The sequence below is a fragment of the Podarcis melisellensis genome (assembly GCF_964234715.1).
Source record: "Podarcis melisellensis genome assembly, chromosome: 6".
Classification (NCBI taxonomy): domain Eukaryota; kingdom Metazoa; phylum Chordata; class Lepidosauria; order Squamata; family Lacertidae; genus Podarcis; species Podarcis melisellensis.
Window position 1 is genome coordinate 4550946 of NC_138538.1, and position 286033 is coordinate 4836978.

At 46.4% G+C, this 286033-nt stretch overlaps 7 protein-coding genes across 12 annotated transcripts; 4 read left to right on the top strand and 3 right to left on the bottom strand.

Annotated features, from left to right (window-relative positions):
- Positions 1-17897: 17897 nt before the first annotated feature.
- On the top strand, positions 17898-31834 carry TCF15 (transcription factor 15). Its single transcript, XM_081917369.1, has 2 exons — positions 17898-18508; positions 31235-31834. The coding sequence occupies exons 1-2, from the start codon at positions 18014-18016 to the stop codon at positions 31310-31312; spliced, it is 573 nt and encodes a 190-aa protein (XP_081773495.1). The 5' UTR covers positions 17898-18013; the 3' UTR covers positions 31313-31834.
- Positions 31835-64878: 33044 nt separating this feature from the next.
- On the top strand, positions 64879-111442 carry CSNK2A1 (casein kinase 2 alpha 1). Of its 2 annotated transcripts, XM_081917151.1 has the most exons (14): positions 64894-65007; positions 74256-74297; positions 90633-90843; positions 91442-91553; positions 94853-94954; positions 96639-96689; positions 97896-97955; positions 100039-100122; positions 101391-101501; positions 103079-103180; positions 105110-105210; positions 105700-105848; positions 107515-107601; positions 108417-111442. In XM_081917151.1, the coding sequence occupies exons 3-14, from the start codon at positions 90743-90745 to the stop codon at positions 108530-108532; spliced, it is 1176 nt and encodes a 391-aa protein (XP_081773277.1). In that variant the 5' UTR covers positions 64894-65007; positions 74256-74297; positions 90633-90742; the 3' UTR covers positions 108533-111442. The 2 variants fall into 2 exon arrangements, with proteins under 2 accessions (XP_081773276.1, XP_081773277.1); XM_081917150.1 differs by lacking the exon at positions 74256-74297 and having other exon boundaries at positions 64879-65007.
- Positions 111443-114377: 2935 nt separating this feature from the next.
- On the top strand, positions 114378-122000 carry LOC309372901 (tigger transposable element-derived protein 1-like). 3 transcript variants are annotated; one of them, XM_081916965.1, is made up of 5 exons: positions 114378-114520; positions 116599-116709; positions 118030-118279; positions 118363-118472; positions 119479-122000. In XM_081916965.1, exon 5 carries the CDS (start codon positions 120320-120322, stop codon positions 121943-121945), a length of 1626 nt encoding a protein of 541 aa, XP_081773091.1. In that variant the 5' UTR covers positions 114378-114520; positions 116599-116709; positions 118030-118279; positions 118363-118472; positions 119479-120319; the 3' UTR covers positions 121946-122000. The 3 variants fall into 3 exon arrangements, with proteins under 3 accessions (XP_081773091.1, XP_081773089.1, XP_081773090.1); XM_081916963.1 differs by lacking the exon at positions 114378-114520 and adding an exon at positions 114696-114833; XM_081916964.1 differs by lacking the exon at positions 114378-114520 and adding an exon at positions 114696-114833 and having other exon boundaries at positions 118363-118461.
- Positions 122001-124914: 2914 nt separating this feature from the next.
- Positions 124915-148976, bottom strand: LOC309373063 (immunoglobulin kappa light chain-like). 2 transcript variants are annotated; one of them, XM_081917269.1, is made up of 5 exons: positions 148567-148976; positions 147345-147523; positions 142909-143265; positions 141637-141960; positions 124915-125274 (listed from the first exon to the last, which is right to left on the bottom strand). In XM_081917269.1, the coding sequence occupies exons 2-5, from the start codon at positions 147415-147417 to the stop codon at positions 125153-125155; spliced, it is 876 nt and encodes a 291-aa protein (XP_081773395.1). In that variant the 5' UTR covers positions 147418-147523; positions 148567-148976; the 3' UTR covers positions 124915-125152. The 2 variants fall into 2 exon arrangements, with proteins under 2 accessions (XP_081773395.1, XP_081773396.1); XM_081917270.1 differs by lacking the exon at positions 148567-148976 and having other exon boundaries at positions 142909-143211; positions 147345-147630.
- Positions 148977-161332: 12356 nt separating this feature from the next.
- Positions 161333-172436, bottom strand: LOC309372986 (signal-regulatory protein beta-1-like). Its single transcript, XM_081917123.1, has 5 exons — positions 172147-172436; positions 168501-168839; positions 166801-167115; positions 163664-164008; positions 161333-162188 (listed from the first exon to the last, which is right to left on the bottom strand). Exons 1-5 carry the CDS (start codon positions 172217-172219, stop codon positions 162043-162045), a joined length of 1218 nt encoding a protein of 405 aa, XP_081773249.1. The 5' UTR covers positions 172220-172436; the 3' UTR covers positions 161333-162042.
- A 6576-nt stretch (positions 172437-179012) lies between these two features.
- On the bottom strand, positions 179013-187372 carry LOC309373130 (signal-regulatory protein beta-1-like). The gene is made up of 4 exons (XM_081917370.1): positions 187049-187372; positions 182696-183037; positions 179668-180245; positions 179013-179136 (listed from the first exon to the last, which is right to left on the bottom strand). Exons 1-3 carry the CDS (start codon positions 187161-187163, stop codon positions 180145-180147), a joined length of 558 nt encoding a protein of 185 aa, XP_081773496.1. The 5' UTR covers positions 187164-187372; the 3' UTR covers positions 179013-179136; positions 179668-180144.
- Positions 187373-188869: 1497 nt separating this feature from the next.
- LOC309373102 (tyrosine-protein phosphatase non-receptor type substrate 1-like) lies at positions 188870-209261 on the top strand. 2 transcript variants are annotated; one of them, XM_081917326.1, is made up of 6 exons: positions 188870-189108; positions 196774-197118; positions 197724-197828; positions 200438-200459; positions 203927-203969; positions 208555-209261. In XM_081917326.1, exons 1-6 carry the CDS (start codon positions 189036-189038, stop codon positions 208669-208671), a joined length of 705 nt encoding a protein of 234 aa, XP_081773452.1. In that variant the 5' UTR covers positions 188870-189035; the 3' UTR covers positions 208672-209261. The 2 variants fall into 2 exon arrangements, with proteins under 2 accessions (XP_081773452.1, XP_081773453.1); XM_081917327.1 differs by lacking the exon at positions 197724-197828.
- The last annotated feature ends 76772 nt before the right edge of the window (positions 209262-286033 follow it).

The window sequence follows — 286033 nt, forward strand, 5'->3', positions numbered from 1 at the left end:
CTTCTGGGTCATGTGGCCAGTATGACTAAGCTGCTTGTGGAGAACCAGAGCAGCGCACGGAAACGCCGTTTACCTTCCACCAGAGTGGTACCTATTTATCTACTTGCACTGTCAAACTCCTAGGTTGGCAGGAGCAGGGACCGAGCAATGAGAGCTCAACCCGTCGCGGGGATTCGAACCACCGACCTTCTGATTGGCAAGTCTTAGACTCTGTGGTTTAACCCACAGCGCCACCCGCGTCCAAGTATACTCCTATAGAGACTCCTTATACTGCATTTAAAACCAGAATCACATTTGGATAGAAACTGTTTCTCAGGTGGGTAGCCCTAGTCTTAATAACCCTGTACCTTCTTCCAGAAGCCAGAAATTGAAAGAGATCATTTCCGGGGTGCGCACTATCCTGCACGATCTCTGCAGCTTTCTTATGGCACCTGGAAGCGTAGATTTGATCCAAGGTGGGAAGGGTGCACCCAATTATTCTCCCTGCAGTCTTTACAACCCTGGACAGCATTGTTTTTTCCCTGACCGTGCAGCTCCCAAACCACACACAAAGAACATAAGTTAATACACTCTCCACAGTACAATGGTAAAATGCCATCAACAGGTCCTTTGAGAGATTGGTTTTCCGGAGGATTCTCAGAAAATATAACCTCTGCTGTGCTCTCTTCATCAGGTCTTTGCTGTTTTCTCCCCAAGTTAGGTCATCTCTCAACTCCATTACCAGAAATCGAAACACCGATACCTGTTCCACGCACTTTTCACACTAGCTTGAGAATTTTGCTTTGATTTCCCTTTGAAGAAAGGTTGCCACATTTGGAAGTTTTTTATTTTAGAGGACAGCTGAGTAAGAGGCACCGTGATCAAAGTTTGCAGAATTATATACCAGGTGAAACTCGAAAAATTAGAATATCGTGGAAAAGGTTCATTTATTTCAGTAATTCAACTTAAAAGGTGAAACTAATATATGAGATAGAATCGTGACCTGCAAAGTGAGATATGCTTCTGCTTCTCAGAGGTCTATTTGCAATCCTTGTTTTGCTGATTTCATTTAATATTCTAATTTTCTGAGATTGTTAATTTGGGGTTTTCATCAGCTGTACGCCGTGATCATCACAATTATAACAAATCAAGGCATATCTCGCTTTGAATGTCAAGAGCCCTGAACAGGGCTGCCTTCAGATGTCTTCTAAATGTCAGGTTTATCTCTTTGACATCTGATGGGATGGCGTTCCACAGGGCGGGTGCCACTACCAAGAAGGCCCTCTGCCTGGTTCCCTGTAGCTTTGCTTCCCGCAATGGGGGAACCGCCAGAAGGCCCTCGGTGCTGGATCTCAGCATCCGGGCAGAACAATGGGGGTGGAGATGCTCCTTCGGATATACTGGCCCGAGGCCATTTAGGGCTTTCAAGGTCATCTCATGCTCTGACCGCAGCTCCCATCCACACTTGGCTGGGAGAGGCTGTTCCACCAAATGCTGTCTTACGGGCTTTCGATATTCATTTGGCTTTAAATGGCTCTGAAATTAAGTGACAAACGAACAGAAACTTTTAATACAGATATGAAAAGGGGATATTGTTGCAAACAGGTGCCCGCCGATGTCGGATGTTCAAACAGATGTACAGAGATGAAAGTCTTTGCCCTCCCGCAGAGCAATCCAATTTGAGAGCGAGTCCGCTTCTCCTTTCAGAGTTTCTCAGCTGAGATCCAGTTTCCAGTCGAGGAACGAAAATGGGGGGAGAGCAGGCGCAGAGCTGGTTTACGTTTTATATGTCACAGGTGTGTGTTTCGCAGCAACATCAATAGTCTGGGTAAGAATGGCCAGGAACCGCAGGCGTCCCCAGAGGGGGGAAAGAGCGGCAGCACAGCCCCCCGGCACCCGGTATTTCCCCTGCACCGAGACGGCAACTCATCTGCGTGGGCTGCGAATGAGACATGTTAATCACCGCAAACATGTGCACAGACACCGCCATCCCCTGGGGGCCCCACAGACCAAGAGCAAAGGGTTAAGCCTCATACTCTCCAGTTTCATCTCCCCAATCCCCGCTCTCAACAAGCAAATATTTCAGGTTATTTCGCACGTCGGGGGGAGGATTGTCTTTCTTCTTCTTTGGCGATTCCTCGTAGCCAAGGAAGATTGTCTTCCATAAACACGGTTTTAACGATGAATCCGTAAGTGACTGTGGAGGCCAATTCTGGATCCACACGTCCTTCCACAGTGGGGACATTGGTTTCCGGGTGGGAGTTGATCACGGTGTGGATTTGCCAAGCGTGCCTTCCTCTTAGCACGTTTCTCCCTTGCGTCCTGAGTTCGAGTGTCTTCAAAGCCCAGGACACCTTTGGTAAAGGCTGTTCCCCAACTGGAGCGCTCGCAGGCCAGTGTTTCCCAGTTGTTGGTGTTTATACTACATTTTTAAAGATGTGCCTTGAGATAGTCTTTAAACCTCTTTTGTTGACCACCAGCCTTACGCTTTCCATTTTTAAGTTCGGAACAGAGTATAATGGTACCTCTGGTTGTGATCGGGATCCATTCCGGAGGCCCATTCGCATCATGAGAAGCCCACAACCTGAAATGCCATGTCTGCGCAGGTGCATGGCATGATTTGGTGCTTGTGTGCGAAGCAGGGAAACTCGGAAGTAACTCTTTCCCGTACTTCCAGGTCGCCGCGGGACGCAACCTGAAAAAACATAACATGAAGCGAACGTAACATGAGATATGACTGTAGTTGCTTTGGAAGGCGATAATCAGGCATCCAAACAACATGACCAGTCCAACGAAGTTGATGTTGAAGAAGCATGCAGAATATTTCAGGTACGGTCCATGGCACCTCCAAAAAGGCCCCGGGAAGGAGTCGTGGTCTCAGACCCTGGAAAGCCATTGCTGTCAGCCAGTCTGGACAGTACTGAGTCCAATGCACCAGTGGTTGACTCAGTATGAGCCAACTTCCAGCGTTCCTAATTCTCTTCCTGCTTGGTGGGCCAAAGCTCATGAAAAGAGCAGCTCGTTTGGGTGGCTTTAGAAGAAGAATAGGGCAAATTAATGGCAGAGAGGGCTATCGGGGGCTCCTAGCCCTTCCTCCTCAGTTGGAGGCAGCAATGCTTCTGAATCTCAGTTGCTGGAAACCACAGCCAGGGCCGTCTTACCCATAACTGCCAGGGTGTGCTGGTCCAGGGGGGAGGTTACCGTGGGGCGAGGTCCAGGACCTGAGTTGAGGGTTAGCAGACAGTCCTCCACGGGCGAAGCGGGGTCCACAGTGAGAAGCCGGGCAAGGACAGGAACTCTGGGGGAAACAGGACTGGATGCTGGCCAAAACAGCTCTTTGATGATGTTGCTCCCGCAACCTGGGACCGGGCTGACTGGCCTTTATCTTCTCTGAGGCCAGGGGCGGCCCCGGCCCGCAGGAGCCCCGCCTCTCCTGGCCTTAAGGCGAGCACTCCTCCTGGGAGAAACCAGTTCCCTTCGCCTCTCTGCCCTGAGCCTCTGCAGCTCAGGAGAGGCTGAAGGGTTACTGGGCCCAGGGGGAGACTCACCTGTAGGCACTGAGTCCTCAACCACCTCTGGAGCCAGAGTGGATTCACCTGGTGCCTGCTCCTGAGGATCCGGCACAGGTGCAGGCGCTTCAAAATCAAGACCCTGCCCCAGTTCAGCTGGCCCTGGAGGCAGGGACTCCTGTGCAGGCTGGGATTCCTCCGGTTCAGCCTCTGAATCGGATTCCCAGGCCATCACACAGGGGTGCGGGGCACCCGGGCGCCGGGCTCTCAGGGACGCCAGGCCGAGAGTCCGGGGCCCGAGAGTTGGAGTCCAGGGAAGAGCCTGCCCATCAGTTGGAGCGCCATGGCGGGCTCTTCTGCTACAGGTGGCTCTGCGCTGCGAATTCGGGGGGGTGACCGAGCCAGAGAGGTGCTGAGGCAGTTAGCTGGTTCCCCCCTCCTGCGCACCTGGGACTGGGCAACCTGGGGGGGGGGCGCCGGGTGGATCTTTGCACCCTGGCGCCACATACGGGACCACCTCTCCTGGTATGCCCCGCGGAGGACCTTAAGGTCCACAAATGACAACACTTTGGAGGTCCCGAGCCTCAAGGAGGTTAGAATGGTTTCAACTAGGACCAGGGCCTCTTCAACACTGGCCCCGACTTGGTGGAATGCTGTGTCTCAAGAGACTAGGGCCCTGCGGGACTTGACATCTTTCCGCAGGGCCTGCAAGACAGAGCTGTTCCGCCTGGCCTTTGGTTCGGACTCAGTCTGACCCTTATGTTTTCCCGCCCCTTACGGTTTTGATACATGGGCTACTTTTAAAATGAGGCTGCATTTTAAATTGCATTTTAATCTGTATTTTAAATTGTTCCCCCCTCCTCTCTTCCCCCCCTATTATGTTTTTACTGTGATTTTATTGGTGTTAGCCGCCCTGAGCCTGGCTCTGGCTGGGGAGGGCGGGGTATAAATTATTATTCTTATTATTATTATTATATGCTTAAGACAGCCCTGACCACAGCAGGAGGGGAGAGGGGTCTTGGGTTCGAGTCCTGCTTGTTGGTTTCCAACTGGGGCATCTGGTGCGCCACTGTGAGAACACGATGCTGAGCTAGATGGACCCCTTTGGCCTGATCCAGCAAGATCTTATTATGTTCATTGCTGTGCTAGGTCAACCAACTTGGCTTAAGGCAGGTTTCCTCATAGCAGGTTTCCTTTCACTGCTAGGAGAACAGAGAGGAGCCACAATTGTTCCATCTATCCAGCAGGGCTCGTCTAATAATAATAATAATAATAAATTTATTATTTATACCCCGCCACTCTGGGTTTCCCCAATTTATGCTGTTTTCCCAGCAATGATAGATGCTACTAGATAAAGGAGATGGTTTTGTCCCCCTCTTTCATTGACCATGCACAATTCCAGCCATTCCTAGGGACTAGAAACATGATTTCCTTTGAATAATAAAGGTAAAGGGACCCTACCATTAGGTCCAGTCGCGGACGACTCTGGGGTTGCGGTGCTCATCTCGCCTTACTGGCCGAGGGAGCCGGCGTACAGCTTCCAGGTCATGTGGCCAGCATGACTAAGCCGCTTCTGGCCAACCAGAGCAGCGCACGGAAACGCCGTTTACCTTCCCGCCGGAGGGGTACGTATTTATCTGCTTGCACTTTGAGGTGCTTTCGAACTGCTAGGTTGGCAGGAGCTGGGACCGCGCAACGGGAGCTCGCCCCGTTGCAGGGATTCAAACCGCCAACCTTCTGATCGGCAAGTCCTAGGCTCTGTGCTTTAACCTACAGCGCCACCCGCGTCCCTCCTTTGAATAATATTTCTAAACAAAAGCTGAAATTGCACAGCGGTTGGATTGTGTGCCCGTGTGCAGAACACACGCAGACCTGGTGATAAGTGTTTCCTAAGCTGGAACGGGGAAGGCTCCCTTCTTTTGCAAACAACGCCCTGGAAAATGACCTGCCCCTCTCTAACCCTCTGCAGCATAACGCGGCATGAAGAGTTGTAGGGCCCTGCTGGAAGAGGTCTTGCCCCCACTGCGGTGTTAATATCTGACACCGGCCATCAAAGCTTTGCGGAGTGAGACCCTAAAGGGCACAGCGAGCCTTGTAAAGAAGGCCACCGTGCTAGGGGAGCTTGATCCCAGGCAGGGAGAGGGCCCTTTAACAAAGGTTCGAGGAGGTCAGGCTGGCAGCATCCTGGTGGCCACATGTGTCCGACGTTTAACACGGCCCAGGTCTGGAATCCATTTGCCTCGGCTGCCGGGAGAGGTAATGGTACCCCAGGGAGATGGGGAAAGCTTCTCAGCACATCCCTCCCATCTGCTCCTTGTTTATTTACTTACACTTAAGGATCACCTCCTGGATAAAAGGTCCCCGTGTGGGGGGTGCAAAGTGTGCAAGGGGGGTCAATGTCCTATGTTGACACTGCGGAGACCCCCTCTCCAGGTTTTCAAGCTACTGTTTGCATATCTGATCCCCGCCTGCTGCCCAGCTTTTGGCAGCAGGAAGCCGGATTTGGAGGGTGCAAGGCGGCTGTCAGATGGGCAAGTTGCGCCCAGAGATGCGCCCATATGGCACAAGAACATAAGGGGAGTCCAGAAGTCGAATCGGTAATGATTCACTGGGCAAAAGACTTTGGGTATAATATATGTAGATCCTTCGGAATGGGAGAGGTGATGGAAATACGATTTAAAATTTACAGCTTGTTGTACATTGAAAGAAAATCGTATGAAAATGACGCGCCGTTGGTATTTAACTCCCTGCAAATTAGCAAAAATGTATAAGGCAGAGTCAAATCTGTGTTGGAAATGTAAGGAAAAAGAGGGTACATTTTATCCCGTGTGGTGGACGTGTAAAGTAATGAAAGCACTTTGGGAAATGATATACAGTGGTACCTTGGTTTAAGAAGAGTCCAGTTTAAGAACGATTCGGTTTACAAACTCTGCAAAACCGGAAATAGTGTCCTGGTTTGAGATAAAATGATAAAAATTATCCATAAGAGAAATGAACAAGAATAAGAAAAATTAACAACAATCATTTAAAGAGTTTTTAAGACTTTCAGAAATTTAAATGAATAGACTAGAAACCAGGCAGAGGGCTTTCTTGGTAGTGGCGCCCGCCCTGTGGAATGCCCTCGTGTCAAGGGAATAAACAACTACCTGACTTTTAGAAAACAACTGAAGGCAGCCCTGTTTAGGGACGTTTTTAAGAATTGATGCTTTTTATCATGTTTTTAATATTCTGTTGGGAGCCAGGTGGGCGGGTTATAAATAATAAATTATTATTATTATTATTATTATTATTATTATTATTATTATTATTATTGAAACAGATTGGAAATCTCATTAACTTTTTCAATAAAAATGACTGCAGTGAAGGCGTTGGCCTGCTATCAATAGGCAGGGAGTTCCAACGTGTACAGCAAAATGAATTTAAGGTGGGGGAGATGAGAAACAAGGGAACTGAAATTGACGGATGGCGCCGTCGCTACATATTCCCACAAGTTTTCTACGGGATTCGGGCAGCTCCCCTTTTTAGAGATGCAGAACTGTGGGGCCATCGCATCTTCCGAAGAGGTTCGTGGGGAGAGGTTCTGTCCTGTATTTTCCTGCAAAGCGACACTCGGTCCCCCACGATCTCTGCTGGCCTCTTCCCCTTCAGATGGCACCCACATGCTCTGCAGCAGCTGCACCTGAGTACACAGCAGTAGCTTATCGGTCAGCTGGCTGTCATGAACCTCGTGCCCCTTCCTTGCTTAGCCAAGCCTCAGCCCAGTAGGAAGTCGGTGCTTGAGAGACACCTTAGCAAACAAGCATGGAGAGAGAAGGAGGGGGGGAACAGAGGCTTGAAATGGAGAGATCAACCTTACTGTATGCTTGTGAAACATGGACCACTTACAAATGCCATCTCCAACTCCGCGAAAGATTCCATCAACAGTGTCTCCGAAAATTTTTACACATCGCTTGGGAAGACAGACGATCTTTGGAAGAAGCAAAGATCACCAGTGTTGAAGCAATGATTCTTCAACATCAACTTTGTTGGACTGGTCATGTTGTGCGGATGCCTGATGATCGTCTTCCAAAGCAAATACAGTGGTACCTCAGGTTACATACGCTTCAGGTTACATACGCTTCAGGTTACAGACTCTGCTAACCCAGAAATAGTACCTCGGGTTAAGAACTTTGCTTCAGGATGAGAACAGAAATCATGCAGCAGCAGCGGGAGGCCCCATTAGCTAAAGTGGTGCTTCAGGTTAAGAAAAGTTTCAGGTTAAGAACGGACCTCTGGAACAAATTAAGTACGTAACCAGAGGTACCACTGTACTCTATTCTGAACTTAAAAATGGAAAGCATAATGCTGGTGGTCAACAAAAGAGGTTTAAAGACTCTCCCAAGGCAAATCTCAAAAATTGTAGTACAGTGGTACTTCGGGTTACAGGCGCTTCAGGTTACAGACACTTCAGGTTACAGACTCCAGAAGCAGTACCTTGGGTTAAGAACTTTCCTTCAGGATGAGAACAAAAATCACGTGGTGGCGGCAGTGGGAGGCCCCATTAGCTAAAGTGGTACCTCAGGTTAAGAATGGACCTCCAGAACAAATTAAGTTCTTAACCTGAGGTATCACTGTATAAACACCAACAATTGGGAAACACAGGCCTGCGAGCGCTCCAATTGGAGAACAGCCTTTACCAAAGGTGTCATGGGCTTTGAAGACACTCGAACTCAGGACGCAAGGGAGAAACGTGCTAAGAGGAAGGCACGCTTGGCAAACCCTCACAGTGATCAAGTCCCACCCGGAAACCAATGTCCCCACTGTGGAAGGACGTGTGGATCCAGAATTGGCCTCCACAGTCACTTACGGACTCATTGTTAAAGCTGTGTTTATGGAAGACCATCTTACTTGGTTACGAGGGATCGCCAAAGAAGAAGAAGAAGATTTGGACAGGGTGGGGGACTTAATGCTTGAATCACGTGGCACTTCAGAGTCTTGGCCTGTAGAGCATGAGACTCTCAGTTTCATTGTCATGGGTTCGAACTCCACATTGGGCAAAAGTTTCCTGCATTGAGGGGGTTGGACTAAATGACCCACATGGTCCCTTCCAACACTACAGTTGTATGAAGCCATGACCCATTCCCATGTTGCTAGAATGCCCAAGAAGCTCAGCAGTCAGGAAGAAGGAATTAAGTTTCTAGTCCGCCGGCTTACAATATGACAAGATGTACATAATTACCAATGTAACAAAAGTCATAAGCAATAAATGAAACACATCAAAAAGTACACAACCAAATGGAAAACAATTTCCACGTAAATCATAAAATCTAAAACTAAGAATACAGCATTAATATCAATTACAATTTAAAATGACATAGATAAATAAAAGCAATTTAAAAAACAAAAACGGACCCTCTCTGCCCAGATGGAAGGAGGCAGGCAAAATGTGCTGGGAAATGTGGAGTGCTCAACCTTTTGCTCCCTGTTTTCCCCTGGGTTCCCCCGGCCAGAACCCCCATCTCTCTTGCACACACACAAACAAACACGCCAGCAGGTCTTTAGCTCTGCTTTATTGGGAATGGTTCTAAGCGCAGAGAAAAGAGGATGGCTGCTCACTCTCCCATTAAGTCCTGTGGAGAGGGAAGCAGAGGGTGGGGGGTGTCCTTAACCCCCGACCAGCTCCAAGCCAGCCTGACTTGCCTGGCCAAACGCAAACGCCTGCGAAATGGTCCTCTCCCTGCTGTTCGCCCTGAGATGTCAACTTTGCAAACCGCAGGGCGGACAGCGCTTTCCAGTGGAGCCTGGCTGAACGTTTGTGCAAGGGCAATGGGCCTTGAACGCACCATGTGCGGATATAAACAGGGGAAGGACTAATCACTGAGCACCAGCCTCCCCCCTCCCCCGTAATCCCAAGGTCTAAAATTATCTACTTATCTGCACCACTTGTTCGCCAAGTGTACAAAGTTGTCCGTCCCCCCCCCCAATCATGCCCCACAAATCTTCCAACTGTGATTTAAATGGCATGAAACAAAGGGAGACCTTGCAGACGGGCCAGAGTCTCCATAGATGTGGGATTTCAGGTACTGCAAATACAGAGGGGTGAATATGTCTATTTCAGCTTCCCTTTTTTCTAACCTTAAATTCGGTTCCCTGCATTTCCACATCAGTCGGCAATGTTTTTTAAAAGAAAATTATTCCTCACAAAAGTCCACCTGCCTTTTAGCGCCGGTTTCTCTGCGTGGACATAATTTGTGTGCAGTTTTGCAACATGCACAATTTCTCACAAAGCCATTTCCCCTGAAATAATGCATTTGCGTGTTATATATGCATCTTTCTATGTACACCTTACTCCCTTTATGCATTTTTTGTTGTCATAATGGACATTGTGGAGTCCTGTGTCCAGTTCTGTGTCCAGTCCTGTGCCACAGTTTAAAAGGGATATTCTGGATAGCTCCGTTGGTTAGAGTGTGGTGATGATATCACCAAGGTCTCAGGATTGATCCCCATTTGGGATAGCTGCACATTCGCTGCACTGCAGAGGGTCGGACTAAATGATCCTCAGTTTCCCTCCCAACTCTCCTGTTCTGTGATTACTCAGCTGGAGAACTACCGTATTTTTTGCTCCATAAGATGCACTTTTTTCTTCCTAAAATGTAAGGGGAAATGTCTGTGCGTCTTATGGAGCGATTGTGTGGTCCCTGGAGCCAAATTGCCCAGGGGTGAAAAGCAGAGCATGCTCTCTTTTTTGAAAGAGGGAAGTGGCTGTTGAAACAAAGCTGCTGATCGTTTCCTGATCGGGGAGAGAGCTAAGGGATGCTAGAGATATAGGAGGCTGCCTGGGAGGAGGGAGGTAAAAACAGGGAACTTGCAAAGGGGGGGAAACAGGAAGACTAAAGCAATAAGGAGATAAATTAGAAGAAAAGGAGGAGCAAAAAAACTGCCCCAGCTAAGGAAAAGACACTAAGGCAAACAAGAGGGAAGGGGGTGTTGAAAGGAAGCAGCTGAACGGTGGGATCGGGAGAGAGATAAGGGACCTAGAAATAAAGGAGGTTGCCTGGGAGGGGGGAGGTAAAAGCCCATGGATCCTCAGGATTTTTGCATTGGGTTACCCCAAATTCACCATCAGATCACATAGCATGTCCATGGCTACAGCCTGCACCAAAAAACACATGCATCCACTGTTTCATGGAGCCGCAATGGCGCAAAAATGTGGTTACAAAGCACGGATCCACATGGATCCTCAGGATTTTTGCATTGGGCTACCCCAAACTCACCATCAAATCACATGTCTGTGGCCACAGCATAAACCACAAAAATCATACATCCACTGTTTTGTTCAGAATATTTTTTCTCTTGTTTTCCTCCTCTAAAAATTAGGTGTGTCTTGTGGTCAGGTATTGCAAAATTCAGAGAAGGGCAAATTTCAAAGGATGGCTCTTGCAACTGGAAACTGCGAATTCAGCAGGTTTGCTCCCAAATGCAAATTCCACCCAATTTCTCTATCACCCCCAAAGTGTAAACAGGCCTTTCAAATTCTGTAAGAAGCTTGCCTTCTCTTTTGGATCAGCAGCAATGAGCTGTGTAGAACATGTGTTTTTTCGCAGCTTTGGGGTGGGGAGGGATAAATCCTTTCCTTGCAAGGGAGGCAGGGCCTCCAAATCCACTCAGGGTTCACCGGATCCATTCCAGCCTGAGCAGACTAGTGACCCACCGGCTGGGGTTTACCTCTGCCTCCGAGAGGTCAAAGGATCTCCTTCGGCTTCCCCACAGAGGGAGGTTTTGCTTCCTGAGACATTGAATTATGGCCAGAGAGAGTTCCTTTCCTGTCTGCTCCCCTTTACCGGAGATATTTACTCCTCTCTCTCACTCTCGCTTTCTCACCTCCCGGCTCTCCACCTCTGTTTCCCCAAGACTCCCTCACTGGAGCGCCTTGGCCGAAGGCAGCCAGCCAACGAAAGCTCCTTGCCATTTCCTTCCTCCCAGGCCAGCAATTTGGGACATGGGGCACCGTGACCCGGGAGAGGCTGGTGCCAGGAAATTCGGGGCTCTCTCAGAGATGGGCAGCATTTCGTGCAGCTTCAGTGGCAGCAAGAGAAAAATTGCAAAATTTATGAATTAAGGAATAGAGTGGCGATGTGCTGTGGGTTAAACCACAGAGCCTAGGACTTGCCGATCAAAAGGTCGGCGGTTCGAATCCCCGCGATGGGGTGAGCTCCCATTGCTTGGTCCCTGCTCCTGCCAACCTAGAAGTTTGAAAGCACATCAAAGTGCAAATAGATAAATAGGTACCCCTCTGGCAAGAAGGTAAACGGCGTTTCTGTGCGCTGCTCTGGTTCGCCAGAAGCGGCTTAGTCATGCTAGCCGCATGACCCAGGAAAACTGTCTGCGGACAAACGTCGGCCAATAAAGTGAGATGAGCGCCGCAACCCCAGAGTCGTCCACAACTGGACCTAATGGTCAGGGGTCCCTTTACCTTACCTGCATGCATCTGCACATACACCACTGCAAGATGAAAAACTGTCAAGACCAATTGCAACTCTTCTCTAATTTGCAAATCCTCATTCCCAAAAAGCACACTCTTATTTCATCATGTGGCTAGATAGCAACTTGGCTCGTTTTCTCTCTCTCTTTTTTGGGAAATGTCACACTTTGCATGTGTTCACAGGGCCCAGGGGCAGTGAGTGTTGCCGCCATTCCTTCTGCACTTTTAGCAGGGTGCTTAAAAAAAAAAAATCTTAAACAAGGGCAAATTGCTTTATTATCATAATTTTTAATGCTTCCTGTCATCACTTAAATAATATCCATATGAAGTTGCACCATATAGATAACAGGAAATTAAAAGTTAAACAGTTTGGTCTGACACATTATTCTAGTTGTTCATTTTTGCTTGAGTGGTGCAGAAATATTAGCTCTGGATGTGCTAAGGATTCATGAGGCATTTCAGCAAGTTTTTGTGCTGTGTGTTGATGTCTTCCAGAACCTGTTGCCAGCGTCGCATTTTACCCAGATGCTTCTGAATTAGTGCTTCCTTCCTCTGCAATTCATTTCTCAGTTCTGAAACATCCTCTTTAATTACCTGCTCTGGTTTCTGGGCACATAACTGCAGCCTCTCTTTTTTTGTAAGAAAAGCATTCCGTTTCCCGTGCAACATCTAAATATTTCTGGATACACCAGGTCAATGCTACTTCTAATTTCTTCCTGGTCTGGACCGGACCCTGGTTTCTGAACATCCTGGTCAGGCCAGCCGCCATGTCCTAGCAGGTGGCATTTAAAGTCCCCCCCCCCCCGCGGTGGAAATGTAATGATTAGACGAACTCTTGACTTGCTGGAAGGTGAGATGAAGGATTAGGCCAGGCTTCATCAAACCTGGCCATCCAGATGTTTTGAGACTACAATTCCCATCATCCCTGACCACTGGTCCTGCTAGCTAGGGATCATGGGAGTTGTAGGCCAAAAAACATCTGGCTTATGAGCTGCTTGTCTTTGTAGGAAGAGTTGGTTAGATCATGGTCCCCTTTTACATGTAATTGGAGCAATCAGGGGCTGCTCCAATCAAAAATTCTATACAGAATGGAAATGCATAGGGGGATACATGAAGAAATATGGTGTTTAAAGCAGAACTCTTAATAGGCAATTGTTAAGCGTGGAAGGACAAAAGAAGTAATTATAATTTAACAGTTTTCAAGTTACTCTATTTTATCAAAGGAACATATATTATGATGGGAAGATCTCACACAGGTGAAGGGAAGCAGTGGGGAGGAGGGGAGGGTTAGGTTGAATTTGGGGGAAAAAATATCTGGGACAGCAAAGGATATAATAGATTCTTATAGAATAGCAATATATTGTAACCAGAAGAGAAGTTTAAAAGGGGAAGTAAATGTACTTTTAGAATTTTCATTATTGTAATAGTTATTATTATTTCTTATCGGTAGAAGGCAGTGTTAATTTAGACTTCTTTGTTTTGCTGTCTGTATATAAAAAATTTAAGTCAATAATTTAAAAAAAAAATAGAAAGGAAGACATCTCCAACTCAAGTCGTCTATGAGGGTACTGTTGGGGTTCCACAGGGCCATGGGGTTTGGAGGGAGGAGTCCAGCTGGGGTGGAGAAGAAGGGGCGGGGGTGTGGAGGAGGGACTGGACCCTGGTTTCTGAACATCCTGGCCAGCCGCCATGTTCCTAGCAGGTGGCATTTAAAGTCCCCCCCCCCGCAGTGGAAATGTAATGATTAGAAGAACTCTTGACTTACTGGAAGGTGAAATGAAGGATTAGGGCCCAGGCTTCATTAAACCTGGCCCTCCAGATGTTTCGAGACTACAATTCCCATCATCCCTGACCACTGGTCCTGCTAGCTAGGGATCATGGGAGTTGTAGGCCAAAAACATGTGGAGGGCTGAATCTGAGGAAGCCTGGATTAGGCACAAACTTGTTTTACTTTCAGCTAAAGTTTCCTGCATTGCAGAGCGTTGGACTAGATAACTCTCAGGGACCTACAATTCTATGATTCTAAAATCCAAGTGGTCATTTTTGTGAGAGAAAACCACTTCAGAAGGAAACAGCGCGGAGTGAACCAGCAACAGAGGATGTGCTTAACCCTTCTTCACCCCCTATTATTCTATGGCAAACCTCTCTGCCCCACCCCAGGGTTTTTCTTTCCAGGGGGTTTGCAGGGCATATTTGTGGAGTGAGCATGTGTCTTGAATCCAATATGGGGGAGAGGAATAGTAAGAGTTGGGAAGGGTGCATGTGAAAAATGTTGGGCAGGAAAAGGGTTCAGCACTGGTAGCCTGCCACTTCACCATTAAACCTCCCATAGATGGGGTTGTGTGCAATGTTTAAGGTTGGGGACCAATTCAATTTAGTTTGCATTTAAAGGTGAAACCAATGCACACTTCTTGAAGCAACAGGCGTACCTCACTGTAAATACAGCCCCCCTTCAAAATCTGCACTTCAACCAAATGTTGCGGTGAAGTTCTCCAACTGACAATGTGTCAAAAAATTGCACCTCTTAGGGCAGTGGTTCTCGAACTCTGGTCTCCAGCTGTTGTTGGACTACAACTCCCATCATCTTGCTAGCTAGGGATGATGGGAGTTGTAGTCCAACAGGTGAAGACCAGAGTTTGAGAAACACTGTCTTAGGGAAAGTGCCCACGAATCCAGGTACAGTCATACCTCATGTTACGTTTGCTTCATGTTACGTTCCTTCAGGTTACGTCCCGCGGCGACCCAGAAGTACTGGAAAGGGCTACTTCCAGGTTTTGCCGCTCACGCATGCGCAGAAGTGGCGAATCACAACCCGTGCGTGCGCAGACGCGCCGCTGAGGGTTGTACTCTTTTCATGTTGCAAACGGGCCTCCGGAACGGATCCAGTTCACAACCAGAGGCCTTGGGTTAAGTACTTAATTTGTTCCAGAGGTCCGTACTTAACCTGAAACTGTTCTTAACCTGAAGCACCACTTTAGCTTATGGGGCCTCCCGCTGCTGCTGCACCACCAGAGCACGATTTCTGTTCTCATGCTGAAGCAAAGTTCTTAACCTGAGGTACTATTTCTGGGTTAGCGGAGTCTGTAACCTGAAGCGTATGTAACCCAAGGTACCACTGTATTGGTGAAAATCTATTTCATTGCTTCATTCCAACTCCAAGGTTCGATGACACCTATCCCCTTCCTCCTGCTGTTGCCACCGGGAGAAATAGTGCCATGTTTATTGCCAAACTACACAGCTGAGGTTGCCACCATTGTTCTGGCAAAAGACAGCATAGGGTGAGGCAGGGCAGTTGGGGGGGCGATTTTTACTTATTTATGGGTCATCTGGTGCTGAAGTGACTTCAAATCAGTCCATTACAATCTCTTGCAGTCAAACAGCATGGCCCCTCTGGAATTTGTCACACACAGGCTGCACACACATACACATTCATGACATGGGTGTAGCCAGGGTTTTTTGGGGGGTGAGTTGTACAGCTCCTTTTTGGAAGGTCGCCCCCAAGTGTGGTTGAGCTTCTTTTGGGACATGGCCACCAAAATTTTGTCCAGCTTCTTTTGGGGACATCACAGGTAAAAATCCCCCCAAAATAGGACATTGCAGAGGGCAGGCATGGGGGGGGGGAGGCTTCTGCTGGGGAGGCAAAATCTCAGTTAATTGAGTATTTCCAATGCTTTGTCAATCCTTTTTGAGGATTTGGGAGGAGAAAGCTATGCCCACAAGTCATGAATCTGTAATAATAATAATAATAATAATAATAATTTATTATTTGTACCCCGCCCATCTGGCTGGGTCTCCCCAGCCACTCTGGGCGGCTTCCAACAAAAATGAAAGATACACTAAAAAGATGAAAGATACACTAAAATCCATCTGTGACCTCTTATACACCCTTTCACACTCAAGCATTTGGAGAGGATCCTTAAACTGGCACAGAGAGAGAGAGGGGGGGAAAGACTTCAAAAACAACACAAACTAAATAAATAAAAAAATTGTCCAGTAGCGCCTGAGAGACCAACTAAGTTTGTTCTGGGTATGAGCTTTCGTGTGCATGCACACTTCTTCAGAAGAAGACGAGGAAGACGCCTGTGAGTGAATTTGTTTTTTGTGTGTAGATCAGTGCACGCTGACCAACGCACAGTCTTCGCGGTAGGGCTCTGCTCCGATGGCACGACAAACCGGTAGATTCCTATCTGCTGCAGCCTTCCTCCATCTTCCCAGCCGTTGTAACATACCGCTTGTTATTATCCGCCTGTTCTGCCATTGAGGACTTCTTGGATCATTCTTCCCTTTGACCTTACCGCCTTGGGTGACCCTGCTGGGAGTACGAGATTCCCGACGGCTTGGCTCACAAGGGTCATAGGAACATGCAAGCCCGCTCACCACGACAAGGGGATGATCCAGCGAGTGGGCAAATCTTTAAAAATGTAGTATAAACACCAACAATTGCGCCGCCTTCACGGCGCTGTGCACCCTCATCCCCACATTTTAATATTTTAATGTTTCAGTATTTTAATGTTGTATTTTTTAATTTTATTCTTAAGTTGTAATCATTTAACTTGTTTTTATTATTGCTTGTAAGCCGCTCTGAGCCCAGCCTTGGCTGGGGAGGGCGGGGTATAAATAAAAATTATTATTATTATTATTATTATTATTATTATTATTATTATTATTAACAACTGGGAAACACTGACCTGCGAGTGCTCCAGTTGGAGAACAGCCTTTACCAAAGGTGTCATGGGCTTTGAAGACACTCGAACTCAGGACGCAAGGTGCTAAGAGGAAGGCATGCTTGGCAAATGCACACCGTGATCAACTCCTGCCCGGAAACCTATGTCCCCACTGTGGAAGGATGTGTGGATCCAGAATTGGCCTCCACAATCACTTACGGACTCATTGTTAAAACGGTGTTTATGGAAGACAATCTTACTCAGCTATGAGGGATCGCCGAAGAAAGAAAAGAACACTTCTTCAGATACAGTCATACCTCGGGTTGAATATGCTTCATGTTGAGCATGTTTGAGTTGTGGTCCACGGCAATGGAGCACGTTACTTCCGGGTTTCGCTGCTCACACATGTGCAGATGCTCAAAACGACATCATGCGCATGTGCAGAAGCAGCGAAAAGCGACACGCCCGTGCGCAGACGTGCCGTCGCTAGTTACGTTTGCTTCTGCATGCGAACGGGGCTCCGGAACGGATCCCGTTCATATCCAGAGGTACCACTGTACAGTGGTGCCTCTGGTTAAGTACTTAATTCGTTCCGGAGGTGCGTTCTTAACCTGAAACTGTTCTTAACCTGAAGCTCCACTTTAGCTAATGGGGCCTCCCGCTGACGCCGCACAATTTCTGTTCTCATCTTGAAGGAAAGTTCTTAACCCGAGGTACTATTTCTGGGTTAGCCAAGTCTGTAACCTGAAGCATCTGTAACTCGAGGTACCACTGTACACAGATACAGCACAAACTGTTATCAATACAGGACGTAGCATTTTACTTTGAAATACAGGACACATATGTGTGTTTTTGTATGCAATGTTTGGGAGGAAATAAGACAGTACAGTAAATAACAAATAACAAACTAAATATTGATGTATGTAATTTTTATTTCTTAATTATATTTAGTGGTAGTATGGCTGTATTGTTTTTTGTAACATAAAATCATTCAATAAAAATTATTTCTAAAAAAGAAGAAATACAGGACACTCCTGTATTATAACAGGACGGGTGGCAACCTTCTGCGCAAACACTGGCGGTGGATGCGACTCAGCGACACATCCCCTTTGCCAGAAACCGGATCAGACCCGTCTTCCCATTGGCCAGGCCGGCGAGAGGTGCTCGGCTCCCCGAGCCGCGATTGGCTGGCGCGCATTCCACCGTGTCCGCTGGCCTCCGCCCTGCGCCTTTTATAGCTATATCTAGACGGCGCCTTGGCGAGCCCCGCAGAGCGCGGCTCCGGGACGCGCGGCGAGGCGTCGGCGAGAGTTTCCCCGCGTCGGACGCGCCTCGGCGGGGCTCGGGCCGTTGCAGAGAAGCGGCGGCTCTCCCTTCCTCCCACCCCCGACGGCGCGGCCATGGCGTTCGCGCTGCTGCGCCCGGTGGCGGCGCGCGTCCTGTACCCGGAGCTGCGCCTGCTGTCGGAGGAGGACGACGCGTCGGAGGACGAGGAGGAGGCGCGCAGCGGAGGCAGCAGCGACGCGTCGGAGCGCTCCTTCGGCTGCTGTCCAGCCGCCGCCCGGCCGTCCGGCGGGCCGGTGGTGGTGGTGAAGCAGCGGCAGGCGGCCAACGCGCGCGAGCGGGACCGGACGCAGAGCGTGAACACCGCCTTCACGGCGCTGCGCACCCTCATCCCCACCGAGCCGGTGGACAGGAAGCTCTCCAAGATCGAGACGCTGCGCCTGGCGTCCAGCTACATCGCGCACCTGGCCAACGTGCTGCTCCTGGGCGACGGCGCCGACGACGGGCAGCCCTGCTTCCGCGCCCTGTGCGGGGCCAAGGGAGACGTGAGGGAGCCGGGCAAGCAGCCGCGCAGCATCTGCACCTTCTGCCTCAGCAACCAGAGGAAGGGGGTGAGTCCTGCTGCCCGAGGGGGCTGCGGGTGCGGGAGTCCAGGATAGCTTAGAAGCGCTCAGCCCTCGGGTCCCTAATCCTTCATCTGGAAGCATGGGCATAGCCAGGATTTTTGTTGGGGGGGGGAGAGAGAGACTTGCTGGAGGGGCAGAACCGACCCGATGGGTCAGTTAAGTACAGTGGTACCTCGGGTTACAGATGCTTCAGGTTACAGACTCCGCTAACCCAGAAATAGTACCTCCGGTTAAGAACTTTGCTTCAGGATGAGAACAGAAAACTTGCTCTGGCGGCACAGTGGCAGCAGGAGGCCCCATTAGCTAAAGTGGTAAAGGTAAAGGGACCCCTGACCATTAGGTCCAGTCTTGGCCGACTCGGGTTGCGGCGCTCATCTCGCTTTATTGGCTGAGGGAGCCGGCGTACAGCTTCTGGGTCATGTGGCCAGCATGACTAAGCCGCTTCTGGCGAACCAGAGCAGCACACGGAAACGCCGTTTACCTTCCTGCCAGAGTGGTACCTATTTATCTACTTGCACTTTGACGTGCTTTTGAACTGCTAGGTTGGCAGGAGCAGGGACCGAGCGACAGGAGCTCACCCCGTCACAGGGATTCAAACCGCCGACCTTCTGATCAGCAAGTCCTAGGCTCTGTGGTTTAACCCTCCAGAACGAATTAAGTTCTTAACCCTGAAGTATCACTGTATTTCTATTGCTTCCTCCCCTCCTTGGCTATACCCATGCCTGGACGCAATTACTCAGCAGCACTTTGTGCATGCTCAGAGGCACGCTTTGTTTGGCAATCGTGGCCCCTGTTGCAAGGCAGGTGCCTTGCATTCAGAAGCAACTCCCCAGGGTGGGGTGGTTTATAAAAGCCCTCATTTCCCGGGGAGCTAGCAGATCGTTCCCTTCCACACGGCTCAGTTTTGCTTCTCCTGGGAAAACCCTAGGTGGGATGTAGGCAGCCTCCTCCTCCTATCAGCTGAGGGGATTCCAATCAGGCCAGCAGAGTTGGTTCTTCATTTGATGTGTTTGTATATCCCTGTGCTTTTAAGAGGCTGCGACCAACAGGGCTTGACTCCAAACCCTCTGTTCAGGGCCAGAGCTAGGACTTGAATAAAATGTGATGATGATAACAACAACAACAACAACTTTTATTTATATCTCACCCTCCCTGGCCGTAGTCGGGCTCAGGGCCGCTAACATCAAATATATAACATTGGTATAAAATCAAACAGTAATTAAATTACTTCCTAGAAACAGGTCAGAATCAAATTAAAGCCTAATTAGATGGCTTCCCTCAGGGTTAGGATTGGGAACAGTAAGTGCTCATCAGGAGAGGGTGTCTCTGGGCATGCGCAGAATGCTTTTCTCTTACTGTTTAAGCAGGGGTGTACACCTGCACTCACCAGGTCAAGAGGAAAGGTTGGAATTCCTGGCTTCTCCAAAGGCTTCAGTGTGGAAACTTCCAATGCTAGAAGTTTATCCCCCTTTGTGCAGATGGGTAGACTGAGGTTGGGAGATGGTGGCTAGCCCTTAGTTCATTGGTGAATGAGTCTAGGTCCTGATCTAACACCAGCCCTCTACAATTCTTTTTATTGATTGCATTTATACCCAACTTTTGCTCCTCCTCAAGTGTGGCATACATCTCCCCCTCTCTTCATTTAATCTCCACATCAACCCTGTGAAGTCGGTTAGACTGAGGGGCCATCACTGGCCGAAGGTCACCCAGTGAAGCTCCATGGCAGAGGTTGTAGTCGGACACTCTAACCACAAACCACTAGGATAGCAAGGCACAGCGTTAGTCCTGAGTGTTTGCACATACCGCCTGTTTTCCATCTACTTCCTGCATCTCCCCACTGCAAAATAGTGATTGGAGGGCTGTAGTCAGACATGGCTTCCATCTCTACTGGACTGGCCCTCCGTGACCTGGTCCACTCTTCTGGCAGTGGGGAGATGAGGAGGCTTTGGCCTTCATAACTTGCTGGTGGGCCACTTGCGTAAAACAGGATCCTGGAGTTGAATGGTCTTTGGTCTGATCCAGCTGGGCAGTTTTTGTCTTTCAAGGTAGTTAGCGCCACCAACACATCCTCAAAATATTTGAGCCTCCTACAGACAACCAATTTTGCACAGCATTCATCCTGATTTGCTTATATCAGGGGTCAGCAAACTTTTTCAGCAGGGGGCTGGTCCACTGTCCCTCAGACCTTGTGGGGGGCCGGACTGTATTTTGAGGGGGAAAATGAATGAATTCCTATGCCCCACATATAACCCAGAGATGCATTTTAAATAAAAGGACACATTCTACTCATGTAAAAACACCAGGCAGGCCCCACAAATAACCCAGAGGTGCATTTTAAATAAAAGGACACATTCTACTCATGGAAAAATACCAGGCAGGCCCCACAAATAACCCAGAGGTGCATTTTAAATAAAAGGACACATTCTACTCATGTAAAAGCACCAGGCAGGCCCCACAAATAACCCAGAGGTGCATTTTAAATAAAAAGACACATTCTACTCATGTAAAAACATGCTGATTCCTGGACCGTCCTCGGGCCGGATTCAGAAGGTGATTGGGCCGGATACGGCCCCCAGGCCTTGGTTTGCCTACCCATGGCTTAAATGGTGGTTAGAGTGTGCCCAGTATTTATTGAGCACTCATCCTGGCGGGGGGAGGGGGGAGTGTCTATACATCTTCCCCTTCAGGCACTCCACACTTTTTGATCCACTTTCCAAGTGCTTGTTTCAAAAGTGGTTTTGTTGTGCCAGGGCAACAGAACCGTTAAACCCATTTTATTTGCGCACACCTGAAATTCTGGTGCACGGAACAGACGGTCTGGAGGCATCGCCAGTCCGAGCTGCATTTCCTTGTAGGAGGAGTTGGTTAGATCAGGCATGGTTCCCTGTTTTCTCCCTGAAAACCCAGTTTTCAAATTACACTGAATATATATATATATTTCAATGGAGATACGGAAATAAAACACCAAGAAGACGCACAATGGTAGACAAAAATCCGTTTCAGCTGCTCAGTCTTTTCCAGATCACTTTGTTTTCTCAGTTGTCAATGGAGAACGTGATAACATTCAGTTCCTGAAGAGATATCCTGGTTCCAAATAACGTTGTTTTTTTTTTTGCGTTTGCTTTAGGGACCCTTGTTGTTGTTCTTTGTCCTGATTTAGTATAAGGCTGCTTCCGATATTCCTTTATAAGGTTGCTTGCAAGCTGGGGTTAGTTTGGGTTTATATATATAGAGAGAGAGAGCAAACTGTGGCTCAGTACTGCCATGGCTTGGGCTGTTGCATTAGGCACAGAGTCTACTGCTTGTGGAATGGCAACCAGGAGGTCTTTGGGCAGACAGAGGTAGAAGGAAGAATAATAACCATGGTTAGCTTGTGTGTGTCTAATGCAGAACATGCAATAGTCTATGGCTAGTACAAACCATGGGCTATTGTTATGTCTGAAGCAGCCTATATATTCAGTAATGGTTGTGGGGAGCCAGCATATCGTCACCATTGGGTGACGGTGACCTTTAGTGTTATGGAGGGCCAAAGGTTCTCCACCCCTGATCTAGGGGCTGCCCATTGATTCTGGTGGGGTTGGTATCCTATTATGAAAACTGGGGCTTGCCCCTTGATCTCCAGCATGACAACGACATGGGGAGGAAGGGGTCATTCTGTTCTTGCAGAGTTGCCTAAAAATTCTTTAGGCCAAGCCTGTTTAATGTCTGCAGGTCAGTTTTATACTGATGCTCTTTTGCACCAGCAAACATTTCACGCTTGCATCTCCCGAGGGGACTGAAGGATTTGCGCCAACGCGTGAGCCTCAGAGCATCTTTTATGAACGAGCTTTTGCTGTCTTCTGAAACCTTGTAGGCTAGGGTTACCAGACATCCCCGGTTCCTGGGGACACTCCCCGGATTTGCAAATCTGTCCCCGGACAAATTCCGTCCCCGGAATGTCCCCAGATATGCAAATCTGTCCCCAGGAAACGTGGCAGTAGCAGCCTCAGCAGCCCGGAGCCAGCCTGGTAGTGCAGTTGGCTCTGGCTGGCTTCAGGAGATGCTCACTGCCGTGGCGCCCACCATTTTTCCTCGCCAGAAGTCCCCATATGATGTGTTACCCGTTCAGGCATAGGCATGATGCTCTGCCTAAGACCAAGCTAATATTAATAATAATAAATAATAATAATTTATTTATTACTTATACCTTGTCCATCTGCATCTGTCCATCTCCCCAGCCACCCTGGGGGGCTCCCAACAGAATATTAAAAACACAATAAAACATCAAACATTAAAAACTTTCCTAAAAAGGGCTGCCTTCAGATGTCTTCTAAAAGCCAGATAGTTGTTTATTTTCTTGACATTTGATGGGAGGGCGTTCCACGGGGCAGGCGCCACCACCAAGAAGGCCCTCTGCCTGGTTCCCTGTAACCTCACTTTCCCCAGTGAGGGAACCACCAGAAGACCGCAGAACTGGACCTCATTGTCTGGGCCGAATGATGGGGGTGGAGACGCTCCTTCAGGTATACTGGGCTGAGGCCGTTTAGGGCTTTAAAGGTCAGCACTTTGAATTGTGCTTGGAAACATACTGGGAGCCAATGTAGGTCTTTCAGGACCAGTGTTATGTGGTCTCAGTGGCCGTTCCCAGTCACCAGTCTAGCTGCCGCATTCTGGATTAGTTGTAGTTTCCAAGTCACCTTCAAAGGTAGCCCCACGTGGAGCGCATTGCAGTAGTCCAAGCGGGAGATAACCAGAGCATGCACCACTCTGGCCAGACAGTGCGCAGGCAGGGAGGGTCTCAGCAGACTAGACAATTCCATGCTAACTGGATCCTCTGTTGCAGAATGGGGCTGTGCGACTGGCTGATCACCAGAAAGTTGGTGGTCTGAGGTCACCCAGGAACAGCTGTGGGCAGAATTCCTGCCTTGCAAGGGATTGGACTGTGATTCTATTTTGATCTGCATCTGCAGCATCCTGTGTCCCTTATCGGGGTTCCTAGATGCTAACAGCACCACTAACAGCGCGTGAGCTTCACAGGGAGACTGATTGTGTCTCTGTGTAGTCTAGCTTCAGTAATCAGGACGCATGTATCATCTCCCCATCTTTGGGTCTTTGCAGCACTTTAACGGGCTGTCAAGGGAATTCAATTTTGTTGGGAGCAGTGGCTTTTAACACGACATTTTCACAACGTGACATTCAGCTGAATTTTACAGCCAAAGTGTAGAATCCAGCAGCAGGAATAAAATCATATTGAACATTCCTGCGCTGTAGGGGGTTGGACAAGATCAGGCATAGGCTAACTCGGCCCTCCAGATGTTTTGGGACTACAACTCCCATCATCCATAGCTAACAGGGCCAGTGGTCAGGGATGATGGGAATTGTAGTCCCAAAACATCTGGAGGGCCGGGTTTGCCTATGCCTGGACTAGATGATTCCTCATAGTCGCTTCCAATGCTACAATTCTGTGATTAGCAGCTCCATTCAGTAGCTTCTAATTATTGGAAGAGCACATGGGTTTTATGTATAATGCCCAGTCTAGCATCTCTGGTTGCAGAGAAAGACATCTGGTGGTCCGCAAACAGACAACTGTATTGATTTTCGAAGAGCAATGCTCTGCTCCAAATATTAAGCAGTCTTCACCAATCCAGTGCCCTCCAGATGTTCTGCAACTGCAACTCTTCCCCAGCCACCATGGCCAATGATCAAAGATAATGGGATCAACTTCACAGTGAAGCAACTTCACAGGTTGTTGGAAGGAGAGAGGGGAATGTTGGCAGGATGACTGCGGTGTGTGGGTTTTGTCCTTCAAGCCATGGTAGTTTCAACTTCCAAAAATGGAGATGATGATGATGAGGGGAGCCCAGGATATGCTTGTGTTTTGTTTTGTTTTGAAAAACTGGCTCGATCGAAAAGTTTTCTTTTCTTTCTAAGTGCTGGGAAGGAGTGCGACCTTTTTGGGAGCTGGCTGTCATTCCAGACTCGCTCCGGCTTCCGGCTATTCCCCAGCTGGTGATGACATCATGACCTTCGCCATGGCAACCTTCTGTGAGGACATAAGCAAGACTCCTGGCGGGGAGAGGCAGGAAGGGCAACGCTCCAGGTCCCATGCCCCCTTCTGCCAAAATGGCCATTGCTCTTAGTCCCTTAAGGTCTGGGCGCATCTCCTCCTGCACGTCACATGCTGGAACATGCTGGTTATGTGCTTTCTCCAACCAGAGATGGCAACCCGGCTGCCCCATTGCACGTTGATGAAAGGGGGAGAGACGGGAGATCAGCTTGCATGAGTTTTGCGTGCAGAAGATCCTGGGTTCAATCCCTGCTATCTCCAGGCACAGCTGAGAATGACCCCTGCCTGGAGCCCTGGAGGGTCTCTGCCAGTTGCTGTGGGCAGTACTGAGCTTTGTGGAGCCAGGAGGCCAGACTAAGAGTGCAAAGCAGATTCCCAGGTTCCATCGGGTGTTCAGTGAAGGCGATGAAGGTCCTGTGTGAGTGTCTGGAGGAGGTTGGGGAATGGATGGTGACTAATGGATTGAGGCTGAATCCTGACAAGACAGAAGTATTGTTCTTGGGGGACAGGGGGTGGGCAGGTGTGGGGGACTCCCTGGTCCTGAATGGGGCAACTGTGCCCCTGAAGGACCAGGTGCGCAGCCTGGGAGTCATTTTGGACTCACAGCTGTCCATGGAGGCACAGGTCAATTCTGTGTCCACGGCAGCTGTCTATCAGCTCCATCTGGTACGCAGGATGAGACCCTACCTGCCCGCAGACTGTCTCGCCAGAGGGGTACATGCTCTAGTTATCTACTACTGCAATGCACTCTGCATGGGGCTGCCTTTGAAGGTGACCCGGAAACTACAACTAATCCAGAATATGGCAGCTAGACTGGTGACTGGGGGCGTCAGCCAAGACCACATAAAACCAGTCTTGAAAGACCTACATTGGCTCCCAGTATGTTTCCGAGCACAATTCAAAGTGTTGGTGCTCACCTTTAAAAGCCCTAAACAGCCTCGGTCCAGTATACCTGAAGGAGCGTCTCCACCCCCATCATTCTGTCTGGAAACTGAGGTCCAGCACCGAGGGCCTTCTGGCTGTTCCCTCCCTGTGAGAAACCAAGTTACAGGGAACCAGGCAGAGGGCCTTCTCGGTAGTGGCACCCGCCCTGCAGAATGCCCTCCCACCAGATGTCAAAGAGATAAACAACTCCCTAGCATTTAGAAGACATCTGAAGGCAGCCCTGTTCAGGGAAGTTTTTAATGTGTGACATTTTGATGTATTTTTAATCTTTGTTGGAAATCACCCTGAGTGGCTGGGAAAACCCAGCCAGATGGGTGGGGTAGAAATAATAAATTATTATTATTATTATTATTATTATTATTATTATTATTATTATTATTATTATTCATGCTTCCCCTGCAAAAGCCTCTCCTCTCAAGTTTGAAAAGCAAAGGCGTTCGCTCTTTCCGTTTCTCTATTTAAGGCTGGGAAAATGAGAAGCCTGAAAATTCATTTCTCTATATTTCTGCTTCACTTTGCAAGTCCTCCTTGTCACCGGAGTTTAAAGCCCTCCTGAAAATTTGTCAGCATCAGTTGGAAGGGACCATGAGGAATATCTGGTCCAAGTATAGGAATTTTTTGCCCAGTGTGAGATTAAGAGAGCCAACTTCCCTCCAGCAAATCTGCACTGGGCAAACCTCACCCCAGCTTCACCCCTACCCCTTGCCCTCCTGGTGATCAGCAGTGACACAACGGACAACTGACAACAGCAGTGACTGTTGGTGCACCAACACACTTGTCTGCTGCTGGGCTGATCCAGAATCATTGGTTGTTCCAGTATGTGTGTGTGTTTGTGTGTGTGTGTGAAGGCATTATTCAGAATAGCGCCTTGTGCAACCCACTAAGAAAGATTATAGCACAATAAAATTCAGAACAGAAGCAACTGCACAGATACTCACAATGAAATTAAAGTTGGAGGTGTGAATGATTACCAGACTTTGGAAAACCTGGTATTACTGGGTCAAGATCATCGTATCCTGTTGCATTAAAATTAAACTAAAATTCAACAGAACTGATGAACTTGACCCAGTGGTACCAGGTTTCCCAAAGTCTAATAGTCATTTACAACTCCACCTCTTGCCCCCTTGTCTTTTGGTGGCCCCATAAGTAATCCACACCCCACCCAGGAGGCAGTACCACCCACTTTGAGAGCTGATGCCCTAGAGAATTCTGGGACATGGGTGTTGTTAGAGGGTAGCCCAGGGTGACTGAACCTTGCGTCTTTCACACCGGGCTTTAGAAAGCGTTATTTTCACTTTGCTTACAGTACTGGTGAGACCTCAGCTACTTGCTGTCTTAATTTGCCCAGAGATATATCTACACTTTAGGGATGCGGGTGGCACTGTGGGTTAAACCACAGAGCCTAGGACTTGCTGATCAGAAGGTTGACGGTTCAACCGCGACGGGGTGAGCTCCCACTGCTCGGTTCCTGCTCCTGCCAACCTAGCAGTTCAAAAGCACGTCAAAGTGCAAGTAGATAAATAGGTACCACTCCGGCGGGAAGGAAAACGGCATTTCCATGCGCTGCTCTGGTTCGCCAGAAGCGGCTTAGTCCTGCTGGCCACAGGACCCGGAAGCTGTATGCTGGCTCCCTTGGCCAATAAAGCGAGATGAGCGCCGCAACCCCAGAGTCGGCCACGACTGGACCTAATGGTCAGGGGTCCCTTTACCTTTACCTATCTCTACACTTTAAGTAACGCACATACCCTGAGCCCTTTCAATACCTAGTAATGACCCTGTTCCGAGACCAGTGGCAGGATTCGGGCTCTCAAACGTCAGCAGCACCCTGCGTGGCACTAAAATTTGGCGACCCACACCTCTTGCGCTCTGTTCTGCAGCATAGCAGTGGTGCCCGCTGCGGCCAAACTGGGCGCGCCACTCTAAAACCGCCTCTGCCAAGGCATTCGGATCGCATGAGCACTTCCTGTTGGGCTGAGATGTTCCCTTGAAATGAATCAAATGGTGCATTGCAGGAGAAGGTTCAGCCTGGAGAACAAGGTTCCCTTGAAAGCCAGCTAGGCTGCCATGAATGACCTTGGGGTGCCAAGCGGTAAAAGTCTTAAACTAGCCTGGCAAAGCCTCACCCACCCAGACCGAACTCTCTCCTCCCCAGTTGGTGAGTAGGGAGTTAATCCTGATCTCTGCAGGACTGCAGAGTGACAGCAACTGGTGGGCAGGTGGATGTGGTTTGAGAGGTGGGAATGGTCTCACCCAACCCAACCTGGCACAGATACCGTATTTTTCGCTCTATAAGACGCACCAGACCACAAGACGCACCTAGTTTTTGGAGGAGGAAAACAAGAAAAAATATATTCTTAATCTCAGAAGCCAGAACAGCAAGAGGGATCGCTACGCAGTGAAAGCAGCAATCCCTCTTGCTGTTCTGGCTTCTGGGATAGCTGCACAGCTTGCATTCGCTCCATAAGACGCACACACATTTCCCCTTACTTTTTAGGAGGGAAAAAGTGAGTCTTATAGAGCAAAAAATACGGTAATTATCTTTGCATGCATTGGTTTGTAATTAGCTTTTTGCCTTTTTTCTTTTCTTGCAGCTGCTGTTCATAAACGAAAGGAAATATTGCTAGGGGTTTTGGGGAGGGAGTGTCACAGTACCAATCTGGATTGTCCCAAAATGTGACCCCTATTCAGAGTTCATTAGTTAAAAACCTCTTTTGCAGTGCAACATGCAGCTTAGGGCTATGCCTGCAGGATGGTGAGCCTTAGTCCGGAGGGGTAGGTGTAGTCCCCCAGGCATCTCTGTCTTGCCCCCAGGACTCTCTCCAGGTCACACCACCCTCTGAGCTGCCCCCTTTACCATCCCCGTTTTGCCCCATCCTCAAGTGCTTTTCGCTTGCCTAAAAAGATGCTACGTCTTGCTTGCCTGGAAAGACGATAAGTGAGCGTTGTGTGAACGTGACGCCGCTTCTGTACAAAAGGCATTGATTGCCCCGCCCTCTTTGGCCCCTGGAACGTTACACAGACGGGAAGGTGGCCCTCCATCTAGATTATCCCCCACCAGGGCCGGGGCCTTCTCAGTGATGGCTCTGACCTGGTGGAATGCTCTGTCCCATGCAGTGGCGTAGCGTGGGTTGTCAGCACCCAGGGCAAGGCAAGTAATTTGCGCCCCCTAACCTGTGGATTTGCGCCCCCTAACCCTAACCCCCAGATGTTGCGTCCGGTGCGGCCAGCCCCCCCTGCACCTCCCACACTACGCCACTGGTCCCATGAGACCAGGGCCCTGCAGGATTTAACCTCCTTCCGCAGGGCCTGTAAGACAGATCCATTCCACCTGGCCTTTAATTTGAATTCAGCATGATCTTTTATTCCCCTTCCTTCCCTCCCCCTCCCCTTTTTATGAAGATTACCAGCTCTGGGATCCCACAGCTAATTCTCCCCTGGTCTCCTCACTGGCTCAAATAGGACTAATTTAGCCAACTAGCCCTGGTGATCATCTAATGTTTATTGGATGGATTTTCCCTCTAAATTGATATTTGATTTTATTGTTATTTATGCTTTATGCTGTTTTTATGTAGCATCAATTAAGTGTTTTAAATTTGTTGTTAGCCACTCTGAGCCCGGTTTCCTGAACCGGGAAGGGCGGGGTATAGATAAAAAATTATTATTATTATTATTATTGTCTGAAAATAGTCCCCCACCCTGGCGTAGTGACTAAGAAGCTGAGGTTCAAATGGGGGAGCCTGCTGCAATTTCAGGCTTGGGAGTCCACCGGGTGAGTGGGTGACTTCAGACCCCTTCCACCATCCATCTAATAACATTGGCCTACCTTGGGAGGTTATTGTGACTGTTGCAAGATAATGCAGGTGAATTGCTTTACTTGCTGTGTTTCTGCTTCCTCTCCAGGAAGCTCAGTGTGGCATGCATGGTTCTTCCTCCCCTCCCCATTTAATCTGCACAACAACCCTGTGAGGTAGGTTAGGCTGAAGGGCAGTGAATGACCCCACCCCAGTCACTACCTATTGAGCTTTATGGCCGAGTAGGGGTGCAAACCCTGGTCATAGCTGTCAGCTTACAGATTTGAAAATAAGGGACCAGCAGCCTCGAAAATAAGGGACCAGCAGCCAAAATAAGGGATCAACAATTACTTTGCTAGAATTACGTATTTTGTTGCGTGCAAATGGCTTTAGATACCTATTAGTTCCATAAATTACCATATAGCATACATTCAACACAAAAAACACAGCAACAATTTGTTCTTGACAAAGGACAGCTGGACATAGAAAGGGCCCCATTACCTTCAGTAGCTTATTTAAGGGACATCATCGATAAGGGACAGCAGCGGGACATGGCGCTGGGATAAGGGACTGTCCCGCCAAATAAGGGACGCTTGACAGCTATGGCCCTGGTCTTCCACAGCTCCTAGTCTAGCACTCTAACTGAAACTGTTAGAAACTGAAATATAGAAGCTAATCGCCAAATAGCACCTTAGGTTACAGCTGCCACAATAGAATGTTTCCCGTTTTTCCCATTTTTCCTTGTTGAGATTTATTGCTATTATTATTCATTTCATTTCTATACAGCTTTGAATTTTAAGGAGAAAAATATTCAGTGCTGTTTACCTTAAAACATAACACAAAACAATCAAGAAACAACAAGCTTCAAGGAAAATATTTCAGATCCTTCTCTAAATGACAATTTGCTTTACCAATATTTATTTATATGGAACTTCTATTTGGGGACTTCCCTGGCTTTTTTCTGGCCCATGTAGGACCAGTCTGGATAGTTGGCCTTGGTGAAGACTTGATGTTTTCATCCCCCCAAAAGTTTTTGATTTGAGTTTCCACTGAAATGAGGCTGTATTTTAATGTTTTAATGTTGTATTTTAATCTTATTTTTAAGTTGTATTTCAATCAATTGTTTTTATATTGGGTGTTAGCCGCCCTGAGCCCGTTCTTGGCTGGGGAGGGTGGGGTATAAATAATAATAATAATAATAATAATAATAATAATAATAATAATAATAATAATAATAATTAGCCTACTTCATTTATGTAGCTGCCACAGAGCAGAAGGACTCTAGGAAGGCAGTGTGGTGTAGTGGTTAGAGTGTCAGACTTGGACCTGGGAGATTAGGGTCTTTGCCTACCTCACAGGGTTGTCATAGGGATTAATTAAAGAGAGAGGTGAACCATGTACTCTTTGGAGGAAAAGGCAGGGCATCAATGCAATAAATAAGCTTTTCCGCTGACCTGCTTAAGAAAGCTAGAAGGGCCAGCCAAATGTCAGTCACCAGTCTGGCATCCAGAAATCTCCATGTGGTCATGATTGGGCCCATGCCAGTCGCAAAATGTGCCCGGGGAATTTCTTTTTTTATATATAATTTTTTATTAGTTTTTTAACATATCATTTTCAACAGTAATTAAACATACTTTTACATCTTATTCATTTTTTTTGGACTTCCACCAGTCCTGTCTGAAATTTTTCCAATCTAATCTCTTAATATGCATTTCTTATTTCCCCTATTACATTTCAAACCCATAGCCAATATCTCTATCTTTTCCTACTTTGTAACACTTCGTATATTTCTCCTTACAAAACTTCTTGTAGTCCCTACTAGCGTAATTTGGTGCCTGGGGAATTCCTAGCACTGACTCCAACCACTGCACCCCACAGCCTTGGGCAGGTCTGGCACTGCTTTCAACGCTTTCTCTTCCTTCCTTCCAGGGCATCCGCCGGGATCTGGGCGGGGGCAACTGCCTGAAGGCGAGAGGCGTGGGCCACCTGAAGGTGCTGCGGAGATGAGACGAAGCAGAGACAACCGCCTGTCTGAGAAGCCAAGGTGGGCTTGACGCCTGGGGCGGCTTGAGTTGGATGTTCCTGACTGGGGCAAGAGGGTAGGGTGACTGGAACCAGGGTGGGCTCGGTGCTGGCGGGTGACAATCTCCAAGACGACGGGGAAGCTGGCCCTGCGGACTCGGGGGAGACGGGAGAGGGTGGGAACGAACCCCTCACCCCAACCGAGCTGCGGCGCAACGAGGGATTGTGGTTTGCCAAGGAGAGACGCGACAAGCCATTCCTTGGACTTCTGCCCAGATCCAGGAGGAGTCACTCCGCCACCGGTGCTTTTCCAGTAGGGGAGAGGGCACGAGAACTTAGTGGATCCCGGAGGGGTGGCAGGGGCTCCTGAGACCTCTAGCCTACTTTCGAACGGACAACATTGAAACAGAGCTTTATCCAAGATGATTGCTGGTCCGTATGATCGCTGTCGGTAGTTGTTGTTATTTCCTCATTCAGCGGGGCTCGAAAATAAAGTTATTTTTCACATCCTCGGGTGACTCTCTGTTTGCTGCTGCGTCCCGGAGTCTTCCTTTATTCTCAGAGGCTCATCCTACTAAGGAGAGCTTGGCTTGCCCCCATCCTACTTACTAATAAAAATGAAATGGTTCTCAATAAAATAAAACAAAACTAAAGAGCAGAATGAACTGAAGCTGCAGCAAGCTGGAAGCAGCGTGAGGTTGGGCGTTATCAGGGAACAGATTTCCGTAATGTTTCTAGCTGAGAACAATTCCAAAAGGGGTGTGTGTGTGAAATCGTAGAACTACGGGGCTACAGGATTATGGCAGTCATCTAGTCCAACTCCCTGCAATGAAGGAATCTTTTGCCCAGCGTGGGACTCGAACCCACTACCCGGAGATTGAGAGTCTATTGCTCTACAGACCGAGACTCTGAAGCTCCACGTGATTCGAGCCTCAGGCTTACGAACTGAGCTATTTGATCCACATCTCCAACATCTATCCGAGCCTAACTTGCATATAAGTATATATGTACTTCCATATAAGTGCAAATAGATAAATAGGTACCACTCTGGCAGGAAGGTAAACGGCATTTCCATGCGCTGCTTTGGTTCGCCAGAAGCGGCTTAGTCATGCTGGCCACATGACCCAGAAGCTGTATGCCGGCTCCCTTGGCCAATAAAGCGAGATGAGCGCTGCGACTGGACCTTTACCTAACTTGCATATTAACTCCACATTATAAGGTGTTAAATACCATTGATACAGGGCTTTTAAGTAGTCCTTTAAAGGTAATGGGACCCCTGACCATTAGGTCCAGTCGCGAAAGACGCTGCGGTTGCGGCGCTCATCTCGCTTTAAAGGCCAAGAGAGCCAGCGTTTGTCCGCAGACAGTTTTTCCGGGTCATGTGGCCAGCATGACTAAGCCGCTTCTGGCGAAACCAGAGCAGTGTACGGAAATGCCGTTTACCCTCCCGCCGGAGCGGTACCTATTTATCTACTTGCACTTTGATGTGCTTTTGAACTGCTAGGTTGGCAGGAGCAGGGACTGAGCAACGGGAGCTCACCCCGTCGTGGGGATTCAAACCGCCGACCTTTCGATCGGCAAGCCCAAGCCGCACAGTGGTTTAACCCACAGCGCCACCCATAGTAGTCCTTTAGGTCTGATGAAATTCTATTACGGTGGAAGTCATCCTGATTTTTTAAATAAAAACTCACAGCAGTGAACCTTCGCATCAACTGATCCTTATATTGACAGGTCACACCGAGAACTCAGCCAAATTTGCACACCGTGTCCCCTGGATTAGGGTACAATAGCTTGCAGTGGGGAACATCATTGGAAACTCGCAACATGGGAAGGAGCATGTCTGATTTATCTGGTCTGGGAAAGGTGAAGGGTGTTGAGGTTGACTCTATGGCCCTGGATGACTCAGAGGCTGTCCAGCCCAGCTGTGGAGACAGGAAGCTTGGGATTCATTTCCTAATAGGCCTGCACGATTCCCTTTTATAGACCGGAGCCTTCGTTGCCCAGCTTAAAGACCTTCCCTTCCCAGCCTCTTAAATAGGTCTTTATCACAAGGGTCAAGAAAGCTTTACAGAAGAGTTTAAAATTGAAAAAGGAACACGACAAGGCTGTCCGATTTCCCCGTTATTATTTATCTCGGTCCTGGAGGTGCTCTTGAACACGATTAGAGGGGACAGGTTGGTGGAAGGGATACAGGTCGGAGCGAAACAATACAAACTTAAAGCGTTTGCAGATGACTTAGTTCTGACATTACAGGAGCCAGAATCTAGTACGAAAAGAGTACTACAACTAATCCAAGATTTTGGTCGGGTGGCGGGATTTAAACTAAATAAGCAAAAAACCAAGGTGTTGGGAAAAAACTTGACAGATATTGAGTCGGAACGGTTTCAGAGAGAGACAGAGTTAACTGTGGTTAAGAAAGTTAAATACCTAGGGGTAAACATAACAGCAAAGAATTTGAGTCTGTTTAAAGATAATTATGAAAAATGTTGGTCTGAAATTAAGAGAGACTTGGATAGCTGGTCAAAATTGAAACTTTCATTGTTAGGTCGAATAGCTGCTATTAAGATGAATGTATTGCCAAAAATGTTATTTTTGTTTCAGACATTGCAGATTGTAGATAAAACGGAGTGCTTCCGGAAGTGGCAGAAAGATATCTCCAAATTTGTCTGGCAGGGCAAAAAGCCCAGAATTAAGTTTAAGATATTAACGGACGCAAAAGAAAGAGGGGGCTTTGCCCTGCCAGACTTAAAGTTGTATTATGAAGCCGCAGCTTTCTGCTGGCTAAAAGACTGGCTACTTCTGGAGGACACGGATGTGCTGGATTTGGAAGGTTTTAACAATGCATTTGGATGGCATGCATATTTATGGTACGACAAGGTTAAGATCAACAAGGTTTTTAAGAACCATATTGTCAGAAAAGCAATATTTAATGTCTGGACAAGATACAAAGACTTATTAGAAAACAAAACACCGAGGTGGCTGTCACCTTTGGAGGCTAAGGCCCGAAAAAGACCCAATATGGAGGCCAATTGGCCAAAATATTGGGAAATACTAGAAAGGGATGGAGACAATTGGAAACTGCAGAGTTTAGAGAAAATGAAAGATAAAGTGCGAGACTGGTTACACTATGCTCAGCTTAAGGAAGTGTTTAAGATTGATAAAAAGTTAGGATTCCAGGTGGAGAAATCGAAACTGGAGACAGAACTGCTAGAACCTAAGACCAAGGTACTTTCAAAAATGTATAACTTGCTGCTGAAATGGAACACACAAGACGAATTGGTTAAATCGGCTATGATAAAGTGGGCCCAGGATATTGGGCACAACATTATGTTTGAGGACTGGGAAAGGTTATGGACCACCGGGCTGAACTTCACAGCATGTAATGCTCTGAAGGAAAATGTAATGAAAATGATATATAGATGGTACATGACCCCAGTGAAATTGGCTAAAATATACCATTCGTCTGATAACAAATGTTGGAAATGTAAGGAAAATGAAGGAACATTCTTTCACCTCTGGTGGACCTGCCCTAAAGTGAAGGCCTTTTGGGAAATGATATACAATGAGTTAAAAAAGGTATTTAAGTATACCTTCACCAAGAAACCAGAGGCCTTCCTTCTGGGCATGGTCGGCCAGAACGTGTTAAAGAAGGACAGAACATTTTTTATGTACGCTACAACGGCGGCAAGGATACTTATTGCTAAGAGCTGGAAAACCCAAGATCTACCAACACTGGAAGAATGGCAGATGCAGCTGATGGACTATATGCAACTGGCTGAGATGACTGGCAGAATCCGCGACCTGGGAGAGGAGAGGGTTGAAGAAGACTGGAAGAAATTTAAGATTTATTTACAAAAGTACTGTAATTTGGTTGAATCCTAACAAGGAAGCCAGAGCAGAAATAACTGTCTACCATTAAATTATAATTTTTTATTTGAGTTTAACCTAAATATTGTAATTAAGAGCATAAACAAGATGATAATTTGCTTGGAAAAATTCGTTTTTAATGATGAAAGTGGAAGCGGGAGACGTGAGGGAGTCCGCAATAGAATGAAAGGATGTTATGAAACCTATTCTGTTTGTTAATCTGTAAAAAATCTTAATAAAATTTTTTATAAAAAAAAAAAAAAAAAAAAAAGAAAGCTGCTTGGAGGTGCTCAGCAGAGCCAGCTTCAGAGGGTCAGGGACTGGCAGGAACCCCAGGCGAGGCCAAAGGGAGGGGGTGCTGCCCCACCAGCACTGCTGCGCCCACAAAAGTCAGAGAAAGCACATGAGAAGACAGGCTGCTCCAGGTTCTTGCTGTGCTCAGGGACCCCCGAGCTACAGTTGCTGGTCAGGATGGGGTTAACCAGCTGATGGATTTGCTTTGCTGTGAATCATGATGAGGTTTTGCTCAAGTTAAAGTTCCTTTTTTTTCTTGCATGGACTCTCTCGGGCTTCTTTTAGGGCTGCCAGCCAGTTAAAGGATATTCAGCTTATTTTTGTTTGTTTGCTTGCTTGTTAAAATTTGTATGCTGCCCTTCATCTGTTGACCTCAAGGCAGTTCACACTATGAAAATGCAAGATAAACAACACAAAATACATGACAAACCAATAATCCTCCCTCCCACAACACAGTTTAAAGGGTATTGGATGTTAATCAGCTCAAGAAAGTCCTGATTGAAGAGAAACATTCTTTTTGCATTTCAAAGCTGTATAATGAAGGTGCCAGCCGAACCTCCCTGGGGAGAGCATTCCACAAACAGGGAGCCACTGCAGAAAAGGCCCCGTTCTCGTGTTGCCACCCTCCAGACCGCTGATCCTCCAATGAAGGAGACTCTACCCCCTTTCTGATCAACTAAAGGAGGGGCAGACAACATGGTGCTGTCCAGCCAACATGCCCAATTATCTGGGACGATGGGAAATGCAGAAGAACGTCTAGGGGGCATTGTGTTGGCTACCCCTGATCTAAAGTGTCTTGGCCGCCTTCAGTGGCAATCTCACCAGCATTGCACCATGCAGGAACATAGGAAAGTGACTATCTATTTTCCCAGTCCGGTACAGTCATACCTCAGGTTACATATGCTTCAGGTTGCGTTATTTTTGTGTTACAGACCGCCGAAACTGGGAAGTACCAGAACAGGTTACTTCTGGGTTTTGGCAGTCGCACATGCGCAGAAGTGCTAAATTGCGCTTTGCACATGCACAGAAGCACCAAATCACAACCCGCATGTGCACAGATGTGCTGCTACGGGTTGCGAATGCTGCAGGTTGCAAACATGCATCCCGTAAGGATCACGTTCGCAACCCGAGCATCCACTGCATTATCTCCTGCAGGGACAGAGGAGCTGGGACTCTGCAGATGGACTGCAGCCCGTCTCTTCCTCCAGAGCGCGAGGCTGACAGCTCTCCCAACTAGCCTGCTCTGGCTGGCAGCTTGTCTCCAAGGTCTCCGGGTCTCCCTTTCCCATCCTCACTCAGCAAGAATGGAACATCCTACCATCTGGAAGCTGGGGGGGGGGGCGCACTGTCTCCTGCCCTGCAGCGTGTTTGTTCCCCGATAGCATCTTTGGTCAATATGTTGTCCCAAGGAACAAAAAAACTGCCAAAGCAAATTTGTCCTGGAAGAAGGAGGGTGTGAATCTGAGCGTGGTCCAAAAGAAACAATTGCTGGTCAAGCTGGATCTCTGATTTTTCTCCCTTACAGCTCTGAATGTATCTGTGTCTACTCAAAACGAATGTAAGGATAATAAGAAGAGTTTCTGCTGGATCAGGCCAATCGCCCATCTAGTCCAGTATCCTCTTCTCACAGTGGCCAACCAGATCCCTCTGTTGGGAAACTAATAATAATAATTCATTTACAGTTGATGCTCGGGTTGCGAACGTGATCCATGTAGGATGCATGTTCGCAACCTGCAGCATTTGCAACCTGCTTCTGCGCACGTTTGGGTTGCAATTCGGCACTTCAATTAAAGTTAGACATCAAACATTAAAAACTTCCCTAAGCAGGGCTGCCTTCAGACGTCTTCTTAAAGTCAGATAGTTGTTTATTTCCTTGACTTCTGATGGGAGGGCGTCACTACCAAGAAGGTCCTCTGCCTGTTTCTCTGCAACCGCACTTCTTGCAGGGAGGGAACCTCCAGAAGGCCCTCGGAGCTGGACCTCAGTGTCCAGGCTGAATGATGGGAGTGGAGACGCTCCTTCAGGTATACTGGACTGAGGCAGTATAGGGCTTTAAAGGGCAGCACTTTGAATTGTGCTGGAAACCTACTGGGAGCCATGTCAATCCTTGAGACTGACCCAGAAACTCCAGCGGGTCCAGAATGCTGCGGCGAGACTCCTTACTGGGTCCTTGCCATGGGACCACATTCACCCGTGCTATACCAGCTGCACTGGCTCCCGGTGGAGTACAGGGTCAGGTTTAAGGTGCTGGTTTTAACCTTTAAAGCCCTATACGGCCTAGGACCCTCGTACCTACAGGACCGCCTCTCCCGGTATGCCCCACGGAGGACTTTACGGTCTGCAAATAAAAACATCTTGGAGATCCCGGGCCACAGGGAGGTTAGGCTGGCCTTGACCAGAGCCAGGGCTTTTTCGGCCGTGGCCCCGATCTGGTGGGATTCTCTGTCACAAGAGACTTAGGCCCTGCGGGACTTGACATCTTTCTGCAGGGCCTGCAGGACAGAGCTGTTCCACCAGGCCTTTGGCCAAGGCACAGTCTGACCCCCTCCTTTGGTAATCCTCACAGAACACTAGCCCAATGGTTGGCATTAATTTGATTCTGAATTGATTTTAGAATGAATTTCAATTAATAGTTACAGATAGGTAGCCGTGTTGGTCTGCCATAGTCAAAACAAAAACAATTCCTTCCAGTAGCACCTTAAAGACCAGCTAAGTTAGTTCTTGGTATGAGCTTTCGTGTGCATGCACACTTCTTCAGATGGTCTTTAAGGTGCTACTGGAAGGAATTTTTTTTGTTTCAATTAATAGATTGTGATTTTATGTAAATTGTGTTACTTTTACTGTTAGCCGCTCTCAGCCTGGCATCGGCTGGGCAGGGCAGGATATAAATTATTATTATTATTATTATTATTATTATTATTATTATTATTATTATTATTATTAGGTCCTGGCAGCCGGCAAGCAGGACAAGGGCCCTCCACGCCTTCAGTTTCCTGAAATTCAGAAGCATTTTTTGTCTCCAACTACGGAAGCACAGCATAGTTGTTGTGGCTAGCAGCCCTATTAATTTATCTGATCATCTTGTAAAGCCGTCTACGTCAGTGGCTGTGAGTTCCATAGTTTAACTACCGTATTTTTCGCCCTATAGGACGCACTTTTTCCCCTCCAAAAATGAAGGGGAAATGTGTGTGCGTCCTATGGGGCGAATGCAGGCTTTCGCTGAAGCCTGGAGAGCGAGAGGGGTCGGTGCGCACCGACCCCTCTCGCTCTCCAGGCTTCGCGGACCTCTCCGCAAGCAGCGGGAGCGCTCCCGCTGCTTGCGGAGAGTTGCCTGCATGCCGAAGCCTGCGCGCGCTGAGATCAGCACGTCCAAGCTTCGCGGACCTCTCAGCAAGCAGCGGGAGCCAGCGTGGGCCCCCACGGCTTGCAGAGAGCCTGTTTGGGGAATGGGGTCGGGGGAAGCTCGGGCCTCCCCCGCCCCAGCCCCGCGCCTGGGGGGGGGGAATAATTCCCCCCCTTTATTTCCCCCCCAAAAAAACTAGGTGCGCCTTATGGGACGGTGTGTCCTATAGGGCGAAAAATACGGTATGTCTTGCATGAAGCGAAACGGATTTTTAAAGTTCCCAGTACTTTTGCACGCAGCCTTGGGGAGAAGTTCCCGTTTCCAGGCTGAAGTCAGTAGCAGCCAACCCCTTAGGAAAAAAAAGCAGCATCTTATATTCCCATTGCCTCTGTTCTCCCCAAGAAAAACAAGCCCTGCTTTTAAAAGGGCTGGGGATATTTATTTACGGAACGCAGCGGCCATTCCCAGTCTCCCCAGTAAAGCCCAGTGGCCGGAATGCGGTGTTTTTTTAAGACTCTCACGGCTGTTTATTGGGGTCTGGGATGGATTAGACACAGTGAGAACAAACTGCTCCCCTCCCACCCTGGCCCCACCTGGGACTTTCGCTCACAGCTGCACAGAGCAATCAAGGACCATAAATCAAAACCCAGAGGGGGAGTTGGGGGGGGGAGGCAGGGAACTGGAAGAGAACCTTCAAGACCAAGGGTGCTGGGCTCCAGAGCGTGGGGCTGGGTGGGTGGGGGGAGGAGGAGGAGGGAATTCCTTCTGGTTCTCTGTGGGGAACAGCAGGGATGGTGTTGCTCGTTCTTCTCCCACACAGCTTGTGAGTCAGCGTGGTTTGGGGTGGGCTGGACGCAAGGAGCAAAAGGAAGTTTTGTGGAGCACGCAGGGAGGCAGCTGCGCGCCGATTCCAGAATATAAAGGATGCAATGCTCTGGACATTTCTGGATTTTATTTCTCATAACCCTGGAGCTGGGGATCACCCTAACAAAACAGCCTTGGGTTAAATTCAGCCCAGAGAAAATAAAAAATGCACGTGGGACAGAATCGCACCTGGGCAAAAGCAACCTTCTTTTTCTTCTCTTCTGCCTTCAAAGGAATTTCCTCCTGGAATCACTGTCTGCCTCCTGAAATTACACACACAAACACGTCACCTAAGCACTTCCCTGCAAATGGAAAACTAGAGCAGCAGGCAAAAGACTGGCCTGAGCAGGTTGTGTACGATGGGTTAGCTTTCTTACCGCAGGGAATTTGCACTATGAATGCAGGGGATTTTCACTCATTTCAATTTTGGGGCCAAAAAAAGGAGTGCCTTGGGTATAATTTCCTGGACCTTTGAAGATAATCTTTATACAGTGGTACCTCATGTTACATACGCTTCATGTTACAGACTCCGCTAACCCAAAGATAGTGCTTCAGGTTAAGAACTTTGCTTCAGGATGAGAACAGAAATTGTGCTCTGGCGGCGTGGCGGCAGCAGGAGGCCCCATTAGCTAAAGTGGTGCTTCAGGTTAAGAACAGTTTCAGGTTAAGTACGGACCTCCGGAATGAATTAAGTACTTAACCTGAGGTACCACTGTATATCTAATCTAAATCTATCAACTTTTCAGACAGTTACTTGTCTCCCAAAACAGCTCAATTAAAAAAATGTTCTCTGTTTTCATTTTAAATCACGGTGAGGCAGGCCCAAGGTAGTTTGAGATCTATCTGGGCAATTTGCATCAAGGGTTTCTGACTTTCAGCAATATACACAGGCATTCTCCATTTCAGTGTGGATTAAACAATTGTACTCAGCAAGGAGAAGTGCTCATCTCTGGGCTACAGGATTGGCCGTTTAAGAGACCCTCGTTCTCTAAAGATGGTGGAGGTCAGAGAGGCAGACCAGAGGCAGAGGCTCAAAAGGACTCCGTTCACTTCCAGTCCTTGGAGGGACAAATTGCTCACTTTGCCTTTTGGTGTGAGTTGCTTTTCAGGACCAAAACACACCATGCAATAATTCCAGTGTAGCACAAAACCCATCAATCACAGGAGTTTCTGTTGTTCCGGATCGAGGATGCTATGAAATCACAGATGTGTTCAAAAGAAAGTTTGTTTTTAAAAAGTGTGTTACAGTGGTACCTCGGGTTACATACGCTTCAGGTTACAGACTCCGTTAACCCAGAAATAGTACCTCGGGTTAAGAACTTTGCTTCAGGATGAGAACAGAAATCGTGCTCCAGCGGCAGCGGGAGGCCCCATTAGCTAAAGTGCTGCTTCAGGTTAAGAACAGTTTCAGGTTAAGAACGGACCTCCGGAACGAATTAAGTACTTAACCTGAGGTACCACTGTACATGGAAAAAATATATGAGAGAGAGACATTGCACATACCTTTGTAAATCAATAAAATCTTTAATAAAAATACATTAAAAAAGAAAGAAAGTGTCTGCCACTTTCTCTCCCTCTGCCTATTTATTCATCGCATTTATATTTCACCTTTTTCTCCAGGGAGTTCGCCCCCTCCTCAATTAATCCCCACAACAACTAGCAACTCTACCAAAAGGAATTGTTGCCAATCACAGAATCTTAGAAGGGACCCAGGGGTCATCTAGATCAACCCCCTGCAATGCAGGAATCTCAGCTAAAGCACCCATGACAGATGGCCACCCAACCTCTGCTTAGAAACCTCCAAGGAAGGAGAAATCCACCATCTCACAAGGGAGTCTGTTCCGCTGCTGAACAGCTCTTGCTATCGGAAAACTTCTCCAAATGTTTAGTCGGAATCTCCTTTCTTGGAACTTGAAAATGATAAATACGTAGGGACGGGGGGCAGATTTTGTCCTCGCTCAGGGTGCCATGTTACCAAGGTCCGCCCAGCAACAACCCTGCGAGGTAGGTTAGGCTGAGAGGGGGCCAGGCTTCGCTGCTCAGAGCGCTGAGCCAAAATAAAAATAAGGAGAGGGTGGGCACCAGCACAGGACCCTGCCAGGTTATCACAGGACCCCAGGCTATCAGGTGTTGACGCCAGGGACTCCCCTTTCCCTCTGCATCTCTCTCTCTCTCTTTCTCTCCATCTCTCTTTTTCTCTCTCCCTCTTCCTGCTCTCAGAAACCCTCGGAACAACTCTTGGCTGCGTTCTCTGAGACAGGAAGGTGTCCCCAAGTCTCAGGAAGGAAAAACACTCCGTGCTGAACCCACAAAGACTGTCTCCGTGGGGCTGGGGTTGGCGGGGCTCCAATCTTGACATCACCTGGGAACTGGAACCCGGAGCACAGCTGCGTTCTTCGTCTTCAGCTTCTTCTCTCCTGTTCTCCCCCCCCTTTTTTTTTTTGCAGTTGTGTTTTTCAGAATTCTTTTTATAGCTCTTTTCCCCTCCCAAATATTTCAGGCTCTTGAAAACATTTAACCCCCCCCCCCCAATCTAAGATGTTGAGCTGGAGAGAGAGAGAGAGAGAGAGAGAGAGAGAGAGAGAGAGAGAGAGAGAGAGATATGAGGGTGGACCAGGCCTCTCTTGCCAGGAATCCACCAAGGCAAACCTTTAGCTGCTTCCCATTTTGCTGCGAAGAAAACAGTTCCCATTATAAAAACACAGCAATACTCAGTTTAAAAAAGGGGAAAAATCCATAATGGTTGCCAAACTTTTGAGGGCTGCTGCCCCCCTGGCTCCACAAATTCATCTGCAGTGCCCCCTACCCTATTAAAAGCATTATTCAGATAGCGGTTTGCACAACCCGCTAAGAAAACAGCGCAGCAAAAACCACAAACAATTAATTGCACATTTATCCAAAAATCCAGTTAAAGCTAATTTGCTTAATTCAACAAAATGAATAAACTTGGTCTACCCACTTTGGAAGAATGGCAGATGAAGGTGATGGACTATATGGAATTGGCGGAAATGACCGGCAGGATTCGAGACCAGGGAGAAGAGTCAGTGGAGGAAGATTGGAAGAAATTTAAAGATTATTTACAGAGATATTGTAAAATTAAGGAATTTTAGAATAATGTTGGATTGGAACTAAGTGGTTTCTAGCTGTGATGGGTTAAAAGAATATAAAAAAAGGGGTTTATATAAGTAAAAATCTAAGATTGTAATAATTTAAGAATACGATCTGGGTAACAGAAGAGGGAAAGAAATTGTTGAATTAATAATTTGATTTGGAATACAAAAAAGGGTGGTATGAGGAGGTCCGAGAAACAAGTAAATGAAAAATAAGGAGATGGAAAGATTGATTGTTTTTAACAATTTTTGTTGGATATTTTTTCTTTTTTCTGTTTTTTTATTTTTTGTAATGTAAAATCCTTAATAAAAATTATTATAAAAACAACAACAAAATGAATAAACTTGGGTCCGTGAGACCAGCTTTTCAAAGTCTGATGCTTATTCACACCTCCAGTGCCCCCTGCCAACCTCTTACCTCCCCACCCACTCTGACCCCACCTGGGGTTCTACCAACGTTCTGCCCGGACACTGAGGTCCAGTGCCGAGGGCCTTCTGGCGGTTCCCTCAATGCGAGAAGCCAAGTTACAGGGAACCAAGCAGAGGGCCTTCTTGGTAGTGGCACCCGCCCTGTGGAACACCCTCCTACCAGATGTCAAAGAGAACAACTACCAGACTTTTAGAAGACATCTGAAGGCAGCCCTGTTTAGGGAAGCTTTTAATGTTTGATGCATTACTGTATTTTAATATTTTGTTGGAAGCCACCCAGAGTGGCTGGGGAAGCCCAGCCAGATAGGCGGGATGTTGTTGTTTAGTCGTTTAGTTGTGTCCGCCTCTTCGTGACCCCCTGGACCAGAGCACGCCAGGCACTTCTGTCTTCCACTGCCTCCCGCAGTTTGGTCAAACTCATGCTGGTACCTTCGAGAACACTGTCCAACCATCTCGTCCTCTGTTGTCCCCTTCTCCTTGTGCCCTCCATCTTTCCCAACATCAGGCTCTTTTCCAGGGAGTCTTCTCTTCTCATGAGGTGGCCAAAGTATTGGAGCCTCAGCTTCAGGATCTTTCCTTCCAGTGAGCACTCAGGCTTGATTTCCTTCAGAATGGAGAGGTTTGATCTTCTTGCAGTCCATGGGACTCTCAAGAGTCTCCTTCAGCACTATAATTCAAAAGCATCAATTCTTCGGCGGGGTATAAATAATATATTATTATTATTATTTTACCCACTTTAATCTGCTTGCGTTGTTTTTCCTGCCGTGTGTAGATGCGGCCTGTTTTCTTCTCTGTTCCTGCAACTGGCCTGTCTTTCGATTTACCTGCTGCAAGGAGGAAAGAAGCGCAGCAGAAGCCAGCGGCCTCCCCTGACCTGGAGCCCATTCGTCATTTGGTGTTGAATCTTCTCTTTCCTGACACAGCTTTCTGGAGCTCCGTGGCTCTTACCGAGCCAAAAAGGGAGCCAGAGTTCTGCTCTGTCATTTTTGCTTGCAGCTGGAGAAGCAGGGGGACCACAGAGGGAGGTGTTCTCTTAGACATCACAAGTGGAAGGCCATAGCTTTTGGGGAAGAAGGGCCATAGCTCAGTGGGTAGAGCATCTGCTCTGTATACAGAAGGTCCCAAGTTCAATCCTCAACATCTCCAGGTAGGGCTAGGAGAGATCCTTTTCTGAGATGCTAGAGAGTATCCCTGGAAAATAATAATAATAATAATAATAATAATAATAATAATAATAATAATAATAATTCATTTATATGCCATCCATCTGACTGGCTTCGCCCAGCCACTCTGGGCGGCTTCCGGCAAATTAAAATACATCAAACATTAAAAATGTTATGTACTGAGTTGAATAGGATCCAAAATGCAGCAGTCTGATTGGTCCTAGAACAATGCAGCAGTCTGATTGGTCCTAGAACAATGCATCAGTATGATTGGTCTGCAGGAGCCACCCAATCCAGATCCAGATGGAAGTGAATCCAGAACCTGATTGGCCTACAGGAGAATTCCGGAATTAGCTAATCATGTGCAGCCCATTGTGTAAAAAATTTATATAAAGCAGATACTTTGGGGGGGACATTCCTCTTCACCACTATGAGCTGAATAAAGAGCATGAAATCCACTCTCGACTCCGAGTATATTTAAAAACTTCCCTGAACAAGGCTGCCTTTGATGTCTTCTAAAAGTCTGATAGTTATTTATCTCCTTGACATCTGGTGGAAGGGCTTTCCACATCTGGTGGAAGGGCGGGCGCCACCACGAGAAGGCCCTATACTTGGGCACAGATAGGGGGTTTTAAGGATGGGCTGATAGTGTGGAAGCAGAAATACTATCATGTCCCTGGACTGATCATTATACCTGCATCTGGGCCCAAGTGCTACAGAGTTAATTTTAGGATGCACATCTGACTGTACCGAAGAATGAAGACATATTCATAAGAAAGACACGTTTCAAACTCCAGCAAAAGGTCCTAGACCTCTTGGTAGTGTGTGTAGGAATATGTGTGAGTGCTGGACATGGGTGTAGGTTCAGACCCACCCCTTGCGACAATATCGGCTGGGACTGATGTAGCACAAAACATCTGAAAGACAGCAGGGTGGAAAAGGCTGGTTTAAAACTTTCTTTGCCTGTGCATGTCTGGAAGCCCAAATCCTGGTTTGGGTTCCAAACTATGGTTAATACAAACGATGATTTGATTTGATGTGATGTCTGGACTGAGCCTCTCCTTTCCTTTCCTTTCCTTTCCTTTCCTTTCTTTCTCATGGAGACAATTTTTAATTCTTAACAGACTCCTCCGCAAGGCTAACTATAAATTCTTCTGCTTCGAGGATTTACGGCAGGTAGGGAACGTGAATTCTTTAAATTGCGGAAAATATTTTACCTACTCTGCACGCTCTTGGGAGAGAGGTTCGTTCTCTTTATTTCAAAGTCCCCTTGGCCGTAACTCAGCGATAGAGCATTTGGTTTCAATGCACAAGGTCCCGGGTTCATGTCCTGCCATCTCCATACGGGCTGGGGAAAAACCCTTCCTATGTTCCTGTGATGATGCCAGCATCTGACAAGGTCAGGCACTGTTCACAGATGTTTGGAGGGCATCTGAAACACAGAGGCGTGCTGCCTCTGAATCTGTAGGTTCTCCTGGATCTTGTGGCTTATACAGTGGTACCTTGGTTCTCAAACACCTTGGTACTCAATCGCCTTGATTCTCTCCCCCCCCCCCCAAGAATATTTAAAGTTTTCAATAATAATACAATAAAAATCAAAAAGAAAAGAAAAATAACAGAAATACAAAAATAAAAGTAATTAAAAAACACACAAAATTTCCGTTACTTATTTCCATTAACTTACGGTATTTCCCAGACCTCCTCATGCCTCCCTTTTTTGTATTCCAATTCAAATTGTTAATTCAGCAAATCCTTATCAATAAATTTTAACCTAATTCTAAACCTCTCTCCCCCCCCCCCATATTCTCTAAAGGCATTACAGCTGGAAACCACTTAATTTCTATCCAACATCATTCTAACATTCATTAATTTTGCAATGTTTCTGTAGATAGTCTTTAAATTTCTTCCAATCTTCTTCCGCCGACTCTTCTCCCTGGTCTCGGATTCTGCCAGTCATTTCTGCCAATCCCATATAATCCATCACCTTCATCTGCCATTCTTCCAGAGTGGGTAGATCCTGTGTCTTCCAGTACTTTGTGATGAGTATTCTTGCTGCTGTTGTAGCATACATAAAGAAAGTTCTATCCTTCTTTGGCACCAATTGGCCGACCATGCCCAATCGCCTTGATTCTCAAACGCCGAAAATCCAGAAGTGTTCCGGTTTTCGAACGTTTTTCAGAAGCCGAATGTCCAATGCGGCTGTCGGCTATTGTTTCCGGGGCACCTGCACCAATCAGAAGGAGTCCCTTGGTTTTCAAACATTTTGGAAGTCAAACGGATTAAGTTTGGTGCTTTTGTTTTTGCTATTTATTTTGCATTTTTGCTTTTGAGGCTTTTTTAATTTGTTTTTGTGTGGAACCCAGTTCACCTACTGATTGATTGATTGATTGAGTGAGTGAGTGACTGCGGAAATAGATAAAAGCCCCCCATCCAAACAATTACTATCATCAGTGCAGGTAAGGGAAAAAATTAATTTTAATTTTTACCATCTACAATACTGTCTTATTTATTTTACAGTACAGGAAATTTGAATACAGAAAAGGGAGATGTGAGGAAGTCAGGAAAGTAAGTTATATGAAATTAAGAGTTGAACTTATATATTTTTGTTTGGTTTTTGTGTTTTTTACCGCTTATTGTTTGTTGTTGTGTTGTTTTGTCTTGTTTGTTATTATAAAATCTGTTGAAACCTTAATAAAAAAATTTTGATTTTTTTTTTTTACAGTACAGTACATTTGATTATTACTTTCATTTAATGGATCAATGGTCTCGTTAGATAGTAAAATTCATGTTAAATTGCTGTTTTAGGGGTTGTTTTTAAAAGTCTGGAACGGATTAATCCATTTTGCATTACTTTATATGGGAAAGCATGCCTTGGTTTTGGAACAGACTTCCGGAACGGATTAAGTTTGAGAACCAAGGTATCTGTTAACATCTGTCATGAATGTTCCACAGTCGAACAGCTCTTACTGTCAGAAAGTTCTTCCTGATGTTTAGTTGGAATCGCTTCTTGCCATTTGAAGCTTGCCCTATCTTTAATAATAATAATAATAATAATATTTATACCCCGCCCTCCCTGGGCAGAGCTGGGCTCAGGGCGGCTAACACCAGTAAAATTACAGTAAAAACATAATAGGGGGGGGGGAACCAATTTAAAATACAGGTTAAAATGCAATTTAAAATGCAGCCTCATTTAAAAAGTAGCCCATAGATCAAAACCAGAATGGGAGGGAAACATAAGGGTCCTAGTCTCTTGTGACAGAGCGTTCCACCAAGTCGGGGCCAGTGCTGAAAAGGCCCCGGCCTTAGTTGAGACCAATCTAACCACCTTGCAACCTGGGACCTCCAAAGTGTTGTCATTTGTGGACCTTAAGGTCCTCCGCGGGGCATGCCAGGAGAGGCGGTCCCGTAGGTACGTGGGTCCTAGCCCGCATGTGGCACCCCTTTGGATATTTGTAGATGGCTCTCGTATACCTTTGCAGTTTCCTCTTCTCCAGGATAAACATACCTTGCGTCCACTAATTCTTTTGCAGAGTCCGGCTTGTTTGACGGTGAAACCAGATAGACAGAGAACAGATGAACACGAATAAATTGGTTGCTGTTGTTTCTTTAAAGAGGGCAGTTCCATGCATTGCTCCATTCCATCAGTTTGTCTCCCAAGGAGCTGTTTCTCTCTTTCTCCTCCTTTGCAACCCCTCCCGGCTCCTTTCTCAATCCCCAGCAGGGACAGGGTGTGAAACCCAGGACTGGGGTGAACAGCAGGTTAATTTCCAGCCCTGGCTTCCCTCTGAAAACAATAGGACAATGCCCTGCCGGGGGCTGCCTGCGTAAACCAGCCCCAAGGAGGGGAAGTTGTAATATTTGTATTTAGCACTCAGTAAATTAGGAAGGGGAGAGGAGAGGGGGGGGGGGAAACGGGGAGACAATTAGAGCACTCCTTGGCCCAGTTCCTCGCTGAGCTGTCCAGGGGAAGTCTCCAGGGCCTATTCAGCCTTTGCTTGAAGGTCACCTGGACAACGCTCCATAAAAACAGCCGCTACCTCTCTGCCGAAGCAAGAAAACAAGGGGAAGTGGCATCTCTGCATCCACCCAAGAGTCCGAGGGCTCGACCTCCGTGTGCTCTTTCCCCCTCTTCCTGGCTTGGCCAGCCCAGGGAAGGTTGAGTGGCCGGACTTGTGGATCAGGTCAGTGCCGTGCTGCATGTGGGAAACAGCCACGGAAAGGGGAGCCCTTAGGAATTAAATATGAACATGGATTCACATTTTATTTTTTTGCTTCTGTTTTGCACAGGTCACTTCTGAGCATTTACAGGATGGACGAGTAAGTCCAGATGGGTGGGGTACAGATGTTATTATTGTTATTATTAGTGCTTTTTTCTAAAATGTTTAGGGGTACAGTGGTACCTCTGGATGCGAACAGGATCCATTCCGGAGCCCCGTTCGCATCCTGAGCAGAACGCAACCCGCATCTGCGCGTGCTGCGATTCGTCGCTTCTGCGCATGCGTGCGATGTTATTTTAAGCGTCTGCGCATGTGCAAGCGGCGAAACCCGGAAGTAACCCGTTCCGTTACTTCCCGGTCGCTGGTATGACTGTACTCTCATATTCCTACTCATATTGAAATACTGCCTCTCTGTAAGGCCAAACTTAAATTCGTAAAATGTTTAGGGGTATGCGTCCCCCTGCGTCGTCCCCCCCCATAAAAAAGACTGATGATGATGATGATACTTTTAGTTTCCTCTTGTCCAATCTGAAATCCAGTCCGCCACATCTCCACATTAGTTGGCAATTTATTTATATTTAAAGCATTCATTGCACTTTATCAGCAGCTTTTCTTTTTTTAAAAAATCATCAATTTCTCCCAACACATAACACCATACAGATTAAGTAATGAAATACCCTGTTTTCTCCTAATAAATATATTTTTGTATGCAATTTCACCCAGTAGACACATTTTTGCAAAACAAATTTTGCCTAGCACATTTTTGTATTTTATGTTATTTTGTGCCAAGCGGAAACATTCCTTTTTAATCAGGCCTTTGACTTTTAACAATCTATGGCTTTTCTGTGTGGGTGGGATGTTTAATGCACTTTTCTTTTTTTCCCTTTTTGAAGAAGAAGAAGAAGAGTTTGGATTTGATATCCCGCTTTATCACTATCCGAAGGAGTCTCAAAGCGGCTAACATTCTCCTTTCCCTTCCTCCCCCACAACAAACACTCTGTGAGGTGAGTGGGGCTGAGAGACTTCAGAGAAGTGTGACTGGCCCAAGGTCACCCAGCAGCTGCATGTGGAGGAGCGGAGACGCGAACCCGGTTCCCGAGATTACGAGTCTATCGCTCTTAACCACTACACTACACTGAAAAATGAGGGGCAGGTTGGGCTCGTTCACCTGGGAAGGGAGCCCATCTAGGAGAAGGAGAACTCTGACCCTAAATCTCTGCTGCCTTGTGGGATATCTTTGGAAGAAGAAAAGGCTAAGGAGTAAACCCCACACAAATCTGGAGTGGAGTCCCTAAAACCGTTGGATGGCACCTCATACGTCTCCTTCCGGCAACTTCTGTAGCCCAGCTGATGCCAAACATATTGCTCGACTTTCCTTTGGACCACGTCAGTGAGGCCAAGAGGAGGGTTCTGTCATCTAGGCAACCTGGTACCTCCATACACACCGGGGTCTCAGCTTGTTGTTGTTGTTTAGTCATTTAGTTGTGTCTGCCTCTTCATGACCCCCTGGACCAGAGCATGCCAGGCACTTCTGTCTTCCACTGCCTCCCGCAGTTTGGTCAAACTCATGTTAGTAGCTTCAAGAACACTGTCCAACCATCTCGTCCTCTGTCCTCCCCTTCTCCTTGTGACCCCCATCTTTCCCAACATCAGGGTCTTTTCCAGGGAGTCTTCTCTTCTCATGAGGTGGCCAAAGCATTGGAGTCTCAGCTTCAGGATCTGTCCTTCCAGTGAGCACTCAGGGCTGATTTCCTTCAGAATGGAGAGGTTTGATCTTCTTACATTCCATGGGACTCTCAAGAGTCTCCTCCAGCACCAGAATTCAAAAGCATCAATTTTTCGGTGATCAGCCTTCTTTATGGTCCAGCTCTCACTTCCATACATCACTACTGGGAAAACCATGGCTTTAACTATATGGACCTTTGTCGGCAAGGTGATGTCTCTGCTTTTAAAGATGCTGTCTAGGTTTGTCATTGATTTTCTCCCAAGAAACAGGTGTCTTTTAATTTTGTGGGTACTGTCACCATCTGCAGTGATCATGGGGCCCAAGAAAGTAAAATCTCTCACTGCCTCCATTTCTTCCCCTTCTGTTTGCCAGGAGATGATGGGACCAGTGGCCATGATCTTCGTTTTTTTTGATGTTGAGCTTCAAACCATATTTTGTGCTCTCCTCTTTCAGCTGGGGTCTCAGCTACACAGCTGCTAATAAAATGATTTAAATGTGTTGCAAAGTGCAATATACAAATATGACACTAGATGGTGACAGTGAGCTACGCCAAATTCAATGTATTTTTCAAAACTTTTTTTAAAAAAGCATTTTCACAGCGATTTTTATAAGTGTGTAGATTCCACCCGGGAGGTCACTTTGGTGCTGCTAGTGCAGCCATTTGACATCACCCCGGAGGCACACTCCGTTGTCTCTCAAGACAGATAGGTGCCAACAACCCATTGATTTATAGCTTTCCCCAGACGTTTAGGCTGGGTAGGTTGACTGTGGGTTGGGCAGGGCTAGAGAGAGAGATTATGATGGCAGACCCATTTTGTTCTAACGGCAGAGAGCTGCAAGGAACAGTTTGTACCGAGCTGTGGGAAGCCCTAGAGGAAGCACTACAAACTTGAGTTTATATACAAGCAGAATCAATAGACAGACAGCAAAACTGCTTGTCCTGCATCAGGTTCTGAGACCAACAACTTAAAACTTCACGGTTCCCCAGCATGCCTCCAGTACAGCTGAAATTCATACCACTCGCTCCCTCTATGTCCAAATTTTAACCGCCAAAATTCTCTCCAGGTGTGCCCCTGTCCTTCCCCGCAAACTCCGAAGGGTGTTGCATTCCAAAGGCTGGAGAGAGATTCCAGATCATTAAGGAAGGCAGTTATTAACTCCTGTTGGAGAAACGTCAAGCACTCAATCTCCCACCCATCCCACCCTCTGACTTTTAGCAATCCATCAGGTTCACAGTGGATGGTCACCGAACACACATGTATCGCTGGGTGGCTGTCAAATGAAAAACGCTAGAAGTTCTTTATAAATAATGTCCCCAAATTCTCTTAATTTCTTATTTATAACAAACTCAAAACAATGTTCAAATTCTCTTTTACAAAAAAACATGAAGCCTTCCTGCTTGGTATCATGTCCATGGAAATTAAGAAAACTTTCAGACCTCTATTCATGTATGCAACCACAGCCGCGAGGATTTTAATAGCCAAGAACGGGGAATGTAACAATATTCCCACAAAAACAGACTGGCTAGCGAAAATGATTGAATGTTTACACCTTGCACAATTGACAGGGGGAATAAGAGGGAATGCAATACAAAAAGTATAGGGAATGGTTAATATTTAAAGAAAACCTAAAAAATTACACGGACAATGTAAATCTCCTGACAGATTCAGAATGAATCTTGAAAACAGAGAAAATGTATAGCAAGACTTGTTTAGATAAAAAATAGGAAAGCAGAATAATAAAAATGAAACGCGTACAGATTAACAAATTATAAAACAGCACAATGAGAACAGCTGGAAGTCTAATAGTCATGGTGTGTCTATGTCGGGTATGTATGTAGGTATTGCATGTATTGTTCTGCTTAAGCTTTGAGTAGATTGGTGTATAATAAAGAGTATTTTTAGAGTTAAAAAAATACAATAAAATGCCTGAAGTTCTTGTTGATGGTGGGTGCATTACTGAAAGTTCAGCATCGTAAGGGAAGGGTGGGCAGAAAGTGGTACTGGACCGGGATTTACTGGTAGAACTCCAGGCAATTTGCAGAATATTGGCAAGAGTTTTGCACACCCAATTGCAACACGGGGGGGGGGGGGACAGAAAGTGGTACTGGTAGATCTCTAAGCAATTTGCAGGATATTGGCAAGAGTTTTGCACACCCAACTGCCTAACGAAAGCCAGCAACAAGAAATCTCTCCCCACTCCTGTCCAATTGAGGTGCTTATAAGGACCTTTTTGGGGGGATACAGGAATGCGTTTCAGCTTCTCCCAGGCTCGGGAGCATGAAGTGTATGGGAAGAATTCTCAGTATTGACTAATTTTTATTATTTTTAAGAGGTTGTTCCCAACGGGCCTTTCTCCATCGGACCCCACCTGCCCTTCTGGCCGAGACCCACGTCAAAGGCTTCAAGCTGAGGTGTCAGAACAATCACTTGATAACAAGGCCTATTTTTAGAGTGAGGATACAGCCAGGACTCTGACAATGGGGGGAAGGGGGCTGGGTTTCCCCCCCAGTGACCACTCGGCTGCAGAAAGGCCCGAAAGATTTCCTCGATGGCTTGGAGGTGTACAATGCAAGGAAAATGGAGCCGAGAGAGAGACAGACACTGCAAGACAGAGATTATCTGCTCCTTTACCCAATGCCAGTGACCCTGGGAGAGGGCAGGAAAGCTGCCGTCGGGGGTGGGCAAGGCTCCTGCTGAAATGGGAAAACAAGGTGAAACGTGGCCGTGGACTCAGGTTTTCCACTGGGCTTCTCCAAGACCGGGAGGAATGCTGGACGGACTCCTCTTTGGCCCGGCCACAGCCTTAAACGATTCTCTTGTTGTTCCATTATCCCAAAGACACCTTTGTCCACCCAGGACTAAGCCAGGAAGGGCACAGGTCAACGGATAATACAACATGGCCAGCATGGTTGCATTCAACCATCATCCTTTCCATCCTATTGTAGTCGTTAGGGAAATTTGCAAAAAAACACACACAAAAAACCCTTCCAGGACAAATTCTGTGCTACTCCCAATCCCTAGTGGTGTCTTTCCGTGGGAAACCCATCTACCTGCCCAACCAGTTTTGTTGTGTGGGCTGCTGCTTCTTTGGTACAGCCAGTGTCTCTTTTCAATTAAAGGTCGGGGTGCTTGGCTCGCAGTCGCACTGCATCATGGGGACGAGATCCAGTGTGGTGTAGTGGTTAAGAGCGGTAGACTCATAATCTGGTGAACTGGGTTTGCTTCCCTGCTCTGCCACATGCAGCTGCTGGGTGACCTTGGGCTAGTCACACTTCTTTGAGGTCTCTCAGCCCCACTCACCTCACAGAGTGTTTGTTGTGGGGGAGGAAGGGAAAGGAGAATGTTAGCTGCTTTGAGACTCCTTCGGGTAGTGATTAAGCGGGATATCAAATCAAATTCCCCCTCTTCTTCGTCTTCTACTTAAGACCTCATTGCAGTGGCCCAGCATTGAAGAGACGCCTATAGGAGGGTGACTGACCAGAGTGATATAGCACCTGTGCTCAGAGATCCGCACCGGTTTCTGATTTGCTCCTGCACCAAGTTCAAGGTGTTACACTCAGTATATAAAGCCCTTAGCAACTTGGGACCAGTTTACCTACAAGGTCGCCTTACCCCAACCCACTTTTTCCTTTGGCAGAACTGGCACGGCTACAAGTGCCACATCATACCTGTTCCACATTTATAAGAACTTTTGCAGACCCTCCAAGTGTCCCTTGATTTACAGAAGCTGTCCCAGTTACTGATATGATCCCGGAATGTCCCGCTTTTCCTTAGGACATCCCTATTTTCATGGGAGGGTAAGGAGCTATGTGACCCCCAAGCCAAGGAGATAACTAACTATACAACCTTTAGAAGACATTGGAAGGCCCTGTACAGGGAAGGTTTTTTAATGTTTTATTATGTAAAGAAGGCTGATCGCCGAAGAATTGATGCTTTTGAATTCTGGTGCTGGAGGAGACTCTGGAGAGTCCCATGGACTGCAAGAAGATCAAACCTCTCCATTCTGAAGGAAATCAGCCCTGAGTGCTCACTGGAAGGACAGATCCTGAAGCTGAGGCTCCAATACTTTGGCCACCTCATGAGAAGAGAAGACTCCCTGGAAAAGACCCTGATGTTGGGAAAGATGGAGGGCACAAGGAGAAGGGGACGACAGAGGACGAGGTGGTTGGACAGTGTTCTCAAAGCTACCAGCATGAGTTTGACCCAACTGCGGGAGGCAGTGGAAGACAGGAGTGTCTGGCATGCTCTGGTCCATGGGGTCATGAAGAGTCAGACATGACTAAACAACAACCATAACAACCATGTTTCTATATATGTTGGAAGTTGTCCATTGTGTCTCGGGCAACCCAGTCAGATGGGTGGGGTAAAAATTAAATCATCATCATCATCATCATCCCTACGCAGGAACTCCCTGCCTATTGATATCAAGCAGAGGCCATCTCTGTACAGTTGTACCTTGGAAGTCGAACAGAATCCATTCCGGAAGTCCATTCGACTTCTGAAACGTTCAGAAACCAAGGCTTCTGATGGGTTTCCAATTGCGCAGGTGTGCCGGAAACAATAGCGGAAGCTGCGCCAGATGTTCAGCTTCCAAAAAAAGTTTGAAAACCGGAACACGCACTTCCAGTTTTCAATCATTTGGGAGCTGGAATGTTCGACTTCCAAGGTGTTCGGGAGCCGAGGTACAAATGTGCTTCTTTCAGCACCTGCTTAAAACATGCCTACTCAGATGCTTAGAAAGTCGATGCCTTTTAATCTGTTTTTAGTCTATTGTTATCTTCACTTTTCAAAAGTTTTAAGTTATTGCTAACTTTTCCTACTGATAACTTTTATGTTTTACCTTTTTCTGTCAACCGCTTTGAGGATTTGTTTTTTTTACAATCAAGCAGTGTATAAATGTTATCAAACAAACAAGGCCAGCATCAGGGGACGGCAAAGTCGGGCATCTTCCAAGGCCCAGATCCCCAACAGGAGACCCACTGCCAAACACCAGGGCCTCGCCTGAGCCTGCTCTCCTCCTCCTTGCCCTCACGGACTGCTCACTTGCCATCGTTTGGCCCCACTTTGTGAGTGAGCATTGGCAACCCTCAGCTCTCTCTCTCTGGGTGCTGTCTTGACCTTGAGGGACAGGACAAGGAAATGGGCAGCAGCAGCTGCCAGGAGGGAAAAGTCAGGAGCCCTTGAAACCTGGCCATGACCCTGCAACACGAGTGGAACTTGACCTGGGAATGCTTGGAAGTGGTCTAATCACACTAGGGTGGTCGGGTGGCAGGGAGGGCCTCAAAGCCAGCTGTTAAAATCTGGACAGCAGACTAAGCAGGCACACAGGCCTGCTATGGTGAGATGTTTCTTCTGTTTCCACTGCAGCCAAATGGCTTCTAAATTTGCACCCGTGCATATAAATTAGCCCATGCAAACTTTACGCACACCTGTCCCCTGCATCTTTTACAGTGATTCACACAACCACATAATTCACACAATGACATGGATGGATGTCAGAAAGGTTACTGTTGTTGCTGTAGCAGACTGAGATGGCTAGGATTCACATGTCCTGGCTACGTTGGTACACTTAACCTTTTCAGTTCATATGCAGTCCAAACTCCCATTCTTTGAATAGAGACAAAACTCTTTAACCTGAAAGCACTTTCAAAGCACAGCTCAATACACCAGAAATCCTTGCACTTTGTCAAGTCAGCTGTGCACTTCAACACAGTCACTATTTTCAGATGGGATTCAATCTAATCCTGGCAAATTCAGATCACACAGCTATAGCTGATCCGGAGGACTGGTGCAACCACCCTGATTTAGTTGCATTGCATGGGGTTGGAATAGATGACCCTCAGGGTCCCCCTGTAACTCTACCGCTCCATGATTCTATGAAAGACTGGGCTTCTTGCAAGGGCGAAAGAAAACTCACTGGAAAGTGTGGGCTAACGCTGGCTTTTGATGTAGCATCCTCCAGCCTTCCCACAACTATACAGTGGTACCTCACAAGACGAAATTAATTCGTTCTGCGAGTTTTTTCGTCTTGCGATTTTTTCATCTTGCGAAGCACGAAAAGTTTAACTTACCAAATGGCTGCAAAATAAGTTATGAGTTGCTATGAGTTGCTCCTTGAAGTCAAGTCGCAACTGCACCTCTTCAAGCAATGCACCCTGGGTATTAACGGTTTTAAGAAAAAGGAAACAAACTTGCAAGACGTTTTCGTCTTGCGAAGCAAGCCCGTAGGGAAATTCGTCTTGCGAAGCAACTCAAAAAAAAGAAAAACTCTTTCGTCTTGCGAGTTTTTCGTCTTACGAGGCATTCGTCTTGCGAGGTACCACTGTATCAGAATGAATGAAACATAGAATTGTGGGATAGGAAAGGGTCCTTCAAGGATCATCTAGTCTAACCCCCTGGAAGGCAGGAATCACAAGTGAAGAATCCCTGACAAACGGCAATTCAATCTCTGTTTAGAAAACCTTCGGTGAAAGGGAGTCTGCCACCCTCCTTGGTTGGCTATACCACTCTCTTTAAACGCTCCTTTAAAATATCTCTGCCATCATATCAGGATGAATAATCTGCTCTCTCTGTTTCTGCACACTTTAACATTAGTTTTTATTTTATTTTAAAAAACGAGGCTTGCTTGTTCTGTTGCAAGAATCCAAGTCACTCTTCCCAGCGATATAAATCTTGCACCCAGTTTGGTTTAAAAACAGTGCATAAGCGAAAGGATTAGCAGAAGCCTCACCAGTAAAAAACAACAACAACAATCACTGTTGTTCAACAGGAAAATTTGGAATGTAACACGTTTGAGGAGTAGATCTATTTTGGGCTCAGTATGGGAATGTTGGTTGAGAATGCGCTATTTGGGTTGGCGAACAGCACGCAGGGCTATCAGGCCCCCTAGTGGTGAATGCTCATTTGGCGATTGGATCCCATCAGTTACGACGGCTGAGAAAGTTCCCTGCTTATTGGGCAAAACAATTCTGTTCATCGTTTATAGATTTATGAACCGCCTTTTACATGTGTAGGAGGAGATGGGGCTCTTCAGCCTGGGAAGGCGGCCCATCTAGGAACGATACGATAATCTTTATTGTCATTGTCCCATACAGAACAATGAAATTGAAAAATCTACATCAGACATTAAAAAACCATAAAGCCTGCTATCCCAACTATCCCAGCCTGGTTAGCCCCTAAAAACTCTGATACCCCATAATTGAATACAATATACTCACATAGAGACTATCTTACACTGTGTTTAAAACCAAAACCGCATTTGGATAGAAACTGTTTCTCGGGCAGCTAGTCCTAGTCGCGGGTGGCGTTGTGGGTTAAACCACAGAGCCTAGGACTTGCCAATCAGAAGGCCGGCGGTTTGAATCCCCGCAACAGGGTGAGCTCCTGCTGCTTGGTCCCTGCTCCTGCCATCCTAGCAGTTCGAAAGCACGTCAAAAGTGCAAATAGATAATCAGGTGCCGCTCTGGCGGGAAGATAAACAGCGTTTCCGTGCGCTGCTCTGGTTTCGCCAGAAGCGGCTTAGTCATGCTGGCCACATGACCCGGAAGCTGTACGCTGGCTCCCTCGGCCAATAAAGCAAGATGAGTGTTGCAACCCCAGAGTCGGCCACGACTGGACCTAATGGTCAGGGGTCCCTTTACCTTTACCTTTTTACCTTATTCAAGAAAGCAAAAGCTGAAAGAGATCATTTCCAGGGTGCGCACTATCCTGCACTATCTCTGCAGTTTTCTTATGGCACCTGGAAGCATAGATTTGATCCAAGCTGGGAAGAGTGCGCCCAATTATTCTCTCCGCAGTCTTTACAACCCTAGACAGCATTGTTTTTTCCCTGACTGCACAGCTCCCAAACCACACACACAGACCATAAGTTAATACACCCTCCACAGTACAATGGTAAAATGCCATCAACAGGTCCTTTGAGAGATTGTTTTTCCAGAGGATTCTCAGAAAATATAACCTCTGCTGTGCTCTCTTCATCAGAAACAGGAAACCTCTGATCCTAAACTTCCTCTACCTTCCTTGAGGCTCTACTCATTCATGAGAAAGACTTCCGGAGTAAATTCCAAGGAAAAGTCTCTACCCGCTGCCTTGCAGGAAAGACATCTTCGGGAGAAGAAAAGGCTAAGGAGTATATACTCCACAAATCCAGAATGGAGTCTCTAAGATGATTGGATGGTATCTCATAGGCCTCCTTCCTGCAACTCCTGCACCTGAGTTGTTGTTGTTTAGTCGTTTAGTCGTGTCCGACTGTTCGTGACCCCCTGGACCAGAGCACGCCAGGCACTCCTGTCTTCCACTGCCTCCCGCAGTTGGGTCAAACTCATGCCGGTAGCTTCAAGAACACTGTCCAACCATCTCGTCCTCTGTCGTTCCCCTTCTCCTTGTGCCCTCCATCTTTCCCAACATCAGGGTCTTTTCCAGGGAGTCTTCTCTTCTCATGAGGTGGCCAAAGTATTGGAGCCTCAGCTTCAGGATCTGTCCTTCCAGTGAGCACTCAGGGCTGATTTCCTTCAGAATGGAGAGGTTTGATCTTCTTGCAGTCCATGGGACTCTCAAGAGTCTCCTCCAGCACCAGAATTCAAAAGCATCAATTCTTTGGCGATCAGCCTTCTTTATGGTCCAGCTTTCACTTCCATACATCACTACTGGGAAAACCATAGCTTTAACTATACGGCAGTGGCGTAGCATGGGTTATCAGCACCCGGGGCAAGGCAAGTAATTTGCGCCCCCTAACCCATGGATTTGCGCCCCCTAACCCGTGGATTTCCCTAACCCCCAGATGTTGCGCCCGGTACAGCCGGCCCCCCCTGCACCCCCCACGCTACGCCACTGCTATATGGACCTTTGTCGGCAAGGTGATGTCTCTGCTTTTTAAGATGCTGTCTAGGTTTGTCATCGCTTTTCTCTCAAGAAACAGGAATCTTTTAATTTAGTGGCTGCTGTCACCATCTGCAGTGATCATGGAGCCCAAGAAAGTGAAATCTCTCACTGCCTCCATTTCTTCCCCTTCTATTTGCCAGGAGGTGATGGGACCAGCACCTGAGTTGCAGCCAAACATATTGCTCTGCTTTCCTTTGGACCACAGCAGTGAGGCCAAGGCGGGGAGGGGAGGTCTTGTTGTCTGGGCAGCCCAAGATTTGCAGACACACTGCCCAGGCTTACTTCCAAGGAGGTCACTTAGGTGTCACTAACACAGCAGAAACAACACGGGAGCCAGCAGTTACGAGTTCCAGGCTCTGCAGCCACAGCAGACGCTGCGATTCTCCAGCAGTTTGACTTCGCTCCCGGATCTGGATCCACACGTCCTTCCACAGTGGAGACATAGGTTTCTGGGCAGGAGTTGATCATGGTGTGGATTTGCCAAGCGTGCCTTCCTCTTAGCACGTTTCTCCCTTGCGTCCTGAGTTTCCCAATTGTTGGTGTTTATACGTACTACATTTTTAAAATTGCCTTGAGACAGTCTTTAAACCTCTTACTGTTTAGCACTTACTGTCCCCAACCCTAACCCTGCAGAAAGCCATCTAATTAGACTGTAATTTGATTTAGGCATGTTTTTAGGGTTATTTAATTATTGTTTGATTTTATACCAATGTTATGTATCTGATGTTAGCCGCCCTGAGCCTGACTTCAACCGGGGAGGGTGGGATATAAATAAAAGTTTGTGGTTTTTATTATGATTATGATTATGATTATGATTATTATTTTGTTGACCACCAGCATTAGGCTTTCCATTTTTAAGTTTGGAATAGAGCAGTTGCTTTGGAAGACAATAATCAGGCATCTGCACAACATGACCAATCCAACAAAGTTGTTGTTGAAGAATCATTGCGTCAGCACTGGTGATCTTTGCTTCTTCCAGTACACTGGTACCTCTAGTTGCAGACATGATCCGTTCCGGGGTGCTATTTGCACCCCAAAAAGTCTGCAGCTAGAGCGGCACTTGACATGAGCCAACAGTGTGACACGGCAGCTAAAAAAGCCAATGCAATTCTGGGCTGCATCAATAGGAGTATAGCATCTAGATCAAGGGAAGTAATAGTGCCACTGTATTCTGCTCTGGTCAGACCTCACCTGGAGTACTGTGTCCAGTTCTGGGCACCACAGTTCAAGAAGGACACGGACAAACTGGAACGTGTCCAGAGGAGGGCAACCAAAATGGTCAAAGGCCTGGAAACGATGCCTTATGAGGAACGGCTAAGGGAGCTGGGCATGTTTAGCCTGGAGAAGAGGAGGTTAAGGGGTGATATGATAGCCATGTTCAAATATATAAAAGGATGTCACATAGAGGAGGGAGAAAGGTTGTTTTCTGCTGCTCCAGAGAAGTGGACACGGAGCAATGGATCCAAACTACAAGAAATAAGATTCCACCTAAACATTAGGAAGAACTTCCTGACAGTAAGAGCTGTTTGACAGTGGAATTTGCTGCCAAGGAGTGTGGTGGAGTCTCCTTCTTTGGAGGTCTTTAAGCAGAGGCTTGACAACCATATGTCAGGAGTGCTCTGATGGTGTTTCCTGCTTGGCAGGGGGTTGGACTCGATGGCCCTTGTGGTCTCTTCCAACTCTATGATTCTATGATTCACTTCTGAGCATGTGCAAAGTGTGCAGAATGCTTCTGTGTGTGTGTGCGCAGTGAAACTTGGAAGTACACTTGCGGGTTTGCTGTGTTTGCAACCCAAAAAGCCACAACGTGAAGCAAACTGGCATTAGTTCTCTTGTCTTCCCAAGTGATGTGTAAAAATTTTCGGAGACACCATTGATGGAATCTTTCGAGGAGTTGGAGATGGCATTTATAAGTAGTCCATGTTTCACAAACATACAGTAAGGTTGGTAGTACAATAGTTTTGTAAACAAGCATCTTGGTTTCCCTGTGAATGTCCTGGTCCTCAAGCACCCTGCACTTTATATGTGCAATTTATCACTGTGCTCTGCAAGTGAGGGAATCCTTCAGATACCATCTTATAGCAGGAGGTTTGTATCACAGAACTGTAGAGTTAGAAGGGATCCCAAGGGTCATCTAGTCCAACCCCCTGCAATGCAGGAGTCACAGCTACTAATCACGGGGAGGGAACTGTCTCTATTGTCTTTTCACTGCCTACTGAAGATCTTCCTCTTCCAAAAGGCCTTTCCACTTCTCTCCCAGCCTGCATCTGTACTGGACTTATTTTTAAGATATTCTGAATATGTTTTCATCACTTTTTGTTTGCTGCCCGGGGCTCCTTTGGGAGGAAGGATGGAAAATAATAATAATAATAATAATAATAATAATAATAATAATAATAATAATAATGCTGCTGCTGCTCTTGGAGCACCTAGGAAAAACACTTTTGAGTTTTTGAGTGACTAATTAGCAGGAACACCCAGTCTAATGGGTAGTTAGGGAACAGACAAAAGAGGATTAAAATTGCTTAGGTCATTAAGGAATCAGAGAGTTTTCCTTAATGGCCTGAGCAAATTCTCCTGCCTTTGGAATGTGAGATGGATTGCAAGTTTCCAGCTAAATGGGTAAAATAATAATAATAATAATAATAATAATAATAATAATAATAATAAAATATTTATACCCCGCCCTTCCCAGTTCAAAAACTGGGCTGAGGGTGGCTAACAACAAATTTAAAACACTTTAAAACACTTAATTATAAAAGTGACACACCTTACAGTGCAGTGCAGGAGTCTCCCAGTGGCGGATCTGCTACCTATTGGAGGGGTTTGCTGTGTTATGCTATGGTTTATTACAATCTAGGTACAGATTACTTTTTGCCCAGAGGCCAGAAGCCACCAGCAGAAAAAACATTTCCTCCCTGCTTTTCATGTGGCTTGGTAACTCCAGCCCTACCTGGAAAAAGCAGATCTAGCCTCAAGCTACCTATGCACCAGTTAAAGGTAAAGGTAAAGGTACCCCTGACCATTAGGTCCAGTCGTGGCCAACTCTGGGGCTGCGGCGCTCATCTCGCTTTATTGGCCATTGGAGCCGGCGTACAGCTTCTGGGTCATGTGGCCAGCATGACTAAGCCGCTTCTGGCAAACCATAGCAGTGCATGGAAACGCTGTTTACCTTCCCGCCAGAGTGGTACCTATTTATCTACTTGCACTTTTGACGTGCTTTCGAACTGCTAGGATGGCAGGAGCAGGGACCGAGCAACAGGAGCTCACCCCATTGCGGGGATTCGAACCGCCGACCTTCTGATCGGCAAGTCCTAGGCTCTGTGGTTTAACCCACAGCGCCACCCGCGACTAGGACTAGCTGCCCGAGAAACAGTTTCTATCCAAATGCGGTTTTGGTTTTAAACGCCACCCGCGTCCCTTCTTGCACCAGTAGTTACGCCAAATACAGTGGTGCCTCGCAAGACGAAAATAATCCGTTCCGCGAGTCTCTTTGTCTTGCGGTTTTTTCGTCTTGTGAAGCAAGCCCATTAGCGGCTTAGCGGATTAGCGCTATTAGCGGCCTAGCGGGCTTAGCAGCTCAGCTGATAAGCGGCTTAGTGGCTCAGCTGATAAGCGGCTTAGCGGCTTAGCTGATAAGCGGCTCAGCTGTTAAGCGGCTTAGTAGATCAGCTGATAAGCGGCTTAGCGACTTAGCGGATCAGCTGTTAAGCAGCTTAGCGGATCAGCTGATAAGCGGCTTAGCGGCTTGGGAAAAAGGGGGGAGGGAAAGGGAAAAAACCCCGCAGGAACTCGCAAGACATTTTCGCAAGCCCATAGGAAATTCGTTTTGCGAAGCACCTCCAAAACGGAAAACCCTTTTGTCTAGCGGGTTTTCCGTCTTGCGAGGCATTCGTCTTGCGGGGCACCACTGTATTGCACTGTCATCTGTGTGTGGGGACTGCATTTAAAGATAGCTCAGAAACTGGAAATGGAGGGAGCAAGGCAGCAGGATTGTAATACTGTACATCAACCCTTTATCAGTCACATTGGTTACAAATTTAATCTGCTCACGGTATTAATCTATAAAGCCTCAGGTGTCCTGGCATTAGATTATCTTAATAACTGTCTTCCTTCATAAGAACATGCCTCACCCTTTAAAATCAGCATCTAAAGCCGTACCTCCTGGTCCTTCTTCAACCAAAACCCAATCCGTACGTACCAAGGACAGATTCTTCCCAGTAGTAGCACCACCGTTGTAGATTTTCTCCATCTGTGGAGGTCAGACAAGCAGAAGACAGTACTGAGCTAGATGAATAAAGTTTCCAGTGTTCATAAGGCAAGCCTACATCTCTCTCTGTGTGTGATATCAAAGCTGTAAGTTGTTATTAATACTGTGTTTTTAATGTACCACAATGGTTAAATGGTGTCTTTTTTAAAAAACAACAGCTTTGTTATGGTTTTTATTGTATGGCTTTCTGCTTTTATTGCTGTAAACTGCTTTGATTTTGATGGCACAGCGGTAAACAATCATTTTTAAAAAATATATATCTTTATTAATTTAAAAGAAATACATTTATTAAAAAACAGACGTACATACAAGTAAACAAACAAACAAACCAACAAACAAACAACAGAAGAATCAAACAAACCACCACACTATAAGATACAAGAAGATTAATACATTATCATCATATATACTCCTGGTACTGAACACAATTATAAAACTTATATGGAAGAAATTTAAAACTGACTTCCAATTAATCTCACCGTACTTAATCTATCCATTACTTTATACCGCAGTTACATATTTGTTATATAATTTCTTTCTACCTCCCTACGAACTTATATTTATACAATACAGGGATCAGTCTAATTCTGCCAAGATATTTCCTTTTATTCCATAGTTTTCTAAATATTCTTTAAAGATTCCCAAATCCTTATAGACTTTTTGTTTTGGTTGGCCTCTTACTCATCCTGTCGCCTTCGTTAGCGGTATACAAACATTTTAATAAATGAATAAATAAAATAATGTTGCAACTCACCCTGAGACAATATTGATTCATTCAGGTATATAATAAAATTTATACACCGCTTGATTGTACAAAACCACCTCAAAACAACAGTTTGCAGAAAGATAAAAGAATAAAAGTGTGGGGCGGGAGAGGAATCAAAACCCTACTTTGAGACATACAAAAATTAAAATCACCTCGACTTCCTAAGCGTCTGGGTCGGCTTTTCTAAATGGGAAAGTTTTTAGCAGGCGCCGGGAAAGGTGTAGTGAAGGCGCCTGCTGTATCTCAAGAGGCAGGGAGTTCCAAAGTTCGGACGCTGACAAACCAGGATAATAATAATAATAATAATAATAATAAGAATAATAATGATGATAATGATAATAGTGATAATGATGATTATAATAATAATAATAATACTCTCCCACCTCTGAACAGTTGCTAGTCAGAGTCAATAATAATAATAATAATAATAATAATAATACTCTCCCACCTCTGAACAGTTGCTAGTCAGAGTCCCCAGCTCGGTCCCCAATCCTGCCTTTCAGAGAACTACACCTCCCAGAAGGCAACGCCTGGAAAGCGTCCTGCGCATGCGTCCCCGTCAGTCAGCGCACAGAGAAGCCTCCCGAGTTCTAGAGAGGCCCGAGCGCCCGGCGCGGCAGCGACTTCCGCTTCCGGCCAGCCTCGCTCTGGGCCCTGCGGCTGGCGGCCGAGCCTTGTGCCTCCGCCATATTGTCTGTGTGAGGCCGGCGAGGGAGGCGCGGTGGTGGCTGCTGCCGCCTCCTCCTCAGGTGGGTGGCCGTAGCGGCGCGGGGCGCCTTCCCCGGCCCGAATGGACCCGGTGGGGGGAGGGGAAAGGGCCCAGAGGCGGGAGACGGGGGAGGGCGGGGCTTCCTCGACTCCCCCTCCCCCCATTTGGAGCCTCAAGGGAGGGGAGGGGGCGGTGCAGTGGGGGGGGGGACATATATATAAAATGAGAAAATGAGGGGTCTCTGCCTCTAGAAGTGCGGATTTTGCTTCTTCGCCCCCCCTCCCCATGAGGCAGCTGCATAGTATGGCAGCCTATGGGGGGGGGAGGGGAGGCTCCCCATCCTGGGTGAGGCTGCCAGTGGATACGCCCCTGGGCGTGAAGGGAGCAGACCCCGCCTACCGACCCCCCCCCCGTGCACCAGTTGACCACTGGGACGTTTCCTTTTGTGGGGGGGGAGGGGAAAGAAAGATCCCCCCCATCCCCAATTATGTGAGTCTGGGAACGAAGCAGGACAGTCCTTTGAAAGGTGCCCCCCCCTCCAATGTGGCCCTTCTTGCACTCTAGCAAAAAAAAAAAGCTTATCTTCCCTCGCCCCCCCCCCCCATGTATGTTCTGGCATATTCTTTTGCATATGATGTTGGGTGGGGAGGAAGGAGGGGTCCTGCTGAGGGTCTGCAGTGATTCTTTTGGGGGCAGAACGGAGAGGATGTCTCCCTCAAGGGGGGCAGGAAGGGTAAATCATGGTGGATTTATGTGTGTGAAAGGTTGCTTTTACCAAGGATCTTTTGCCCCTTTCCCAGGCTGCACAGGGGATCTCTTTCTGTGCCAGAGGCTGAAGGATACCTGTAAATCTCTTTATTTGTGAGGTCCGCAAGTGCTTGAGCCTGAGCATCTTTCAGGAGGGTCCGTTGGGCTTGTGGTTCTGGGAGCTTGTTGGACGGTTGAGGATAGCCTAGGGTGGGGTCATTAATGCATGCTAATCTGCATTTCAAAAACAGAAACAAAGGTATTATCATTTCCCAGGGTTGTATTCTCTTTGAGTAATTGTGGTTAGGAGAGTTTAAAAATCTAGGGTAAATATGTGAAAATTGCTGGTTCCCTTGCCCTATCATTATGGGGGATATACGAATTACCTGGTTGGATCAGACCAAGAATTACCTGGTTGGATCAGACCAAGATCTGTCTAATTTAGCATCCTGTTTCCAACAGAGGACAACTGGAAGCCTCTAGGCACTACTGAGTACAGTGGTGCCTCTCAAGACGAAATTAATTCGTTGTGTCGTCTTGCGATTTTTTTCGTCTTGTGGAGCGCGGATTCGCTGGGTATTAACAGCTTTAAGAAAAAGGAAGCAAACTCGCAAGACGTTTTCGTCTTGTGAAGCAAGCCCATAGGGGAAATCGTCTTGCGAAGCAACGCAAAAAACGAAAAACCCTTTCGTCTTGCGAGGCATTCGTCTTGCGAGGTACCACTGTAGAGTCATCCCCAGGGAACTTGTAGAGTCCTGACTGAGGTGCTCTTCTCCCAGCTAATTCCCAAGACAAGCCTCTCTGTCTTCTTGGGACTAAGGTGGGATGGGAGGTTCTGATTGCCTTGTTCCAGCTAAATGTAGGAACATTTTCTGCACAGTTGAAGAGTGCTCTCCTCAGTTACTGTGGTGCTGATACTGTGGGGATTTCTCCCCATCCTGCAACCATCTGTATACAAAGATCAGACTAGATAGGATAGGACAGATATGTGTACCTGAAAACAGTAAAGTGTGATATTTTAAAATTGACTCTTGATCCTACAAACTTGCTGTCTGGGCTTCTGAAGTGCTTTCTGCCCTTGCTTTTCGTTTTAATCATTTGTTGTTTCTTCTTTTCATGGATCATGCCCAAGAAAGCTGTTCCTTCCTTGGTATGTGCAGTTGGTGTAAAGGGATGTCTTTTCCCACAGTGATAGACAAAAGGTATTAACTCCACACTAGGAAGTCAAGAAGCTAAACGCAAGTTAATGGGGTTAGAAATAACAGAATGTGAGGAGCCAAAGAAACATTTCCAGTGAAAGTTTCAGAGCTTCTTACAGTGTTCTAGATTCCAGTCCTCATAGCAGTTGGGGGGGGGATGAATAAAAAATATTAGATGCAGGCATAAAATGTTCAGACTTTCTGATATTTTCCCCATTGTTGGGTATGAATATATTTAGCAAGTGCCCCTTTTAGTTCTGCTCATCTTCAGCTGAATTGGTTTCCTCCTTATCCCCATGAGAACGTAATATTACTAGGTAAGAAACACTCTTTCCCCATTACCTGATAAGTTGCATCATCTCAGTTTGGTTATATATTGGAACACTTTCATTTATTCTTGTAGGAATAGCGGGTTGGGAAGTGAGGGATAGCCTGAGAATGTTGCATGCTGCCTACTGGAGCTTTTCAATCTTAGGTCTTTAGGGAGGACTTCTCCTTTCTTTACCACTAGAATAGGGAGAGATTCCTTCCCAGATTTTATTGTCAGCCCTTGCAGGAGTATGGTCCCACTACCAAGTGTACATCTGCCCTGGCTAAGTGGGCATGAGGGATGCTTCCCCAACCAACAGCATATGCAAATGTCTGCCTGTAATTTGGTGATGGTGGTCAGGAAACCCCTGGTTCCAATAAGTTGTGGTAGCTGAAGACTGATCTCTTATCTTCTACCGTGTTTCCCCTTGTGAGAGGTTGATCTCTGTTGTTGGCTTATTAGAGCTACAGGATTCTCTGCACATGCTTACCTCGTAGTTGAATAGCATTGAACTCAATGAAACTTACTGATCAGTAGGCATTTATAGGATTGCACTGCTAATTATTAATCAACTGACAATTTCGCTGGTTGATTGCAGAGACAAACTTTTAACTGATAAAGGCAAATTTTAATTTGAGGTCGAGGGGCATCCCTGTTAGTGTAAGCCTGTAGGCTAGTTCGAGTTTCTGTTGCTGTATGTCAAGAAAAATGAAGATGGCCTTGTTATCAATGAATGGTACCGTATTTTTCGCTCTCTAAGACGCACCAGACCACAAGACGCACCTAGTTTTTGGAGGAGGAAAACAAGAAAAAAAATATCCTGAATCTCAGAAGCCAGAACAGCAAGAGGGATGGCTGTGCAGTGAAAGCAGCAATCTCTCTTGCTGTTCTGGCTTCTGTGATAGCTGCACAGCCTGCATTCGCTCCATAAGACGCACACACATTTCCCCTTACTTTTTAGGAGGGAAAAAGGTGAGTCTTATAGAGCAAAAAATACGGTATTTCATGAGGCTTCCTAAATTAAGGATTTAGTGACATACAGACTTATTTAAAATTATAAGCAATACAATGACAGGCTCATCCCCAATACTTCGGCTGGATCTCCATCTTGAAGCTGGTGGCTACGATTTTATTCATTAAAATTGTGTACTGCCGTGGTGGGAAAGGCAGGGTATCAATAAATTCATAATTAAAAAAAAAATTATACTGCCTTTTATCCGAAGATCGCAGGGCAGTTCACAACATAAAAGTACAAAGAGAACACAAAATATATCGTAAAAAACAAACCAATAACTCCCCTCCCACAAACACATTTAAAAGGCCATAGAATGTTAATCAGGCAAAGGCCTGGTTGTAGAGAAACATTTTTGCCGGATGCCTAAAGATCTATGATAATGGTGCCAGGTGAGCCTCCCTGGAGAGACCATCCCACAAACGGAACCATCACAGAGAAGACCTTGCATAGAATCGTAGAGTTGGAAGGTACCATGAGGGTCATCTAGTCCAGTGTTTCCCAACCTTGGGCCGCCAGCTGTTTTTGGACTACAACTCCCATCATCCCTAGCTAGCAAGACCAGTGGTCAGGGATGATGGGAATTATAGTTCAAAAACAGCTGGAGGCCCAAGGTTGGGAAACACTGATCTAGTCCAACCCCTTGCAATGCAGGGGTTTTTTGCCCAGTGTGGGGCTCAAACACACAACCCTGAGATGTAGATCCTTTGAAAACATCTCCATGTAAGTCTTCAGCACCCTAGCTATGGTTAGGAGAAGCAGAATAAATTATGCAAAATAAGCTGATTCAAACGTACTTGGTTTACAGAATTTGGACAACAGAACACTGACTGCAAATCACAAAGTAGTGAGATCTGCAAGTGGTATAGACAGGGGTTCCTCATCTCTCTTTTTTACCATTTTGATAAGAATGTGCCTTTTGGCCTGTGCAACCACGCAAGAAAAAGCTGATTGCCCCGGGGAAAGTATCCTAAGCTGTTTGTACAGTAGAGGTTTATGCCCCGAGGAACACTTTCTTTCTTGCTGCTGATGGAAGCTAGCTTTCAAATTCTTGATTAGAATAATTAGTCGCCGCCAGAATGGAGTTTCACAAAACAATCTTAGCTTTTAAAATCCTCCTGTGCAGACCAAATCAAGCTTGAGCTCCACATAAAGCTTGCAGTGTGTTACACCCTGTGTGTGTAATGTTATGGATGACCTGCTAATAAACATGGGAAGCTTTCGTGTTGACCCCGCTCTAAAGCAGTGTTTGGGTGAACATTTCTGTGGCCATTGGGCTGTCGTAGAAGTACACAGAATACAGTGGTGCCCCGCAAGACGAACGCCTCGCAAGACGGAAAACCTGCTAGACGAAAGGGTTTTCCGTTTTGGAGGCGCTTCGCAAAACGAATTTCCCTATGGGCTTGCTTCGCAAGACGAAAAAGTCTTGCGAGTTCCTTCGGGTTTTTTCCCCTTCCCCCCCTTTTCCTAAGCCGCTAAGCCGCTTATCAGCTGATCCGCTGATAAGCCGCTTAACAGCTGATCGCTAAAAGCCGCTAAACCGCTAATAGTGCTAATCCGCTAAGCTGTCAATGGGCTTGCTTCGCAAGACGAAAAAAACGCTATACGAAGAGCCTCACGGAACGAATTAATTTCGTCTTGCGAGGCACCGCTGTATAGCCAGCAGGGCTTGGAAATGTTGCCAGCTCCATATTTTTGCTCCACCCACTTTTCTCAAAAGCCCCACCCTCCGATCCTGGCCAATCTTGGGAGATTTTTTTTGTCATTCAGTGCTTGGATCAATTTGTGATACCATGGCATGCACACTGGCTAGAGCTTGTTATCAAAATGTGGGTGTGCCTTTCTTAAATTATTCCAAATGAGAATTGCTCCTTTTGATGAGATGTGGTTCAGATATAACCCGGCTGACGCTTTGAAATTCAATATGCTTGCCTACCTACCCAATGGAAGAGTGACCTTGCATAAGGGTCTGCCTTTGCTCCCCATCTTTAACACAGTTACACCCTTTTCTTCAGGTTTCCTTGCAGAAACACAAATTCATTCTTCCCCACAGAGAGAACCCAGGTATTTTTCTTTTCTTTTTTATTATGCTGCCCTTTAGAATAAAATTTTCCAGGGCAGCATACAAAAACAGTATAAAAAAATAAATAAAAATGGTAACTAAATGCAAGAATAAAAACTCCAGGCAAGCATTAAAAGGCCTATTGCGAAAGTTAACCTTTTTGAGTTAGTCACCCGGAAAGAATGGCTAGTCATCCATTACTGGCGAGTAGCTAACTGCAAGGTTACTTGGGTCCATGTGATCTCTGCTCTCAAACTCCAATCTTGCAATTTATGAGTCTGAATTATGTTGCTCAATAAATCATGCAGATTATCTTTGTACTCACTTAGCTGTGCTTTCTGTCAATATTTAGCATTTCAGCATTGAGGCAGTGGTGGTATGGCAATAGAGGATTGAGGTGGTTGAATGTTGGAAGGCTCTAGAGAGAGAAGGTTAGGACTGGGGCGTGTGTTGTGGATGGGGTGGAGACAGAAGGATGCTAGAAAGGTTCATGGAGGTTCTGCAGCTTGCTAAAGCCCAGGTTAGTCAAACCCTGACTGGAATCATTGCCCGTCCTTTCTGAGCTCTGTATTTTCTTCATATGCTGAGATTTGCAAACTCAAATCTGCTGCAAAACCAAAGACTCCTTGCAAAAAGCACACATAAGACTTTGAGACTGGCGGCTGTTTGTCTCATTTCTGTTTTGCTCTGTTCGTGTGATGTTAGTTCTTGCATTTAATTGCAGAAGTGGCATGCTGGGCTCTCAGCAAGTGTGTTTAAATTATTTGCCACTGTGGATCATAAAGTGTGAAAAATAGGGCGAGTGAGAAAATGCCCCATTGAGATGAGTCAGGACAGTTTGCATTCCTCTTAGAGGTATAGTTCACACTCTCTGGGGAGGTGGGTACATGACACCTGCATCTGCTTATGGTACAAATTCAGAAGTCCATTCTTGAAGCTATTATGGTAAGCGATGCACTTTCTAAATAAAAATTGTGGGTTGAGGTTTTTATTTTTAGTTGGGGTTCTCGCTTCTTCCATCCCAAAGGCAGATAGCTTTACAGACAAATGCCAAATCGGATATTTTAATATTTGTATACTGTTGTTGGATCTTGGTGTGGAAGGAAGGTGATCTTAAGAGAGGTTTCTTTTAAGGTAATCCTAATTTTCTGAGCTTCCACTAGTGGGTCAGGACGAATGAGTGGACCACATGAGCAATGCTTACCACCATTAATAAAACAACTTTTGTAAGAGAAAGGGGGGAGACATCAAAAGATGCAGCAGAATGCACCTTTGCACATTTTACTCTGACTTGCTTCAGCTATGAACACTGTTAATAGTTACAAAAAAGAGAGAAACTCATCAGTTATGACTTCTCAGCTTTGCCTGTTGATTTGCAGGTAACAAAACACCCTCTCTGTAGAATTGTTAAGATGCAGGGACCACTTCCTTGCTTTTCATCTGGTCATATTAGGTCTTAAGAACGAGGTTATATGTGGTAAGTTAGAAAGTGAGTCCTATTTTGTAGTATGTGGCGGTTAAGACTGTGTTCTAATTCTGAAAGACATGAGCACTGGATTGAGTTGGTATCTTGCCCTTTGATGCTTAGGAAATACAGTGGTTCTCAACCATAGTGGCAGCTGGAAAAGATAGCCTTATCAGCTGGGTGGGGGTAGGCTGTATGCCTGAGCCCCCTTCTAATTCCTGCATGGATCCAACACAGATCCTGGAATAGCGGAAGTAGCTTCCTGGTGAGGTAATGGCCCTCTAAGTAAGGGCCATTAAAGTAACAAAGGAAGTGTCTCTGTGCCGGATACCAAATGGCTGGGCTCCCTCCCTCAATGTCTGGTAGTAAGAAAGACAGACGCCAGAGTGGGAGTTGAGTTATGTGAGCTAGAAGCAAGGCTGCTGGCTGGGCAACTGGGAGACAGAACCATGCTTGATTTCTGCTGGGATCCAAGGCTATGGCTATGGGAGAAGCAATACGTTCTTGGATGTTCATGCTGCGAGTTCAAGTTGTGTGTGTGTGTGTATGTACCGGTAAATAAAGCATCTATCACAGGGGTCAGCAAACTTTTCCAGTAGTGGGCCAGTCCACTGTCCCTCAGACCTTATGGGGGCGTCAGACTACATTTTTTAGGGGGGAAATGAACGAATTCCTATACCCCACAAATAACCCAGAGATGCATTTTAAATAAAAGGACACATTCTACTCATGTAAAAACGCGCTGATTCCCGGACCATCCGCTGGCCGGATTTAGAACACTGAGGTCCAGCGCCAAGGGCCTTCTGGCAGTTCCCTCACTGTGAGAAGCCAAGTTAAAGGGAACCAGGCAGAGGGCCTTCTCAGTAGTGGCACCCGCCCTGTGAAACGTCCTCCCACCAAATGTCAAAGAAAAGAACAACTACCAGACTTTTAGAAGACATCCGAAGGCAGCCCTGTTTTGGGAAGCTTTTAATGTTTAACAGACCACTGTATTTTAATATTTGGTTGGAAGCCGCCCAGAGTGGCTGTGGAAACCCAGCCAGGTGGGCGGGGTATAATAATAATAATAATAATAATAATAATAATAATAATAATAATAATAATCCAATTGGGCTGGATCTGGCCCCCAGGCCTTCGTTTGCCTACCCATGATCTATCATAAAGACACCACAGTCTTCTGTCCCTCATTCTGAAGAAATCAATTCCTGGTTAAGCACATGGAACCTTCTAGAATCTCACTTGGAGATTGGGGTGGCTCACAACCATGTGATCTGAGGGGCACATACCTGGAAATGTGGTTGACGTTCCTAAAAATATGATCCGGCTTGCTTGAAATAGTAAGTAATACCCAAGAATGACTATTTAGTTATAGTCGAAAGCAGAAGCATTTTTGACATTTGGAGTCTTGTCAAGAAAGTACAGAGCACATTTCTCTTAGTAGTAGCTAAGATTTGTACACTGAAAGTAGGGAAATTGGCAGCTGTCCCAGATATTATTCTGTGGTTGAAGAAAAAAAGAAAGTATGAGACCTTGGAGCAATCGAGAAATTAAGCATTAGTCAGATAACGAGACAGAAGATTGCATTTGGACAAATGCATTGCAGTGGTTGCACAGTTTTGTCTTCAGGAAACATTGTAAGCATGAAAATGGGTTTGTAGAAATAGCCTCAGAGTGTGAGATGTTTGTGTTGGCATTTGAATTTTCAATAATTGGCGTATTTTGAGTATTTCAGATTTGTTAGGAGATTGTGATCTACCTATATATTTGTGTTGCATATCATATTTGTCTTTTCCATGTTGTTCTGCATTTTATAAGTAAACTGTGTGTGTGTGTGTGTGTCCGTTTCCCCCCTTTCAGCGTGCAGTTGTGCATGGGAGGTGTGGCTTTCTTCCTGCACCCAAAGCTCTTTCAAGCTTGGAACACCTGTGGGACCCAGACATGCCTTTGCTTTCCCTTCAGGTCTGAACTGTTGTGGTTTAGTTGTGTGTCAAATGAGTGCGCACTGCACCTGGCAGAGGCCTTCTCTCTCCAGCTCTAAGCTACTGGGGGAGGAGTGAGGGCTTATTGTCTTCCCCCTCTTGATAACTCAAAGCTTGGAAACAGAAAGATGAGCATATATCTCTCTCCCCCCGCCATATCCCATCCCATGCAGTGCTTGAGACATAGCACCCTGCCCCTTGGGAAAAGGATGTTCTGATGCCAAAACCTGTTGAGCTGTGATCCTCAGGGTTTGTGCGACTCCCTTCTACATCACTGCTTTATACATGGTTTGAGACCTGGTTGTCTTGAAGGATCACCCAGCCCAACATAAATTTGCTTGTAGGTTTGAGATGGTCTTTCCAGACCCTTCTCCTGACGCCTTGCTGTTTAAAGGCCAGGGCTGTTTATCCCTCCATTCTCCAAGGCTTTTAATGCTCCATAGTCAGTTCTGCTGCTTTAAGGTCTTAATGATTTTGCTGCCGTTTTTCACAATGCTCTCTCTTGTTCACCTAGGTTTTGTTTGTGAGCCATCCTGAAAATGCCTTAAATTATAAGGTAGGGGAAATTGTTCTTTAAAAAATGAACTTTAGAGTACGGTAGTATTTAGGAACTAGAACTTCTGTGAATCACCTTTACAATGAGCCATTGCAGAGTTTGACAGACCAGTTGATCCAGCTTAAGTTGTGGGTGGGCTAGTTAGAGGCAGATACGTTTTTCAGAGGAATGGGAAGCAGGATTCCAATGCCAGCCAAGGCAATGGATCAGGCTGTTTCTCAACTGATGGAAAGGGAGAAGTTTTTTCCCCTTCTCATATAATACTTTGATCTCTGGGCCGTCCAGTGAAGCTGAATGTTGGACAGACAAAATAAAAGACAGATAAAGTAGCGCATAAACTGTGGAATTAGCATCCACAAAAAGTAGCAGTGGCCACCAACCAGTGTTAGAAACCGATATATAAACTGGGCATCAAATGGCTCCTTTAACCAGGGTTACAGTCGCCAAAAAGGAATGCCTAGTTGCCATTTTGGGGCCAGACAGCTTTAGAGTCGTATTTTTCAATTTGATTTTTTGGTTCCTGAGATTCATTCTGATGGTGCAGATAAAATACTGTATTTACTCGAGTCTAATGCACCATCAAATTTAATGCGCACCTCAATTTTCAGAACCTTGAAACCAAAAAAAGTACCGTATTTTTCGCTTTATAAGACGCACCAGACCACAAGACGCACCTAGTTTTGGGAGGGGGAAGAAAAAAATATTCTGAATCTCAGAAGCCAGAACAGCAAGAGGGATCACTGCGCAGTGAAAGCAGCAATCCCTCTTTCTGTTCTGGCTTCTGGGATAGCTGCGCAGCCTGCATTCACTCCATAAGACGCACACACATTTCCCCTTGCTTTTTAGGAGGGAAAAGGTGAGTCTTATAGAGCAAAAAATACGGTATTTGCTGGCGAATGTCAATGTGCCGTTGATTCTAATGCACACCTTAATTTTCGCAACGTAATTTGGCCAAAAAAGGTGCACATCAGATTTGAGTAAATATGGTATAACAGGATTCTACAGGATGTGTTGATAGGGTGTGAAAACAGTCAAGATCCAAGGATCCCCAAGCATGCACCTCCAGATGGTAGAGATGTTAGGTGCCATCCTGTAACCCAGGCGTCTTCACTTGATCACAAGTGGCCAATAGCCAGTTGCAAAATGCGCCCGCTGATATCCTCCCCTTAGCTGGGTCGTGCCTTTTATTTTCCATAAAACTTACACAATGCAGTCCACTCATTTCTAGTTCCTGCCAGTGTACCTTGGCGCTTGCCTCTCCAGGCCAGACTCAAGAATCAATTCATCGGGCCAGTTTGGAGAGAAAAGCCTGCTTAACTGTGCTGCAGGAAGCTTTCCTCAAGTCAGGGCAAAGCCTTGTGTTTAAGCGTTAGTCTCACAGCCACGGGCGACAAGGAATTGCATGCATGTTGAGTGAAGGAGAAGGAGGGATCAAGTACTCTGTCCCTCCCCTTAGAAGCACGTGAACTATGAGAGGAGAGAAACTCCCTTGTTTGCAACCGTGTACGAACGCTGAAGGTTGTTGCAGGAGAATCAGAGCTCTCTGTTTTTGCCTCTGCCAGCCCCCAGCAGGCTAGCACAGATGCTGGCAGGTTAGTAAGTTTTGTGGACTTTAAAAAATATATACAAGGATGCTTTTAGATGGAGCTGTGAGGGAGCGATATTAGGATATCTTCCCAAGGAACAACTTTTCTCTCTTCTCTGTTTGGGAGCACAGCCTTTCAAATGTGGCAATGTCCCACCCTCCAGGGGTTATCCAGTTTCATCAGCACCACCCAGCTCCCAGGCTTCCTGGCAATTGCGGCCTCCCAGGGATCCTACTTGCCAATATGCTAATACTCTGACTTTGTTTCATGGCCCTGGGCTTGTTTGCACTAGCACGGCAGAGAGAGGAGGCTTCCAGATTGTACATTTCACTCTGTTTCTAGCGGCAGGCTGCTAAAGAGAGCCAGCGTGGTGTAGTGGTTCAGAGCGGTAGTCTCGTAATCTGGTGAACCGGGTTCGAGTCTCCGCTCCTCCACATGCAGCTGCTGGGTGACCTTGGGTTAGTCACACTTCTCTGAAGTCTCTCAGCCCCACTCGCCTCACAGAGTGTCTGTTGTGGGGGAGGAAGGGAAAGGAAAATGTTAGCCGCTTTGAGACTCCTTCGGGTAGTGATAAAGCGGGATATCAAATCCAAACACACACTCTCTCTCTCTCTCTCTCTCTCTCTCTCTCTCTCTCTCTCTCTCTCTCTCTAAAGCGGTTGTGCTTAATTTTGAAAATGAGCTGATTGAGCACCAGTTTCTCTTTTAAGGACTGGAAAAATCCAGTTTGTTTGGGTGACTAAAACTTTGATGCTGCTACCTAGGAATTCTGAATAGTTCTTCAGCTTTGGTTTCCTGCTCAGGATATTGGCTCACGCAGGGTAATGCTACAAGATTTAGAATAAAAGGTTCAATGAAGAAATTGCTATATTGCTGGGAAATCACGGGAGAGTTATTTCATCAGCTGAATTTTCCAGCTTAGTAGCGTTAGAGCCAAGCCCCTGGCGCTGGCCACCAAGGCTGGCACAGTATTTACCAGGAGACTTGTTTTTTCCCTTTTCCCGAGCCAACTTGGGGTTGGGACAAGAGGGTCAAACACAGCATTAAAAGGAACCCCCTGGAGTTCATTCTGAGCCAGAGGGACAGGGGAATTGTTCTTCTTCCGCCCTTCCAATCTGCTTTGGCAGTTGCATGTTAAGGCTGAGGGGAGGAAAAGACCAGGTGTCTGACTGGAAGGAGGAAGAAATGGGGATGAGGAGCAGCACAGCAGCGGCTCAGGCCGGAGTTTGAGGAAAGACAAGCTGTGAAGCCTTGGGTAGCAGTGTCGGCTGCTTTGCTCAGGGCTGGGAGCCGTCTCAGTAAGAGCTCGGCTTGAAAGGCAAATCCTGCACAAAAGAACTTTAGAGAACTGGTGATGGTGTATAAAGGAAGGGAAGGATTGGTCGGTAGAGAGCTGGAAAGCAGGATAGTCATTCACTGAGATCCTCCGTGTGCCAGGCCAGAGCAGCGTGATGCCGGAAAACGTGTCTGCACATGTCCGCAGCACTGGCAATCGCTTCTGCGCATGCCCAGACACCGGAAATCGCAGCTGTGCAGAAGCGATTTTCAGCGGCTGGGCATGCACAGAAGCGATTTCCGGCACCGCTGACATGTGCAGACGCAATTTTTGGCATCTGGGCATGCGCAGAAGCGATTTGTGGAGCCGCAGAAGAGAGTCCCCGTGCCGCGCTGCGCTGGTTTAGCACAGCACACGGGGACTCGCCGGGTGGGCGGATCAGTTCAGGGGCTGCTCATGGGCCAGTTAAGTGACCCTCATGGGCTGCTTCCGGCCCATGGGCCTTAGGTTGCCGACCTATGTCTTAGGAGAATCCTTGTTTTGATTTGGGGGTACTTGGATATTGTGCTGCACCTCTCCCATAAAACACTGACTCCACAAATATTAGGCTGGAGAGAACAAGCCTAACAGCTATATGTTCTAAGAGGAGAAGCTGAAAGGCGAAGATTCTTTTCTGGCTTCAACAGAGGAGCGGACAGATTCATGGAGGAGAGGGCTATTGAAGTCAGCTAGGCATGATGGCTCTGCTGTGCCTCCACAGTTGGACGCAGCAATACTTCTGAATACCAGTTGCTGGAACCTGCAGGAGGGCCGAGAGCTCTTGTGCTCGAATTCTTCTTGTAGGCTTCCTGCAGGCATCTGGTTCGGCCACTGTGAGAACAGGATCCTGGACTGGGTGGGCCATTGGCCTGATCCAGCAAGCTTTTATGTTCCCCCCTCCCCTGGCTCAGCTAGAGAAGCCTCATTGACAGCAGTCAGTGAGTGAAAGACTGGCTCCGAGGCACAACTCTTCAAGCGCTGTGATGGCGTCAGTAGGGTTCCTAACGGGGCCAGAATAGTTTCTTCACTGGGAATGCTTTACTGTGCAATTTATACAGTCTTATCTCCAGCTATCTCCCTCCTGCAGAGTTTGCCCTGTGTGAGAAGGACCACATTCTCACTCCCCAACCCCTGCTGTTTCCATGGGCGTAAATGTTCAGTATGGATCTGTCCTGAGGTCAGGTGGGGGGGGGCATAAGCACTTAGCTGTTGTCACCATGTAGATACCCCTCGAAAGCTAAGGCAAGCTGTGTCGCATGATGTGTCCTAGCTAGAGTTATCTGCAGACAAATGGGGAGGGTGTGGTTAGGGTGGAGAACACAGTGACATCTCCTCGTCTAGAGGATTTCTAGATTTGCCAGTAAGTGCTCTGTCATGAGTGGTTCAGATATGGTGTGGGAGCTGTGAATGCCTCCCTTCTCTTCAGTTTTATGATTTTGCTCCCTTGGAATTAAAAAAAGTAAGGTGGTGGAGCAATGGACAAGAAAGGGAATAAACATTTAATTTTGTGGCCAGAGTAAAAAGGAGGCAATGAGATAATAATAATAATAATAATAATAATAATAATAATAATAATAATAATAATTTTATTACTTATACCCTGCCCATCTGGCTGGGTTTCCCCAGCCACTCTGGGCGGCTTCCAACAAAAGATTAAAAATGCATTAAAACATCAGTCATTAAAAACTTCCCAAGACAGGGCTGCCTTCAGATGTCTTCTGGATGTCAGATAGTTGTTTATTTCCTTGACATCTGATGGGAGGGCGTTCCACAGGGAGGGTGCCACTCTGCCTGGTTCTCTGTAGCTTCTCACAGTGAGGGAACCGCCAGAAGGCCCTCGGCGCTGGACCTCGGTGTCCGGGTTGAACGATGGGCATGGAGATGCTCCTTCAGGGATGCTTCTCTGTGTGATGACTGTTCTGAGTTTGCAAGACCAGTACGAGTGCTCCATCCTGAAAGCCGCGTGAGGTTTGGAAATGGCTAAGCCCCCAAGGCCAACTCTCTTCGCAAAGAATGGGAAGAAACATGGGGAAGGGGTTTTCTTTTCACAAAGGGGGAAGCCCAGCAAATGGTAGGTTGAGGGCGATGACAGCAAAGGAAGAGGCAATTGTTTGCGTTTCAGCGTAACCCTTGGCGGCAGGGGAATTTTGACATTCTGATCTCTCGTTTTAGTCTTCTGTTCTGCACATCACAAAAGTTCTAGGTCTAATAGTTTCGGAGCTGGTATTGACAGCGTGTGGGCAAAGCCTCTGAGCAACATTCCCATAAAGGTAAAGGGATCCCTGACCTTTAGGTCCAGTCGTGACCGACTCTGGGGTTGTGGCGCTCATCTCGCTTTATCGGCCGAGGGAGACCGCATACAGCTTCCGGGTCATGTGGCCAGAATGACTAAGCCGCTTCTGGCACACCGGAGCAGCACACGGAACGCCGTTTACCTTCCCGTTTACCAACCCCGACTCTGGGGTTGTAGCGCTCATCTCGCTTTATCGGCCGAGGGAGACCGCATACAGCTTCCGGGTCATGTGGCCAGAATGACTAAGCCGCTTCTGGCACACCAGAGCAGCACACGGAACGCCGTTTACCTTCCCGCCGGAGTGGTACCTATTTATCTACTTGCACTTTGATGTGCTTTCGAACTGCTAGGTTGGCAGGATCAGGGACCGAACAACAGGAGCTCGCTCCGTCACAGGGATTCAAACCACCGACCTTCTGATCGGCAAGTCCTAGGCTCTGTGGTTTAACCCACAGCGCCACCCGCGTCCCCAGGATTTCCATAGAATCAGGGAATTGTAGAGTTAGAAGGGACCCCAAGGGCTTGCATTGTTGTTCCCGCCCAGCCTACCTCACAGGGTTATTGGGAAGATAAAAGGGAGGAAGAACCAGCTTTGACCCCCATTTTAGGCGAAATCTTGACTCATTTATATGTCTGGGCCTTTGGGGCTTAATTGGGCTTAGACTCCAGAGTGGCATTATTAGCTACTGCTTTTTTAATATTGAGTCAGCATTTTAAATGCGTTCATGAAAATTGTTTTGTTTTATGTTGTCAGTTGCCCTTTGATCCCTTATGGAAGGAAATGGGGGATTTGATGAAGATGTAATAGATGTGCCTTGAAATGAGCAGCTTGGAGGAAAGCGGGGGCGGGGGGAAGGATATAATGCAATAAGGATAAATTTTGCAAAGTAATCAAAGAATTGCAAAATTGCTGAACTTCTACTGGTCATAGAATTTGGTTTATCTTGGTTCAGAAGTCATTATTATTATTTTAGGGAGATGTAGAAGCAGTGCCGAGTGGAATTGGAATAAATTATATCCAAATGGTGTTGGTGTCAGAAAATTGGGGTTCCCAGGCACTGGAAGGTTTTGACAACCTTTTCAGTCTCTCAGCCATTTTAATATTTGTGGAACGTGAGTATTTCATTTCAGCTGCTTAAGTGGAAGCTATTGGGTCCAAAGTTCAGATGGGGTTGGCCTGGATTGGAGAGTGTTATGATCTAGAAATGTTATGATTGCAACTGTAACTTGACACAGCCCGGGAACTTTTAAGAGAAGGTGTGTAGAACAGTTTCTTTCCATGTTGTATTACAATTTAAATTCTAGCATCTGAAAATACATGGATTGGGTTGTGTCTTTCGTTTTTTGTGTAGTGACTTTTATTGGCCCCAAACTGAAATATATTAGCCTTTCAAGGTTTGCTTTGAATTGATCTCATAATATGTTTTGATACATGCTGGAAGCCACCCAGAGTGGCTGGGGAAACCCAGCCAGATGGGCGGGATATAAATAATAAAATTATTATTATTATTATTATTCATATTATATTATTTACAGAAAAGGTTGTTGTGCTTCATTTATTCAAAGCCATCCTTTGACAGACATAATGGATTGATTTACTGTATATTTCGCTCTATAAGATGCACCAGACCACAAGATGCACCTAGTTTTTGGAGGAGGAAAACAAGAAAAAAAATATTCTGAATCCCAGAAGCCAGAACAGCAAGAGGGATCACTGCGCAGTGAAAGCAGCAATCCCTCTTGCTGTTCTGGCTTCTGGGATAGCTGCGCAGCCTGCATTCGCTCCATAAGAGGCGCACATATTTCCCCTTACTTTTTAGGAGAGAAAAAGTGAGTCTTATAGAGCAAAAAATACAGTAAATAAAGGACAGTTTTAAGTCAAGCTTGTACTTGCAGATGCTCAATAAGAAAAGGACATATTTATTGCATGAAATCCTTAAAACATTCTTATTGTACCTAGAAGGGCATTAACTATATCATTCAATAGCACACAATATTTTTACTAATTTAAAAAATGGTGCAATGATTTTACTCTCATTCGCGGGGGCCTAACTTCAGGCAATGACCTAAGCCAACGTTTCCCAAACTTTGAGTCTCCAGCTGTTTTTGGACTACAACTCCCACCATCCCTAGCTAGCAAGAGTGGTCAGGGATGATGGGAGTTGTAGTCCAACAACAGCTGGAGACCTAAGTTTGGGAAACCCCTCTAAGCCCTTTGGACTCTTCCCCAGCCGCACCCACTTCCAAGCCCTGTTTTGCATCCTCCTGGTGTGTTTTCATCTACCTGCAATGTGTGCTTGAGCTGCGGCATTGCCTCTTGCTTCCTCGGATGGAGGGCAGAGAGGATACATGTGTCGAAATCGGCCAAGTGTACAAAGGCAAAATTTGCGTTCTTTGCTCGTCCCAGTTTTGCCTCTGGCCCCAGCCTCTGAATGTTGTCCTTCAAGCTGAAAGAGGTTTCCCATCGCTAATCCAACTAGAGAGGTTAATTGCAGAAAAAGAGAGAGGGACCTGGTCACACAGCACATTCAAACACAGTGGGCACTATCCAACTACAGTGGTGCCTCGCAAGACGAAAAGAATCCGTTCCGCGATTCTCTTCGTCTAGCGGTTTTTTCGTCTTGCGAAGCAAGCCCATTGACAGCTTAGTGGATTAGCGCTACAGCGGTCTAGCGGCTTCTAGCGATCAGCTGTTAAGCGGCTTAGCGGCTTAGGAAAAGGGGGGGAAAGCGGGGGAAACCCGCGGGGACTCGCAAGATTTTTTCGTCTTGCAAAGCAACCCCATAGGGAAATTCGTTTTGCGAAGCGCCTCCAAAACGGAAAACCCTTTCGTCTAGCGGGTTTTCCGTCTTGCGAGGCGTTCGTCTTGCAGGGCACCACTGTAACTTGTTCCACCAGCCCAAATATTTCTACTTGCACTATGGAATGCCCCCCCACTTTGCTCCGGAGGGTTTGGAAAACCTGCTCCTTCCCCCAAAACAGATTTTGGGGGCATACAGGGGGAGGAAGTTCTGTTGCACAAGTGGAAATCCTTACTCTGATGAAATGTGTTAGTTGGGGTACCACCCAGCGAAAACAAACGATGGTTTAGTGTGCTTGTGCAGAAATGGCGGGTTCTTCATTCCTCACTGCCTCACACTTGTGGGGAAGAAGCCTGATCCGAACCTGAGCTTATGGTTTGTTTCCTCCAAACAAGCAATAAGCCAAGATCACACTTTGCTTCTGCTCACGCTTTAAACAGTGATGAACAAACCATAAGCCCAGGTTAAGCCAGACAGTGCCCAGTGGTTTCCCTGAAGCAGGAACGGGGAAGAACGAAGAGCCTTTAGTTGCAGCAACCTGCTACTCATTCACATTAAAGCAGGGTTAATAAACTACAGTTTAATGTGACATTCCAAGCAGACTGCTCTCACACACGTATATTGTACCTTTATTTCAAAACATGGATTTCTGTTCATCCCTCTCTGTCTATTTACAGAAGCAGAGCAAGGCAATTTGCCGGCCGGCCGAAATGCCCAGGTTCTTGTAGAAACAAGTAGTTAGTAAGCAGAGCAGCGTTTCCCCCATTAAATGGGAAATAAATGTTCATGTTTGGTCATAAATATTTATTATCTGAGTGCTGAACAAATTTCCAAGCTTTTGGTAGAGTCTGCTGCTAATACAAAGAGAGTACATGACTGCAGATGAGCTCAGTGATTCTGGATAAATAGGTGGTCGCCTCTTCCAAGGCCGGTGATAATTAGTGATTGCAAACTGCATTTGGCCTGACTTGGAATTGAGCTCGGCAAAATATTCGATGGGAAATTACATAGTGGTCTCTCTCCCCCCCCCCCCCAGCTCAGTTCTAAGATCCAGGCCCTGTTCTGATGATACAACCATCCCTTTCCCTTTCCACTCTTCCTAGCAAGGATTGGGATGGAGAGCAGAAATTAACATATATGAGTACAGTTGTGCTGGTAGAGCAGTTAATTCAGAGAGATAGCAATGGTTCCATGTTCTGTGGAGCTGCTGAGTCATCCAGATGTTTTCCTTGCTGGCAAGAGATGCTCTGCAGATGTTTCTTAGCTCTTGTGCTGTCTTCAAAGGATGGTGTAAATGCAGCTTCATAACAATCTAGGTTACCCTTGTATTGTGCGTAGAGGACAATAATTACTACTCTGGACTATATCAAGTCAAAAAACAGAGGCAGGGCCCTTACCCAACAGTGTTTGCTGAAACTTTGCAAGTCCTGGACGGATGCCGGGATCATCATCTTCTTCTTCTTCTTCTTCTTCTTCTTCTTCTTCTTCTTCTTCAACAACAACGATCACTTGTAGCCGAGTAAGATTGTCTTCCATAAACACAGCTTTAACAATGAGTCCGTAAGTGACTGTGGAGGCCAATTCTGGATCCACACATCCTTCCACAGTGGGGGCATTTGTTTCCGGGTGTGAGTTGATTACACCGTGGATTTGCCAAGTGTGCCTTCCTTTTAGCACGTTTCTCCCTTGCGTCCTGAGTTCGAGTGTCTTCAAAGCGCATGACACCTTTGGTAAAGACTGTTCTCCAACTGGAGCTCTCGCAGGCCAGTGTTTCCCAGATATAGTGGTGGGCTGGATGAGGGCCAATAAGTTGAATTAATTCTGATAAGATACAGGTCCTCTGGATGACCACACTGATTGGCGGAATTGGCCAATCTACCATTCTGCTTTTGCAAGAACTCGACCGTTCAGTGTGGCAGTGCCTGCACTTTGGAACTCCCTGCCTATTGATATCAAGCAAGGGCCTTCACTGTACATTTTTCAGTGCCTGCTGGAAACATTCTGGTTTAGAAAGGCCTACCCAGATGCTTAAAAAGTTGAGGCAATATTTATCTGTTTCAGTATTTTAACTTTTGTATGTTTTAAAGTATGGCTGTCATGTTTTCTTGTGTGTGGTTTGTTTTTTTTTGTAAACCACTTTGAGGTGGTTTGTTTGTTTGCTTGTTTTGCAATAGAACCGTGTATAATTATTATGGAACAAATAAATACATGAGTAGTTCTCAGCTGAGAACTGAGTAAATTGCTTATTCTGGGGCGAGGGGATTGCATTCACTATTAAAGAACAGGTGTATAGTCTGGTGGTGCTCCTAAAACCAGCACTCACCTTGGAGGCTTAAGAGGCTTCTGCTACTAAAAATTTCTTTTACCGGCTGCAAATATTCCTGAGCAAGAAGAGCTTTGCCGCTGTGGTGTGCAAGCACTGGTAACCTGGAATCAGCGTTCAAAATTTGCCAGGCACATTTTGCACCTGACTTAACAGCCACTTGCGACCAAGCGAAGGTGCCCAGATGCCAGGATGGTACCTAACGTCTCCACCATTTGGAGGTGTGCACCTGGGCATCCTGGATCTTGACTGTTTTCACACATTAGCAACACATCCTGTAGAATTCTAGCCGTTATATTTTATCTGCACCGTCAGAATGAATTTCAGGAAGGAAAAAGTTGTGTTGAAAAATACGATTTTCGAGCCATCTGGCACCAAAATGATAGCTAGGTATTTTGTTTTGGCGACTGTAACCTTGGTTTAAGGAGCCATTTGGTGCCTAGCTTATAGTATATATCTGAGTTTCTAACACTGCCTTGAATTGGTTACAGATAGGTAGCCGTGTTGGTCTGCCATAGTCAAAACAAAAAAAATTCCTTCCAGTAGCACCTTAAAGACCAACTAAGTTAGTTCTTGGTATGAGCTTTCGTGGGCATGCACACTTCTTCAGATACCTGAAGAAGTATCTGAAGAAGTGTGCATGTATCTGAAGAAGTATCTGAAGAAGTGTGCATGCACACGAAAGCTCATACCAAGAACTAACTTAGTTGGTCTTTATGGTGCAACTGGAAGGAATTTTTTTTGTTTTGCCTTGAATTGGATTACTGTAATGCACTTTATGTGGGGCTGCCTGTGAAACTGGCTTGGAAACCTCAGCTAGCGCAAAACTGGGCTGTAGTCAAGAGTGGCCTCATACGAGTATGTAACACCAGTCCTGAAAGAAGAACAATGCCAACAAGCATCCTTCAAGCTACTTGTGTCGGTTTGTAAATCCATATGCAGCTTAAAACTTACAAAATTATATCGAGGAATGAGTTTAGGGTGCTATTTTCTCTGTCCAGTTAGTTATCATCATTGCAGATTTAAACGGTGATCGCGACTCTCTCACTTTTGGCAAGGAGAAACATTTTCCAATTTATTGGCCTTAATTGGGCGCCCAGGCCATGTTGCTTCTGGAGCTGGGAATTTGTTAAACTTTTAATCGTGTTTGGCCTGTTTGTTTTGCTAGAGTAAATAGCAGATGTTTGTCTGCAGGATGGGTTTGGGATCAAATTGCCCTCAGCCTTTGAGAGAGAGAGAGAGAGAGAGAGAGAGAGAGAGAGAGAGAGAGAGAGAGAGAAGAAAGAAAGAAAGAAAGAAAGAAAGAAAGAAAGAAAGAAAGAAAGAAGGAGATAAAGGGCAGAAAATCAAAACAAACACATTACCTCCAGGGGAACACCTGACACTGGAGTCGCCTTACTGAGGTTGCTCCCCCTCCTTGGCATCTTGAACATTGCAAAGGAACCCTGAGACGTGTACTGTCCAGGGAGTCTGTTATCCAAACTAACAAACAGGGCACCCTTGGGGAGCAGGGAATGAATTTCTCAGCATTACTGTATGATCCTGCTTTTGCCAAGTTCAAAGTGCCGGAATGAATTGCGATCTGAACCAGAGGAGAGCTTTGGAGATGAACGGTGCTCAGATCCTTCCAGGCAGCAATATCTCCCATCCGCAACCACCCTAAAACTGACCCAACTTGCCGTGTTGCTGTCAGAATGACAATATAATGCGCATGAGGCACACTGAATGCTGAAAAGCGTATAAATGCTGTTATTACGCATTTCTTGATTTAGATTGCATCAGCAAATAGAGAAGTTGTTGCTGTTTGTGTGGAGTGTGGCTCTTAATATTATAATTACAATGGAGAAGTGGGAGGTTCAGATCACCTGTAGCAAACCTAGTGTGATGCTATATTTACAACTTCGAAGGGCAGTTAGGAGTTCCATACTTCTGATTTGTAGTTCAGAGCCAAAGGATACATTAAGTGTGCATTTGTATGTATGTGTCTTTTGAAAAATTGCCACGGTGGTCTCTAACCCAAATCAGGACCACAGGTGGGGGGGGGGATTAAAACCACCTGTTCTCTAAAGTGGCTATTTTCCCCTGGCGGGAAGCTGCAATTGCAGTTTTTTGAAGAAGAAAGAACCACACCATGTAAATGCTCATTTAACATAATGTGTAGTTTGGCTCTCAGTCCCATTGCCATCATGCTACATTAACTCTCATAAGGACCATGCAAGAAGAGGACACCACCCCTCAGCTTAAAAGGTGGAACGTTCCCTGGGATCATGTGGGGTCAAACCTTTGCAGAATTACACACTGCCTCCATATGCCTGTGCTAGTGGTTAAATGTGTGTATTTATCCTCGCATGGGGTAGTGTTATACTTGGGTGGTTGCCATCGCTGGGAGATACAAAGGAAGGAATGCTCAGCAAACATCTTTGCTTGTGTACCATCTGTCTGCTTTCAGCCACATGACATGACGGAAAAGATTCCACGCTAGAGCTTTCGTTTCTTTCAGTAGCGTTATTCACCCACTTTCTTCCACAGACGAACATTCTTTCCTCTTTGTAGATAGAGCCAATATGGATGGAGCTTTAGAATTCTTCTCTGACAGTGAAATCTTTTCAGTGTTCATAGCTGAAAAAGGAATCAATATGTCTTTCTCCTCTCTCCACCCCTTCCAGCAAGTCTGTCAGGTGTATCTGGGTATTGTTTTTGTTCGATATTATGGTATGGTTTTTTTAAAGTTTTTATATTGTAAACTGCCCTGGGACTTCTGGATGAAGGATGGTATATAAAGTTAAATAATAATAAAAAACCGCAATAATTTCATGTGACAATTTCTGGAGTTAAGACCTTGAGTCTAGGAATTGCCTGAAACTTTCACAAGACTTACACTGCAATCTCATGTGTGTTTGTTTCAGAAGTGGATCTTTACCCTAAGGAACTAAGGGGGGAGATTTTTTTTAATGGCAAAGGCTGCCCTTTGAACCCAGTAGAATGATTTCGTAGGTTTGAGAAGCTAGCCAACAAGCTTCCTTTGGTGACTGAGTTATGTGCTCACAACCTGCTGCCTGATGAAAGCATGATGTGCAAGATCCCCTCTCCTGATTTTGATGTTTGTTGTAGCAATCTCAGAGGGGAAACTTGCTTTTGTCCAGACAGGAGAGTGAACAGCCCTTCTGCTTTCCTGAGTTCCAGAGGTCTTTGGGCAGGATTGGGGTCATCTTCCCTCTGTGCACCAGGATTCGCAACGACTGTTGCAGCAGCAGTCGTCCTTTAGCTTTTGAGCACATTCATGCTTGAGCCATGCTGTGCTTTGGAGATGCTGAAAAGCGAAGGACACAATACGATTTCTTGCTGCTTTTAAGTGTCTACAGATCCCAGTGCAAAGTGGCCTCCCTTCTCCTTGGGAGGAATCAAGCAAAGTAATTTCACCTGTACCATGGAAAGAGAAGACCACATGCTGCTGCTTCTAATCCCCTCTACCAGGATGTGGATCATTAGTAGAGTACCCATCCCAATAGCTAATATTTGGGGGGAGGGATTGGTGATGGCACACCAGAAGAGGGATGCTAAGGTTACATTCACTTTAAGAGGCTGACCCAGGTTTGAAAAAGGCAATTCCATGCTAGGAATCACCAGGAACGGAATCGAAAATAAAATTGCATTGAAGCAGGTTTATGCAAATCTTTGGGACACCACACTTTGAATACTCTGTACAGTTCTGGCTGCTGCTAGAAGGATATTGTAGAACTAAGAAAATGGCAGCCCAATGATCACGTGGCTGAAACGACTTCCCTGTTTGGAGCTATTTATTTGGGGATGAAAGCAGATAAGGGGGACATGCTAGAGTTGTATACAATTAATGCTTGATGTGCAGAAAGTGAACAAGGGAGAAGCCTTTCTCTCACACATATTTCTGGATCCCAGGACCATCCAGTAAGAGATTCAGGGCTGCTGAACCGTGCTGAACACACAGAAACTCCTTTGCCTCTCTTGGGAGGGATACCTTTGTGTGTCTGGGGAAACATGAAAAGCAGTGTTTGTATAAGATGCCCCAAACACAGTGAACACGGAAATCGCCAGCAGTCAAGTAGAATGATCCGCTACCTCTAGAAAACCGATTTGAATGCCAGAAATAGTTGTTGTGGAAGGACAACTTCAGCAAATGCTGATTGCAAGGCTTCCATGGAAGTGTGTCATGTCTGTGAGCAACGTATGTATTATAATCCCATTGTTTTAGGGTGTTGTTTTTAGGTATGACTCTCTAGACCAGGGGTCAGCAATGCGCAGACCATGGGCTGGATGCGGCCCACAAAGACCGTTTTACCAGCCCACGAGTGGCGCCGAAATTACATCTGCGCATGTCCAGGCGCCGGAAATCGCTTCTGCACAGACGCGATTTTCGGTGTCTGGGCATGCAAAGAAGCAATTTTCGTCATCGCTCTGTGCCAGTCCGGCCCACAGACGATCTCTGTGGGAGTCATCCGGCCCATGGCGGGTAAACCTTGCCGACCCCTGCTCTAGACCATGCTTCTATCCAGATACAATTTGAAGAGTTAGCATTAGGCTCACCTAGGGTGTCTATTGCAGTTAGGGGTCCCCATAGGCAGTGTGATAGCTAGTGATGTTAAATTCTGGAGATTCTCAATTAATGAGAATATTAGAAAATTTGCATTTAAAATAGGAGAGTATTCATTTCAATGCATTGAAAATGATATAATTTGTTAATATATGTGTTTATTTATGGGTAAAGTTGTTCAGATGGCAGCCAAAAAATGGGGCAGTGCTGAAGATGATTGACAGTGTGGATGGGATCATGGGAATGGGAGGAGTCTAGAAAACTCTTTCTTATTGGTTAGCAGGTCAGCACTGTTGACATATAGGGAAACTTATTGTTTAGTAAAGGAACCACAGTGAAAATATATAAGCACAAGCCTACTTGTCACTTGCAAGTAACATGTTAAAAAGTAAAACATGTTTTATAGTTAAAATTAAACCATTCTAAGGTGATGGCACCAGTAATTGTCATGTTAAGGTTTGATACAAGTAAATTCAGTAATAGGCTATCTTGTTCTTCTAATAGCTCTAACACTTAATAACTGTTTTGGTGACTAAAACACAGCTTGATAAACAAAACTATATGCATACATATAAAATAAAAGCCATTAACATTAAATATATTATCATTATATGATATTATATTTTGGTATGTCAACCTCTGGTAAATGGCATCTTGTACCATTGAATGGCACTGCAACCAGTTACTGGCACTAAATAAAAATAAACATCAACTGTTTAAATCAAGGGCACCTCATGTGCTGTTACACATAATTGTATAGGCTTAGGTACTTTACGTGTGTAAAGCATTAAAGCAATTTCTGTAAAAAATAACACTGTATGGTCAAGGGTACAGAATTGCTTAGAATAAGATCACACAAAAATAGGGGGGAAAGGCTATTACATATAGTTGAAATAAATACGAATTCAAGTGTTCATCAAATTAAATGACTAGCATTTTAAAAACTTTTTAAAAAAATGTTTTCTGTAGCTGACATTTCAGAACTGCCAATGGTGAATGACACAATACCCAGTAATGTAACTGAATAAAAAAAAAACCCCAACAACATTATTCATTACTTACAGTGGCAATATCACAGCTTGACTTATTGTTTACTAGATTTTTTAATGTGGGTTGTAAAACTGGTTCTTACATTAGAATTTACAGTTTGCGGAGAATATTCTCCGGAGAATTTTCTAGCAGAGAATATTCTCATTCTCGAGAATGTTCTCTGGAGAATATTCTCACCTCACATCACTAGTGATAGCATTGATCTCACCCTGAAAAAGAGAAGCTGTTGAGATTCTTGCCGCCAACCAGTTAAAGTGTTACTTGGCATTTGGACCGAATTCACGCCTGGGAGAAGCAGCCGTGCCATTCTCCACCCTACCCCAGGGATCCGTGCAAACTACCTTATTAACTTTCTCAATGTGTTGCCTCATTTTAACAATAGTTTGCTTTGTGTCCACAGTTGGAAAATTCTGAGTTCTGCCTGAGGCCCACCACCACGATTTGCACTGAAATTGGAAGCGGCGTGAACACCAGATCCTTAAGCTAGCTCGGCCTGCCAATCTGCCCACAATGTCGGGACCTGTGCCAAGCAGGGCCAGAGTCTACACAGATGTAAATACACACAGACCACGAGAATACTGGGATTACGAGTCGCACGTTGTTGAATGGGGGTAAGTGCCCACATTAGTTTACTGGCCAGGTGCTGCCCGTGTTGGGTTTGCGGGATTGGCACTGGTTCCTTTCGTATTTGCAAAGTGCTGTTTGTTTCAGTAGATGTAACCTAGTGCTATTCCCCACATTTTGTTGTGGGGAGGAAAACTTGGGAATTCTCTTGTTCGGGGAAAAAGGAAATCTGTAGAGAGAGGGGCTACTTAGCTCTTCAAAGGAGAGTCTGTTGCTCAGTGGTGGGGTACAAACTTATCACATTAAGTTCCTGGCATTTCTGTTAAAAGGATAATTGGAGATGAACATCTGCCTGAGACTTTGGAGAATTGTTGAGCAGCTGGTACTGGTCTAGGCTGGCTAGTGCTGTGACTCTGTTCCAAGTTGCTTTGTTGTTAAAATAACATTTTATTATTCTTGCACCATCAATCTGTATGGAGCAGTGCAGAGTAATATCTTCAAATTTGTCCTTACAGGGGAGTGAGGGGGGCGGACCTCTAGAAACATTCTCTAATGTGTCCACCTTTTTGAATAATCTGGCGACACGTTTTGAAATAGTGATTTTGGAGTGGTGCATGATGGATTTTGTTGGTTTTGTCTTTACAGTAATCAAGATGACTACCAACTAGTCCGGAAATTGGGCCGGGGCAAATACAGTGAAGTCTTCGAAGCCATCAACATCACAAATAATGAAAAAGTAGTTGTTAAAATCCTGAAGGTGAGCCTCTAATGTTTTGGTGGCTGCTGCTGCAAGCAGAAATATTTTTGTGCATTATGTCCAAGTTGGTTCTTGATAATGGGTAGGGGTAAAGGGGACCCCTGACCATTAGGTCCAGTCGTGGCTGACTCTGGGGTTGTGGTGCTCATCTCGCTTTCTTGGCTGAGGGAGCCAGTGTACAGTTTCCGGGTCATGTGGCCAACATGACTAAGCCGCTTCTGGCGAACCAGTGCAGTGCACGGAAACACCATTTACCTTCCCGCTGGAGTGGTACCTATTTTATCTACTTGCACTTTGTGCTTTCGAACTGCTAGGTTGGCAGGAGCAGGGACCGAACAACGGGAGCTCACCCCATTGCAAGGATTTGAACCACCAACCTTCCGATCGGCAAGCCCTAGGCTCTGTGGTTTAACCCACAGTGCCACCCACGTCCCACTTGATAATGGGTACCCACTTGTAAAGGACGTAGAGTTCATATTTTTGAGGGACGTGTTACAGCCAGTTTGCAAGACCTTGAGTCATTTGACTGTTGAGGGCAAGTTTCTAAATGTTGTCCTGTGATGGGTGGGGTGGCACTTGAATGACTGGCCTCTGCTCTGACACATTAGTGTGGGTCGCTATTAGCAGCCCCATATTCCTCAACATTTTCTGCAACTGTCATGTGGATGTACCCTGGGTATATGGTGGAATGACTGATGTGATTTTATACTGTAAACCAGCCTGTGATCCTCAGATGAAGGGCAGTATATAAATTTAATAAATAAATTGAAGTGAAGTGAAGGGAAAAACCCCTTGCCCAGTTGATAAGATTTTAAAGCTGCTCTACATTTATAGGATATATGAAAGGTGTACAGAATTAAGAATATACACATAATATAGAGCATAAAACGCTACAACTTAGAAGCCAACAAGAATTAGAATAGCCTAATTTAAGAAGGCATGGGAGAAAAGAATTAAATACTCCCGTGCTTAGGGGTGCAAGCTTTCAAAACCAAGTGGGTGGTTTGGAGAGATTTAAGGGAAATAGGGGGAAGTTGGAACTAATTTGGAAAATGTTCCGAAAATGCTCAGAATAGTTGAGAGAACATAAGCTGCAGATGGGCTTCTGGCAAAGCAAATGTTTCAACTGGACTGTAAATACAACAACACTCCAGTATTTTCTACAGTAGTTGAAAACCCTTCTATCTCCCTTTGGAGAATAACAAGTTGTTAAAGTCTCCGCTCCTTAGGTTGACACCAAATGGCCGTTTAGAGCTGCTTGCATGAAGCCCAGCTTTCTCTTAAAGTAGAGGCAGTAATGAGCTTGCTGAATGTTAATGATGCCCTGGCCTTACTCGTCCTCTGCAAATGCTCACCATCTGGTTTTGAGTGGCTTTCTTAGCGGCAGATGTTGGCTTTCTGTAGCCATTGTTCTGTTTGGCTAGTAGAACTTCGCTTGCAACTTCACGCTGGAATTTCCCTCCGGTTGGTGGTTTCCAGCCTCTCAGAGAAGTTTTAGACATGATCTGGAAGCTGCTTGAAACATAATCTGGCAAACGGCACATCATCGCCTGCGGTGCAGCTGAATCCTAAAATTCCTCTCCCTTCTTGCAGGTTTCAAGTGCTTTCTAGGGTTCCACCTGGAAGGTGGCGTGTTTGTGTGTGTGCTAAATGACTGCGAAGCAGTGGGGAGGGGGAGATGCTACTCATTGTGTGTGCTGAGAATGGGATAAAAAGCAACAGATTTAAACCTTGAGGAGATGCACGTTAAACTTTAGGATAAAGCAGAGCAGGAAATCTCCTTTTAGATTGCCGACAATTTATATCCCTATTTGTGTGAGCTTGATCAATAAAATTGGAGTAGGTAGTGCAAGCTGACTCAAAACAGGCACAAAGGCCTAAAATCCCAAAACATTTCAAGCAGCAAATTTGGGGCATGTGTGCTCGAGCCTGGGCAGCCCTGAATGCAGGCAGCCAGTAACCACAATGATGGGTTAGCACAAGAATGGAATAAAGTCGCTTTGCGTATCTCTGATGAAGCTTAGGCTTTGACCAAGGTTAAGGCAGATGGTGAAACAGGTGGCCTGGCTTAGCTTCCCCCAGACATGACAGCTGCCTCGGCAAGAGGTTCGACGTTCACCACTTGGTCGACCAAGCCACTACAAGCACTTACAGTTTACATGCAATATCTTGTAAGTGGCTGAGCTGGCCTGTTTTAGTGGGAAGGACAGAGAAGAGCTAGAAATGAGCAAACAGGGCAGGCAGGTGAGTATCCTGTGTTCTTATGCAGAAAGCTTCATGCAAGCTTTCAATGAACTCCCAGCTTTCCAGATGTTTGGGTCTCCAAACCCAATGGCTGCGCTGGCTGGGGCTAATGGGAGTTCCTGTCCAAAACATCTGGAGGGCACCAGTCTGGGAAGCCTTGAACTATTTGGGCTCCTGAGTATTTATTACACGGTTTGTTAATTACGAGTTGGAGGATAGCAATTAAGTCTTATTCACCAAGATCCAAAGGGTCTCTTTAGATGTTCTCAAGGGCTTGGGGCTTAGCATGTTTTTCTTCATAACCTCAGCCTTCCACGCAATATTCCAAACTGTTTTTCAGTTTCCCCTTTATTTAAGAAGTGTTTTGTCATGCAACAGGTGTGTGTGTGCGTGTTCTGCAGTTTTGAGAGAAACAAGCCCAGATCCCCTAAGACGTGGTTCTTTGTGGCCCAGCCATTGAAATTAAAGGTGGCATTTCTTCTTCACATGCTGCCCAGCTTGGTATATGGGTTCATGCGATGTTGCAATGGCTGCTGGGCCATTCAGAAAGCGTTGGGAAAATACTTGAAAGGTGGCCTTATTTAGGGCTACTAGCTGTGGGAGGTGGAAATGACGGTAATCTCAATACTGAACCTCCTGGTGTTGAATGAGATGGTCATCTTATGGTGCTTGTGAACTTCCTGGCTTGCCTCATTCATTCCATTCGGATCAGATGCTAGGAGCTGATTGAAGTATTCATCTGGCCTGGTATAGGAATCCATGGTGTGTGTGCATAAGATAAACACACACACACACACACAAACACACACACACACACACTTTGACCCACTTTTTCAGGTGCGACACAGGCTTCCAAGTTGCAGTCAGCAGTTTAAAATGAAAATTGGGTAGGAACTCACAGCTAGATTGTTCTCTGTAAAATTAAAAAGAGCCAATAATAAAAACCAGGTGCAGCAGTACTTTCAAAGCTGCAGTGGGATTCTTTCCCCGCACTCCCACTGGCTTCACTTGGGCTTGAAACGTCGCCTTGGGTAAACGGGCATTTCTCTCACCAGCCTGTGAAAAAGAAGAAAATCAAGCGTGAAATCAAAATCTTGGAGAACTTGCGAGGCGGCCCCAACATCATCACCCTTGCAGATATAGTGAAAGACCCTGTGGTGAGTAGCTCTGAGGTTCTGGAGCAGCTCCAGGACTGCGCGGTAAGCGGAGGGGAGAAAGGAAGCTGTGACAGTTGGTTCGTAAAAGGGCTGGACAAACTCCGGGGAGAGACATCCGTCAGTGTTTAGGAGTCATCATAGTAGCCCAGTGGGACCTGCTTCTGCAGAGAGAGCCTGCCTTTGAGTGTCAGGTGCAAGAGATGAAGAAGAGGTAGCTGCCATTTGCTGGAAACTGAATGCTAGACTGGACTGGGCTTTTGAGTCCAGCTTTTGAGCTATAAAGCCTTAAGCGGCTCAGGACCGCAGTACCTCAAGGTCTGCCTCTCTTCATATGAACCTGCCCAGACCCTGCAATGATCATCGGAGGCCCTCCTTTGTGTGCCCCCTCCTCGAGAGGTATGGAGGGTGGCAACATGAGAACAGGCCTTCTCTGCAGTGGCTCCCCATCTGTGGAATGCTCTCCCTAGGGAAGTTCGCCTGGCACCTTCATTATACACCTTTAGGCGCCAGGCAAAAACATTCCTCTTTAACCAGGGATTTGGTTGTTCCAACTTATATCCTATGCCCTTTTTAAAAAAAAAATTGAGGGAGGAAGGGGGTTATTGGGTTGTTTTTGCTCTTATTTTTATTATTTATTTTACCTTGTATTTTTATGTTGTGAACCGCCCTGAGACCCCTTGTTGTGAACCTTTGGCCCTCCAGAGGTCCATTGGACCTCAACTGTTGAGTCCCAACCAGTTGGGCTAATAGAAAGGGATGATGGAACTTGAGGGCCAGCAGCAATCGGAAGCGCCACAAGTTCCTCGCCTCCTATCCGGCGGGATGCCGAGAAAGGTGTTCGTCTTCAGATGCCAGTAGGACAAGGCAGATAGATTGTCGAAGAACAGCTTCTTTGCTTGTGTCTCTGACACCGATGACTTTCTGTGTGTGTGTGTGTGTCTGGTGCTCAGCGTTGGGAATGCAAGTGTGCAGTCAAGCTGTATTATCTCGGCATTTCCGGTTACGCGGTCCTTTTGTGGAAGGGAGGAGAGGTAATGCGCCCCTGCTTGAATAATCTGTCTGCACTCACAGGAAATGTGGGCTGTGAAAGAGCTCGGGGGGGGGGCTGTGCTTTTAGTGGGTGAAAAGCCTGCCGAGTGGGCCAGCTTGTGAATTACAAACCCCCCTCTCCCCGTTTATCCATCTGACTGTGAGAAAGAGGTAGCAAATGCTTCACTCGAATGGGGTAGCAGGTTAAAAAGAGCACAGAATAGTGTACACGTATGAGCTGCTTTTGTCGTCCCAAGTAATGACACAGCAGGAGAACTCCTAGCACTTTATTAAATATAAAACATGTTGGCATTTCAGGCATCTATTGATCATAAGATGCAGCATTACCTCCGCACAGCCCCGCTCCCTGTTTGCTCTCTGGTTTTCCTCTAATCCTATTTTCGAATTGCTTAATCAGATCAGGCCTTTTAATCAGATTAGCTTCTCTCAGAGGAAGCTCCCCCTCCCTGCAGTTCCTTCTAGATTTTGTGGAAATGTGGGCTATTGCATTTGGTGTAACTGCAACTAGTCAGATGCTGAAAACCTCCTGCTAAGGATGGCGGAGAAGTGGGGACATGTATGTGTGGATAAGTATTAGGCCTATAAAGCAAGGAAGGTCCCAACATGACTGACTGTTTTGGTTTCCTTCTCCTAGTCTCGCACCCCAGCCTTGGTTTTCGAACATGTAAACAACACAGACTTTAAGGTATGGTTTGTCACTCAGCCTTTGGGGTTTCAGAGTATTTAAGGATGGATACATGCCTGGTTTGGGGATGCTGCAATAGTGAACGTCCTAGATCGGCAGAGGGTTCAACCCAAATGACCTTTTGAGGTCCCGCCCAATTCTGATTTCAATGAAAAGGAAATTAAAAATGTAAGTCATTTTTGGTAAAGTGCGATCAAGTTACCCAAGGCCAGTTACTTCCACCGGATAAAAGTTTGTTTATTCCAGCAGATAACAGTAACACCACCATGTTTAGTCTACAAAAGGCACTTGGCATTTCATTCATTCATTTTATTGAGTGACTGTCTCTCCCTTCCTGCCAGGGAGCTCAGGGCAGCACAGGTAGTTCTCCCCCTCCTTTCCTCCATTTTTATATTCCCAGCAACCCTGTGAGGTAGCTTAGGAACTCTGTTGTTCCTCTAGAGCAGGGATGTCTAACAGGTCGATCACAATCTACTGGTAGATCCCTGCAAGGTTTTGGTAGATCGCAGTCGATCGCTGGCTCTCTTTCCTTAGTGTTGGTAAAATAGAATCTGGCCCCCTGTCCCCTCAATCTCAAGCTAAAAAGCTCAACAACTTTGACCTGAACCTCTTAGAAAACAAAAACAAACAAACCAAAAAACGGGATTTTCCTCCCTAAAAAAGCTCAACAGTTTTGCCCTGACCTTCCCGCAAATGGGTAGATCACTGCCAGTTTTTTGTTCTGTGAGTAGATCGCAGTCTCTGAGGAGTTGGCCATCCCTGATCTAGAACTAAGAGATGAACACAGCAAGCAGGTAGTTAGTGTGCATGCACGCAGGTGCACATGTGTTACTTACAGGTCCCCTCATTAGGGAGTAACGATTGGCTGCAGCTTTGTCCTGAGTGTACACTTGGTAGCTATCCAGGTTGGTCTCCACCAGTGCCTTTTTTCTAGAACAATAGGTGTTGGTACTCATCATGAAGTTGTTACAGTAAGTTAAAAGTCCCTTTTAACAACAACGAAAAGAAGTGCCGGTACTGCACACCCTTGAATACCCCTTGGGAAAAAGCACTGGTCTCTGCATAATGTGTGACAGAGCCTCAATAATGTCCCCAAATACTGAATTACCCTCCTCATCACACGCCCTGTAATGGATGACAAAAAACAAACAAACCCCCATAATTCGTTGCTTGAAAACTTAATTTTTTAACGTTGATGTCTTACAGCAATTATACCAAACGTTAACAGACTACGACATCCGGTTCTACATGTATGAAATCTTGAAGGTGAGTCTGCCTTTTCCCTTCCTGTTTGAGATGGGAGGTGAAGCATGAGGTTGGCTGAGAAATGGCAACCAGCCGCCCTGAGGAGTTGAAGGATTTCTCTCTTCTGTTGGTTATTCTGAAGAATATTTGTGTTCCAGACATAACCTAACATTGCCCAGGCAGATCCTGCTTGCCTCGGAGCTGTCACTTGTTCCATCGATCCATTACCGTGATTACCAGAAGTGCTAGTAATATTTAGCACTGGTAATGTTTAGCATGGATATTGGTGCCTCTTCTCGATGGCTGTCAGTACTTCGCTCCAAGTGCCATGTGGACTGTGCATGTGATTTATTAGAGCAGGGCTGCAGAGCGTAAGCCCAGGAGCCTTATCAGGCTCTTTGAGGTATTTGGTGCAGCCTATGGCATCCTCTTAACATGCACATGGTTGAAGTCAGTGTTCGAAATTAGCTAGGCGCGTTTTGCGACTGGCGTAGGTCCATTTGTGACAACATGGAAATCTCTAGATGCCAGTATCTTCAGCGGACATCTCCGTCTGCCTCTGGCCCCTCCAGATTTCTTATGCAGGTAAGCAGAAGGGCTTATTCATTGCACTGACCTCCCACCTTTTCCTCCAAGGAGTGCAAGGTTTACCCCTCCTCCTCAGTTAATCCCTACAACGATCCTGTGAGGTAGGCTAGGAGGCTGCGACTGACTCCAAGGTCATCCAGCGAGCTTCATGACTGAGTGGGGATTTGAACCCTGATCTCCCAGGTCCTAGTCTGACGCTCTTAACCTCTACACCACACTGCCTTCCTAGAGTACTTCTGCTGTGGTGCAGCGATATAAATTAAGTAGGCAGATCAATATGGGGAAAGCAAAATGCCACTTAGAGAAGGGTCTGAAATATAATCCTTGAAGGTTGAATTTGTTTTATTCTGGACTGTCTCGATGTTTTAATGTGTGGTAAACCACTTTGAGATTTTTCTTCAAAATATAAAGTGGTATAGAAATGAAATGGATGATGATAATAATAATAATAATAATAATAATTAAAAACCCCACTGCAGTAAAATAATGCTGCCTAGACATTCCGTTGTGGCAAACATAACCTAGGTTTAAGGTGCCGTTTGGTGATGAACTTAAATATCTGAGGTTCTAATGCTGATTGAAACCCCTTCCACTTTTTTCAGGCCCAGGACTCACTTTTAACTCAAGCATGCATTTGAGGACCCAGTTCTTAATCTTCTACTATATATATGCATGGCGGTTTTGCTCCCGTAGGCAAAACCTGCCTTGGATCAGGCCATAACCCACTAGCAGGTCCCACCCCCAGCAGTTGAAGACCAGTGCCTTGGAGCTAGGACGTTGATGCCTTACACATAGGGCAATGGCAATAGATGCTGCTGAAGCTTTTGGCCTCTCCCAACATTCCCAGTTAATCAAGCATGGGGAACCTGTGCTCATCGACATGTTGTTGGACTCCAACTCCCATGACTGGGGCTTCCAGCGGTTGTAATTTAACAGTGCCATGTTCCCCACTTCCCCACTCCTGCTTCACAGCACAGCTACCTACTGTAGCTTCCAGTAACGTGGCAATCTGAGAGGCTTTCAATAGGAAGCAGGGCTAACTTTCAATGGATCCTGCCTGCCTGCTCCAGTCAGCCTCTGCACCTTTATTTAGCTTCCCACCTGCATCACAAGCATTTCTGGTTGGAACTTGAGACCTTTTCTGTTTTGTGGTGTTGTAAGTTGTGCAACTCCCTCTTGAGGGAGGTTTAATTAGCTTCCTTCCTTTTCGACCAGCTAGTGGGAACTCTTCATCTGACATTCCCTTGTGAAAAGTCTTTGTCTCCTCACTCAACTGCACTCTTGCCGTTTGATTCCGCTCCTGCGACCTTTGGGAAGGCTCTGTTTAGGGCTGCAAAGCACCATGCGGATTTTCATACAGATAAAAGTTAAAACGAGCGAGGTGGGGATCTGATCTCTGATGCCCGCGGGCATCTGGTTGGCCACCGTGAGAGCTGGATTCTGGGCTAGGTGGGCCACTGGCCTGTTCTGATGTTCTTAGGCTCTTGTTCATGATCCACGTACCTCTTTTCCCCAGGCCCTGGACTATTGCCACAGTATGGGGATAATGCACAGAGACGTCAAACCCCACAACGTCATGATTGACCATGAACACAGAAAGGTAAGGCTTGGGGGTCTTTGTCCTCTGTTTCTAGTCGGGATTTAATTGTGGCGGAAGCAAAATTCCTCTGGTGCACTGCTGCTGCTGCTGCTGTGTGTGTTTGTGGCCTGTTAGTAGCAGGAGTGGAAAAGAGATTTCCAAAAAGAGATTAGTATGGAAGGTAGGAGTGAAATCTTCCACATTTAGCTTCTGCAAAACTCCTGTTGGCATTCAGACGTTTCACCTTCATTGAGTACTTGACCTACCAAAGCTGCTCTGGGTATGTGCTGCAGAACCCTGTCGTGTTGCAAGCGTTCTGGAGCATGTCCCAGAACAGAGTTGGTTCATGCAGGATACTGGTCAAGCCTATTGGACTTCACCTCCATTCTTTGTGAACTAAGAGTAAGTTATAAGGTATGTTCCTTGTGGCTACACCTCACAAGGGGAGGCTGGTGATGATGGTTTGTCGTTCGGGGAAAAACATGACCACTCATTTCAAGGTACAATGTAAAATGTTGAAGATACTGTTGTTTTTATTATTATCGCTATTTATTAAATTGGCACACTATTCATCTGTAGATCTCAGTTCACAATATATCGGCAAGGAGCAGAGATATTGTACAGCAGGATTCCCCAACATGGTTCCTCCTGGACATTTTGGACTACAGCTCCCATAGCCCCTGAGAATTGGCTGTCCTGGCTGAGAATGATGGGAGTTGTAGTCCATAACATTGGGGAGGACACCAGGTTGGGCAAAGACTGGTGCGTGGTGTGCTGAGAAGGAAGAGGGATGTTTTCTGCAGCTCCCATTTCAACTCTTCAAGGGTCAAATTGATTTTTTTCCGTTTCTTCCGTTTTGTATTTTTCTCTCTCCCCCCCCCCCAGCCTGCTTGTCTAATTTACCCTTGTGTGAACTTTGAGCCGAAGCTATTCATTGCTGTAATTATTGATCTTTCATCTGAGAAACACTGCTTTTTGGTGGTTTGACTCCTATTTTCCAGGCCTTGGCTACTCATCAGAGCAGAATTATCCTCTGCCCTCCTACTCCTCCCTCTCACTCACAGTTCAATAGTTCGATTGCACTATTTTTGTCCCTGACCACGCCAGATGGTGTCAGTTACGTTTTGCGCTTCCGCTCAATTAAATCTTCGCATCATTTCATAACATTCCATTTATTTCTGATGCTGTTATTTCCTGCAGCAAGCAATCTGCACAGTCACTGGAAGATGCAGGCCAAGGCAAAGAGGTTTCTCCTCCTCCTCAGTCTCCTTTCCCTTTTCTCTTTTTAGCTCCGGCTAATAGATTGGGGTTTGGCTGAATTCTATCATCCTGGCCAAGAGTACAATGTCCGAGTGGCTTCTAGATACTTCAAAGGCCCAGAGCTCCTCGTAGATTATCAGGTAACTGTGTCCCACCTACGGAAATAATCAGGTTTGTGGGAAAGCAGCTCAAACAATTAAAGAACACAAGCGCATTCAGCCCTAAGGTTAGAAAAATCACTTGAACGTTTCTCTTTCCCCCTTCCCCTCCAGGTAGAACTGCATTTCCTTCCATTCTCATTTTAGACACCCCTGGTGCTAACTGCATCCTTACCTACTTAGCTTTCAGTTTGGGTGTGGAATTGATGGAGGGTTCATTTCGTTTACTCTGCTCCAAAGATTGCTGGCTGCTGCCCATCTGGGGCTTTCAGGGGTTTAAGGCAGGAGGCTGCCAGCAGGTGGAGCCAGAGCCAACTAATTCTGGTTTTTGCCTGCACCGCGCTCCTCCTCGCTAAGTTCTGCAAGGTCATCACTGACACTAAAGAGGAAGAAGGCGACGCCTATTGCCTCCCTCTGGTTGCCAGAAAGCAGGCAGGCAAGTTGGGGCTGGCTTGGATGCAGATTGAGGTTGGTGGGGAAGTGCCCCATTCTTCCCAATGGACCAGTCTCTGGGCCTGAATCAGGTATGGATTGTCCCTGTCTGTAACATGGCAGTGGTCACAGCAACTCTGTCTCAGCAGATGAAAGAATCTGCTTCTCTCTCTTGGGTGTTGTTCCTTGAAAGAACAACAACAACAATACTTTATGATTTATACCCCACCCACCTGGCTGGGTTTCCCCAGCCACTCTGGACGGCTCCCAGCAGAATATTAAAAACACGCTAAAGCATCAAACATTAAAAACTTCCCTAAACAGGGCTGCTTTCAGATGATGATGATAAAATTTATACCCCACCCATCTGGCTGGGTTTCCCCAGCCACTCTGGGCTGCTTCCAGCAAAATATTAAAGTACAATAATGTCTTCTAAAAGTTGGATACAGTCATACCTCATGTTATGTTTGCTTCATGATATGTTTTTTCAGGTTGCGTCCCACAGCGACCCAGAAGTACTGGAAAGGGTTACTTCTGGGTTTTGCCGCTCGCACATGTGCAGATGCGCAAAATGACATCATGCGCATGTGCAGAAGTGGCGAATCGCAACCCACGCGTGTGCAGACGCGCCGCTGTGGGTTGCGTTGTATTCATGTTGTGAACGGGCCTCCGGAACAGATCCCGTTCACAACCAGAGGTACTACTGTAGTTGTTTATTTCCTTGATATCTGATGGGAGGGTGTTCCACAGGGCAGGCGTCACTACCGAGAAGGCCTTCTTCCTGGTTCCACTAACACAGAATCGTAGAATTAGAAGGGTCCAAGCCCCTGCAATGCAGGAATCTCAACTAAAGCGTCCACGACAGATGGCCATCCGGCCATAAAAACCTCCAATGAAGGAGAGTCCAATCCTTCCAGTGAGCACTCAGATTTGAGTAACCCCTGAAGAACTACAGGGACTCCTCTCCCTGTAGTGTGTATTTTCTTTGTGCCAAGCTGGTTGCTGTCAACTTGTCGTGGGGATGTGTTTTTCACACGCGACAGGGCTTGGTTTGCAGTGTTCTTTTTGCCCCTTTCACGCCTGCTAAGTGCATCAGACCGATGGGCCTGCTTTTGCTTCCTTTGCAGATGTACGACTACAGCTTGGACATGTGGAGCTTGGGTTGCATGCTCGCCAGCATGATCTTCCGAAAGGAGCCCTTCTTCCATGGTCATGATAACTATGATCAGGTGAGAGAGAGAGTGAAAGAGATAGGATGGTGATGTTCAGGCACAGGGCTTTCTCTTCCTCTGTGACTTTTGCGCCCTGCATGTTCTCAGCTTCCCAGGGGATGGAAAAATCAAGAATTAACTGGATTGGCTCACATGCACGTTTCTCATTTGATCGCCGTCACCTCCAGTTAGGACCTGCACGTATGAATGGTGCTACCATGGGTCACAGATATAAAATTCAGTTTCACTTCCAATCTGGTTTCAGTGGTTTTAGCTAGCACGTATTGGCTGCAAGCTGACATGAAGCAATGTACATGGGTGGTATTCGGCTAAGCCAGACTCAAGATTTAGACGTCACTGGGTGTGCTCTGAGTATGGCAGTCTAATGCTAGCCCATGTTCATCCAAGGCTCGCTTGCCTAACAGATCTCTTGACCAGAGGCGTAGCAAGCCCAGGTGGTACCCGGTGTGGAATATTTCTTGTCACACCCTCCCCCCACATTGACAGCTCGGGGTAGGCTTGGGAGTTGTGGGCGGGCGCTGAAGGTCCGCCGCTCCTTCCTATGTCTCTGCTCCCCCATGCCCGCAACTCCCAAGGACCCCGAGCTGTCGGAGGAAGGGGGAAGAGCCATGCTGCTTTGCTGGGGCGCTGGCAAAGCTGCAAGATCGTCTTCTCGGGAGCCATGGCTCCCATCTACTCCTCCCTGGCTCGCTGCAAAGTGGCAAAGCAGGAGCCGCTTACAGCGAGCCAGGGAGGAGGGATCCCACCACCGGCCGTACGGCGCTGGTGGCAAACCGCTACATACAGCACACGTGCAGCGTCGCTACACACAGCGCATGCATGCAACACCGCGCATGCGTTGTGCGTAGAGGTTTGCCACTGGCACTGCCCGAGAGCCGTACAGACGATGGTGGGATCCTCTGCTCGCGGCTGCAGCCGCAAATGGAGGATCCTGCACATGCGGCTGTGGCGGCGCGATGGCTGCTCGCGCCTCCGCGCCTGGGCAAGCACCCCACTGGGTGCCTTCTTGTCACCCTCCCAGACGTGGAGCCCAGGGTACACCGCCCCTACCTTGCGACGCCACTGCTCTTGACTTGCCCTGCAAATACTCTCAACGGGGAAATGAAGAGCAGCTGCCAGGGATTGTCGGGCGGATGACAGTGATCATATCGTGTTTTCTGATATCTCACAACTGCCCCGAGAAGCTCGTGTTTCTGCCATGGGGGAAGTTAACCTCCTGGTGCCTGAAGTGGCTGTGATCACCGTCTTCCAGCTGAAGCTGCTTATTTGGGGAAATCACATTTCATCAAAGTCAAGATTGGTGTTCCCGTGTAAGGTTTTTTAATGGCACTTGGTGTCACATGGGCCTGTTCTGTAGCTGACACAGGGAGGCTCTTTGTGTGAATTGAGAGAACTCGCTCTTTAATGAAGTGCGTTTTGCCCCGTCTCTCTATAGTTCAGGCACATCTTTTTCAGCAGGCATTTGGAAAAGGAGAAACCTGATGGCTGCTGCTATTAGCAGCTGTTCCTTATTGATTTGCTACTTTTTTTTTTTTAAAGCATTAGTTGCTTTATGGATTTTTTTAAAAATCCCATTTGCTTGTTGTCAACCATCCTGTGGCTTGTACACAGGACAGTACATAAATATCTCAAAATATAAAGATGAGCCGTCATTATAATTAACACTCATATAGTGCTTTCAAGGGTTTAGAGCGCTTGGCCTTTATTACCTAGCTGTGATCCTTACAGTGACCCTGTAAGGGAACTCAGTAATGTTGTTCCCGATATTGGCGGGTGGGTGGGTGGACTGAGGCCGAGAGGGAAGAGTGCTTTGCCCAAAGCGAGATCGTGCCAGAGGCAAGACTTGAACAGGAGGCCTCCCCGATTCGTTGCCCCGTCTCCCAGCCGCTACTCTTCCACATGCTGGCTTACGCATTCTGTTTACAGTTGGTGAGAATAGCTAAGGTGCTCGGGACAGAAGACCTGTACGACTACATTGACAAATACAACATTGAGCTTGACCCCCGTTTCAACGACATCTTGGGCAGGTAAGATGAGATTGATTTAACACAGTGGTTCCCAAACTTTTTGAGGCCATCCCCTCCCCAGTTCCATAAATATAATATTATAATATAATAATAATAATAATAGTTCGCTTCCCACCTGACTAGGTTGCCCCAGCCATTCTGGGCGGCTTCCAACACATAAACTAACACAATAAAGCACCAAACATTAAAAACTTCCCTAGACAGGGCTGCCTTGAGGTGTCTTTTCTCTATTTAGTGGTCTGGAAGGGACATGTCCTTTTTGCTTCCTTCCACTTGCATCTCCGAAACGATGCAGTGCCAAAACTGCTTTGTAAGGCGCTATAGAAACGGCAGGCGACTTGACTTCGAGTTACTTGTGTGCGTTCCTCTTTCCATTCTTAAGAGTCGCTGACAACGTGCAGAAATACTTGTATGCTGGTAGGGTTAACAGAGGCTGCCCAAGGGGGACTCATCCATTCACTCTGTGTTCTCCCCCCACCTGGCTCATAGGCATTCCCGCAAGCGATGGGAGCGCTTCGTCCACAGCGAGAATCAGCATTTGGTCAGCCCCGAGGCCCTGGATTTCTTGGACAAGTTGCTGCGATACGACCACCAATCCCGTCTGACGGCGAGAGAAGCCATGGAGCACCCTTACTTTTGTGAGTCTGGGCCTAGCTTTTCAGACTTTCAAAGGGGCAAAGGTCAGGGAGGAGGGAGAGGTGCACCAGAAAGGGCATCCTGAGCCCGTTTCTCCTTCCTTGGAAAGCCACAAAATAACTTCAAAATCTGTGAGCTGCATATGGCAAAATCTCATCGGAGCCGAGCTTTATTCGGGGCGGTGAAAGGAGGTGGGAGCAAGTAAGCTGCCTGTTCCCTCCCATCCCTGAGCTTCCCAAACAGCCCAGCTGAATCCTGCAGTTCTTGTGAAAATATTCCACATTCATGAAGAATCTGCCTCTTGACTGTCAGGCAGTTTTGCAGCCGAAGATGCTGCTTTGTGTCTCAATATTACAGGGTGAGTCTTCTAAAAGAGGCCCTGTGGAACGTGTGTACTCTTTTAAAGGACTCGCCCTGTATATGTCCTGTTGTCACAAGGGCTCGTGGGAATAAAAGTGTTTTGGGATTTTGCCTCCCCCTTTCCCTTCCCCGCCAGTGGGAAGCTCTCTTGGGTATAGTGAAACCTGCTTAGATCCCACCAGTCCCAAATCACACTCCGCAATTGATCTACCAGCGAGTTGCCATCCTGATGAGGGATGTTTTTAAGAGTAGGCAAACAGTTTGCCTTTCCTTCTTTTCCTCCATCCGGATAGCCTCCAGCTCAGGGATGAGATTTCTCTGCGCTGCAGCAGCCCTGGCTTTCTGCACCTACCAACAAAACCTGGGTTCTGCAACTTGTGTGAACTATACCTGTTAGGAAACGGAGAGTAATTCGGCAGTTGTCATGCCAAACCCTGACCACCAAGCTGCATCTCCAGCAATACTTGCCTTCCCAATATGCAAGGCTGCATGTGTGAGGTGGGATTCTTGCCAGGCCTTCCCATCCATATTCCAGCTTCTCTTCACAGCCTCCGTGGCTGGAGACTTCCCTGCTTAAATAAATGAAACCTGTGATCACCAGCTGTAGGGCTGGGCGATACCTGGTTTTCAACATTGTGATATACCAGCAGCTAAATACCACAGTGTTCTGATACAGTGGTGCCCCGCAAGACGAACGCCTCGCAAGACGAAAAACCCGCTAGACGAAAGGGTTTTCCGTTTTGGAGGCGCTTCATAAAACAAATTCCCCTATGGGGTTGCTTCGCAAGACGAAAAAAATCTTGCATCCCCCCGCGGGTTTTTTTCCGCTTTTTTCTTCCTTTTTTAAAGCCACTAAGCCGCTTATCAGCTGTTCCGCTGATAAGCCGCTTAACAGCTGATCGCTGGAAGCCGCTTGACAGCTGTAGCGCTAATCCGCTAAGCTGTCAATGAGCTTGCTTCGCAAGACGAAAAAACCGCTATACGAAGAGCCTCACGGAACGGATTAATTTCGTCTTGCGAGGCACCACTGTACATCATGATGTATGGAATGTATCTCTGCATCTTCTTCCTCCCCACCGTCTGCAGGCAATTTGGGCAGGGAATACACTGTGGATTCCCGGCCACCACAGTGCATTTCCAGCTCATAATGTCTGAAACCGGTATTGCCATACTGGTTTCAGACAATTTACCACTATATCGCCCAGATCTAATCAGCTGAATGGCATGCAATATGTGTGATGCAGAAATAACGGGAGTGCATCCAGCCCCTGTTCTAATCGAGATGCCTGGTTTGTTTGTGTTTTGCAGACCCCATAGTGAAGGACCAGGCTCGGATGAGCTCAACCAACATGCCGGGCAGCAGCACCCCCGTCAGCAGCGCCAGTATGTTGTCAGGTGGGTCCACGATCAGCCACACTAGTGCCTGCATGGGCTAGTGGGCCTCTGCTGGGCGAGCCTCATCCCACAGCCAGAGGTGTACAGTCTGGGAAATGCTTTAAACCCTACTGTTCCAGCTGTTTGCATGAGTTTGGTTGATTGATTTGAGTTTACTTATATGCCACTTTCCCAGTGTGGTGTAGTGGTTAAGAGCGGTGGACTCGTAATCTGGGGAACCGGGTTCGCATCTCCACTCTTCCACATGCAGCTGCTGGGTGACCTTGGGCTAGTCACACTTCTCTGAAGTCTCTCAGCCCCACCCACCTCACAGAGTGTTTGTTGTGGGGGAGGAAGGGAAAGGAGAATGTTAGCTGCTTTGAGACTCCTTCGGGTAGTGATGAAGTGGGATATCAAATCCAAACTTCTCTTCTTCACAACAAACTGTGGCCAAATCAGCTTCCAGAAAGCATTCGGAACACAGATACATGAAAGACAGAGCCCAAGTGTCAATGCCCAAGTGTTTCCCTCACATGCTTTCAAAGTGCCAGGACTCCCAAAAGGGCTGGATGGCACATGGCTCGTTTATCACTTGATAGCTTAATCGTCAGGTGGTGGTATGTGCAAAAGAAGCATCGCAGATTGATTTTTTGATTTTTTTTTAACGCGTTGCTTTGATGCTTTCTCTGTGTGGCTGGCTTATGTGTTCAGCAGTGAGTTAGCAAGCGTTTCTGCAGTGGCCCAAAGGTGCTGGGCTCTGGCAGGGCCACTGGCCCCACGCTCTGACGCGAAACTGCCCCCTCCGTGGCCCTAACACTCTTCTCCTTCCCATCTAGGGCTTTCTTCAGTGCCAACGTCTTCACCCCTGGGGCCTCTAGCGGGCTCGCCTGTGATAGCTGCTGCCAACACCCTAGGTATGCCAGTTCCAGCTGCCGCGGGAGCCCAGCAGTAGAGGAGGACACCCCGTCTCCCAGATGCCTGACCGGAGCCGGGTTGGGGCCGAGGTCGTTCCTCCACCTCCTTCCCCAGGACAACAGCAGCCGCTTGTGCCCGGCGTTGTGGGAAGGGAGAAGGGAGGGGACGGAATGCTTTGGAGGAGTTATGTCTGAACAGTTGCTTGTGGATTTATAGTAGTTCAGTCATAAAAAAAAGAAAAATATATAGGCCGATTTCCCCCCTTTTTTTACTTGAACTTTTCGTATCTCAGGGGGTTCCCTGACAAAATCTGCAGATGGAGTATTTCGTGGACAATTCTCCCCACCCCCAACACTTTCCCTGTTCCTTTTATTATTTGTAAGATCCAAGGCGATATGACTGTGTATCTCAAGGGTCTCGGTTCTTGCCGGAAAGCTCTCCCTCTTTCCCCATTCCTTTCTGCTGGCTGATGCCGCGTCAGGGATGGGGTGAGGGGTGAGACTTGCAAGGACCTTTCGCTTTCTCCCCCTTTTGGGAATACCTGAGTTGCGCTCCTTAAAAGGCAGCCGGGACGGACGAAGGTCTTTAAGCAGTGGTTGCGTCATTTTTGCCTCTTTGCGATTGACAGCTAGAGTGGGAGGAGTTTCCGCTACCAAAAACAAATATTTTAAGTTGCAGCAAAAGGTTTGTGGGGCGGCAGCTTCCGTGTAGGAATGGGGTCTTCTCCTGTGAGCCCCCTTGGCTCACCGGCAGCACCTCACCCCTTGCACGTGTCCTCGTTCAGAAGTTTTCAGGATTCTGATCCAAGTCAGAAGGAAGCTGACTTGTCCCCCCTTGAAAGGAGTCTTGGCATCTTCCCATAAGTCGCTCTCTCTTCCCCTCTGCCCCCTGGCAAGATCCATCAATGTCTTCTTGGCTTGGTATTTTGGAAATGCGTTTGTCAGTGGGTTTCTCTCTCTAAAAGCAACTCAAGCTTCTGGTTGGCTGGTTGGTTCCGCCCAAACTGGACCATGCAAACTGACAGCGGGACAATTCACCTGCTCACCTTCCTCTCACGTGCCATGTGGCGAGAGGTGCCGCTCTATGCTGGGGTTTTGTTTTTTGCTTTTCGTTTTATTTTCAACCTAACTCGTGGTCTTGTAAATAGAAAGCGGAGGGGTGGGGGAGGAATGAACAGCCTCGAGACTTTGACAGAGAAAGGAAAAGAGAGCAAAGAACAAGATGGTGGATCTGTCAGAAACCCTAGCCATGGAGAGTATCTGCTTCCTCCTGTGAGCGTGTGTGTATATAACTCTTGCCCTTCCTATGCTGAAAGATCCAGTGTTGGAATTCCTTGATGTAAATAAAACTGTTGGGGTTGTTTTTTTTTTTAATTTATCAAAAGGTTAGGTTTTACGTTTCCTGTGCAGAGGTTCTCCCTGTGCCAGCGCCATGCTTCTTAAAACTCAGCTTGCGGCCCTCCAATCCACGAAGCGGGGGGGGGGGGGCTTGGGGGTAGGTGGGTGGGCAGGGTCAGGCCGCTTCTCCTTCACTGTCTATTTTGCACCGTGCACAGATTTGGTTCTAGTAGCAAACAGCGCTAAGAAGCCTTACCAGAAGCATCTCACAAGCCAAAGCATCGCCCGGACCCTCGGCATACGTTTTTCCTTTTGCACCTTGGCAGCGCTGGAGTTTAGGATGGAGAGAGGGGTGGCTCTCTGCGTGCTGCTGCTCAGCGCCTGATTCAAACCACTGATGGGGGAGACTTGGAGGCACAGCAACCCCTCCCCGTTTCCTCCAGAGTTGCCTCTTCGTTCGACAACCACTTCAAGAGGCAGTTTGCCTCCGGGGGGAGCACCGATCACTTGATTTTTCAATAATATATGCAACTTTGGGGGGTCGGAGTTAGGTAACCACGTATTTCTTCCTGTTTTTATTAACTTTGCTTTCCCCTCCGTTTTTGTCCTTCTGGGTTGTGACACTTTTGAGGGTGTGGTCGAAGCATGAGTGAATTGCATAGCGAAGAACATGAGACCCTGAGCTGCGTTCCCCGTTGCCTCCCCACCACCACCTTGGAAAGTTAGTTCGGACTTAAAAATTCACGCGGCGGTAGCTTGTTGGAAACTCTGGTGGGGATTTGTGGTGGTTGATGGCCTCCGGATGTGGAAGCTAGGCCCATGCTAGACAACCTCTTCTTGGCAACAGCCAGTGACTGTGAAAGATTCAGCATTCAGAAATGTTGTGTCCATCTTTGCACGGCATGGAGAGACCTACAAAAAACCTCTTCAAGCAGGCGATGATTTTCCTTCCTGTCCACCTCCTTGGCAAATGGGGCTAAAGGGTATCCTAACGTCGCAGACCAGTTGAGGGGAGAGCCCATCCAGGGTGCAGATTTCAGTAAGCATCCAACCTTAAATCATGAGAAGGTGAGGGGAGAGCAGGAGGTTTCTGATTCAGGGAGCGATGCAAGCAAATTTCCTTCTCCGTGCTTAATGCCAGTTTTGCTGCCCACCCAAGCAGCAGTCTTGAAAGGAGCGCGAGGAAACTGCAGATTGTTAACAGCATCTGTGTTGTAAATTACCTCATCTGTATACCTTGTATCAGAACACATTTTTAAAAAGGATTTCTCAGCACTTCCTGGTTTCACCGCGCCCCCCCCTGCATTGTATTAGATGGCAGGAAAATCAATTGCCAATACAGATAGTCTTGTTGGCAACTTAACTTTAAAAAAGGTTTTTTTAAAAAGAAGAAAAGAAAAAGTTTTTTTTAATCTTGTTTGAAGTGATCCTTTTTATTTTTATCTGTTGAAATTTAGATTATTATTATTATTTTTTTGTTTTCCTTTTTGAATTTATTGGTTGTAATTGTATTGTACTTGTTCAGAACTAACCCTTAACTGTGCTGGGAAGAAGTTGTGCCATGGAGGTCTTTAATTTTTTTAAAATAAAATAATTGAAACCAAACTACACCCCAGCCCAGTAGTCGCTCCATTTTAAAAGCAGGCGGTAGTGGGGAATCCTCAGGGATTTTGTGGTTTCTGCACGTGTGGTAGAGGGAAGTGAGGGGCAGGTGGAGCTCATCCACCTGGGATCGAAGCCCATCTAGGAGAAGGAAATCTCTGACCCTAAACCTCTGCAGCCTTGCAAGATATCCTCAGGAGAAGAAAAGGCTCAGGAGTTAACCTCACACAGATCTGGAGTGGAGTCCCTAAGGTGGTTGGATTGCACCTTGTACGCCTCCTTCCGGCAACTCCTGCAGCCAAGCTGGTGCCAAACTCATTGTCCTGGTTTCCTGTGGATCCCATCAGTGAGAGAGAGGTCTTGTCATCTGGGCATGCCAGGACCTCCATACATACTGCCCAGGCTTGCACCCTGGGGAGGTCCTTTCGGTGCTGCAAACATAGCCAAAACAGTGCAGGAGGAAGTTATGAGTTACTGGTCTCTGCGGTCACAGCAGGCTCTGATTCTCCAGTGGTTTGACTTAACCTCTGGAGGTGCCCTCCATTGTCTCTCGAGACAGACGGACACCGCACAAAAAAAGCTCTCGCATCCAAGATTTGCAGCAGTATTGACCAGGCCAAGTCACCAGCCATCTGGTTCTGTTCTTTCTGTGCCCTCCTAATCAAAGAATGGAATGGCGATGTTGTCCCTGCAGCTTCTTTCTTTGGACCAGGCTGGCCAGCAGAGGGTGATGAAGCTCCATCTGCTCTTTTTTCTTTTACTGTAACTTAGGTAAAATTTATTTGGTGTCTCCCAGCTGTTTGTCTGGAGCTATAAAGAGTCCTTTTTGGGTGGTCCTATATGAATAATGTGACCCAATCTGAGCGGTTTATCAGCTTTACTTTTCCATCCTGTCCATCTTCAAAAAGAGGATGGGATAGAAATTATTTTTCAATTGTTCAGTCACTACCTGCCTTCCCTTCATTTTAATTTTGATTGGAACCCTTCTGCTATTTCAAAGATACACACAGTTATCGCTTTCCAAACATAATGTGCTCTCAATGAATTGTTTGGCGAGTGTTTGCATGATGAGTTGACGATTTCCATTAATTCCCGTGGGGAAATCTCAAATCTGTTCTTGACCACAGAATTTTGACCTCCAAATGCTGGGGGGGAAACCAGGGAAACCCTCTGAAACCTTGCAAACATGGAAGGGAAAAAAATGCTCTCTTACATGTCTGACCTCTCCCCCTTCCTCCCCACCATACTTTCTGGCAAAATGACTGCCGCAGACCAGCAAAACAAAAAACAAGGCTCACTTAAGACTGCTTATTTTTTTACAGCACAACTCAAAGGTCCAGCAGATTGGACATCAGAATCTGCTGTGTGTGTAGTGAGGTTTTAGTACTGATTCCTTGTGTTAGGATAAGTAAATTTTCATATAACGAGCGTTTGGGTAACGGCCTCCGCTTAGAAGCAACTTCTTGAGGCTTGTTGTTGTTTAGTCGTGTCTGCCTCTTCGTGACCCCCTGGACCAGAGCACGCCAGGCACTTCTGTTTTCCACTGCCTCCCGCAGTTTGGTCAAACTCATGCTGGTCACTTCGAGAACACTGTCCCACCATCTCGTCCTCTGTCGTCCCCTTCTCCTTGTGCCCTCAATCTTTCCCAGCATCAGGGTCTTTTCCAGGGAGTCTTCTCTTCTCATGAGGTGGCCAAAGTCTTGGAGCCTCAGCTTCAGGATCTGTCCTTCCAGTGAGCACTCAGGGCTGATTTCCTTAAGAATGGATAGGTCTGATCTTCTTGCAGTCCATGGGACTCTCAAGAGTCTCCCCCAGCACCAGAATTCAAAAGCATCAATTTTTGTCCATGGAGTTTTCTTGGCAGGGATACTGGAGTGGCTTGCCGGTTCCTTTTCCAGGTGGATCATGTTTGGTCAAAACTCTCCACTATGACCTGTCTATCTTGGATGCCCTACTCGGCATAGTTCATAGCTTCTCTGAGTTATTCAAGCCCCTTCTCCGCAGCAAGGCAGTGATCCATGAAGGGGTTCTCAAGGCTATTTACGGTAAAATTCAAGTAAGACATCAACTTGAAAACCGAGACCTTGCCCACGTCTCCATCTAGTTGGCATTTGCTCTCACAGGAGGTAGCGTTGGCATGGATGGCTTTAAGAGAGAATTGGGACAAATTCACGGGGAAGAAAAGGGCTTTCAGTGGCTACTAGCCACCACGGGCTTTGCTCTGTCTCCTTCGTGCAGAGGCTTCTGAATGCCAGTGGCTGGAAACTGCAGTGATGTCACCTGATGTTCTTGGTTGTGGGGCTTCTGTGTGGTGGCCCCACCTGGGACTGCTCACCTTCCTCTCTGCTCAGTAGCCCCAGGAGGAGCAGCAGACAGAAAAAGGGATTTTGCACTCCCCCCTTTAGTCTTTTTGTCTGGCTGGGCTATGGGTGGAGGATAGAGAGGGTTGCACAAGCGTTCGTAGAATCGAGGCTACTGCACCCAAAGGGAAATGTTGCTTTTGTTGCCCTGCCCAACCAATGGCAATGTGGCCCCCGAAAGCTTCCTCAGGAGGCAATTTGGCCCTTGGCCTGAATAAGGTCCCTGGACTTAAAAGATGCGCAGAATTGGCCAGATCTTTAATGTTGCAAACTGCCCTGTGATGAAGTATAAATTATATAGATATATAGGTATATATATATTAAATGGAATAAGGTGATACATTAATTTATTAAACAATTTTAATAAATTGTATATACTTGGACTGAAATGAGACTTTAGTATCCACGTGGGCAAAGTGTGGAGCACCTTCATCCCCTCAGACGTTGATGAACTACATTTCCCATCATCCCCTGCCATTAGTCTTCCTTGCTGGGGCTGATGGGAATTGAAGTCCAGCATCGACGTGCGGGGCGAAAGGTCCCCGGAGCCCCCGCCCCTTGGCTGCGTTGCCTAGCACCAAGCTCCGCCCCCTCCCTCTAACGTCCGCTTCCGGTTGATCGGGCCGCAGGTCGAAGACAACAAAGGCTCGAGCCCTAGAGATAGAAAAAGGGAAGAGCTGCGCGCGCACCATCGCTATGTAAGCCCGCGGAGAGGCGATTTCTGAGGTAACCGAGGCCAGGAAAACGGGGGAGAGACCTGGAGGGAGGGAAGAGGGGGAGTTCGGCCCTTATTCTGAATTTCTACCTTGGGGAGGGGCAGCGGGGTGAGAAGAAAAGGGAAAAATGCCCTCCACAAAGATGGCGCCAGCGGTTTCCTCCCCGCGAGCCAATGGCAGTCGAAGGCAATCGCACTTCCCGTCGCAGGGGAAGTGACGCGCCAGCCCGCGCGACGGCCCTTTCCGGTTCCTCCTTTTGCCCTGAGGCGCACGTGTGCGAAGCGGGGAAAGGAGCGAGGGGCCGCCGGGAAAGACGGGAAGAGGTTAGTCCGGGTTCCCGGATCTTGGGGAGGTTGATTTCAATTTATTGACTTTTAATTTACTTCGTAGAAACTGAAGGGCCGGGAAAGGGCGAAGGGAAAACCAGCTGAGCGGGATTGGGGCCGCTCCGCTTTGTCCTTGGCGCGGGGCCGCCTCGCCAGACCACCAGCCCCGCCCCCGATCCCTTCTTTTGCCTTGCAAAAAGGCAAATCTTTTCGGATTTCTGTGTAAAGCATCTCCAAAGCCCGTTTCCGGGGCCTAATCCGGCCTGCCGGTCGGTTTAATCCGGCCCCTTTGGCACTCTATCTCCTGCCGTAAAATCCTTAAAAAAGGTCAACAACTTCAATCCTAAACAAAGGTCAACAACAGGCATAGGCAAACTCGGCCCTCCTGGTGTTTTGGGGACTACAACTCCCATCATCCCTAGCTATCAGAACCAGTGGTCAGGAATGATGGAAGTTGTAGTCTCCCCAAAACACCAGGAGGGCCAGGTTTGCCTATGCCTGCTCAACAACTTCAGTCCTAAAAAAGTTCAACAACTTTGGGATATAATAATAATAAATAATAAAAAATTAATATCAACAAGCTCTATCCTAAAAAAGGATAAACAGGCATAGGCAAACCCGGCCCTCCTGATGCTTTGGGACTACAACTCCCATCAGCCCTAGCTATCAGAACCAGTGGTCAGGGATGATGGGAGTTGTAGTCCCAAAACACCTGGAACTTTGGTCGGCCCTCATGCATGCTCACTTCATCAAATTTGGCCCTCTTTGAAAAAAGTTTGGGCACCCCTGGTGTAAAGGATCAGATGTGGAGTGGGCAAGTGGGAGAGCAGCTGCCTGGCCCCCCGTGGCTCCTGCAGAGGGCAGCTTGTGAATCATGGAATCATAGAGTTGGAAGGAACTTAGAGGGTCATCTAGTCCAACCGCCTGCCATGCAGGAAACTCCACTAAAGCATCCATGAGAGAAGGCCATCCAACGTCTGCTTAAAAATCTCCAAGGAAGAAGAGTCCACCTCTCGTGGGAGACTGTTCCACTGTCAAACAGCTCTTCACCTCAGAAAGTACTTCCTTTTGTTTAGTCAAAATCTCCTTTCTTGTAACTTGAAGCAATTGGTTACAGCAATCAATATGGCTCCTGCCTCTCTTTTCCTCTCCACCAGGGAGCTCAGTGCAGCCTCCAGCGCTAAAGTTGGGATGGTGCAGGATAAAAGCTATTTATTTCACCTTTTTTATTACATTTGATTAGTTGCTCTTATCTTGCCCAGGGCAAACCAGTGACTTAAAAACAAACAGAAAGGCGTTAATTACCTTACAAACACAGTTCTCTTGTGCAATGAGGTTAATATGCTTCTGCTTATATTATTTGTGTAATTTCACATGTGCAACTTGATTATCTCTATCACAGAACTGAGAATAAAGTCTCTTTCTTTGGCATGAACCTTTTTAAAGAAATAAACTTTTTAAAAGGGTTTCTTGTTAGTTACCTCAGCTATCTTTCTAAGCACCGTGGTAATCCTGTACAGTGGAACCTTGGGTTACAGACGCTTCAGGTTACAAACTCCACTAACCCAGAAATAGTACCTCAGATTAAGAACTTTGCTTCAGGATGAGAACAGAAATCATGCAGCAGCAGCGGGAGGCCCCGTTAGCTAAAGGGGTACCTCAGGTTAAGAACAGACCTCCGGAATGAATTAAGTTCTTAACCCGAGGTACCACTGTAAAGAGGATAGATGTTTAAAAACTAAACTGTCTCCATCTTTCTCAGGCTTGGAGTGCACAATGAAGGGAGACCAGAGCAAGCTCCTGAGTGACACAGCGAATAAGAAAGATGTGTTTTGATCCTTATGCCTAAAGTGGGATGATCTTGAAGAGCGAGGTGAGAATTGATACAAACACAAGTTGGATTTGAATGAGGATCAGACTAGCCTACAAAGTGTCCCAGAGTTCAGAACATGCTCATTTCAGGATCTGCTTCCAGTCTCTCCCATTTTTCTTTTGCTTGTTGTGGTAACCAAAGCCTAATAGTACATAGCTACTCCTCTTAGCGAGTCTGACTCTGCCTTCTGCAGCTGTGTCAAATTCATTGCCCGCCTTTTCTGTGGTGGGGAGTGGTCCAAACAGCTGCCACAGCAACAATCTGCCGTCCATGGGCTTCAGAACCCTTTGTGGGCTCTGGGGACAGTTCTTCTGCAGACAATGGTGCCAGACTCTCCTGCCCCTCCAACCCTTTAGTGTTTGCCTCCCCTGACCCCCCCTCCCAAAAAAAGCTCCTGAGTGGAGCTCTGTTACTGGCGAGATTTGGGACGGTCTGGATCTCTCATTAGCACATTCACACAAACGATTATAGTGCAGTTGATTTGGAGCAGGCTCATACTCTAGGGATGTTGTTCGGTTATCTCATTGGCTAAGACTGTCTTGTATCTGTTTTGGTTGGTAAGATAGCTAGGTCAGTTTTTGGGCCAGGAGAGCCTGACCACTGTAACCCATTTGTTTGTTACCTCTGGGTTGGACAGTTTCTGTTTTTTAAAAAATAATAATTCATTTTTCATTTTTGTTCATTACATACATCTCAAATTCTTAACGTTTACTATATATTCCTCCCTCCCTCCCCTCCAAGACTTCCCCCAACTTGCGTTTCTGGTTTGTTTCTATTTTCACCCGCTTTGCTATCTCTCAACAGAAAAAGTTATTAATAACATAACATCTAGCCTTAAAAACATAAAAATAAAATTAAATACACCATCTTATTTCACTATCTTTCAAACATTTTCTGATGCTAATAATGTGGATGTTTATTTAAATCCTGCCATCAAGTCTATTGCCTTTCTTTGTTTCTCCAAATGTAATATGAATGGTTCCCAATCTTTTTCAAAGTCTCTGTTGTCTTTTTCTCTTAGGCTTTCTGTCATTTTTGCCAGTTCTGCATAGTTCATCAACTTCTCTTGCCACTGTTCTTTAGTTGAGGTTGGACAGTTTTCATTGCGAGATGTAAACTGATTCAAACTGGATTTAAAGGAGGATCAAACTGGTTTACAAGGTTTCCCAAAGGGAGTTGATGAGTTGGTATCCTACAGGTACCATCTCATCAAAGGGCCTACCTCTTTGGCATAAACCTTTGGCATAGTAACCTTATCTGCCTGAGCACTGAGATCTCTTTATCTGTCTCTTTAAAATTTCCCTGTCTTCTTGTGCCCAGATTTCTCGTGTTTGGAATGCTGCCCTTTGGTTAACCTCCTGAAGGACCTTCATTTAGACACATAGGATTCTAGAGTTGGAAGGGACCCTCATGATCATCCAGTCCAACCCCCTGCAGTACAGGAATATGCAGCTGTCCTATAACAGGGATCGAACCTGCAACCTTGGTATTATCAGCACTACGCTCTAACCAACTGAGCTATCCAGGTTGACAATTTGATGGCAAATAGAACAGAGCAGGAGGTGTGCTGGTGAGTAGAGCTTCCTGGAGTTGTGCAGGCCGTGAAAAAAAAGAAGGTAATGTCATTATCCCAATTTTGCTTCTTCTCACTAGGCCTTCCCTGGCTAAACACACAGCTGCCAGCACCATGGATATATACCAAATGCATGGTGATGCTTCTGCCTAAAGAGGAGTCTCTTTCCAGCAGTTGAGGTGAGAACCAGGTGAGAACTGGCACAGTCCAGCAGTTAAACTGGATTTTATAGGAGGCTCAAACTGTGGGGTACAGGTAGCACTGTGAGTTAAACCACAGAGCCTAGGACTTGCCAATCAAAAGGTCGGCGGTTCGAATCCCCGCAACGGGGTGAGCTCCCGTTGCTCGGTCCCTGCTCCTGCCAACCTAGCAGTTTGAAAGCACGTCAAAGTGCAAGTAGATAAATAGGTACCGCTCCGGCGGGAAGGTAAACGGCGTTTCCGTGCGCTGCTCTGGTCCGCCAGAAGCGGCTTAGTCATGCTGGCCACATGACCCGGAAGCTGTAGGCCGGCTCCCTCGTCCAGTAAACGAGATGAGCGCCGCAACTCCAGAGTTGGTCACGACTGGACCTAATGGTCAGGGGTCCCTTTACCTTTTACAAACTGATCTACATGGGGGGTTTCTTTTGCAGATCATGCTTGTTTTAATGTCCCCTTCCAGTTTGTCCTGTTTTTGCTCTGCTCATTGAGGTAACCACAGCTTTTTCGACCTACGCAAATTCTCTTCTTCCTGGCTCAACCCATGAAGCTCTTTGCAGCTGTGTCAAATTCATTGCCCGCCTTTTCTGTGGCAGGGAGTGGTCCAAACAGCTGCCACAGCAACAATCTGCCGTCCATGGGCTTCAGAACCCTTTGTGGGCTCCGGGGACAGTTTTTCTGCAGACACTGGTACCAGACTTTCCTGCCTCTCCGAATCTGAGGGCATGCACCCACCCACCCCCAGCTATAAATAACAATGTATTTATGTATTTATATGTCACCAATCTGATTGGGTTGCCACAGCCACTCTGGGCAAATCCCAACAAATTAAAACATGTTTACTGATTCCACACTTTGAAATGTCATTGAGCGTTTGGCCTTTAAACACTGCAGATTTCGATTAGGAATTCCCCAAGGGACTATTTTACTTTGCCTATCCCAGTCTTTTGAAACGGATGCAGAATGTACAGCACTAACATTTCTTTCTTTTTGTAATAGGTTCAGAAGATTTCATGTTTAGATTTGGAATTCCCAGTATTTCAAAGCTTCATGAAAGCACAGAACTGTTGAGTGAGTGAGCGATGCACGGCCTCTTATGAATACACCCTGCTGGCAAATAATCGTTTTCTTGTCAGACTACCTGCAAGGAAGAACAAAGTCAGAACACATCTGGCAGCGTTAATTGGATTTCGGCAGTCAGACTGGGGAGTGTGGCTTGTTCATATTTCCTCAACACCATCTCATTACAGTGGTACCTCTGGTTACGAATTTTCAGGTTACAAACACTTTTAACCCGGAACTGAGTGTTCCTGCTTGTGAATTTATTTCGGCGTGTGAACGAGGCCTCGGTAGGCCCAGCTGTGGCCTGGAGCTAGGCCCTGGCACCTACCGAGGCCTCCGTTACCAGGTTCTGCCCACGGGAGGTCTCAGGAGGCCTTGCTGCGGCCCAGAGCTAGGCCTCCGCTACCAGGTTCCGGCTGCAGGAGGCCCAGCAGGTTGCACCTCAGACCCAAACATTAGGTAAGGAACACTACCTAAGAGCAAAGTCCAGTGGTGAACCTAGTGGGCCTGGGCCCGAAAACATCAGCCCTTTACTGGCCCTTGCCCCGCCCCCTGAGCTGGTAGCAAGGTGGGTGGCACCTGGCCAGGTAAGCCCACCCACCCTGTGGGAGGGGGGAGTTGAAAAGTTTGGGATTCTGGGATTTGTTTATGTGAGTCTGCTTTGTGCCTTTGTCTCTGCCTTGCTCCTTCCTTTGGGGGACTCCGCCTTCTTCCATTGTTTTGGGGGTTGTGTGGAACCCAGTTCAGCTTTTGACTGATTGACTGGGGGACATCAGACATGGATAAAAGCAGCAAAGGCAAGAGAACCGTGATAACGGTTGAGGTCAAGAAACAAATTATTTCCAAGCATGAAAGTGGGGTCCGTGTAAGTGATCTGGCAATGCAGTTTGGCATGGCCAAATCGACAATTTGTAGCATGTTGAAAAACAAGGATGCCATTAAGGGGGCCAGCGTCGCGAAGGGTGTTAAAACACTCAAGCAACGAACGCAGACGATGGAAGAAATGGAAAAACTGCTTTTAATATGGATAACTGAAAAGCAGTTGGCGGGCGACCGCATTACTGAGAGCATAATTTGCGAAAAAGCTTTGCATTTGCACGCCCAACTCGTCGCTAACACTCCTGGCGCAAGCGCTGAGATTGAGAGTTTCAAAGCGAGCAGAGGGTGGTTTGAAAAATTTAAGAAGAGAAGTGGCATCCACGGTAAGCATGCTGAAGCAGCCAGCGCCAACAAACTAGGTGCCGACCAATTTGTTTTGGAATTTAAAGATTACGTTGTGTCGCTGGGCTTTGTTCCCCAGCAAGTTTTCAACTGTCATGAGACAGGCCTCTTTTGGAAGAGAATGCCAAGGAATACGTACATCACAAAGGACGAGAAAGCGTTGCCAGGACACAAGCCCATGAAAGACAGGCTGACCCTTTTATTATGTGCAAATGCAAGTGGAGATTTTAAGTCGAAGCCTTTGCTAGTCTACCATTCTGAGAACCCCAGGATATTTAAAAAGAACAATGTCATAAAAAGCAAATTGCACGTGATGTGGAGGGCAAACAGCAAAGCTCGGGTAACCAGGCAATTTTTTATCGAGTGGGTTCATGAAGTGTTTGGGCCGAGTGTGAAAAAATACCTCCAGGACAAAAATCTTCCAATGAAGTGCCTGCTTCTTATGGATGATGCTTTAAGTGACCCTCCTGGCTTGCAGGACGAGTTGATGGAAGAGTTTGCGTTCATCAGTGTAAAGTTTTTGCCTCCCAACACAGCTTCTCTCATCCAGCCCATGGACCAGCAGGTCATATCTAATTTTAAGAAGCTTTACACCAAAGCAGTCTTCCAGAGGTGCTTCGAGGTGACCTCGGACACAGAGCTAACCCTAAAAGAGTTCTGGAAGAATCATTTTAATATCCTCCATTGCTTACATATGATAGACAAAGCATGGAAAGATGTGTCTCAGAAAACTCTGCAGGCAGCGTGGAAGAAATTGTGGCCAGATGTTGTCCCAGAACATGCAACGGAGGCTGTTGAAGAAGATGTGCCTCTTGTGGAGGATATTGTGTTTCTGGGAAATTCCATGGGCTTGGAAATGAGCGGTGCTGATGTGGAGGAGTTGGTGGAGGAGCACGGTGCTGAGCTCACCGCCGAAGAACTTCAGAACATTCTGCTGGAGCAGCAGAAGGCGGCAGCTGAGGAGATGTCTTCGGAGGAGGAGGAGAGCAGAGAAAGTGTACCTACAGCAAAAATCAAAGAGATGTTTGCAAAATGGGCTGAAATGCAAGCTTTTGTTGAAAAATACCACCCTGATAAAGCGGCTGTGAGTCATGCCACAAACACTTTCAACGATTTTGCTATGTCTCACTTTAGACAAATCTTAAAACTTCGGCAAAAGTCTCAAGTGAAAGTTTTTTGGTAAGGAAGAGATCCAGTGAGTCTGAACCAGGTAGCAGTGGTGTAGGTGGCAGAGGTGTTTTAAAAAAGAAGAAAAAGAGGAATGGCAGGAGAGGAATCGCCGATTGTGAATCTAGAAGAGGACCCCAACCCCCCTATCCAAGCAATGACTATCATGAGTGTAGGTAAGAAAAAACCCCACGTTTTCATTTTTAAAAAATCATCAGTACTGTTTTATTGATTTTACAGTACAGTATGTTTTTATTGCTTTCATTTGATGGATCAGTGGTCTCATTAGATCAGGGGTTAGCAAAGTTTTTGTGGCTTGGGCCGGTTCATGGTCCCGCAGACGCCGTGGTGAGCTGGAGCACACACATGCATCCACAAACGCTATTTGCAGCGCTGCTCCTGGCGCAGAGGAGGTGTATGCAGCTTCCCATTGGCTGCAGGAGCTTCCTGCAGCCAATGGGAAGCCGGCCAGTGTGGTGGAAGGCGGTCCCCGCTCTGCTCTGTGCTGGTTTAGCACGGTGCACAGGAGCCAACCAAGTGGGCAGCGGGGGTCCATGGGCTGGTTAAATGACCCCCGCAGGTTGCCGACCCCTGCATTGGATAGTAAAACTCATGTTAACTTTCTATTTTACGGGTTGTTTTTCACTGTCTGGAACGGATCTATCCATTTTCCGTTACTTTCTGTGGGAAAGCACGCCTCGGGTTAAAAACACTTCTGGTTAGGAACGGACTTCCGGAATGAATTAAGTTCGTAACCCGAGGTACCACTGTATTTCAAACGGATATAGATATAACACGGAGAGAGGCTGATCAATAAGCACACACACATTTGAGGCTTACATTTGTTAATGCATTGTTAATTGACAAGTTGATAATTTAAAAATAAAAATTATTTCAGACTTTTTGCTGGGTTTTCGTATTTTATTGTTTATTAGCGAGGGGTTCATCAGAGTAAGCAGTGTGCTGCTTGATCCACCGTTCGGCTGCGGTTTCAGACGTTTCCGAACACCTGAAAGAAGAGTTCCGTCCAAAGAGGGGGGTTTGTGTCAGAGGTGTTTTTGCCACTGCTTCCTTCTCCCTGCAGTCTTGTGAAAATCTGCTTTGGGAGGTTGGAGCAGCACAGAGGACTGTGGAAGAGGGGGAAGCATTGTTTTCTGTAAGTGGAAGCGTCTGCTGAATCATGGTGCCTTCAGGCAACAAAAGGAGTGCCCCTTCCACCAATGGAAGCTACGTTGGGACAAAAGTAATAGAAGCATTTGGATCACTTGTGAAGTTCATTGGCTGATAATGTTAGAGGCAGTTTTTCTTCTGGTGGCAGACGACAGGACCATGAGACCAGTGTAAAAATTCAAACAAAGGTTTTATTACAGCTATACAAAAACAACAAACCCAAAGCATGTGGGTGTTCTCTCTCTGCAGGCAAAATTCAAACTGCGACTTCTTTTATACACATCATCAGCTGTGTTTAATCAGCCTAGAAAACCACACCCAGAACTCACAGAAAAGGTTCTTAAACTTACAATCATCTTTTCTGTTTCTTTGCAGAATGACTCCTAACAGATAACTGCTGTATATAGCACACCTTACAGAATAACTTATTGAGGTATGCATAAGAATAAAAAATGTTCCTAACAGCAAAACAGGAACCTGACTCAAAAGGCAAATTGTGTCTTCGGAACAGCAGCTGCCCCATAATGAGATCCAAGTGTTTCTGCAGACAGTGGCTAGACTTTGCCCGTCTCTTCAGTATGGTGAATCGACTGCAGCACTGAAGTGGTGTCAGGGCACAAAGCTGGGCAGTGTGTATGGCGCTCCTGGGCTGCCCGGGCAAGGCGTGAACTTCTTTGCAAAATACTTGCCAAGTGCATCAGCATTGAAGGTGCAGTTCAGTTCAAACAAACCCAGTGAACTGGTCTAGGTTCAAAATGTGTTCCAGAGGCAAGCTGTGCAAAAGTCCTAGGGACAATATTGCAGGGAGTTCAGGGAAGGGTGCTAGACTCGGGAGCCAAAAATCTTTGTTTCCAACATCTGGAAGGCTCAAGAAGTAGTTCTATCTGCTTCCTAGTTCACAGCTGCTGGTAATAAAGGAGTTTCGGGGCTTCGTTAAGCAGAGACCCCTTTCACAAAAGTCACATGTCATGTTTTGCTTCAGCCTGGACCCAGACCATTTGGCACCAGTGTTTCTGAAGATGGGTTGCTCCACAGCTGGTGGGTTTCGTCAGCGGGTCTCTCTAGGCCAGCCTCTTTGAGCCCCTTAAGAAGATCCTCAGCCTTGGCTCCAGAGGATCTTGCCAACAACTTAAGCCCCTAGACCTATGGAGTGTTTGATTCATCCTCCAAGGAGTTTGTTGGCTCTCAGCCTGTGGCTATCTGATTCTTTTCAACAGCACTCTCCATCGTTATTAGAGCAATAGTTAACATTGTTATGTGTTTGTGGGTGCTAGGCACCCTAAATTCCTGGGTCTAGTAAGTGTTAGAATTTAATCAAGCCACACCTTAAAATATAAGCCAGGCCACTCTCCTGACCAGGAAATCACCTGAGGTGATGGACCATCAGGAGGACAAAAGGAATGTGATGAGCCATTAAGACTGCCACAGGGCCCTCAGCTCAGAGTGAGTTAGAAGAACCAAAGCCAGGGTTTAGAGTTGGCTGGCATGTGACCTGGAGGGAAAAGGTTGCACTCTGTTAGAGGCAGCTAGCTGGAGAAAGGCTCAGAGATCTGGCTGGTGCCTGTCTGAATTAGCTTGGCATGTTAATGCGGTGAGCTCCTCCAACATATGCTCAAGTCATATATATGTGTAAGTAAACCCTCTATAATAAAGGCACCGTAGTCTCTACTGTGCCTCATTTCCAAAGTGCCTAGAACCACTGGAATCTTGCAGTGCTCTGAAAGAGGAGTGGTATGCAACAATATTTTGTCAAGTTAAGTTGAAAAGCTGCATATTCGCATCCTATTTTGTCTTTCCTGTAACCATTCCCCCCCCCCTTGTTTTGCAAATCCCTCTTCCCCAAGTTTCATTTATGTATAATGTGCTGTTGAGCTCCCTGTAACATCACGCTTACAAATTTTCACAAGCAGAAATGCATTCAATAACTTCCCACTAACATATCTCTTTTAAAGTTTGCAAACTGATTTCAGCTGCTTCTTGTGTGTTGGTTACAACCTTCTCATCCGTTGCAGCAAATAAAGGACTGGTGTTTTCATTCACTCCCATAATGTTGTTAGGGATTCATCTTGCCATGCTGTTTTCTCAGGAAAAGACATAGGAGCAAGAAAGCCGCTATGACCTTATTTAGGATAAATCCAATCCAGAAAGCAGAACTGGAGAATAGATGTTCTTCGCCTGTTAAGAAAGAATGGCAGATCGGCTCCTGTTTGTTATTCACAATTATAGGTTTCTTTTCCAGGAAACATTTTAAACCCCCCTCCCTCCCAGCACCAACACCACTTGGGATGCAAAAACTGAAATAAAACATTATTCATTGGAACCCTATAAAAAGTACTTTGGAGAAAGGAGCCCCTTTTATATGGGATTGTGGGGCTGAGAATCCGCTCTCCAAAGAGTAATGATTAATTGCATGGTTATTCAAAATCCAGTGAAAACTAGTTTAATTCACAAAAGGGAACTTGATCCAGCAATAGCAGTCCAAAAGTCATTTCTAGTACCACCCTCTGCCACCCTCTTGCCTCCTAGATCAGTGGTGGTGAACCTATGGCACATGTGGCAGAGAGGGCACTCTGAGGCCTCTGTGGGTACGCACACTGTCGCCCAAGCAGGGCTGTAGCTTCCGTGGTGGGTGTGGGGAGGAGACGGGGGTTTGCGTGCAAGCAGGAGTAGATCTCTCAGAAGTGGAGTGGAGGCTTTGTGCTGAGAGATCCCCGCCTCCATTCCTTCTTGCACGCAAGTAGCGGGAGCGGGCAGCTCAGCTGAGGAGTGCCTGGCTGCCTTCAGGTGGTGCAGGGGCTCTCAGGTGCAGCTTCCGGGCTGCCTCCACCTTCTGCTCTGGTCAGACCTCACCTGGAGTACTGTGTCCAGTTGTGGGCACCACAGTTCAAGAAGGACACTGACAAACTGGAACGTGTCCAGAGGAGGGCAACCAAAATGGTCAAAGGCCTGGAAACGATGCCTTATGAGGAACGGCTAAGGGAGCTGGGCATGTTTAGCCTGGAGAAGAGGAGGTTAAGGGGTGATATGATAGCCATGTTCAAATATATAAAAGGATGTCACATAGAGGAGGGAGAAAAGTTGTTTTCTGCTGCTCCAGAGAAGCGGACACGGAGCAATGGATCCAAACTACAAGAAAGAAGATTCCACCTAAACATTAGGAAGAACCTCCTGACAGTAAGAGCTGTTTGACAGTGGAATTTGCTGCCAAGGAGTGTGGTGGAGTCTCCTTCTTTGGAGGTCTTTAAGCAGAGGCTTGACAACCATATGTCAGGAGTGCTCTGATGGTGTTTCCTGCTTGGCAGGGGGTTGGACTCGATGGCCCTTGTGGTCTCTTCCAACTCTATGGTTCTATGATTCCACAACCCCAGCAACTGTTCAGCCTGGCTGCCTTCACGGGGTTGCAGGGGATCTGATGCAGAGGTGGGGGCTCCTTTAAGCTTCTCCCTTGAGAGGAGTGCAGCCGCGAACCCCTCAAAGTGTGATGGAGCCTGCACCCCCCCAGCTGAGCAGCCTTGATCCAGCTCCTGTTCCCGTGCAAGCAGCAACGCTGCCAAGCGGAGCAGCACGATTCCACTCCTACTTGCCGGCCCAGCCTACCCTCACTGAGCGCGGGACTGCCAGAGCTAATCTTTATTGCTGAAAAGAGGCACTGATATTCCACTCCAAATCTATAATTCATTATACAAATTCTTACAAGTACAGTCCACCTATACCAAACAAAAAACATTGTTTTCTCTTGGTACTGAATGGAAGCTATTTATCTGCCCTCTTTTCCTCCTCTGTTCTTTGCTCAGTCACTCCATTTCCCACTCTTTGAATCTTCCTTTCAAAACAACCATGCCTGTTTTGAGAAAACTTCACAGATTTAGGAACTGGAGCGCAATCATTTGATCTCTTTGCTGTTCCTCCATATTCCAAGCACTTCTCATTTCCTCAGCCCTGGTTTCTCTCCCTGACTATTACCATTCTTGATTAATAACAGTAAAATGCTCAAATTTTAGTTTATGTGACAGCTGCCCATACTGACTTCCCAGTGATAATGAAAACAGCTACATTATAATGGAATGTCTATCCTTTTTCCATTCTCTTCATTATATATTGACTTCTTCCATACTCCAAGCACGTCTCATTTGCACAGCCCTGGTTTCTCTCCTTATATACTGTGGCGCCCTTTAAAGCAGCAAAGCGGACAGGAGCCACCCGCTTTGTTGTTTTAAATAGTTTAGTACAACATTTGAGTCAGATTCCCCCCCCCTTTGTTTTCCTGCTCTAAAAACTAGGTGCGTCTTATGGAGCGAAATATACGGTAGATTGCCATGTTGGCACTTTGCGATAAATAAGTGGGCATTGGGTTGCAGTTTGGGCACTCGGTCTCTAAAAGGTTTGCCATCCCTCCCCTAGATGATTGCACTACCCTCCAGGGGAGTGTCCTGACCTATTGGGGAAGCGTGACAGTCGTTAATTCACTTTAAATGTGCACACCTAAAAGATATGGCCTGTGCTCATATCCTTCCTGCAAAATCATGACATTCTGGAGACCCCCAATGAGGTCCATCTTGGTACGGCTGGCTGGTGGCAGGGAGAGCTGATACATTTATTTGAACCCCAAAACCAAAGGGGGAAGAGGAGGAAAAGTCTGCAGTGTTGCAACTATAGGACAATAAGGTCATAAAAGCAGGATGTGGGCAGACCAGGGCATCTTCTGAAGGAATGGGTTTCCCAAACCCCAAAACTGACTGTGCAGGCAGCTTTTAAACTGCACCAAAATCCCCATTTCTCCTTAGCTAAAATGCATAAACTTTAGCCGTTGAGCAAATGCAAAACAAGAACACAGCTCTCTCCCTTATCAGTTTGACGGCAAGACTGGCCTTGACTCTACCAGTAGAACAGACACAGACATATCTTATGTTCTGACCACAAATGATGCAGAGACCCAAGTCTGGGACTAACGCCAGAGCATGTTCTCGGAAGTAGTGACCTCTTGCTCCAAGATAGGAGTAGGAACAGGAATATCCTTTTATGGTCAGAAGTACAGGAAGGAAGATCCTTTTATGGTTGAGAGTACCAGAGCAGGAACATATGTGATGTCAACCTGTGTACGTACGCCGACGTGGTTGGGCTCCTAGGGGAGGAGGGAGAGGGTGCCTGGAGGATATATAAACTGCATGAAACCTGTCATTTCTTTGTACTTGCTGTGGACTCACCACGCAAGTGCCTTCTGCTATCCGGAGAGCAGAATAAACTCTTTCTTTGAAACAACCTCGGTGTCATTTTGACTTCCTCCTGTCCCGGAGCAACGCAGACCCAATCGGTGAACTCTAATAAGGCTACATTTCTTGATGCGTTGGCTGGGAACCCGCGTTCTCTGAGGACAAGGACGAAGGACCGGGGCGTCACTGCTCAGCGAACAGCTCGGTCGGCGTTGGTGGCTCCAAGCGCGCACCCTACATTTTCTAGGGGGAGCCCCCCACCCCGTACCTGAGTGGAGACGCAGCAGAGACGGAAGAAAGACAGCAGCTGCACGGGAGAAGGGTACCCAGGGGAAAGGTAGGCTCCACAGCTTGTTTTGTGGGAGTCAGGGGTTTGATCAGCCCCGCCCAGTAGGAGCAGTAAAGTGCCGCTGGGTTTAGCCAGTAGAGAGCAGTAGTGTGCCACTGGTTTGCCGGTAGAAGAGCAGTAAAGTGCCACCGGCTTTGGGAAGTTTGTGGGTAAAGGGGATTGGGGAGGTGTATGGGGTTTGTATGTATGTGTATTTATTTGTGTATGGGGACAGTCCAGTGAATGTTTGGAGTGGATGAGACATCGAGGCTCAGAGCCACTGACGAAGCAAAGTGTGGTCCTTGTAAGGTGCGGTTCCTAGTGATGCGAGTCCGTCTAGGCCACTAACAGGACGCGGAGAAAGGTGACTGAGTGAGAAACAACGTTAGGTGGACGGAGTGTCCCAGAGGTTAAGGGAAAGAAAAAGAAAAAAAAGAAAAGAAAAAGTTAACCGACCCCCTTGCAGTGTTTGTTCTTTTGGACAATTGGAAATGTCAAGCTACAGTTGAAAAACCCCCTTTATGCTTTCTGTATTCTGGCAGTAACCAGCATAGGTGCGTCCAGTTGGCTTGTATTGTATTGCCAACACGTGGGGTCCGGGGAAAGAAAAAAAAAGGATATGTGCTCTGCAGAGGCAGGAATAGAACCCTTCATGAAATGAAGGGGTTCTCAATTCTGCCACATCTACTGTGCTGCGTCTTAGGAGGTTGGGAAACAGACCTTAAAACACCTAGAATCTTGCAGAGTACAAGTATTTTTAAAAAAGGGTAGGATTATTTGGTCTTTAACATTAAAAGTGACATGAGTTGTTAATGAGGTCAAATTTTATATTTTCATGATAAAGGTGGGAAGGTTTCAATTACTAATATAATCATGTACTGGTTTCAGAATTTGAATGTCATCAATTCACTGTGCTTTGAGCTACCTGGTATGTTAAGATGTTTTTGTTAATAAGATTGTTTCTTATTGACTCTGTTGCATAAGGTACCCTGGTGGATTTAGAAACCGCTTGTTAAATGTTGATCAAAAGTAAAAATGTACAAATGTATGGAAAAAGGTAGTGTTGTCAAAAGGGATGGGGTTTTAACTCCCCCATCCCATGTTCAGACAGATGAGAAGAGAAGTAAGAGGGTTACGGGGACAAAGCAGTAAATCATCCCCCTTGCAGTGTCTGTGTTTAACACAGAAACAAAGACGCTATGCAGCCCTTGGTGGAGTCTGGAAACCAGGTTAAAATGGGGACAGAGAACACTAAGGAAAATTACAAATTACCAAATATTGCATAGCAATATTTAAATTCAACCAAAATTGATTTTTGCACTACCTTTATATTTTTGAAATGCGTATAATATTTTTATTTGTAAAAGGGATGAACAATTGTATGAAGGTGAAGTAGTGGTCTGTCGGAGAAGGCTCTTCTTTTGAAGAGAGATGTATGCAGAAGGTGAAGTAGTGGTCTGGGCTGGAGAAGGTAGAGGGAAGTAGAAAAGGTGAGAGGTAGAGGGTAGAGAAGTGAGGATGTTGGAACAGGAGAAAGGGTGGGTAATGGGTTGTAAAGACAATTGAGTGTTTTATGCTGATTAGTATCACTGAAATTAATATATTCATATGCTATTATTGAGAGTAATTAATACAGCTAATTATTTGAGTAATAATATGCTATTATTGAGAGAGTAAATTCTTTTTATTCAGAGAGAATTTACTAAATATAGTAAAAGCCGAATAGTTAGAGGCTGTGTGACCAGCAACACACCTTAGTCACAGTCCTACATAGATATGTGGAGTGATCCACACTAAGATTCTTGGTTGAGGTTTTCATGAGTAAAACCAGCTTTTAAAGAATTCTGAATTAAGAACTAAGAATATAATATATTATGGAACAGCCCTCTTTTTGACTGGCTGGACAGCTAACCATCCATAAATTAACAGCAAGAGTAGGGACCTGGAATGTTGTTTGTGCTTTTTTTTAGTATGTCCCTCCCATGAAAGATACTCCTTAGACATCTATTAATTGAAAATTGAGATGGCTCTGAGTGTACATGCCAGGAGAAGTCTTAGGCAAAATAATTTTTATTTCCCTGTTCACATTTGGCTGTGGAAAGTGTTCCAAAACAAACATCTTATATGATGAGAAGGAGAGGATGAGAAGGAGATACTGAAGCTCTTCGTGTTGATTGAACCTCCAAAGTTGTCAAATGCATTAGTGACAGCAGAATTAAGATGTTGATAGACAAATACCTTGATGCTTATTGATACAGTTACCCAGTAGGTGATTCCTCCTAGGTTTCCCTTGGGTGAAAGGCAATATTGAACAAAGTTACCTTATGTATGGTTCCTTTGAAGGAAAAGTTATTTTTAATGTTTGCATGCAAATTGATGTATTAAAGTAAATGGAGAAAGTATGTACAATGAACTAATCACTGGTATGCTACCGAACCATGGTGAATATTTAGAAGAGGAAGAATTTTGTGTTCTGATTGTAACTGCACTTTTCCAGAACCATTTCTATCTGAAGTATGTAAGGTGTAAATGAACTTTTATATGAATGTATCAAAAGACTTTCAAGTTTATATTTGCGACCACCCAGGGGGAAAAGATATGAATTATCTGGGCATTAATTTTGAAATTTCCGAGTAATATCTGCCAGTTTCTGACGCCTGGTGGGGATTATATGCAACTCCAAGACATATGTTCTCTTGGAAAATTGTGCCTTTTATTGTTTAATAATATACAATCTTACAGCAAGTGCAGAGAAGGTGGAACTTGGGTCTTCAAACCAAAATGCTAAGTAAAACAGGATGATGTGAACACTGGCCCAACTGAATTCATGAATGTGTGAATCCATGTTCACATTTGGCTGTGGAAAGTGTTCCAAAACAAACATCTTATATGATGAGAAGGAGAGGATGAGAAGGAGATACTGAAGCTCTTCGTGTTGATTGAACCTCCAAAGTTGTCAAATGCATTAGTGACAGCAGAATTAAGATGTTGATAGACAAATACCTTGATGCTTATTGATACAGTTACCCAGTAGGTGATTCCTCCTAGGTTTCCCTTGGGTGAAAGGCAATATTGAACAAAGTTACCTTATGTATGGTTCCTTTGAAGGAAAAGTTATTTTTAATGTTTGCATGCAAATTGATGTATTAAAGTAAATGGAGAAAGTATGTACAATGAACTAATCACTGGTATGCTACCGAACCATGGTGAATATTTAGAAGAGGAAGAATTTTGTGTTCTGATTGTAACTGCACTTTTCCAGAACCATTTCTATCTGAAGTATGTAAGGTGTAAATGAACTTTTATATGAATGTATCAAAAGACTTTCAAGTTTATATTTGCGACCACCCAGGGGGAAAAGATATGAATTATCTGGGCATTAATTTTGAAATTTCCGAGTAATATCTGCCAGTTTCTGACGCCTGGTGGGGATTATATGCAACTCCAAGACATATGTTCTCTTGGAAAATTGTGCCTTTTATTGTTTAATAATATACAATCTTACAGCAAGTGCAGAGAAGGTGGAACTTGGGTCTTCAAACCAAATGCTAAGTAAAACAGGATGATGTGAACACTGGCCCAACTGAATTCATGAATGTGTGAATCCATGTAGGAAGAGTGTTGGGGTGAATAGCAAGTGTGTGTATTGAGAAACTGGGACTTAATTCATAAAGCAAATAACACCAAGCAAGAGGCCCCACTGCCTGTATTCGTTTGTTTGTGGTTTGTGCCTTTCTTTGTGGTTTCAAATATGGAAGTTATCAGGCACTTCTTATCAGGGCTGCTTGTATGCTGTCATAGCCTTCTACGTGGTGTTCTCTAAAATGTTCCTAGTGCTCTAGGTCAGATATTTAGTTTCACATTATGAAAAGGAAAAAGCAGGAACCTTTCCCCCAAAACAGTGTCTTGGTACCTGCTATCTCAACCCCCCTGACCCTCCATCTGATATATACATAGGATTGAATTGAATAGAAACGAAGAAAAAATTGGTGTTAAAAGTTGAGTTGCACCCTGTCAAACTGTTATCAGATGTTTTTTATAAGAAAATTGAGCCATACAGCAGGTGGAACTTAACCTATTGCTGTACCCTAATCAATTAAGTACATGAATATGTATATCAAGGATTTAATTATTTGCAGATAAATAATAGATAATAATAGGGAAAACTGGGAAGGACTGTCCTACAGTTTATTCAAAAGTTCAATCAACTTTCAAATGCAGCCCAACAGAACACCCTTTCGCAGTAAATATTCTGCAGAAAGAATTTAAAACAGAAGCATATCTTAAAAGACAAAGGAAAGGTAATCACGGTAATATGCTACCTTCCAAGAGGATCTCTTGGATCTTTTGTGATTTAATTTCTGCTTGCAATTTGTGTGTATATGCTACAATCACATTTAACCCTGGAGAAGAGAGCCAGCATCTGGTATGCTTTTTTTGTGTTTTTAAGCTTTCTGTTTGTGTGAATGATTTCAGATGCCAGATAACCTGTGTTACCTTGTTAATGTACTTCATCTTTGTGTCAGTGTCACACACAAACAAGAGAGAGAGAGAGAGAGAGAGAGAGAGAGAGGATGAGAAGGGGGGAAAATAATAATGATGATGTTGGGATTGAATAATTTAGAAAGGACTTAAGAAAAGGAGGTGAAGTAGACAAAAGGACAGTACAAAAGGGTGTTTCAGTATATAAGATCATATAGCGATAAAGTGGGCGTAGCGCCATTGGTCCTGAGGGCAGCAGAGTACAGGGGCGGGAATTGACTGAAGAAACAGAAGGCATTAATGAGGTAATGGGGCCCTTTGGATGTCCAGCAGTCCTTTGTTGGGCTCAAATTGTCATTTTTGTGTGTGCATTGAATATATGCTATATGGTGATTTGTGGACCTAGTAGGTATCCAAAGCCATTTGCACATGGCGAAATATGTTTTTTATCAAGGTAATTTTATCAAGGTAATTGTTAGACCCTGATGTCTGAAAAATTAACCACTATGGGACAAGTTTTGCCTCCCTGCATGCGAACAGCAGTGACTGCTGCCACTCTGATTACAAAAGCTGACAAGTTCACCTTTGGACAGGAAACCACGTGCGTCACTCCTCATGCTTTGCCAGCATGGTTGGACATGAAAGGAACTTATTTTTCTATCCCCCTTTGCCAAGCACTGCTCATGCACCTGCAGTTGCAGCTTCGAGTTACTGAGGTTCTTAACCCCCGCCTCCAGAGAGACTTCTTAACCCGGTTATGCCACCATCTATGGGAGAGGATGGGCCTCCAACACCTGACTGCATATATTCCAGCAGGCCTGATTTGAAGAATGAAGCAAACCCCAGACAGTATCAGATTGGACTGCTACGATTGATCTACACCAGGGGTCTGCAACCTTTAAGACAAAAAGAGCCACTTGGACCCGTTTCCGAAGGAAAAAAAAACTGGGAGCCACAAAACTCGTCATTATAAAAATAACTTTTTTGTCACTTTTTATTATTTCTTTGTTTTACCCCTCAGAATTACTCCTCCTCATAGAAATAAGCGTTAAATTAACAAGTTACCTTTGTGTGTGTGTGTGTGTGTGTGTGTGTGTGTGTTCTTCACTCCCCTTCAAAACAGTGACCAGCGTACATGCCCCCTTTCAATGCAGTGACCAGCATACATGCCCCTTACAATGTAGCAGACGGGCGGGAAGGTGACGTTGGGACGGTGCGTGACTAACGCACGCACCGCCCCCATGCGACGTCACAGCCAGTACAGCGCCCGCCACAGTGGGGAGTGTCGGGGCGCACAGTGGGCCTCCTCCCCTCGCTAGTATCCACCCCGGAGCCGGGGCAAAAGTGTAAAAGAGCCACATGCGGCTCCGGAGCCGCGGGTTGCAGACCCCTGATCTACACCAACCCCTTTGACTCGCCATCTCTTAGTGCCCTACAGACACCGCCTCACGCTTCTCACCGCTTCGGCTCAGCCCCACCCACCAGACAACCACCCTGCTGGAAGCTGGCATCTCTACACACAGCAAGAGAAGAATCCAGCATGAACTAAAAGAGGACATTTTCTTTTCTTTCCCTTTGAATATGTAGCTTTGTATATAGCTTTGTGGGAGGTACCCTCCTTATTAGAAGAAGAAGGTATTAGGAAATAGATATATCCCTGTGCCCAAATGATGCAAGTAGGGCTGTGGGGGGACATGGTTTTAGCCGGGATGGTAGTCTTCTGATTTCTGGCCATCGCCGCACCCACACCACTTAAAGTAACCCAGAGGCTAATGAGAGAATGGGGTGCCCGCAACACGCAGAAATGGAAGCCTATTCTGCAAAACCAAACCAATTGCACGGTCTGCACCCGGGACCTCTCGCACTCTGTGACCTACAGATGCTTTGGGAGGAGTACCCCTCCTCCCTGTGCCTTGGAATGAGTCCTCAGTTACGGCCCGGATTTTGGGTTCCGCCGGATTTTGGGCTGTGTTAAATTTGACAGAAGGAGCCTGTGGCTTTAACACTTCTGACCATGGTGTAGCTATTCGACACCTGGCAACAGAAAGAGAGAAAGTAGCCCATGTTCCTGTCCCAACCTGGAAAGGATGGGACATGTCTTGGTTGACTAAGTGGCTTCCAAACCTTGGGTGGCTTAGAGGACTTGTAATTATGTTAATAGACTAATATTGCTTCTTTTCTGCTGCTGTATACCCTGCTTAACGCAATGCCTGCAAAATATGATGCATAAAATGATGTTACGAATGATTCGGCCCCAGATTACAGCACTGACATGAGAATACCAGCCAGTACCTTGGGACGAGCCGAAAGGCTGTCCAAAAGAAGAGTAGGGAATGAAGGAATGGGTTTCCCAAACCCCAAAACTGACTGTGCAGGCAGCTTTTAAACTGCACCAAAATCCCCATTTCTCCTTAGCTAAAATGCATAAACTTTAGCCGTTGAGCAAATGCAAAACAAGAACACAGCTCTCTCCCTTATCAGTTTGACGGCAAGACTGGCCTTGACTCTACCAGTAGAACAGACACAGACATATCTTATGTTCTGACCACAAATGATGCAGAGACCCAAGTCTGGGACTAACGCCAGAGCATGTTCTCGGAAGTAGTGACCTCTTGCTCCAAGATAGGAGTAGGAACAGGAATATCCTTTTATGGTCAGGAGTGCAGGAAGGAAATCCATTTTAAGGTTAAGAGTGCCAGAGCAGGAATATATGTGATGTCAACCCGCGTACATAGGCTGATGTGGTTGGGCTCCTAGGGGAGGAGGGAGAGGGTGCCTGGAGGATATATAAACTGCATGAAACCTGTCATTTCTTTGTACTTGCTGTGGACTCACCACGCAAGTGCCTTCTGCTATCCGGAGAGCAGAATAAACTCTTTCTTTGAAACAACCTCGGTGTCATTTTGACTTCCTTCCTCCTGTCCCGGAGCAACGCAGACCCAATCGGTGAACTCTAATAAGGCTACATTTCTGCGTGGAGGCGAGCTGCTGATCCTAGCAGGCAAAAGAGGCCACGGTTGTGTTGCTCCTCACAGTTTCAAACGTTGGCATGAAGTGTTAGGAACTGGCAGGCTTTCTTATCTGATTTCTCCCCTGATGGTCCTCTGTGGAAAGATTCTACTTACATGTGTTATTCTTAATTGCCATCTTAGCACAGGGGTCGCCAGCGTGATCTCTGTGGGAGCCAGTGTGCTCACCAGTAGAATCATAGAATTGCAGAGTTGGAAGGGAGCCCCAAGGTCAATCTAGTCCAGCCCCCTGCAATGCAGGAATCTCAGCTAAAGCATCCCTGACAGATGGCCATCCAGCCTCTGCTTAGAAACCTCCAAGGAAGGAGAGTCCACCACCTCCCCAGGGAGACTTCTCCACTTTCAAACAGCTCTTACTGTCGGAAAGTTCTTCCTGATTTCAGTCAGAATCATCTTTCTTGTAACTTGAAGCCATTGGTTTGAGTCCTACTCTTCGGAGTAAGAGAGAACAAGCTTGCTCCATCTTCCATGTGACAGCCCTTGAGATCTTTGAAGATGGCTATCGCATGTCCTCTCAGTCTCCTCTCTCCCAGGCTAAACATTCCCAGCTCCCTCAACCGTTCCTCATAAGGCTTGTTTTCCAGACCCCTGGTCATCTTGGTTGCCCTCCTCTGCATACCTTCCAGCTTGTCAACATCTTTAAATTGTGGTGCCCAGAATTGGACACAGTACAGTGGAACCTCGGGTTATGTACTGTCCTCCTCCTCCTAATAATAATAATAATAATAATAATAATAATAATTTATTATTTATACCCCGCCCATCTGGCTGGGCCTCCCCAGCCACTCTGGACGGCTTCCATAAAAACCAAAAATACAGTAAACTATCACACATTAAAAACTTCCCTGAACAGGGCTGCCTTAAGATGTCTTCTGAATGTCAGGTAGTTGTTTATCGCTTTGACATCTGCTGGAAGGGCGTTCCACAGGGCGGGCGCCACTACCGAGAAGGCCCTCTGCCTGGTTCCCTGTAGCTTTGCTTCTCGCAATGAGGGAACCGCCAGAAGGCCCTCGGCGCTGGACCTCAGTGTCCGGGCAGAACGATGGGGGTGGAGATGCTCCTTCAGGCATACTGGACCGAGGCCGTTTAGGGCTTTAAAGGTCAACACCAGCACTTTGAATTGTGCTCGGAAACATACTGGGAGCCAATGTAGGTCTTTCAAGACTGGTATTATGTGGTCTCGGAGGCCGCCCCCAGTCACCAGTCTAGCTGCCGCATTCTGGATTAGATGTAGTTTCCGAGTCACCTTCAAAGGTAGCCCCACGTAGAGCGCATGGCAGTAGTCCAAGCGGGAGATAACTAGAGCATGCACCACTCTGACGAGACAGTCCACAGGCAGGTAGGGTCTCATCCTGCATACCAGATGGAGCTGGTAAACAGCTGCCATGGACACAGATTTGACCTGTGCTTCCATGGACAGCTGAGAGTCCAAAATGACTCCCAGGCTGCGCACCTGGTCCTTCAGGGGCACAGTTACCCCATTCCTTACAAATGCTTTGGGTAACAAGCTCCGCTAACCCAGAAGCAGATGCTCCTGGTAGCGGACTTTTCCCCGGGATGCGAGCAGAAGTCGCGCACCGGCAGCGCGAGAGCAGCAGGAGGCCCCGTTAGTGAAACCGCGCCTCAGGTTCAGAACGGTTTGGGGTTAAGAACAGACCTCCAGAATGAAGTTCATAATCAGATGTGCCACTGTATTCCAGGTGTGGTCTGATCAAGGCTGAATAGAGTGGGACTACAACTTTCCTGATATGTAGATGACAAAACCTTGATGGCAGAAAGTGAGGAGGAATTAAAGAACCTTTTAATAAGGGTGAAAGAGGAGAGCGCAAAATATGGTCTGAAGCTCAACATCAAAAAAAACGAAGACCATGGCCACTGGGCCCATCACCTCCTGGCAAATAGAAGGGGAAGAAATGAAGGCAGTGAGAGATTTTACTTTCTTGGGCTCCATGATCACTGCAGATGGTGACAGCAGCCACAAAATTAAAAGACACCTGCTTCTTGGGAGAAAAGCAATGACAAACCTAGACAGCATCTTAAAAAGCAGAGACATCACCTTGCCAACAAAGGTCCGTATAGTTAAAGCTATGGTTTTCCCAGTCGTGATGTATGGAAGTGAGAGCTGGAGCATGAAGAAGGCTGATCGCCGAAGAATTGATGCTTTTGAATTATGGTGCTGGAGGAGACTCTTGAGAGTCCCATGGACTGCAAGAAGATCAAACCTATCCATTCTGAAGGAAATCAGCCCTGAGTGCTCACTGGAAGGACAGATCGTGAAGCTGAGGCTCTAATACTTTGGCCACCTCATGAGAAGAGAAGACTCCCTGGAAAAGACCCTGATGTTGGGAAAGATGGAGGGCACAAGGAGAGGGGACGACAGAGGAGGGGATGGCTCGACAGCGTTCTTAGAATCATAGAATCATAGAGCTGGAAGAGACCACAAGGGCCATCGAGTCCAACCCCCTGCCAAGCAGGAAACACCATCAGAGCACTCCTGACATATGGTTGTCAAGCCTCTGCTTAAAGACCTCCAAAGAAGGAGACTCCACCACACTCCTTGGCAGCAAATTCCACTGTCGAACAGCTCTTACTGTCAGGAAGTTCTTCCTAATGTTTAGGTGGAATCTTCTTTCTTGTAGTTTGGATCCATTGCTCCGTGTCCGCTTCTCTGGAGCAGCAGAAAACAACCTTTCTCCCTCCTCTATGTGACATCCTTTTATATATTTGAACATGGCTATCATATCACCCCTTAACCTCCTCTTCTCCAGGCTAAACATGCCCTGCTCCCTTAGCCATTCCTCATAGGGCATCGTTTCCAGGCCTTTGACCATTTTGGTTGCCCTCCTCTGGACACGTTCCAGTTTGTCAGTGTCCTCCTTGAACTGTGGTGCCCAGAACTGGACACAGTACTCCAGGTGAGGTCTGACCAGAGCAGAATACAGTGGCACTATTACTTTCCTTGATCTAGATGCTATACTCCTATTGATGCAGCCCAGAATTGCATTGGCTTTTTTAGCTCCCGCTAAAAAAAAAAAAAAGCTTTTTCTTGAAGCTACCAGCATGAGTTTGACCAAACTGCGGGAGGCAGTGGAAGACAGAAGTGCCTGGCGTGCTCTGGTCCATGGGGTCACGAAGAGTCAGACACGACTAAACAACAACAACAACTTTCCTTGGTCTGGACACTATACTTCTTTTGATGCAGCCCAGAACAGCAGCAACTCTCATGCTGCCTGCAAAAGTCCTCAGTAAATATCCACAATGCACGAAAGATGGTTTGCTGAAACCTTTCCCTCTCTCTCTCTTTCAGATATAAGACGGGAGAAGGCCTGAAGCGCTGGCCATGTGCTTGGAGAGACTTGGTGTGCTGCTGCAGGTGGTTGCCGTTTGGGACTGCACAGAGCTCTCCGTCAACACTCCGCGGAAATTGGAATTGTGCCAAAAAAGTTGCCTATGGAGACTGTTGCCTTGGTGACATGTTACTTTGCTGGAAAGTGTTGGTGTTGGCAACAGAAGACACTTTCCATGAACCCGTGCGTTCATCATGAATCACTTGCATTGGGCAACCTTCAGGGAGTTTCCACAGAGAAGGAGCCACCACACACTTTGCTTTCAGAAGGTCACAAGTTGGGCAGTGGTGACTGGTGCCCTTTTGGATTGGTGGCGCGGAAGGCAGGGGCACCAGGGCCAATGATGGACAGAGCCAACTCATTCTAGTTTTGTCCTAATTCTCTTCCCCGCTGAGTTCAAGAAACGGGCAATGCTGAGCGTAAGGAGGAAGCTGAGAGACAAGGCCAAATCCTGCATTGGTTGTAAGGAAGAAGGGAGACAGATGGTGGCCGGCTGAGCTCAGATTCAGGGGTGGTCTGAAAGTGCCCCATTCTTCCTAACAGACCAGTCTCCATTGGCTCAGTTCAAGCATAAGAGCATCTCTATTAGCCAGCTTAAAGCCAAAACCTGGAAAGCCCCCACAAGTCAAATGTCACAGGCCGGTCAGTAATCACCCAGTTCAAACTTGGAGTTGACTTTTTACCAGCTAAAACAGGGCCTCCATAGACCTGGCTGAGTGTCAGAGCAGTGTATTCCAAGTTGCCTTTCTCCTTTAAAATTAGTTGCTGAGACTGAAAGTCTCTGCTTCCCTACAGTTGTCTAAGTTCTCTCTAGGGCTTTCCCCAAGCAATTAGAGACTGCGCCAGCATGCAGGCAACCTCACCTCCACCTTTTTCATGCCTCTTCTGGTTCTGGGGAACAAGTGAGGAGGGGAGCTTGTCACAGCAGAAGGAAGAGACACTCTTGCTTCTTCAACAGCCGGACTCATCTCTGTCTCTTGGCTTCAATTCCCTCCTGCTTCAGCTTCTGCCTCTGATTTTGGCCTCCTTTCTGCCACAGACTCCTCCAGCTCACTAAGCCCTGTTACCTCTTCAGCTTCTGACACTTCCCCTTCTCTGTCTTCTCACAAATCCTTGGACTCTGAGTCTTCTTCCCTTGTTGGTTCACCAGCTGGTTCCTCCCACCATTCCTCTGTGCCCAACCAGTCCATGGCATCAGAAAGACAATACTAGCTTCATTCCAAAGCAATCTGCAATTTGGGGGAAGGCCCCAAACCACACTGGAAGAGTACATGTGTTGCATTAAGATGGTGCCAGGTTGTATATATGGGGTTTTAAATGGTTTTAATTTTGGTTCCCCTGTTTTGTTTTTGTTGAGTTGGGGTTAGTTAAATGTTAGTTGGGGTTGGTGGTTATTTTAATTTGGGTATAACTGTAAACATTATTATTATTATTAGCCCCAAGATGTGGTGAGGACCACTGGCTTAGATGATTTTAAAAGGGGAGAAGGCAAATTGATGGAAGTGGAGATAGCTACATGGGTCCTTCATGTTTAGGGAAGCTTTTAATGTTTGATGTATTATGGTATTTTAATATTTTGTCGAAAGCCGCCCAGAGTGGCTGGGGAAGCCCAACCAGATGGGTGGGGTATAAATAATAAATGATGATGATGATGATGATCATGTCAAGAGGAAGCACGCCACAGAATACCAGCAGCTAGGAAGCACCAACAGGAGAGGACTATTGGCCACCTTTCTCTGCCAGTATGTGTCTCAATAGCATCTGTTTTCCACTGTAGGGAAAAAGGGAATGGGACTAAATCGGCCTTTGCCAACATGGTGCCCTCCAGATGTTTTGGACTACAACTCCCATCAGCCCTGGCCAGCACAGTTTGGCTGCCTGTGGTTGGTGGGAGTTGCACTCCAGAGCACCTTCCTTGAAGGTGAAGGATGGAGGAGATGAACCTTTGATACAATACAAGCAGGGCTCTTCTTACTAATGTCCTTATTTCTGGCTAGTGGGAGGTCCAGTAGCAGGACTGGGAAGCCATGGAGATCTTCAGCGCCACTAGGCAATGCTGAGCAAGCCATTGGTTTGATTCGGTAGAAAGCAGCCTTCACATATATCCATATACTTCTGGGGGAAATGGGGTTTGGGCTTACCTGGTTCAGATGTGCTGCTTAAGACTTTTAGCACTGCAGATTTGCTAATGAGGGGCTGGGAGACGTGCAGAACCCGGCAAGTGAACACAGAAGAGCTGTTCTGCTTAGTTGCTGTCACTTCCAGGGAACTCCGGAGGGAGAAGGTCCCGTCCTCATTCAGGATTTCGAAAACTGGTGCCTCCAGCGGGGTTACCTCCTGGTCCTTCAGCCAGTTAAAAATGATGTATCTGGGATAAAAGCCTTCCACGTAGCAGGTGACTGTCACAGTGTCATTCACCTGGACAGGTGAGGGAGGGTCCATCTTCAGCCACACTTTGGGCGGAACTGAGCAGACAAAGCCAATTGTTAAAATGTGGACTTTTTGTGCTCTGCACTTTTAAGGAAAAAATCAATATTAACTAATTAATTCATGGGACTTATATCCTACTCTTCAGCCAGAAAGGCTCCCAAAGCAATGTTCATTCATATATATATATATATATATATATATATATATATATATATATATTAGTAACTAGCAATGACTTCAATCTAAAATGTTACAACACAAATGGAAAAAGGGAAGGGAAGAAGAAATGAACCAAAGTTGCGTCACCAGGGTCTCCTTTTGACTGACAGAGTGCTGACGGGGATGGAAACAGACAGCTTATAGTCGTAAAAATAAGCCTTGCTGGTCCCTTGAGAAATAGGCTGGTGACCCCACCTTCCCTGAGGTATCCTCCTGGGGGAGAATTGCAGAATCGGTCCCTTCCAAACTACAATTCTATGATTTTATGTATTCGCTGTGGGTTAAACCAGAGAGCCTAGGACTTGCCGATCAGAAGGTCGGCGGTTCGATTCCCAATGACGGGGTGAGCTCCCGTTGCTCGGTCCCTGCTCCTGCCAACCTAGCAGTTCGAAAGCACTTCGAAGTGCAAGTAGATAAATAGGTACCGCTCTGGCAGGAAGGTAAACGGTGTTTCCGTGCACTGCTCTGGTTCGCCAGAAGCGGCTTAGTCATGCTGGCCACATGACCCGGAAGCTGTACGCCGGCTCCCTCGGCCAATAAAGCGAGATGAGCGCCGCAACCCCAGAGTCGGCCACGACTGGACCTAACGGTCAGGGGTCCCTTTACCTTTATATGTGTAAATAAAGACCCAACAGTCCCTGCTGATCTTCATTTGAAGGAAATGAAATTCTGGGAAAACACAGGAAGGCAACCCTGGAGAGACTCACTGCTTGGAGATAATGTTCTTCCCCAACCATGTTAATAACAATTTGTCAGTCACTTACCAACCACAGAAACCACACTGCCTTTCCCCTTGCGCTTCATTCCAAAGATTTCCTTGGCACAATAATAGGTCCCAGCATCCTGGAGTTCTATGTTCGGGATGTGGATGGAGAAGTCTGTTTGCGAGTCAGGATGGAGCCTTCTCACCCGGGAATCGGTTCCTGTGTCAAGAGCTTGGGACTCCTTGTACCATGTCACGGTAGGGTGGACAATTGCCCGGGTCAGTTGGCAGTGCAGGGTGACGCTCTCTCCAAGGGATGCAGATAGAAATTTGGGCTCCTGCTTGAGCTTCACAAGGGTGGCATCTGAAAGAACATCATAGAGTTCTGGTTCCTCTCCAGATTCTGCTTCTACCACCCCTGTTTGATTGAAAACATTTAAATCACTCTGGAGGCAGCCTTCGACCTCCAGTTCAAAACCATGGAAGAACAACCCCCAACCCCACTCTTTCTGGGAGAAGAAAAGAAGTAAACCCTACAAAATCCAGAGTCGAGTCCCTAAGGTGGTTGGATGGCTCCTTGTCCGCCTCTTTCCAGCAACTCCTGCAGCCAAGCTGGAGCCAAACACCTTGCTCTGCTTTCCTTTGGACCACATCAGTGAGTCTTGTCGTCTGGGCAGCCTCGGACCTCTATACACACTGCCCAGCCTTGCACCCCGGGGAGGTCACTTGGGTGCTGCTAATGCAGCAGAAATAACTGGGGATACTGGTATCTAAAGAAGTGTGCATGCACACGAAAGCTCATACCAAGAACTAACTTAGTTGGTCTTTAAGGTGCTACTGGAAGGAATTTATTTATTTTGTTTTGACTATGGCAGACCAACATGGCTACCTATCTGTAACTGGGGATACATCAGTAGCAATCACCAGAGGACAAATGACCGCTGGGAGGAGCACAGAGAAGAAACGCCCTGGTGCATCTGCGTCAGTACAACCAGACACCTTCATCTGCCCCAGCCGCAACAAAACATGTCTCTCCCCTGTCGGTCTCTACGACCACAGCAGGTGCTGCAAACTTCCAACAGTTTGGCTTCGCCCTTAAAGGCACACTCCTCCACTGTCTCCCGAGACAGACAGATGCCAATGATATTCAGGGGCATGCTCCCTAACCGCTCACCAGCAACTAATGTACTGAAAGAATTATTTGTTGACGGCCACCAACTGCAGGCTTTTAAAGAGGGTTAGACAATTTCTTGCAGGATAAGACGACCAATGGCTACTAGCCCTGATGTCCTTTCCTCCATTCTTGGAGGCATGTGTCTGAATACCAGTTGCTGGAAACTGCAGGAGGGGAGAGGGTCTTGTGTTCGAATCCTGATTGCAGGCTCTTTCCCCCTAAGCATCTGGCCGGCTGCTGTGAGAACAGGATGCTGGACTAGATGGGTCACTGGTCTGATGCAGCAGGCTGTTTTATAATAATAATATAATAATAATTTATTATTTATACCCCGCCTATCTGGCTGAGTTTCCCCAGCCACTCTGGGCGGCTCCCAATGAAGTGTTAAAAACAATACAGCATCAGATATTAAAAACGTCCCTAAACAGGGCCCTAAACAGTTGTCCTTTAAAAGTAAAATAGTTGTTTATTGCCTTGACGTCTGGTGGGAGGGGGTTCCACAGGGCGGGCGCCACTACCTCTGCCTGGTTCCCTGTAATCTCACTTCTCGCAATGAGGGAACAGCCAGAAGGCCCTCAGAGCTGGACCTCAGTGTCTGGGCTGAACGATGGGGGTGGAGACGCTCCTTCAGGTATACAGGACAAGAGGTCGTTTAGAGCTTTAAAGGTCAGCACCAACACTTTCAATTGTGCTCGGAAACTACTGGGACGACCACTGACCATATGGTAATTATGTATCATCTTGCCAGAAAATATTCTGCCCCGAGTCGGGGGCGCCTATGTGTTGCTTTCATAGACTTAAAGGCCGCCTTCGACAGTATCCCACGAAACTGTCTATGGAAGAAATTAGAGAGATGGGGCATAGATAGAAGGCTGTTATGGCTTATAACCCAATTACACCACGGGTCGTCGGCTAGAGTGAGACTTACACCGGCGGGAAACCTATCCAATGAGGTCCCAATAAACAGAGGAGTGCGCCAAGGCTGCATTTTGGCCCCACTCCTCTTCAACTTGTTTATTAGTGATATGAAGCTCTTTCTGAGTGAGTCTCAAGCCAACATTCATGCCCCCCGCCTAGCTGATTTTCGCTGCCCTCTGCTCTTATATGCTGACGATGCAGCGATCCTTTCCTACTCTAGAGTCGGTTTATGCAGAGCTCTAAAGATTTTTGCGGCTTATTGTAAACTCAACCACCTGACAATTAATCATGGAAAATCTAAAGTACTGGTCTTTACCAGGTCTCGGAAAATTTACAGCTGGAAGTTAGATGGAGTCCAATTAGAACAGGTTTTCAAATTTAAATACCTGGGAGTCTTTTTTCACTACAACCTAAGCTGGAAGCCACAGATACAGTACTTACTGAACAAAGGGAAAACAATACTTTACACTCTACTCCAATTTTTTGCGGTCGACGGAGCCTCCCACATCCCTTCTGCATTGAAGGTGTACCACGCAAAAGTGGTTTCCACCCTCTGTTATGCTGCCCCGCTCTGGGCCCCAGGGTCCAATTTAACATCGCTGGGGACATTGCAGAATCAGTTTCTCCGTCGCCTCCTGAAACTCCCCATGTGTGTGAGCAACGCAGCCATACATCTGGAGTTAAGGATTGCATCTTTAGAGACGGTCATCTGGAAGCGAGTCTTTGGCTATTGGCTGTCCAGCTGGCATAGGCTTCCCGACCATTACCTCTTTCAGTGCCTCTGGCGGGATGACTTTGTTAACCCGTGGGTAGGAAAAATCCATGCTAAACTTCTGAGCTTCGGAATTTCCCCAGCGGACTCCTTAAAGATGAACCTACGCTCAGCCAAAAGCCTTATCGAGCAAAGATTAGCAGACATAGAAAATCAACACAACCTCTCCAGGGGTGGGGGTGTCTGCTCCCCCAGGTATCACGGAATAACCCCACCACTTGGCCTTCCATCATACATGTCATCTCTTTCATCTGTACCACACCGACTTGCATTTATTCGTGCAAGGTTCAATGTTTTTCCATCGAACCTGCTGAGCCACAGATTTTCCAAGGGTTTGGTGTCTCCGCTATGCGAGTGTGACGGGAAAACAGTTGAATCTCTTCCACATATAATGTTCAACTGTCCCTTACATAGCATAGCTAGGACTAAATTCCTGGGTCCTGCTTTATTGCGCTTGGCTGGCAGGCCTGTTGAGTTACATGCCGCACTGCTTTTGCAGGATACAGATCCTTCTGTAACTCTGCAGGTGGCGAGATTCCTGAATGCGGTTATCTCACACACAAAAACCACCAAAAAACAACAACAACAACAAAAACTAATCGGACAGTTATGATGAGAGCGCATGATGGATCTCGTCTCCAGCTCTCCTTTTTCTGTGAACCGTCCCTTGGATCTTTCCGGGCCCCAAGCTGTTATCTGTCACTGCTCAATGACCCACCCTTGCATCGTGGTGTCCCCCTTCTGTTGTTAGATGTATTGGTTTTTTATGCTTCCGTGCTTTTATGTCTGTACATATTTTATGGGCTAATAGCCGTAAATAAATTTGAACTGAAAAAAAAAAACTACTGGGAGCCAATGAAGATCTCTCAGGACCAGTGTTATGAGGTCTCGGCGGCCACTCCCAGTCACCAGTCTAACTGCCGCATTCTGGATTAGTTGTAGTTTCCGGGTCACCTTCAAAGGTAGCCCCACGTAGAACACATTGCAGTAGTCCAAGAAGGAGATAACCAGAGCATGCACCACTCTGGTGAGACAGTCTGTGGGCAGGTAGGGTCTCAGTCTGCATACCAGATGGAGCTGATAAACAGCTGCCCTGGAACACAGAATTGACCTTGACCTCCATGGACAGCTGTGTGTCCAAAATGACTCCCAGGCTGCACACCTGGTCCTTCAGGGGCACAGTTGCCCCATTCAGGACCAGGGAGTCCCCCGCACCCATCCGCCCCCTGTCCCCCCAAAACAGTACTTCTGTCTTGTCAGGATTTAACCTCAATGCACTTATGTGTTAATGTAGTCAACATGACCAGTAGCCCTTGAGAAATTGCTCCTTCTAGCATTTACCCCTATGGAGGCCCTAATTGCCACCCTCTGAGTCTCAGGTCCTAATCTTCTGGAGACCCGGTGGCAACCCTATCAATAAACTATTGAACCCAACTCTGTAAGGATCTGAAATGGACCACAATGAAGAGACTTGGAAGGTCCTCTTCGTCTGGGTTTGTACTGCATGCAAGCAGCATGAAGCCACAAATCACTTCCCTCCCTAGAGAGCGTGTTTCACCGGGATTCACTAAGCTCAGAAAGCAGGTCCTAGTCGATTTAACGGCATTTACGCGTTTGTTTGTTCCAGACTCACCAGGGGTTTGCAGGAAGAGGTGGAGCTGTAGGAAGAGACGGATCAGCCACAGCGAAGAGTTGAAAGCAGCCATCAAAGTGGCAGGAAAACCCACATTCCCGTCTGCGTTGTGTCTTGGGAACTCTTGTTTCAGTTGCAGGAGAAAGGCTTTTCTTTTCTTTTGGCTGTGACACTTCCTTCTGCAATTAATAGAAGCCAGTTTCACTTCCCCGAATTTGGAAAGCCGATTTTGCTGTCAGGCTCCCCTACACAGAATGATATCCTCACACCCACATACTAGGGGCTGCAACGTCTGCTTGCCTCACTTGCCAACCCCACTGCTTGACTGTAAACAACAAAAACAACAAACATGAAGTTATTTTATACAAAAAAAAGTCTCAATAATAATTAATTTGTTGTTGTTTAGTCTTTTAGTCGTGTCCGACTCTTCATGACCCCATGGACCAGAGCATGCCAGGCACTCCTGTCTTCCACCGCCTCCCGCAGTTTGGTCAGGCTCATGTTTGTAGCTTCAAGAACACTGTCCAACCATCTCGTCCTCTGTCGTCCCCTTCTCCTTGTGCCCTCCATCTTTCCCAACATCAGGGTCTTTTCCAGGGAGTCTTCTCTTCTCATGAGGTGGCCAAAGTCTTGGAGCCTCAGCTTCAGGATCTGTCCTTCCAGTGAGCACTCAGGGCTGATTTCCTTCAGAATGGATACGTTTGATAATAATTAATTTACCCTGTTGTAAATAAAAAATTGCCCTTTTCCCTTATGGGGTATCCAAGAGCCCATATAGAGTCCTTGCTTAGGTTCCCTATTGGTAGGAGAAAATAACAGAGACCAGCCAGAGAATATTGAGGAGCAAAGCAGCTCGTAAGCCTGATCTTTATTGATCTGTTGCAACAGGGTGCTCCCCTCACACACAGGAAAGGAGGAGGAACCCAGAACAATGGCGTGCAAGCCCTTATATAGACTTTTGAAATTGCCACCTTTTAGATCAAGACCACCCCCAGAAACATCATACATACATCACAGAAGGGGTGTAACCTAAGACCACCCCTCAGATACATCATACCTAAACAGAAATTTGAGTGTTGTTTTTCTCTTGTTCTTGTTTATTTCCTGTCTGGCAGGTTACTTGATTGGATTGCCTGGGGAGCCCGGCCATTCTTTTGTAGTGATAAATACTTAGTTCCTGGGCCATGTCACAGGCTCACACCCTATTCAAACACAGACATACCCTTAAGACAGGATTTGTGAAGGAAAAGACAATGGGGAGGCTTTCTCACTTTGACCTTGCAGAGAAAACATTTGCTCAGTTTAGGAATCAAAATGGCTTCAGTTCGGTCTTCCTGTGCTGATCTACATACGTGCGGTTATGAACATTACCATATATCTAAGACCATAATATTCCTATCACAACTCCCTTGCCCGTCCTCACACTTGACCAACACCTCTCCTTTGCACTTCACCCACCCCCTCGCCTATCTCCCCAAAGTTTGCCCCAAGCCCCTTCCCTCTTAACTAAAGCCCCTCCCCTCTCTCACTCCATCCCACCTATTTTAAAAGGGAAGAGGGGATTCATCCAGCTAAACTGCTGAGCGAAGGGCCTTCCCCCTCCGTTCATCCTCACTGCAGAAATCATCATCATCATCATTTATTTGTACCCCACCCATCTGGCTGGGTTTCCCCAGCCACTCTGGGCAGCTTCCAACAAAAGATTTTAAAATACATTAAAATGTCAGGCATTAAAAACTTCCCTAAACAGGGCTGCCATCAGATGTCTTCTAAACGTCAGATAGTTGTTACGTACTGTCCTAATAATAATAATAATAATAATAATAATAATAATAATAATTTATTATTTATACCCCGCCCATCTAGCTGGTCCTCCCCAGCCACTCTGGGCGGCTTCCATAAAAACCAAAAATACAGTAAAATATCACACGTTTAAAACTTCCCTGAACAGGGCTGCCTTAAGATGTCTTCTGAATGTCAGATAGTTGTTTATCTCTTTGACATCTGATGGGAGGGCATTCCACAGGGAGGGAACCGCCAGAAGGCCCTCAGAACTGGACCTCAGTGTCCGGGCTGAGTGATGGGGGTGGAGACGCCCCTTCAGGTATACTGGACTGAGGCCGTTTCGGACTTTAAAGGTCAGCACCAACACTTTGAATTGTGCTCGGAAACGTACTGGGAGCCAATGCAGACCTCTCAGGACAGGTGTTATGTGCTCCCAGTGGCCGCTCCCAGTCACCAGTCTAGCTGCTACATTCTGGATTAGTTGTAGTTTCCGGGTCACCTTCAAAGGTAGCCCCACGTAGAGCGCATGGCAGTAGTCCAAGCGAGAGATAACCAGAGCATGCACCACTCTGGCAAGACAGTCCATGGGCAGGGAGGGTCTCAGCCTGCGTACCAGATGGAGCTGGTAGACAGCTGCTCTGGACATAGAATTGACCTGTGCCTCCATGGACAGCTGTGAGTCCAGAATGACTCCCAGGCTGCGCACCTGGTCCTTCGGGGGCACAGTTACCCCATTCAGGACCAGGGAGTCCTCCACACCTGCCCACCCCCTGTCCCCCCAAAACAGCACTTCTGTCTTGTCAGGATTCAACCTCAATCCTGGCAATGCCCCCACCAGCAGCTGGCAATGCCCCAGGGCGCAGGGCACACGCACCTCCCCAGGCACCCAATCATCTTGCTTCATTGCTGCGTTCATTCATAGTATTTCTCTCTATTTCCCCTGGTTTCTCATTTTTCTAATCTTAAATTCAGTCCAACAAATTGCTTCGTCCACTAGCAGATTTATTTCTCTTTTTCTAAGTACAGTGGTTCTTCAGGTTACAGACGCTTCAGGTTACAGATTCCGCTAGCCCAGAAATAGTACCTCGGGTTAAGGACTTTGCTTCAGGAGGAGAACAGAAACCGTGCGGTGGCAGCAGGAGGCCCCATTGGCTAAAGTGGTGCTTCAGGTTAAGAACAGTTTCAGGTTAAGAACAGACTTGCGGAACGAATTAAGTACTTAACCCGAGGTAGCACTGCAATCCATTTTATTCTGTCATTTTCCACCAACATTATATTTTTATAATTATATTTTCATAACTGGCTGGTTTTTTTTACTTGTAAAGTGCTGAGAAGCCATTCTGGAAAGCAAGCACCATTTAAATTAAATACTTCATCTACCACTACTACTAATAATAATGCATTTTGAAGCCTACTGTCCTCTAACATATACATTTTTAAATACAATGTTATTGTACAAATAATTATCCTCCCCTCCCTTTTTGGGGGGGATAATATTTATGAAATTTTTAAACTATATATTTTAGTTGTGTTGTTTCCTGATGTTGTATCTTGCTGTTTTGACATTTTCTATATAATTTGCATTTTGCATTTATTTTGCTTACAGATATTTATTTGTCTTATATGCTAATGTATGTTGTTCTGACATATCCTTGTTTCGTTATGTCGCTTAAAATGTGGCCTTTTAAATATTATTGTTATTAGCAGTCACATTGAATGTGGAATGTGTGTTTTTGTTGAGATGTGCAAACCACTTTGAGAGTTCTGCTGGAATGTAAAGCAGGATGCAAATTGGTTAAATCAATAAATAAACATTATGGCAAAAGCTCTTAAGGACACACCTGAAATGGGCTCATAACATAGTAGTAAAGGAACCACCAGCTAGAGTTGTCACATTTTTAAAAGTACAAACCAGGACACCCCAAATGTCGTTGAGCTTTCTTTAGAAAGACCCCAAGATCTCCAGATTACCGTATTTTTCGCTCTATAAGACGCACCAGACCACAAGACGCACCTAGTTTTTGGAGGAGGAAAACAAGAAAAAAAAATATTCTGAATCCCAGAAGCCAGAACAGCAAGAGGGATCGCTGCGCAGTGAAAGCAGCAATCCCTCTTGCTGTTCTGGCTTCTGGGATAGCTGCGCAGCCTGCATTCGCTCCATAAGACGCACACACATTCCCCCTTACTTTTTAGGAGGGAAAAAGTAAGTGTTATAGAGCAAAGAATACGGTACATTTTGCGTTGCTGCTTCGTCAAAGCTGAGTTTTAAAATGAGCAATTTGTTGTGTCCGGCTGCTAAAAATAACATGACCAGCGGTCTCTGCTGTGCCCTTTTCCAGAAGGGTATTATCTGATGTGAATCATGCACAGTTGCTTAAGAAGCAGTTATTTAACCAGCAGAACTTCCCCAAGTGGGGTTTATTGTTCAATGGAAGCTGCAACGCAGAAAGCAATTGCCCAGATTTAGAAAGTTGCAAAGGCCCGCTGAACACTGAGTGTTGTTTTGCTACATCGTGAGGCTGTTTCACACAGGTTACGTGATGATTTCCTTTGGGATGTGTTCTCATGCACTATTGCTGTAATATATTGATCTGTTATATCAATAGGTTGCATTGATGGCCTTTTTTTAGAGTTTCCCAAAACCTTTTCAGACCAACACCCCTTTGGTTCCATAAGCTCATGCCCAATGCCCTCTACCCTATAGAAAACATTATTCAGAAGAGTGCCTTGCACAACCTGGATAGCTCAGTTGGTCAGAGCATGGTGCTGATAATGCCAAGGTTGGAAGTTCAATCCCCGTATGGGTCAGCTGCATATTCCTGCATTGCAGGGGGTTGGACTAGATGATCCTCAGGGTCCCTTCCAACTCTATGAGTCTATTATTTTATGACCCACTAAAGAAGATAATGGAGTTTTCTTGGCAGGGATACTGGAAATTACGAAATTGAAAGACGCCTGCTTCTTGGGAGAAAAGCAATGACAAACCTAGACAGCATCTTAAAAAGCAGAGACATCACCTTGCCGACAAAGGTCTGTATAGTTATAGCTATGGTTTTCCCAGTAGTGATGTATGGAAGTGAGAGCTGGACCATAAAGAAGGCTGATCACTGAAGAATGGATGCTTTTAAATTCTGGTTCTGGAGGAGACTCTGGAGAGTCCCATGGACTTCCAAGAAGATCAAACCTCTCCATTCTGAAGGAAATCAGCCCTGAGTGCTCACTGGAAGGACAGATCCTGAAGCTGAGGCTCCAATAGTTTGGCCACCTCATGAGAAGAGAAGACTCCCTGGAAAAGACCCTGATGCTGGGAAAGATGGAGGGCACAAGGAGAAGGGGACGACAGAGGACGAGGTGGTGGGACAAGCTACAAACATAAGTTTGACTAAACTGCGGGAGGCAGTGGAAGACAGGAGTGCCTGGCATGCTCTGGTCCAGGGGGTCACGAAGAGTCGGACACAGCTAAATGACTAAACAACAACAATAACACAATAAAATTCAAAACAGCAACTATTTGTTCAAAATCCAATTAAAACTATTTAATTGCATTAATTCAACAACGTGGATGAACTTGATCCAGGGCTTCCAGCTATTACCTGTAACCGGGTGCTCTTGTGATTTCCATAAGTACAGTGCAACCTCGGTTGTCAAACGTAATCCATTCTGGAAGACCATTCGACTTCCGAAACATTTGACATCCAAGGCTCAATGGATGGTTGGCAAAGTCCATTGAGCAAATGGAGAAACGGGCCTCAGAAGCTGTTCGACTTCCAAGGCGCATTCAAAAATGGAAGCAATACTTTCAGGTTTTTGGCGTTCGAAAACCAAATTGTTCAGCTTCGGAGACACTCAAAAACTGAGGTTCCACTGTACAAACAAGAGTGAGCAAAGGAAATAACTTTGAAAGCAATAAGAGCAGAAAAACTTTACAGTGGTACCTCAGGTTAAGAACTTAATTCGTTCCAGAGGTCCGTTCTTAACCTGAGGTACCACTTTAGCTAATGGGGCCTCCTGCTGCTGCTGTGCCACTGGAGCAGGATTTCTGTTCTCATCCTGAAGCAAAATTCTTAACCCGAGGTACTATTTCTGGGTTAGTGGAGTCTGTAACCTGAAGAGTCTGTAACCTGAAATGTCTGTAATCCGAGGTACCACTGTATTTATAAAGACACTGGACAACAATGGGCCCAGGACAGAATGCTGCAACACCCCACTTGTCACTTTTTCCCAGAATGATGAGGAACCATTAGTGAGCCCTCTTTGGGTTTGGTCAGTCAATGTCCTGAAACCCAGTGTCAACCTAAAGCACACTGAGTCGCAACTTCCATTCCCTATCCAACTTTTAGTACTTTTTGAATATCTATACTGGGTTCTGTCAATAAGCATCACATGAGCATATATCAGCAATATCTGGAGGACCACAAGTTCTGAGTTCTGGGTTAGTGGGTCTGTAACCTGAAGCATCTGTAACCCGAGGTACCACTGTAAATACAAAGCGAGGAAGGTTTTGTGGTGATCACACAGGGTCCCCGGATGTTTCACCGTCTATTGATCCCTGTGCCACCACTTTATTTCTCGCTGCCACCACCCAGGCCCTACCTGGGACAATACTGAGTCCAGCCAGGGTTAAATTGGAACATAAACTTTTGTTTATTTATTGCAGTTTAACAAGCGTGTGGTTTCATAAATGGTATCAGTCAATTACAATCATGGGGTGCCTATCCAGACCTATAACTTCCACTACCTGCTCTCACTCACTAAACCACCTCTCAGATATTTACTCGTCTTCCTAGCTCCTAACTGTTCCTGGCTCAGCTTATTTCGCTACACTACTCAACCTACCCACAGACTCTATCCCAATTCACTCCCACTCCACCCAACTCCCAACGAACTCCTCCCTTTGCCCCTCCCAGAGCTAGTTTTATAGTCCCTCTGACTCCACCCCCTGGTGGAGACCTCCAGGTATACCACCTGGGGGAAGGCGAAGCCAAGCCTGTGCTAATGTTGCCGCATACGGTCCAAGGGCTGCGCATGACCATGCAAAGGGCGCTGTCACTCGCAAGGCAAATTGAAAAAAAGTAATATACCGTAAACACCGACAACTGGGAAACACTGGCTTGTGAGCGCTCCAGTTGGAGAACAGCCTTTACCAAAGGCAGTGGCGTAGCATGGGGGTGTAGGGGGGGCCGGCCGCACCGGGCGCAACATCTGGGGGTTAGGGTTAGGGGGGGCAAATCCACGGGTTAGGGGGCGCAAATTACTTGCCTTGCCCCGGTTGCTGACAACCCACGCTACGCCACTGACCAAAGGTGTCATGGGTTTTGAAGATGCTCAAACTCAGGACGCAAGGGAGAAACGTGCTAAGAGGAAGGCACGCTTGGCAAACCCTCACTGTGATCAACTCCCACCCGGAAACCAATGTCCCCACTGTGGAAGGACGTGTGGATCCAGAATTGGCCTCCGCAGTCACTTACAGACTCCCTTTTAAAATCGTGTTTATGGAAGACCAAAGAAGAAAGATTAGTTGCTGAGTGTTCAGTGTTTTATTGAAGTTGATAAAGCAATATGGTTGGTGCAAAGTGTGTTTGGGGAAGACAGCAGGGCTCCTGAACTGTATCTTTACATGTGAGGGTGTTTTGCAATATTTATGAGGTATATATATAAAACGTTGTACTCCAACGCTTAACTTGATGTATTTATTTTTCTAATATCATTCTCTCTTGTTTATTTTACTTAAGTACTCGGGTGCATTTGTGCAGAGAGATGTATTGCTTAATTATCCAACTTAAAATATGGACTCTTATTATTAGCAGCTGTGGTTGTATTCAGTGTGGTGTCTTTATGTAATAAATGTTGACTTTTGCTGAGATGTAGGCTGCTTAGGAATTTCATGAAATGCATCTGTTCCATTAGCAGTAGGCAAAACAAAAAAAATTCCTTCCAGTAGCACCTTAATGACCAACTAAGTTAGTTCTTGGTATGAGCTTTCGTGTGCATGCACACTTCTTCAGATACACAGAAGAAGTGTGCATGCACACGAAAGCTCATACCAAGAACTAACTTAGTTGGTCTTTAAGGTGCTACTGGAAGGAATTTTTTTTGTTTTGACTATGGCAGACCAACACGGCTACCTATCTGTAATTAGCAGTAGGGTTTATGCTTGTGTAGCAAATTTCCCCCCTCTCTTTCCGCCCCCATGTGTGCCCCACACCCTCTCCAAATCTTATCTAGATGGTGCACAGCAGCAAAAGGGTGTGTGTTTCATTCAGCGGGTGCAGAATGCCCCGGTGAGACTCCTTACAGGGTCCTTGCTGCGGGATCACATTCACCCGGTGCTATACCAGCTGCACTTGCTCCCGGTGGAGTACAGGATCAGGTTTAAGGTGCTGGTTTTAACCTTTAAAGCCCTATACGGCCTAGGACCCTTGTACCTATGGGACTGCCTCTCCTGGTATGTCCCACGGAGGATATCTTGGAGGTCCCGGGCCACAGGGAGGTTAGGCTGGCCTCGACTAGAGCCAGGGCTTTTTCAGCTGTGGCTCCGATCTGATGGAAAGCTCTGTCATAAGAGACTAGGGCCCTGCGGGACTTGACATCTTTCCGCAGGGCCTGCAAGATGGAGCTGTTCCACCAGGCCTTTGGCCAAGGCACAGCCTGACCCCTCTCCTTCTGTAATCCTCATAGAACTCTAACCCAATGGTTGCCATTAATTTGATTCTAACACAATTTACACAGCAGTGCATTAGATTCAATCCACAAGTTTATTTCATTCATACACACACACACAAAATCTGTATATACGGCCTCTGTCCTGTATACCTGAAGGAGCGTCTCCACGCCCATCATTCAGCCCGGACACTGAGGTCCAGCACCGAGGGCCTTCTGGCGGTTCCCTCACTGCGAGGAGCCAAGTTACAGGGAACCAGGCAGAGGGCCTTCTCAGTGGTGGCACCCGCCCTGTGGAACCCCCTCCTACCAGATGTCAAACAGAACAACAACTCTGACTTTTAGAAGATATCTGAAGGCAGCCCTGTTTAGGGAAGCTTTTAATGTTTGATGCATTACTGTATTTTAATATTTTGTTGGAAGCCGCCCAGAGTGGCTGGGGAAGCCCAGCCAGATGGGCGGGGTATAAATAATAAATTATGATTATATTATTATTATGCTCAGGGGCATTGCATGAGCTCCGCAGCCCTGTGCTCCCAGCACGCCAAGGGAGAAATGAGCTCCCTTGGCCATGGAGCCTTGCAGGGTTGGGGCTGGTGAAGCTCGTTTCCTCACGCTGCATACAGACACTCATATCTGTGACTGACATTGTCACAGCCTCGATATCTTGGCCAAATATGGGTCGTGATTGGAAGGAACAAATTGGAGAAGAGGAGACTGTGAGCCATCTTCAGATATCTGAAGAGCTGTCACATAGCTTCTTTCCATCTGCTCCAGAGCGTGGAAACCAAGCCAATGGATTTAAGTTATAAGAAAGGCGAATCCGACTAAACAATAGGAATATTCTTTCTGATCGTAAGAGCTGATTGACAGTGGAGCGGTCTCCCTCAGGAGGTGGTTGGACGCTCTTTCCTTGGAGGTTTCTAAGCAGAGGTTGGGTGGCCATCTGTCATGGATGCTTTAGCTAAGATTCCTGTATTGCAGGAAGTTGCTCTAAATGACCTTTGGGGTCCCTTCCAACTGTACGATTCTATGATTTTACTGGCGGGCACATTGGCACCTACAGATATCGGCTGGCGACCCCTGTGCTAGCATGGCAATTAAGAATAACACACGTAAGTAGAATCTGTGCATAGAGATCAGCAGGGGAGAAATCAGATAAGAAAGCCTGCCAGTTCCTGTAACATTTTGTACCCTATCTCCTTATTGAAAAAGTGAATAAGGAGTGGGCTATTTTTAAGGAATGCATCGAAATTTATGTGGAAAGAGTAGAATTTCTGACAGATACTGTGTGAATCCAGAAAATGATTAGAGTGAAAGGAGAGTAAAGTTAAGCTAAAGGAAGAGATTAAAGAAATAATGAAATGCATTTAAGCCAGTTGGAAAAATAAAGTAGCGTAACAAGAACGGCTGGAAGTCAAATCACTTGATGGGTGTTTGTGTGTGGGGTAGGTGTGTAGGGATGTTGATATGTATAGTACAGGTAGGTATTATATAGAGTAATGTAGGTATGTTTTATGTTATGAAGATTAGGTAGTGTGTTGTGTATATGTATTGTGCAAATGTATATGTATGTGTTTTATATGTTAATAAAATAAAATTAAAATTAAAAGAAAAGAAAAAAGAAAGCCTGCCAGTTCCTAACACTTCATGCCAACTTTTGAACCTGTGAAGAGCAACACAACCGTGGTCTCTTTTGCCTGCTGGGATCAGCAGCTCGCCTCCACGCAGAAGATGCCCTTGTCTGCCCACATCCTGCTTTTCTGATCTTATTATCCTAATAGCTGCAACACTGCAGACATGCAGACATTTCCTCCTCTTCTTGATGCCTAAAGATAAAGAGGGCGCCAGCTGAGCCTCCTTGCATCTCTGAGGCACCACAGAAAAGGGCGGTTCTCCTGTTACCCCCTCCTGGCGCTCCCACAGAGGGGGACACACAGAGAAGGGCTTTAGATGGCAGTCGCAGGGTCCCTATAGTCTCTCACCAGGCCATGGCTCACTAACCTGGTGCCCTCCAAGTATGACATCCATCAGCCCCAGCCAGCTGCTGAGAGTCAGATATTTGAAGATGGCTATCCCATCTCTATCCCCTTCATGAAGGGCTATCCCCTTCATGGATCACTGCCTTGTCGTGGCGAAGGGGCTTGAAGAACTCAGAGAAGCTATGAACTATGCCGAGCAGGGCACCCAAGATGAACAGGTCATAGTGGAGAGTTTTGACCAAACGTGATCCACCTGGAGGAGGAACCGGCAAGCCACTCCAGTATCCCTGCCAAGAAAACTCCATGGACAAAGACAACAGGCATATAAAAGATATGACGCTGGAAGATGAGCCCCTCAGGTCGGAAGGCGTCCAACATGCTACTGGGGAAGAGCGGAGGGCAAGTACAAGTAGATCCAGAGCTGATGAAGCGGCTGGGCCAAAGCCGAAAGGACGCTCAGTTGCGGATATGCCTGGAAGCGAAAGGAAAGTCCAATGCTGTAAAGAAAAATATTGCATAGGAACCTGGAATGTAAGAACCATGAACCTGGGTAAGTTGGAGGTGGTCAAAAATGAGATGGCAAGAATAAATATTGACATCCTGGGCATCAGTGAACTAAAATGGACGGGAATGGGTGAATTCAGTTCGGATGACCATCATATCTACTACTGTGGGCAAGAAACCCGTAAAAGAAATGGAGTGGCCCTCATAGTCAACAAAAGAGTGGCGAAAGCTGTACTGGGATGCAATCTCAAAAATGATAGAATGATCTCAATACGAATCCAAGGCAGACCTTTTAACATCACAGTAATCCAAGTTTATGCACCAACTACTTGTGCTGAAGAAACTGAAATTGACCAATTCTATGAAGACTTACAAGACCTTATAGAAGTGACACCAAAGAAGGATGTTCTTCTCATTATAGGGGATTGGAATGCTAAAGTAGGGAGTCAAGAGATAAAAGGAACAACTGGCAAGTTTGGCCTTGGAGATCAAAACGAAGCAGGGCAAAGGCTAATAGAGTTCTGTCAAGAGAACAAGCTGGTCATCACAAACACGCTTTTCCAACAACACAAGAGACGACTCTACACATGGACATCACCAGATGGGCAGCATCGAAATCAGATTGATTATATTCTCTGCAGCCAAAGATGGAGAAGCTCTATACAGTCAGCAAAAACAAGACCTGGAGCTGACTGTGGCTCAGATCATCAGCTTCTTATAGCAAAATTCAAGCTTAAACTGAAGAAAGTAGGAAAAACCACTGGGCCGGTAAGATACAATCTAAGTCAAATCCCTTATGAATACACAGTGGAAGTGAGGAACAGGTTTAAGGATTTAGATTTGGTGGACAGAATGCCTGAAGAACTATGGATGGAGGCTCGTAACATTATACAGGAGGCAGCAACGAAAACCATCCCAATGAAAAGGAAATGCAAGAAAGCAAAGTGGCTGTCCAATGAGGCCTTACAAATAGCGGGGGAGAGAAGGCAAGCAAAATGCGAGGGAGATGGTGAAAGATACAGGAAATTGAATGCAGATTTCCAAAGAATAGCAAGGAGAGACAAGAAGACCTTCTTAAACGAGCAATGCAAAGAAATAGAGGAAAGCAATAGAATGGGAAGAACCAGAGATCTGTTCAAGAAAATTGGAGATATGAAAGGAACATTTCGTACAAAGATTTCCATAATAAAGGACAAAAGTGGAAAGGACCTAACAGAAGCAGAAGACATCAAGAAGAGATGGCAAGAATACACAGAGGAATTATACCAGAAAGAAATGGATGTCTCGTATACCCCAGGTAGTGTGGTTGCTGACCTTGAGCCAGACATCCTGGAAAGTGAAGTCAAATGGGCCTTAGAAAGCACTGCAAATAACAAGGCCAGTGGAAGTGATGGTATTCCAGCTGAACTATTTAAAATTTTAAAAGATGATGCTGTTAAGGTGCTACACTCAATATGCCAGCAAGTTTGGAAAACTCAGCAGTGGCCAGAAGATTGGAGAAGATCAGTCTACATCCCAATCCCAAAGAAGGGCAGTGCCAAAGAATGCTCCAACTACCGCACAATTGCACTCATTTCACACGCTAGCAAGGTTATGCTTAAAATTCTACAAGGAAGGCTCAAGCAGTATGTGGACCAAGAACTCCCAGAAGTGCAAGCTGGATTTAGAAGAGGCAGAGGAACCAGAGACCAAATTGCAAACATGCGCTGGAGAAAGCTAGAGAGTTCCAGAAAGACATCTACTTCTGCTTCATTGACTATGCAAAAGCCTTTGACTGTGTCGACCATGGCAAACTATGGCAAGTTCTTAAAGAAATGGGAGTGCCAGATCACCTCATCTGTCTCCTGAGAAATCTCTATGTGGGACAAGAAGCTACAGTTAGAACTGGATATGGAACAACTGATTGGTTCAAAATTGGGAAAGGAGTACGACAAGGCTGTATTTTGTCTCCCTGCTTATTTAACTTATATGCAGAATTCATCATGCGAAAGGCTGGGCTGGATGAATCCCTAGCTGGAATTAAGATTGCCGGAAGAAATATCAACAACCTCAGATATGCAGATGACACAACCTTGATGGCAGAAAGTGAGGAGGAATTAAAGAACTTTTAATGAGGGTGAAAGAGGAGAGCGCAAAATATGGTCTGAAGCTCAACATCAAAAAAGCGAAGATCATGGCCACTGGTCCCATCACCTCCTGGCAAATAGAAGGGGAAGAAATGGAGGTAGTGAGAGATTTTACTTTCTTGGACTCAATGATCACTGCAGATGGTGACAGCAGCCACGAAATTAAAAGACGCCTGCTTCTTGGGAGAAAAGCAATCACAAACCTAGACAGCATCTTAAAAAGCAGAGACATCACCTTGCCGACAAAGGTCCATATAGTTAAAGCTATGGTTTTCCCAGTAGTGATGTATGGAAGTGAGAGCTGGACCATAAAGAAGGCTGATCGCCGAAGAATTGATGCTTTTGAATTATGGTGCTGGAGGAGACTCTTGAGAGTCCCATGGACTGCAAGAAGAACAAACCTCTCCATACTGAAGGAAATCAACCCTGAGTGCTCACTGGAAGGACAGATTGTGAAGCTGAGGCTCCAGTACTTTGGCCACCTCATGAGAAGAGAAGACTCCCTGGAAAAGACCCTGATGTTGGGAAAGATGGAGGGCACAAGGAGAAGGGGACGGCAGAGGACGAGATGGTTGGATAGTGTTTTCGAGGTTACCAGCATGAGTTTGACCAAACTGCAGGAGGCAGTGGAGGACAGAGGTGCCTGGCGTTCTCTGGTCCATGGGGTCACGAAGAGTCGGACACGACTAAACGACTAAACAACAACAACAACAACATCCCATCTCCTCTCAGTCTTTTCTTTTCCTGGCTGAACATACTCCACTCCTTCAACTGCTCCTCATCAGGCTTGGTTTCCAGACCCTTGATCTTCTTGGTTGCTCGCCTAGTATCCTGATCAAAGAGAGTGTGACAAATAACTCACATGGTGGAACTTCATGATGTTTGCAAACACACCAGTAAATGAAAGATCTGTCCCAAACGTTCACGCCAATTTGTATAACAAACAATTCTTTTTATTTGCTTCTTGCTATCATATAATGCTGTAAGAGAATAACTAGCTTCACATGGTGGTTTCTCCAGGAACAAAGTTAACACAGTTGATTAGGTGTGAATAATTTCTGTTGCTCTAGCAACAGGTTCTGAAATTCTGTTGCTCTGACACCTGGTTCTGAAATGCTGGGAAAGAACAGTTAAGAACGTTTAAAAAAATAATAATAATGAAAAATATACTTGAAAAGAACTTCTAACCCAATGGACATACAGAGCAGGGTAAAACTCTCCAAGGAAAAGTCTTGTTGAAAAAAGAATGTATTCAACAGGACTGGGAAAGGCACTAGGAAGGGAGTTTCAAAAGGAAGATGGCACTGTTCCCGTGTTGTACAAAATGGACCTCATGAGATGGTATCTGCAGGAATTCCTCTCTAGCAGAGGAAAATGACAGGCTGGGATATAAGAGATATAAGCGGTGAGACAATCTCCCAGGTATCCCAGCTGCTTAGGGCTTAGGGCAGGCTTCCTCAAAGTTGGTCCTCCAGATGTTTTTGGCCTACAACTCCCATGATCCCTAGCTAGCAGGACCAGTGGTCAGGGATGATGGGAACCGCAGAGTTCTGGAGGGCCGAGTTTGAGGAAGCCTGGCTTAGGGCCACCAACTTGAAAGGTAGACAATTTCTAGGCTGGTCTGTTCACTGGCTCCTGACCCTAGGTGCTCACAGTTGTGTTTCTCAGGTTCCCCTTGCCGAGTCCTTTTTTGAGGAAGAGGTATAAGAGGAAAGGAGCAACAACAAGGAGTTTGCTGGCCAGAATAAGTCCAATACAGAGACCGAAGGGGGACAGCTGAAAATGACCTGCAAGGGAGAAGACAGGAGATTTAACACCAAGCACAAGAGTCTGTCCGAAGACTCTGGCAAAGTAATCTTCAGAGAACTTACAATAGAAAGGCAGTAAAGAGCAAGCTGCTGATCTTAACACTTCACTGTGATTGGAGAGTGTTGGGTGGGATGCTAGCCCAGAACTGGACGCCCGAGCTATCAATCCAGCTCCCCGCTTCCTGGTGTTCTCCTTATATGGTGTCATTCTGCAAGACTTTGGTGGCAGGCTGTCTGGCTTTCTTAGAGAGTGTTTTGAGCCCCAGATTGGTCTGAACTGCCCTGGATTGACCCATCTGCTTCAGATCAATCCAGAAATGCACTGAACTGGGGCCAGCATCAAAATGTCGCCTTGAACTCTAATAATAGCTCCTGCTTTCCTGGATGGGGGTTAGAGTTGGGTATGTGAATGTGTAGAGAAAGTATTATATTTTACAAAGGCTAATTTGTTGCTCCACAAACATTTGCCTCAGGCCCCTCCTGCCAATGGCATGTGGCCCTCATAAAGTGTCCTGGAAACCAATTCCACCAGGGGCACCCCAAACATTTTTGATTCTAAGGCCAGATTTGGAAAGCTAAGAATGTGCGCTGCAGGCAACAAAAGAACCCCAATGCATTTCACAAAAGCAAAACTGGTGGTGGTCAGGATCCTCCTCCAAAATGAGGCAAGTGAGTCTTATTGGGCATCAAGGTGGGCATACTACAAAGCACTATGTAGGGATCCTTTGATCTATACCAAGCAGGAAGCAGCTTTGGCCTCCAAACATGGCTGAATTTCAACTCCCATCACCCCCCACCATTAGTCATGTTCACAGGGGCTGATGGGAGCTGTAGTTCAGCAAGTTCTGGAGGACCAACCAGCTCCCATATCTGGTCTACACTAACTAGCAGGGCCTCTCCAGAGTCTCGGGCAGAAGCCTTTTTCCTGGGAACTACTGCATGGAACAAAGGGACACGGGTGGCGCTGTGGTTTAAACCACAGAGCCTAGGACTTGTCGATCGAATACCGGCGACGGGGTGAGCTCCCGTTGCTCGGTCCCTGCTCCTGCCAACCTAGCAGTTCGAAAGCACAGCAAAGTGCAAGTAGATAAATAGATACCGCTCCAGTGGGAAGGTAAACAGCGTTTCCGTGCGCTGCTCTGGTTCGCCAGAAGCGGCTTAGTCATGCTGGCCACATGACCCGGAAGCTGTATGCCACTTCCCTCGGCCAATAAAGCGAGATGAGCGCCGCAACCCCAGAGTTGGTCACAACTGGACCTAATGGTCAGGGGTCCCTTTACCTTACTGCATGGAACATCGTTGCTCTTCCGATGAGCTGTAGATCCTCACCTTTAGGTGTGAAGTGGTCTGAAGATCAGAAGACCAGCACACAGATGGGTTGACAAAAAAGTAAACATGGATTGAGGGATGGGGGCCAAAAACCACGAAAATATGGTGTCGGGACCCACATTTACCTGGCTCCATACTGACGCTTTCACTTCCTTCAGTTGGCACCCTGATGTTCAGCACTGACGTCTCAGTCGCTACAGGCTGAGAGTTTTGCATAACCAGGCAAGTAAATGCAGACTGGTTCCTTTCTTCCGTGGCATTCAGCTTCAGGGAGCTCCTGAGGGTGAATGTCCCATCCCCGTTCTGGGCCATGGGCTCAGCCGTTCCTGTTTCACTCAGGCTGCCGTTCAGAGTCAAGGCCAAGGTTGTGTCTTCTGGGTAAAACCCTTCCGCGCTGCAGCTGAAGGTCACCGATTCGTTCAGCAGGACGGGGTTGGCTGGGTTGGCTTCCAGCTTCACTCTGGGTGGAACTGTGTGGACAAAGGCAAAGAAATCTGCATCAGGACCATGCTGTTCCTGAGAGGGAATAGCTCCTGGAATCTCAAGTGTGCTGGAATTGCATTCCTCCTGACAGAGGTATATAAGATTATGCACAGGGTGGAAAAAATGTAGGATTGGGCTTCTCATGCCTCCTACACAGCTTAAGCAAATGTGGCCTCACCCCCTCCTTGAGATCAAGACCCTTAGACATGGGCGTAGCCAGGATTTTTGTCAGGGGGGCAGAACCTCAGTTAGCTATATATTTTTATTGATTTTTATTTAGGGGGCAGCTGCCCTTCCCTGCCCCCCTTGGCTATGCCCATGCCTCTAGAGGTCTTGGACATTGAAATATACTTGGAGTCGAGAGTGGATTTCATGCTCTTTACTCAGCTCATAGTGGTGAGGAGGAATGGAAGTTCCCCCAGAATGTCTGCTTTATAGACCAGTGTTTCCCAACCGGTGTTCCGCGGCACACTAGTGTGCCGCGAGACGTTGCCTGGTGTGCCGTGGGAGGGAGGCGGGCGAGTCGGGCGGCGAGAGGCCTTAGGCGCCCTGCAGAAAGGCGTCCTCTTTGTGGGTGGGTTCTCCCCCCTCCCTTAGTGCATCGTATTTAGTTGGGGATTCTGGAGAGGGGGGCGGGGGCGCGCTGGCCCCGAGCGGAACAGACGCGCCGTCGTCCCCACCTCCCTCTCCTCAGTAGCTCCGAGCCGTCCCCACCTCCCTCTCCTCAGTAGCTCCGAGCCGACTGACTGAGGGTGGGACGCGGCCAGCGGCGTCCTCTCTCTCTCCGCCTCCCAGCACCGCTTTTCCCGAGGCGGGCGCGCGCCTAAGGCTGAATGGGAGCAGCCTGGAGGCTTGGCGGCCTCTCAGAGGCTCATGACGGGCGTCCCCGAGGCGGGAGGTGCTGAGCAGGGGCTCTGCGAGAGGGCGAGAGGGATGCGTGGTGGTGCCTGCGCGCGCGTGACTTAAGAGGGCGACCTGCTGCCTCTCCTCTCTCTCTCTCCCCTTCCTCCCCTCATGGGCACGGAGTCCCCGGCACAGCTTGGCGCTACTACAGCTATAGCTGCTGCTGCTCCTGCTTGGATGAAGGCGGCTGCTTCTTCCTAATGCCCAGCCTCTGAGGGACCGCAGTCTCCCGCCCTTTTTTTTTTTGGGCGGGATGCTGAGGTAAAGGATCCCCTCGCGCGCGGGCGGGCATCTCTTTGGGCAGGGCGCATGTGGAGGCTTAAGGTGGGGAGTGTGGAGGGGTTGCCGCTTGCGAGGGGAGGGTTCATATTGTATTGGGCTGCGGTGTGGGCGACACGGCTCTCCAATGGCCAGCCCGTGGAGGAACATTGAGTTGGAGCATTTCGAGGAGAGGGACAAAAGGCGCACTGAATAAAGTATTTTATAATTTTTCATATTTCTGTTTACTTACTATTTCATAATAAAGTAATTATAAAATACTTTCTTTGTGTTTATTTGATTCCTATTAAAGAGAGTTACTTTATATATAGTCAATATAGGCACAGAGTTAATTTTTTAAACATTTTCTAATGGTGGTGTGCCTCGAGATTTTTTTCATGAAACAAGTGTGCCTTTGCCCAAAAAAGGTTGGGAAACACTGTTATAGACATTATTTACACAATGGGCCCCACGTGATTGGCTAATTCCGGGATTTTCCTGTAGGCCAATCAGGTTGCAGATTCACTTCCACCTGGAGCTGGATTGGGTGGCTCCTCTGGACCAATCAGACTGCTGCATTCTGGGTCCTATTCAACTCAGTACCTAACAGACATCAAGAGCTGTGTTGGCTGGGGCAGATGGGAATTATAGTTCAAAGTGTCTGGAAGATACCAGGTTGGCAAATGGGTGATCTATGGAGGCCCATTAAGATATCAATATCAGGTGGTCTTGGTTGGATGCTACTGTCCATGTCTACAGTGGAGTCTGGGCAGGCATCAGTCAAACATCTAATCTCCTTCAGAATTGGTGTTTGCCTGAGCCTTGGCCTCTGTCTTAGTAGCAGGAATCGCATTTCCCTTCAATGAAAATATCTACGGACCAAAGTGAATGCTACATGCATACCAGTGGCTCTTTTTTCTTAGTCCTTTGTGAGGAGCAATTGGGTGAAGCAGCAGCATGGGAGGCAGAAGGAGCACCTGACCCCTTGCCCTGCCACTTGACTTTGTGGGATGTAATCCACTGGGAGCAGTCAAATACAACATTCCTTGTTTTGCTAGAGTGGACATGCAAGGGAATGTTTGGTCCAGCCAGTTGAAACTTCCTGTTCCTCCTGGCCTGGAGCATCCTTCCTCTCTTTCATGTGACTAGTGGGTGGGCGTGACCTTTCCAGACCAGGTAACAAAAGGACAAGGCATGCTGCCACTCTCCTTCTTTTCCATCTTCCTTTCGTCTTGTGAACTGCTGGACTGCTAGCCTGCAGTCACTAGGTAAATCTCTCTTATGGGGTAAACCTGTTAGTATAAGTTTGGAACTTTAAGCCTTAAGCCTGCCTTCAGGGATCACACTGCGCTCTGCCTGATTGTGAGTAAACTTTCTTTTTATTGCTTATCAATAAGACTGTGGTGTCTTTATTCTTTTAGGAGAGATTCAAGGGGTCTTACCAGGAAACTATTAGAACACATTTCAATCTGGACAAGCCAGATGGAATTGCATATTGTCCTCCCAATGGACCCTGGAGCACCAACCTGCTCATCTCTCTTTCTCCCTGGCATCCAAGACCCACAGCTTCTTGCCCTTCCTTGCCACCCGACAGCCAGAGCCCCACCAGTCTCTGTACCTCGTAGGATATCTCCAGGTTTGAAAAACTCCCGCAGGGGACTCCGCAAGGTCTCGTGTTCAATCTGGCAGATGAGCTGGGACTTCACATCGTCTCTTGTGAGTGGCACCTGCGCGGTGCTCAGCACTTGGTAGGAGATGCTGTCTCCTTCTGGCAGAACGGTGGGCTCTGGGGATACGATCCTGGTGTTGTCCTTCAGCCAGGTGACTTTGATGGCTCGGGGGGAGAATCCATCTGACGTGCAGGTGAAAGTCGCCGAGGTCCCAGATAACACTCTGCTCTTGGGACCATCGATAGATGGCTGGGATGGCGTGGCTGTGGGGGAAAGAGTGACATCACCTGTCATTCCCTGCAGGATGCGGCCCATCACCAATCCCAAGGGAAATCCTTTTCTGGGCCAGTGGGCCGTTTTGGAATTTTGAGGGTGTGCTGCGGGCACCAGTCACAAAATGGCTGCCTGGGTGCAGGAGGAAGAGGGAAGGGGGCACAACACAGAATGTCTGCCACATCTAAAAGCAGAAAAAGAGGGAAGACCACAAAATGATGTGGGCATAGAGTTGGAAGGGACCCCGAGGGTCATCTAGTCCAACCCCCTGCAATGCAGGAATATGAGCTGTCCCCTATAGGAAGTGAACCTGCAACCTTGACATTAGCAGCACCATGCTCTAACCAACTGAGCTGTCCAGGGTGACAATGGTTCTATCAATAGTAAAAAAGGTCCTTTCATCGGCCACCACTGTGCTTCATCAGAGAGAGATGCTCTTTGCCCCTCTCCCTCTTCCCTCAAATGCCCAAATTATTAACAGATCAATTAGGAAATCAGACCAGGCTGGGGGGGGGGGGTGGAGTCTTTATTCCCACGGAGAGCAGGAGTCCTGAGAGCAGGACTTGCCAGAGGGGAAACATGACCACCTGGCCCCTGGGACTCCCTCAGGCCACACCCCTTCTTCCCAGGCCATGCCCTCATTGGTCCTGATTTGCTGGCCTGGTAAAATTTCACATTGGTCACTCTCCCACTTTTTGACTCTATCCCATCCACTGGCATGACCAATTCAGCCAGCTAGCCCTGGGGATTATCTAATTGATTTTTGAACTTTATTGTTATTCATGTTTCTATACTGTATTTTATGCTGCTTTTATAATTAAGTGTTTTAAACTGTTTTAAATTTGTTGTTAGCTGCCCCGAGCCCAGTTTTTGAACTGGGAAGGGCGGGGTATAAATAAATTATTATTATTATTATTATTATTATTATTATTATTATTATTATTATTATTTGCCCGTTTGAAATTGACCAGTAGGGAATAGAGTCCTTAGGATGAAAAAGCTTGTCATCTCCACCCCCCACCCGCCCTACGACCTCCATTGGGCTGTGGTTCTGTACCAGTTAAATTTACGTTGCATGCAAATGCTTATAAGTGTGGATTTTCAAAGAATGAAATGCAGCTTTGGGACCCTTGGGGGAGGGGAAGGAAATAGATTTTTGTGCAGAAAACCCCCCAGCAGGGAAGGAGCGATGTGCCCTTTCTCCCCTCATCACTGCTTCACTCAAACATGCCGCCCACCAAGGCTATTTTTCACTTTTTAAAAAGGTCCCAGCCTCATTCGATGTCTTTGTATTTCTATATAACGTGGAGCTTCTGGGGGGCGAGGGGGGCAGATAGTCCTCCTTGGAAATAAGGAGATATTGAAGGATACTTACCAATCACAGAAACCTCAGTGCCCACTCCCGATTTCAATTCTGTTTCTTGGGCTCCTGCCCTGTACTTGACACAGTAATAGGTCCCGGCATCCTCAGGTCGCATGTTGCTGATGCGGATGCTGAAGTCTGTTTGTGATCCAGGAACAACCCTGGTCACACGTGGGGGAGGTGGTCCTCTTAAACTGTAAATGGGCTGCTTTCTGTCTGACCCCTTGTGCCATTTCACGCCTCCTGGTGGACCAGTTCCTTTTACTGTACACGTCAGAGTGAGGGTCTCTCCTGCTGACACAGACAAGGGTCCTGGGGGCTGCAGAATTTCCAAATCTTGGCCTTTGGCACCTGCAGCAAAATGAGTAGCACGTAACCTCCAACATTTCTCTGATGAAAAGAGGGACTTCCAATTCCTTAATAATGATTTTACTATTTATACCCCACCCAACTGACTGGGTTGCCCCAGATACTCTGGGCAGCTTCCAACATATATAAAAACATAATAAAACATTATTATGAGAACTCCATCGCCTCCAACATTTATCCAATGGAAATAGGGACGTCCTAAGGAAAAGCGGATGGGACGTGGGTGGCGCTGTGGGTTAAACCACAGAGCCTAGGACTTGCAGATCAGAAGGTTGGTGGTTCGAATCCCCGCGACGGGGTGAGCTCCCGTTGCTCGGTCTCAGCTCCTGCCAACCTAGCAGTTTGAAAGCACGTCAAAGTGCAAGTAGATAAATAGGTGCCACTCTGACGGGAAGGTAAATGGCATTTCCGTGCACTGCTCTGGTTCACCAGAAGCGGCTTAGTCCTGCTGGCCACATGACCCAGAAGCTGTACGCCGGCTCCCTCAGCCAATAAAGCAAGATGAGTGGCACAACCCCAGAGTCGGTCATGACTGGACCTAATGGTCAGGGGTCCCTTTACCTTTAAGGAAAAGCGGGACATTCTGTGATCAATTTAGAAACCAAGATGGCTTCTGTAAATGCGGGACTTGGAGGGTCTGATAACAGCATCTTCTTCTTTTTCTCCAGACTTTGGGTTGTATTAAACATTGTTTGTGTGTGAGTGAAACAGTACCGGATTGAACCCTGTGGAGGCCCCTAGGCAGTCAAAAAAATTGTGGGGGGGGGAGGGCTCAGAAATTATCTCCGAATACCGTAATAATTGATTGTAATTTTCTTTCAAGATCAAATCAATATTGTTGGTTTTTTAAAAATAGTCTTTATTGAAGTTTTAAGGTTACAAAAAGAAAATAGAAGAAACACCAAATTAAACAAAAACAAAACAACACATCACAATAAAAAAACCAGAAAAATGGAAACAATTAAGAAAAAACACACAAATTGAACCTTTCCATAACTTGTCTTTCATTTGCTTGTTTCCCTGACCTCCTCACACCTCCCTTTTTTATATTCTAAGTCAATTATCCATTTCAGCAAATCCTTTCCCTCTCTTCAAATTTTTATCCTGAAAATTTATCTTAATATTAATATAAGTTTAGTTTCCCTCCTTTCACCAATTAAGAATCTATTTTTCTTAAATATTTGTTACATTTTTGCTAGAATCACATAACTTCATTCCAGCATCCTTCTAACATTCATTAATTTTACAATGTTTCTGTAAATAGTCTTTAAATTTCTTCTAATCTTCCTCCACCGACTCTTCTCCCTGGTCTCGGATTCTGCCAGTCATTTCCGCCAGTTCCATATAGTCTATCACCTTCATCTGCCAAATCAATATAGTTTGATCCCTTGTCATGGGGCCCCTAAAAGATGTGGGGCCCATAGGTCAGTTCCTGGCTATTTGGAGTTGAACTGTCTTTCACCCATGGGGCAGAGATTCGTTTTCTGCTTCTCCCCCTAGTACCCCCCCCCCCGAGGGCACCTTGAAATCTGCTTCAGAGGGTTAGAGCAGAATTTGGGAGTCCATAAGGGGTGGCAGAAATGGAGGCAGTGAGAGATTTTACTTTCTTGGGCTCCATGATCACTGCAGATGGTGACAGCAGCCAGGAAATTAAAAGACGCCTGTTTCTTGGGAGAAAAGCAATGACAAACCTAGACAGCATCTTCAAAAGCAGAGACATCACCTTGCCGACACAGCTCTGTATAGTTAAAGCTACGGTTTTTCCAGTAGTGATGTATGGAAGTGAGAGCGGGACCATATAGAAGGCTGGTCGCCAAAGAATTGATGCTTTTGAATTATGGTGCTGGAGGAGACTCTTGAGAGTCCCATGGACTGCAAGAAGATCAAACCTCTCCATTCTGAAGGAAATCAGCCCTGAGTGCTCACTGGAAGGACAGATCCTGAAGCTGAGGCTCCAAGACTTTGGTCCCCACATGAGAAGAGAAGACTCCCTGGAAAAGACCCTGATGTTGGGAAAGATGGAGGGCGCAAGGAGAAGGGGACGACAGAGGACGAGATGGTTGGACAGTGTTCTCGAAGCTACGAACATGAGTTTGACCAAAGTGCGGGTGGCAGTGGAAGACAGGAGTGCCTGGCGTGCTCTGGTCCAGGGGGTCACGAAGAGTCAGACACGACTAAACAACAACAACAACCATTGTTCTGGGTCCCTCCTGCGTGTGGTGAGTGAGCACCCTGTTGCAACAGTTAATAAAGATCAGGCTTACTAGCTGCCTTGCTTCTCTATATACTCCAGTTGGCCTCTGTTATTTTCTCCCACTGATAGGGAACCCACTTAAGGACTCTATATGGGCTCTTGGATACCCCATAAGGGAAAGAAGCAGTTTTTTCTTATGTAAACATGAAATCTGTTCACAGAGAATAATTGATGGATAATCAGGGTGGGGAATGGTTTCCACTCTAACCACAGTCCTCTAACCTGAATATGTTGTTTGAAAAGCTACAAAGCCGTGATTTAAAAAAGACAAATCTTGCCTCGTGTTTTATTACTTTATTACATTGAAAGCAGGAATGGGGAACCTATGGGGAAGATCTGAAAATGGGGCATTCACTGTTGCAAAATTGGGGAGGCATTGCAATTCATCTTCAGAAACAACAGAATCAATGTCCTATGAGAGAACTTGCAAACTATATAATGCAAACTCTGGAGACTGTGAGATATGCTTATGAAAACTGAAAGGACTGGTTCCTCCAAATTTGCCGCCTTTGGTCATGTCCACCACAAGTGCCTATAGCATTATTCTATATTATTATTACTTCACAAAAGTTACCCAAAGCTACTTACAAGCACTATCTAAACACTAAAGCCAATTGTGAGAAACACAAGCATTAAAAATCTAGAAAACACATCTCTACAAATGCAAGTTGGGTCTAACAGATCCTGCAGCACCAAAAAAAAAAAAGAAAAAGAAAAAAAAGACCACAAGTACTTGAAACCTTCTACTTCAGGGCCAAAAAGCTCAGGTAAAAAGGGGGAGCATTCTACAAATGTGGCGCCACCACTGAAAAGGCCCCTTATAACACAGGCACTCCCGTAATAGAGGCACACTGCTGCAGGTTCCCTATATTTTCTTGCTACACTGAGGCTCACCAACCTGGTGCCCTCCAATTCCCAAATATATTGGGGGCACCAGAGTGGCAATTTCTGGAAAGTTGTAGCTCACACTGGACTTCACCCTACCTAGAAATCTGTGCAAGCCTGCAAGTTCAATGTCTACCTTTCAACACTCACCCAGCACTTGCAGGAGAAGGAGGAGCAGCAGAAATGAGTGAGGAGATGCAGAGAAGGAGCGCAAAGCAGCCATCGGGTGACAAAAAGGAAACCCTTCTGTGCTGTGTCTGAGCTCAACCTTTTTACATCAGATGTTGCTGCCGCAGAAAGGAAGAGGAAACGGTTGCCTCATCTAGTTCCCAGCAATCCTGTTTAGATTATTTTAAAGCCCCCAAAATTGCACAAGAGATGGAGGTTGCAGGTCACAGAATCACAGAAGTGCAGAGTTGAAAGGGACCCCACGGTTCATCTAGTCCAGGGGTCAGCAACCTTTTTCTGCAGGGGGCTGGCCCACTGTCCCTCAGACCATGTGGTGGGCCAGACCATTGCTGCCAACTTACAGATTTGAAAATAAGGGACCAGCAGCCTCGAAAATAAGGGATCAGCAGCCAAAATAAGGGATTTTGCTTAGCGTATACAGAAATCCGGCACTGATGGAGCCAGGCTGCTTTGGCTGCCACTGACTGTGTTCTGCAGGGGGTTGGACTAGATGATCCTAAGGGTCTACAACTCCTACCAGAGAAGAGTGGCAGACAAAACTGATGAACGACGTCCAAATGGCAAAGCATACAGGCAGAATTAGAAACCAGGAAGAGGACCTCTTTAATAAAGAATGGGGAAAGTTTATAATTTAGTTGAAAAGCTATTGTAAAGAGTTACGTACATTGGTCGGATTGACAGAAAACTTGTAGTAAAAATTTGAACTATGGATGGACAAATGATTTATAAAAATAGAGTTATGAAAGGGATGCAGAGGGGGAAATCATTACATTAATATGCTGCACTGGTTGGAGGGTATGCTAAGCAGCACGTCGGGGCTGCCGTCGTCCTGGCGCGAGGAGTTCCATTGGCACTTCCCTGCCCGAGAGAGAGGGAGGGAGGGAGGGAGGGAGACTCTCACCCACACCGCCCACGAGCCCGGCATGAGGCAGTTGCAGCCGCAGCCGCTGAAATACCGCCCTTCTGCGTCCCTCCCCAACCCCTCCTCTTCCTCCTCTCTCAGGCCGCCTCCTCAGCTGCCACTGCCACCTCCGGCTTCCCCTGGCAGTGCGGCGGAAGTCTCGCAAGAGAGGGGCTGCCTGCCCGCCGCCACCCGTCTCCTCACAACGTGCCCCTGAGGGGGAAAAGGGAGAGACAGAGACACGGCAGCTCATGCGCGTGCACTCTCTTGTGGCAGAGGACCCCAAGCCGCTGCTTCTCTCCTGAGCCGGGCGAGCATGAAAACCGGGAAATTCAAGGGACATCATCAATAAGGGACAGCAGCGGGAACCGGCGCTGGGATAAGAGAGTTTCCTGCCAAATGAGGAATGGTTGACAGCTATGGGCCAGACTATTTTTGGGGGGGAGGGAGGGGAAATGAATGAATTCCTATGTCCCACAAATAACCCAGAGATGCATTTTAAATAAAAGCACCCATTCTACTCATGTAAAACACCAGACAGGCCCCACAAATAACCCAGAGATGTATTTTAAATGAAAGGACACATTCTACTCATGTAAAAACTGTTAGGATATAGTTCCGTTCCACCTTAAAAGGGTACGGGCATTGTGTGTCACATGCTTGTTTACTTCCAGCACTTGCTGGGAACTTCCATTTCTATATTGCTTTTGCTTTTAGCTGCTGTTTTGCTGGACACGAAGGGAAGCGGACATGTTTTTTTCCTTTGTTCCTGAACTATGCTGAATAAATGCTGCAAATATGCTTACATATTTCTCTGTCCGCCACTTCCGCTGTGAGAAGATTTACTGTATTTTTCGCTCAATAAGGCACACCTGACCATAAGATGCACCTAGTTTTTAGAGGAGGAGAACAAGAAAAAAAATATTCTGAACTAAACAATGGATGTATGCTTTTTGTGGCTCATGCTGTGGCCACAGACATGTGATCTGATGGTGAATTTGGGGTGACCCAATGCAAAAATCCTGAGGACCCATGTGGATCTGTAGGCTGAGCCTAGTCCATGCCAGGGAATCGTTGGCCCACGTCCCCAGATCCGGAGAGAGAGCGAAAGAAAGCTCCAGGAAAGATCCTTTCTTTGGAGGAAAGCAGTTTATTATCTGTGCACAGTGACAGCCAGCAGAATCACTTCTGAAAACTGGCTGCCCCGAAAAACGCCTCTGCAAACATTCTTATACCTTGAGAAAGCTCCCTCCCTCCTCCCAAACGCCCTCCAAGAAAAACTTCCCCAATCAGCTGGAAAGTTTTCAACTTATTTCTTAATATAGAATGGCATGTCTATATTGCTAGCCCTCTAAGCAGCCCCCTCCCTAAGCGTCTTGCATCCCGTCCTCCCGTCTCGTATGTGTCTTTCTTATCTTACAGATCTGTGCTTTGTAACCACGTTTTTGCACCATTACGGCCCCATGCAACAGTGCGTGCGTTATTCTTTAGGTGCAGGCTGTAGCCATGGACATGCTATGTGATCTGATGGTGAATTTGGGGTGACTCAATGTAAAAATCCTGAGGATCCATGGGCTTTTACCTCCCCCCCCCCGGCAGCCTCCGCTAGCGTCCCTTATCTCCCTCCTGATCGCTTACTGATCAGCTGCTTCCTTTCAACACTCCCTTCCCTCTTATTTGCCTTAGTGTCTTTTCCTTAGCTGGATCAGTTTTTTGCTCCTCCTTTTCTCCTAATTTATCTCCTTATTGCTCTAGTCTTCCTGTTTTCCCCCTTTGCAAGTTTGCTGTCTTTACCTCCCCCCCTCCCAGGCAGCCTCCTTTATCTCTAGTGTTCCTTATCTCTCTTCCCGATCGGCAAATGATCAGCGGCTTTGTTTCAACACCCACTTCCCTCTTTCAAAAAAAAGAGAACATGATCTGCTTTTTACCCCTGGGCAATTCGGCTCCAGGGACCACGCATTCGCTCCATAAGACACACAGACATTTCCCCTTACTTTTTAGGAAGAAAAAAGTGTGTCTTATGGAGCAAAAAATACGGTATTCACTCTGCTGATAGAGCGTGCATGGGTTTCTAAACGTATCTGAGGGTCTCTAAACGTATCTGTTCCAAGAGAGACCGGTGATCGTCCAGCTGCCGTCCCCGGAAGTATCCCAACAAAAACATGCTGATTCCTGGACTGTCCGCAGGCCAGATTGGGCCGCATCCGGCCCCTGACCTTAGGTTGCCTACCCCGATCTAGTCCAACTGCCAGCAATGCAGGAATCTCAGCTAAAGCATCCATGACAGATGGCCATCCAACCTCTGCTTAAAAGCCTCCAAAGAATGAGAGTCCACAACTTCTCGAGGGAAACTGATCCACTGTTAAACAACTCATGCTGTCAGTAAGGTCTTCCTGGTGATTAGTCAGAATCTCCTTTTGTAAATTGAAGCCACTGGTTCGAGTCCTACCTTCCAGAGCAGGAGAAAAAACTGTCAGTTTGCATTTCTTAGTGCAGAAAGTCTTGATCTGATGTGTAGAGATCTTTCCTATTCTAATTAATTCAAGAGGGTTCTGGAAGCTTCTGGAAGCTTCTCTGTGTGAAAGGAACAAGCAGAAGGTTTCTGATGTTTGGGTTATTCCTTCAGAGAAGCTGAGTACAGCTGGCGTAAACTGATTCTGTTCTCTCTTCTGTCAAGGTCATGCTGACTATAATAAGAGGCCAGAAGGAGCCTAGGTTTCACTTTCTCTTTCTATCTCTTTTACTCCTGGTGGGGTATTCTGTATACAGTGGTACCTCTGGATACAAACCGGATCCGTTCCAGAGCCCCATTCGCATCCTGAAGCGAACGCAACCTGCATCTGCGCGTGTGTGGGTCGTGTTTCACCACTTGCGCATGCGCGTGACGTCATTTTGTCCATCTGCGTATGCGCGAGTGGTGAAACACGACCCACACACGGAACGCGTTACTTCCGGGTCGCCGCGGAGCGCAACCCGGAAGCGCTCAACCTGAAGCAACTTCAACCCGAGGTATGACTGTATAGTGTTAAGTTTTAGTCTTATTATAATTTTTTACAGTGGTACCTCGGTAAAGAACTTAATTTGTTCTTGAGGTCCGTTCTTAACCTGAAACTGTTCTTGACCTGAAGCACCACTTTAGCTAATGGGGCCTCCCGCTGCCACCGAAGCCCAATTTCTGTTCTCATCCTGAAGCAAAGTTCTTAACCCGAGGTAATATTTCTGGGTTAGTGGAGTCTGTAACCTGAAGCGTCTGTAACCTGAAGTGTATGTAACCTGAGGTACCACTGTATAAGTTTACGTTAAGTCTGCTGCAACTGGATTTCTTATGGACAGTGCCAATCCTGAATGTACTGGATTTGTGACCATTATGCTCATTTGCCTTCAGTAGCAGCAAAGGATGAAATATTAATTGCCTCTGGTCTATTTTGGGGGGAATCCTGCAACGTGTTTAAGTTGTTACTCTCCTAACTATACATTGGAATCTACGCTGGATCAATATTGAGTAGAATTTCAATGACAAAAACCAGCTTGTGCCATCTTCCATGTGACAGCCCTTTAGATGATAGCTATCTCTAATCATATCTCCTCTCAGTCTTTTCTTTTCCAGGCTAAACATACCCAACTCCTTCAACTGTTCCTCATAAGGCTTGGTTTCTAGATCCTTGGTCATTGTGTCGTGCACCTTTGGATTTAAGAGCCACTGAGCATCTCTATCTGAGATCTCAGTGGAGATGGTGAGCTTCAATGAAAGAGGTGAATGCCATGCTAGGGATAATTAGGAAAGGGATGGGAAACAACCTTACCGATATCTTAATGCCGTCGCAGGAAATCTATGGTGACACGGCAAATACCGTGCTAGGGATGGAAAATAAAACTGCCAATATTGTCATGCCGTTGTACAAATCTATGATGACATAAACAAGTCATGGTCTCGAGGACAGCAGGGCATTTATTGTTTGTTTGTACAGTGGTACCTCGGGTTAAGTACTTAATTCGTTCCTGAGGTCCATTCTTAACCTGAAACTGTTCTTAACCTGAAGCACCACTTTCGCTAATGGGGCCTCTCGTTGCCACCGCGCCACCAGAGCACAATTTCTGTTCTTATCCTGAAGCAAAGTTCTTAACCCAAGGTACTATTTCTGGGTTAGCAGAGTCTGTAACCTGAAGTGTATGTAACCTGAAGCATATGTAACCCGAGGTACCACTGTATTTAAAATTTCTACCCTGCATTTCTTCCCAACTAAGCCCAGAGTGGCAAACAGCAAAATGTTAAAACAGTAGAATTTTTTTTTAAAAAAGTAAAACCAACTTTAAAACAATTGAGAACATCTAAAAGCAACCACACACCTTCACATTATTAATATCACTTTTGCCATGACTCATATCTATTGGCCATCAAATGCTCAGGTAAAATGGAACGTTATTACATTTCTCCTGAATAAGAGAGATTTACCTCACCAGGAGTGCTTTCTGCACATGGATCCCAAGTCCGAAAAGGCCTTGTCCCAGGTCAGCACTAACCATGCGTTATGAACTGTAAGCATGAAACATTTTAAAGAATTAACAAAATAAATGAATAAACAATAGGGGGTTTGAAGCACTGATAAGGAAAATGGAAAATACAGTGGTACCTTGGGTTAAGAACTTAGTTCATTCTGGAGGTCTGTTCTTAACCTGAAACTGTTCTTAACCTGAAGCACCACTTTAGCTAATGGGGCCTCATGCTGCCGCCACACCGCCGCCATGTGATTTCTGTTCTCATCCTGAAGCAAAGTTCTTAACCCGAGGTAATATTTCTGGGTTAGTGGAGTCTGTAACCTGAAGCGTATGTAACCTGTAGCGTATGTAACCTGAGGTACCACTGTAATAATAATACAGTTGTGCTGGCGCGACAGAGGCAACAGAGATAGCTACAGGCACATGTGGTCGACCCGCCCAAAGGTGGCAACTGTGGGAGAAAATTCATTTCTGAGGGATCAATACAGAGGCTCAAAACCAGATTATCAGACTTTTATTGAGTAATGCATTACAGGACAGAGTTCAAAAGAGTCTGTGAGAGCACTCCATCATCTTGGCTGTTTCATCCTCTAGCCAGCTATCTCCTGCCCTTTCTGCCACCCCAGCAGCTCACCATCACTTCACCCAAACACAGTCCTTTCAAACATTCAACCCAAGCAGTCAGTTAGGCTCCCTCTAAACTGGCCCCCTCCCCACCCCCCGGTTTAGTGGCCAGGCTGCAATCTTAACATACACAAGCATAGCCTTAATGATCATGAGATTTGTCAAATTTCTCCGTCGTGACATTTTGGAACCAGGCGATGAGTCAAATAGATAACATTTCTGACGCAAACTCTGGAGGTAGCCTTATTGAATTTTCATACAAATGAAAGCCAAGAGCTGGTGAACAAACATTTAACTGGAATTGTGTTGATGGGAGCATCTGTGGCTAAGGCCAAGTTCTAGAAAGACCTCAAAGGAGCTCCTGTAGCACCCTCCTCCCAGAGAGCGTGGCAAATAACCCTCGTGGAGAAATAAACTATCCAGAGGAATAAAACACAAGGGAGCATTCACCAGAGAATGGTGGAACTTCATTGTATTCACAAACACACTGGAAGATGAAAGGCGTACGCCCGTTTGTGGGATAGTCTAACAAACAACTAGGGTATATTTATTTGCTTCTTGCTATAATACAACTTGGGACACAGGTGGCGCTGTGGGTTAAAGCCTCAGCACCTAGGACTTGCTGATCGAAAGGTCGGCGGTTCGAATCCCTGCTGCGGGGTGCGCTCCTGCTGCTCGGTCCCAGCGCCTGCCAACCTAGCAGTTCGAAAGCACCTCCGGGTGCAAGTAGATAAATAGGGACCGCTTACCAGCGGGAAGGTAAACGGCGTTTCCGTGTGCAGCTCTGGCTCGCCAGAGCAGCGATGTCACACTGGCCATGTGACCCGGAAGTGTCTCCGGACAGCGCTGGCCCCTGGCCTCTTAAGTGAGATGGGCGCACAACCCCAGAGTCTGGCAAGACTGGCCCGTACGGGCAGGGGTACCTTTACCTTTATAATACAACTTAGGGACGTGAGTGGCACTGTGGGTAAAACCTCAGTGCCTAGGACTTGCCGATCGTATGGTCGGCGGTTCGAATCCCTGTGGTGGGGTGAGCTCTTGTCGTTCGGTCCCAGCTCCTGCCCACCTAGCAGTTTGAAAGCACGTCAAAAGTGCAAGTAGATAAATAGGTACCGCTTTATAGTGGGAAGGTAAACGGCATTTCCGTGTGCTGCTCTGGTGCTGGCTCACCAGAGCAGCTTTGTCACGTTGGCCACGTGACCCGGAAGTGTCTTCGGACAGCGCTGGCCCCCGGCCTCTTAAGTGAGATGGGCGCACAACCCTAGAGTCGGACACGACTGGCCCGTACGGGCAGGGGTACCTTTACCTTTACCTTTATACAGTGGCGTAGTGTGGGGGGTGCAGGGGGAGCCAGCTGCACCGGGCGCAACATCTGGGGGTTAGGGGCGCAAATCCACGGGTTAGGGGGCACAAATTACTTGCCTTGCCCCGGGTGCTGACAACCCACGCTACGCCACTGCCTTTATAATACAACTTGCTTCTACTGCAAGTGAATAACTAGGTTTGCATGGTGGTGTCTCCAGGAAAAAACCCCTGAAAGAGTTGATTAGGTGTTAATAATTTCTGTTGCTTCAGTATAAGGGGCATCAGCTTTTGAAATGCTGGAAAATCACAATAAAGAACCACGGGGTGGGGAATGAAAAATATCCCTGAAAACAGTTTCTAATCTAATGCAGATACACAACAGGATAAACATCTCCAGGGAAAAGACTTGTTGAGAAAAGGAGGACTTCAGCGGGCGCAGAAATGGCACTAGGGAGGGTATCTTTATGATACATGATGGAAGGAAGTTTCAAAAGGTAGCTGACACCATTCCCACATTGTGCAGAGTGTACTCCAAGGTATCCTGGCCCCAGCTGCATAGGTCTTTGTAGACAAGTTCTAGGAAGGTCTCCACCAGCTCCTGTCCCTCTCTTTCTCAGGTTTCTCTTGCCACGTTATTTTTTGAGGAAACAGTATAAGAGGAAAGGGACAAGAACAATAAGCTTGTTGGCCAGAATAAGTCCGATAAAAAGATTGAAGGACAGCAGAGAATGATCTGCAAGGGAAAAGACAGGAGATTAATCACCAAGAAAAGCTTTGGCCCAACAGCAAGGGGAGCCTCTGTCCGAAGACTCTGGAAAGGTAATCTTCAGAGAATATACAGATCAACTTGTAAGAGTTTACACAGAAATTCATAGCTGCCTTGCTCATTTCAAAGTTCCAAAGCACTCCGCGTGTCATTATTCCTATTAACAGTGCATTTTTCTAATAAAAAAACCCCTGTAATATTCAGAGAACTTACAAAATGTTAAAGGCAGTAAGAGCAAGCTGCTCATTCATAGGGCTGCTATACGTCTGAGTTTTCCTGGTCATATCTGGGATTCATTCTTTTAAAATAGCGCTGAGTGGGGTAGGAATTTCTGGAAAAATGCCTGGGAAAACTGGGAAGTGGGCAACCCATGTCAAAAGGGAAGATTTCTTTGGCGAATTTCCTTAAAAATAGCTGAAAATCTTAGCGTTTAAAAAAAGCTAAACAAATTGTGCACTGTGATTGGAGAGTGTCGGGTGACTGGAAGCTCCTCCCTTCCTGGTGTCCTCCTTATATGGTGTTTTTCTGCAACACTTTGGAGGCTGGCTTTTTGTGAGCCCAAGGTTAGCCTGAACTGCTTTGAATTGATCCCGCAGCTTCAGACCAATCCAAAACTACCTTGAACCTGCAACCTTGGCATTATCAGCACCATGTTCTAACCAGGGGTCAGCAAACATTTTCAGCAGGGGGCCACTGTCCCTCAGACCTTGTGGGGGCCCCAACTATATTGGGGGGGGTGAACGAATTTCTATGCCCCACAAATAACCCAGAGATGCATTTTTTTAATTAAAGGTTTTCTTGATTTACAAAAGTATGTGCAATGTCTCTCTCTCATATTCCCCCCCCATGTAACATTTTTACAAATCAGTTTCATTTGTTGAGACATTAGGAAGAAAAGGGGGAAAGAGGTGGAGGGGGGAAGATGGGTGGGGGTCGGGTCGGGTGGCGATGTTTCTATTTTACTTAATATATGTAGGGTTTGGTGTCAATGTTGTTTGTGCAGCTTCTCTGCTGTTCACTTGTGTTCCTTTGGTGGTGAGAGAGGTTGGGGTTGGCCTAGGGTGTGGTTGTTCATTTGTGGCTGGCTGTGGTGGTCTTTGTTTTCGTGTGTGAGTGGGGTAGGTGGGTGTTTTGTATCAGGTTAGCCATATTGATTCGTATGCTGTTGGTGGATTTTTATTGTTGTCTTGTTGGGCTGTGTGTGAAGAGATGCATTTGAAATAAAAGCACACATTCTCCTCATGTAAAAACACGCTGATTCCTGGATCATCTGCAGGCCGGATTTAGAAGGCGATTGGGCTGGATCCGGCCCCCGGGCCTTAGTTTGCCTATCCCTGCTCTAACCAGCTTGATCCAGGATGACAATCAATAGTAAAAAAGACTCAGCCCCCACTGTTCTTCATAAGAGAGAGATGCTCTTTGCCCCTCTCCCTCTTCCCTCAAATGCCCAAATAATTAACTGATCAATTAGGAAATCAGACCAGGCTGGGGGTGGAGTGAAGCCCACCTATTCCCATGGAATAAAGACCCAGGTATGTTGGGCTGTGGGTTAAACCACAAAGCCTAGGGCTTACCGATCAGAAGGTTGGCAGTTTGAATGGGGTGAGCTCCCGTTGCTCGGTCCCTGCTCCTGCCAACCTAGCAGTTCGAAAGCACGTCAAAGTGCAAGTAGATAAATAGGTACCACTCCGGCGGGAAGGTCAACGGCGTTTCCGTGTGCTGCTCTGGTTCGCCAGAAGCGGCTTAGTCCTGCTGGCCACATGACCCGGAAGCTGTACGCCGGCTCCCTCAGCCAGTAAAGCAAGATGAACGCCACAACCCCAGAATCAGGCACGACTGGACCTAATGGTCAGGGGTCCCTTTACCTTTACCTTTATGTTGCAGGCATCCTGAGAGCAGTTTCTTAGAAAGGAGAGAACTTGCTAGAGGGGAAACAGGACCACCTGGCCCCTGGGACTCCTCCAGGCCACACCTTTATCGGTCCCACTTTGCCCACTGCTTGCATTTTTCTCCCTGGCTGAAATGTGGCCTTGACCTGCAATTGTGCCTCTTACTGGCCTGGTATATTTCACATTTTTATTATTTTCATTATTACTTTATTTATTTGCATTTTAAAAGTTATTAGATTTATATACCGCCCGTCATCAAAAGATCTCAGGTTGGATCCCAAGTTTAAAATACAAGATAAAAGGACAAATAAATAGTTAAACCGGAAGCAACAAAATAATACCCCCCCCCCATTTTTTTTAAAGGGTTAGAATATTAATCAGAGAAACGTTTTGTGGCTCCATCCACTGTTTTTTCTTTTTTAAGTAGTCTGACCTTCATTAGAGACCTATGCTCACAATATGGAACTTTTGTACTGAGGGGGAATTTTTTCCCTCCTTGGGGGCAAAGAGAAATTGAGGGATACTTACCAATCACGGAAACCTCAGTGCCCACTCCCGATTTCAATTCTGTTTCTTGGGCTGCTGCCCTGTACTTGACACAGTAATAGGTCCCGGCATCCTCAGGTCGGATGTTCCTGATGCGGATGCTGAAGTCTGTTTGTGATCCAGGAACAACCCTGGTCACGCGGGAGTGATATGGTGCTCTTTCACTGTAAATGGTGGGCTGGTTTCTGCCCAAGCCCTTGTGCCATTTCACGCCTCCTGGTGGACCAGTTCCACTTACTGTACACGTCAGAGTGAGGGTCTCTCCTACTGACACACACAAGGGTCCTGGGGCCTGAAGAACTTCAAAATCTTGGCCTTGGGCACCTGCAACAAAATGAATGGCTTGTATCCAACACTGTGTGCGAGTGAAACTGACTTGCACCCATGCGGCGGTACTTAATATTCTCCTCTTCTCCTTGCCGCCCCTGAGTGCCCTCAAAATCTGTTCTGGGGGGGTTAGAGCAGGATTTAAGGGTCCACAAGGGGCTGCAGTGGAAGAAGAGGAAAGGAAAATTCCCACTGCATGAGCAGACGTCCTCTCACATTTGTTTGTTTGTTTTCCAATATACCCCCAATAAGAGACAAAGTAAAACAATAACAATTAATTCCCAAACTATACAATTATCAAAATGCCAATCAACTTCCAATTAATACATTTTAGTTAAAGTGAGCCCCTGCACATTGGTTTGGGTGCATTTCCGATCTTATATCACTGCGTTCCATCATCTTAATTAATGTCGCTTACATTTCAGTTATAACAATAATCCCTTAGTCAGGTAAAGGTAAAGGTACCCCTGCCCGTATGGGCCAGTCTTGCCAGACTCTAGAGTTGTGTGCTCATCTCACTCTATAGGCCAGGAGCCAGCGCTGTCCGCAGACACTTCCGGGTCACGTGGCCAGCGTGACAAGCTGCATCTGGCGAGCCAGTGCAGCACACGGAACGCTGTTTACCTTCCCGCTGGTAAGCGGTCCCTATTTATCTACTTGCACCCGAGGGTGCTTTCGAACTGCTAGGTTGGCAGGCGCTGGGACCGAACGACGGGAGCGCACCCCACCGCGGGGATTCGAACCGCCGACCATGCGATCGGCAAGTCCTAGGCGCTGAGGTTTTACCCACAGCGCCACCCGCGTCCCTTGCAATCCCTTAGTCAACGGCTACATAATTAATGATTTCTTTTTGTGATGTTGCAATATACACGGAACTCAAACTATTATCTTTATTCTGCCCTGCATGTGAAACTGTTAGGTCCATGGAGATACCTTCTGTCCATTTACAATGTTTGTTGTTTTTGAATGGAGGTGAGGCAGGAATTACTCTGTCTTTCCAACACAGTCTTGAGCTTCCCCTCCCCCTTCTTTCTTCATTTCAGATCACGCACAGTTTCTGTTTTTGCCTGTCAATATCAATATAACTCCAACGTCCCTTCCTCACTTGTAAATATATTTTTATCTTATATATTATATTCTGGAGAGGGTTGCTGAATCATAAATATATAAAATAAGTAAATCATGGATTTCCCTCTCTCCAATTGACTCTCACACCGAAAGAAAACTTATCTCAGTTCAAATCTTTGATCCATGTAGCTGGTATATTCCGCAGTATGTTGTTGCAACATGTCAGTACTTCAAAGCCAATTAAAAGGCAAATTAAATGGAGAACCTCTGCTTCTTAATGGTGGCGTAGAAGGGTTTTCGCCAGGCGAAGTGCTTTTGCACTCAGTGCCTCCTTCCCTCTCGCATTCAAATGCTGGAGCGGGAGCCAGGTACCAAGAAGAACTGTGAATGAAGCAAATTCCCTGGGGGGAAATTTGCAAGGATGATTTATCCTCAGCTATCCTTGTTTTTTGTTTGCTGACGATCCCCCAATATCGTGGGGGCTGCCTCCATTAAGGCAGGCAGGACCGGAAGCCCACAATGATGCATTTAATTCAGGGAATGAAAATGGGGAAACAGAGGCAAGATGAAGGACAACACAGCCCTGCTCACCTCAATTCTTCTCAAAAGCATTTCACTAGAGGTGCATGATTTATGCAATTATTTCATCTCCAATACACATGGCACTCCTGTTTCAGATTAGCTGGTAAGAATAATTTTTTACCCCCCATTTTCTGTTTTTTTAAAATCTCTCTCATTTTAGCAGCTGTTACCAAGTACTGCCAAATACTACTTGCTACTGCATCCCTCCTTTCTCCCAAATAGTGTTCCTTATATTGAGGGAGGTGATTATTTAATGCTGCAAAAATATTGATGTGAATTTTTCAGCAAATAATTGAATATTCAGATAATAAATCAGCATGAAACCTGTTCATAGAGGATAATTGATTTTTTGGGAGAATCGGGGGGGGGTAGGGAATGGTTTCAGCACTAATCACAGTCCTCTAGCGTGGATATTTTGTCTGAAAAGCTGGAAGTCAGTGATTAAAAAAACAACAGAACAAAGACAAAGATATAAATTCTCCCCAATACTGCCTTGTGTTTTATTATTTGTTACATTTAAAGCAGTAATGGGGAACCTGGGGGGAACATTTGGAAATGGGGCATTCAAACCAACCAAATGAGCTTTTCAGGCACAGTAGGAGATAAAAAATTCTGACTTGCAAAATGCAGGAAATGTTGCAATTCTTCTTTGAAAAGAGGCAGAAGAGAGAATCAATGTCCTGTGAGCCCCGAACTTCTGATTTTCATGGAAATGCAAATTCAGTAATGCAAACTCGGGAGACTTTGTGATATGCAAAGTAACTTTAGGTAAAGGTAAAGGGGCCCCTGACCATTAGGTCCAGTCATGGCCGACTCTGGGGTTGCGGCGCTCATCTCGCTTTATTGGCCAAGGGAGCTGGCGTACAGCTTCCAGGTCATGTGGCCAGCATGACTAAGCCGCTTCTGGCGAACCAGGGCAGCACACGGAAACGCTGTTGACCTTCCCACCGGAGTGGTACCTATTTATCTACTTGCACTTTGACGTGCTTTCAAACTGCTAGGTGGGCAGGAGCAGGGACCGAGCAACGGGAGCTCACCCTGTCACGGGGATTCGAACCTCCGACCTTCTGATTGGCAAGTCCTAGGCTCTGTAGTTTAACCCACAGCGCCACCCACGTCCCTTACATCATTAAACACTGGTTTCCCCAAATTTGCCACCTTTGGGCGTGTCCACCACAAGTGCCTTTAGCTGCTCCCTCTCTCCAGCACATAGATGGAGCATGTTTTGAGAACATGTTGCAGAAACACCCTCCCACACACAATAAAACAGTAGCCTGCAGGGCCCTTTAACAAGGAAGAAACAAATAGCACTGTGGATATGAGGAACACATTGGTGCAAAGCAAGACATAACCCATGTCAGAAGATCGAGAAGGTGGTCACGGGAAAGTCACCCTGCCTGAGGCGGTGCTGTTCATCTGGGACAAGCCAATTTCTAATGTCTCTAAGAGAATTTAGCTCAAGCATATAATAAAGGACCATGGCTTTTGAAGGAGGCAAGGTCTATTTCTGCTGGCCCTCACATCAGGCTCAGCAGCATTAGGAACCTGCAGGGGTGTCTGCTGTCGGACCCCAGGGCAGCTTTGCCCTTGTGTGCTATGTCCTTGCTTGGCCACTTGCCCTCTTGGACCAAGAAAGGAGGGGCAAGAGTCATTCCCTGTCCAACTTTCAGTGCTTTTTGAATACCTATACTGGGTCCTGTCAATAAGCATCACATGAGCATATATCAGCAATATCTGGAGGACCACAGGTTCCCCATCCCCGGAGGATAGGAGTCTAAAGGAAAACTCATATGCTAAGATTTAGGAGGAGGAACTAACAGCTTTGCCCTTCCTTCTATGGAGCATCCCTTACTTTGCCTCACACTGTTCTCTATTATTATTATTATTAAGTCACAAATGTGACCCAAAGCTACATAGAAACACTCTCTAATCACTCAGATCAATTACAAGAAACACAACCATCAAAAATATCTACAAATACAAGGTGGGTCTTACAGATCCTGTTCCACTAAAAAGAAGTCTGCAAGTACTTGAAACCTTACAACTTCAAGGCCAAAAGCCCGGGTCACAAAGGAGAGCATTCCACAAATGGGGAGCCAGCACTGAAAAGGCCCCTTATAACATAGGCGCTCCCGTAATAGAGGCACACAGAGAAGGACCTTGGATGACTGCTGCAGGCTCCCTATATTTTCTTGCTACACTGAGGCTCACCAACCTGGTGCCCTCCATAGCCAATTCCCATATATCTTGGGGGCACCAGAGTGGCAGATTCTGGAAAGCTATGGGTTATACTGGACTTTACTGTAGCTAAAACCCTGAGCAAGCCTGCAAGTTCAGTGTCTACCTTTAAACACTCACCCAGCATTTGCAAGAAAAGGAGCAGCAGAAATGAACGAGGGGCCCCAGAGAACGATCTTGAGGCAGTCATCAGGAGGGCAGAAAAGAACCCTTTCAGTGCTGTGTCTGGCATCATCTCATTTCCCGTCAGATGTTGCCTCTGTAGAAGTAAGGGCAAAGCTGTTAGTTCCTCCTCCTAAATCTTAGCAAATGAACTTTCCTTTGGACTCCTATCCTCCAGGGATGGGGAACTTGTGGTCCTCCTGATATTGCTGATATATGCTAATGTGATGCTTATTGACAGAACCCAGTATAGATATTCAAAAAGCACTGAAAGTTGGACAGGGAATGGAAGTTGTGACTCAGCGTGCTTTAGGCTGACAGTGTACACTGGGTTTCAGGACGTTGACTGACCAAACCCAAAGAGGGCTCAGTAATGGTTCCTCATCGTCCTGGGGAAAAGCGACAAGTGGGGCATTGCAGGGTTCTGTCCTGGGCCCATTGTTGTCCAGTGTCTTTATAAATAACATGGATGAAGGAATTGGGGGGGATGCTTATCAAATTTGCAGGTGACAGCAAACAGGGAGGGGTAGCTAATGCCGCAGAAGACAGAATCAAGATGGCCTGAAGCTTGGACCTTCATGGGGCCCCCTTGACAACCAGAAACAAGATCTGGGTAAAGTAAAGGTAAAGGTAAAGGACCCCTGACAGTTACCGTAAGTCCAGTAGCAGACGGCTCTGGAGTTGCGGCGCTCATCTCACTTTACAGGCCGAGGGAGCCGGCGTTTGTCTCCAGACAGTAGGTCATGTAGCCAGCATGACTAAGCCGCTTCTGGCGCAACGGAATACCGAAACCAGACCAGTGCACGGAAACACCGTTTACCTTCCCGCCAGAGCGGTACCTATTTATCTACTTGCACTTAAGAGTGCTTTCGAACTGCTAAGTTGGTAGGGGCTGGGGCCGAGCGACGGGAGCTCACCCCGTCACAGGGATTCTAACCACTGACCTTCTGATCGGCAGCTCAAGAGGCTTAGGGGTTTAGACCACAGCCAATCAGAAGTTCAGCAGTTCGTATCTCCGCGACAGGGTGAGCTCCTATTGCTCCTGCCAACCTAGCAGTTCAAAAGCATAACCCAAAAGTGCAAGTAGATAAATAGGTACCACTCTGGCAGGAAGGTAAACGGCGTTTCTGTGCGCTGCTCTGGTTTCAGTGTTGCGTTGCGCCAGAAGCGGTTTAGTCATGCTGGCCACATGACCAGGAAAAACTGTCTAAGGACAAACGCCGGCTCCCTTGGCCTGTAAAACGAGATGAGCGCCACAACCCCAGAAAGGTCTGGGTAACCACTGTTATTTTCTTCAATGGGGTTGTTTTACGACAGTTTGCCACAAATCTTCCATGAATTTGCAGTTTTGGTATCCGCAAGTATTTTTGTGAACTCATTCTTCTAGGGTCTTGACATCTGTTAAAAGGGCGGGGGGATTACATTGGTGACAGCAGAGCAGCCAACTTAACATGACTCACTTCATTTATGTGCTAGTGACTCTCAAACTTTGGGATTGTTGAAATATATCAACCGCCCCCCCCCCAAAAAAATAGTTTCAATCTTCCAGCAGATTTCAGTGGGGAAACTCAATTAAATGATCCCCAAATCAAAACACTTTCTGAATATTGTCCCATTGCCTCCTATGTCCTTTGTCTACCATGGAAAACCAACCCTTTGTCTACATTAATCGCAGTGCACTGTCCGTGAGCTGGCTGCTCCCCACCACTGCCATGTGACTGTAGCGCAGCAAACAGTGATTGAACCACATTCTGAATCCAGCAAGACTCGGTTTCCTGCTGCCACTTCCTGTTTGTGCTTTGCGGGCTGAAGCCGGAGGCCGCAAGGCAGTGGAATTGCCCAAAGTGGAGCCTGGTGATCTGTCAGCAGCAGCCTCTTCCATGCCACATTCGAGTGCCCGGCGCTGAAGTTGCCCTTTCTCCTTTCAAAGCAACCAGCGTCTCAGATGGCTTTCAAGGGCTCCCTTTGGTGTCTGTTTCTCAGTGCACTGATGAGCCAGTTTTCAAAAGGAATGGAAGGTGAGTACATGGCCACTGTGTGAACTTCATAGGAAAGTTATACTGAATAAGTGAGACCAGCAACGCTGTTCCTCATCTGGGTTACAGCCAGCCAGACATGCCCTTTAGTGAAAAACTCCATTCCATTCCTTTCCCCCTGGTTTTCAGACAGCTTGCTGTGACCACTTAGGCTGCTCCATCCTAATAGGGCTGCTTTTTTTGGGGGGGGGTGTTACCTTCTTAGTGTGGTGTAGTGGTTAGAGTGTCAGACTAGGACCTGGGAGACCAGGGGTTGAACCAGGGGTTCCTTGGAGGTTTTTAAGCAGAGATTGGGTGGTCATCGGTCAGGGATGCTTTAGCTGAGATTTCTGCATTGAAGGGGGGTTGGACTAGATGACCCCTGGAGGTCCCTTCCAACTCTCTAATTCTGATTCCATGATCAAAAACCATTCTACCTCTCTTTCAAATCAGAACCAGTGAAGGCAGTGAAGGTTCTTTGTGAGTGTCTGGAGGCGGTTGGAGGCTGGATGGCGGCTAACCGATTGAGGTTCAATCCTGACAAGACAGAAGTACTGTTTTGGGGGGACAGGAGGTGGGCAGGTGTGGAGGACTCCCTGGTCCTGAATGGGGTAACTGTGCCCGTGAAGGATGAGGTGCGCAGCCTGGGAGTCATTCTGGACTCGCAGCTGTCCATGGAGGCGCAGTTCAATTCTGTGTCCAGGACAGCTGTTTATCAGCTCCATGTGGTATGCAGGCTGAGACCCTACCTGCCCATGGACTGTCTCACCAGAGTGGTGCATGCTCTAGTTATCCCTTGCTTGGACTACTGTAATGCGCTCTATGTGGGGCTACTTTTGAAGGTGACCCGGAAACTACAACTAATCCAGAATATGGCAGCTAGACTGGTGAGTGGGAGCGGCAACCGAGACCATATAACGCCGGTCCTGAAAGACCTACACTGGCTCCCAGTACATTTCCGAGTACAATTCAAAGTGTTGGTGCTGACCTTTAAAGCCCTAAATGGCCTCGGTCCAGTATACCTGAAGGAGAGTCTCCACCCCCATCGTTCAGCCTGGACATTGAGGTTCAGCTCTGAGGGCCTTCTGGCGGTTCCCTCCCTGCAAGAAGTGAGGTTGCAGGGAACCAGGCAGAGAGCCTTCTCAGTAGTGGCACCCGCCCTGTGGAACTCCCTCCCACCAGATGTCAAAGAAAGAAACAGCTACCAGACTTTTAGAAGACATCTGAAAGCAGCCCTGTTTAGGGAAGCTATTAATGTTTAATAGGTTATTGTATTTTAATGTTCTGTTGGAAGCCGCCCAGAGTGGCTGGGGAAAGCCAGCCAGATGGGCAGGGTATAAATAATAAATTATTATTATTATTATTATTATTATTATTATTATTATTATTATTATTATTATTATTATTATCCCATTCAGTCCAATCTCCTTTAGCCCTTCCTGCTTGTTTAGTTTAATATATTAATATCAATGGATTGAGCATTTCCCATTATTTAAATAACCATAACTTCTTAACCCTCTATTACATTTTGCAGATCATTTTAGTGGCATCAACTAATAATAATAATAATAATAATAATAATAATAATAATAATACAGGTGATATCAAACATAAGTCACACTCTGAGTAGATGCACTAATGTCGCCTGACTTTAATATCTTTAGCCTATACTGATTTCAGTGGGTCTGCTCCATGTCTTAGTTGAATTTCTCTCTTACACTTCTGTGAATGATTCCTTAAGAGTCTCAATCACTGCAAATCCTCCTATGTTATGCTTTAAATCTATTCGTTGTTGTTATTGTTTATGGCTTAAGTACCTGAAAGAATGCTGGAGTGCTTGCGGAAGATAAGTGTGCAGCAGGATAATGGGTAGATAAAAGAAGCAATTATTTTCTCTCGGAGAAGAACTAATTTCAGTGGCGATTCTGGCAGGATTAAGAGCTGAAGTCCTAAACTCCAAATTACGAAGACGCAAAGGCCTCTCCATTTGTCTTTTGCCTCTCGATTAGCAGCTTGAGATAAGAGGACTCCAGAAAGCTGCCTTGGATCATCTGGTCTTAGGTCCTCTAGTCTATCTAACTCAGTAATGTTTACACTGACTGTCATCTGCTCTCCAGAGGAAGAACATGTGAAGAGTCTTCTGGACCAGGTTTGTGGTCCATCTGGTCCAGTATTCAGTGATGAGAGAGCTATTGATGGCTTATTACCTTTAAAGCCATAAACAGCCTCGGTCCAGTATTCTGAAGGAGCGTCTCCACCTCCAACGTTCTGCCCGGACACTGAGGTCCAGCGCCGAAGGCCTTCTGGCGGTCCCTTCGCTGCAAGAAGCCATGTTACAGGGAACCAGGCAGAGGGCCTTCTTGGTACTGGCACCCGCCCTGTGGAACACCCTCCCACCAGATGTCAAAGAGAAAAACAACTACCAGACTTTTAGAAGACATCTGAAGGCAGCCCTGTTTAGGGAAGCTTTTAATGTTTAATAGGCTATTGTATTTTAGTGTTCTGTTGGAAGCCGCCCAGTTGGAAACCCAGCCAGATGGGCAGGGTATAAATAAATTATTATTATTATTATTATTATTATTATTATTATTATTATTATTACCCTGGTGCTCCAGCAGTCTCTTCTTATCCTGTTCTGACAATCACCAACCAGATACTCATGGGTTGACTTGGGTTGACTTGGGTTGTCAAATTCTTATTGGCTCCTACAACCTGACAGAATTCCATCCAAGGTGGAACAAGATGGAAGCCCCGAACAAAAGAGAACCCAAACTTTTCTTAGCTGCTAATCCCCATGTTTGCGTGGGTGGCGCTGTGGGTTAAGCCACAGAGCCTAGGACTTGCCACTCAGAAGATCGGCGGTTCGAATCCCTGCAACAGGGTTAGCTGCCGTTGCTCGGTCCCTGCTCTTGCCAACCTAGCATTTCGAAAGCACATCAAAGTGCAAGTAGATAAATAGGTACCACTCCGGTGGGAAGGTAAACAGCATTTCTGTGCTCTGCTCTGGTTTGCCAGAAGCGGCTTAGTCATGCTGGCCACATGACCCGGAAGCTGTACGCTGGCTCCCTAGGCCAATAAAGCGAGATGAGTGCCGCAACCCCAGAGTTGGCCACAACTGGACCTAATGGACCTTTACTAATCCCCATGTTCACCCCCCACAAACTACATCATGATTACATCATGAAAGGGGAGGTCTGGTGACAGTAATCTGAGCATCTTGGACCCTGCCCCATTCTTCCCCTTGCCCTCCACGAAACGACCCATCAAGTGTAACAAAAGAGATATTTACATTTCCCTGTTTCTCAGCCAAGTTAATCACACCCTTTTGTCTTCATCTGGGTTTGTTATTTCTGGAATGGCTACCTGTCTGGCACTCAGGTATCAGGATGCCAGGAATTATCACTCAGGCAGAGGGGCTGCTGAGTAGCTGAGCTCACATCTCTATATGAATTTCTGAAGTTTCCCAAAACAAAAAAAAAATTCTTTCCAGTAGCACCTTAAAGACCAACTAAGTTAATTCTTGGTATGAGCTTTCGTGTGCATGCACACTTCTTCAGATACACTGAAACAGAAGTTTCCAGACTCTTCTATATAGTGAGAAGGTGGGGAGGGGTATTACTCAGAAGGGTGGTGGGAATGGGTGATTGGCAGATAGCTGTGATGAGCCTGTTGACGACTCTTAACGACTGCAATAGGTCTTACAGGAAAAAGCAAGGGGTGAGAAGGTGAAAAATGGCTTTGTCATGTATAATGAGATAAGAATCCAATGTCTTTGTTCAGACCAGGTCTCTCCATAGTTTTAAGTTTGGTAATAAGTTGCAATTCAGCAGCTTCTCTTTCCAGTCTATTTCTGAAATTCCTTTGTGGTAAAACAGCTACTTTGAGATCTTGTATAGAATGTCCTGGGAGATTGAAGTGTTCTCCTACTGGTTTCTCTGTCTTGTGATTCCTGATGTCAGAGGCTCATCACAGCCATCTGCCAATCACCCATTCCCACCACCCTTCTGAGTAATACCCCTCCCCACCTTCTCACTATATAGAAGAGTCTGGAAACTTCTGTTTCAGTGTATCTGAAGAAGTGTGCATGCACACGAAAGCTCATACCAAGAACTAACTTAGTTGGTCTTTAAGGTGCTACTGGAAGGAATTTTTTTTGTTTTGACTATGGCAGACCAACACGGCTATCTATCTGTAACTGAAGTTTCCCAGTGAGCCAGTACATAGAGACATTTATCAGTGAAATCATACATTTGCTATCGAGCAGCAAAGGCCCTTTGAATAGATAGGAAGAAACTGTGACCAAGTGTTTTGTGGGGATAAATCACAAAAGTCACAAAGGTGATTGTGCTGGTTTTGGTAGTGGGCTGCATGTGCATGATATCTGCTGGAGGGGCAACCCCCCCCCCACAACCTATATATAAATTCCTGCAACAGCATTGCTGGCTAAGGCTTCTGGAAGCTATAGTCAGGGCTTTTTTTTCAGCAGGAACTTGCCAGAACTCATTTCCAGCACCTGTCAGGTGGGCACCTTTACTATTACAGTGGTACCTCAGGTTATATACGCTTCAGGTTACAGACTCCACTAACCCAGAAATAATGCTTCAGGTTAAGAAATTTGCTTCAGGATGAGAACAGAAATAAAGTGGCGCTTCAGGTTAAGAGGTTTCAGGTTATGAACGGACCTTTGGAACAAATTAAGTACTTAACCAGAGGTACCACTGTATAATAGAACAAAGGACGCACTCAAAGTGAGTTCCAGCACCTCTTTTTCTAGAGAAAAAGCACTGGATATGGTTCATCAACATCTGGAGGGCCAAAGATTCCTCACTCTTGTGCTGCAGGCAAAGAAATTTGCACGCCTGATGCAGCATGACTCTGACAAAGGCCTAGTTCCTTATTTCACCCACAAACTCAGACATGTGCGACTCCAAAAGAGGAAGCATCAACACATCAGCTGCTGTCATTTTCATTGGAAGCTGCTTTGCCCAAGCAGAAAGGTTAGATGCAAGAAGGAAAGAACAGATTTAAGCCTGGTAGACTGGATAACGGGTCTTCAAAGGATAGGGAATCTATAGTCTGTTTTTAAAAGGAAACAATTACCGTATTTTTCGCTCTATAAGACGCACCAGACCATAAGATGCACCTAATTTTTGGAGGAGGAAAACAAGAAAAAAACAGTTACAGATAGATAGCCGTGTTGGTCTGCCATAGTCAAAACAAAAAAATTCTTTCCAGTAGCACCTTAAAGACCAACTAAGTTAGTTCTTGGTATGAGCTTTCGTGTGCATGCACACTTCTTCAGATACACTGAAACAGAAGTCTGGAAACTTGTGCCCTTGAGCCGTATTGGTGCCCTGTGTCCCTTGTGCTCCTCTGCTGAGGTTCCTAGTGTTGAGATGCTTCCAAGGAAATGGGGTCAGCCGGTAGCTGGGCGATCTCTGGTCCTTGGCACACCATGAAACAGCGACCCACAACCTCAGAACTCTTCAGAAGCTGGAGCCCGCTCTAATCAGCAGAGTAAAGAACTCTTCACAACGAAAGGGCAAAAAGAGGCATATGTAAAGCGTATTTAAAGGTACCCCTGCCCGTACGGGCCAGTCTTGACAGACTCTAGGGTTGTGCGCTCATCTCACTCTAGAGGCCGGGAGCCAGCGCTGTCCACAGACACTTCCGTGTCACGTGGCCAGCGTGACAAAGCTGCTCTGGCGAACCAGCACCAGAGCAGCACACGGAAACGGCGTTTACCTTCCTGCTATAAAGCAGTACCTATTGATCTACTTGCACTTTGACGTGCTTTCGAACTGCTAGGTTGGCAGGAGCTGGGACCGAACGACGGGAGCTCACCCCGCCGCGGGGATTCGAACCGCCGACCATGCAATCGGCAAGTCCTAGGCGCTGAAGTTTTACCCACAGCGCCACCCATGTCCCTTAAAGCGTATTTACAAGCAGTTTATTCAAGACAAAGGAAAAACATGACTTCTCCCTTTCATGTCCAAGCAAGCGGCATAAAACAAAAGCCATACATGAAACGGAAGTTCCCAGCAAACAGTGCTGGACTGTAAACAGGCATGTGACACACAACAATCATGCTTGTTCATTTTAAGGTGGAACGGAATATCTTAACACCCAGAGCATCTTATGCGCCTGTCCAGGGACTGGGCAGCTTCCATCCTGACAAGTCTTTGTCACAATCAGCGCTGCTTCTGTTCTGCCGCAGTTCAGTTTCCACCAAACACAATGTTCTTCATCTCACAGTCCACTATTTAATGTAATGTGCATAAACATTTACGTCATACAGTGGTACCTCGGGTTACAGACACTTCAGGTTACAGACTCCACTAACCCAGAATTATTACCTCGGGTTAAGAACTTTGCTTCAGGATGAGAGCAGAAATTGTGTGGCGGCAGCAGGAGGCCCCATTAGCTAAAGTGGTGCTTCAGGTTAAGAACAGTTTCAAGTTAAGAGCGGACCTCTAGAACAAATTAAGTTCTTAACCCGAGGTACCACTGTCTATGCAAGTTACGAAGTTAACACAATTACAGTGGTGCCTTGGTTCTCAAATGCCTTGGTTCTCAAACTTCGAAACCCCAAAAGTAAGTGTTCTGAATTTCAAATGTCTGATGCGGTTGTCGGCTATTGTTTCTGGGGCACCTGCACCAATCAGAAGCTGCGCCTTGGTTTTCGAACATTTTGAAAGTCAAACGGACTTCTGGAACAAATTAAGTTTGGCGCTTTTGTTTTTGAGGATTTTTCCAGTTAATTTGTATTTGTGACTGTGTGAAACCCAGTTCAGCTACCGATTGATTGATTGATTGATTGATTGACTGATTGATTGTGTGACTGTGGAAATGGATAAAAGCCCCACACCCAAACAATAACTATCATGAGTGCAGGTAAGAAAGAAAAAAAATTTAATTTTCATCTTTACAATACTGTCTTATTTATTTTATAGTACAGTACATTGATTATTGCTTTCATTTTGTAGATCAATGGTCTCTTTAGATAGTAAAATTCATGTTAAATTGCTGTTTTAGGGGTTGTTTTTAAAAGTCTGTAACGGGTTTATCCGTTTTGCAATACTTTCTATGGGAAAGTGCGCCTTGGTTTTGGAACGCTTTGGTTTTGGAATGGACTTCCGGAACGGATTGAGAACCAAGGTACCACTGTAATAATAATTATACCTATTATTTCCACACCATTCATTTCAGCATAAAGGAAACACTTATTTACATGTCAAGAGGATGTCATCAGTTATGTAATAATTTGCAGCCTGAAAAAAAGCAGGACACTTGCTGGATTGATTTCTATTCCAGACATGGGAAAAGGCCAGAAATTTTCACTTCTGCTGCAGCAAATTGAGTGGGAGGAATTAGTAGCTTTTGGGATTCTCTGCGTCACTGAGACATTTGTGGGTCAAGGCACTTCTTATTCCGGGTCTTCAGAACACCAGCACCAAGGGGAAGAAAGCAGTGCCTGAATTTAACGTTGGCCAGCCATTTCCTTCCTTGGTTATTTTCAACGTGGTCTCATTCCAGGGAATGTCCACCACAGAGCACCAGTGGTTGTTGACCACAGCTGAAGAACAATTGCTCTCACAAAATCAAAAGTGTCAAAAGGTTGTCTGGGGAACGAACTGTCACAACACTGCTGTGTGTCTTTCTTTTCAGGTGTTGCGAAGGAGCTGCAGTTACAGGTGTACCAGCCAAAGAATGCTATCTCAGTACAAATAGGAGATAATCTCACACTGGAATGCCGGGTGACTGGGGAAGGTCCACCAGGACCTGTGAGGTGGTTCCTGGGTGAAGGTCCCACAAAGAAGGTTATCTATGCAGGTGCTGGACGTTTTGAGAGAATAACAAGAAATAATGAAAAATCCAACGAAGATTTCACTATTGTCATCCATAATGTTACCTGGGAGGATGCTGGTATTTATTACTGTGGAAAGATAAAGTCACACCATCGAAAAGAAGATGTCATACTACGTGGGGGTGGAACTGAGGTGGTTGTGACAGGTGAGTGGTGGAAAACTAATGGAATTTCTTTTTTAAAAAATTCAAGTCCTAGTTGGTTTCATTGGCTAAAGCTTCGATAATAACTGTTCTGGTATTTCCCCTATAGTCCCTCATAAAAGACACGACACAACACAGTCTTCTATAAAAGTATAAAAAGGTTTACTCACATATCATTCTGTTCACAATGGGATCCCAGAAGGCAGACTTAGCTTAGGAAAGTAACATATACCTAGAAACTATCTCATAAGGAGACAGTCCCTTTGTCCTCAAAGAGCATCTTTGGCTAAGCAGATGTTGCTTCTTCGATGCATGTAGTCAAAAGAGAGAGAGATGGCTGCCCTGCCTTGTGCTTTTGTCGTTACCTGCATAGGTGAGGCCACGCCCACCTCTAGTCACATGCAGAGGAAGTCTGTCCCAGCCCAGAAGGAAACAGGAAGTTTACCTGCTGGCTGGACAAACATTCCTCCCCGTGTGTAAACATTCTCACTCTAGGAATGTTGTACTTGACTGCTCTTGTGTTTCACATCCCACACAAGGAAGTTCGGTTTTCAATGTCAATTATTTCTGGTCCTAACTTGCTGTCTTACACCGCCACGTTCATCTAGATTCACCACCTCCCAACACCGCCCCAATGGTTGCTGGGGTGAGCATCCTCCTCCTCGCTGCCTTGCTCCTCGTGGCAGTTTACATCTACGTAAAGAAGAGGAAAGGTGAGTTTGGCACCTATGTTTGGAAGCAACTGGCCCCTCCTCTCCCTCGAGTCAGCGGAGCAGAAGAAATCATTTCCATATAGTCTTTGAGGGCCCTATATTTTCACCGCACCCCAATTTTCTGAAAAATGTGGCACCCAAATGTCGGACTGGTCACTTCTGCTCAGACTAGCCTACCTTGCAGGATTAGGCTAGGGCCCCATCTGCACGATATATTTGAAGCAGCGTCATACCACTTTAAACAACCAGGGTCCCCCTGCAAAAGAATTCTGGGGAATGTGGTTTCTTATGGGTGCTGAGAGTTGTTTGGCGGCTCCTAGTCCCCTCGCAGAGCTGTAAAGCAGGGGTGGCCCAGCCCGTTTTATGGCAAACTCAGCGACTGCCCCGGGCACCAAAAGCCTTAGCTATGCCACTGACTGTAAGTACAGTCATACCCCAGGTTGAAGTAGCTTCGGGATAAGTATTTTCGGGTTTCGCGCTGTGGTGACCCGGAAGTAACGTAGCACATTGATTCTGGGTTTCGCCTCTCACGCATGTGCAGACGGTCAAAATGACATCATGTGCATGTGCAGAAGCGGTGAACCACAACCTGCGCACGCACAGACATGCGGACACAGCTTGCGTTCGCTTCTGGGTGAGAACGGGGCTCCGGAACAGATCCCATTCGCATCCACTGTATCTTATTTTTCCTTCTTTTAATAATTTCAATGTAGCGGGGGGGGGGGGGAGTGACAAGAAATTTTCTGCCCCGGGTACCACCTGACCTTGCTACGCCACTGGTTTCACTGCCTGAAGCAAAGTGGGAAGATGCCACGGCTCCTCTCTACTGAAACTGGCAAGGTTGCGAGAGTTCCATGAGATCTTGACGGAAGCCCTTGTGTGACCTTTTGGGGTGGCACCCCATGGGATTTTGCAGCCCAAGGCATCTGCTTCAGTTTGCCTCATGTATAATCAATTTTCTGGATTTTTTCTTTCCTCTGAATCCATTCACATCCAAGATCCGCTGGTGAATCTGGTAAAAGCACAATTGTCAAAACAAATGCGGATCTTGCATGTGAATGGATTTAATGCAGAGGAGAAAAAAAATATGAAAATTCAGGATATTAAAAACAATATTAAAGAAGCTATAGAGACAAGAGTGACAGCAATGGGAAACCTCCCACCTCCAGATGAACTAGCCAATCCAAAGAATTAGTTTCAGTTTGCTTCATGGGCAGGCTGGCCCTGATTCTCAGATTGTTTTAACAAACTACAATTCCCAGGATTTCTTGGGAGAAACCATGTCCATTTGAAGGGCTATGACACTGCTTTCAATGTATAGTGCAGATGCTGTTGGCATGTGATGTGCTCATCATGTGTTTAAATGTGCTTGACTGATGCATACAGAGTGGTTTTATGCTGGTGTTTTGTTTCTGGTGTTTGCTGTGAATTAAAAACGAAACACCAGCCTAGCCAGGTTGCTTTTATTCTGAAGAGAAGGGAAAGCGTCACGGTGTGGCCCTGATCCAGAACTTGCCTCAGATCTGGGTTGTGGCCAAACTCTGAAAACCGCTCCATGGCTACTTTTTGCCTTTGAAAGTGCTCAGAACCCCTTTGGGGATTGTGGAGGAGAAAGGAAGGGATCGTTTTCAGCAGGAAACTGGCTCAGAGACCAGAGGCCACAACTGTTTTGTCTCAAGAATAAGAAGCAGCCCAACAGAGAGCGCTTATTTTAAACACACAACTGGCACCACGTGCAGTTTGTGTTGGGACGCTGTCGGGGAGGCGGGGGCAATTGCAAGCCCCTAGCTGGCTCCAGCCCACCGGCCGGCAGCTGGGCGATCTCTGGTTCTCAGAACAGCATCAAAACTGTGACTCAAGCCTCAGAAACCTTTCAAGACTTAAGCACGCAACCCAGCAGAGATAAGAACTCTTTGCAACGGAAGAGGCGGAACAGAGACATGTGTAAGCATATTTGCAGCATTTATTCAGCAGCAGGACAAAGGAAAAACATGTCTGCTTCCCTTCGTGTCCAAGCAAAACAGCAGCACAGCAAAAGCAATATACAACGGAAGTTCCCAGCAGACTGTGCTGGAAGTAAACAGACATGTGACATACAACAACTCCACATATCTGTTCCTCTTAAGGCGGAACGGAACATCAATATCCTAACATCCTCCCCCTTTCCATGTAGTCTGTAGTACCTGTGGTTTGACCTGATAGCAACCTCTACATAAACCTTCAGTTGTTCTCTGTTAACAACCTTAGACAACAGATCTGCAGGAATTTCGTTTCCTGGCATGTAGGACAACTCCACATATCTGTTCCTCTTAAGGCGGAACGGAACATCAGTATCCTAACAGTTTGGCCTCCAGACTTGAGGCCCCCTGATCCAACTCCTTGCCCATCCACGAGCCTCACTGGGCAACCTTGAGCCAGCTGCTCTTTTCAGCCTGGCCTACCTCGCAAGGTGCTTGAGAGGACGGTGTGGCATCTGAGAAGGGAGAGGTCAGAACTGCTAACCCTGGGATCCCTGGAAGATCAGAAGGGCATAAATGTAGTAAATAGTTAGCATTCAATGTTTGAAAGCCAATTTACTGTCTCTTCTCTTCTCCCTTGTATGTATCTAGGCAGAAACCAAGAGACGTCAAGGTCTGTATATATTTTTTTAAAATGCAATTTCATTAACTTTTCCTAGTGTTTGGGGAGATGAGTATTTAAGTCACATAAATTTGGTCAACGGTGGCCAAAGTGTGTCCGTCTGTCTGTAAGTACAGAAGTGTGGATTGAGAGAGATTCACAGATGTGGCTCCCCATATATACATACCAAGATCCATTGGTGGCAAGGTTCCGCAATAAGCAGCTTCTAAAATTACAAATTGGAGGGGTAAACATGTTGTTATGAGTTTGTGGGTGTCCGGAGTTTTTTTTTGAGGGGGAGGGGGTGTAGGCTATATGCAAGTCCGTTCTAATTCCTGGATCCTGCATGGATTCAATTGCTGGAATAGCCAGGCCAGCCTGAGTGATGAGCCATTAAGAGAACCAAAGGAAAAGCAATGGGCCAATAAGAGAACAAAGGAAAGGGGGCTCTGTGCCAGAAGACAAATGGGTGGGGCCCCTCCGCCAGTTCTTAGTAGGACAAAGCAGGAGTTTGAGAAGACAGTTTGCTGTTTTGTGTCAGAGACCAATGATTGATTTCTGTTTGAAGCCAAGTCCGCAGTTATTGGGAAAGCAATGCCCTTTTGGGGTGTTGATGCTGTGAAACCCTCCACTGCAAGTCCAGGTTATACAGGTGAAACTCGAAAAATTAGAATATCATAGAAAAGTTCCTTTATTTCTGTAATTCAACTTGAAATGTGAAACTAATATATGAGATAGACTCATGACATGCAAAGCGAGATATGTCGAGCCTTAATGATCATGGCGTACAGTTGATGAAAACCCCAAATTAACAGTCTCAGAAAATTAGAATATTCACGGAAATCAGCAAAACAAGGATTGCAAATCGAGCAAGATTGCACCTCTGAGAAGTAGAAACATATCTCACTTTGCATGTCATGAGTTGATCTCATATATTAGTTTCACCTTTTAAGTTGAATTACTGAAATAAATGAACTTTTCCACGATATTCTAATTTTTCGAGTTTCACCTGTATATACAGTGGAATATTGGTTTTCGAGCGTCTTGGAAGCTGAAAATTTCGGAACCTGAACGCTGAACACCCGGAAGTGAATGCTTCTGTTTTCAAATGCGCCTTGGAAGTCAAATAATAATCATAATAATATTCATAATAATAATTTATTTGTACCCCGCCCATCTGGCTGGGCTTCCCCAGACACTCTGGGTGGCTTCCAACAAAGATTAAAAATACATTAAAATGTCACACATTAAAAGCTTCCCTAAACAGGGCTGCATTCAGATGTCTTCAAAAAGTCTGGTAGTTGTTGTTCTCTTTGACATCTGCTGGAAGGGCGTTCCACAGGGCGGGTGCCACTACCGAGAAGGTCCTCTGCCTGGTTCCCTGTAGCTTGGCTTCTCACAGCGAGGGAACCTCCAGAAGGCCCTCAGAGCTGGACCTCAGTGTCCGGGCAGAACGATGGGGGTGGGGATGCTCCTTCAGGTATACTGGGCTGCAGCTGTGTGTTTTTCCATTTTCTCAATGGAAATCACCAACAGCCCTTTGTGCCTCGGTTTTCGGATGTTTCGGAAGTCTAACAGTCTTATGGAACGGATCACACTCGAAAACCGAGGTTCCACTGTATATGTAAATTAACGATATATCATAAAGACTCCACAGTCTCCGCTGTGCCTCATTCTGGGGAACTCCTGAATCACGCACCACTGAGGGATTGGAATGGCAGGCAACAAATCCAAATTTTAAGAGCGCTCTCTCTCCATCTCTCTCTCTCTCCCTCACATATTTTTCCAATTAGCCCCAAACTAGACACTTTAAAAGGTTGGAAAGTGCTTTGAAAAATGCAAATGCCTTGAGGCTTAATAAATCTTAGCCCAAGTGCCTATTAAGAGGCAGCAATGGAGAAATCAAATAGAGTCATGTCCACTACGTTAATAATGGATAAAATGCAGTTCATTTGCCTCCATTATTTTCATTGCGTAAAACTCCAGGCTATAATTCTAGCGGGCTGTTTAGTGTGTTTGAGGTTTATTTAAAGATCAACTCTGACACGGGCTTCACTAAGTGAAAGACAGCAGCTCCCACCCAGCTGGGGTTTTTTTTTTGTTTTTTTGTTTTGCCATGCTCATTTCACAGAATCCCACGTGGATCTTGTGTGCAGATATAGAAGCTGAGTTCCAGAATTTAGGAAGCAAGGTCTCCCTGTCCTCCTAGGGGTGGAGATATATTGCAACAGAGGCTCCTCAAAGGACTCTGACATTTCGGACAGGCGTGGCAAACCACCAGTGCCCATTTTTCTTCCACGTGGCATTCCCCCCCCCCCGGTGGCAGCAGCAGGATCTGTGGCAGACAACATTGGAGCTGTGGGCTGGGTGGAGGGGATGGCAGAGGGCAGTTGCACCTGTCAGGAGTTCAGCCTACACTCGAGTAGGACCCTGGCAGAGACACATGCCCAACTGGCATGTTCTCTTCTCCTGGTCGATCGTTTGGGAGCTTCATAAGCTTTCTTCAGCCCGAACATCACAGCGACCGATGCCAAGCGACACCCGCACACTTAGGGATCCGCAGAGTTTGCGCATCATGCGTGACAGACCTCAGCAACTCAGCATTTTGGCTAATCTACTTTATTTACATATAAACACACATGGAGCACTGCAACGTGGCTCCCTCTCTCTCTAGCATCAGACAGCAAAGAGAAAAAGAACAAAGGACAATAGTCCCACTTCATGGAACACAGGAACACAAACATCCTGTCTCCGTCACTTCCCACTGGGTGGAGTCAAAACATACACTATCATGTGAAAGACAGCAGAGATGGCGTTGTTAGAATTCCTGCTATGCAGATATGCCCACCTGGGCTAAGTGCAGAAGTTCAAAGTGTTAAGTCGTGGGTGAACATATCAGACGACACAGTGATTCTTCAAACAGCTCTTGTTTATTCATAGGCCAGAACAGAACTGAACTGAAGGGTTCAGCCAGCCTGCTTATATAGAGCTCCAGTACAACGTAATTGTAACAACTTTCTGTAACTATCCAATCACTGAACGTCACTTTTGATCCCTTATTTGCATATGTGGATCTGAGTGAAAACTATCTACAGTATCCCCCTGCTGGCCCAGGGTGAGAACTTCAGTACATAACTCAAAGGATGGGGAGGAAAACACCTGCTGCTATGCCACACTTGAATATAAGAAGAGCCCCGCTGCTACGTCAGGTCCGTTGCCCATCTGGTCCAGAATCCTGTTCTCACAGTGGCCAACCAACAGGAAAACCAGCCAGCAGGACCTGAGGCCTTGCGTCTCCTGTGTTTTCCAGCGATGGCTTTTCAGAGACATGCTGCGTCTGATAGTGAAGGGGCAACATAGCCCTCGTGGCTAGAATGGACCAGCTGAGGAATAGGCTCGACTTTTGTGTCTGTCTCCATATATAATCAAGAATTCCCCTTGCTGATGATTTTTGCTCGGTGTTCTTTTTCCCTCCCCAGGCCTGAAGCTCCCACCCAAGAGAACACAAGCCTTCCTAAACAGGTATGAAGAATAATATTGGTATGCACTCTCCTCCCACTTCCCTAAAGAACCAGGAAGTCACTGGGACAGCTTTTTTCAGGATGAGTTCCCTCGGGCGGGAAGAGGGCTGAAAACATTGGCGTGTTTGTGTAATGTCAGTTTATTTGCAAACTGCAAGATGAGAAGGAGGGGAAAGACCATATTTATTTGAATAAGCATCAGAGTACCCAAAAGCAAACAGAAGGTCTTTTCTTCTCCCCAGGGTTTTTTGCCTGTGGGCTGCAAAAACTCCAAGCATATCTCTCTCTCTCTCTCTCTCTCTCTCTCTCTCTCTCTCTCTCTCTCTCTCTCTCTCATATGCATGGCTAAGTTGAAACTGTGTCCTTGAGCAGGTGTGTGTGTGTGTGTGGGGGGGTGTCCTATGGCACCCACCCCAGGGCCTCTGAGCAGTGGCGTAGCGTGGGGAGTGCAGAGGGGGCCGGCCGCACCGGGCGCAACATATGGGGGTTAGGGAAATCCACGGGTTAGGGGGCGCAAATCCATGGGTGCTGATAACCCACGCTACGCCACTGCCTCTGAGCAGCCTCCAGCTCTCACAGACCCATAAGCAAGCCCCCTGAGTTACTGATTTATACACAAGGCCCATTGCATGTTTTGAAGAAGCAGTGGAAAGCTCTACCTCTCTTACAAATCAGAACCAATGAAGGCGGTGAAGGTCCTGTGTGAGTGTCTAGAGGCAGTTGGAGGATGGATGGCAGCTAATGGATTGAGGTTGAATCCTGACAAGACAGAAGTACTGTTCTGGGGGGACAGGAGGTGAGCAGGTGTGGAGGACTCCCTAGTCCTGAATGGGATAACTGTGCCCCTGAAAGACCAGGTGCACAGCCTGGGAGTCATTCTGGACTCACAGCTGTCCATGGAGGCGCAGAACGCGACAGCTAGACTGAAGACTGGGAGTTGCCACCAAGACCACATAACACCGCTCTTGAAAGACCTACACTGGCTCCCCGTACGTTTCCGAGCACAATTTAAAGGGTTGGTGTTGACCTTTAAAGCCCTAAACAACCTCGGTCCAGTATACCTGAAGGAGCGTCTCCTCCCCCATCGTTCTGCCCAGACACTGAGGTACAGTGCCGAGGGCCTTCTGGCAGTTCCCTCAATGTGAGAAGTGAGGTTACAGGGAACCAGGCAGAGGGCCTTCTCGGTAGTGGCACCCGCCCTGTGGAACGCCCTCCCACCAGATGTCAAAGAGAAAAACAACTACCAGGCTTTTAGAAGACATCTGAAGGCAGCCTTAATATAAATAATAAATTTATTTTATTTTATATTTTATTTTATTTTATTTTATTTGGAGGCTCCACAGACATGTTGGATAGCTCAGTTGGTTTGAGCAGGGTGCTGATAATGCAAGGTTGCAAGCTCAATCCCCGTATGGGACAGCTGCCTATTCCTGCACCACGGGGGGGTTGGACTGGATGACCCTCAGGGTCCCTTCCAACTTTACAATTCTATGATTCTACATTGTTTGCTTGGGGGTGGGGAGAACTGGTGCAACTTTATAAATGTCTCATTTGTTTAGATGTCTCTACTGTAATTACAATAGTAATTCTCTACAGCCTAGGACCCTCGTACCTACGGGACCGCCTCTCCCGGTATGCCCCGCAGAGGACCTTAAGGTCCATAAATAGCCCCACCCTGTCCAAGGCCCTAAGGAAGTCAGATTAGCCTCAACCAGAGCCAGGGCCTTCTCAACACTGGCTCCAGCCTGGTGGGACACTCTGTCTCATGAGACCAGGGCCCTGCAGGATCTGATTTCTTTCCACAGGGCCTGTAAGACAGAGTTGTTCCGCCTGGCCTTTGGCTTGGAATCAACTTGATCCCCTTCCTCTCTTTCCTTTTTCCTTTCTCCTTCTGTGATGGAACTCATATCTGGGGACTTCCCTGGCTTTTTTCTGGCCCATGTAGGACCAGTCTGGATAGTTGGCCTTGGTGAAGACTTGATGTTTTCATCCCCCAAAAGTTTTTGATTTGAGTTTCTACTGAAATGAGTCTGCATTTTAATGTTGTATTTTAATCTCGTTTTTAAGTTGTATTTCAATCAATTGTTTTTATACCTTGTGCTAGCTGCCCCGAGCCTGGTCTTGGCTGGGGAGGGCGGTGTGTAAATAAAATTTATTATTATTATTATTATTATTATTATTATTATTATTATTATTATTCTCTCCCAGCTGGCTGCCCTCTGCAAATTTCATTCACAAGTCCCTGGAGCAGCTCAGGGGTCACAACACAGGGTTCCAGCTCCCAGTAGCAACAGCTTCATATGAATGCAGCCACAGGTCTTCTTTAAAGCACACCTTCACTATTCTAACAGTCTTGGCTTCCCCCAAAGAATCCTTGGGACTGCAGTTTGGTACATATGGCTGCTGGGAATACAGTGGTACCTCGCAAGACGAAATTAATTCATTCTGCGAGTTTTTTCGTCTTGCGAGTTTTTTCATCTTGCAAAGCACGGATCCTGTGCTGAATTTCTGAGCATACCTCAGTCGCTCAGGCTTCCCCCCTCGCTTTCAACCGGCCACCATGACCGTCAAGTTGCGCTTGGGCTTCTACGTGGGCAAAAAGTCCGCCGCGCTGCTGGCGCTGCTCTTGGCCGCGCTGTTCTTGGCGCTGCTGGTGCTAGCTAAGGAAACAAACTTGCAAGACGTTTTCGTCTTGCGAAGCAAGCCCATAGGGAAATTCGTCTTGCGAAGCAACTCAAAAACCGAAAAACTCTTTCGTCTTGCGAGTTTTTCGTCTTACGAGGCATTTGTCTTGCGAGGTACCACTGTAGTAGTCTAACAACCCTTGGCTCCTTATAAAAATTACAGCTCCCAGAATTCTTTAGAGGAAGTGTTTAAGTGGTGAAAGGGTGCTTCAAAGGCCTGCTGTGGATGTGACCTTAGCTGAACTGGGGCTGCGTGCTCAGGAATTCTGAAATCCTGCTGCAAGAAAAGCCTGAGCATATGCATATTCTTATTCCCTCTGATTTTAAATAACTTATTCTATCATGTTCCTGTGGGGTACAATGCTGGTTCTGCTAGTTTTCAGGAGGGGCGAGGCACCTAAACTAAGGGTTCCAGATTTTTTTCAATGAATCCGGGGACGCTTTTCAACTTCAATGGATTTTGTACGGGGACTGATTTGTAAATCTGGGGACTGTCCCCGGGAAACGGGGACTTCTGGTAACCTTAACCTAAACCAAATTCCTGGAGAGTTTATTCAGCTCCCAGTCTGGCTTTCAGGTCCTATCACTTTGAAACATCTATTTTTGGTTGGCTTGAGAATATGTTCTATTCCTCCCCCCCCCATAATGAACATAATTAAAACTACAATAAACAACAACAACAAAAGCCATAGCTGTCAACTTTTCCCTTTTCTTGCGAGGAATCCTATTCAGAATAAGCGAATTTTCCTTTAAAAAAGGGAAATGTTGACAGCTATGGCAACAGCTAGCCTAAGGGGGAGAAGCGTAACAACATCTTAAAATCGGAGCCTTTATTTTATGATGCACGTGAAGTCTTTAATACAATAAATCTCTGCAGATGTTTCCATGGGTCTGGGGATGTTGTTTGGACTGACCATCTTGTCTTGCACAGGAGATGAATGGATGCCAGGTGTTGTAAAAGGATAAAGAACTTGGCCTCCAACCTCGCTGATTTGGCAGGTCACGTTCTCGGCCAGAACAACAGACCACACCTGAGCATACCATGAATGACAGGCCTGTTGCAGAACATCCACATTTAGCAATTCCTAAACGATCTACAATCTTAAGGGCTAAAAAAAACATCCTTTTTAAAAAAGAAGAAGCCAGAACTTTTAGGAAGCCTCATCCAGGATTATATCTTGCTCTTGGAGAGCATTGCAGCATATGCTGTCCTGCCTCGAATGTTCTGAAGAAAAGAAATCAGACTTTTATTTTATTTTTTAATAAAAAAATTATTAGTTTTTCAACATATCATTTTCAACAATAATTAAACATACTTTATCTAATCCATTTTTTTTACTTCCATCAATCACATCTGAAAATTTTCCAAGCTACTCACTTAATATACATTTCTTACTTCCACTATTACATTTAAATCTCATAACTAATATCTGTATTCTTTCTCTACTTTGCAATGTTTCATACATTTCTCCTTACAAAACTTCTTGTAGTCGAACTAGCATAATTTGTTGATTACAGTTGCTCTTCAAATAGTTTTATATTTCTTCCAATCGTCAGTAAATCTCTGGTCCCACAGGTTTCGAATCCTTCCTGTCATTTTATCCAAATCTGCGTAGTCCGTTAATTTTGTCTGCCATTCTTCTTTTGTCGGAATTTCTTCTTGCTTCCATTTCTGGGCTAACAATACTCTTGCCGCTGTTGTTGCATATAAAAACAATTTGACATCTTGCCTCTTAATATCCTCACCTTTAATACCAAGTAAAAATGCTTCTGGTTTTTAAAAAATGTATATTTCAACATATTTTCATCTCATTATATATCATTTCCCAGAAGTTTTTCTTTCTTACATTCCCACCACATATGATAAAATGTTCCTTCTTTTTCTCTTTTCTTTTCATCCAGGATGTTGTCAATAAAGAGATTGTCTATGCAGACCTGAAGGATCCCAGCGGCCTGCGAAGACCTAAACAAAGGAAGACAGAGGAGCATTCAGAATACGCCAGTGTCCGTGTAGCTTAGTCTGTGGCTGCGAGAGGAACACTTTCCTGTCTGGACTCAAAAACCACCGCCCAGAGATGAAACTCCATCAAACAGACCCTATCATGCAAATTAAAGAAATCTGGGTGTGCTGCATGGATTCTGGCTCAGAGAGGCATGGTTCACCTCCCTATTTGATCTGGCTGTTTTTGCAAGAAGTTTGAAAGGAAAGGCTGTTTATTTTTTCATCTGTGCCAGGAGACTAGTGCCGGGAGAGCATCACTCTCCGGACATTGCACAGCTCATGGACACTGGAAATGAATTTCTACTGAGTCAGTCCACTCGCCCATTCAGCTCTCCAGGATTTCAGACGGAGCCAACTTGAGATGTGATGGGGAATTGAACCATAGCTGCCAACTTTTCCCTTTTCTTGCAAGGAATCCTATTCGGAATTTCCCTTAAAGAAAGGAAAACGTTGACAGCTATGAATTGAACCAGGGTCCTTCTCTACCGCGAAGCTAAAATCCTTCCACCTTTGCTGAGGGAAAGCAGCTCCTTGGATTATTCTTAACAGAAAAACAGAGCACTGCAACTAAACCCACTAGGCTTGGCCCATCCATTAATAGTTAACTAATTTGTGCTGAAACAATTAATAGAAGTGAAATACAAAAAGGGAGGTGAGAGGAGGTTGGTGAAACAAGGGAATGAAAGATAGAGTATGGAAAAGGTATGATGTATGTTTTTAAATTGTTTTTGTTTTGCTTTGTTTAGTTTAATGTGTTAAGGTTGTGTTTTGTGTTGTTTATATAATGTATTGTATTGTTTTTTCTCTTTTGTTTTTTTCTCTTGTCTTTTTGCTTCTCTTTCTTTTTTGTAAGCTTTAAAAGTAATAAATATTATTTTTTTTAAAAATAGTTAACTAATTTGATTACCAGGCAAGCAAAGACGCGGGTGTGCTGGGGGTTGTTTCCCTAGGAGGCTGATGGAGAGACACGTGTTTTCTGATGCGCGCAGGAAGACGCACCACTGCAGAGAGCGAGGGGAGGCGGAGCAAAGGCGATTTCGAATTCTTTTCTCTTTTGCAGCCAAGCGCAACCCTCGCCCCGCGCAGGGAACCTGTCAGCGGCAACTCCTCGCTCCGCTTCCCTTTAATACACTGGCAAATGTTTCCTGCAGAACAGATTCCATTAAAATGTACCGACAACGCCGCCTCCGAGCCCGTTTTTGCTAACCAGCTGAGTGGCAGGAGGGCAGCAAAAGAGGGAGCCGGGCGCGCCGGTCGGATTGAACTTGCGGCGCTGTTGCAAGAGCTATTTAAATAAAACAATAACAACAATAATAAATATTTTTGTTACGTGACACTTGCGATCCCCGGGCAGCTGCGGCTTCCTTAGCCTTCGAGCGACCCCTGCAGTTCAGAGCGCGCAATCTCCAGCTCCTCCGCTATCCTCCTGCCTGCGCTCAGGGGCGGTGGCTGCCTCGCATCTTAAGCGCCTTGAAACTGTCTCCAGATAACACGGCCTTCCTTGTAAGCTGCCTTTCTCTCCCCCTAACGCCCCCGGGAGCTTCTCCTCGCACCCCAAGTGGCCCGGATCCCCCTCCGTTTGCGATCTGCTTGGCGTTCAGGGCAGCAGGTGGCGAAGGAGTGCTGCGCGCTTTTTAGTTCGCAAAAGGGAGTTGGTGAGGATCACGAAGGGCCATCTGCGTCACCCCTGCCGAAAAGGAAGAGCCACGCAGAGAGCTGCCTTCTACCAAGTCAGACCTTTGGTCCATCCAAACCATTATTGTCTGCACTGACTGGCAGCTGCTGTCCAGGGCTAGAGGCACGGGTCTCCCCAGCCCTACCCATAGATGCCTAGCGCGCTAGACTCAGCTATCTGGGTTGGGGGCCATCACTGCCTCATGTGGAAGTGAGTTCCCCAGTTCAACTGTGCATTGTGTGAATAAGGATTTTCTTCTATGTCCTATACAGTTGCTTCCAGTAGCACCTTAAAAGGTAAAGGGACCCCTGACCATTAGGTCCAGTCGTGGCTGACTCTGGGGTTGCGGCGCTCATCTCGCTTTACTGGCAGAGGGAGCCGGCGTACAGCTTCCGGGTCATGTGGCCAGCATGACTAAACTGCTTCTGGTGAACCAGAGCAGCGCACGGAAACACCGTTTACCTTCCCGCCGGAGTGGTACCTATTTATCTACTTGCACTTTGATGTGCTTTCGAACTGCTAGGTGAGCAGGAGCAGGGACCGAGCAACGGGAGCTCACCCCGTCGCGGGGATTCGAACCGCCGACCTTCTGATTGGCAAGTCCTAGGCTCTGTGGTTTAACCCACAGCACCACCCATGTCCCTTGCATTCCTCTTTGGTTCCTGTTTATTTAGCCTAAAACATGTATGCATGCTCAAGTAGTTCTTTGTAGTTAAAAGGATTCTTCCAATCTGACTTTGTCCCACTTGGGGATTTTTTGAAATGCTCAGAGGAAATCTGACTTGTTCTTACAAACGCTGTGTTAAAAGTTCTTTTGTAAATAAAAGGGAGCTGGGCCAGGGTGTGGCATATTATTATTTCGCACTTCCTCCCAGAGTCTTGCTGGCCAAGCTTGTGTCTATTTTATTAATCAGGGTCCAGTCCTTTCCTTTGCCTTCAGAATGCAGCATTGTCCCCTCCTCTATGCCATGAATAGTTTTAAAAACTTCCATCTTTGCCATCTCCTACTCGCCTTTTTTGTAAACCGAAAAGTCCAAAAAGCTGCATCCTTTCTCTGTGTATATATACGAGCGTTCCAGTGATTATTTGGGGCTTCAGGGCCTACTAACCTAAATTGGAGTCCGGGGATACACAAACTTGCCTTTTTTAGTGCTTCGAAATCTTGAGCAAAGAAGGAACTGGGAGCTAGCAAGCAACTTCAGCATCATGAGATGCTGAGGTCTGAAGCAGAGACTTTTCTCATGCAAATAAGATGCTGCGCCGCTGAGCCCCAGCCCATGCAACATGCATGGCGGTACATTTTTGCAACAGCAGATCTGGGAACACAGGGGGGAAGTCCCGCTGAGCTCCACCGCCTATGTACTCCGAAAAACAACATGATATGGAACAAGAAAGGAGTCAGAACAGCGCAAGCAGAACCATTAGGTTGTTAATTTTAAAGATTTAAACCCTGCCTTTCAATCAAATGGTCCCTACGCTGCCTTGCTCCAGATTTTAAAGAGTCAATACAGGAATATTAAGATAACTTGTGTGTGTGTGTGTGTGTGTGTGTGGACACACCTGCTAGCCTCCAAATCTGTGTTGATTATATAAAAATAATAGTTCTATACACTTAGTAGTCGGAATCCCTAAGCAGGTTACAGTAAAATATGAAAATCAGATTTTAAATGCATATATCACACAAGAGACAATATTATTTTTTGATTTTATTATGGATTGCTTTCCAGATGAGTCTCCAAGGTGACCAACAGCAAAAGAAATAAAAACAGCTTTAAAAGCGCTACAGAATATGACAACCACAGATCAGTGTTTATTCTGCCTTGGGTTTTTGTTGTTTTTGTTTTAAAAAGCCTAAGGCAGATACTAAAAGCCTTGTGCAGCAAGCTTCTGGTATTTTTGAGAATTTAACGCACCTGAAGAAGGCAGTGACCTACTGTGTGTATACAGGATATTTATTATCGTTATTATAATTAATTAAATTGGTCTACCGCCTTATACCCCCAGGTCTCAGGGCGGTTCACAACATAAAATCACGATGTAAAATCACAAAATACGTAATACCCAATAAACCCCCATCTCCCCGACACATTTTAAAAGGGCATTGGATGTCAATCACCCAAAGACCTGGTTAAAGGGGAACATTTTTGCCTAGTGCCTAAAGGTGCATAATGAAGGCGCCAGGTGAGCCTCCATGGGGAGAGAGCATTGCACAAACGGGGAGTCACCGCAGAAAAGGCCCCGTTCTCGTGTTGCCATCCTCCAGATCTCTCACAGAGGAGGCGCATGAAGAAGGGCCTCAGAAGATGATCTCCGGGTCCGGGGCGGTTCATATGGGTAGAGATGGTCCTTGAGGGATTGCAGCCTTGTGCCGTTTAAGGCTTTATAGGTCAAAACCAGCCCTTTGAATTGGGCCCGGAAACTAATTGGTAGCCAGTGCAGTGGGACCAGGATCAAACCGGTGAGCAACTTGGTCACTGAATTCTGCACTAACTGAAGTTTCTGAACTACCATATTTTTCTGTCTATAAGACGCCCCGATGTATAAGATGCCTCCTATTTTGGGGGACTCTGATTTAAGAAAATGGGGGGAGATGGCCCCCGTGTATAAGACGCCCCCAAATTTCGGACATTATTTTTTCAGGGGGAAACCTAGTCTTATACACAGAAAAATACAGTATCTTCCAAGGCAGCCTTACATAAAACGCATTGCAGTAATCTAATCTCAAGGTCGCCAGAGCACAGAGCACAGACAACAGTACAGTGGATGCTCAGGTTGTGAACATGATCCATGCAGGAATCACATTCGCAACCCACAGCGTTCGCAACCTGCAGTGTCACGTCTGCTCATGTGCGGTTGCGATACGTCGCTTCTGCGCATGCACAAAGCGTGATTTAGCACTTTTGCACATACTTAAGTGCTGAAACCCGGAAGTATCCTGTTCCAGTACTTCCGGGTTTGGCATGGTGCGCACCCCAAAATCGCGCAACCCAAAGCGTCTGTGTCAGAGCTGCCCAAGGTCCCAGCTCACAGAGGACCAACGCCAGTTCTTGTTATATACAAAAGTCTTTATTAAGGTTCAGTTTCGATTCCAAAGCCGCGGCGCGCAGCTCTACGTCTCAACCCTAGACCGCTGAAGCTCCGTCTGAATCTCCTCCCCCCAGACACCAGTTCAAGACCCTAGCCTTGCTCCACCTCCTCCTTTGCTCCTTTCTCCTCTGGGTCCGTCTGCCCGCCGGGGTGTTGCCCTTTCTGGACTCTTCTGATGCTGAAGAGTCTCCGGATTCTTCCCCCTGCCTCCGGCGTGCTTTAGGACCTGGCTCCCAATCCTCGCTCCCAGCTGTCCCGCGCGCCTGTGCATTTGAACTTGGCGCGCGCGCCCAGCCGGCAACTTTCCTCCTGACCGTTACGCTGCTTCTGTCACTGCTTCCCCCTTCGGGGGGGCTCGCTGGATCTGACTTCCCCTCTATTTCCTCACTCAGCGACAGGGGCGTGGTCAGCCCTGCCTCATCTTCTCTTTCCCCTGGAGTGGAAACCGGTCCTGACACCTGGGACTCTTCCCCCCCGCTACGCTCTGGTGGGGAAACTGGTCCCGATCTCCAGCTGCTGCTTTGGGAGTCACCGCTGGTTCCTTGCTTCTGGTGCCTCCCTCCCGGGAACCCCCTTGCTCTGGCTATGGGTGCCCCCTTCTGTGAATCTTCCGACTCACTGGACAGACTCATGGAATCTCTTGCCCCACTGTCTTCCTCACCTACACTGCCCTCGGATTGTTCCCCTTCGCTCTCCGCTTCCTCCTTTCCCTGTGCCTCAACTCCTGAACCCCCGACAGTCTGTAACCCGAGGTATGAGTGTATAAGGATACAGCCGTCTCTCAAGTACCCTGGTCCTGGGCTGTACAGGGCCTTACATGTTTGCACTGACACATTGAGCATGTCCTGGTAGCAAATTGGCAGCTCGTGGAAATCCTGCCGTAGCTGAATCCTGTGGCTCAGCTTCAAGGGTCACCCCACAAACAGCGCATTGCAGTAATCCAGTCCTGAGGTTCCCAATGCATGGGCAACTGTGGTCAAGGAATGGCTGCTGTTGTCTTACCAGTTAATTCTCATAAGAGGACTGGTAACCACTGAAGACACTTGCGCCTCCAGTGACAGAGATGGGTCGAGGAAAACTCCTCTAGGCCACAGAGCTGTTCCTTTGGGGAGAGTGTGGCCCCATAGATCCAGAAATAGATTGATTTCCCAGACCTGGGAATCACTCACCCACAGAGCCTCCCGTCTTGCGACGATTCTTCTCCAAAACCTGCATGCATCTCCTCCGGCCTCCTTGCTGCTCAACTGCCCCAGATCTCTCCTGAGTGAACCCCATCTGATATGAGGCCTCCTTGACCTGATCTTCCAGCCCTATATGCTTCCAACGCTCATCATTCTTGATCGTTTCCTCCGCTGGCTGGAGCTGACGGGAGTTGGACTCCCAAGAACATTCAGAGGGTTACAGGCTCCCCATCCCTGTTCTCGTCTAGTGAGCTTCATGAGAGCTTCAGAGAGACAGTGTGGTGTAGTGGTTAGAGCGTTGGACTAGGACCTGGGAAACAAGGGTTCAGAGTTCCATTTGGCCCTGAAGCTCGCTATTTCTGTCCTAGGGGTCAGTCCACTTCCTCTCAGCCTAACCTACCTCACAGGGTTGTTGTGGGGACTAAATGAGGAGGGGGAGAATTATGTACAGCACTTCGTGGTCCTTGGAGAACACGGTGGGATTTAAATGCAATGAATAAATAAATTAGGGTTGGACCAGATGACCCTTACTGGTTTGCCCAGTCTACCAGGACTTTAAATCTTTCCACTGAGAGATCGGCTGGGTAACATTTTATTAGGGAGCAAGTTCCCTTACTCTTCCAGGCTTTTAGAAGACATCTGAAGGCAACCCTGTTTAGGGTAGCTTTTAATGTTTAATAGATTCTTGTATTCTAATATTCTAATATACCCCAGACAGATGGGCGGGGTATAAATAAATAATAACAATAATAATAATAATACTTCCAAAAATGTGGCCTGTGTTGCTTTTAGAGCGACAAATTTTAGGAAGGAAACTTTGTGGGGTTGATAAGATAAATTCTTCGGGGGAGCAAGCTCTTAAATGTCTGTTATTAATAATTTCAACTATGTAATGCATTTTATTTTGTTCCATGTCTCTTGGGGATTTTTTTTGTAATGGCTTCGACTACACAAATAAATAATAACAGTTAAATAATATTTGACTGCTTGACTCTTGGGAGTCCCTTCCAATTCCCCAATTCAATTATTCTGTAGCTGAGCGGGGATTTGAACCCATGTTCCTCTCCAGCCCCGGCCTGACAGCTTAACTACTATGATGGCTCAGTCTCTATCCTCCCAGCTCCAGACAAATTCCTTGACCTTTTAAAATACTACATTGATTCTTCTTTTCTTTTATGTTTTTTCACTCTGCTGCTGCCATGTTTTTATTGCAAGGCACTTTTAATATGTCCCCCCTTTCCCCCTCAACTTATTTTGATTGTTTTCCACATTTTCCTGTGCTGCCCCAGGGAGCATTGACAGTAAAGGGTGGGTGGGATGCGATATGTCAAGCTGCGAAATGTGCGAGCTATTCGTGGCCCAATTTGCTCGTCTCTCGGCTTTTTTCTGCTTGCTTCTGGTCATCTGGCCAAAGACCTCCGTCGGCGCCACCCTTGGCGCACCGACACACCCTGCGCATCCCCAGGAGGCCACTGCGCTTTCAATGCAAGTTTTCAGCACCAAAACTTTCTCCACGTCGATTGCGACCCCCGAAAGCAATTTTACCTCGCTCGGTTGTTATTTCCCACGTGGGTTCCCGCAAAACAGTTCGGGCAAAAGAATTGCAATTGCTACTGTACATCCTGACACTCTTGCTCTGGCCAGCAGGTTTCTGTTTGGAAACCTGCGCTAGAGAAAATACCATCTCCTCCTCCTCTGCTACAAATGAGAAACACACTATTCTCCTCCATTTGTCTGTTGCTTTGTGTAGTTCCATCACTGCCGGAAACACTGAATGGGAAAAGCTGTTGTGCATTGAGGTCCACAAAAGACACCCAGAGAGTTTTTTATTGTTGATTTTTGGGGAGGGCAGGATAACATTAGTTTTCTTCCTCCTTGGGGAAAAACGGTTCATTTTCCACATTTCTGCAGACTTTTTTAAAAAATCACCATCATTGTTGTCTGCTATAGGCACAGCGTGGTATAGTGGGTGGAGCTGGGCTGGGAGAACCTCACAGCTCCCAATCAAGCCACACAGTTCACTGAGTGACATAATAATAATAATAATAATAATAATAATAATAATAATAATAATAATAATAATTTATTTGTACCCCACCCATCTGGCTGGGCTTCCCCAGCCACTCTGGGCGGCTTCCAACAAACATTAAAAATACATTAAATGTTACCTATTAAAAACTTCCCTGAACAGGGCTGCCTTCAGATGTCTCCTAAATGTCATGTAGTTGTTTATCTCTTGGACATCTGATGGGAGGGCGTTCCACAGGGAGGGCGCCACCACTGAGAAGGCCCTCTGCCTGGTTCCCTGTAGCTTTGCTTCTCAGCTTCGTCTACCCCACAGGGTTGTTGTGAAGAATGTGTGCCAACCTAAGCTCCTCGGAGGAACAGTGGTGGGATAAGGGAGCCGGTGTTGTGCTTTAGAGTGCCAGACTAGGGCTTGGGAGGCCAGGGTTCGAATCACTGGGCAGTGGCAGAGCATATGCCCACACTGCCCAGGGTGGGCATGCTCCCGAGGGGGGTGGGGTGTAGTGCGCGCTCTCTCAGGTGCAGGATAGCCGCTCAGGTGCACGGAGCGGCGCACACACCCTGCAGCCAGGGGCGGAGGAAGCCGCCCACAGGGGTGGAGCGAGCCGCTGATGGCAGACATTCGGTGCACTGCCCACCCACGACTCCCAATAATAATAATAATAATAATAATAATAATAATAAATTTTTATTTATATCCCGCCCTACCCAGCCGAAGCCGGGCTCAGAGCAGTTATCAACAATAAAAGCAACACAGTTTACATAAAACCACAATCAATTAATTGAAATGCATTCTAAAATCAATTTATACTAAAATCAATTCAAAATCAAATTAATGGCAACCATTGGGCTAGAGTGCTATGAGGATTACCAAAGGAGGGGGTCAGGCTGTGCCCTGGCCGAAGGCCTGGTGGAACAGCTCTGTCTTGCAGGCCCTGTGGAAAGATGTCAAGTCCGGCAGGGCCCTAGTCTCTTGTGACAGAGCGTTCCACCAGATCGGGGCCACGGCCAAAAAAGCCCTGGCTCTGGTTGAGGCCAGCCTAACCTCCCTGTGGCCTGGGGTTTCCAAGATGTTTTTATTTGCAGACCATAAGGTCCTCCGTGGGACATACCAGGAGAGGCAGTCCTGTAGGTACAAGGGTCCTAGGCCATATAGGGCTTTAAAGGTTAAAACCAGCACCTTAAACCTGAACCTGTACTCCACCGGGAGCCAGTGCAGCTGGTATAGCACCGGGTGAATGTGATCCCACGGCCAAGACCCCGTAAGGAGTCTCGCCGTGGCATTCTGCACCCGTTGGAGTTTCTGGGTCAGTCTCAAGGGCAGCCCCATGTAGAGTGAGTTACAATAATTCAGTCTGGAGGTGACGGTTGCGTCGATCACAGTGGCTAGGTCAGGGCGAGAGACGTAAGGAGCCAACTGCTTAGCTTGGTGGAGATGAAAAAATGCCACCTTTGTTATAGCTGCAATCTGCGCCTCCATGGGGAGGGAGGTGTCGAAGATTACACCCAAACTCTTAACGGACGGTGCTGGCACTAATTGCGTCCCTGCAAGAGATGAGAGTTGTCCCCCCAATCCGGTATTGTCCCGACCCAGCCAAAGGACCTCTGTCTTCAAAGGATTTAATTTCAACCGGCTCCTACATAACCATCCAGCCACAGCTTCCAGACATCTGATCAGTGTGTCTGGGGCCGAGTCAGGATGGCCATCCATCAACAGATAGAGTTGGGTGTCATCAGCATACATGATATAAAGGACAATTTTGAAAGCCATAAGGCAGGAGGGAATGAAGTTGATAGGCTCTAAAGAACCAGGGATGTAAAGTGGATTGTAACGATGTAAACGTATATTATCAAATGGAAAATAAATAAAAATTATATATATAAAAAGAAAAGTAGCCCCGTATATAGGTGCAATAAATAAGTGTGATGCAAATGCTATGAAAGTGAGGAATTGTGCTAATCACAGGCACCTAAGCATAAGGCCAGGAAGGAGAAGAGGCCATCTGTGCAGGCCTATCACAGAACAGGAGTTGGAAGGGATGTTTGTTTGGAACCTGTAGTGCAAGATGCAACTGCAATATCCCTGAGAGCTGGTCATCCAGGCAGTGGTGTGGCGTGGGTTGTCAGCACCCGGGGCACAGCAAGTAATTTGCACCCCCTGTTGTTGTTGTTTAGTCGTTTAGTCGTGTCCGACTCTTCGTGACCCCATGGACCAGAGCACGCCAGGCACCTCTGTCCTCCACTGCCTCCCGCAGTTTGGTCAAACTCATGCTGGTAACCTCGAAAACACTATCCAACCATCTCGTCCTCTGTCGCCCCCTTCTCCTTGTGCCCTCCATCTTTCCCAACATCAGGGTCTTCTCCAGGGAGTCTTCTCTTCTCATGAGGTGGCCAAAGTACTGGAGCCTCAGCTTCACAATCTGTCCTTCCAGTGAGCACTCAGGGTTGATTTCCTTCAGTATGGAGAGGTTTGATCTTCTTGCAGTCCATGGGACTCTCAAGAGTCCCATGGACTGCACCCCCTAACCCGTGGATTTGCGCCCCCTAACCTGTGGATTTGCACCCCCTAACCCTAACCCCCAGATGTTGCACCCGGTGTGGCCGGCCCCCCTGCACCCCCCACGCTACGCCACTGCATCCAGGTTCCAGCCAATAGTTCCTTGAGCAGTTTAACAACCAACCCCTCTTTCCGGGGAACTCTGAGAATTGCAGCTTTGTGAAGGGAACAGGGGTCTCCTAACAACTGTCAGCGCCCATAACAAACTATAGCTCCCAGGATTTTGGGGGGACTGTTCTGTTCTGTACTAACCTTGGATCCTAGAACAATAGGCAAGTAGGATCCTAGAATGCAACAACTGATTGGCCTGCAGGAAAAGACCAATCAGGCTCCAGGAGGGAAGCAGAATCAGCCAATCAGACGGGACTCGTGTAAATAATGTATATAAAAGCCTGAGGTTTGGGGGGAGGGCGATTAAATCACTGTTTTACAAGCTGCAAGAAAGCGCATGAAATCACTACAGGACTCCGAGTATATTTCAGTTCAAAGTGCTTTAAATGTATGGTGTGGATGTGGCGCTAATTCTGGTTTTGTCTTCCTGCTGAGTTTTGCGACAGCAACTCTAATGGACCAATCTCCATCCATGCAGAGCCACTAATGAACATCACTGAATTGTGGTTGTGAGTGCTTCTGGAGACCTGTGCCCCACAGCTTACAGAGGGGGGAAATTGTCCCCCTCGAGGGAAGCCTTGGCTTCACTTGAGCATTCTGCAGAAGCATCACGGATTCATAGAATTGTAGTATTTGGAGGGATCCCCAAATCTAGTCCAACCACCTGCAGGAATCACAACTAAAGAATCCTAACATCCAACCTCTGTTTGAAAACCTCATATGAAAAAGAGCTCACTATCTCCTGAGGGAGACCGTTCCACTGTTGAACAGCTCTTTACTGTCAGAGAATTTTTCCAGATGTTTAGTTAGAATCTCCTTTCTTTTAATTTGAATCCATTGATTTGGGGCCTACCCGCTGGGTCAGCAATAAACCAGCTTGCTCCATCTTCCACTCCTTTCAGTCTCTTCTTACTCCTTCAACCGTTCCTCATAGGGCTTGGTTTCCAGACCCTTGATCATCTTGGTTGTCCTCCTCTGCACCTGTTCCAGCTTGTCAGCATCCTTCCTAAATTGTGGTGCCTTCTTAAAATGTGGTGGACATGTGAGAAAACGAAAAAGTTTTGGGAACTGATTTATAACGAATTGAAAAAGATATTTAAATATACCTTCCCGAAAAAGCCAGAAGCTTTATTGGCAGGCTTGACAGGAGAGGAAATAGAAAAAGCAGATCAAAGGTTATTTATGGATGCTACGACTGCTGCCGGAACTTTGTTAGCCCAAAAATGGAAAGTACCAGAGTTACCAACATTAGAGGAGTGGCAGACGTGTTGGAGCTTCCGTACAACCGAGCTGCAATGGCTCTCCTCCGACATATCTTCAGAATCCATCGACCTCTGCTCCGACAGTGATTAACGACCTAAACCTTTAATGAGGCTTCAGGCACGCTCCTCATTACACAGAGTATCCAGACAGCAGCAGAAGAGACAGAAATATGTGCTACATCACTACGTTTATTTCTATCTACTCAGGACAGAAAGAATATGCGTCTGCTCTCTGTGAGAGACAGTGAACAACAGGAACACAAAACAGGAAACCAGTAACATCACCATCCGTCTCCCATCTCCGGTGAGACTTCCAACAATCTGGAATGTCAACAGAGTCTTGTGACTCCAAAAATCTGCACAGTGGCATAACAGAAATCTAACAAGATGAAGAAGGTTGACTATGCGGAACTAGCAAAACTGACCTACAGGATCCGAAATCAGGAGGAAACAAAATTCCAAAGAGAATGGAGTAAATTTATGGGTTATATAAATAATAACTGTAGAAACTTGAAGACTGTGTCAGGACTGCAAAAAATCTTACGATGTAGACATCACTGGATATAATAAGAAACTGTGGAAAGGTAACTGAAGTAAGAAAACCTGTTGAAGGGAGGGAGGGAAGTCAGGGCTGGGAAAGAATGTGGGCAAATGACAGTTGAACCTTATTGTATTTTGTTTGATTGATTTAAATGAAAAACCAATAAAAAGCATTGACAAAAATAAATAAATTGTGGTGCCCAGAACTGGACACAGGACTCCAGGTGTGGTCTGACCAAAGCAGAATAGAGTGATATTATTACTTCTAGCGTATAGTTAAAGCTATGGTTTTCCCAGTAGTGGTGTATGGAAGTGAGAGCTGGACCATAAAGAAGGCTGATCGCCGGAAAATTGATGCTTTTGAATTATGGTGCTGGAGGAGACTCTTGAGAGTCCCATGGACTGCAAGAAGATCAAACCTCTCCATTCTGAAGGAAATCAGCCCTGAGTACTCACTGGAAGGACAGGTCCTGAAGCTGAGGCTCCAAGACTTTGGCCACCTTATGAGAAGAGAAGACTCCCTGGAAAAGACCCTGATGTTGGGAAAAATGGAGGGCACAAGGAGAAGGGGACGACAGAGGACGAGATGGTTGCACAGTGTTCTCGAAGCTACCAGCATGAGTTTGACCAAACTGCGGGAGGCAGTGGAAGACAGGAGTGCCTGGCGCGCTCTGGTCCAGGGGGTCACAAAGAGTCGGACATGACTAAACGACTAAACAACAAAAATTACTTCTAGCTGCTCAATAGTCTTCCTCTCGTTTCTCCATGTGTGATATTATGTGGGGCGGGCTCAGTTGATGCTGAGAATGCCTTCCCTCCCTCCCTTTTCTGATGGCCTGGGATTCGGACTCAGAGGCTGAACCTGAGGGATCCCAGCCTGCACAGGAGTCCCTGCCTCCAGAATCAGCTGAGCCGGGGCTGGGCCTTGAGCCTGAAGGGTCCTCACCTGTGCTGGGTCCTCAGGTGCAGGCATCAGCTGAGTCTGCTCTGGCTCCTGAGGTGATGGAGGACCCATTGCCTGCAAGTGCTCCACTCTCAGCCCCGTCAGAGGAAGCTGAGGTTGCCTCTTGGTCTGGTAACCCTCCTGCCTCTTCTGAGCTGCAGAGGCTCAGGGCAGAGAGGCAGAAGGAACTAAGTTCCCACAGGAGGAGTGCTTGCCTCCAGGCCAGGAGAGGTGAGTCACCTGTGGACCAGGGCCGCCCTATGCCTGGGGCAGATAAAAGCCAGTCAGCCCCAGTCCCAGGTTATGGGAGCAACATTGTTGGTAGCCTGTTCCTGCCGGCACCCTGTCCTGCTCTTCTGCCAGAGTTTTTGACCTCACCTGACTCCCTGCCTTGGACCCAGCTACAGCTTTGATGGACAGCCTCCATACTACACCCTTAACCTCGGACTGGACTCGGCAGTGGCGTAATGTGGGGGTGCAGGGGGGGCCGGCCGCACCGGGCGCAACATCTGGGGGGGCACGCTCGCCGCCTCCGGAGTCGCCAAAGAGCCTCGGGCGCAGGCTGTAGCAGAGCCCCATGTCTCGCGGAACCGACGAGCTGTGCACGCGTCCAGGCTGAAGGCGTCCGGCAGGCAGCGGCTCTCAGTGCTCGCCACGGTCCCCGCGCCTCAGGGCCGCGGAGGGCGCGCCAGGCAGCCCCTCCTCACAGGCCCGCCACCGCCACTGCTGCTGCAGCTGCTGGGCCATGTTGCATTTCCTTCGCCTCTCTGCCCTCCTCCTCCGGGCAAGCAGCGTCGTTTGGGCGGCAGTGCCAGCGGCAACTCGCCTCAGATCACCTGACACGGACCTGCCGCCGCCGCCGCTGTGGCTACCTTACCATAAATACCCCAGCCCAGGCAGCAGCAACAAGAAGCTGGCAGCGCCGGCAGGTTAGGGGTTAGGGGGCGCAAATTACTTGCCTTGCCCTGGGTGCTGACCACCCACGCTACGCCGCTGGGACTCGGACCTCGCCGCACGGTTAACCCTCAGGACCAGCACACCTTTGCAACTTTTGGTGCTTTCTGCTTCCTGCCACCCAGAATGCCATTTCCATTCACTGGCGTTTGCCAGACGGGTGCAGCATCAGGAACGATGTGTAACCCAGGGGAGAGTCATGCGGAGGATCAGAGGGGATCGTGATGAAAATCGCAACTGAAAAGGAGAGAAGACGTTTCTGTGTGGGGGAGCGAAGTGGTAGAATGACACACAACGCCTGGGCACCCACCCACCCTGGGAACAAAATTAATGCAACATGCACGATTTACACTCACAATCCGAAAGGCTGAACGATGGACACAACTGCAGGAGGGCTTCTCCAAAACCAACGAATTCAGTCGTTCAAATTGGGGGCATTGGGGAGCTCTGCATCTGTCCCTTGCCAGAATTTGGGGTTAGGGAATGAGCAGGAGGGCTCTATTCATGGTAGGACCCTCTCTCTGAAATGATCTCCCCTTAGAGATGCATCTGTTTGACCACTATGAGCAGGGCTGGATTTAGGCTGGATGAGGCTCTAAGCTACTGAAGGTAATGGGGCCCTTTTTATGTCCAGCTGTCCTTTGTCCACAACAAATTGTCACTGTTTTGTGCTGCTATATAGTAATTTATGGACCTAACAGGTATCTCAAGCCATTTGCACATAACAAAATATGTATTTTATCAAAGTAATTGATATAGAAATGAGCAAACCAGTGATATTTTAGGGAGCAGGCTAGCAGGTGAGGCCCATTACTTACATCATAGGAGCCTACACAACACACAAACACTATTGCTGTATGTAGGTTTTATTTTATTTGTTTTTTTATCTTATATTTTAGAAATGTAAAAGGTAAAGGTGAAGGAACCCCTGACCATTAGGTCCAGTCGTGGCCGACTCTGGGGTTGTGGCGCTCATCTCGCTTTATTGGCCGAGGGAGCTGGCATACAGCTACCGGGTCATGTGGCCAACATGACTAAGCCGCTTCTGGCGAACCAGAGCAGCGCACAGAAACGCCATTTACCTTCCCGCCGGAGCGGTACCTATTTATCTACTTGCACTTTGAGGTGCTTTCGAGCGGCTAGGGACCGAGCAACGGGAGCTCACCCCGTCGCGGGGATTCAAACCGCCGACCTTCTGATCAGCAAGTCCTAGGCTCTGTGGTTTAACCCACAGCACCACCTGCATCCCTTTGGAAATGTACATCCAGCTTTTTTTTCCTTTAATTTTTTTGGGGGGGCCCAAGAGAGTGTGGCCATAAGCTATAGCTCTTTTAGCTTATACCGTACATAAATCTGGCAGTGACTACGAGAACAGAATGCTGGACTAGATGGGCCATTGGCCTGATTCATCATTCTCTCCTTGTGTTCTGACATCCCAAAAGATCAGAAAAGACTTTTTATGAAAAGACAGCAGCTACTCGAATGCTACTAGCCCAGGGATGGAAAAGAAGGCCCTTTCCAGAGAGGAATGGCAAGCTAAATTGACAGACTACGCCGAAATGGCAAAGCTGACTAGAAAACTCAGGAACCAAGATGACAAAAACTTTAAAAAAGAATGGGGATAATTTATCAGTTATTCAGGAGACCACTGCAAGCAGATGGGAACATTAGAAGGATTTTAATCTCACTTGTAATGGATAATATGGATTGATATAAAATATAGATTATGGAATAATATGCAGTTGTAAATGTTGATAATAAGACCCACGGAGGGTGGGGGGGGAAGTCGCGAGATTTGAAATAATCTCTATATAAAGGTAAAGGGACCCCTGACCATTAGGTTCAGTCATGACCGACTCTGGGGTTGCAGCACTCATCTCGCTTTATTGGCTGAGGGAGCTGGCGTACAGCTTTCGGGTCATGTGGCCAGCATGACTAAGCTGCTTCTGGCGTACCAGAGCAGCGCACAGAAACGCCGTTTACCTTCCCATCGGAGTGGTACCTATTTATCTACTTGCACTGGTGTGCTTTCGAACTGCTAGATTGGCAGGAGCTGGGACCGAGCAACGGGAGCTCACCCCATCGCGGGGATTCGAACCACCAACCTTCTGATCGGCAAGCCCTAGGCTCTGTGGTTTAACCCACAGCGCCACCTGCATCCCTCAATCTCTATATATGGATATGCATTTGGATTGTTATAATTTTGCATTTGTAAAATCAAATAAAAACGATTTCAAAGAAAAAGAAAGGAGAACAAAGAAGAGGTGCATCTGTCTGCCATATGTTTGTCTGCGCATGAAGACTTCCCAGTTGAACAGACCCCCGTCACTCCTTGAATGGGTGTACACACCATCTTCAGTCAAGTTGAAGGCACATTAGAGCAACAGGGAGAAAAAATGCCAAAGAGAGTTCGGGCGAGAATCTATTTGCTACACTAACACAAATTACATTAAGACAGCCTTCAGTTCCATCGGTTTTAATGAAGGAGAACTTTGGATGCCGCCAGAAGTGGGATCTCTAAGCCAACTTTGATCAGAAAGAAAACTGACGCGATGAAGTGAGAGTGCTCCATGGATGAGGCATCTGAAGATCCCACAGGAACCGTAGTTCTCAAGTCACACTGAAGAACCTTGGAAGAGATTCAGCGCTGGGGGGGGGGGGGAGCAGAAAAGAGTTTACTCCTGAATTTTGCAAGACCTGAAGCAGCTGACATTTATTTTTTTTAATAGCATGCAACTGCCAGACTGAGAAGGCCAACTTTTTGACATGTTGCAAAAGTTTGATGAGTTTTATAGAGGCAAGAAAACACTGGAAATGTATGCACTTCAGAGGAGGACTTAGAGAGAAAGCAAGACGTCTGGAGAACTTTTACGAGGCCTGGAATTGGTGTAATGAGCCGCTTTTGCAGCTCCCGGCAGGTAATGGGTGCCATTTTGAGAGCTCAGATTGTGATTAGTACTATGCAGAGACATAGAGTGGACACATGTCCTATTTTCCAGAAGAGAGTCATCTCCTTCTTCTGCAGGTAAACCAGCTCCTAAATGCAAGATAACGATTTGCAGATTTTAATCCAATTTCTGTCCATGCCCTCAAAGGCTCCACTGCTCTTGGGATTATACTTAAAACTAAGAACTGGTCTGGCTGGTCTCTTCAGGAATAAGGGGCAGAATTTACAAAAAGGATCAGCTATCTGAATTAATAAAAAAGAATGGGGCTGTATGTTTGTTTTTAGATCTATTGCACAAATATATACCCTTAAAACACACAGAGATATTTTCTTTTGCCTGGGTATGGGGGGAATTGAATTCAGCTCACAGTTAGAGGCAAATCAAGCCAATCTGCTCCTTCCGAAACGATATCTGTACTGAAACATAGTCCTCCTTTGAAATCCGCAGTGTGCATTTTGCAACGCAGTTCCCCACCCAAGGTGTGCAAAAATGCACACACTATGGGGAGGTGTGAATAGGAATACATGTGGTAGTGAAAAGAACGTACAGACATCCATTATATATTAGGCAAAAGATGTGTTTTGTCCATAATATTTTGTTAAGGTTGCTTCGTAATGCACTTGAAAATAAGCTAATCTAAATGCAATCAGAAAAAAGAAAGGAAAATGCAGTCTTCTCTCAAAGGTAGTTCTTAACCCTTGTCTCACAGAGAAAGAGGTGGACCCTCCCAATGGGAGATCTTCATTTCCCTGTCTCTCACGCAGGGTCCTTCATCAAACAGCCATCACCTTCATGTGTATATAATCCCAATAAAGACCAGGAACAGAGGACTCCAAGGAAATAAAAAACAAACAAACAAAGAATAAGGAAGATAGAAGAAAGAGAGGAATATGAGAGAGAGTGAAAGGAAAAAAAGAGATAAAATGACTTCCAATTTTCCATCTGTCAGTTACATACAAAAACATTATTTTAAATATTCACTCTACGGTGACATCCAGCTGTTCTACCTTCTGCTAAGCAATACTTTCCCAATTTTCAGGCAAAATATGTTTTTGAAAAATGTGTGCATCAAGCAAAATTGCATATAAACACGTGTCTGATAGGAGAAATTTGCAGCAAAGTGCTGAAGAATTTTCATGAGGTGTTTTTAAAAAGAGAGAGTGTAAACTGATGTGGAAATGTGGAAAAGCTGGTGTTAGTATTGGAAAAGTGAGAAAAAGAATCCAGAACTGGCAGATTTGCCGATTCCTACTAGCCGCGATGACCACGCTCTGCCTCCATGGTTGAAGACTGCAATGCTTCTGAACTCCCATTGGTGGAAACCACAGGAGGGGAGAGGGGTCTTATTTTCGAATCCTGCTTCTGGAGTTCCCAAAGGTATCTGTTTGACCACTGTGAGAACAGGCTCTTCTTGTGTTCTTAATAATCTCCCTTACCCAACCATGAAAAACAATGAAACCAATCCAATATCTGCAAATAATAATAATACAGTGGGACCTTCGTTCTCAAGCTTAATCCGTTCCGGAAATCCATTCCAAAACCAAAGTGTTCCAAAACCAGGGCGCGCTTTCCCATAGAAAGTAATGCAAAATGGATTAATCTGTTCCAGACTTTTAAAAATAACCCCTGAAACAGCAATTTGACATGAATTTTACTATTGAATGAGAACATTGATCCATAAAATGAAAGCAATAATCAATGTACTGTACTATAAAATAAATAAGACAGTACAGTGGTACCTTGGGTTACATACACTTCAGGTTACAGACTCCGCTAACCCAGAAATAGTACCTCAGGTTAAGAACTTTGCTTCAGGATGAGAACAGAAATCATGCGTTGGCAGCACGGCAGCAGCAGGAGGCCCCATTAGCTAAAGTGGTCTTCAGGTTAAGAACAGTTTCAGGTTAAGTACGGACCTCTGGAACGAATTAGGTACTTAAACCAAGGTACCACTGTATTGTAGATGATAAAAAATAAAATTATTATTTTTTCTTACCTGCACTGATGATAGTCATTGTTTGGATGGGGGACTTTTATCCATTTCCACATTCACACAATCAATCATTCGGTAGCTGAACTGGGTTCCACACAGTCACAAAAAAGCCTCAAAAACAAAAACGTAAAATAAATAGCAAAAACAAAAGCGCCAAACTTAATCCATTCCGGAAGTCCAGTTGACTTCTGAAATGTTCTAAAACCAAGGCGCAGCTTCTGATTGGTGCAGGTGTCAGCCGCATCTGAGGTTCGGCTTCCGAAAATTGTTTGAAAACCAGAACACTTACTTCCGGGGTTTTGGTGTTTGGGAACCAAGGCGTTTGGTGCCAAGTTCATCTCTGTTTCCAACTGTGAAATGTCGGAGAGTGTTTGTTTCTGCTTCAGTTACATAATCCAGACACAATTGATTATAAGCAAGGAAATAAACTTGGCAGCAAGCATTTAATGACACCATTACAGGAAATGAGGGGAAAGGCTTTGATGATATCAATAACATGTTATTGATTTTTAAAAAAGGATGAAATGGGCCACAATCATACAATGAATGGAAAGAATTTGCAAAAGGCATGATAGATGCGGGGAGTAATCAAAGGTATCATCATCAACTTGATTTATTTGTAAACCAATGAGGTTTAAGCCATTTAATCAAAAGTATCTCAACAGGGTGGCCTGGTCATAGACTCATGGAATAATAATAATAATAATAATAATAATAATAATAATAATAATACATAATTTATTTATAGGCCACCCATCTGATTGAGTTGGAATGGATCCAAGGATAATCTAGTCCAACCTTTGCACATTTATTGATTTATTTTATAAAATTTACACACACTTGATTGTTGTGAACCTCAGAGAACTTTGCAAAGAGATGAAACAATAAAATCGAGAAAAAATTCACAACCGTACCTTAAAATATACTAAAGTTAAAATGGTAAACCAGATTAGAATTACGCCAACTTTCTAAGCATCTGGGTAGGCTAGTCTAAGCGAGAATGTTTTAGGTAGTGAAGGAATGGGTTTCCAAAACCCAAAAACTGACTGTGCAGGCAGTTTTTAAACTGCACCAAAATCCCCATTTCTCCTTAGCTAAAATGCATAAACTTCAGCTGTTGAGCAAATGCAAAATAAGAACACAGCTCTCTCCCTTATCAGTTTGACGGCAAGACTGGCCTTGACTCTACCAGTAGAACAGACACAGACATATCTTATGTTCTGACCACAAATGATGCAGAGACCCAAGTCTGGGACTAACGCCAGAGCATGTTCTCGGAAGTAGTGACCTCTTGCTCCAAGATAGGAGTAGGAACAGGAATATCCTTTTATGGTCAGGAGTGCAGGAAGGAAATCCCTTTTAAGGTTAAGAGTGCCAGAGCAGGAACATATGTGATGTCAACCCGCGTACATAGGCTGATGTGGTTGGGCTCTGAGGGGAGGAGGGAGAGGGTGCCTGGAGGATATAAATACTGCATGAAACTTGTCATTTCTTTGGACTTGCTGTGGACTTGATCATGCAAGTGCCTTCTGCTATCCGGAGAGCAGAATAAACTCTTTCTTTGAACCAACTCGGTGTCATTTTGACTTCCTTCCTCCTGTCCCGGAGCAACGCAGACCCAATCGGTGAACTCCAATAAGGCTACAGTAGGGACCAAAAAGAGAACAGTGAAGAAGGTTGCTTGATTGCAATAGACAGGGACTTCCAAAATGCTGTTCACACCATAACACAGGAGTAAGGAATCTGAGGCCCTTCAGATACTTCTAGACTCTTCTTTGGTGATTATTCGTAGGTGAGTAAGATTGTCTTCCATGAACACAATCTTAAAAGTGAGTCCTTGAGTGACTGTGGAGTAGGGCGGTTCATAAATTATTACTTTTTTAAATACCTGCTCCAAAGCTCTTATCTTGCTACACTAGGGATTATATAGATATATATGAAATTTCATGCATATCAGTTAATATCTTGACCCTCCTCCACTGAATTGAAATTTCAGCCTTCACGACATAGGAAAACGGCCAAGTAAACAGCTAAGACCTTTGGAGCGGCATTTTTTTTTTAAAAAAAAGTTTTTTATGAACCGCTCTACTGTGGAGGCCAATTCTGGATCCACACGTCCTTCCATAGTGGTGACATTGGTTTCCGGGTGGGAGTTGATCACGGTGTGGATTTGCCAAGCGCGCCTTCCTCTTAGCACGTTTCTCCCTTGAGTCCTGAGTTCGAGTGTCTTCAAAGCCCAGGACACCTTTGGTAAAGGCTGTTCTCCAACTGAAGCACTCGCAGGCCAGTGTTTCCCAGTTGTCGGTGTTTATACTACATTTTTTTTTAGATTTGCCTTGAGACAGTCTTTAAACCTCTTTTGTTGACCACCAGCATTATGCTTTCCATTTTTAAGTTCGGAATAGAGTAGTTGCTTTGGAAGACGACAATCAGGCATCTGAACAACATGACCAGTCCAACGAAGTTGACGTTGAAGAATCATTGCTTCCTCACTGGTGACCTTTCAGTACACTGGTATTAGTTCATCTGTCTACAACTCCCATCATGGCTAACCATGAGTCATACAGACTTGTGCTGATGGGAATTGGAGTCCAACACTATTTGGAGGGCTGCAGGTTACTCAGCACCAATCACCACTGTCCTACCAGCTCCATATCTCATCGTCTTCTGCCCGGATGCTGAGGTCCAGTGCCAAGGGCCTTCTGGCAGTTCCCTCCCTGCGAGAAGCAAAGCTACAGGGAGCCAGGCAGAGGGCCTTCTCGGTAGTGGCTCCTGCCCTGTGGAACGCCCTCCCATCAGTTGTCAAAGAGATAAACAACTACCTGACATTCAGAAGACATCTTAAGGCAGCCCTGTTCAGATAAGTTTTTAATGTGTGATATTTTAGTGTTTTTTGGTTTCTATGGAAGCCGCCCAGAGTGGCTGGGGAAACCCAGCCAGATGGGCGGGGTACAAATAATAAATTATATACCTCTCTATACCTGATGGGTTCTGTTCCAAGATCGTGGACTGTGCCTAAATAATTACAAAAAGACATTGAATAAATGAAGGACATTTGGATAGTAAACATAAAGTAACGGCTCTCCTAATAGGTCCGCTTGCTGCAATATCTAAATCACCCTCTTGCATTCAACTTTTTTCTCTCTCCTTGTAATAATTTAAGATGCAGATTAATCAACCTACAGGTTAAGAACGTCAAACCTGAGAAAAACACCAGCCTAAACAAAGGGAAAGGTCCTTTGTAGCTAAACAGTTGCGAGCTTCAGGCATCGTGCAAAGTTGGTGTTGGCACGCACGCATATTTTGGCAAAGTCTATTCATTCCTCGCAAACCTGTAATTAACGTTACCCTGAGCCAGCTGTGTAGGGAAAACATCAGAAAATAATGTGATGCCTTTGAAATCCAGGGATTCTTTTCCAGACATGGAATACCACATGTCTTGATGTCTGGCGACAGCGCCAGTTTGCTGGGCCTGAGGGACTATGTTGCCTCAAGGCCTAACTACCCATGATCAAACGACAGTGTTCAAAGTGGAGTTGAGATCATAGAGCAGCTACTAAGGTAGGCCGTGGATTCAAGGACAAATTCCTACCTGACAATATTCATACCTTTGCTTGCCGCATCAATGTAAAATGGCAGAGGGCCTTCTTGGTAGTGGCGCCCGCCCTGTGGAATGCCCTCCCACCAGATGTCAAAGAAACAAACAACTATCTGACTTCTAGAAGACATCTGAAGGCAGCCCTGTTTAGGGAAGCTTTTAATATTTGATGAATTATTGTATTTTAATATTTTGCTGGAAGCCGCCCAGAGTGGCTGGGGATAGCCAGCCAGATGAGTGGGGTATAAATAATATATTATTATTATTATTATTATTATTATTATTATTATTATTATTATTATTATTATTATCCCTTCTGGGCCAGGAGAAAGATCCACCTAGTCCAACGGCAACCTGCTTTTCACAGTGGCCAACTAATGTACACTTGCTCCCTAGCATTTGGGATTCAGACATAGAGTGCTCCTGAAGCTGGAGGTTCCATTTAGCTATCATGGCTAAAAACCATTGCTGGACCTCTCCTCCGTTAATTTGTTTAACTCACCTTAAGCAGCCAGTATTTAGCACATTGTGGAGCAGCACATTGTGGAGCAACAAATGAACTGAGCGCTGTATGAATAAGGTGCTCTCGGTCTCAACTCTACCATGAATCACTTTCATTGAAGGACCCCAGATTTTAGTGTTATGGGGAAAAACTGCTTTCTGTCCACTCCCCCCCCCAGCAAGTACATAAAGGGCAGCCTCTAGCAGAAGCATCATTGCACAGGCAACAGAGAACTAGGCTTCAAAGCTGAGTTGCGTGGTGAGAGACAGTGTGGTATAGTGGTTACAGTGTCAGACTAGGGCTTGGGAGACCAGGGTTTGAATCCCCGCTTGGGTATGAAGCTCATGTCAGGAGCTTGTCCTACACTCGAGTAGGACCCTGGCAGAGACACATGCCCAACTGGCATGTTCTCTCCCTCCTGGTCTTTCATTCGGGAGCTTCAAATAATAATAATAATAATAATAATAATAATAATAATAATAATAATAATAATAATAATATATTTATACCCTGCCCATCAGGCTGGCTTTCCCCAGCCACTCTGGGCGGCTTCCAACAAAGTATTAAAATACAATAGTCTCTTAAACATTAAAAGCTTCCCTAAACAGGGCTGCCTTCAGATGTCTTCTAAAAGTCTGGTAGTTGTTGTTCTCTTTGACATCTGGTGGGAGGGTGTTCCACAGGGCGGGCGCCACCACCGAGAAGACCCTCTGCCTGGTTCCCTGTAACTTGGCTTCTTGCAGTGAGGGAACTGCCAGAAGGCCCTTGGCGCTGGACCTCAGTGTCCGGGCAGAACGATTGGGATGGAGACGCTCTTCAGGTATACTAGACCAAGCTTTCTTCTGCCCGAACATCACAGCGACCGATGCCAACAGACACCGGTACACTTAGGGATCCGCAGAGTGTTCGCAGTTTGCGTAACAGACCTCAACAACTCAGCATTTTGGCTAATCTACCGTATTTTTCGCTCCATAAGACGCACCAGACCACAAGACGCACCTAGTTTTTGGAGGAGGAAAACAAGAAAAAAAATATTCTGAATCTCAGAAGCCAGAACAGCAAAAGGGATCGCTGCGCAGTGAAAGCAGCAATCCCTCTTGCTGTTCTGGTTCTGTCATAGCTGCGCAGCTCACATTCGCTCCATAAGACGCATACACATTTCCCCTTACTTTTTAGGAGGGAAAAAGTGAGTCTTATAGAGCAAAAAAATACGGTACTTTTATTTACATATAAACCCACACGGAGCACTGCAACATGGCTCCCTCTCTCTCTCTAGCATCAGACAGCAAAGAGAAAGAACAAAGGACAATAGTCCCACTTCACAGAACACAGTAACACAGACATGCTGTCTCTGTCGCTTTCCACTTTGTGGAGTCAAAATATACACCTTCATGTGGAAGACAAAAATCCCATGACTGCAATCACGGAGCAGGAATTCTAACAGCTCACTGGCTGGCCCTGAGCCAGTCACTGCCTCTCAGCCTAACCTACCTCACAGGGTTGTTGTGGGAATTAATTTACAATGAACTTAATAAAATATTTAAATACACTTTCCCCAAAAAACCAGAAGCATTTTTGTTGGGGTTGATGGGGAAGGAAATTAAGAAAGCGGACCAAAGATTTTTTTATGTATGCCACAGCCGCAGCAAGAAATATGCTTGCCCAAAATTGGAAATTGCAAGAAGTTCCCCCTGTTGTGGAGTGGCAGATGAAAATGATGAGTTATGCAGAGTTAGCCAAACTGACGGGAAGAATTCAGGACGATCAGAGGTTTCAAGAAAGTTGGAGTAAATTTATGGTGTGTATAAAAGACAATTGTAAAACTTTAAAAACACTGACAGGACTGAAATAGCTCTTACAATGTATGGCAGATATAAGGTTAAATAAACAGAATATAAGAAAATAAGGGATACTCGCTGAAGGGATGGAGGGGAGTTGCAAGCTTGGCAGAGCTAAAGTATTTATGTGATTTATTGCAATGCATTATAAAAGTATGTATAAGGAAAATAATAAAATTTATTTGGAAGGGGAAAAAGGAAAGTCCGCCTCCCTTGTGGTTATCTGCATAAGGGAGGCGGTGTTCGCTGTGTGTGGAAGGCCGCAGGCACCACAGAGACAGCTCTGAATCTGCATGAGGTGAAAACATCAGGTGGCCACATTTTTAGCTGAAAAAGGGGTTTTCCAGAAAACGAAACGAATGGGGAATGAATGGTATGCCAGGAACCACACGCAAATTGCATCAAGGTCAGAATCCCCATCTGACTCGGACGCTGTGAAATAAAAGCAGCAGGAAGTGTTTCTTTGTGCAATGTGCATATTATGGGATTCGCTCCCACCAGAGGCAGTGAGGGCCTTCAAAGTGGGGTGGCTTCAGAAGAGCACGAGACAGATTCACAACGGAGGAGAGGACTGCCATTGGTTAGGAGCCAGGGCGGCTGTGCCCTGCCTCCACGGCAGGGGGCAGAAATCCTTCTGAATGCCATTTGCTGGGAACTCTACAAGAGGCGAGGGTGATCTTGTGCAGGAATCCTGCTTGGGTGTTTCCCAAGATGCTGGTCTAGATTATGGGTAGGCAAACTAAGGCCCGGGGGCCGGATCTGGCCCAATCACCTTCTCAATCTGGCCTGCGGCTGGTCCAGGAATCAGTGTGTTTTTACCTGAGTAGAATGTGTCCTTTTATTTAAAATGCATCTCAGGGTTATTTTTGGGGCATAGGAATTCGTTCATCCCCCCAAAAAAAAATATAGTCTGGCCCCCCACAAGGTCTGAGGGACAGTGGACCGGCCCCCTGCTGAAAAGGTTTGCTGACCCCTGTGATAGATGATCCATTGGCCTGATCCAGCATCAGAGCTCTTATGTTCTTATGTCCAAACTGGAGTAACTGAGACAACCCCAAAATGGAGAGATTTATCACTGCTCTGATAAAAGTCCCCTTGGAGATGCTTTAAAGCAGGGGTCAGCAACCTTTTTCAGCCATGGGCCAGTCCACCAACTCTCAGACCGTGTGGTGGGCCGGAATATATATATATATATATATATATATATTTGCTTTCGTAGATTTTCACGGGTACAGGAATGCAGGTTTTGGTGTCCTCGGGTGTCTTCCCGTGTAAAAGTTGGGGTGTCTAGGCGACGTTTCGACGAGGTCTCACTCGTCATCTTCAGGCTGGTGCTTTCGGCTTCTTGTTACTGGAACAGAGCAGGATCTCAGTGTTTGAGTTCCTATAAATACTGTTGAGGGGGTGTGGTGTATAGCCTCCAATGTTCTGGGCAGAACATTGGAGGCTATACACCACACCCCCTCAACAGTATTTATAGGAACTCAAACACTGAGATCCTGCTCTGTTCCAGTAACAAGAAGCCGAAAGCACCAGCCTGAAGATGACGAGTGAGACCTCGTCGAAACGTCACCTAGACACCCCAACTTTTACACGGGAAGACACCCGAGGACACCAAAACCTGCATTCCTGTACCCGTGAAAATCTACGAAAGCAAATATATATATATATATATATATATATATATATATATATATATATATATATATATATGCAGGTTTTGGTGTCCTCGGGTGTCTTCCCGTGTAAAAGTTGGGGTGTCTAGGCGACGTTTCGACGAGGTCTCACTCGTCATCTTCAGGCTGGTGCTTTCGGCTTCTTGTTACTGGAACATATATATATGGGGAATGAACGAATTCCTATGCCCCACAAATAACCCAGAGATGCATTTTAAACAAAAGCACACATTCTACTCATGTAAAAACACCAGGGAGGCCCCACAAATAACCCAGAGATGCATTTTAAATAAAAGGACGCATTCTACTCATGTAAAAACACGCTATTCCCGGACCGTCCACGGGCCTGATTGAGAAGGCGATTGGGCTGGATCCAGCCCCTGGGCCTTAGGTTGCCTACCCCTGCTTTAATGTTTTGGGGTTTTTTTAAGTGTCAGGAAGGAGACCTGATCGCTGTGCTTCTCCATCATCTTTCATGAGTTCCTTAGAGAGGCATGACCTGCTTTCACCTCCACACAGATGTATTGTGAAGGCGAGGAGGCACCCCAGGTCTTTGCCCCGGGCTCCAGGGCTCCTCCTGCCTCTTCCCTCAGTGGCGTAGCGTGGGTTGTCAGCACCCGGGGCAAGGCAAGTAATTTGCGCCCCCTAACCCGTGGATTTGCGCCCCCTAACCCATGGATTTGCGCCCCCTAACCCATGGATTTGCGCCCCCCTAACCCATGGATTTGTGCCCCCTAACCCTACCCCCCAGATGTTGCACCCGGTGCGGCCGGCCCCCCCTGCACCCCCCACTACGCCACTGTCTTCCCCGCAGACATGAATGCGCGACAGGGTTCAGCACCCGTGAAACCCCAGCTGCCCGTTCGCCCTCTTCCTCTGCTCCGAGGCCTCAAGTTGTTCCAGCGCTGTGATTCAAGAAACTCAATGTGTGAACAAACAGCGTTTAAAAAATGCATTGCGGGAAGGGAGCTTGACCTTTCGCCGGCCTCCCTGCAAGATGAAAAGCGTCATCCGAAGCAACACGTGATCGATAAAGCCATGAACCCGGTGGCGCTGCTTGGCCCATCAAATTCTGTGGTCTTAAACGCTGAAATGGAGGCACAGTCATGAACCCGGTGGCGCTGCTTGGCCCATCAAATTCTGTGGTCTTAAACGCTGAAATGGAGGCACAGTCGTGACCACGGATTTCAGGGTGGGGACAGAGGGAGAAAACAGGGGGGAGAGCAGCCGGGAATCTGCAGAAAGGAGAGGAGAGGAGAGGAGAGGAGAGGAGAGGAGAGGAGAGGAGAGGAGAGGGGAGAGAGAGAGAGAGAGAGAGAGAGAGAGAGAGAGAGAGAGAGAGAGAGAGAGAGAGAGAGAGATGTTTTCCAAGTTGGCACTGCGATGGGTGGAGAAGGTCATCTTCCTTCTCGGCCACCTACGGAGCACAGCTCAACGGAGGCAGATGGCATTTATTTATGCTGAGCGGTGCTGACATGTTCCATATTCAACAGCAGCAGCAAAACATCACCTCGGTGCTTCGGAGGGGTCTTAAGATCAAGAAAGTCAGGCTGCAGGGGGAGCCCTGGAGTCTCTTTGGGAAACAGAAAGGGGGGAAGACTGGCATCTTGGAAGCGAGATGGGAGGTGGTTGAGGAGAGGGCGGGGGAGAGAGAAAGAAGGAATAAAGGGGGGGGGGATTTAACGCTAGCATTTTTATGTCACCCTGGCAGATGCATATCTGAGGAAGACCCAGCATAGCCCTGTTGCAACGTGGAGAATCATGCCAGGCCTAACCTGTGCAACTTTCCGAAGAGATAACACGGAACAGAAATGTGATCTTTTTTTTGCAGGGTCAGCGAAAGAATTGGCAAGCCTCTGTGCAATACAGTGGTACTTTGGGTTACATACACTTCAGGTTACAGACTCCGCCAACCCAGAAATAGTACCTCGGGTTAAGAACTTTGCTTCAGGAGGAGAACAGAAACCTTGCTCCGGCGGTGCAGCGGCAGCGGGAGGCCCCATTAGCTAAAGTGGTGCTTCAGGTGAAGAACAGTTTCAGGTTAAGAACGGACCTCTGGAACGAATTAAGTACTTAACCCGAGGTACCACTGTACAGTGGTACCTCTGGATGTGAACGGGATGCATTTCAGAGCCCCGTTCGCATCCTGAGTAGAATGCAACCCTTGTATGTGCATCTGCGCGTGTGTGGCTCATGATTCGCCGCTTCTGCGCATGCGCGTGACGCCATTTTGAGTGTCTGCGCATGCGCGAGTGCCAAAACCCGGAAGTAACGCGTTCTGTTGCTTCCAGGTCGCCGTGGAGCGTAACTTGAAAACGCGCAACCTGAAGCATATTTAACCTGAGGTATGACTGTACTGAACACTTCAACATCAGGCGGAAATGAATTCTCAGGCTCTTACTTTGAGATGACAGTAAAGGTTGCAAGGTTTTTAGCTGGGGCAGTCAGAATAAGGCCCACTATTGGACGGTCAATTCAGAACCCTGGTTTTATATAATCAACTTTTTATTTCTATTCTTGGTATATCATATTGTTCTTTTGTTCCTATGGCCGATGGCTGACGCAAATAAAAATTCCTCCATTCATTCCTTTTGAGTGCAGGTAGATGCTGGTGCAATCAGAAACGTTATTGTGAGCATACTCGGTGGTCACTCGATACAGATGCAGGATCTCACCCTGGTGAAGAATCTTGTGTATCCTGGAAAATCCCACTGTTCCTTTTTTTAAAAAAGTACCGTATATACTCGAGTATAAGCCGACTTTTTCAGCACATTTTTTATGCTGAAAAAGCCCCCCTCAGCTTATACTCGAGTGAGGCGGACAGCGGCGGCGGAAGGACGAGCGGCCCGAAAGGAGCGAAAATTAGGTGCCTCGGCTTATATTTGGGTCAGCTTATACTCGAGTATATACGGTAATTTTCCTTAGAAGTCAAGATGGGTTTCATGCTTAATTGACTTTCAGGAGGCTTTGGGTCTTGCAGGTCAGGGTATCAGTGTCATGCATTAGCCTCTCCTCTCATGCTTTGTGACAAATTGAATCTACGCCAAGCGAATCCATACAAATTTGCTTGGATTGCCTCACAGTGGCAGAATTCGGCTTTTCTTGGTATAGAATCTGAGTTCTGTATGATATGGAATTGTGATTATTTTTCAGGGCAGCGGATCCACGGTGCTGATTGTGGTACAGTGGTACCTCGGTTCTCAAACTTAATCCGTTCTGGGAGTCCGTTCGACTCCCGAAACCGTTCGGAAACCGAGGCACAGCTTCCTGTTGGCTGCAGGGGCTTCTTGCACTCAAGCAGAAGATGCGCTGGATGTTTGGCTTCCAAAAAAAGTTTGCAAACCGGAACACTTACTTCCGGGTTTGCGGTGTTCGGGAGCCCAAATGTACAAGTGCCAAAGCGTTCGAGAACCAAGGTACAACTGTACATCCTTTTTATTTTTTTTTAAAAAAAGCATTTTTATTGATTTTCCTATAAAAAGCATCCAATTAATATATCCAATCATAATACTCCAATTAAAATAAAAAAACTAAAATGAAAAAAGACCAAATTATAGTTCAAATTATAATTATTAATTTTTCGGAGCTCCCCACGGTCTGGATCTCTGAAGCATATCTCCACATCTCAGCCCTGCCTCTCCTTGTTGTTTCCAGCTTGGTGTAGTGGTTAAGAGCAGTGGACTCATAATCTGGTGAACTGGGTTCGCTTCCCCGCTCCTCCACATGCAGCTGCTGGGCGACCATCCTGATCAAATTTGCAGATGACACCAAACTGGGAGGGGTGGCTAACACCCCAGAGGACAGGATCACACTTCAAAACGAACTTGACAGATTAGAGAACTGGGCCAAAACAAACAAGATGAATTTTAACAGGGAGAAATGTAAAGTATTGCACTTGGGCAAAAAAAATGAGAGGCACAAATACAAGATGGGTGACAACTGGCTTGAGAGCAGTACATGTGAAAAGGATCTAGGAGTCTTGGTTGACCACAAACTTGACATGAGCCAACAGTGTGACACGGCAGCTAAAAAAGCCAATGCAATTCTGGGCTGCATCAATAGGAGTATAGCATCTAGATCAAGGGAAGTAATAGTGCCACTGTATTCTGCTCTGGTCAGACCTCACCTGGAGTACTGTGTCCAGTTCTGGGCACCACAGTTCAAGAAGGACACTGACAAACTGGAACGTGTCCAGAGGAGGGCAACCAAAATGGTCAAAGGCCTGGAAACGATGCCTTATGAGGAACGGCTAAGGGAGCTGGGCATGATTATTATTTTTTTTAATAATAATTTTTATTAGTTTTCTAAACATACAAAGGACAATACAAAACAAAACACATATATCAAAAACATACATCAAAATTTGACTTCCCCATACCTCCCTTTCACCGCATCCTTATTTTACCATTTTTTTTTTTAGCAACCCTTCAGTCAGTTTTCTAATCAACTCTCTTTTAGATTTACTTAAGATTAACGTTTACAGCTGTAATTCTTTGTTTCTTACCCCTTAACATCTTATCAGTCCACAATTTTACAACAATTTTTAAGATATATTTTAAATTTTCCCCATTCCTCCTCCACTGTCTCTTTCCTCTGGTCACGGATTCTGCCGGTCATCTCTGCCAGTCCCATATATTCCGTCACCTTCGTCTGCCATTCTTCCAGAGTAGGTAGTTCTTGCATCTTCCAATACTTTGCCAACAGGATTCTTGCTGCTGTGGTAGCATACATAAAAAATGTCTTATCCTTCTTTGGTACCAGTTGGCCGACCATGCCCAAGAGAAAAGCCTCCGGTTTCTTTACAAATGTCCACTTAAGGACTTTCTTAATTTCATTATAGATCATTTCCCAGTAGGCCTTAATCTTTGGGCAGGTCCACCAAAGATGGTAAAAAGTGCCTTCTGATTCTTTACATTTCCAACAGTTATTATTGGGCAAATGGTAGATCTTTGCAAGCTTGGCTGGGGTCATGTACCACCTATAGATCATGTTCATTATGTTCATATCCCATATTGGGTCTTTTTCGGGCCTTAGCCTCCAAAGGTGACAGCCACCTCGGTGTTTTGTTCTCTAATAAGTCTTTGTATCTTGTCCAGACATTAAATATTGCTTTTCTGACAATATGGTTCTTAAAGACCTTGTTAATCTTAACCTTATCATACCATAAATATGCATGCCATCCAAATGCATTGTTAAAACCTTCCAAATCCAGCACGTCCGTGTCTTCCAGAAGTAGCCAGTCTTTTAGCCAGCAGAAAGCTGCGGCTTCATAGTACAACTTTAAGTCTGGCAGGGCAAAGCCCCCTCTTTCTTTTGCGTCCGTTAGTATCTTAAACTTAATTCTGGGCTTTTTGCCCTGCCAGACAAATTTGGAGATATCTTTCTGCCACTTCCGGAAGCACTCCGTTTTATCTACAATCTGCAATGTCTGAAACAAAAACAACATTTTTGGCAATACATTCATCTTAATAGCAGCTATTCGACCTAACAATGAAAGTTTCAGTTTTGACCAGCTATCCAAGTCTCTCTTAATTTCAGACCAGCATTTTTCATAATTATCTTTGAACAGACTCAGATTCTTTGCTGTTATGTTTACCCCTAGGTATTTAACTTTCTTAACCACAGTTAACTCTGTCTCTCTCTGAAACCGTTCCGACTCAATATCTGTCAAGTTTTTTCCCAACACCTTAGTTTTTTGCTTATTTAGTTTAAATCCCGCCACCCGACCAAAATCCTGGATTAGTTGTAGTACTCTTTTCGTACTAGATTCTGGCTCCTGTAATGTCAGAACTAAGTCATCTGCACATTATGTTCTCTTTCAAGGCACTACATGCCGTAAATTTAATACCGGTGGTCCATAACTGTTCCCAGTCAGCAAACATAATATCATGACCAATATCTTGTGCCCATTTAATCATAGCTGATTTCACCATTTCATCCTGTGTATTCCATTTCAGCAGCAAATTATACATTCTAGATAGATTCTTAGTATTGGGTTCTAGCAATTCTGTTTCTAACTTTGACCTCTCCTTCTGAAAACCAAGTTTCCTGTCTTGCTTAAATGTCTCATTTATCTGACGATAATGTAACCAATCTCGAACTTTATGCTTTAACTTCTCAAAACTTTGAAGCTTCAATTTTTCACCATCTTGTTCTAAAATTTCACAATATTTAGGCCAATTAGAGTCCATGTTAAGTTTTTTCACTGCCTTAGCTTCCATTGGTGACAACCATCTGGGGGTTTTACTTTCCAGTAGATCTTTATATCTATTCCAAACATTATACAGTGCTTTCCTAACAATATGGTTTTTAAAGCTTTTGTACACCTTTACCTTGTCATACCACAAATATGCATGCCAACCGAAACTATTGTCATATCCTTCCAGATCTAAAATGTCTGTATCCTCCAGAAGTAGCCATTGCTTCAACCAGCAAAATGCGGCTGATTCATAGTAAAGTCTTAAGTCTGGCAGGGCAAAGCCCCCTCTATCTTTCGCATCGGTTAAAATCTTAAATTTTATTCTGGGCTTTTTGCCCTGCCAGACAAATTTAGATATATCTTTCTGCCACTTCTTGAAACAGTCCATTTTATCTAGGATCTGCAACGTCTGAAACAAAAACAGCATTCTCGGCAATACATTCATCTTGATAACAGCAATTCGGCCTAACAAGGAAAGTTTCAGCCTAGACCATATATCTAGATCCTTCTTTACTTCTAACCAACATTTTTCATAGTTATCTTTAAATAAGTTCACATTTTTAGATGTTAAATTTACCCCCAGGTACTTAACCTTTTTTGTTATTTCCAACCCAGTTTCACTCTGAAACCTATCTTTTTCTTCATTTGTTAAATTTTTTTCCAACACCTTTGTTTTCTGTTTATTTAATTTAAATCCTGCTACCTGACCAAATATCTCAATTAGTTCTAAAACTCTTTTGGTACTAGCTTCTGGCTGTTGCAAGGTTAACACTAAGTCATCTGCAAATGCCCTTAATTTGTATTGTTTGGCTCCGACCTGTATTCCTTTAACCAGCTGGTCCTTTCTAATCATATTTAACAAAACCTCCAGGACAGATATGAAAAGTAGAGGGGATATAGGACATCCCTGTCGTGTGCCTTTTTCTATTGGTATTTCGTCCATTACCACACTGTTCACAATTAGTTTAGCTCTTTGTTCAGAGTATACTGCACCTACACCGTTTTCAAACCCTTGGCCTACCCCCATCCCGTGGAGATTCTTCTTCATAAAATTCCAAGAAATGTTGTCAAAGGCTTTCTCCGCGTCCACAAAGATCAAAACTGCCTTTCTGTTAATGTCCACCTCCAGCAACTCCAAAATATCTATAATGTTCCTCACATTATCTGACATGTGTCTCCCTGGGAGAAAGCCTGTTTGATTCTTATGAATCTCTTCTACCAATACTTTCTTAAATCTCTTTGCTAAAATATCTGCAAATATTTTATAATCCACATTTAATAATGATATTGGGCGGTAGTTCTTCACTTGATTTTTCCCTTCCTGGAGCTGGGCATGATTAGCCTGGAGAAGTTAAGGGGTGATATGATAGCCATGTTCAAATATATAAAAGGATGTCACATAGAGGAGGGAGAAAGGTTGTTTTCTGCTGCTCCAGAGAAGCGGACACGGAGCAATGGTTCCAAACTACAAGAAAGAAGATTCCACCTAAACATTAGGAAGAACTTCCTGACAGTAAGAGCTGTTCGACAGTGGAATTTGCTGCCAAGGAGTGTGGTGGAGTCTCCTTCTTTGGAGGTCTTTAAGCAGAGGCTTGACAACCATATGTCAGGAGTGCTCTGATGGTGTTTCCTGCTTGGCAAGGGGTTGGACTCGATGGCCCTTGTGGTCTCTTCCAACTCTATGATTCTTTGATTCTATGGTTCACACATACATGTGCACTTCTCAGTGTCCCCACACCTGTTTGCCAAATGTGTGAACTGACTTCACTGGGTAGAATATATATATTTAAAAATAAATAGATAGCAAATAAATCACAGTTGCTAGCCAAACCCCGGCCCCCACTTTTGCTTCAGACATTACCAAACATTTGAAGAAGTGAGAAACCACAGCTCACTCCCAATCATTTCATCTACACCATTTCATCACATGGTGTTTGAGTTTCCTTCAGATGGGGCTAAGATATATGTGTATAGTTGCCTCACTGACTTGCCCAGAACTATCTATTCAATCTGTGGTGGGAGCTGTGAAAGAAACCAACATCTTAAATCTCCCTACCCCACCACAATTAGATCTCATGTCCTCCTGATTCTCAACACTTACAGCAAAAAGCCATTATGATGATTGGTTCTTCCAAAAGGCTAGCAGAACCGAGAAAGCAGATTTTATGAAGGCGGTGGAAGTCCTTTTATGCAAATAACCGAAAGAGGAAGGAGGTTTTTCGGCAGCAGAGATTAGAGGTTCTTGATGAGCTTGAACCTGGACAGAAGATGGCCCAGGTTAAAATAAAAATAAAGTGAAAACCCAGAGAGCAAAGGAAAACAATAGATGTTAGAGCCAGCAAGGCGCGTGTAGCCACTGGCATGCCAGCCTCCTGTCGGAGGCAGCGATTGTTTCTGTAGCTTATTAGTCACTCTGGGAAAGGGATTTGCAGGTTATTGTGGGGAAATCCTTTAAGCCACCAGCGGAGTCCGCCCTGACAGGGGAAAACACAAACAGGCGCCCAGGATGTAACCCTGCAAGGTAAGAGCACAGAGAGGGGAGAGGGGTGGGTTGCTGGTGGGAATGATGTTTCTTTCCTGGCGATGGGCGCATGGTTTTGATGTGGCTCGTATGGCCAAGGAGAGCTGTTTCTCTCTCTGCATGTGTTTCATGTGGCTTTGGCGTGGTGGGCCTGGCAGGGCTGTGGCGTCGGAGAGAGTCTCAGGAAGCAGCAGGGCTGAATGTCACTGCAGGTGGCCGCATAGGTGTGGAAAGATGCGGCAGACCCTCCAAAGCTCCCTATTTTCCAGGGGCATCCCTGATATACAAAAGCCATCCCGGTTTCTAGTTTGATCCCAGAATGTCCCGCTTTCCCTTAGGATGTCCCTATTTTCATGGGAGAAATGTTGGAGGAGCTATCCGACCCCCGAGCCATCCAGAGGGAATCCTGTATAAAGGTAAAGGGACCCCTGACCATTAGGTACACTCATGGCCGACTCTGGGGTTGTGGCGCTCATCTTGCTGTATTGGCCGAGGGAGCCGGCGTACAGCTTCCGGGTCATGTGGCCAGCATGACTAAGCCGCTTCTGGCGACCCAGAGCAGCACACAGAAACCCCGTTTACCTTCTTGCCGGAGTGGTACCTATTTAGCTACTTGCACTTTGACGTGCTTTCAAACTGCTAGTTGGGCAGGAGCAGGGACTGAGCAATGGGAGCTCACCCCGTCACGGGGATTCGAACCGCCGACCTTCCTATTGGCAAGTCCTAGGCTCTGTGGTTTAACCCACAGCACCACCTGCGTCCCTAATCCTGTATAAAGAAGGTTAAAAAAACAGTTTATTGTTTTATCATGTTTTTATATATGTTGGAAGCTGCCCAGAGAGGCTGGGGGGACCCAGTAAGATGTGCTGGGTAAAAATAGTAAAATTATCAGTGTGGAATGGGACGTCCCTATTTTCATCGGAGAAATGTTGGAGGGTATGGTGTGGGTGCAATTGCCCCCTACATTGCCATGTGCCCCTGTGAGTTTCACAGACCGCATGGGGAAATCAGGGGACGCTGTTGCTCTGGGAAAACCTTCCATCCATCGCCACCACCATCTTGAGTCCCGTGAGGCCCTCTGCACTTTCTGACCTGCAAGAAAGCGGAGTAAGACCTGCACCAGCTGTTGCTGCTTCCAGGAGGCTGTGTTTTGCTGCTCTCAGTCTCCTCTGGAGTAAGGGTATGGGAGCCAGGTTGTGTCGTCTAGCCTGGCGAGAGGACCCTTTCCTTCTGTGGGAAGGGGGGGGCATTGTTTTGCTGTTTTGTTTTACTTGTTGTTGTTTAGTCGTTTAGTCGTGTCCGACTCTTCGTGACCCCCTGGACCAGAGCACGCCAGGCACTCCTGTCTTCCACTGCCTCCCGCAGTTTGGTCAAACTCATGCTGGTAGCTTCGAGAACACTGTCCAACCATCTCGTCCTCTGTCGTCCCCTTCTCCTTGTGCCCTCCATCTTTCCCAACATCAGGGTCTTTTCCAGGGAGTCTTCTCTTCTCATGAGGTGGCCAAAGTCTTGGAGCCTCAGCTTCAGGATCTGTCCTTCCAGTGAGCATTCAGGGCTGATTTCCTTCAGAATGGAGAGGTTTGATCTTCTTGCAGTCCATGGGACTCTCAAGAGTCTCCTCCAGCACCAGAATTCAAAAGCATAAATTCTTCGGCGATCAGCCTTCTTAATGGTCCAGCTCTAACTTCCATACATCACTACTGGGAAAACCAACACTTTAACTATACAGACCTTTGTTGGCAAGGTTTTACTTATTTACTTGTTGTTATCCTGTATTTTATTCTGTGAACCGCCCTGACATCTTATGAGGAAGGGCAGGATGTAAAGCTAACAAATAAATGGGGGGGGGGGAATCAGCCAATGTGAAGTGGAATGACAGGGGCTGTTGCTTAAGGAACCAGGAACCTTGTTCTGGGCCCACCAACTGAGCTCTTGAGGAGCCTGCTTCAAGGCACTGGGACTTGCCTCCTCTTGCAGAGATGAGGGGAAACCTTGTCATTGCTCATTTGCATGTTGATTTCCTGAGTTTTGTTTAAAAATTATTCAGTCCGTTGATGTGGCGCCGAAGAAAGGAGCAGGTGGCTACAAAGGCAGGAGAATGGCAAAGTTATAAATCCATATACATATGGGACAAGTCTGGAGTGAATGACTAGAGGGTGGTAGCTTTATTTCCCCCGCAGTATGGGATTATAATTGTAAAAAACTGGGATAATTTTCTAGAAAGTCACATGTTCTGGAATCCAGCCTTTCTGTTATGTTCGACATGTCACTGCGGTGTTGATCACGGAGAAACCTTTGTTGTGGGACCATAGGTGGAGTCTGGAATAAAGAGTCTCCATTGTGTCTCTAGAACAAGGATGTTCTAGAACAAAGGAGCTTTTCTATGGAACAGCAGTGTTCTATGGAACACTGGCTTTTCTATGGAACAGCTGCGTTCTAGAGCAGCTGCCTCTGACCTGGTTCCCTCTGGATATTTTGGACGTGTGAGAATTGTAGTGCAACACATCTGGAAGGCTTTCATGAAGGGCTGTTCTTCCAAATAAAATAAAATTTAATTAAAAAGCCCCACTTGCTTCTCTGGAGCCACGTGTAAAACGATCACACTATTTGCAGTGAGATGGTTTTTAATTTCAGTGGTACCCCTAATAATGCTCTGCTGTGCCGCAACATTGACAAATAAGATTTTCTGTTTTCTGTGGGGATGTGGTGCCTAGAATAATTATGCTATCGCAGGGGTCGCCAACCTTTTCAGGCCTCTGGGTGCATTTGGGTTTTTGAGTGAGAGGTTGTGGCCTGTTCTCTCCCTGACCCCAAATCTGAGACAGAAAGAGATGAAAACGCTCACTTGATAGCCATCAATATCTCCTACAAAATTTGTCTATTCTTTTAAAACTGCCTGGGTTGGTGGCCATCACAGCCTCCTAGGAGAGAGAATTCCTGTGGCAGCTAATGAATTGAGGTTGAATCCTGACAAGACAGAAGAACTGTTTTGGGGGGACAGGAGGCGGGTGGGTGTGTGGGACTCCCTGGTCCTGAATGGGTTAACTGTGCCCCTGAAGGACCAGGTGCACAGCCTGGGAGTCATTTTGGACTCACAGCTGTCCATGGAGGCACAGGTCCATTCTGTGTCCATGGCAGCTGCTTACCAGCTCCATCTGGTATGCAGGTTGAGACCCTACCTGCCCGCAGACTGTCTCGCTAGAGTGGTGCTCGCTCTAGTTATCTCCCACTTGGATTACTGAAATGCGCTCTGTGTGGGGCTACCTTTGAAGGTGATTACAAATAATCCAGAATGTGGCAGATAGACTGGTGTCTGGGGAGTGGCCACCGAGACCACATAACACTGATCCTGAAAGACCTACATCGGCTCCCAGTACGTTTCCGAGGACAATTCAAAGTGTTGATCCTGACCTTTAAAGCCCTAAACGGCCTCGGCCCAGTATACCTGAAGGAGCGTCTCCACCCCCATCAACACTGAGGTCCAGCTCCGAGGGCCTTCTGGCAGTTCCCTACCTGCAAGAAGTGAGGTTACAAGGAACCAGACAGAGGGCCTTCTGCCTGCCCGGTGGAACGCCCTCCCACCAGATGTCAAAGAAATAAGCAATTGTCAGACTTTTAGAAGACATCTGAAGGCAGCCCTGTTTAGGGAAGCTTTTAATATTTGATGAATCATTGTATTTTAATATTCTGCTGGAAGTCACCTTGAGTGGCTGGGGAAACCCATCCAGATGGGCAGGGTATTATTAATAATAATAATAATAATAATAATAATAATAATAATAATAATATTCCATAGCTTACCTTCTGTGAAGAAATCCTTTCTTTTATCTGTCCTGAATCTTCCAACATTCAGCTTCGTTGGACATCCACACGTTCTTGTGTCTTGAAAGGTGGTGGACGAAGTTCCTCTATCTGCTTTCTTCATGCCACACATTATTTTATAAACTTCAATCATGTCAGCTCTCACTTGCCTTTTCTCTAAACGAAAATGTCCCAAATGGTGGATCCTTTCTTCATATGGTAGTTGCTCCACCCCCCCCCCCTGATGATTTCGGTTGCCCTTTTCTGAAAACTTTTCACAGTTTTTTTTTTAACCATACATTTACATGATGGCAGTGCTGATTCTGTGAGTTACCTAAGTCACAGGGCCACCCACCTGTCCAGATGCATCTCTACCTGCTCCATACAGGTCGGCTTGGTTGGAGGGAAATGTCCCCATTGGACAGATTGAGAGCCATTCCTGGCCAAATTTGACCCATTCCTGGTCTATACTGACCAGCAGTGACTCTCCATAGTTTCAAGGAGATGTCTCTTTTATTATTATTATTTTTAATTTTATTGCAATTTAAAAATTTACAGATCTTACTGTGTCTTTTTCCTTTACACAATCTATTTTTCTTTCTATGCATATTCATCTATTTCTCTAAATGCTTAACTTCCCTCTACCTCTTAACAGCTTCATCTTCTCTTTATTTCCTTTTCTTTGGACTGTGTTCCAGTAGACCTTCAATCTTTTCTTTGTATGGAATATCTCCTCCAGTTAACTTTTCTTTTGTGAAATTTACTCTAGGCGCACCCAAGTGTGGATTTGGGGAACCATGTTTACTAATTTTTAAAACAATCCTGTTCATTTTTCACCCTTCAGCTTGGGTGCCTCTTCTAGTCCTATCTGGAAATAGCAGAGATCGAACCTGGAACAAACTCCATGCAGAGTGCATGGTCTCTCACTGAGCCAACCATCCAAATATCATGGGGGAGAGGGTGAGCTGAGATAAATTATTCCCAAGAAGGCTCTTGGTCTTCTCTGTCTTTGGCTGCCTCATCCCTTATTTTTCAGTGTCCAGTTATTATTTTCACAGGGCACCACTTCCACTTTGAGAGATTCTCCCACTTCCATTTGTTCCCGCCTTTTCGGCTATACTCAACCCCTGCTGCTGCTACTGTTTGTCAGCTGATCTTTAAACTTCTGATTTTACCGCTGTTTGAGCAGAGTTGTTTACCACCTTAAGGGTCCTGCTCAAGAGACAGGCAGGATCAAAAACTAAAATAAGTGACAGCTTGACACGTAAATTAACAACTATGGAGGTGAGAGGGATTGTGGAAATCTGGCACCCAACTGGTTTCAGCAGGACGCTCAAATTTTTGCCAAAAATAAATAAATAGTGAGGCTTTGCAGCCGAAGTATCTTTAGCTCTGAAAACTCGTATTTCAACTCAGAATGCAGATCAAATGAAAACTGCTTGCAGCTATTGCAGAGACTTCACTAGTCTCAGGAGTTCCCTTATTCGTTTTCCTGGCAAAACCCCACCGCTGCTAAATTAAGCACCAATCAATGCGCCTTGGTCAAAGAAGGAAGACATCGTAGCCTCAAGACCCTGTAAATAAACTGGGTGTTCTCCAGTTAATGAGAGCCCAGTAGCCAGGAGCGCACAGAACAGTCACTACTGTGCTGGACAAAAACTTGCTTGTGTTGCGATGGGACCTCTTGGCTCTGAGAAAAAACACCAACTCTGAAAGCTTGCCTTGGGGGAGAGCCAGAGAAGCTGAGATTTAAGAGCTTGGCTGCCAGGGTGTTAATAATTCAAAGCCAGGCATCCGGGAGCCGAACCTGGAGAGATGGGAAACAGCTGGAAGAGCAGAAACTGGCACTTTCTGGAGATGCTTTGGCCTAGATTAGGCAGATGCCGACACTGAACAACCTGGGCTAAGGGAGGTGCAAACTGCAAAAGGAATAGATGGGAAGGAATTCAAACAGCGTGCAGTTTGCAAGTTGTGCTGTGGATAAGCCCCCATGGATCATGACCCTATTTTCCAGGGACAGTCCCGGGTTTATAGAAGCTGTCTCAGTTTCTGATTTGATCCTGGAATGTCCCACTTTTCCTTAGGACGTCCCTATTTTCATCGGAGAAATGTTGGCGGGTATGGTAGGACATCCCTATTTTCACCAGAGAAATGATGGAGGGTAGGGAGTTATGCGACCCTGCAAGCCAAGGAGATAAGTAACTACACAACTCTTAGAAGACATCGGAAGGCAATCCCTTTTAGAGAGGTTTTTGAATGCTAAATGTTTTATTATCGTATTTTTCACTCCATAAGGTGCACCTGACCATAAGATGCACCTAGTTTTTAGAGGAGGAGAACAAGAAAAAATATATTCTGAATGAAATAGTGGATGTATGATTTTTGTGGTTCATGCTGTGGCCACAGACATGAGATCTGATGGTGAATTTGGGGTGACCCAATGCAAAAATCCTGAGGATCCATGTGCTTTTACCTCCCCCCTCCCAGGCAGCCTGCTTCCTTTCAAGACTCCCTTCCCTCTTGTTTGCCTTAGTGTCTTTTCCTTAGCTGGAGCAGTTTTTTTGCTCCTCCTTTTCTTCTAATTTCTCTCCTTATTGCTTTAGTTTTCCTGTTTTCCTCCTTTGCAAATTCACTGTCTTTATCTCCCCCCTCCCAGGCAGCCTCCTTTATCTCTAGCCTCCCTTATCTCTCTCCCCGACTGGCAAACGATCAGTGGCTTTGTTTCAACACCCACTTCTCTCTTTCAAAAAAAAAGAGAACATGATCTGCTTTTTGCCTCTGGGCAATTCGGCTCCAGGGACCACACATTCGCTCCATAAGACTCACAGACATTTCGCCTTATTTTTAGGAAGAAAAAAGTGTGTCTTATGGAGCGAAAAATATGGTATGTTTTTATAGATGTTGGAAGCAACCCAGAGTGGCCAGGGCAACCCAGTCAGATGGGCAGGATATTATTATAATTAGTAGTAGTAGTAGTAGTATTGAGCAGAACATCCCTATTTTCATCGGAGAAATGTTGGACGGTATGCATACAGGGAAAGAAGAAGGAATATGGGGCATCTAGGCTGGCTGAGCGAGAAAAGGACCCAGGGATGAAGATCAGAAGGATGGGGCAGAGCAGGCAGTGTGCCAAGAGGCAGAAGCTTAAGGACCAGCTGGTGGGAAAGGAATCGAGCTGTAGAAAGCAGGGATCCAGAAAGTAAAGGGGCTTGGCTGGAGTCAGAAAAATGCAGCGCCGTTGCAGTCAAAGGAGCCTTGGGGCAGCAAGGGGCCAAGCGAAATAGCGGGAGCTGAGTTTCACTTAACTGATTTGAGCTAACCAGATAAATCTCTGGAGCACAGGTTTTCTTCATTTCAGTTATATATTTGCTGAGCATCTTGGCCTAACGGCATTGCAGACCCCTGCATAAATATTAAATCGCTGAAGAGTGAAAAAAGAAGCCTCCCCCCCCTTTGCGAGCGACGCCGTTGCTGTAGTGATTTAGGAAGAGTCCAGATGTTGGCTGAAAATCCTGCCTCTGGAGAAGCAGGATGAAACGGGCAGGCTGTGTGTGAAGAAAACAGGCAATGAGAAATCTATTTGAGAGGATGCCAAGGGGAGAGAAGCTCAGCTGCTGGGATTGATTCTCCGCTCTCTTCCCTCGTGGATAGATAGGTGTTTGTGGCTTGCTGTAATTGACTTAGTGTAAGAACATAAGGAGAGACCTGCTGGGTGAGACCAAAGGCCCATCTAGTTCTCACATCCAGAAGCCCACAACAAGAATAAGAGCTGCTCTTCCCACTTGGGTACCACTCTGTTCTGTCTTGGTTAGACCACACCTGGAATACTGCATCCTGTTCTGGGCACCACAATTGAAGAAGGATATTGACAAGCTGGACCATGTGCAGAGCAGAAAACCAAGAAGATCAAAGTCTGATCCAACAGGCTCTTCTTGTGATCTTAAAGTAAAGCTAAAGGGACCCCTGACGCTCTGAGTCAACTGACCCCTGACCCTCTGACAACTCTGGGGTTGTGGTGCTCATCTCACTTTATTGGCCGAGGGAGCCCGCATACAGCTTCCGGGTCATGTGGCCAGCATGACTAAGCCGCTTCTGGCGAACCAGAGCAGTGCACGGAGACGCCGTTTACCTTCCCACGAGAGTGGTACCTATTTATCTACTTGCACTTTGACGTGCTTTCGAACTGCTAGGTTGGCAGGAGCAGGGACCGAGCAGCGGGAGCTCACCCCGTCGTGGGGATTCGAACTGTGACCTTCTGATCGGCAAGTCCTAGGCTCTGTGGTTTAACCCACAGCGCCACCCATGTCCCTTTTATTTAAATATGTGCTTTATCAGAAAAGGCACAGGTAAATACATAATTTATCTCCACAAATACATTTCTCAATGAATGCTGAAATACGATGCATTTATACATTTTGTCGAGCTGAGGACTGTGCTGCAAAAATTTGTCTAAGTAGAAAGTATGAAGGATAATTACCTTCCAACACATGTGCAAATCCAGGGTCTGCAAAATAGGTCAGCTGGTGTGAAAATGTTGATCAGACTAAATTCTCTGCCATCCTTAATTGCAACAGGGAAAGGCAGCACTTGTAGGAAACTGTGTGGGTTATATATTCTGGGGTTGGAGCCAACCCAGTTATGACAAACGGTAGACATTCCATAGTCAAAATATTAGGTGGCACTCTGTACCCTTTGAATCTGGTAAGTTTAATGCCCCTTTGCCGCAAGTTAAGGGACGCTTGTCGCCTGGGGAGCCAAATGGGAAAAATCCGGGGGGGGGGGGAGCATATGCCACTAGTGGGCATGGCCAAACGCAAAAGTGGGAGGGGTAATGGATGCAAGATTTACCTTTGTACAGCCGGCTAGTTTTACGATCTCATTGGCCTGATGCAGAGTATTCCCTTGAGCTAAGACATCTCCAAAGTTCCCTGGGAAGAGGGATTTGGGAAGAACTTTCTGATGGGAAGAGCAGTCCAACAGAGGAACTGATTCCTTCACAAGGTGGTGGACTCTCCTCTCTTGGTTTTGAAGCAGAGGGTGGATGGTCATCTGTCAGCGATTCATTATATGTGATTCCTGCCTCACAGAGGGTTGCGCTAGAGGACGACCTCTACAATTCTATGATTCTATTGTGAAGCCACTCTGGGGATTAAAATGCAGCGTGGGGGAAAAGGGGTTCCAATAATAATAATAATAATAATAATAATAATAATAATAATAATATATGATTTATACCCCGCCCATCTGGCTGGGTCTCCCCAGCAACCTTGGGCGGCTTCCAACAAAATATTAAAATACAATAGTCAGTTAAACATTAAAAGCTTCCCTAAAGAGGGCTGCCTTCAGATGTCTTCTAAAAGTCTGGTAATTGTTGTTCTCTTTGACATCTGTTGAGAGGGCATTCTACAGGGCGGGTGCCACCACCGAGAAGGCCCTCTGCCTGGCCCCTGGAGATGCTCCTTCAGGTATACTGGACCGAGGCTGTTTAGGGCTTTAAAGGTCAACACCAACACTTTGACTTGTGCTCAGAAACGTACTGGGAGCCCTCAGACCCTTTACAAACCACAGCTCCCAGAATTCTTTAGGGGGGTGGAAGCCATGACTGTTTAAAGGGGTACAATGGTGCCTTAAATCTCTAGTGCAGATTCATTCATTACATTTATATCCCACCTTTCCTCTGGGTTGCTCAATGTGGCCTACAGACATCTCCTTCCAGCACTGCGTCCTCACAACAACCCTGTGAGGTAGCTCAGGCTGCGAAGGAGTGACTGGCCCAAGGTCACCCAGCTGAAGTGGAGATTTGAACCCTGGTCTCCCAGCTCTCTGTCCATGTGAAGGCCTGGGACTTGGGCTCGGACTTGGAACCAGAGGAGTCTCTGCACCGGATCCTTTGCCTCAGGCATCATCTGAACCAAGCTTGGTCTGTACCAAGTCTGCACAGGTTCCCCTGCAACAAACCCCCGCTGGGCTGAGTCAGGGGCCTGAGCCTGCCCTGGCTCCAGATGCAGAGATGACCTCGTTGCCTCCAGCTGGGCCATCACTTACAGCTGCTCCACTACCAGTTGGGTCAGAGTTGGCTGAGGTGGCCTCTGGGTTTAGTAACCCACCGACGTCTCCCGAGCTGCAGAGACTAAGGTCTGAGAGAAGGAGAGACCTGAGTACTCGCAGGAGGAGTGCTCACCTTCGGGCAAAACAGGGAGGTGAGTTGCTGGGGGTTCAGGACTGGCCGTTACCCCAACAAAGATAAAAGGCTGTCGGACCCCACCCCAGGTTGTGGGAGCAACATTGCTGCATGCTAGATCCTGCCTGAGATCCTGTACCTGTCCTTGCCTGGTTTCCTGCCTCGTGTCCTGCCTTGACCCTGTTGGACTGATTCCTAGCGGAACCTTTGGATTTTTGACCGGTCCTGGACCACAGTTCTTGGGTTACAGTACAGCAGTCTAACCACTACACCACATTGGGACCCGTGTGTCCTGAGCAAGCCTTCCTCACCTACATGGTCAGCAGTGGGGACTTGTGAGTGCCTGGAGGAGAGCTCCAGAAAGAATGGATCCAAACATCTTTTATTTTATTTTATTTGGCGAAGCAAAACTTCCCCTAGGCCTTCTCTCTGAACAAGCGATGCTTTCACCCGCTGCTCCTCTTTCTGATCTCAAAGCCAGGCTGGCTGACACCTCTTTGATATTCCTGCCTCGTGCCTGGCTGAGCATCCATTCCCACCTCCCTTTATTGCGATCCTCATCTCTCGGCAACGGTGGCGTGCGTGAAAAAGCACCGTCCTCGGAACAAAACAAGGAGGGGGGTCAGCTGTGCTTGTAGCTCATGACCATGAGACACAGCTTGGCTCCAGAGAGAGAAGGAGGCTGAAAGGAGAGGGGCTGCCCTCAGCATCTCGGCACCTTTGGTCTACCAAGAAAGAGGAACAGAGCGCTCCATTGTCAATGAAACACCATTGTCCATCAAATGTCACTTAGAGGTCAGTTGTCCACTAAATGCCATTGTCGCTGCCACTATGTCCTTGCAAAGGCACACAGATGAACAGTACATTCTTGCAGGGCTGCCAAACAGAAGCGCCGGCCTGGGCAGGTGGAATCTGTATCCCAACTTGATGCAGGGTGACCTTCAGATGCTGTGGGAATACAGCTCCCTTGGCTCCCGACCTGCATATTCAGTGAGAAGGGATGATGGGAGTTGTAGTTCTTTCTTCTTCTTTGGTTCTCACTCCTAGCCGAGGAAGATTGTCTTCCATGAACACGGTCTTAACAGTGAGTCTGTAAGTGACTGTGGAGGCCAATTCTGGATCCATACGTCCTTCCACAGTGGGGACATTGGTTTCCAGGCAGGAGTTGATCACGGTGTGGATTTGCCTAGCGTGCCTTCCTCTTAGCACGTTTCTCCCTTTCTTAGTATAGCGTCTTTAGTTTCCACAAGATGTATTTTGTTCCAGTAGTTTGTATCCATTGAATATAGGGGTTCCATCTGTTCCTTATCGTGGTGGACTTGACCTTCCATGTTGTTTCCTGCGACATGACTGCGACAATGTCCGACTGAATAAGTTCAAACAAATAACTATTCCATGCCTCTACTGTCCATTTTTCTCTATCTGTCCATTTTCCTCTATCTTTCCAACCTAAAGCTATCGTTGCCTTCCCGCTAATATCATAGCTTTGAAAGTAAGCTGGTCCCCTTTCTCTATAGCTCTATAGTTTCCAAGTATACCATGGTCATGAAATCAAAGTCTATAGAAACTTCACTTTAAACAGTTCATTAATAACCTTTAGGAGTTTATTCCAGATTTCCTTTACCTCTGGGCATTCCCAGTACATACAGGAAAACCATCCCTTAGCTTGTATGCAGCCCTCTTTATGCCCCAAAGGGGCAGTTCCTTTTTCGGACGCGCCAGCCCTGTGCCATTCAAAGCCCAATGCAAGCTGCTACTCTGAAATCAGAATATTGGAAAGCATTCAATTTAGCAGGCCAGGTGGGGAGATGTAAGCATTCTGACTTTCTGCGAGTGCATTTGAATTAGCTGGCTTTGCCTGAGCGTGTTTCACTCAGATCTGTTACACCACTTCTGTGCAGCAGTTGCTGACCTCTCCGTCTTGTTAGCAGTGAATTAGTCAGTGGCTCACTTTTCTGAACGTCCTTCTTTCATAGTGGCAAAACTGACCCTGGTCAAATCCAATGGATTGATTCGGGAGTGTGGCTGGCTGTGGCTGCTCCAGGGGCACCAGATGCCCGCCAGCAAAACATTCCCAAGAACTTTCCCTGCGAGAGACGGAAGAACACCCAGCACTCCTGAAGCAACCCGGAGGTCTTGCCTGAAGCCTTTTCTGGCCGGATTACAGGTCTCTGGCTCCAGTGTGCAAGGAAGTAAATCATTAGCACAGTGCGTGGCGCCAGAGGAAGGTCTTGAATTTGGGACTTCTGGCTGGGATGTCCATGGCTCCTACTTTACAGCGGGCAGTCCTCTCTCTTGGAACGGGTGTTCTCTTTAAGTGAGGATGCTTAAAAAGAAATAACCATTTCAAACAGTGGTTCCCAAACATTGGGGGAGCCACCACCCTGGCTTGGTTCCACAAACTCATCCCCTACCCTATAAATTCAGAATAGGGGTCTGCACAACCCACTAAGGAAGACAGCAGCATGATAAAATTCAAAACAGTAACTATTGGTTGTCTTTGTCAAAAAAACGAAGATCATGGCCACTGGTCCCATCACCTCCTGGCAAATAGAAGGGGAAGAAATGGAGGCAGTGAGAGATTTTACTTTCTTGGGCTCCATGATCACTGCAGATGGTGACAGCAGTCACGAAATTAAAAGACGCCTGGTCCTTGGGAGGAAAGCAATGGCAAACCTAGATAGCATCTTAAAAAGCAGAGACATCACCTTCCCGACAAAGGTCCATATAGTTAAAGCCATGATTTTCCCAGTAGTGATGTATGGAAGTGAGAGCTGGACCATAAAGAAGGCTGATCGCCAAAGAATGGATGCTTTTGAATTCTGGTGCCGGAGGAGACTTTTGAGAGTCCCATGGTCTGCAAGAAGATCAAACCTCTCCATTCTTCAGGAAATCAGCCCTGAGTGCTCACTGGAAGGACAGATCGTGAAGCTGAGGCTCCAATACTTTGGCCACCTCATGAGAAGAGAAGACTCCCTGGAAAAGACCCTGATGTTGGGAAAGATGGAGGGCACAAGAAGAAGGGGAGGACAGAGGACGAGATGGTGGGACAGTGTTCTCGAAGGTACCAGCATGAGTCTGACCAAGCTGCGGGAGGCAGGGGAAGACAGGAGTGCCTGGCGTGCTCTGGTCCAGGGGGTCACGAAGAGTCGGACACGACTAAACAACAACAACAATTGGTTGCACGTTTAATTCATTCAACAAAACTGATGAACTTGATTCGCTTTTCAAAGTCTAAAAGTCATTTACACCTCCAGCGCCCCCTGCTGCCTGCTTAATGCCTCCCTGGGCAATCCCACTGCCACCAGGGGGCAGTACTGCCCACTTTGGGCATCACTGATTTAGATGGAATAGCAGAAGGGGGCAGAGGATTCAGTTGCCCACCCACAGGGAGTCCCTGGACAGGAGAGGAAGCAGGGACACAGCCGTCTGGTCACAGCCTTGTTCACCATGGGGGAGTGCACTCCATTTCTCTTTAGATTCAAGTGATTATGCCCAAATTTGTCTTTATGCCTATAAATTAGCTCCTGCCAAATTGTATGCAAGTATGTGCCTTTCTTTTTGGTGATGTGTATGAATATTAAGAAGAGTTCTACTGGATCAGACCCAGAATTCTGTTCTCACAACCAGCTTTTTGCGCGGCCTTGAATTTTGCAGTGCAGTCCTCCAACCCAGGGCTGGATTTAGGTTGGATGAGGCCCTAAGCTACTGAAGGTAATGGGGCCCTTTATATGTCCAGTTGTCCTTTGTCAACAACAAATGGTCGCTGTTTTTGTTGTTGAATATATGCTATATTTATGGACCTAACAGGTATCTCAAGCCATTTGCACATGTTGCCGTGCAACCAGTCCATGCAGAATGTAGGCATCCTATATATAGAAATGAGCAAACCAGTGATATTTTAGGGAGCAGGCGGGGCCCATTACTTACATCACAGGAGCCTACACAACACACAAACACTGTTGCTGTATGTAGGTTTTATTTTATCTGTTTTTTATCTTATATTTTGGAAATGTACATCCATTTTTTCTCCTTTAATTTTTTTTGGATCTTGGGGCCCTAAACTATAGCTTGTTTAGCTTATATGTAAATCCAGCACTGATTCAGGCCAGATTGTGTACTGCAGCTTTTAGCCCAGTAGAGATCAGATGGCCAGAGGAGCCAAAGAGGTTCGTATTCCTTGGAACCCTTTGCTAAAATAATAAAAATAATTGAACCCCCAGCCTGCCTAGTGGTCACAGTGCTTTGACACAGAGACATTTTTGGCGCTACGATTTGCAGCTGATTTTATGCTTGCCTCACCTAATTGCCTGTAGCTGTGGGTTTTGCGTTTCTTTTGATTTCAGAAACTCTGGCATCTAAGCGGAGCCTGAGGGTGGAACTGGGGCTAGTCAAAGCAGGGAGGCAAAGTATAGTTAATGGCAAAATCTTTTTGGTTTCACACTTCCAGGGCTGAGAGAAACAATAATGAGCTGAATCTTGGAAGGGACAGTTTCCAGTCTGTGTGACTTTTCCATGTCTTCATATGTTCTATTTTTTACATTACAGTGGTACCTCGGGTTACATACGCTTCAGGTTACATACGCTTCAGGTTACAGACTCCGCTAACCCAGAAACAGTGCTTCAGGTTAAGACCTTTGCTTCAGGATGAGAACAGAAATCGTGCTCTGGCGGTGCTGTGGTAGCAGGAGGCCCCATTAGCTAAAGTGGTGCTTCAGGTTAAGAACAGTTTCAGGTTAAGAACAGACCTCTGGGACGAATTAAGTACTTAACCCAAGGTACCACTGTAATCTGTGAATTAGTATGATTTTTAAATCCACATGAAGATTGAAATACAAATTTAAATAAGCATTTATGAATGCATTTTCTACCCATTGCACCTTTGTAAAAAATTGACCTTTTAGAGCACTTAAACGTTGGAACTCCCTGCCTATAGACGTCAAGCGGTCCTCTGGTTATGAAGTTTTCGGGATATGGCTGGGCCTCCAGAACGGATCCCCCTTGTAACTGGAGGTACCACTGTATCAGGCTTACTAGCCGCTTTGCTTCTCAATATACTCTATTATTTCCTCCTCCCGATAGGGGACCCACTTAAGGTTTCTATACGTGCTCTTGGATACCCCATAAGGGAGCAGTTTTTTCTTATAACAATGGACAAAGCAGAAGGCTTCCGGGAACAACAACACCCAGAAATCATTTCAGCATTTTTGGTTCAGCCTGGATAGGAAGCTGTTTTATACTGAGTTAGACCATTGGTCTGTCTAACTCAGTACTGACTACACTGACCGACAGAGGTTTTCGAGGGTCACAGAGAGGGGGCCTTCCCAGCCCTGCCTGGGGATGCAAAGGATTGAACTCAGATTCTTCTGCAGATGATCCATGCTGAACTACCATCCCCACCTCTGCCACCGGGGTTTTCAGAAATAGAAAGGTGTGGAGATCCGGGGAAGGCTGAGGGTGAGCAAGTTCAGAGCAGAGCCACAGGAGAGCATCTGAAATGCACAAAGAGTTTTTCCTCTCCTCGTCTTCCACGGCTCGAGTCGAGGAGTGCATCATGATGCTATTTAAGGTCTACCTTAAGATATTCCTCACCTGCCAAGGAGCCTCTGGGGCCGAACTTCTCGTCTCCTCGCTTGCTTCTCTCGTTTCTCCTTGCCTTTCCCTGAGCAGTTGACAGGTACAAAGGCTTCTGCGCTTCCTCTAACTTATTCCGCACCACAGGCCAAAACCCGGCTCTCGTGAAAGGAAACCATAACAAAGGGCAGCGCTCTGGAGGCTGCACCAGCCATGAGGGTCAGCCTCTTCCCTGAACTTTTGGTATTTGGATGCAGTAGATGTTCATGTATTCATATTTAGCTTAGGGGCTTAAGATACTCAACATTTGCCTCCCCCACTCCTTCCTTTTTATTTTGCACAAACGCGGGCTGGGAAACCCTTTTCAAGCAGGGCTTTGAGTCAGCGCCATGAAAACAGAAAGAGGACACCAGGATTTCCACCCTTTCTGTCCTTGCAAAGAGTCATTGGCTTTGACCTTGAGAGGGGGGAATGACCCAGAACTCAAAACAGCAGAGCGACCTGCAATATTTGCAGAGCATAAATGACATTTTCTGGAATCGAATATGGTTCGGTGGGTGCTCTGCAGTCCACAGCGAATTTGGGATTCCAGGAAGAGCAGTCAGGTGGAAGGATGTCTCCATCCCCATCATTCAGCCCAGACACTGAGGTCCAGCGCTGAGGGCCTTCTGGTGTTTCCTCACTGCGAGAAGTGAGGTTACAGGGAAATGGGCAGAGGGCCTTCTCGGTGGTGGCACCCGCCCTGTGGAACACCCTCCCTTCAGATGTCAAGGCAATAAACAACTATTTTACTTTTAAAAGACAACTGAAGGTGGCCCTGTTTAGGGAAGTTTTTAATGTCTGGTGCTGTATTGTTTTTAATATTCAGTTGGAAGCAAACCATAGTGGCTGGGGAAACCCAGCCAGATGGGCGGGGTATAAATACAGTCATACCTGCTGGAAATTCAAGCCCTTCTCATGAGAAGCTGGCAGCAGTCCAGACACCAGGCTTGATTCCCTGTTGACCTCCCTGGCTGCATTCCCCAGCAGACGCAGGCAAGGTCTCGATCGGCGATTCTTCTCAAACGTGAGAAGAACACACCCTCTCTTTCCTGCCTCCCCCAGGCAGGGGAAAGAGATAGACAGAAACGTATTTACATGCTTTTATTTTTGTCTTTGCAGCGTTACAAAAAACATGACTGCTCTCTTCATACTCCAGCAGTGTTGTGACCAAAACTTCCTGTACATCCTGTACAGCTCATATTACACTCTGAGGTAATTCTGGTGCTGCGCACTGTGAAATGACTGCCCCTCTGTTCCCACAGCAGTCCCAACATTCCCATCATGTTTACACTTCAAGCTAGGACTTTGCAGCAGCATTGCTTCATTATCGTAACAATACCTTGGGTTAAATAATAATAATAATAATAATAATAATAATAATAATAATAAATTGTATTTATATCCTGCCCTCCCCAGCCAAAGCCAGGCTCAGGGTGGCTAACAACAATAAAATAGTACAACATATGCTTCAGGTTGAGCGTTTTCAGCTTACGCTCCATGGCGACCCAGAAGTAACGGAACGCGTTACTTCCGGGTTTCGCTGCTCGCGCATGTGCAGACGCTCAAAATGATGCCATGCGCATGCACGAAAGCGGCAAAATGCGACCAGCACACGTGCAGACATGCAGTCACATGTTATCCCGTTCACATCCAGAGGTAGCACTGTAAATTTTATTTTTTTATTATTTTTATTATTATTATTATTATTATTATTATTATTATTATTATTATTATTATTATTATGACTCCCGCTGGGCGATGAAATAGCCAACAATAAGTCCCCACGCTAAAGGCAGAAGTGGGTGAGGAATTGGACCCTGTCCACATTTAAAGGCAAACACCCCAATTTGTGTTTTCCGAAATGAAACACGAAGCAAAACACAGCCCTCTTTTGAAATCCATGTTCCTTTCAATTTCACAGAACAGTTCTCTGGCCAAGCACTGAGTGCCCCAAATGCAAATGCTGGCATGTAATAGCGAAAATGGCAGACAAAATGCATTATATTAGGGGAAATAGCTTTGGAAAAGTACGTATAGTAAGCAACCTTGCACCTCAAAATGCCCCTAGTGGCATACTTGTGTGCAAGAATGATGATGAATTGTCTCAAGAACTTTAGAAAACCTTGCAAACTGATGTGGAAATGTGGAGACCTGGACTCAAGGCTGGGGAAAAAAATGAGAAACTTGATTTCTCAAGAAATTAAGAAAACCCAAAAGCCTTGAAAACCTATGGATTCAAATTATTACAAGAAAGGGCATTCGGACTAAACATTAGGAAGAACTTTCTGTCAGTAAAAGCTGATGCAAAGATAAAGATGGAGATTTTTATCACACGTGGTGGACATGTGAGAAAATGAAACAGTTTTGGGAACAGATTTATAACAAATTGAAAAAGATACTTAAATACACTTTCCCGAAAAAGCCAGAAGCTTTCTTGCTAGGCTTGATGGGAGAGGAAATAGAAAAAGCAGACCAAAGGTTATTTATGTATACTACGACTGCTGCCAGAACTTTGTTAGCCCAAAAATAGAAAGTACCAGAATTACCAACAATAGAGGAGTGGCAGACAAAGATAGTTGATTATGCGGAACTAGCAAAACTGACCTGAAGAATCTGAAATCAGGAGGAAGCAAAATTCCAAAAAGATTGGAGTAAATTTATGGAGTACATAAATAATAACTGTAGAAATTTGAAGACTCTGGCGGGACTGAAATAAATCTTACAATATAGATAGTATCGGATACAATAAGAAACTGTGGGAAAGTAACTGACATAAGAAAACCTGTTGAAGGGAGGGAAGGATGTCAATGTTCAGCAGAGTGGGGGGAAAGAATGTGGGTAAATGATTGTTGAATTTTACTGTATTTTGTTTGTTTGTATTAAATGGAACACCAATAAAAAGCATTTTTTTTATTTAAAAAAATAGAGCTGATGACAGTGGAATAGACTTCCTCAGAAGGTAGTGGACTCTCCTTCATTGGAGGTTGGGTGGTCATTGGAGGTCAGGGATTCTTCAGCTGTGATTCCTGCATTTCAGAGGTCAGGGATTCTTCAGCTGTAATTCCTGCATTTCAGAGGGTTGGACTAGATGACCATAGGGGTCCCTTTTCAACTCCAATATGATTCTAAGGCAGGTTTTTTGGAAGTGTGGGGTGCAACTCATCTTGCTGGGAGGAATTTGCATGAAGTTAAAAGAGAGAGGGTGGCGCTGTGGGTTAAACCACAGAGCGTAGGACTTGCCAATCAGAAGGTCGGCGGTTCGAATCTCCATGACGGGGTGAGCTCCCGTTGCTCGGTCCCTGCTCCTGTCCACCTAGCAGTTCGAAAGCACGTCAAAGTGCAAGTAGATAAATAGGTACCGCTTCAGTGGGAAGGTAAACGGCGTTTCTGTGCGCTGCTCTGGTTCGCCAGAAGCGGTTTAGTCATGCTGGCCACATGACCCGGAAGCCGACTCCCTTGGCCAATAAAGCGAGATGAGCGCCGCAACCCCAGAGGTGTCCGCGACTGGACCTAATGGTCAGGGGCCCCTTTACCTTTACCTAAAAGAGAGAGGAATCTTCAGATCCTTGCACTGTTTCCCTGCTCTTTGCGCTGGCCTTTCCTTTGAACTTAGGCGGATATTCTTAGGGTGCAGCTTTCACTTCCGGTCTCCCCTTCACCTCTCCTTTGGACCTTCTGGGAAGCAGACATCATTTGCATCTATCCCTGCTGACAGCCAAGGAACAAGCACCTTGGATCTCTAACCAGTTAACTAGGAAATTTTTCCTATCGGAGACTACATTCCCAATAATAAACCTCTTTCTTGCCTGTGTCTGTGAGGCTGGAACAAGGTAAACCTGCCCTCCCAGCAACGATTCAAAAGCCATCAGCTTCAAGCTGTGTGCTAACCGCGCACATCATTCAACAAAAGAGACATAGGAAACTGTCTCATTACCACCCCTCAGGCTAGTTCATTATTGTCTGCACTGGCCAGCAGCTGCAGCTGCTTTCCTGGGATGAGGAACAAAAATAATGCTGTTCGCATTTTGGGCAAAGCATGCTCCAAAAATGCACAATTAGTGGAAATAATGAATGAAAATGTGTCAAGTGTAGGGGATTCACTTGCAAAAAAAACATTAATGTGCATATTAGGAGGAAGGCTTGCAAAAACGCATAGAGATTTTGGAGAGGATGTTTTCTAGTTTGCCAGCAACAGTTGTTATCTCTGAGAAACGTAGAAAATTGCATGATATATTTATACGAATTCTTCAAACTTACATGAACTCTTTAATATTAGGTAAGGAACCAAATGTTGTATAATACTGTTTTATAATTTATGACTGTTTTATAACTTATGATAATTTAGAATTTAAATGTATTTTCATGTAATGTTTGATACTTCCAGCTGATGAAGGTGAATACATTGAAACAGGGCCCTGTCCTGGTTTCTGATCCATAATTGACTTCTGATTTCTGCTTAATGATTGAAACTAAGACCTTCACGTCAAATCTGACTATAGACTAACATGAACTTATCTCTACTCATAAACTCTTATCTCTAATTCTGTAACGAATTATTGTGTTATACATATCCTTATGAGTTTGAGTTTGTAATCTCCATTTGAGTTTGTAATCCTGGTCAGAATACATACTTTTGAATAGATTAGTTTTTGTTACAATTGACTATTGATTTGCGAGTAGGGACCACTCCCACTACTGGAACTTATATTGGCCAAATGTGGTGTAGCCAGTGTGGTGTAATGGTTAAGAGTGGTAGACTCGTAATCTGGGGAACCGGGTTCGCATCTCCTCCACATGCAGCTGCTGGGTGACCTTGGACTAGTCACACTTCTCTGAAGTCTCTCAGCCTCACTCACCTCACAGAGTTTTTGTTGTGGGGGAGGAAGGGAAAGGAGAATGTTAGCCGCTTTGAGACTCCTTTAGGTAGTGATAAAGCGGGATATCAAAGCCAAGCTGCTACTACTCTTCTTCTTCTTCTTCTTCTTCTTCTTCTTCTTCTTCTTCTTCGTGTGCTTTTTTCTTGGCGGAGATGGGGTGGCAGTGGCTTCTGGTGAGATATCGCGAGCTCTCACCAAAATCTCACGAGATCTCACTGAGATCTTGCAAGTTCTCGTGCGCTCGGCGAGGTCTCATGAGAGCTCCCCAACAGTGGTGTCTTACCCATAGAGGCTAGTGGCGCAGGGCACCAGGGTGCCAAGTTCTGGAGAGCGCCAGGGAAGGCTGGACGTGGCGCCTCCCAGCATCAGCTCGCCACCCTCACCCGTCTCCGCCATGCCGCGCCGAGGCAGCACAGCGCCCAGAGCCTCCGCTTGCCGTGGCCACCGTGGCACGAAGCAGCCAGCTGAGCCAGGAGCCGCCGCGTCCAGCCTCTGCCTCTTCCCCACTGGAGGAGCTGCCCTCCAGCCACTGCCCGCCTCCTCCAGCCCCGCAAAGCTCTGGGCGGCAGAGGGATCTTAACACCACGGCACCGGATATGCTAAAGACACCTCTGCTCCCCAAGACCTCACTGGAATCCACTGCTTCATGGGTGCTGCCGCATGACCCAGATATGGGAGGCTTCAACCGGGGCATGGCAGCACAACCGCTTTTAATTTTTTATTATTAAAATAATTCAACATTACCAGAGACGCGGGTGGTGCTGTGGGTTAAACCACAGAGCCTAGGACTTGCCGATCAGAAGGTTGGCGGTTCGAATCCCTGCAACGGGTGAGCTCCCGTTGCTCGGTCCCTGCTCCTGCCAACCTAGCAGTTCGAAAGCACCTCAAAGTGCAAGTAGATAAATAGGTACCGCTCTGGCAGGAAGGTAAGCAGCATTTCCATGCTCTGGTTCACCAGAAGCGGCTTAGTCTTGCTGGCCACATGACCCAGAAGCTGTATGCCGGCTCCCTCGGCCAATAAAGCAAGATGAGTGCCGCAACCCCAGACTCGGCCACGACTGGACCTAATGGTCAGGGGTACTTTTGCCTTTAATTCAACATTAATACATACATGTTACAAATATACAAACATATATTTCATACAATCCTTAAAAATGTTCATACATACCCACACTCAATCCCACAGATGCTTCCTTTTCCCACCACCATCCCTCACCCCTCACCCCACCCTTGTGTTAGACTTCCAATTTAATTGCAATTTCTTTCCACTTCTATTACTTTCTTTCACACATTTTTAAACCAATTTTCTACTTCTTTTTTCAGTACACACTGTTATCCATCTTATTCAGTATTTCAGTATCTATAACGGAACTTGTTTATTCTAATAGGAGTTCTGAATTTTCAATGTAATTTTGCAAGTATCCTTTAAACACCTTCCAGTCCTTGTCCATCTTCTCTTTTGAGATCCTTCCAATTTCTCCCATTGTTTTGGATATATTGTAATACTCCAATAATTACTGCTCTAGCTCACATCCCGGCTACCAACTCTCTACTCTTAGCTCTGACTTTATTCCTTTTCAACAGTGGTGTAGCGTGGGTTGCCAGTGGCCAGGGCCACATGGAGGGGACTGGTGGGAAGTAGGGAAACTGGCATATGAAGGAGGGAAACGGACGTAGTACGCAGGTGCATTTAGCTGCCCAATATCATTCACGTCACCCAGGAGATCGTAGCTGAAGAGATAAGGGGGAGAAAGTAGTTGTTTGGAGAGGTTATTTCCTGGTATGCATAGAGAAGCTGCTTTCAGTGGAACCTTGTGAACAGATTTTGTTCAGCAGCCTCAACTTTTGTAGCTGGAGTCAGTCAAGGCCAGGTGGAAAAAGGCCTGCAAAGCAGGCAGCAGGTCTTCCGGGACTCACAACCAAGATAGTCTGTGGAGGTATCCTTTGGAAGAAGTGGACTGACAGGTGCCACTCAGCCAATGGCCTTCCATGCAAAGCCCTATGCAAATGAAAAGGTGTGGGGCGGGCCCATGGAGAAAGGTGATTCATTCTCTTGCATAACCTTCAAACTCAGGGTCTCCATTGCTGCACAAACACTAGCAGAAAACCTTTTTGCCATGCAAACCACTAGCTTACTGTTGTGGCTGATACCTTTGAGGCTTTTAATCACACGGGGGATGCACAGGGAAGATAACTGGAAAATATACAATCCTGCATGGTGTGGAGACAGGAGGCAGAGGAGAAGATTTTCCTGCAATGCTGTAATTCAAGGTCACCCAAAGGATATCGGTGGGCTGCAGATTTCAGGTGGAACTAAAAAGACAGACTGTGCTGCTTCCCAACCTGTTCTCTGCAGATTTTTTTGGAGAGCAGCTCTTACCACTGACGTCCAAAACACCTGGAGGGCGCCATGTTGGGGGAGGCTGTCGTACTGCTTTGCAAAAGCATACGCATGGTGCTCACTTTCACAGCAGGGTTTTCCCATGGAATGAAATGGCAGCAGCTCTCGAGGTTTTCAGATGAGGGGGTCTCAATCTGGGACTGCTGCATTGCAGAACTTCCCTACCTGGCCAACCTAGTGGGAAATTGAAAGGGAGGCTAGGCATGACTGCTGAGGACTGTATGGAGCGTTATCACCATGGTCTAATAAGCCTGCCAGGGGCCAGTGATGGAGAAGGGAGGCCACCAGAAGGCACAAACTGGAATTAACCATGTTGATGAATTTAGATGGGGGGGGGGGGAGAGAGAGAAATTTTTTATTGTATTTATGTTCTGCTTTTTCTTTTTCTCAAAGGGGCACACATGGTTCTCCACTCTCCTCGGTTAAACCCCGTTAGGCTGAGAGAGGCAGTGATTGCCACAAGGTCACACCAAGTGGGCCTCAGGGCCGAGTGAAGGATCTGAACCCTGGTCTCCCAGGTCCTAAAGGGACACAGGTGGCACTGTGGGTTAAACCACAGAGCCTAGGACTTGCCGATCAGAAGGTCGGTGGTTCGAATCCCTGCGACGGGGTGAGCTCCAGTTGCTCGGTCCCTGCTCCTGCCAACCTAGCAGTTTGAAAGGACGTCAAAGTGCAAGTAGATAAATAGGTACTGCTCCTGCGGGAAGGTAAAGGGCGTTTCCGTGCACTGCTCTGGTTTGCCAGAAGCGGCTTAGTCATGCTGGCCACATGACCCAGAAGCTGTACACCGGCTCCCTCGGCCAATAAAGCAACCCCAGAGTTCTCCACGACTGGACCTAATGGTCGGGGTCCCTTTACCTTTTACTCCCAGGCCCTAGTCTGATACTCTAACCACTAAAGCACACTGACTCCCCAGTGAAAATGCACTGGTGACCAGAAAGGAAGTTTCTATCAGTTCTGAATTTTATATTTGGATCCTGGTGCTGTGGTAGCTTTTCCCATCTTCCAGCTCACCTGCCCCGAGAAGAGCAGTTTTTGAAGTTACAGCTTCAATCTGAATATTCATTTGCTCATAATGAATATTCAGATCTGCAACTGCAACAAAACCTCAACTGTCTGAATTAGATTTTTTTAAAAAATAAAATAAAATAAAACAACAACAACCCCAACACAAAAACAGGCTTATCTGAATCAAATCGAAATGCAGTTAAGCGAATTAACAGTAATATAGTTGATAATGTATTACTTTAGTTAATTAATTTTAATTACTGTATACCGAGCATGATGAGCTCTTCTGAAATCTTTGCTCGAAGGGACGTGCAGAGGAATTTGATTTTCAAAAACTCTTGCTGCCGTGTGAGTTTATTTCTGACGAAGGAATCATACTATTTTTTGTTTTGTTTTTAAGCACACTGCATACAGAAGGCAAACCTAGACAGACAAACCTAGACAGCATCTTAAAAAGCAGAGACATCACCTTGCCAACAAAGGTCCGTATAGTTAAAGCTATGGTTTTCCCAGTAGTGATGTATGGAAGTGAGAGCTGGACCATAAAGAAGGCTGATCGTTGGAGAATTGATGCTTTTGAATGATGGTGCTGGAGGAGACTCTTGAGAGTCCCATGGACTGCAAGAAGATCAAACGCATCCATTCTGAAGGAAATCAGCCCTGAGTGCTCACTGGAAGGACAGATCTGGAAGCTGAGACTCCAAGACTTTGGCCACCTCATGAGAAGAGAAGACTCCCTGGAAAAGACCCTGATGTTGGGAAAGATGGAGGGCACAAGGAGAAGGGGAGGACAGAGGATGAGATGGTTGGACAGTGTTGTCGAAGCTATGAATATGAGTTTGACCAAACGGCGGGAGGCCGTGGAAGACAGGAGTGCCTGGCGTGCTGTGGTCCAGGGGGTCACGAAGAGGCGGACACGACTAAACGACTAAACAACAACAACATACAGAAGGCGGCAAGCCTATCTGTTGAATTGGATGGTGTTAGGCCAGTCACTGTGTCTCAGCCTGCCCTGCCTCACAAGGTTGTTGTGAGGGTAAAATGGAGAACCATGTGTACCAGACGCAGCTTCTTGAAGAAAAGGTGGGAGAGAAATGCAATAAACAAAAATAACAACAAGCTGGCTTTGGAATTGGGGAAAACAAGGAATGGAGTGGAGGGAATGCACAGGAAGGGCCAATGTGACTCATTTTGAGTTTCTCTCCATTTCTCATTTTTCCAATCTTAAATTCAGTTCTCCACATTTTCATATCATCATCATCATGTAGACGTTTCCCGCTAACATAATGTATTTTAGTATATGCATTTTTATCCTTATTTTACCCCAGTAACACATTTTTGTGTGTGTGTGCTCATTATGTCACCAGCGAACTTCATTGCAAAATTTGTGGACATGCTTCAGTCTGTGTATTGTTTCGGAAATTGCAAATTAGGAAGGTTTGCTTTGAAATTGGAACTTAATTGAATTTCTCTTCCTTCTCCTGTGTTTTCTTGGCAAGATCCAGAATCTGCAAAGGCATCAGAAAAAGCCTGGTTGAGTGAACATGCTGCCCTGTGAAAGTCTCTTAACATCCTGATAGTATACTACAGTGGTTTCCAACCAATGTGCGGTGTGTCAGGAGTTCAGCCTACACTCGAGTAGGACCCTGGCAGAGACACATGCCCAACTGGCATGTTCTCTTCCTCCTGGTCAATGGTTCAGGAGCTTCAAAAGCTTTCTTCTGCCTAAACATCACAGCGACCGATGCCAACAGACACCGACACACTTAGGGATCCACAGAGTTTGTCCATCATGCGTAACAGACCTCAGCAACTCAGCATTTTGGCTAATGTACTTTATTTACATATAAACACACACGGAGCACTGCAACATGGCTCCCTCTCTCTCTAGCATCAGACAGCAAAGAGAAAAAGACCAAAGGACAGTAGTGCCACTTCACGGAACACAGTAACACAAATATCCTGTCTCCGTCACTTCCCACTCTGTGGAGTCAAAACACATACCGTCATGTGATAGACAATAATCCCATGACTGCAATCATGGAGCAGGAATTCTAACACAGTAGCCCCCTGGGGTGCCTTGAATGATGGTCAGGGGTGCCACGGGCAACAATGGCCTCTGTCCCTCTTTCCTTCTCTCCCTCCTCTGATGCCTTCTCGCATCTCTGCCAAAGGCTTGCACAGCTGTTTGTTGCAGCAGCCCTGGCTACAAGCTCCGCAGGCGAATGGTGCCTTTGGGGCTGGCCAGGGGGTGCTGGTTGCCTGGAGCTGAGGCGGCCTCAGAGTAAGCAAGCGGGTGAGGGAGCCCAGCCGGCCAGTCCACCAGCCCTTGCTGTTGGGAATGGACAGAGAAGTCCCAGGCTCCTGTGGGGCAGTGGGAGGAAGGATCTCTCTTTGGGGCAGGCAGGGGGAGCTCAGAGATCAGGGGCGGCAGCAGCAACCGCCCAGAGGACTCCCAAGGAGAGGAGGCTGAGGGAACGCTCCACAAGGGAGAGTGTTCGATAAAGGGTAAGGGGCTGCCAGCTCTGCAGGCAAGGGGTGACATAACTGGGCTCCTGAGCCCCACAGGGGTGCCACAGAAAGAATGTAGTTGGTCAAGGCAGCCATGGACCCAAAAAGGTCAAAAACCATAAACCTTAAATGACCAAAATTCAAAAAAGGGGGTTAAAACTCCCAAAAATTCTGAAGTATTATAATCCTAGCTCAACCTAGGTGAAGCAAAGCACAATAATAAAGGATTGAAAGGTACAGTTTCTAATACTAAGTTTACAAAAAAAGGTTGAGCTAGGATAATAATAACAATAATTTATTATTTTTACCCCACCCATCTGGCTGAGTTTCCCCAGCCCAGTATTATAATACTTCAGAATTTTTGGGAGTTTTAACCCCCTTTTTTGAATTTTGGTCATTTAAGGTTTATGATTTTTCTATTTCCTTCTGAGGAAACTGAATAGTTCAGTGAAACAAGGTTTGTAGCCGGCATCCTGTTAAGGCTTTGTACAATTCTAGGTTTTTCTAGATTTTTCCTTAAACTTTTTGATTTTTTGATTTAGTTTATTTCTATAAGATAATATTTCTATTTGATAATGTCTCGTTTCAGGGATTTTCACGGCATTTCATTTGTTTTGTGGGAAATGGCTTGGCCTGTCTCCAAGGCAGTGTGAATCGCTTTCAGAGTCCATCTCTGCCACGCCTCCCCTGCCCGTTCTACACACCTGCTCCCTGATTCCCTCTCTGCGTACTTCGCTCATCTGTTGTAGGTGCCTGGGCAGCAGTGAGAGGGAGGGGAATAAGTCTCTCCACCTCTCCTCCAGTGCCTGCTGTGCTCCGATGCAGCACATCAGGCACCAGTAGCCCCAGGGAAATGCAGTTTCCCCAAGGCCCCCTGTTATGGTACCCTCGGGAGAGCTGCATTTCCCAGGGAATTAATTTGCCTGGTGCGCTGAGGCACAGCCTGCTGGAAATATGTCCCTTGGCTCTCCCCTTTATGTCATTTATTTTCAGTCTTTCTTTATCACTCAATGACAAAGGTTCTCTGGCAGCTATGCAAGCAAACGTAGAAGCAGAGAATTGTTGGAAGGGACCTTAGGTCATCTAGTCTGACCCCCTGGAATGCAGGAATCTCAGCTAAAGAACCAATGACAGATGGCCATCCAACCTCTGCTGAAAAACCTCCAAGAAGGGAAAGTTTGCTACCTCCTGAGGGAGACACTTCCGCTGTCAAATATCTCTTACTCAGAAAGTTCTTTCTGATGTTTAGTTGGAATCTGTGACTTGAATCCACTGGTTTGAGTCTTGCCCTCTGGAGCAGGAGAAAACAAGCTTGCTCTATCTTCCATGGGACGCGGGTGGTGCTGTGGATCAAACCACAGAGCCTAGGACTTGCCGATCAGAAGGTCGGCAGTTCGAATCCCTGCTACAGGGTGAGCTCTCGTTGCTCGGTCCCTGCTCCTGCCAACCTAGCAGTTCGAAAGCACGTCAAAGTGCAAGTAGATAAATAGGCACCGCTCCAGCGGGAAGGTAAACGGTGTTTCCATGCACTGCTCTGGTTCGCCAGAAGCAGCTTAGTCATGCTGGCCACATGACCCAGAAGCTGTACACCGGCTCCCTTGGGCAATAAAGTGAGATGAGCGCTGCAACCCCAGAGTCGGTCACGACTGGACCTAATGTTCAGGGGTCCCTTTACCTTTACTAGGTGAAAACCAAGTGGCTGGTGCCAATTTGCCAAGTGGAAAAATTCCTACCAGGCCCTTCAACGGCGACCGACCGAAGTCCATAGCAAGGTCAAAGAAAAGAAAACCTTAAAAGGTGGGAGGGTGGGAGAACCGGAGCAGCTGGAAGGTGGAAAAGAGGAAGATCCCCAGCTGTGTCCTGCCTTCATGGGGCAGGCCACGACCCCGGGCGAACCCAATTGGCCAGCTAGGGGGTGACGCAGCCGGGAACCACCCAGTCATGCAGGGGCCGGCCTCCCACCCCCTGCACACACGGAGGGGCAGTGAAGCCCACAACTCCACCTCTTCCTCAAGGTGGAAATGGATTTAGCCAAGATGGCTCTATCCTGGCTCCTAAATACCAGTTAGAATCACAGAATCATAGAGTTGGAAGAGACCACAAGGGCCATCGAGTCCAACCCCCTGCCAAGCAGGAAACACCATCAGAGCACTCCTGACATATGGTTGTCAAGCCTCTGCTTAAAGACCTCCAAAGAAGGAGACTCCACCACACTCCTTGGCAGCAAATTCCACTGTCAAACAGCTCTTACTGTCAGGAAGTTCTTCCTAATGTTTAGGTGGAATCTTCTTTCTTGTAGTTTGGATCCATTGCTCCGTGTCCGCTTCTCTGGAGCAGCAGAAAACAACCTTTCTCCCTCCTCTATGTGACATCCTTTTATATATTTGAACATGGCTATCATATCACCCCTTAACCTCCTCTTCTCCAGGCTAAACATGCCCAGCTCCCTTAGCCGTTCCTCATAAGGCATCGTTTCCAGGCCTTTGACCATTTTGGTTGCCCTCCTCTGGACACGTTCCAGTTTGTCAGTGTCCTTCTTGAACTGTGGTGCCCAGAACTGGACACAGTACTCCAGTTGCTGGAGGAGAGGAGAATGTTCTTGTGCTTGCATCTGGTTGGCCGGCATAAGAACAGGATTCTGAATGTTCTTATAAATCATAGAATTGCAGAGTTGGAAGGGAACCCCAAGGATTATCTAGTCCAACCCCCTGTTATGGAGGAATACAAACTAAAGCATCCATGACAGATGGCTATCCAACCTCTGCTTGAAAACCTTCAGGGAAAGACAGTCTGCAACCTCCCGAAGGCACTTTCTGTCAAATAAATCGATTGTGCCTCTGCCCCCCAACCTGTTGCTCCCTCCGCTGCAGCTGAAACGAAAGCCCAGAACGAGCCATTTAGTATTTCCCCAACTCCCCGTTCTCTGATTATGTTTTACAAGGGGATATTTAGTTCGACAGTTCTGCTGATGTCGGCACTTGCTCCAAGTTCCCAGCCCTTGAAATGGAAACCCAGCCATGCATGGCTCCTTCCCACAGAAACACACATTTATAACATCAGGACATCCTTGTAAAAGAGAAGGGGGGGGGAGAGAGAGAGACCTTCAGTAGCTGCCATTTTTTTCCTGCCAAAAATGGGCACTTTTAATTGCACGGGCAAGGCTTATATGTTTGTAGCAGAGAGGGACAAAATAATACTTCATTTGTGCGAGGGACACGGTGCCCTCTCCAGCCCCCTACTGCTTGCCCTCAAATCACCAGCGTAGAACCAACAACGAGAAACATCTATTGGGAGCCAGAGAGTTACTGTCAGAGAAGTCTGTTCCTATGACAACCCCAAATCCCCAAACCCAGTTATCCTTCTTCATCAAAATTTGCAACAAGCCAGTTAAAAAGGAAAGAGAGAAAACGGGGGGTAGGGGGTGGGAAAATAAGATTTTAATAAATGGAATGTATAAAAGAGATCAATGGGATGATCACACAGACTTCCTGCCTGCTCTAAGGACACCGGTTTGTTTCCGATTAATTAAAATGCTCAGGGAGGAATGGGGGTGATTCCTAATGTGCTGGGGCACTGAGCTTCTGAGTCACGACTCCCCTGAGGCTGTGTGTTCATTTTGGAGACAGCTGAAGCATGCATATCTGCCAGGGGTCTTTGTTTACCAGAGACCTGTCTCTGGTAGATCACTGGGTGGGTGTGTGTGTTTTGGGGGCACCTTAAAAAAAAATCCCAAGTGACTCTTCTTCCTTTGAGTCTTCACTGTGTGGACGCATTTATTGTGCATGCACATCTATATTTATCTATGTATCTATTGATCTATACATTAAGGCCACATGGAAGACTTCCTAGCCCATAAAAGCGAGTTTCAGGGACTCGAGATGTTAATTTCACATATGAATTATTCAGATATGTGCAAGGCTGTCATGTCATGGAGAAGGCTTGTTTTCTGTTGCTCCAGGGAACCAGGGCTAGAACCAATGGGCGGAAATGTCATGGAAGCAGATTTTGGCTAAACCCTAGGGGAAAGATCCCTACTGCAAGAGCCGTTTGATAGTGGAATGGACTCTTAACAGGTGAGCTCTCCTTTGCTGGAGAAGCAAACTCCTGGGCGGACATTTGTTCAGGGGGTGGCAGTTGCATCCTGCACCAAGGATCTTAAATTTAATTGAGGGTTGGGCCAGATGACCATCAATGGTCCTTCCAGCAGCTATGCTTCTATGACTGTGCTACCCAAATTCTTCTCTGGTTTGAATTTGGGTCTTGTTATGTACTAACCTTGGAGCCTAGAACAATAGGCAAGTAGGATCCTAGAATGCAACAATTGATTGGCTTGCAGGAGACGACCAATCAGGCTCCAGGAAGAAGTTAATCAGCCTATTAGGTTGGTAGGATCGTAGAATGCAACAACTGATTGGCCTGCAGGGAAAGAACAATCAGGCTCCAGGAGGGAAGCAGAATCAGCCAATCAGACGGGACTCACTGTGTAAATAATGTATAGAAAAGCCTGAGGTTTGGGGGGCAATTCAATCACTATTTTACAAGCTGCAAGAAAGAGCAGCTTGTTTTTTTATTAACAAGTTCAGCATAGTCAACTGAATTCAACAATACAAATAATCTTCATTGTTCCCCCCTCCCATTTCCCCCTCCCCCCTCCCCAACAAACCCTCCCTCCCCCCAAGACTTCTCTCAGCTCCTCTCTCTGATTTCTCATCTCATCTTGTTCTCTGCATATTATAAAATTGTATACATCCTTATATTATCTATCCACCATATTAACCCAATAAATTTGTGTATGTTTATTCAAAACCTGCCAAGCAGTCCAGTTCATTTTGTCGTCTTTTTAAATAGACTGTAAAAGGCTCCCATTCTTCTTTAAAGTCACCGTGGTCTTTGTCTCGCAATTTACATGTCAGTTTCGCCAGTTCTGCATAGTTCATCATTTTTTCTTGCCACTGTTCTTTCGTCGGGGTTTCCTCATTCTTCCATCCTTGTGCTATCAAGACTCTTGCTGCCGTCGTTGCATACATAAACAAATTCTTTATTTTTCTTGGCAGGTCTTGTCCAACAATCCCTCACAAAAATGTTTCTGGGTTTTTTAAACAAATGTCATTTTAAACATTTTCTTCAACTCATTGTATATCATTTCCCAGAATTTTTTAATTTCTCTACATTCCCACCACATATGGTAAAAGGTCCCTTCCTTTTCTTTACAGTACATCTCTTTGACCTGCACCAGAACAAGGGGTGACCCCCAAACCAACTAGGGAGACAGCTTGCCATAGTTTTTAGCACCTCTGTGGGCGGCGAACACGGCTGTTGTCAAACTGTAGCCATATTAGACTTTACCGATTGGTGGGCTCTGCTTTGCTCCCGGATGGGAGGAAGGAAGTCAAATGACACCAAGGGTTGGTTCAGAGAAAGAGTTATTTATTTCTGCTCTCTGGAGCAGCAGAAAGGCATGGTCAGTCCATAGCAAGTCCATAAAATGAGAGATTTCATGCAGGATATATATCCTCCAGGTACCTCTCCCCCCTTCCCCAGGAATCCAGTCACATCAGCTTGTACACGCAGGTTGACATCACAGATGTTCCTGCTCCGGTACTCTTAACCATAAAAGGGTTTTCCTTCCCCATTCCTTCAAAACCAGCAGTAGAGGGGAGAATGGGGTGCTTAACCCTTCCCATGTTGGAAGATACAGGGCAGATAGAAGAAAGACGTTCCTCACACAGCACATAGTTCAACTGTGGAACTCTCTGCCACAGGAGGGAGGCCCTGAATCCCTCGACTTTCCACCTTCCCCTCCGTGGGTCCTGTTGTCAACATTTCCACCTGCATATTATTACCTAATCCGTATTTTATATCTTTCCATGTCATCCATTGTATTTGTTACATTACAAGTGATTTTAAAATCCTGTTAATGTTTTCATCCGCTCACAGTGGTCTCCTAAATAAATTATAAATTTCCCCCATTCTTTCTTGAAGTTATTGACTTCTTGGTTCCTGAGCTTTGTGGTCAGTTTTGCCATTTCAGCATACTACAACAGCTTAATTTGCCATTTCTCTCTTGTGGGGACTTTGTTTTCTTTTCATCTTTGGGCTAGTAGCATCCGTGCGGCTGTTTTTTTTTTGGGGGGGGGGGGTTTAGTAGAGCCAAAGATCCAATAAATTTTATTTCAAAACCAAAAAAGAAAAAATTACAAGCATCAAATTCGAAATCCATATTTGTTTTCTAACATAAGCCTATTACATAGATTACCTAAATTAAAATATACATAATTACTCTAGGCTTCCCTTTGCTGTATGTAAACACAACACAGTTAGGAAATTTATATTATAAATAATATTATAGATTCCCACATGCCCCCCCCACTCCCCTTCACCCATGTGTGATCTCAACATTTTACTTCCTCCATCTTGCTGTGTTGTTATAATATAATAATTATTCAATTGATTCTATTGTTGTGTTTTGCTTACCCCTTCACGTTTTACACATTATCTATTAATATTTCAATTCCGGAACCATATTTTTTCATGTATTCCTTCACTCCATCCCACTCTTTGATTATTCTCTGATTTGAGTGGCCTCTAATAATTGCAGTCAATTTTGCCATTTGTGCAAACTCTAAGCTCAGCATCCATGCAACTGTTGTCACATACATAAAGTCTTTTCTGCTCCTTTGGAATATCAGTACCTACAATTCCTAACAGGAAAGCTTCTGGGTATTTATCTATCTATATATCATCGATTATATATATTGTGATGGGATAATGAGCTGCTTGTGCGTAAAACTTAGTCCCTCAGAGTTTGGCAAAATCAGCAAACCTCTGTCTCTAACGGAGCCCCTTAAGCATGGCTCCGTCAGTCGCTGGCAGAATCCGACAGTGGGCGTTTACGGAATCTCTTCCAACATAAAAGCTCCTTAATGGACATGCTTCTTCTGGACTCTCGGCGCGACAGTTTACGGCGAGGAGTGGGTGTCCCTATAGGAGGTCCTGAAACCTCCTCACTGTTATCGCTGGAAGTGTCTCTGAGCCATCCCTCCAACTCACTTTCCCTCGGAGCTCCTTCTCTCCCCCTGCTGGTTCCCTCTTCGGCTGCTAAGTCTCTCCTACCTTTCGTGAGCCCTTCCACCTCCTGAACTTCCGATGGCAGTTCCCTGACATACACACACACACACATATATATATGTATGAATTAAAAAATTATTTAAAATAACTTTTGATACACACACACAAAAGTTATATTAAACATTTTTTTCAATTCATTATATATCATTTCCCAGAAAGCTTTCATTATCTTACAGGACCACCACATGTGATGGAAGGTGCCTTCTTTCTCTTTACACTTCCAGCAGGTATTTGTACTTGTCTTATACATTTTTGAGAACTTACTGGGAGTCAAATACCGCTGATACATCATTTCCATGTAGTTTTCTTTCAGTGTACAACAAGCCGAGAATTTCAAATCAGTTTCCCATAAACTTTCCCATTCTGAAAGTTGAATATTATGCCCCAGGTCCCTTGCCCAGTGCATCATTACAGATTTAACTTGTTCATCTTTTGTATACGTTTTCGACAGTAATTTTATCTTGTTTTCTAATAAATCTTTTTCAAATCTTGAGGTCTCGTATCTGAAACCTTTCTTTTTGTCTGCCTTAAAAATATCATTTAATTGGCGAAACTGTAACCAATCCGTTAGTAAATCTCTCATCTCCTCACAATCTTTCAGTTTCACCTTATGTTCCACTTCAGTTAGCAGCTCTCTATATGTAGCCACTTGGGTGGTTTTCAAAGACGATGAGACAAATCCATGGCAGAGAGGGCTCACGATGGCTGCTTCTGAATACCAGTTGCTAGAAACCACTGGTGCTTGAATCCTGCTTGCTGGTTTCCCATAATGGGCATCTGGTCATCCACCATGGGAATAAGATTCTGGACCAGATGGGCCATTGGCCTGATCCAGTGGGCTCGTCTTTTGTTCTGGAAGCAAAGGCTGTGACGGAAAAGTTTGTTTTGCCGGGCAGGTTGAGTCAACAAGTGTTTTCTTTTTCCTTTTCCTCGCCAGCAAACGGTTAACCAATGGCAGCCTCTGATTGGCCGGGGTTCCAGGAGAGGGGCAGTTGAAAAGGAGAGGATTTGGAGAGACAGTTGGTGGGTTGGGATAGAGAATGGATGGGCAAACTAAGGACCGGGGGCCGGATCCAGCCCAATCGCCTTCTCAATCCAGCCCATGGACGGTCCAGGAATCAGCATGTTTTTATATGAGTAGTGTCAGGGAACTGCCATCGGAGAGTCAGGTGGTGGAAGGGCTCAAGGAGGCTAGGAGAGCCTCAGATGCGGAGGAAGGAACCAGTAGGGGGAGAGGGAGAGTTCCTGCAGAAACTCAATCGGAGGAAGGGCTCCAAGATGTTTCCAGTGAGAATAGCGGGGAGGGCTCAGGACCTCCGCTGGGGACGCCCACTCCGCGGAGGAAACTGTCATGCAGAGAATCCAGAAGGAGAGTTTCCGTCAAGGAACTCTTATGTTGGAGTAAATTCCGGAAACGCCCACTGATGAATTCTGCCAGCGATTGAGGTAGCCACGCACCCATGGCTCCTCGAACTGGGAAAGTTTAGGAACTGATGTGAAGCTTGGAGGACTTAAACGCTTACGCACGAGCAGCCCCCCTTATCCCATTACAAGTAGAATATGTCCTTTTTATTTAAAATTCATCTCTGGGTTATTTGTGGGGCATAGGAATTCATTCATTCCCCCCCAAAAAATATAGTCCGGCCCCCCACAAGGTCTGAGGGACAGTGGACCGGCCCCCTGCTGAAAAAGGTTGTTGATCTCCCACCAACTCAACAATTCTATGGTTCTACACATGTCATACATATAAGTGCAATAAAGCTAGTCATTTTATTAAAAGCAGTCAGACCCCCCCCCAAGCCACTTAGAACAAGAAAGTCATCACCTGCCATCGGAAGGACAAGGAGGGAGCCAGTCTGGTTTATTGGGGTGGGAGGAGTTCCAAAGTTTGGGAGCCACCACCGAGAAGGCCCTGTCCTCCGTCTCCACCAAACATGCCTGTGATGGTGGAGGGACTGAGAGAATGCCACCCCCTCCCCTTAATATAAAGGTAAAGGTACATCTGCCTGTACGGGCCAGTCGTGACCGACTCTAGGGTCGCGCGCTCATCTTGCTCAAGAGGCCGAGAGCTGGCGCCGTCCAAAGACACTTCCGGGTCACGTGGCCAGCGTGACGAAGCTGCAACTGGCGAGCCAGCACCAGTGCCGCACACGGAAACACCGTTTACCTTCCCGCTATAAAGCGGTACCTATTTATCTACTTGCGGTTAGGGGTGCTTTCGAACTGCTAGGTGGGCAGGAGCTGGGACCGAAAGACGGGAGCTCACCCCGCCGCGGGGATTCGAACCGCCGACCTTGCGATCAGCAAGTCCTAGGCACTGAGGTTTTACCCACAGCGCCACCCGCATTCCCCCCCTTAAGAAATGGGTAGGCAAACTAAGGCCCAGGCGCCGGATCCGGCCCAATCACCTTCTAAATCCAGTCTGCTGATGGTCCAGGAATCAGCATGTTTTTACATGAAGAGAATGTGTACTTTTATTTAAAATGCATCTCTGGGTTATTTGTGGGGCATAGGAATTCGTTCATTATTTTTTTCAAAATATAGTCTAGCCCCCCACAAGGTTTGAGGGACAGTGGACCAGCCCCCTGCTGGAAAGCTTTGCTGGCCCCTGGGATAGAGCTTGGGAGATTGGGAGTGAGAGGAGAGAGAGTTGGTTCTGGGTGAAAACATCCACTCTGAGGAATATATCCCAAGCTAGAAAAAGGAGTCTTTAGGGTGAAGAACAGTGTGTGGTGTCCTGTAAGAGTAACGGGCCAGGAATTAACTGGGAGGCTGAGCCAGGAGAAGTAGAAGCTGGAAAGATACAGTCTACTTGGGTCTCAATCCAGTCTGGAGGGGAGAGATTCTCCTACAAAAAGAGAAGACTCCCAAACCAATTACGATGGCTGTGGAGATCCCTTGGGTCTGTTGCTTGGACTACCTCAGGAGTAGGGTTGAAAATACCACCTTCTTTAAGAACCACAGTATTAAGCAGCAACAGCTGTGCAACAACTGAGAAAAAACTGAAGTGAAAATAACATTATACAGTCATACCTCTTGTTACGTTTGCTTCAGGTTGAGCATTTTCAGGTTGCGTCTCGCGGCAACCCAGACGTACCGGAAAGGGTTACTTCTGTGTTTCGCCACTCGCGCATGCGCAGATGCTCAAAATGACATCATGCGCAAGCGCAGAAGCGGTGAATCACGACCCGCAGACGTGGGTTGCGTTCTGCTCATGTTGCGAACGGAGCTCCGGAACGGATCCCGTTCGCAACCAGAGGTACCACTGTCATCTGAAGTATCCTATGTCTTACCCACTTTGTACCATAAACTTCCTTTGCTAAATAAAATCTCTCTTGTTTATTTGATCAAATCCTGCCTGGGACTCCAAATTGTGAAGTTTTCCCTCACACAAGTCCCCCCCTCCACAAGTTTGTAGAAAATTTGTGGAATTGGTGTTATGTGAGGTGAGTGCACTATATTTAAGTGAGGGCAGGCCCAACGGCACTGGGAGGAAAGTGCCGTCGCACCGTCGCAAAGGCCAGCCTATGGGGATGTGGGGGTTTTCCACAGGGTCTTGTCCCTCGGATGCGGCCTGCTGTTATGTCACATTATGTCTCCAACACTGAGCCTTCCCATTAAAAAAATGGGTTTCATGATGAAGCCACACACTGAATCCTGCATACAGATGTGTTAGGAAGTTAGGAAACGGCTTGATACTGAGCCAGTGTCAGAAGTTCAGCCTACACTCGAGTAGGACTCTGGCAGAGACACATGCCCAACTGGCATGTTCTCTTCCTCCTGGTCGATCGTTCAGGAGCTTCAAAAGCTTTCTTCTGCCCAAACATCACAGTGACAGATGCCAACAGACATCGGCACACTTAGGGATCCGCAGATCCTTGCATGACAGACCTCAGCAATTCAGCATTTTGGCTAATCTACATTATTTACATATAAACACACACAGAGCACTGCAACATGGCTCCCTCTCTCTAGCATCAGACAGCAAAGAGGAAAAGAACAAAGGACAATAGTCCCACTTCACGGAACACAGTAACACAAACACCCTGTCTCCGTCACTTCCCACTCTGTGGAGTCAAAACATACACCATCATGTGAAAGACAACAATCCCATGACTACAATCACGGAGCAGGAATTCTAACAGCCAGGTCACTCCTGTCAACACTGATTTCAGGCAGGGTCCTCTTCCAGCGCTACCCGGATTGAACTGGGAACCTTGAGCACAGGAAGCAGACGATTTACCACTGAGCTTCGACCCTCCCCATAGCACACAGCATTTATAACCAGCAGGCCAAGCCTATTAAGTTTCCGCTTCCATCGCAAAGGGAGCTTCCAGAACAACGAGAGAGAGGAAAAATGAATATTTTCATAATCCAATTTTCCACAAACTCTCCCAAGGAGGCTTCGCACAGCTAGTGGTGTAAAATTCTATAATAGCTTTGGAAAAGAAGAACACTTCGGGGAGACAAATACCTTCCCAGGTTAAAGAGAGAATTACTTGTGTAAATGCACGCAATATATTTTTGACAGTTTTTGTGTGGTCCCTTGGGCTCTTCTGGCGTGCACTCTCAAAATGCGCAGTAAATGCGCGTGGTTGCTTGTTTACCACATGCCATCCAGATACTCTCCCACAAGGGATTAAGAACATGAGAACCTAAGAAGAGTTGGATCAGGCCAATGGACCCTCTAGCATCCTGGTCTCACAGCAGCCAACCAGAAGCTGGCGGGAAACCTTCAAGCAAAATCTGAATTTAGAAGAGAACTCTCTCCTCTTGCAGTTCCCATGGAGTCAGAGCTAGTGGCATAGTGGGACACAGGGGTGGTTGCCCTGGGTGCAAAATTTCAGCACCCAGTGCTGCCTCAATACAGCTGCACATGTCTGTCGCTGGGCTCCACTGAAAATGGCTTCTCCATGCAAACCAGGAAGTGACTTCCAGACAACAACAACAACAACAACAACAACAATAATAATAATTTATTATTTATAGCCAGCCCACCTGGCTGAGTTTCCCCAACCACTCTGGACGGCTCCCAATCGAGTGTTAAAAACAATACAGCATTAAATATTAAAAACTTCCCTAAACAGGGCTGCCTTCAGATGTCTTTTAAAGATAGGATAGCTGCTAATTTCCTTCATGTTCCAGCTTGTCAGCATCCTTCTTAAATTGTGGTGCCCAGAACTGGACACAGGATTCCAGGTGTGGTCTGACCAAAGCAGAATGGGGTGATAGTATTACTTCTAGCCTCTCAATAGTCCTCTTCTCGTTTCTCCATGTATGATAATAATAATATAATAATAATTTATTATTTATACCCCACCCATCTGGTTGGGTTTCCCCAGCCACTCTCGGCAGCTTCCAACTGAATATTAAAAACAATATAGCATCAGACATTAAAAACTTCCCTGAACAGGGCCGCCTTTAGTTGTCTTTTAAAAGTAAAATAGTTGTTTATTGCCTTGACATCTGCTGGGAGGGCGTTCCACAGGGCAGGTGCCACTACCGAGAAGGCCCTGTATCTGGTTCCCTGTAACCTCACTTCTCGCAATGAGGGAACCGCCAGAAGACCTTTGGAGCTGGATCTCAGTGTCCGGGCTAAATGATGGGGGTTTAGATGCTCCTTCAGGTATACAGGACCGAGGCCGTTTAGGGCTTTAAAGGTCAGCACCAGTACTTTGAATTATGCTCGGAAATGTACTAGGAGCCAATGTAGAGCTTTCAAGACCGGTGTTATATGGTCTCGGCGGCCGCTCCCAGTCACCAGTCTAGCTGCCGCATTCTGGATTAATTGTAGTTTCCAGGTCACCTTCAAAGGTAGCCCCACGTAGAGCGCATTGCAGTAGTCCAAACGGGAGATGACCAGAGCATGCGCCACTCTAGCAAGACAGTCTGTGGGCAGGTAGGGTCTCAGCCTGCGTACCAGATGGAGCTGGTAGACAGTTGCCCTGGACACAGAATTGACCTGCGCCTCCATGGACAGCTGTGAGTCCAAAATGACTCCCAGGCTGCGCACCTGGTCCTTCAGGGGCACAGTTACCCCATTCAGGACCAGGGAGTCATCCATACCTGCCTGCCCCCTGTCCCCCCCAAACAGTACTTCTGTCTTGTCAGGATTCAACCTCAATCTTTTGCCCCCCCCCAAAAAAAAACCCCAACCAAAACACCCCTTGGAGGGCACCAGATTGGCAAAGACTGCCTGGTGCATTTTCGGACATTGCTTTCAGTAAGAGGAGCAGTTTTGTCTGCATTTCTTGGGTTCAGTAACTGCGTTGCAAAATTCGGCGAATGGCGAGTTTCAAAGGGTGCGTGTGTCTTGGTTCGCTTACTGGCTTGGGAAATGAAAATTCGTTGAGCACATAGCTCCGCCTGTCCCTATACAAGGCATGTTTCTATGTGTGCCCCTGTCTCTTCAATGCAACGCAGGATAAGGCTACGAGTGGCTACTAGCTGTCTAATTTGAAACCATACCGGACCCTGCATAGCTTTTTGCAAACATGCTCGAAGTTTTGTTGCTGCATCTCTGGGATGCAAGGCAAGGCAAATATTGATAATGATATTATTGGCGTTGTATCAGCAGCAGCAGCAGCAGCATTTATGCACTTTCCTGCACTGTCTATGTGAGGAGGTGTTGACACACCCACGCCACTGGCCCTCCACTGAGTAGGATGCACAGCCATTCCTCTCTCTGCAGGGTGCAGAGGTCTGCGCATCATGCTGAGCTCCACAGCGAGCAGCGGCTACCTTCTCCTCCTCTGAGGCTCAGCACAGCACCAGGCTCCCCCCACCTCACAGAAAAGCATGGGGGTGGCTCTCGCTGTCTCACGCTGGGCTCCGGCGTCACGCCTCGGCCTCTGCCTGCTCCAAAGCCAAGCGCAAGAGGGGAGGACCTCCCCCTCTCCTAGAGCCCCCCATCGCACAGCAGGCAGTGAGCCAAGCCAAAATCCATGGGCTGCAGCAGACAGGCGAGGGTGCCTCCATTTTCATGCCCCCTTTGTCTGACATTTCAGAAACATTAACAGGCAGCCCTGTTGCCAGCCAAGCTGCCAGGCTGCTGCAGAGATCAAATATGTAGGGCTCCGTTTTTGACACGCTAAGAATAAGTGAAGGCAGGTGGGGGCAGTAAGTTAACCTATGGAACTCACTGCCACTGGAGGCTGCAATAGCTTTAAAAAGAGGATTTGGCAAATTCACACAGGAGAGGGCTCTTGTTGGTTGCTAGCTGTGCTGGACCCGGGGGTAACCCGAGAACCATGGTCCAGATCCAGTCCAGAATCCAAAGGCTCTGCTAGCAATCAGTCCGACAGGGTTGAGGCAGGAAACCAGGCAAGGACAGGTACAGGATCTCAGGCAGGATCTAGCATACAGCAATGTTGCTTCCACAACCTGGGGCGGGGTCCAACAGCCTTTTATCTTTGTCGGGGTAATGTCCGGTCCTGATCCCCCGGCAACTCACCTCCCTGTTTCACCCGAATGCGATCACTCCTCCTGCGAGGACTCAGGTCTCTCCTTCTCTCTGACCTCAGCTTCTGCAGCTCAGGAGATGTCGGTAGGTTACTAGACCCAGAGGCCGCCTCAGCCTCCCCTGACCCAACCGGTAGTGGAGCAGCTATAAGTGATGGCCCAGCTGGAGGCGACAAGGGAATCCCCGCATCTGGAGCCAGGCCCCTGACTCAGCCCAGTGGGTGTTTGTTGCAGGGGAACCTGTGCAGACTGGGACTCTTCAGGATCAGGCCCCAGACTTGGTTCAGATGATGCCTGAGGCAAAGGATCCAGTGGTTCCGAGTCCAGTCTCCTCTGGTTCCAAGTCCGAGGCCCAGTCCCAGGCCATCACAGTAGCCACGATGGTTGCGCTCTGCATCCACAGTTGGAGGCAGCAGTACAGTCATACCTCATGTTGCATCCGCTTCAGGTTATGTGTTTTCGTGTTGCATTCCGTGGCAACCCGGAAGTACCAGAACAGGCATTCCGGGTTTTGCCACTCGCACATGTGCAGATGCGCTAAATTGCGCTTTGCGCATGTGCAGAAGTCCTAAATTGGGCCACGTGCATGCGCAGACACAGCACATCGGCTTGCGTCAGTTCCGTGTTACGGATGGGCCTCCGGAATGGATCCTGTCCGTACCACGAGGTTCCACTGTACTTCTGAATCCCAATTGCTGAAAAGCACAGAAAGAGAAAGGGGTCTTGAGCTCGTGTGCTGCTTATGGGTTTCCTATAACGGGCATCTGGTTGGCCACTGTGAGAAC

What these genes read in the sequence shown, in the direction of transcription:
- TCF15 (XM_081917369.1), top strand. Translation starts at nt 18,014, where the DNA reads ATGGCGTTCGCGCTGCTGCGCCCGGTGGCGGCGCGCGTCCTGTACCCG. An exon ending in TCAGCAACCAGAGGAAGGGG is followed by an intron (nt 18,509 to 31,234) that starts GTGAGTCCTGCT and finishes CCTTCCTTCCAG; the next exon opens with GGCATCCGCCGGGATCTGGG.
- CSNK2A1 (XM_081917150.1), top strand. Translation starts at nt 90,743, where the DNA reads ATGTCGGGACCTGTGCCAAGCAGGGCCAGAGTCTACACAGATGTAAAT. An exon ending in AGCTCCTCGTAGATTATCAG is followed by an intron (nt 101,502 to 103,078) that starts GTAACTGTGTCC and finishes CTTCCTTTGCAG; the next exon opens with ATGTACGACTACAGCTTGGA. An exon ending in CAGCGCCAGTATGTTGTCAG is followed by an intron (nt 107,602 to 108,416) that starts GTGGGTCCACGA and finishes CTTCCCATCTAG; the next exon opens with GGCTTTCTTCAGTGCCAACG.
- LOC309372901 (XM_081916965.1), top strand. Translation starts at nt 120,320, where the DNA reads ATGGATAAAAGCAGCAAAGGCAAGAGAACCGTGATAACGGTTGAGGTC.
- LOC309373063 (XM_081917269.1), bottom strand. Translation starts at nt 147,417, where the DNA reads ATGGCTGCTTTCAACTCTTCGCTGTGGCTGATCCGTCTCTTCCTACAG. An exon ending in CCTCTTCCTGCAAACCCCTG is followed by an intron (nt 143,266 to 147,344) that starts GTGAGTCTGGAA and finishes TCAATCAAACAG; the next exon opens with GGGTGGTAGAAGCAGAATCT. An exon ending in CAGTGTGGTTTCTGTGGTTG is followed by an intron (nt 141,961 to 142,908) that starts GTAAGTGACTGA and finishes TTGTCTGCTCAG; the next exon opens with TTCCGCCCAAAGTGTGGCTG.
- LOC309372986 (XM_081917123.1), bottom strand. Translation starts at nt 172,219, where the DNA reads ATGGCTGCTTTGCGCTCCTTCTCTGCATCTCCTCACTCATTTCTGCTG. An exon ending in CCTTCTCCTGCAAGTGCTGG is followed by an intron (nt 168,840 to 172,146) that starts GTGAGTGTTGAA and finishes ATTTTGCTGCAG; the next exon opens with GTGCCAAAGGCCAAGATTTG. An exon ending in CACTGAGGTTTCTGTGATTG is followed by an intron (nt 167,116 to 168,500) that starts GTAAGTATCCTT and finishes TTTCCCCCACAG; the next exon opens with CCACGCCATCCCAGCCATCT.
- LOC309373130 (XM_081917370.1), bottom strand. Translation starts at nt 187,163, where the DNA reads ATGATGCCAGACACAGCACTGAAAGGGTTCTTTTCTGCCCTCCTGATG. An exon ending in CCTTTTCTTGCAAATGCTGG is followed by an intron (nt 183,038 to 187,048) that starts GTGAGTGTTTAA and finishes ATTTTGTTGCAG; the next exon opens with GTGCCCAAGGCCAAGATTTT. An exon ending in CACTGAGGTTTCCGTGATTG is followed by an intron (nt 180,246 to 182,695) that starts GTAAGTATCCCT and finishes TTTCCCTTGCAG; the next exon opens with ATCATTCTCTGCTGTCCTTC.
- LOC309373102 (XM_081917326.1), top strand. Translation starts at nt 189,036, where the DNA reads ATGGCTTTCAAGGGCTCCCTTTGGTGTCTGTTTCTCAGTGCACTGATG. An exon ending in CTACGTAAAGAAGAGGAAAG is followed by an intron (nt 197,829 to 200,437) that starts GTGAGTTTGGCA and finishes GTATGTATCTAG; the next exon opens with GCAGAAACCAAGAGACGTCA. An exon ending in AGAAACCAAGAGACGTCAAG is followed by an intron (nt 200,460 to 203,926) that starts GTCTGTATATAT and finishes TTCCCTCCCCAG; the next exon opens with GCCTGAAGCTCCCACCCAAG.